General features: G+C 52.9%; 8 protein-coding genes and 2 pseudogenes across 13 annotated transcripts; 5 read left to right on the top strand and 5 right to left on the bottom strand.

The window, feature by feature from the left end:
- The first annotated feature begins 20333 nt into the window (after positions 1 to 20333).
- On the top strand, positions 20334 to 21083 carry LOC107525486 (ubiquitin-like protein 5 pseudogene; annotated as a pseudogene).
- A 3481-nt stretch (positions 21084 to 24564) lies between these two features.
- ZC3H18 (zinc finger CCCH-type containing 18) lies at positions 24565 to 81759 on the top strand. The gene is made up of 19 exons (XM_016197360.2): positions 24565 to 24570; positions 30274 to 30866; positions 39196 to 39280; positions 40052 to 40123; positions 48203 to 48351; positions 48574 to 48666; positions 49866 to 50023; positions 54765 to 54882; positions 56501 to 56769; positions 68556 to 68747; positions 69761 to 69886; positions 71897 to 71998; positions 73265 to 73408; positions 73746 to 73805; positions 74969 to 75129; positions 75367 to 75566; positions 76218 to 76311; positions 76965 to 77061; positions 77769 to 81759. Exons 2-19 carry the CDS (start codon positions 30288 to 30290, stop codon positions 77974 to 77976), a joined length of 2907 nt encoding a protein of 968 aa, XP_016052846.2. The 5' UTR covers positions 24565 to 24570; positions 30274 to 30287; the 3' UTR covers positions 77977 to 81759.
- A 1723-nt stretch (positions 81760 to 83482) lies between these two features.
- Positions 83483 to 86639, top strand: IL17C (interleukin 17C). Its single transcript, XM_087827396.1, is given in 4 exon segments — positions 83483 to 83488; positions 84852 to 84890; positions 84892 to 85265; positions 85825 to 86639. Coding segments are annotated over 4 exon segments (681 nt in total). The 3' UTR covers positions 86087 to 86639.
- Positions 86640 to 88523: 1884 nt separating this feature from the next.
- Positions 88524 to 96528, bottom strand: CYBA (cytochrome b-245 alpha chain). Of its 2 annotated transcripts, XM_087827050.1 has the most exons (6): positions 96440 to 96528; positions 91239 to 91308; positions 90729 to 90803; positions 90369 to 90452; positions 89567 to 89648; positions 88524 to 88940 (listed from the first exon to the last, which is right to left on the bottom strand). In XM_087827050.1, exons 1-6 carry the CDS (start codon positions 96495 to 96497, stop codon positions 88722 to 88724), a joined length of 588 nt encoding a protein of 195 aa, XP_087683176.1. In that variant the 5' UTR covers positions 96498 to 96528; the 3' UTR covers positions 88524 to 88721. The 2 variants fall into 2 exon arrangements, with proteins under 2 accessions (XP_087683176.1, XP_087683178.1); XM_087827052.1 differs by lacking the exon at positions 90729 to 90803.
- Positions 96529 to 97920: 1392 nt separating this feature from the next.
- On the bottom strand, positions 97921 to 105626 carry MVD (mevalonate diphosphate decarboxylase). The gene is made up of 10 exons (XM_016197989.2): positions 105520 to 105626; positions 104283 to 104353; positions 103735 to 103849; positions 103263 to 103409; positions 102124 to 102323; positions 101716 to 101790; positions 101280 to 101498; positions 100587 to 100702; positions 99292 to 99400; positions 97921 to 98688 (listed from the first exon to the last, which is right to left on the bottom strand). The coding sequence occupies exons 1-10, from the start codon at positions 105587 to 105589 to the stop codon at positions 98608 to 98610; spliced, it is 1203 nt and encodes a 400-aa protein (XP_016053475.2). The 5' UTR covers positions 105590 to 105626; the 3' UTR covers positions 97921 to 98607.
- A 1489-nt stretch (positions 105627 to 107115) lies between these two features.
- Positions 107116 to 150546, top strand: CTU2 (cytosolic thiouridylase subunit 2). 4 transcript variants are annotated; one of them, XM_016197386.2, is made up of 16 exons: positions 107116 to 107181; positions 137433 to 137636; positions 143116 to 143190; positions 145507 to 145585; positions 145844 to 145903; positions 147075 to 147135; positions 147608 to 147717; positions 147935 to 148215; positions 148286 to 148421; positions 148616 to 148747; positions 149290 to 149381; positions 149514 to 149617; positions 149726 to 149873; positions 150028 to 150094; positions 150201 to 150259; positions 150352 to 150546. In XM_016197386.2, the coding sequence occupies exons 2-16, from the start codon at positions 137542 to 137544 to the stop codon at positions 150425 to 150427; spliced, it is 1575 nt and encodes a 524-aa protein (XP_016052872.2). In that variant the 5' UTR covers positions 107116 to 107181; positions 137433 to 137541; the 3' UTR covers positions 150428 to 150546. The 4 variants fall into 4 exon arrangements, with proteins under 4 accessions (XP_016052872.2, XP_016052855.2, XP_087683214.1 ...); XM_016197369.2 differs by having other exon boundaries at positions 147893 to 148215; XM_087827088.1 differs by lacking the exon at positions 137433 to 137636 and having other exon boundaries at positions 107156 to 107181; positions 147893 to 148215.
- On the bottom strand, positions 122886 to 127770 carry SNAI3 (snail family transcriptional repressor 3). The gene is made up of 3 exons (XM_016197998.2): positions 127695 to 127770; positions 125192 to 125800; positions 122886 to 123137 (listed from the first exon to the last, which is right to left on the bottom strand). The coding sequence occupies exons 1-3, from the start codon at positions 127768 to 127770 to the stop codon at positions 122956 to 122958; spliced, it is 867 nt and encodes a 288-aa protein (XP_016053484.1). The 3' UTR covers positions 122886 to 122955.
- Positions 131841 to 142262, bottom strand: RNF166 (ring finger protein 166). Of its 2 annotated transcripts, XM_087827089.1 has the most exons (6): positions 142098 to 142262; positions 136488 to 136644; positions 134847 to 134959; positions 134189 to 134303; positions 133954 to 134061; positions 131841 to 132952 (listed from the first exon to the last, which is right to left on the bottom strand). In XM_087827089.1, the coding sequence occupies exons 1-6, from the start codon at positions 142250 to 142252 to the stop codon at positions 132887 to 132889; spliced, it is 714 nt and encodes a 237-aa protein (XP_087683215.1). In that variant the 5' UTR covers positions 142253 to 142262; the 3' UTR covers positions 131841 to 132886. The 2 variants fall into 2 exon arrangements, with proteins under 2 accessions (XP_087683215.1, XP_016052884.1); XM_016197398.2 differs by lacking the exon at positions 142098 to 142262 and having other exon boundaries at positions 136488 to 139702.
- PIEZO1 (piezo type mechanosensitive ion channel component 1 (Er blood group)) lies at positions 150514 to 211156 on the bottom strand. Its single transcript, XM_087827090.1, has 51 exons — positions 211080 to 211156; positions 180070 to 180165; positions 175199 to 175321; positions 174185 to 174227; positions 173929 to 174067; positions 170484 to 170652; positions 170122 to 170335; positions 169847 to 170018; positions 169623 to 169736; positions 169448 to 169541; positions 168690 to 168790; positions 167884 to 168144; positions 167227 to 167338; positions 166970 to 167148; positions 166742 to 166890; positions 166452 to 166634; positions 165900 to 166012; positions 165570 to 165730; positions 165231 to 165407; positions 164511 to 164636; positions 164208 to 164408; positions 163490 to 163694; positions 162639 to 162743; positions 161791 to 161944; positions 161290 to 161533; positions 161091 to 161187; positions 160674 to 160845; positions 160048 to 160137; positions 159870 to 159964; positions 159476 to 159547; positions 158810 to 158910; positions 158190 to 158277; positions 158068 to 158124; positions 157811 to 157983; positions 157548 to 157654; positions 157177 to 157368; positions 156839 to 157097; positions 156570 to 156758; positions 156092 to 156395; positions 155709 to 155832; positions 155470 to 155617; positions 155172 to 155386; positions 154871 to 155029; positions 154645 to 154792; positions 152345 to 152533; positions 152049 to 152141; positions 151781 to 151953; positions 151584 to 151706; positions 151429 to 151508; positions 151149 to 151338; positions 150514 to 151071 (listed from the first exon to the last, which is right to left on the bottom strand). The coding sequence occupies exons 1-51, from the start codon at positions 211141 to 211143 to the stop codon at positions 150822 to 150824; spliced, it is 7587 nt and encodes a 2528-aa protein (XP_087683216.1). The 5' UTR covers positions 211144 to 211156; the 3' UTR covers positions 150514 to 150821.
- Positions 211157 to 218409: 7253 nt separating this feature from the next.
- LOC148091007 (developmental pluripotency-associated protein 3-like) lies at positions 218410 to 220464 on the top strand (annotated as a pseudogene).
- The last annotated feature ends 4856 nt before the right edge of the window (positions 220465 to 225320 follow it).

Raw genomic sequence — 225320 nt, 5'->3', positions numbered from 1 at the left:
CTAGTTCTGAGTACCTGGGCTTGACCAGACAGGATCACTTGGCCAAGGCCACTGGACAGTCAGAGTTCCCACACCTTCAGGGGGCCTGAGCTCCAGGGAAGGGTTGGGGAGTGTCCCATGGGAGCCAAGCTGCCTTTCTTGTAGAGACCTGTCCTCCTAAAGACCAGTCTGGCCTCAGCCCTCCTGGGGTGGGGTGGGAGAGGCACACAGACCCTCAGACCAGCTCCTCTGCATTTATTGTTCTGCATTAATTTACATGGAAAGTTCAGGAAGCTCTGCCTCTGAGCCAGACCACCAAATGAAGGCAGACACTGATTTCCTCACACATTGTTGTCAAAAAATGAAACCTAACAGTAAATTTTACTGTGTATAAATTTTAAAATAAACTTTTTAAAAAGATGCTGGGGAACTTCAGGGATATGGTTTCTTATGAACAACAGATGCTCAAGGACGAGGTGGGGACGCAACACAGACTCACCAGATGGGGTAGACCATAGTGCAGCATCTTCACCCCGCCTCAAGAGCCACACCCCCAACCCTACACAAAGTGACGAGTGAACAGGAGGGCAGATGTGAATGGAAGACTGCCATACAGAAAATAGCCTGTTTCCACACCTGTGAATGTGCGTGAGTTGTGCTCAATGGTCCTGCAGCCCCTTCTGAGAGCTCAGCTCAGCAGGCAGGGCTGACCCTGACCCCTGACCCAGACCTGAACTGCTTGCCTGTCACCAGGGAAGTCCTGGGCCCTGTAGTCCACTGCCCTCACCCAGGCCTAGAGAGGACCCCACAGTGGCTCAGCTTGGAGGCTCTAGGGCAGCACCACGCAACTCATTAAGGGCCCTGCAACTGGGTCCTGCCTCCCCCTCACTGTGCTCCCCCCAGGGTAGGGCTAAGCACCCTACTGCCCCCTCCCTCCTCAGACCCCGGGTTTCCCACACCCTTCAGACTCCATCAGGGGACGCTGCCTCCTTCTCAAGCTCCCCACCCAGCAACTCCACCCCCTACACCAGAACTTAAACACACACACACCCTCCCGCTGCAGCCACTGTCCCAGCTACAGCCCAGGGACAGCACCCACCTTCAGGAAACCTGATGCTCCTGGCTCCCAACCACCCCACCCCACCCCTTAGCCTGCTGCTTCTCTAGATCAGGAGAGTTCACGGTTCTCAGAACCCACCCAGCCCTCCCCTTGACGCTCTTACTGCACACTCTCCCTGTGGGCACATGGATTCCCATCCCTAACTCTCTCTCTAGCCCAGCCACACCTCTTGTGAGTGCCAGACCTATCAACCCACTGCCCTGGATATCGCCCTGATGTCCCTCAGGCCCCGAATGTCCAAGACTGCACTCCTCCCAACCCATGTCTTCTCCCCACCCCTGTGCAGAGGTTGCCCTCCACCCTAACAGAGCACCACCCTCACCTACCTCACTGTCAAAGCAACTCTTGATTTCGCCAACCCACCTCTCCTGCCACCATCTAGCTTCCAGGTCAGCGACTTCACCTGGGTTCTCTCTCAATCAGCACTTTCAAACCTATCAGCTAGTCTGCTTGGCTCTGCCTCTTGCATGCGCCCCAGCCACACCCTATCCAATGGACTGCCCAGCACGACGCACGCCTGGCCACCACTGCCTTTCTCCCAGCCACAATCAGGCCCTGCTCAAGCCTTCAGGGGTTCCTGCCATACAGAGATGGCCTCCAGGCCCTGGTTACCCCACCATGCCCTGTGGTCCTGTTCACCCTGCTCATGTCAGTGCTTCATCACAATCTACTCCCCCAGAAGGGCTGCCATTCTTGTTACGCAGCTGTTAGCTTAGGGATCACCCCTGACCCTCCTTACTGTCACCCTGTTCATTTCCCCATGATAGTGGTCACTCTCTAAATCTCCTGGTTTTATTTTGCCACCCCCTTGCCCCTCCCCAAGGGCTTCACCTGCTTTGACCACTGCCTGCTGGCCACCTGGCTCACGGCCTCACACCAGGGAAGGACATTCAATCATTGAAGTCACAAAGGCGTGAAAGGGCCAGCAGACTAATGGGTGAGTCCCCACACCCATCCCCAAAGCCAGCTCCACCTGTCCACCCCTCGGCTCTTTCCTCAGTCCCACCCTTCCACTGTACCAATCTCACTTCCCTGGAGCCAGCTCTGACCAGGGCTACCTTGTAACAGCTTCTCGTACACATGGTCCACGTTCAAGGCCACCTTTCAGCCCCACCTACTCCTAACTGGGCCGTTCACTCAGAGTCCGGTGAGGGTACTAAATGACCATCCACAGCCCTGCTCACCCACCCACACACCCCTGGGGACAGCCTAGCTCTAGGAATCGCTGCAGGTGAACATTTCTGGCACCAGGGGTCAGCAGCAACTCATTTATATGGGCCAGCAGGCCAGGTACAGGGGAGCCTGCTGCCCTATCACACTCCAGGCTGGCCAAGCCTTAGGACCCTTTGCCTCCTGAGGAAACAGAGAGATAGAGGTGAGAGGGGGCCTATCACAGCCAGGAATGGGCCTTGGGAGGACACAACCTCACAGAGTCTCCACAGAAAGGGAAGGAGCAGCAAAGATGACCAGCTAGCCAGGAGGGGCCCATACTGGGGTTAGCCTTGGATGAAGGAAACACGAAGAAGGCAGGGGGGTCCCCAGGTAGAGCCCCAGCAGGTGCCAAGTGGTCATCAAACTGCTTCTACAATGCCTGTTCTTATGAAAGGGGCAGCAGGCTCACAAGGGGTACAGCTTGCTGCAGCACCACCACCCCGTGAGGACTGCTGGGAGCACTGAAGCAAAGTGCACACATAGCCCCAGACTGCCCTGGCACAAGGCTGCCTGCACATCAGCGGCCACCTGCCTGCAACCAGGATCCCCTCTGCACCAGGGCCCCAGCCTGGCTCACAGACCTGCCCTCACCAGGGCTCTGGATGGTAGCAGCTTAGAATAAGCTGCCTGCACGTCCTTCCTGCCTGGTCAAATCAGTCCTCTCTCCCTTTGTCTGACAGCCACCTCACCACTGGGGACAACTTAGGAGAAAGGGTCTCTGAAAGGCAGTTGGCCCCAGTTCCCAAGAGCCCTCATCTCCCAGACATCTGCATAAGCGTCACATGAGCTAGTGAAGAATCCACATTCCAGGGCCTCCCAGAGGGGCCGATACAGGCTGGGGCCTGAGAATTTGCATTTTATCAGCTCCCAGCAGGTTCTTCTCTAAGAAGTTTGAGAAATACCCACACAACAGGAGCACAGACTCTGTTAGCTTCTTTCTTATTAGCCTAGCAGGTGCAGATGGAGGGATGGGATGTACCCCTGCTGAGGGACCCTTGACAGCTGGGATGGGACGAGCGGGAAGGGGACTGGAACTTGCAACCTGGTGGGAATGACTAGATCACTGCTTCCCTTCACGGAGTATGTGGTTGACCACCCCAATGTCCTGGACACTTGTCCTTATATCTTTTTGCCCTTCACCCATCCAGATGAGCCTTTGAGTGCTGGCCCTGCTCCAAAATCACAGGAGGAACAGATGAGACTCATTAAGCCCAGGCTCCGTGAGAACATTAGCTGGATTGTGTTCACGTTCAAGACTATAATTTCCCAATGACACAGAGAGCTGTTGCCCAGAAACAAAACCAAGTAGATCCTGGAATCTGTATTTCAAAAGGATTTGATCAGCATGGACTTCAGGGGACAGCTCAGTGCTTCTGGTGGCCTGTGGCTCCAGGCTCCCAATCCCCCAGTCAAGGAGAGCAAGCATCTCTGGAACTCAATGGTACCCTGCCAGTTCCTCACGGATGTAATGCTCCTGAACTAATACCTTTTTTTTTTTTTTTTTTTTACTTTTTAAATTTATCTTTATTGTTGAGAGTATTACAGGTATATCATTTCCCCCCCCCCAATTGATTCCCTCCACTTCCCTCCCACCCCCTTCCCAGGCCTTCACCCCATTATTAACTGTGTCCATGGGTTATACATATAACTTCTTTGGTTAATCTCTTCCCACCCTCCACCCCCCTTCCCTCTTTCCTCTGAAATAGGATTGTCTGTTACACGTGTCAATGTCTCTGGATCTATTTAGTTCGTCAGATTCTTTTGTTCATTAGCTTCTTGTTAAAGAAGACCCTTCAACATTTCCTGTAGTGCTGGTTTGGTGGTGATGATCTCCTTTAGCTTTTCCTTGTCTGAGAAGCTCTTTATCTGACCTTCAATTCTCAATGATAGCTTTGCTGGGTAGAGCAATCTTGGTTGTAGTTCCATGTTTTTCATCACTTTGAATATTTGTTGCCACTCCCCTTCTGGCCTGCAAAGTTTCTGTTGAGAAATCAGCTGACAGTTGTATGGGGGCTCCCTTGTAGGTAATTAACTGCTTTTCTCTTGGTGCTTTTAAGATTCTCTCTTCGTCTTTAACCTTTGGCATTTTAATTATGATGTGTCTTGCTGTGGGCCTCTTTGGGTTCCTCTTGTTTGGGACCCTCTGTGCTTCCTGGACTTGTAAGTCGATTTCTTTCCCCAGGTAGGGGAAGTTTTCTGTAATTATTTTTTCAAATAGGTTTTCAATTCCTTGGTCTCTTTTTGCCTCTTCTGGCACCCCAATAATACGAATGTGGGGCCTCTTGAAGTTGTCCCAGCGGCTCCTTATACTATTTTCATATTTCTGGATTCTTTTTTCTTTTTGCTCTTCTGGTTGGGTGTTTTTTGTTTCCTCATGTTCCAAATTGCTGATTTGATTCTCAGCGTCCTCTACTCTGCTGTTGATTCCCTGTAAATTATTCTTCATTTCAGTTCCTGTAGCCTTCATTTCAAATTGGTACTTTATTATGTTATCGATTTTCTCAGTTATTTCCCTAACAGTCTGCTTAAACATCCTTATAACCAAAATTCTGAACTCCCTATCTGTTAACTCGCTTGGATCTATTTCATTTAGTTCCTCTTCTAGAGATTTCTTCTGTTCTTTCCTTTGTGACATGTTTCTTTGCCTCCACATTTTGGCTGCTTTCAGGTGTTTGTTTCTATGTATTAGGTAGAGCTGCTATGTCTCCTGGAATTTGTAGAGTGGCTTTGTGTAGTAGGTGTCCTGTAGGGTCCAGTGGCTCAGCCTCCCCAGTCACCTGAGCTGGGCCTCCTAGGTGCTCCCCTGTGTGGGCTGTGTGCACTGTCCTGTTGTAGTCGAGCCTTGGTTGCTGTTGGCGTCCCTGGGAGGAACTGACCCCCAGGCCAATCAGCTGTGAGGACCAGCTGCAACTACAGCCAAAGAGCTGCTGTGCTGGAGACACCCCTATGGAGCAGGATTTACTTCAGTGGAGCTTTGGTGTTCACCAAGTGCACCCCTTGAGTGTCACTTGTGGATGCGGTAGGGTTGTAATCCAGCGTGGTCGAGTCTGACCACCAGGTGCACTGTCTCTGGGGCCTCCGGGGAGGTGCAAAGTCAGCCTGTGCCAGTGCCTTGCCCAGGGCCACCCAGCATGAGCTACACAGCAAACCATAGTTGGCTGCTACTTGTGCTGGCCTTGGAGGTGCCCAGGAGAGGCCCAGCTATGAGCCAATGCAGCTGCCGCTAGTGCCAGGCCTGGGGCCGCTTATCAAGCCACATGGGGCAGCTGCTGCTTGTTTGAGAGATTTTAGGAAAGTCCTAAGCATGAGGCTCGAGAGGCCACTTGCACAGAAAAGCCCCTGGAAATGGCCTGGATGAGCTGCAGGTGGGGAGGGGCGGGGCCAAAGGTGTGAGTCAGGTGCTGGCGACTCAAACACGGCGCCTGCCTGCGGGCTGTGTGCGGGGAGGACTCGCCACAGGAGCCATGGCCTCCGCCAGCCCTTCTGCCTGGGAGGAAGCCGCCCTCCAGCTCTCGCCCCACTTCAGGCAGGTTAGTTCCTCCCCGAGTGTCCTGGGTCCTTTCAGGCCGCTCCCCGGCGCTGGGCTCAGAGGGAGCCTCCGAGTGAGTCCGTGCCAGGCCCTTAAGAGGAGCTGCTGGGGCTCCCGCAGCCTCCGTGACCCTCAGGGACAGTCCCCGCTGGTTTCACAGCCTTGAGTTGTGGGGACGTCTCTTCCCGGCCTGGAGCCCTGGGCTGGGGGCCTGCAGTGGGGCTGGGACCCCTCGCTCCTCCGGGAAACCTCAGCCACAGAGATTCCTCCCGGGTTTCAACTGCGGCACCGGGTGTGGGCCCGCAGCTGCATCTCCGATTCAGCCCCCATCCGCCCGCATCTCCGCCCCTCCTCCCGGTCTCGGTGCTTCTTCAGCTCCCCGGTTGTAGGGCTTCTGTGCAGGCAGGTTTCAGGAGGCTCAGAGTGATGGTGGTTCTGTGTTTTAGTTGTAATTTTGATGTGGTTGCGGGAGGCAGTGGGTGCAGCTATTACCTACCCGCCATCTTGTTGTTCCCAATACCTTTTTTTGCTAATCATCACCTGAGGAGTTTTTTCCTTTTTTTTTTTTTAAGAGAAAGTGGAAATGAAGAGGAGAGGGGGGAGGAGAGAGACACCCACATCAATATGAGAGATGACACATCAATCAGTTGCCTCCCGCAATCACCCCGACCAGGGCTGGGAATCGAGCCTTCAACGGTGGTACGTGTCCTTGACCAGAATTGAACCTTCGACCCTCCAGTCCATGGGTCGATGCTCTAACCACTGAGCAAACAGCTAGTGCATGAAATAACACCTTTTATCAGCTTGCTTCTCCGTGCTTCCCTTCTCTGCTCCAATGCAAGCTGGCAGGTTCCCTCCAATCCCCTTCAGGACACCCTGGTGGGCCGGGCAAGAGAAAATACACATCAAATAGGGGCACATTTAATTCCCCAGGTGCAGAAAGGGTATAGAACCACCCCCTCTCCTTTCTTAGAGCATTTACTTTAAAAAAAACTCATAAATTCTTACTCTGCCTCTTTTGAAATGTAAGTAATGTTTTAAAAAAACAAACACCTATATAAGCCTCTTGTAATTTTATAACCCAGGACTGTCTCTCTGGAGGACCTGGGAGCCGCCTCGTTGAATATGATCATTAAGAAAGGGGCTCCCTATCTCCCAGTTTCCGTGGAGGGCAGGAGCCTATCTTAGCAGGCACCCAGCTCCCAGCTGCAAGCCTGGCCCCTGTCAGAGATAGAGGTGTTATTTTCCCTTCAGATAAAGGCAATTAGTGAACACAGATGGCCCTCCCGTTACCAGGTGGATTCAGCGTGAACTATGTCTATTTTGAGAACGCATATGTCATGGGCTGCATCTCTGCTAAACAAAAGGGTGGGCTCTCCTGTCTTCAATCACCTAGCAGATGTGACACGCATGACATTCTGGGGTCATGCTTATTCGGTAGTAAAACCATCCTCTCTCTTCCACCCTTGTGGCTTTCTGGGTGGGCAGATTTTATTTTAATCAAATTTCCCCAACAACTGATGCAGCTGAGGGTGTAGCCCCAGGCTGGACTGGGCCAGACACTTCTGACTGTGGACAGTCCCCTGCACCTCCTCAGCTCTCAGAAGACTGCACCGGCAGCTGCCTCAGTGGCCTGGGAGGAAACTCACATGGGATGATGATGATTTGAAACAGTTGACCCTTGAACAGCACGGGTTTGAACTACACGGGTTTCCACTTATACACAATTTTTTTTTCAATTGACCTGCGCAGTCCAATCCCACGTTGTTCAAGGTTCAGCTCTGCAGTTGGAATCCTAGTGTGTGGAGGCCCCCAATCTTCTCATGTTCCCCATCCATCCCTCAGGCCCCTCTGGAAACACAGCCCCACCACTGCCTGCACCACTGGCTGGGTTGGTCCCAGCTTTCATGATGCCTTTCCACCTCGCTGACCCTCCTTCCATCCTACACAGGAGTCCTCCCACCAGGGTTGCACTCAGGCCATCTTTAAAAAATGCACTCCTCCTCCCAAGCAAGTTTCCCCACAAAATCTGCTTTGAATGACCATTGCAGGAGCCCAAGGGGAAAACAATCTCGAGAAGTGCAGGGATGGGGTCAGAGGTCCGTGCCTTTGCCATCTCTAGCTCTGGGGCCAGGAGCTCCTCAGCCGCAGGGGAGCAGGTGGCTACGCCTGAAGGTCAAAGTGGGCCCCACAAGGCTGAGCTTGCACGTTTTGGAGTGAAGGAGCTCAGAAATGGCTTCCCATGGCTGGCTGGGTCAAGTGCTCTACTCGATTTATAACCCAGAGACAGTCCCACGGGGGGATTCTGGCCCAGGGACAAAACTCAAAAGGAGGGAAGCAGGAGTCCTATGTACTGGGTCATTCTTAGAGCATTTGAGTGGCAAAGTGGAAACAGCCTCTGTGCGAATGATGGGGCAGCAGGAAGTATCTCTGGGTGGGAGCCAGTGGAGGCCGGGTACCCTTTCGATGTGGCACCAGGGGACACTGTCCACAGCTAGGCTGATGGATGGATATTACCAAAGACTGGAAGCACATCCTTTAACACCCACCAGGACTTTTCCCCTGATAAAATGCTTAAAGTAATAAGTCACGACCGACAGTCGTAATTTGACACCGATGGGGGCTGAGATCCACACAGCTGCCGCTTCTTTCTCACCTTCCCCCTCACAGAGGAAGTGAGAGAGCCACCCAAATGGAGTCCAGCCTTGAACTCCAACCACCCTACCCAGGACACTCTGACATCTTCATTCATGAAGAAAGTCACTGGGGACCTGAAGCCAAGAGCCATTGGCACAAGGGTGTCTGCCCTCTCCTGGCCCTGCCAGCCACAGTGGAAGGACACACACCTGCAGGACCCAGAAGTGAGCAGACAGGAGGAGTGGAGGCAGAAGGGGCGGAGAGGGGCTGGAAAGCAGCAGGGCAGCCCTCAGACTGAGCTGAAATGAGGCTCCTGCAGCTGGGGCGGGGCTGGGGCTGGGGCCAGGGTGAGGGCACTGCTGACTGAGGGCCTGTGACCTCACTCCTTCTGGTCTGTGTCTTCTGAGGCATCTCTCGGACCACACTGCAGCTGGTGAGATGGGCTACGCACCTCTGTGGCCCCTCTGCCCCTCCTGCACAGCCCCCGAAAGGCCACCTGGAACTTCTGGTACATGAGGCTGTAGATGACAGGGTTGACAGCACTGTTGGTGTAGATGCAGATGCAGCAGAAGAGAAGGACCCGGGGGTCCAGGAGAGGCTGGGCCGCGCAGCAATTGAGCAGCACTGGAGTGCGGTAGGGCATCCACAGGACAGCAAAGAGCAGCACAACCACCCCCAGCATCTTGGTGACCTGGGGGAGGGCAGGGGAGAGGGGGAGGGGAAGCCCCTGGAGCCCCACACACCTCATGGCTGGTGGCAAAGCAAATGCCATAGGGAGGCCCAGCCGTGGCTCCTGCCTCAGGAAGTGTTTCCTGAATTAATGATGAGAATGTTACTAAAATAGTAAATTATTACTGCGTATTCTCTGGGCACTGCACTGAACACTTCCTATGCAGTAACCAGGGGCTGACACTCAAAGCTGTGCTGGTCGATGAGGTCATAAAATATTGCCACACAGGGTGGTGAACAGTCACTGCCCTCCATCCCCCAAGTGCACTCTGTCAGTCCCACCAAGCAAAGATCAGATGCCTGGAGCGGGGCCTCGGGACCTTGATGCCACAGAGAGGCCCAGGATGGATACAGTGTGGCTGACACCAGTTATCTCCCCTGCATTGGGCCCTTCCCACCATACCTCCAGAAGGCACTGTTCATCATCTCTGTTCTGCCAATGAGGAAGCAGAGGCTTTGGGGGCTGAGGAATCACTTAACACACGCCATCCATGACCCAGCTTCTCCTACAGCCCGTCTGACGAGCCCCTCCAGCTACGGCCATGTCCCTTTGGGTGGGATCCCATTCCATTCTTTCAGCCCAGGAGTGAGTCACCAGACCCAGAAAGACAATATTGTCCGGAAATGGGGTGGGGCAGGGGTTTTATATGTGGGTGATGGCTCCTTTGTGTCAATGTCTGAGGGAGGTGGGTCATCGGGGAGGGGAAGGGACATGTGTCCTGGCCACCTCAGAGGGACAGCCACCAGCCTGAACCATGCAGGGAGCTTCCTTGGAGCCCCAGAGCTGAGGGGAGGGCTCCAGGACTCCCTTCATCTGCTCTAGTCCTGGTGCCTTCCTGCTGCCTCCTGCAGGGTCCAGAGGCAGCAAGTGAGAGTGTGGGTGCTGGAGCAGGGAGACCTAAACTAGATCCCTGCTCCCTAGCTGTGTGGCCCTGGGCAGCCCACCTAACCTCTCTAAGCCTCTTTTCCACTTGTAGCATCAGAATAACAATGTTCTCCTCATGAATTCTGGTGAGGAAGAGGGGCACCTGTGAAGTCATCCCTCTCTTTGCCCCAGGAACTTTGACTTTCTGTGTGTCCATAGCTTTGTGTCTGGGGCCATGTTACACCAAGTGTGAGCACAGGCCTTTGCTGCTCCAAATACACCCGACTCTGTTCTCTCTCTCTGGCCCTCTCTCTCCTTGTCTCTCTCCCCCCTCTCTCTTTCTCTGTCTCTCCCTGTCTCTCCTTTCTGCCTTTCTCTCTCTCTGTCTCTCTGTCTCAATCACTCTCTTTCTCCCTGTCTGTCTCTGGTCTGTCTCTGTCTCTCATTTCCCGCCCTCTCTCCCTCCCTCCCACTCGCATCTCCTGCTCATTCACAGGCGCCCTTTATGCTGTTTTCTCCCTGCCTCCCTCTCTCTGAGTGTCTATTGTGCTGACAAGTGGGGATCCTGCTGAAACCTGAGGCAGAGTCTGTCCCTTTAAGACGCCCTAGACATTCACTCTTGCTCCCTCTAGTCAAACCCAAGAGCTTCCAGCCCAGAGGACCCTTCCCCCACTGCTCTTGCTGATCCTCAGAGCCAGGCACCCCCCGCCTTTAGACCCTGTGCTGCCTTCTCCCCCCCGCAATGGTCCTGTGAGGAAGAGTAAGATAGACACATACAGGCTCGGGGGGGCCCAGGCTGGGTTTCCTGGGGGCACAGCTGGAAGCTGATGGCCGGCTCTCGCCCAGGAGCCCCCCAGCCTTGGCCACAGTGGACTCTTGCTCTGCCTCACTCTGGAAAGGCCCCGGAGTCAGCCAGACTGCCTTCCACCTGTCATTGTTCAGAGGTGCCCCCTCCCTTCTCATGCTTCTGGGATGACAGAAAGCGGGGTTTTATTATGAGCTGATGAGCCAGGATCTTCTGCTCAGTCAGTGAGGTCAAAGCTGGCACTCGGGCAAATGGATGAGGGAATGGAACACACACACACAAACACTCATACCACACATACAGGAAACACACAACACACAACACACAATACACATAAACACCACACACAATATGCACACGCATGCCACATGTGATACACATCATGTACACATATGACGTGTGTGTTGTGGAATGCATCCCACACGCAACATGCATGCATGTGCCACACACATCTACATGCACATGCAACACATGTACACACAGTACACATCACAAAATACATATGCCACATACAACACACTTGCACATATATGGTACACGACACACAACAGTCACACAACACACTTACATACACACCACACATACCTCTCTCTATTCTTTAATCCTGTTAGTGTCATCAGCCTGAAGGGCCACACATCAGCTCCCCTCAAAGCCCCAATTTAGCATGAGAAGTTGGGTGTGTGCAGAGCTGGCCCATGGCAGCCCCACCCACCTCCCCATTAACCAGACTGACCCCCCACAATGACCTAGAATGAGCAGCAGATGCCCCTCTGTGCAAGTGAAGCTGAGGCTGACCACCCAGAGCCAGTCGCCAGGCTAGGTGCTCCATCCACTCTTGCCCCAGACCCCCCACTGCAGCCCCACGGGGCAGGTACCAGGGCACAGAATTGGGGCAGGGCTGGGGACGAGGTGATGGTCCCTAAGATGCTGCCCAGGCACCTGCATCACACACATGCAACATAAACACATAACACACCTATATGCACCCAACACATATACATGAAATATGCCTGTGAGACACCTGCACACACGTGACACAATCTACACACAACACATTCAACACACGCCTGCACATACACCCAAGTATGCACACATGCACATACATGCAACACACAGCCACATCAGTGTTCACAAACACATGCCACACACACAGCCCATAAGTCTCCCCCATGTGCACCAATATGCAGAAATGCACACACATACACACAAAAATTATTCATGAACCAAAACTCTCCTCCACAATACCCAACAGACACACTGCCCACACAAACAAAAAAGACCTCCACACACACATGTGCAGCACATACACTCACCCACACACACCCTATACCCAAAAGCCAGGGACCCAAATGCACACATGCATATGTAAGTACACAACATAAGCTCTCTTATACCCCACAACACAGGTGTATGTGCTATGAACACAGACACACACCATCTACTCTCACACACCCACATGTATAAGTGCACAGAACACACCCCACACCCTTGAACTCACAAGCACCTGCATAACCCCACACGTGGATCCACACGGCCCCCAGGCCCATCACTCCTGAAAATGAGCCTCCCCTTCTGTTTAGGTGAGATGATCACCCTAGGGCCCCAGCATGCAGCTGCGACCCCCCAAAGGCCTCATGCCCTTCCAGCTGAGGAGGCTGGCAGCCTCGAGGACTGAATCCAGGGTTCTCACAGCAGCTCCTCCAGATGTGCAAGCCACTCCCGCCACCTCAGCATCTCAGTGAATGCCCCTTCCTGCCTCCCCCTCCTGCCTGCACACTTACCTTTCTCCACAGAACATTCCAGAAGATGGGCAGCTGGGCTCACTGTCTCCCAGCCCAGCCCCCGAGAGAAACTTGCAAGCGCTGAGAACTTACCCCGCGCAGAGCCTCCGTGCCTTCCTCCTCTTCCAGGGGAGACAGAGAGAGAGGACCCAAGCCTGCGCCTCAGTCAGTCCATGGGCCGAGGCTTCCCATCTGCAGGCTGCAATGCCGCCCGCGTGGCCCGGACTCAGGGGCCGGCTGACTTCTCCCCGCTCCCTCAAGCCTGCCCTCCCCCGCATGGCTGAACTGCCAACCCACGTCAGCCCACCCAGCAGGAAGACCCACGAGTAAAAAGCTCAGCGCCCTCTCCTCCCAGGCCTGGGGTGTGGGGTCCCCAGGAGTTCATCAGGCTGGGAAGGACCCCCACTAGCCAGGCAAGTATTTGACAGGTGGCCTGACAGGAGGAGGCAGAGACCCAGGGAGGAGGTGGGAGACAGGGACAAGTCCCCTTCTCCATGAGAGACCAAGATGGGATTAATTGGCAGTGTTCTGCTGTCTGGAATCTGAAGGTGACTCTGGTGTGGGGCCACCTCCCAGAGGGCCCTTCACAGTGATCTGGGAAGGAAAGAAGGACACACCTGCTGAGTACCTCCTGTAGCACGTGCCAGAGGGGAAACTGAGGCTTGGGAGGGGGGGTGGTGCTTGGGTCTGGAGGTTAGGGGGGGACATCTTCCTGCTGGCACCGGAGCTTCTGTGCACCCCATGAGGGTCACTGTTGGCACCCCTTCTCTGGGGAAAGGATCCTGAAGGGGCCTCTCAGCTGGCTTAGAAAGCAAGAATCCCAGACTTTCCCCTCAATAGCCAGGGTTCTGGCTCTTCCCAGGCATTTAAAATGCAGATTCCGGGCCAGGGCTCCTCCTCAGGACCCAGGAGGACCCTGTTAGAATGCAGAGTCTGGGCCTCAAAATCAAGTATCCGGAGCAGTGCCCTTGAATATGTTTCAACAGTCCTCTCCCCCAGAAAGTCCAATGGCCACTCGTGTCTTACTCTTTCTTTCCATTTTAATTGTGAAATGTAATATTATAGAGAAGGTACACAAAAAGTAAATTAATAGTTGAATGGATAAAATGAGCACATGAGTAAACATTGCCCCTGCCCTCCAGGCTCCTGCCCTCCCTCCAAGGAGGCTGCCACTTCTCAGGCTCACATCTGCAAGGGCATCCTTTATCCGGCCTCCTAACCAGGACCACATGTCGGTGTTTGTGTCCCGCTAACTCCACTTGCATCATCATGCTGATTCTTCCCCGCTTGTGTGGCTGTAGCTCAGCCACTTCCACAGCTGTGCAATATTTCACCATAGGATTGGGCAGCAAATGCTTCTGCCTGATGGGCTGTCAATGGACTTCTGTACAGGAGTTCAAAAAATGTGATTTCCAGGACCTGGCTGAACAGAGATGAGTGGAGAGGAGAAAGGGCTGATGGTAAGAGAAAAGGGTGAGAGGCTGCAGTCCCTAGGGCTCCCAAAACGCAGCACCCAGCTCCCCACTGGAGCTGCCTGGAATAGCAAGGAGAGCTGTGACTCCACAGCTATAGTCACACAAAAGGCTCTGTTGTGCCCAGGGGATGGTGGTTTTCTCCATCTCTCAGCCATCTGCTGCTGCCACCCTGGCCCGCCATCCACACCTCTCTGGCCCTCTCCTCCAGGAGGTACTCCGGGGAATTCAGCCCCATGGACAGCTCCAGGGCTGCTGTCCTTCCTTGTTGGTACTGAAACCAGCCTTCTGCCTTTCATGCAGCCTTCCAGAAGAAGCCATAGGCTTGGGTGGCCTTGTGAGAGAACAGAATCCAATGGCATGGAATGGGGCTACAAAACCACGGCCTTTGTCACATGGAAGTGAAAAGGGAGGTCCAGAGAAGAAAAACCGTTTGCACAGTCACACAGCTAACAGCAATAACGAATGAAACCCACAATGACAACTGAGATTCGGTGAGTACTCTTTCATCCCAGGTGCCGGGCTGTCTGTGTGGGGACTGGCTTAGTCAGTCTGCACCCTGGGCAGATTGAAAATTAGGATGCTATTACCCAACCCCCTTGATGAAGGAGGAAGCTCATCTAGAAGGAGCAGAGCTGGGGCTGAAACCTGCTTCCTCAGTCTCATTCTGGGCCCTTCCTCCTCAGCACTCCCCATGTCCTTGATCTTGGGGACATCTTCCCTGCAGGACAGAAGACAGCCAGCAGCAGTAGCTTCACTGCCCAGCGCCTGTGTAGGCATTGCTTTCAATCTGCCTTGAATTCTCACGCCACTAGCTCACCTGTGGGCAGACCACATTTCACAGATTTTCTGGTGCCTCCACCTTCTGCATGCCCCAGGAGTCCTGCAGCCAGCAACACTCCCCACCCCACCCCACCCACCAGCAATAGCAAAAAACCCTTAGTGGCATCTCCCAGGTGCAATGCAGTTCCATAGCACTTGTTCATAATAAAACGTGCTCACAAATTGTTCATTCAGAGCGTTAAGAACTTGATGCTGTGTCCCCACAGCAGGGTATCTGTGATAATAGATGTCTTAGAGAAGTACAGCATTTCCCCTTATCCACAGTTTCACTTTCTGCAGTTTTGGTTAGCCAAAGTCTACAGTGGTTTCAAAATATTAAATGGAAAATTACAGAAATAAACAATTACGCACTGTTCTGAGTAGCGTGGTGAAATCTCCTGCCATGCTGCCCAGAAAGTAAATCATCCCTTTGTCCAGCTCCCCATCCCGAAGTCACTTAGTAGCTGGTCAGTTACAGGATTGATTGCCACGGCATCACTGTGCTTATGTTCAAGTAACATTTATTTTACTTAATAATGACCCCAAAGTGCAAGAGTAGTGATGCTGACAATTCGGATATGCTGAAGAGAAGCCATAAAGTGTCACCATGGGAAGGAATCCCAGGCCCTTGGTGAAGTCCCTGTGGCAGGAATTGAACTTCCATCCATCCATCCATCCATCCATCCATCCATCCATCCATCCATCCACCCAATCCAGCCTGCAAGGGTCCAAACGGCGGGGAGGGAGCTAGTGCTGACCAAACAGCAGAAACCTCCAGCCTCAGGCACAGAGGTCACAGGAATACTTTGCTTCACCTCCCCTGGGGCCTGTCTGAGAGACAGGCAGGCAGCCACCATTGGGCTCAGTGTGAGGGTCACTCCTGCATGTCTCAGAGGGAAGGGGGCCATGTGGGGTCAGCACTGAGAAGGAGCCTGGAGGAGACAGGGTCCACAGGGATCAGGCCCCTCTCCTTCTCGCCCTCTCACTGCGTCTGGGTAAAAGCTATGATGTGATGGAGTCCCACACAGAAGGGGGGGGGGCTTTCTTGCCTCTACTATGTGGCTCTGAGCAAGAGAAGGAGGGTGGAAGAATCTGAACGTCCAGGAACCTAACTCAGGCCACACCTTCCAGATGTCTTCCGTGTTGTCACCTGAGAATGAGAAGGGCTGACAGGCTTGGAAGTTAAGATAGCATGATCCACCGGGAAGCAATGTCTGCTCTGGCCCACTCCTGGATAGCGAAGGTCCAGACGCCCCAGCCCCAGGCCCACCCAGGGCCCTGCCTGCCCAGCACATCTGGTTTGGCGGGCCCTCTGGCGGCAGCTTGAGAAAACAGCAGAGGCGACCCGGGCATTGGGAAAACTTGGAGAAGGGAGAGCCCTTTGGTGCTCTCCTCCCAGTTGTTTAGTCCATAAGATTCACCTTTCTAAAATGCTGCTTTCAGGCCCCGGCTGGGCAGCTCAATTGCTTAGAGCATTGTCCAGATACGCCAAGGTTGCAAGTTTGATCCCTGGTCAGGGCACATACAAAAATGAACCAATCAATGTTTCTCTCTCTCTCTCCCCATCTCTAAAAATCAATAAATTTTAAAAATGTGGACAAACATAAACATAGACATGCATATGCTGAGACATTTGGAGGACAGCCAGTACTGGTAGGACATGGGGCTCTGACCCTTGAGGGAAGGGAAACAATACCCCTTCGAGCTGCAGGCTCGCCCCCCACTGGCATAAAAGCAGCAAGTAACAGGCTTGCTGAGCTGAGCAGACAGGGATCCAAACCATCTGAGACTTGAGGGGAAACCCTGCAGAAAAGGAGATCAAAATACTAGTACAAGTCCTCGGAGACTGTGGCCAACCCTAAGCTGCCCAAGCCAGGAAAACTGCAAGAACCAGCAGAAAAGAGCACCTGGACGATAAGGAGCTGAGCACGCGTTCAGCAACCCCATGTGGCACTGCGAGAAACAGGCTGTAGATCACACCTGCAGAGGTGGAGGCCGAGCAGACAGCACAGGCTTTCCTCTGAGAGTGCAGTGCGTGCACTTCCCGGGAAGACCAGCCACACTCTCGGAAACAGACCAGCTCTCATGAGGCCTAGAAGCAAGCCTTAACCAGGGCCCAGTAATCTGCTGAAAATATCTGCCTGTAAGAATTAAGACCCACCCTCTTTGGAGTACATAACTCCATCCAGTGCCCCCACAATAATTTATCCACAGGGTTCAATGTCAAAAAAAGTAAAAGGTATGCTATAAAAAGGGACCAGAGTACTGAAAACCAAGTGGAAAAGCAACAGGTACACAGATGATTCAGATGCAGGAGCTATAAGATACGGGCTTTAAAATCACCACATGCCACTTTCTTCATGTCACTCTCCTGCTCAAGAGTCTACTGTGGCTCCCCATTGCTCTTCAGTGGGGTGGTCAAGGTCAATAACCTCCCTTGGAAGCAGCTTCTCACAGTGGAAAAAAAAGAGCTTCACCAATCTGTAGATATTATACATATACACTTGAGATTCATGTATTACAATTTTAACAATTATATTGCACACTGCAATCACCTATAAACATTTGGGTCATTTGTGTGTATGTGATTTTTCCTTTCAGTTGATACTAAAAGATCTTCTACGAATATTCTTTTTCATGTCTTCTGGTGCCCATGCACAAGGAAGTCATCAGTCCGTGGAGCAGCAGAATCCCTGGGACCTTCTAATGTGGAGACTGCTCGCCCCATTATAGAGCTACTGATGCAGTATTTGTGGGACTGGGCCTGAGAATGTGCATTTTTAATAAATCCCTAGGTGCTGTTGCTGCTGCGGTCCAGGGACCTCACCTTGAGAAAACCTGTCTAGGTGCATGCCTGGGGTGGAATTGCTGTACACTGCTCTCAATAATGCCACACTGTTTTTGAACACATCGTGGCCCAATGTAACTTACCACTCTTGTTAAATTCAGATTCAGTGTTCCATGGTCTGTCATAGCTCAGTGGCAGCAGCACTTACAAGGTAATTAATGTGAATTCAGGCCATTGTCCTCAACTGACCTTGTAGCCCTTGTGGGATGGGACCATGCCTGTCTGCACTCAGAATGGGGGGGATATGCCCATGAGCATCAGAGTGACTGCTAGTGACAGTGATCCCAAATGATAAAACAGATGTTTCTCTTACGTAATAGTTACAGCCAGAGTAACATAATCTGAAGACAGCACCGTTCATTATGTCATACAAGGCTTGGTTTTTGTGGTCCAACTGCCTGGGGTGAAATCACAGCTCTATGACTTTACACCTTCTATTTCCCCAACTATAAAGTGGAGATAATGGTGGGGGGCTTTGCTCAGGAGCTCAGCACAAGGCCTGCATGAGTGAAGAGCTCCATAAACCAACCAAGTTTGTCTATCACCAGGTCATCTCTTCATTCCCTCGAGAAAGGGAGGCAGCAAGTGTAAATAGCCCCACTTTACAGAGCAGGAAAACTGAGGCTGAAAGGGAAGCTGCCTGCACCCTCACACCCAGGGCCTCTGGCTCAAAGAGCAGGTTCATGCCCATGGTGTTTAGATTCAGAGAGACCTGGATTCTAATCCCACCTCATTTTCTCAGTCTTTCTAAATGCTCCCTCCTAACACACACACACACACACACACACACACCCCAGATGCTGCAAACATTGTGATTGGCAACTCGGTGCCTGATCCACGACCTGGCCCAGGGTTATAGGGTAACCACTGTAGTCCTGCCCTCCAGGAGCTTGTGCCTAGCTGCAGAGACGAACAAGGCTCTGGGAGAAGGCCCATTGAAGGTGAGACCTGAAAAACAATTAAAAGCTAGCCAGATGAAGGGGAAAAGTGGGAACAGTGTTCCAGGCAGCAGGAGTGGCACGTGCAAAGACATGGGAGCAAAGAAAAGTGTGGAGCAAGTCGAGGGCAAGGGAGGGAGCACGAGGGCTGGTGGGGCAGGATTCTAAGAGCAGATACATCAGGCTCCAGTGTTGGGGTTTCATCTGGGGGCAGAGGGAGCACTGGATGGGCCTCTGGATGGAGTGGTGAGACTGGAACCTACCTGGGATCACAGAAAGGTGGCTCTGGGTGCCTGAGGGGGGATGAGGGGATCAGGGGGCAGTGACAGAGCAGGGAGTGCAGGTATGAGCTGGAGCTGTGGCATTAACCCTGGCAGGTGGTGATGGTGGCTAGAACCAGAGTCAAGGGGAATGGAGAAAACAGAAGATTCAGTTAGGAGGTGAGCCACAGACAGAAGTCCTGCCTCCTTTTCCTCTCCCCCAAACCCCTTTTCCCTCCTCACCCAGCCCCTCCACCTTCACCCCCACCTCCCCTCAGCTCTCACCCTTTTCTCCCCTTTCTCTCCTGTCACCCATTTTTCTTCTTGAAAAAAACAGCTTTATTAAGGTATAATTGAGATGCCATAAAATTCACCCTTTTAAAGTGCACAATTCAGTGGGTTTTAGTATATTCACAAAGTTGTACAACCACAACCACTACCTAATTCCAGAATACAGTGGTACCTCGGTTTTCGAACGTCTCCGTTGACAAACATTTCGGTTTACAAACGCCGTAAACCTGAAAGTAAACGCTTCGGTTTTCAAACACGCCTCGGAAATGGAACACGCCCCGCGGCTGCCACTGAGGGCAAGATCCTGAGGCCCAGCTGCCGGCTGTGGATCCCTCGGTTTTCGAACGTTTCAGAACTCAAACGGTCCTCCAGAATGGGTTACATCCAAAAACGGAGGGACCACTGTAATTTCATCACTCCTAAAAGAAATTTTGTACCCATTTAGCGGTCACTCCCTATCCCCCTTCCTTCAACCCCTGGTAACCACTCATCTACTTTGTGACTGTGGATTTACCTCTTCTGGATATTTCATGTAAATGTAACGTGTTACTCAGCTCAGGCTACCATAACAAAATATCGGCCTTAAACAGAAATTTATTTTCTCAGAGTTCTGGAAACTGGAAGTCCAAGATCAGGATGCTGACATGATTGGGCTCTGGTGAGAGCCCCCTTCTTGGCTGGCAGACTCCGCCTTCTTGTGCCCTCAAGGGAGAGACAGCGGGAGAGGGGTCTCTCTCTGATACCTCTTCTTACAGAGACTTCATTTCTTTATATGGCTGAATAATATCTCATTCATAGGGGAATATTATTAGTGAATGCATAGACCACACTTCAATTACCCATCATCAGTTCACAGACATCTAGGTGGTTTCTACTTTTGAGCTATTGTGAACGCTGCTGCTACAAACAACTGTATACTAGTTTTTGCATGCATGTGTTTTATTTCTCTTGGGTTAACTACCTAGAAGTGGTATTGATGGATTATATGATAACTCTGTGTTAACGCCTTCATTTCTTCCCTCATTCATTCATTCATTCATATAACATGGGGAAAACATCTGTGAGTTCATTCAACTGTACTGTGGGCCAGACACTCTTATTTGTGGGTGGCATGGTGGTGGGCTGCACTAAGGAGTTGTTTTCCTGGAGGTCCAAGATGTGGTGAGGAAAGGCCTGCTCTGGTCTCCATTCCCCAGAACCCTTAGTTACCCCCAGAACCAGCTACATAATTTGCAGGGTACAGTGCAAAATGAAAACCTGGGCCCATTGCTCAAAAATGATTAAGAATTTTAAGACAAGGAGGCTCTAGGTGATTCAATGTGAGTGGTCTGGGGCGGGGAAAGGCTGACAAACCCAGTCATCTATGGTCCACTGGCCGTGGAGAAGCCACCTGAAGTGGGGAGATCCAGCTGCCTGGGGTTTGAAGTCCTGAGAAAAGAGCTTAGGGCCCTGGAGAACTTGGGTCTGGAGGGTTGGGAACTGAAGTCTCAACTGGAGGTATTGGGGTCTGGGAGACTCTTGATATCCTCACTCTGCTGACTCCCAACCCCTACACCTGTGTAGCTCCAGGCAGGAAAATTGAGATTTTGCAACAACTGTCTGCAAAAGAAGGTCCGTGAGAAATGTAACACCAACGACACCATTGGGGACCTTAAAGAAGCTGATCATAGCCCAAACTGGTACCTGTTGGAACAAGATCATACTAAAGAAGTGGAATGTGATTTTTAAGAACCACGTTTCTCTGGGGGACTATAAAATCCACTCTGGGATGAACCTGAAGCTTTATCATCAATAGAACAGACTTCCTTCCCTCCCCTCTTCCCCCACTCTCACCTCCCACACTGGTATGGAGGTTTGTTTTTTAAAAGTCATGTTAATAAAAACTTATAAGCGAAAAAAAAAAAAAAAAGAATTTTAAGGTAGGGATAGCAGGGAATCAATCAAGCCAAGTACCCTTCTAAATGCAGGTTGTCTCTAATTGAAGAGCATACTGTTTTACCCTCAGCACGCTGCCTCTGAAGCTCCCACTGAGGGTCTGTGAAGGCAGTTGGCAAGCTGTAAAAACACTCCAAATACCACATGATGTCCTTCTGAGCATGAAAAGGTTACACAGAGTTAAGCTGATCACATTTAAAAGACACAGAGCTATTTAGTCTGATGGATCATTTTTTTAAAAATATATCTTTATTGATTTCAGAGAGAAGAAGGGAGAGAGAGAGAGACAGAAACATCAATGATGAGAGAGTCATTGATCGGCTGCCTTCTGCACTCCCCCCACTGGGGATCGAGCCTGCAACCTGGGCATGTGCCCTGACCGGGAATCGAACCCCGATTGCCTGGATCCTAGGTCGATGCTCAATCGCTGAGCCACCCCTGGCTGGGCAAAATTTGTAAGCTTTGGTATTTAAACTCCTTATCTCCAAAATGATTAATTTTGTGTTGAAATGATGGTATTTAATAGAGCGAAAGCTATGTAGTACCGTGGAAGTAGTTTTGTTTTGTTTTTTAAATATATCTTTATTGATCTCAGAGAGAGGAAAGGAGAGGGAGAGAGATAGAAACATCAATGATGAGAGAGTCATTGATCGAGCCTGCAACCCGGGCATGTGCCCTGACCAGGAATGAACCCCGATCGCCTGGATCCCAGGGCGACGCTCAACCGCTGAGCCACGCCCGGCCGGGCCCGTGGAAGTAGTTTTAAACGTTTAGTCTTTGGTATTTAAACTCAGTATCCCCAAAATGACTAATTTTTGTTGTGAGCTATTATCATCTTATTGAGGTAACATTGGTTTATAACATTACAGAAGTTTCGGATGTGCCACATTATAATCTGAGGTCTGTAAATACTACATCCTGCTCGCCACCAAAAGTCTGGTTTCCATCTGCTCCCATACAATTGACCCCCTTACCTATTTTGCCCTCCCTTCACCCCCATCCCCTCTGATAACCACCAATCTGTTGTCCGCCTCTGTGAGTTTGCTTTTCTTTTTGTTTTATATTGTACGAGTGAAATCATACAGTATCTGTCTTTGTCTGACTTATTTCACTTAGCATAATACCCTCAAGGTCCACTCATGTTGTGGAAAATGGCAGGGTTTCACATTTTTTATGGCTGAATAATACTTCATTGACTACACAGTCCACTTGTTCTTTATCCATTCATCTCTCCACAGACACTTCGGTTGCTTCTATATATTGGCTATTGTAAATAATGCTGTGACGAACATGGGCATGCAGATTACCTTTTCAAACTAGTGTTTCCTAATTCCTCAGATAAATACCCAGAACTGGAATTGCCGGACATGGTAGTTCTCATCTTCCTGGTGTCCACAGCGGCTGAGCCAATTCACATTCCCACCAACAGTGTAGGAGGGTTCCCGGCTGATTATTTTTTAAAGCAGGAGAAAACTTTTTTAAGTGTTTACATTTAAATAAACTCAGTGTCTCAAAAATAATTAATTTTGTGTTGAACTGATTAGTAGCGCAGGAGCTATTTAGTCCCACGAAAAAAATTTAAAATGTTGTAGCTTTGATATTTAAACGCAGTACCTCAAAAATGACTGATCGTTCGTCGGGTGCTTACTCGACTAGAACGTGAAGGCTGCAGACGGACGGAAGCAGTTAGACTCGTCAACTCCGACGGCGACACCAGCCACCTCCGCCGAGGGCGGACCTCCCACCCGCAACGCAAATCCGCGACGCGGGAATTAGATACGTCACGCGACCACGTGACTACGTAAGCCCGCCCCGCATACGTCATCGTGCGGCCGCGGCGCTTAGACTCGGACGCGCCCCCGGGGGTGGGGCCTCTTGAGGCGCTTGCGCGGTGAAGGGCTCGGGAGCGGGCCGAGCGGGGGCGGGGAGGCGCGCAGCAGCCGCGCGGAGGCCGGAAGGAAGCGGGCGGAGGGCGGGGCAAGCGAGGGAAGAGAGGGAAACCCGCCGGCCCACAGGACAACCGTCGCGGCCTGATGACGTCGCACAATGGCCGGCCCCCGCGGGTAGTGGAGCCCGTTTGTTCCGCTCGCGTCGCGCCTCCAGCCGGAGCCTGTAAGGAGCGGAAGGGCCGAGGGACGTCTTCCCCGCGCCGCCCCCACTCCAGCGGAACCGTGGCCCCCTCCCCGCCCTCGCGCTGAGGTAGGTGGCGGGGCGACTGGGCCGGCAGGGAGGAGGCCGAGGCGGCCAGGCGGGGATCGTGGTGGCGGCGCGGAGCCCAGGCCCGGGAGCCCGCCGCCTCCGCCTCCGGGCAGCGCTCCGGACTGCCCATCCCCCGGCCGAAGCGTGGCTCTTAAACCCCGTGTAGAGGACGCTGAGATTGGCACGATCTCGCGTTCGGTCCCCGGCGAGCTGGCCCAGGGGGTCCTGGAACCCCACAGAGCCCGAGCTCCCCGCGGCTGCCTCCGCGCCCCGCGGTCGAGTTCATTCTCCTAAAGCTGTCATTTCTCTTCCGGGACGTTCGCGTGCCACATGTTTGTTGCCCACGAAGGTGGGGAGGAGGCACGCTGGTTCGCCTTCCAGAGGCGCCGTTCTCGGACTGAGGATGGGCTCTTCAGGAACTTTGAGCTCTCTGGAGCCTCCTGCAACGTGCTCTCTCAGCTTCCCAGTGTGCACAGGTTGGGCGTATTGACTGTGCCCCGCGACGCACGCCACTCTTAAAAATATGTAACTTCCTTGCCCCTTTGGTTAGGAGCCCAAAGAATGCCCGTCCTTGGTATAAACTAACTACAGCTATGATGCAGGAAGAACCTACTTCCAGTCTTGCTCCTGCTAAAACTAAAGTTTTCCTAAATACTTTATGACAGCTGAGTTTGCTGGGTGGAGTGTTCGATCATTTTAAATACCAGCAAACTCAATTGCAAGAGTAGGTCGATCTTCAGATTCATTTGGGGAAAATGGAAGAGGGTTTACGGGCATAGCAAGGGCTCTCATCATTTCTCCCTTGAGACTCATCCCTATCAGATATCCTGTGGAGTGGTCCTCGCCCAGAGCAGAGTTTGGGATTATCAGGGTGAACCTGGATGCAGGCTGATTCCCACTTCCAAGCCCTGAGAAAGGAGTCTTTGCCTGATAATTTTACAGTCTGATACTTGTGGAGCCTGCCCAGCTCTGGTAACCAATCAAATGTGTCTCTAAGGCTGGAACTCCTCTCTGGTTTGGGGTGGGAAATGCTCAAACTCTAAGAAAGCTTTGTGGAATCATTCCAGAGAGCAAATGGGTAAACTGTGGCCTTGCTCATGTTTAAAACAGTTTTTTTTACTTTTTCAACAGCTACAGGTCATTTCATGGTGAGTGCTGCCTCCCTGAGTTTTTTGGTGGTCAAGCTTTGTTTGGGGGTGTTGTCTTTCACCAACCTTGCCATTTTTCCTTTAGATGTTGTAAGTACATGAAGTTATGAATCAGAATTTTAACCAGATGTACCAGAACTTAGGGATTCGAATAGGGCCTGTTCTATTCCTGAGAGATTATGCTTGTATGTCATTGGTGCTCCTTTGCCAAAACCTCTTGAGAACTCCTGTTTTGGTACTAAATGCGTAAGCCATATGAGAAAAATCTCTTATTCAATAGTCACACCCCATGTTTGACCCCAATTTGTCTTACCTGGCTTGGTAACTCAACTCACTTACCAGACCAGGCTCTGAATATCTTCCTGCAATTTCTCAAAGTAACCCACCTTGAGAGGAGGAAGATTTGCTACCACTGGGCACCAAGAGAGTGTTCTGCAGGTTCAGGTTCCCAAAATGTCCTGTATTTTAGCATGCCTTTGGAATCGGTGTGTAGCCTTCCAGGGTGATTGCTGGGAAATGAGACAGCAGCCACTATGCTTGAGTTCTGGTATAGTCTTCTAAAAACTAGGCACTCATTTCAAGTTTATTTCTGGTATGCAACAGGTAGGTTACCAAGTAATGAGATTTTGTCATTCCTTCATTCAGCAAATATCATTCACCATCTGCCAAATGCAGTAGGCAGTGGAAGCACAGTGATGAATACTTGTTATTCTCTTCTATAGGCAAGTTCACCATTGTATGGATAAAAGAACTAAAGAATTAGTTCTAAGCTTTGCCAAGAATCCTCAATTACAGGGTGATCGTGGGAGAATACACTGAGTAAAAGCTGTGCACCTGGCAGTTAGTGAAGACATGACCAGAGGACCTTCCATTTCAGTGTCTGCACTTAACAGGCCACATGGTTTTCCACGCGCTCAGATATTTGCCAAATTGATTTAATCTCAAATTAATTTAGGACACAGACACCTAGAAAGACAGTTGACCTTCCCAGAGCAAACCCTGGAACACAAGCCATTTTCTGACCCCCAGTGACACTCCTCTTCATTGCAGCAAGGTGTGACTCGGGCTGCTTCTAATAACAGAGATTCTTTGGCCTATTTCCCTCTGCAAGGTGTTTACCTGTGAGCAGCCTCAGATTGTAAATTCCCAGGTGATCTCACAAGGCCTCCTAGGGTGACTGGATGTCCCCATGTCCCTTGGATAGCCCCTGTTCATGCTTGTTGCATTTGTTAACAGTACCCCCTTCCAATCTCCAATGTCCCGATTTAGACAGTAAATTACATGGAAGCTCTGCTACTAAGTGCCAGTCGTTTGCTGAGCCCAGGGAGCACAGAAGTGAATCTGAGCCCTTCCGCTCAGGCACTTCATAGGGACAGGAGGGCCTTCTATCAGTCTTTGCAAACAAATAGTCTCAGTACAGTATGGTAAGTATGGATACATAATAGGATAGTGTACAGTATACTTAGGGCAAGAGTTCTTAATCTGGGAGCCATGGGTGGACCTCAGGAGGTTTTGAACTCCCTAAAGTAGAAGGTAAGTTGTGTGTATCCAGATTTTCCTTGGGAGGGAAGCCAACCCTTCATCTTATTCTGAAAGCAATCCTTGCTCCCAAAGGCTAAGCACCACTGACAGTGAGAGCACTGAGCCGCCCCTTATAGTAGTAGGTGCGCTCAGGACCTTTGGCTTTGCCACCTCCGGTCAGTGCTGAGAACTAACTTTGAGAGTTGGGAAGTTACTGTTGCATCCTTAGAATGTTGAAGTAATGTCCATAGTTCAAACTATGGAGGACATTCCTATTTAGTTTAAGTATTAAGATTCAATCTTCAGACAAGTTTAAAATCATAAAATAAATAGTGTCACAAATTGGATCTCCATATGGTCATCACTGTGTTTTAACTAGTATATAAATATGTTAACTTTTTGACTTATATGAAAAGGTGTGATTCTGGTTCTAGAAGGGCTAAGAGGTGTATAGCTGGATCAGCACAAAACTTGAGAAGGGAAAAAAGAAAAGCAGGCAAAATCTACTGGTGCAATGGAAGTCCTCAATGTATGCATGGGCTGTGTTCCTAAAAGGAATTTATAAAATCAGTTTGGAACTCAGGTCCCATTTTCCTATAGGAACAATGGCAAAAAGTGGGGGTTAGTTCCCAGGCAGGGAACAGAAGCTCCTTTCTTGCATAGTTTAGGGCTCTGGGACTGAGTACTTGCTTGAGGTGCAGCTTTACATTGTAGTCCTGGGATAGCTACTCAGTGGCCATGTGGCCTTGGTTTCTTTATGAAAGGGACCATCACTTATTTGGAAGGTTGATGTGAGGAAATTGGTCAAGTGCCTGACTCAGAGTCGTGATCTTTCTAGACAGTGGTGGCTGTTGAATTTTTGCAGAAGTTGTTTTAATAATATAATCTTGCATTAAGTAGATTCTCAGGTATTTGCTGAATGAAACAGTGAATGAATTATTCCTGAGTGCAAGTTGAACTGAACCTGATGGTGAAATGAGAATGGTTATTGGAAGTTGAGGATTACATTTATTCACCTTCACATTAATTCGGTTTAAAATGTGCCAGGCATCCCTTGCTGGGTGGTTCAGTTGGTTGGAGTGTTGTCCTGTTCACCAAAAGGTTGAGGGTTCAGTTCCCAGTCAGGACTCATCCAGGAGGCAACCGATCAATGTTTCTCACATCGATGTTTCTCTGTCCCTTCCTCTCTCTCTAAAATAATCAATAAAAACATATCCTCAGGTGAGGATTTAAAAAAAAAAAATGTTCCAGGCATATTATCAGGCTCATCTCATCTAATTGTTGCAGTAGCCTCGTACAGTAGATACTATTAGCCCCATGTTTGAGATGAAGAAACTGAGGTCTGTCAAGTTTACATAATTTCCTCAAGATCCTAACACTAAAAAACAGTAAGAGCTGGGGGTTCAAGTTCTACCTCAGAAACCCACACTGTACTAGCCAGTGTACCCAATGAAGATACAACATACCAAGAGGTAAACGTCCCATGTTACTCTCCCACTTCTTGCATTATTTGAAGTTTGACAATCTTTTTTTACATTTCTTATTCTAAGATTTAATTTCACCTTTGCAGAAATATAAAAAGCAATTTGGTTGGATCTGATCAAACAATGAAACCAAAGCAGAAACCCATTTGCACCTGGGCCCAGGAAAGGGGCTGTTATTAGGTTATGGGACTTTGTGGCTGTAAACAGGATAGTATGTTGCAGGGCCATTCACAGGCTTCGGGCGGGGGAGGTTCTGCAGAGTATTAGTTGTGTGATTTTTAAACTAGTTTGAGAGGACATTCAATTTCAGTTGATTAAGAGGTAGTGTAGTGTCAAGGTCATCCTTAGACTATAAAGTGTGAAGATCAAAATTTGTTTGGTTTCAAGTAGTGATGTATAGGCTCAGTAATCAGTTCCATGTGACTGACTGCCTGCTTATAAGGTACCAGGTGCTAGCTTAAGCAGCTGGGAAGATGAAAGTCCCTACCCTTCTGTGGAGGTTTTTTATATACAATGTAATAAAAAGTATACAGAGATAGTCATAGGTTATCATACAGAAAGGAAAATCATATGTATTTTATTAGTATCATTAACAAAGGGGACCCGGGGTTTGAGGGAAGGCTGCCGGCTGCCAATAATGGCCCTTGGCTGATTGCTGCAACCACCTGCATCCTCTATCTAGAATGGTTAAGAATGTAGGGGCCTCAACAGCCAGCCCAGTCCTTGGTAGCTTTCTCATCTTTGCTGATGCCCTGGGCTATAGAATATAGAAGTGTGCTGTGTGCAATGACAGGCTCTGCCCTGCGCATGGAGGCCAGGAAATCACAGGAGTAGCCTGGAATTTTCATTTTCAACAGAGTATACCATATTAGGACTAACTTTTTAATTCTTGCGAAAGTCCTACCTCTGGGTAGTGTAGTTAGAAGACCAAAAGTTGAATCATTTTCAAAACTATGTATTTAAATGACTTCGAATGAGTTGATTGGTTCATAAATTTCTGTTACTGCTCACCGTTTATTTATGAAGTGATGAATTTTAAGTGATTTGTCCTGATGTGTGCTCAATTATAATAATTTCCATTAACGGCCCATAAAGGGAGGATATCCGTAATACTCTAAACAATAAAGATTTTTTGAAAAGCAATAGGAAATGATTCTCCTTATAAATGCCCAAACCAAGAAAAAAGAAAGAAAGAAACAGTCCAAAAAAATCTGTAGGTTCAGATACCAACTCTTAGTGTGTGCATCTTTAAACACAGGTCCTCCTTTTGAAAATATAAAATTTAAAAATATATATTTTTAATCTTTAGTTATGTAAGTATATAAAATAGTTATATATATTTAAGGTTTGTAAATATATGTGTATATGTTTCCAGATCTTGCTGAGATGCCGAACAGCATGACTGTGACATACATTATTTAAATAAAACATTTTGAAGAATCAAGTGGCCATTGCACCCTTCACTTACTACTGTTATTTCTGACTAACTCAGTGGTGGTGACTTGCTACACCTTTCTTTGGTGAATGGTGTTTGCTTGTAGACTGTTCAGTGTTGGTTTCGTGCACTCACACTCTTATCCCACCTTGTGCAATCTGTGTTTAAAACAAATGGAACAATGTACTGTCTTTGCACATTGAGGTGGGAAAATTAGAAAATATTCACTTTATAATTAAATCTAGATTACTAAAAATAGAGGTGAAATCTAAAAATGACATATTGGCCTTTTTGCATAAGAAACTACAGTTGACCCTTAAACAACTCTGGCATTAGGGGAGCTGACCTCCTGAGCATTCAAAAAGCCAAGGATAACTACAGTCAGCCCTTTAAATGCTCAGATACCCAACCGCAGGGTTAACCCTTGAACGTTGTGGGTTTGAACTCCATGGTCCAATTGAAAAAAGCCATATATAAGTAGACCCGCACAGTTCAAAACCGTGTTATTCAAGAGTTAGTTGCACTTAAATATATAAAATGTTCTGCCAGAGTTCTTTTCCACAACAGACCTGTATTAGAACAGTGGATCTTGACTTTCCTGTGAGAATCACTATACATGAACGCCTTCTTCCTGGCCTCTGTTGGCGGCTCTTACATACAGATCTGGTGAGGCCCACGATCATGCCAAGTGCATCTGATGAGGCAATCAAGGCCATACTTGGAGAAGAAGTGCATTTAGGGACAGGAGACAGCCTACAACCTGGAGACTCCTAAAGATAGGCTGGGTTTCTGTTCCAGACCCTTCAGGATGACTCCAAAAAAAGTGGTTAGACGCATGCCTTCAACTTTGCTGCCTTATTCCATAATGCACGTTGTCTGGAATTTCATCAGCTGTTTAAGAATCCAAAGGCTATCCCTTGCAGTGCATATCTTATCACTCCCTGTTAACCATTTGGTTTGTGCTGATGAGAAGAAGGGGTACACCAGGTGTGCCCCTGCCCGGTTGCTGCAGATGTGAGGGACTTAATGCTCAGCTTAGCAAGCACAGTCCATCCTCTTGAAGGTGCTTTGTGTGGTAGAAGAGCCATCAGTAGTGGTCTGTGGAGTGGGGAACTGCAGTTTGGAGGAGCTGTGCTGGACCAAGCAAAATGCAGATCCTGGTCTCCCCTACAGGTCAGGAGTGAGTGTAGGGACAAGAAAGCCCAGGCAAGATTCACTTTCCATTTTGATAAGTGCTGTGAATCCGTGTTCTTTCTTTTGCAGAACTGTGGGTACCCATGGATGTGGCCGAGAGCCCTGAACAGGACCCTCGCTCTCCAGAGGACGAAGAAGAGGAGCAGCAGGGGCTCTCGGACGATGACATTCTGAGAGAAAGTGGGTCTGAACAGGATTTGGACAGAGCTGTGGGGCGGGCTTCTGATTTGGAGGATGAGGAGAATGCTGCCCTGGGACTGAGTCAGGAGGAAGAGGAGAGCCGCTCCGATGAGGAGGACCAGGACCAGGACTCGGAGCCGCAGGAGCCGAACAGGGGCCCTCCGAGCCCCCCACGTGCGGGGGATGGGGGGGAGGAAGACCGCACAAGTGATTTGAGGGACGAGGCCTCCTCAGTCACCAGGGAACTGGACGAGCATGAGTTAGACTACGATGAGGAGGTCCCCGAAGAGCCAGCCCCCGCTGGGCAGGAGGACGAGGCCGAGAAGGCGGGAGCCGAGGAGGACGATGAGAAGGGAGAAGGTGCCCCCGGGGAGGAGGGGAAGGCCAGCGCCCACAGCGTGGAGGAAAAAGAGCCCCCGGAGGCTGCCAAGGAGAGGAAAAAAGAGGACGACGATGGAGAGATTGATGACGGGGAGATCGACGTAAGTACGCGGGTGCCTGTGTGTAGAGCCTGGAAGGGCGTCCGCCAGCACCTCGGCCTGGTACCCGGTACCCAGAGGAGGGCTCTCACTAGGATTAACTCAGCCTCCACTCAGAATGTGGAGGTGGGATGGAGCAGGCGGAGAAGTGGGAGGACGGTCCCAGTGGTCGCCGTGGTAATTAGGAAGTGCTAAAAATCAAAGAGAAGTAGTCTAGATGCAGAAAACTGTCTACCAATTGGAAGCCGGCAGAATTTCCATGGGCCCTTACTCACCTGTCTGGTGCTGATTGTATTAGAATGCCTGGTTCACTTTTTTTTTAAACAAGTGAAAAGGACATTTCTTTTACCTTTGCTGTCTTTAAATCCTATTTGAGTTGGCATTCAACCAGAATCATCGTGGATCTTCAGTTCTTATCAGGTTCTTGAGACTGATGAAAAGACTCAAAAGGCTTCCTTCCAGTTTTGTCTATTTAGGCATTTTTATCTTTGTCCCACAGCCTGTCCTCTGGTGAGGGTCCCTGTTGGGCCAAATAAGCCTCGGGACTGGATAAAATGGGGTTCTATGATAGAACACCTCAGCTTGTGATCATACTATCACACTTATAATGTACTTAAATCTGGCCTGCAGGTTGAGGAAAAGGTGAGACTGGTAATAGATCATCTTAGATATAGGTAGTTTGGGGTTTTATTACAGATAATCCTTATGATCTTTAAGAAGTTGAGCATTGGGGGTAAAGAGCCTGAAGTCCTACTGAGTAATGAATTTACTCAGGAGTTGAGAGAGGGACAGAGTATATTGAAATAATCTAGGGTTTTTTAGTTACCCTAGGGAAGGAGATTCTACTTATCTCACTGTGAGAGAGTCATCACAGTGAAAAGTGTATAGAATACCTCAGAAATATTTTGGTTTGGGAGGGAAAAGGTTACTAGTTAAATACTTATCACACTTCTCTAATGGTGTCTTGGTGCATATGTGCTCAGTCCATTCAAAAATATGGTGGCGGCCATGGTGTGCCCAATGAGGGTTTTAGGCATTGCTTATCTAACTTTGGTTCATAAGAACAGAACTTTATGGGGCGTGTGTGTGGTTATAAGCTTAGAATTTTAGATTTTTTTTTTATCTTCTCATAACTTAGTGTAAGGAGATGATCTCCTGAGTTAAATAACCTCTGTTTAATTTTTTTTTTTTTTTTTTTTTTTTAATCTTCACTCAAGGACATGTTCACTGACTTTTAGAGAGAGGGGGCAGGGGGAGAAACAGATTTGGCTGCCTCCCTCACCTGCAACCCAAATGTGTACCCTTTACTGGGAATCAAACCCACAACCCTTTGGTGTACGGGACTACATTCTAACTGAGCCACCTGGCCAGGGTTATTATCTTGTTTAAATGGGTGTTGGAACTTTATCATGCAAGTTCCCTTAGGTTTTGCCAGCTGTGCTTCCTTTCCACTTTGGGAAAGTTCAGCTCTGCCACAGGGTTGGCAAAGGGGAACATGGTGCTGTGACACTCAAGTTAATCAATTTGGATGAAATTTTGTCCAGAAAAATGGTCATTGGTTGAGATTGCCTGTGAATTTCGTTTTTCAGCCACCAGAGAATGTCAGGGGGCTCCAGATTGTGGCCTAAGGGTTCTGGACAGTTCATTTCCTATTAAGAGAGGACCAGTTGAAAACTCTCCTTGCTTCAACTGTTGAATAAGAATTAAGATAAATTCATCTACTCCTCTGCCTTTCCATGGTCATAGGGCGTCAAGTGTCTCCCTGCTGGTCCCAGAGGACCTTGGTGTCATGCACTTAGATGTGGCAGTGGGGGTCATTGAGTTGAATTGAACTGTCCCTGAAAAACACCCATCCTCTGGAGATTTGCTTGTTTCCCCTAGAAACAGCATGTGAAGTAAAAATTCAGTTTGATTTCTTACCCACTCAGATCCCATAGTTGGTGGGTTGGTTTGGCTTGTTTTGCCCTGCATGGCACCCTCACATAAGGGGCCCCACAGTTGGAAACAATCTGCTGCTGAGGAGACCTTGAGAGCACAGTTTCTTTCAGTTGCAGGAGGCGGCTTCCTTCCCACACCACAGACCGTGCCTCCTCCTCAAGTCACCCTGCAAGTCTCTTTTCTTGGACACAGTACCAGTGGTCCCTACAGTCTTCCAGGCTCATCACAATGCACTGGGGATGTGATAGGGTAGAGCAGAGCCTGCCCCCACCTCAGGAACAGGCAGACCTCACCATGGGGGGGGCACTGTAAATGATAACTTGGGCCCTCCATGAGCACACCTGTCCTGCAGGAGCTCCTCTGGTTGCCTGACTTCTTTCTGGGCTCCTCTCTATTGTTTAAGTGCTGGCGTAAATGTCACTTCCTTTACGTATGCTCTAACTCCTGCCCCTGCCTTTCTGTTGCACCTGGCGCCTTTGTTGTACTTATGCAGTTAAGTTAACTGGGTCATCAGTGTGTTTGTTCCTGTTGCTTCCCACCTCCAGGAACACTAGTTCCCTACTTCTGGGATCTGCTGGGCTGGCTCCCTCAGTTATCCCCAGAACCTGGCACGTTGTCGGCAACCAGTAACTGCCTTCTGAGTAAATAGAGAAACCTGTTGCTTTGGGGCACGTTTGAGTGCCATTGAGATGTGGAGTGGCAGTAGGCGGAAGGTCTGCACTGGAGAGCCATTCCCATAGAGAGGGCAGTTTAAGCACTGATTGTGGGTAACCAGCACCAGCCCTAACCACCACTGGAAGAACCTAGTGTTAGTCACCTGTCAGCTTGTACATGAATGACTACTGCAGGTTCGTTTTTCCTGCTATCTGTGTCAATTCTAACCCTTCCTTTCCTGTAACATCTCTGCTAGAGTTAGTGCCCTGTGTCCCCACCAAGCACACTCCTGTTTCTTTCCCAAGATGCCCTGTCCCCAGCTACATTTCTCTGATGGAGCAGGAACCAAAGGTGTGTACGTAGGTCCATGAAGAGCCTACTTCCAGCAGGCCTTTGGTCTGGTCCCCTTTAGTTTAAACCCTGCAAAGTAGCCTCTCATCCTAGTGGAAACTACATCACAGAGGTCTTTTCTCCCCGTGGCTTTCAAGCACAGCTCTGGTATCAGGGTGAACCACCTGGATGTTTTTATGGGGAGGAAATGTGCATTCAGCGAGGCCCCTGAGTGGTTCCATGCACAGCAGGTGCCCTTCCAGCCTGGCTAAATCCAGAGTCTCAAGGTTCAGAGGGCCCCTCCTATTCATGTGGCTGCTCCTCCCTCAGTGTCTGGCCCTGCATTTCTGGGACCAGCTGGGTTTGAAGAGTCTAGAACACTGTGGGACATGTCCTGTAACTGAGGAGCTCTTCCCTTCTGTCAGGTGCAGCATCCTGCTTTTCTCCCTTTATATTTTGGGTCACTGGGACAGGTGAAGTGATTTGAGGGAAGTCACCCCACACTCCCCAACTTTTCCACTCTTGGAAGTTTCCTTGATAGAGATATGAATTTTTACAATAAATCTTTTGTCTAAACCACACAAAGGTCTTAAATTACCTTTATATGTATTTGGTGTGGGGGTCAAAGGTCCCCAATGACTGAACCTGATCTAAGCCTTATTTAATCATTAGTCTCTTACCTATTCAGAAAACCACACTTAAAAAATGAGATGAATCTGTGGTTTAGTTTCTACCTGTACATATCTCAGAAAAGTGAGCTGCTGTAATCAACTCCCACTATGCATATGTCTGTCTTTCCTTCTGCACCTCTGGTTAGTCTCACCAGAACCGTTTTTCCTTTTGGGTTTGACGAGCAGATCGAATGACCTTTATGGGTCTTTGATTCACCTTTACAGACTTGCATGCTCCCACCTGTAGTCTGTCCATCCTCTCCCTGGCTCATTTACTTGGTTCTGTTTTTAGATCTTATTTGTCATTCAGTTAACAGAACTTTGACCACCTGGAGTATACCATCCCCTTGGGGTATATGTTTTGTTCCATTTTTATCCACGATTCTCACATTGGTAGGATGACCTCTCCGAGGCAACAGGACACATCCTGAGTGGACAGTCCATGTGACTCCTTGGTCAGAAGTGGTAGCGCTCAGCGCACCTGCATACAAAAATACTTTGAAGCATTTTCTTTGCAAGTGGTATTTTATATTTTCTCCTATTCAATTATAGCTGTTCCTTTTATATACCGTCTTTACAAAAGGTCCTCAGCTTGCCCTCATGGCTGAGGGTTTATTGTCTGCAAGGCCCACTCCTTTCAGGTGGTGCATTCCCTGTGTTCACTCTCCTCCAAGTCACTTAGGTGAAGAGTAGCATTAGTCCCCTGGCCAAAGCCTAGGAAGCCTGAGCCACATTTGAGAACAGCCCATGCGGTAGTTGCCCCCTGCAGGACTCTTCAGTACAGCCACATGAGTAAGCACAGGCCATAGTCCTTAGTCTTGGCCAGGAAAGCCCAGAAGCTTTGAAAATGGAAAGGTTTACTCACTGCTGATGCCTGGCTGTTTGTGGCCCTGTATTTATTCCCTTGTGATAATCTCCCCACAGAAAGATTACTGTGGTTGTTACAGGGTGCTGCTAGAGACCCTGCTATATCACCTTTCTAAAACCAAAACATTTTTGAATTCCCAGACATCTGGCTGTGAGGTTTTGGGGTAAGGGATTTTACAGCTGCAGGATCCAGGGTATAAGGAGATTGTGGTTGACTCAGGTGGCAGTGTCAAGGTGGCACCTAGGCCTCTATTCTGGTACATGTGTTCATATGCTGCTTCTGCTTACCCGCACAGTTGCACCATGTGGTGACCATCTCCTATCTGCCATGGCTATGGGAGCTGCCGTGTTGGAAACAACTTCTTATATGAGTAATACATAGGCATTTTTTAAAAGGAAAATAAAAACCTGCTCAAAGAAAGTAAAAATCACTTATGCTATCATTGCTCAGAAATAATTGTATTTTGGCACATTGCCCCTGAGGTATTTTTCCGTTAAAATAGAGATCACTCATTAAGTGCACACTGTGTTTTACACAAGGCACGTGAACGTGAGAGCTGTAAATGCAGCCGTGTTCTGCTAGAGGAAATGTTTCCACAGTCACACCATCAGGATTTGAACTCAGGCCTTTCGTCCAGTCATATGTATTTTATAAAGACATTAAAGTTGAATATGCCCTGTACACATTCACCCCGAGGAAGTGCTTATAGAGATATGCCAATGAGCCATGGCAATTCTTTAGATTTGTAAACTATAGGGGCCTTGCACGCTCCCCCAAGTTAGATATCTGTACCCTTTTCGCCATTTGCAGTGATGTTTGCTGAGAACTTCACAGGCGCTGTCCTTCTCACAGACCCACAAGTTTGCTTCTGGCCGGTCCGCTAGGGCCTTTCCTTGTCCTCTTCTACCTGCTGCTTCTGCTCTAGGTCATGTGATCAGGAGGCCTGAAGAATTCCTATACATTACTTGATGTAACAGCCTTCAAACAACTAAGCATTGTGAGTTTCGCTGTAGAGATCCCTTTCTTTAGTTATATTTGTGTGAGAGACTATAAGATTTAAGAACTCATTTTAATCATCCATCACTTGAAAAGTCATGTGTTGAATGGTTGGTTGAAAACTGAGGATATTATATTGCTGAGTGATTTATTGATTGTTGTTTGTTTTTTAATTAAAGTAGAGACCATAAACCCAGCACACCAGTGTGTACAGTCCTCTGTCTATCCTGGTAGGTGTGAGGATTAGATGATAGTGTGTTCCATTTGTTGGTTTGACATTATGTTATATACTTTACTGTGCATTTCTGTGTCTGTTTACTGACCATTTTTAGAAGCTGCATATACTCCTTCGTATGGTTCATGTGACTGGTTACCAATCTTAAGATGGGTAGGTGGTTCTTTTTGCTCTTATGAATACAAATATTGAAAGTAACGCCTTTGCAGAAATACATACCTCTTTTAATCTGATCAGTGCACCACTGTGAATCTTGACTTCTGAAAAACCATTATTCTGTGCTCATTATTTCACTCCTGTGCATTAATTTCTAACTGAAGCCAGAAGATTTGAATGGGTTCTAACCTATCAAAAGAGTTTTGTTTATTTAATGAAAACAAAGAATCTGCTTTAAACTTAGATTTGAGCTCAAGTAAAATAACACATTAAGTTGTTAGTGTAGTAATTATTACTGTTAGAAAAGTAGTGAGAAGCAAATACAAGCTAAAAAAACAGGGAAGAGAGGTGTTCTGTCACTTAGTATCAAATAAGCACATTTTCTCTAAGAGTTAAAGAAATCATTCTGGGGTTGGGGAAGATGGGGAGATATTGTTCAAAAGCTACATACAGATTTTCAGTTATAAGGTGAATTCTAAGGACCTTAAGTGAACTTGAATAAATTATTTAATCTTTCAAAAAACCATTCTGTTGGCACTCTTATGGGATATAACTCAGGCATCTTGTTCTTTTTATTACAAGATGCTTTTTGATAAGTCAAAATTTCAAGGCAGAAATGATACAACTATTATTTAAGCTTTAAAAATAAGTCATTATAAATCCAGAGTTTGACTTCAGCATTTCTGCATTCAGCAAATACTTTCCATTTACTGCGAGCCCGGCACTGCACTTGAACCGGCACATGGTGAGCAGACACAGTCCTGCCTGGTAGAGCCTCCAGCTCCGTTGGGCAGGCTGTGATGGTGGTGACCAGTGCTACAGGAAGGGGCTGTGGGGACCCATCATGAAGAGAGATGGAGAGCCCTGAGGAAGGGGATTCAAGCTGCAATCTGAAAATGAGATGTGTTAAGAGAGGAGGGAAGCCCTGGTTGGTATGGCTCAGTGGTAAGAGCCTCAGCCCGTTCACGAAAGAGTCACGGGTTCGATTCCCAGTCAAGGGCATATATCTGGGATGCAGGTTCGATCCCTGGCCTCAGTCAGGGTGCATGCAGGAGGTAACCAATTGATGTGTCTCTCTCACATTGGTGTGTGCCCCCCCCCCCGCCTCCCTTTCCCTCCCTCCCTTCCACTCTCTCTGAAAATCAATGGAAAAGCCCGGCCAGTGTAGCTCAGTTGGTTGAGTGTGGTCCTGTGCACCAGAAGTTTGCAGTTTGTTTCTCAGTCAGGGCACATGCCCGGGTTGCCCGCCTGATTCCCAGTATGGGGCGTGCCAGAAGGCAGCTGATCAATGTTTCTCATCGATGTTTCTATCCCTCTCCCTTCCTCTCTCTGAAATCAACAAGAAAACGTATTTTTAAAAATCAGTGAGAAAAAAAAGCCTTCATGTGAGAATTAACAAATGGGAAAAAAAGAGGAGGGAAGAGTATTGTCTGGCTGGGGTTTGAACAGATCACTGTGCATTGGGGGAATGTATGGGAGAGTTCGGGCGAGATTGCAGGGACACCCGTTAGGGAGTACTTCCCCTGACCAGATGGGACTGGGCTATAGTCTAGAAGTTGGTAGTACTACAGAAGATGGGGTGAGGGGTCCAGTGACTTTCAGGCCTGCCCTATAGGACCCCTAGGGCACTCTTGGACAGACTGGGATACCAGGCAATGAGGAGTTTCATCCTGAACAGACCAACAAGGATATCAGCAGGGCAACTGGATACCTGCTTGGGCTGGGGGTGACCCTGGGGGTGGGGGAATGAGGCACAGTTGAGAGGGAGTCTGCAGATCAGGAGTGACCAAGGGGGGAGCAGGTGAGAGCCCGTGCAGGTCAGTGGTGACCGGGGCACTAGGGGCTGAGGAGGGCACAGGGCAGCGGTCCAGATCATGACTGTTCTTTAGAATCCCTGGGCTTTGGTCTTTTGAAAACTCCCATGTTATTCTAAAGTTTGAAAACCAAGATTAAGAACTCTGGGCTAAGAAAGATAAGAGAATGGCCTAGATCTGAGGTAAAAGGTGGGTCCACAAAACTGGCCAGCTGGCATTGCCTACCTGAGTCACCTAATTTTCCTCCTCTCCACCCCCAGACTTTTAAATTAGAGGAAGTTAGTGTTGAATTTTAAGGACATAAAATATTTTCTTCTAAATGTATAAAATATTAAAAACCTGAAATGCAACCATATCTTGCCCAGAAATGGTAATTAAGAAAAATGTAAAACCCAGGTTTCTCCCATGCATTACGTGCTTCACAGTGTTTTCCTCGGTGTTCTTTCATGGAATTCCTCAGTCTTATAGGTAAGCTTTGAGATTTCCCATTGTGTAGATGAGGAATCTGAGGTTTGGAAAGTGAATGTAAATTGGCGAGTGGCACAGACACGGGTCTTGACCATATCCTTTCTGGCTTGGTGAAAACCATGCCCTCTGGTAGATGCCCCCCCTGCCTCTTCCCTCTTGTTAAGAAGATTCCATCTGCAAGTCACATTGTCCTCTGTTTCAGGATGATGATCTGGAAGAGGGCGAAGTAAAGGACCCCAGTGACAGGAAGGTGAGGCCTCGTCCCACCTGCCGATTCTTCATGAAAGGTAATTGTCTGAGTGAGGGGCCTTTGCATGGCCCATTTGTGTGGCCTCAGCTTTTCCTGGGACTGTGGTGGTGGCTCAGCCTTGTCAGGTGCCCTGGAGCCTGTGTTAGGCTATTCTTGGGGCGAGTGTATGACGGTGGTGGTGGTATTGATGTGAAACAATAGATTCTCTTATTGGTACTTTCATCACTTGAATGACAACTCGAAGAGGAGCCAACCTGGTTATTTTCATACTTGTGGTTCCAGGCCCAGTTGTTTATTACAGACCCATGACTTTAATGTAGACAGTATAAATCATTTTTCTAAGTGGTTCTTTTTATAAGACCGCATGCCCCAGGCACCAGTTTTATTTTCCCACCCCTGTAAGGAAAATTACCACTCTTCCGCAAGATGTGTTAGAAGTATATCCTTCATTTGAAATGGATTTCTAAATAGCAAGGGGATGGCCTCTGAAAGCAGCAAGGCTCCCTCTCCCCTGAAAAGTAAATGGTGTGAGTCAAGAAGAGGTAACAGGTGGCAATATGATAAAATCTTGTTGAAAAGTCTGGACTAAAGTCTTGGGAGGTTTGGAAATGAGAATTTCCAGTCTTAAGGTTTCTTTGATGTGCAGCAGTAGTTTGGGTACATGTCTTGTAAAATTCAGCATTTTCCTTGGATAGGTAGGAAGATGCTTTTCTCTTAATTTTACTCTGACCCTTGATGACTTTGCTCACTTACCCAGCCTGCATGTACCATCTAAAGTTCACAAGAGCTTCCTGTACTTCTTTTCCAGATGTTGTGACACCATTATCCACTCTTCTTCCACCAATATCAAATTCCATACCATTCAGAGACCAGGTTAAAGGTACAAAATATACAATATTCACTCTCTTTAGTCCCTCAAAGTCCCCCTGCTCCAGAAGCCAGACTCCTTTCTCCTGGACCCAGAGTACTACTGTGAAGCCAGAAGGAAGGGGAGGCTTGGAGGGGCAGAGAGCTGTTGTGAGCCTTAATACTTAGAGGCACTTGATGAGGCTCGAGGGAGCTGTGCACTGACCGCACGGGGAGGACGGGCTTGCAGGGGCACAGTGGAATCCCATCTCATGGAGAGGCATCTCTGCACTTTGAGTGGCCCTTGAATGACCCTATCCTATCCCTAATACCGAGGGATGACCTGATGATGAGGGTGCATGGGAGCTGAGGGACCAGCGCACTCGGGACCCAGGTCAGCTTGCTCCTCAGGGTGTGTGCACTTGGCCTGTGCTATTTACCTGCTTATTGTTTCTGCCAAGCCAAAAACAGTTTGACTCGCCTGAATGTGATGGGCTCCACCGTGCCCAACTGAGGGCAGCCAGCACAGTCATGTGCTATAGAGCAGATGTTACAATATGAGCAGCAAAGCCACCTAAGATAAGCGTGCAATACGTTTTAGAAAGTATTTGAAGTGTCAATATTTCAGAAAACTTAAACTTAAGCGGAAGACCTCCTTTCCATGATTTGAGAGCGCATGTCAATATATCTCTGAAATTTCTAGATTAAAGTGATGGAATAAATATGTATACATAACATAAATACACTTGCAGTCATTTTCAGTTAGCACTGTTCACAAATGGATCAGAAGCTTGGCCAGCTGGTTAGAACCAGCTGGAAGCTCCCACGGCAGGGGGCGGTAGTGTCCGCCATTCATGCCACGGAGGCTCTGGTCCAGGTGCTGGGGTCACACCACTGAAGTAGTTTCCAGAATTTAGCCAGAGAAGCTTGCATACAAATGAAGTGAAGTTGTTGCTGGAACTGCAGATCAGCATCATCAGGAGATTCCCGATGGACAAGGACAGGACACCATCTCCATGGACGTCACGGGGGTCACCTCACAATAGGAGCGAGGTGCCTCCAGGGTCAAACTAAGTGCTCAGTTTGGATATCAGGGAGTGAGACCAGTGGGTAAGGCTTTCTGCAATAGAAAAATCTGAAGCTAGTGGCAAGCGGCCTTTTTGCAGTTTAATTGGGCAAGATCACTAACTTGTTTAAAAATGTATTTACCTTTCCTCCTCTACTGTTTGTTCATTCTACAGAGAATTGTGATACAGTACAAAAGGAAATGGTTGTTTTTTTTCGTGTTCTAGAACATAGCTCCTGCTTTTTTTTAGTTGTAAGAAACTTCTGGGATATAAATGTTTTTGCTTACCTGCAGTTTATAAGCTTGACGTTAAATTGAGATGGATAAGTTTAAGTTCCCTCTAACAATAGGAGAAGTCATTCTAAAAATTAAGTTTGTTGTGTGTGGTAAGGATGCATAGAATGAAACCCTCATGCCTGCTGGTGGGAACATAAAATGGTCTGTCAGCTCCTCAAAGTGAGGGATAGAGCTACCATATGACCCAGCAGTTCCATTCTGGGTATCCATCTAGGAGAAATGAAAACATATCCACACAAAAACTTGTACATGAACATAACAGCATCGTTCGCAATAGCCAAAAAGTGGGAACTACCCAAGTGTCCATCAACTGATGATGGATAAATAAAATTTCGTTTACCCATACAATAGGATGTTATTCAGCCATAAAAAGGAAAGAAGTTTTGGTAGTTCAACGTGGATGAACATTGAGGACACTGTGCCAAGTGAAAGAAAGAAACCAGACACAAAAAGCTGCATGTTGTCCATTTTCACTTACGTGAACTGTCCAGAATAAGCAAATCCCCAGAGACAGAAAGTAGATTGATTAGTCATTGCATAGGGCAAGGGGTGGGAACATTGAGAGGGTGGGGTGATGTTTAATGAGTACAGTTTCCTTTTGGGGTGATGAAATGTTCTGGAATTGGTGGTGACTGCACAACTTTGAATATACTAAAACTCACTGAATTATATACTTTAAATGGTGATCTTTTGTGGTATATGAATTATATGTTAATTTGGAAAAAATTTTAAGTTTGTTAACTTTGTTTCTATTACAAGTTATGATCTTCAGATTAATCATTTAATTTCCCAAATGGACACATTAATATTTGTGACCATTGACAACAAAATGTACTTAGGAATACAAATTGAAACACTTTAAAGTGCCAATACTTTGTTTATGGTATATTTTTACCTCATATATTTATGTTGAATCATCAATACACAAAGTTCTGTTCACCAGGGCATAAATAGCATTTTCTTTCAACTGTGCCCTCCTTTGGGTTTCTGGTTTCCCCAGCTGTCATAGGCCTAGCCTGTTCTGTAAGCCAGGCCTCCTTGTGATAATGCGTCCTGTTCTCTCTTTTTTCATTGTGGTAAAATACTCATACTGTAAAATTTACCGTCTCAACCATTTTTAAGTGTACAATTCAGTGGCATTGAGAACATTATACTGTGGCCGTCAGCACCATCCATCTCCAGAACTCTCTTCATCTTTTAAAACTAAAACTCTGTCCCGATTAAACACGAACTCCTCTTTTGCTCCCCTCAGCCCCTGGCAGCCACCATTCTATTTTCTGTTTCTGAGTTTGACTATTCTAGGCACCTAATGTAAGTGGAATCATATGATATTTGGTTTTTTGTGACTGATTCATTTCACTTAGCATAATGTCCTCAAGGTTATCCATGTTATAGCCTGTGTCAGAATGTCATTTTTAATACTCCATTGTGTGGATAACCACATTTTGTTTATCCATTCATCACACAATGGACACTTGAGTTGCTTCCATCTTTTAGCTGTTGTGAGTAAAGCTTCTGTGAGCATAGGTGTACAAATACCTCTTTTTTAAGACGCTGCTCCCACATCTTTTGAGTATACGCAGAGATTCCTGCATCATTTGGTAGCTCTGTTTTTAATTTGAGGACCTCCCATACTGTTTTCCATGGCAGCTGTACCATTTTACATTCCCAACAGTACAGGAGGGTTCCAGTTTCTCACATCCTCACCAGCATTTATTTTCTGATTTTTTTAATACTAACCATGCTAATGGATGTGAGGGTGGTATCTCCTCACCTCATTGTGGTTTTGATTTGAATTTCCCTAAGGACTAGTGATGTTGAGCATCTTTTTATGTACTTCTTGGCCATTCGAATGTCTTTGGAGAAATGTTTATTGCCCACTTTTGAATTCCTGTGTTCTCTTTTGTGTTTAAAGCAGCAGTTCTCAAAGTGTGGTCTGTGGAGTCCTAGGAGTCCTTGAGACTTTTTCAGGGGACCCCTGAGGTCAGAATTATTTTCATAATAATATTAAGTCTGTACTAATAGACTGACTAATAGTCTCAGGTTTAATTTTTGTGCACACCATGCACTCAAAGTTAAATAATGCCAATTATACTTAATGATATCTGTGATAGAGCAGTAAAAATTATAATTGTTTTATACTTGAATATAGGTCTTTTTAAAAAAACTTTATCAAGGTATAATTTACATGCCATAAAACTTGCCTGTTTTAAGTGTACAATTCAGGGATTTTTAAATTAAATTTACCAAGTTGTGTAGCCATCACCACAATCCAGTTTTAGAACATTTCATCACCCCAATAAGAGCCCTCAGTGTATGTCTTTTTTATATTCAGTATGACAAGATTGGAAGTGCGCATGGAGCCCCTCTGCTGCGCATTGAAGTGCAAAGGTCATCTCCAGGGAGGGCACGTTCGAGGTTTGCACTGTGAGCTGAGCCAGCCGCTCTTCCCACGGAGCGCGTGCTCACTTGCAGGAAGGACTGTGACACGCCAAGGTGGTATAGAACCAAGTCTCCTGAGACTCACCAAGTGCGCCTGCTGCTTCAAGAACAACTGACGATATCTGTTGCTAATGATGAAATTCGAGCTCTCAAGTGAAAATTAGAATTTTGGAGAGCCAGTATCTCCAACGTGAGCTTGATAGCTTTTTAGTGTTTAATGACCTTTTCCAAATGACCACTGGGTGATGTTACAAAGTCATACGTGGGTAGAAGATCCATTCACAATTCAAGATAGACTAGTGGACTTCCGTGGGACAAAGTTGGAAAAGTCAGTGATGGGGTTACAGATCCCGCGTTGTGGCTAACTGAAGAAGCCTTCGCTTGTCGAATTTGGTGTAGCATCATAGGACATCCAAGAGTACCTTAAAATGCCCTTTCCTTGTCCAGCTACATTTCTGCCGCAGCTGGATTTTCAATCAAAACAACCAGGCACAGCAAATTGAATGCAGAAGCAGACAGGAGAACCCAGCTATCTTTTGTTCTGTGTCAGCATTAAAGAGATTTGCAAAAAGGAAAATAATACTATTCATATCACTAAGTGTTTTCTAAATATAGCTACTCATAAAGCATTTGTGTTGACATTATTAACAAATTATATCTATTATATATTAGGTCTTTACATTTTCTCAGGTTTAATTTCTATAGTAAGTATCAGTTTAACCTGTACAGTAAATATCTGTTTAATCCATTCAAAGGCTCTTTGGGGTCCTGAGACTAAAAAGTTAGAGGACTGCTGGTTTCAAGTCTACGTTATTTATAAAGAAGCAGTCCAGAAGTTACTTTAATTTTTTTCAGCTGCCGTAATGAATGTATTCCTTAGAGAAGTTAAAATATCTCAGAATACTTCTGAGTGTGACTGTGGCTGTCCATTTCTGTCATAGTTCTCTGACATGGGAAAGGAAAGGACACATGAGTTCTTAGTGTTATATCATTACAAATTTGTATGCGATGGTTCGTTGGATTTATGCCTGTTAGAATACGCATTTGTAGAGCTTAGGTGTGTTCTTAGTATTTAATTATTAGCCTTAAATACTTTAAACTGCTTTATTTTATTTTTACAATCTGATCATTTATTATCTATTCTGAGTTATTAGACTAACAGGAAATGGGAGTAAGGTATATTTAAATAAGAGCACTATGTCTTATTTAGCAATAGGAAGTCTCTAAAGTTCTGGTGTGAAGCAAGTACTTTGTATGGGAAATAGATAGTGTAAAATTATTTCAAGTGTTCTGGTAGGGTGCATTGCAAATACAGCGACAGTACAGCCCAAAACGATAGTCAGCCCTGCACTGTGCTGTTCACCAGTGGAACCAGCAATCAGCAGTAGTAAAACCTGGCAGTGTTTCTGCACCTCCCACACGCACACACTCACATGTATGCCCATAGACACAGTGTGCTTGCTTCTCTAGACATTTCACACCATGGGAGAGGTGGATTCCTTGGGCTCGTGTAGTTGTGACCAGTGGGTTGCTGGAGTGGGAGATGTGGATTTCATTTCCTGTCCTCTTTGTGTCTTAAGTCTCCTTGATTTCTACTGGGGCCCATTAAGTTTCCTGCATATATTGTCTATTTCACTGATAAGAGTTTGGGTTTGTTGCTGTTGAGCCTGCAGGTTCCTTTTTTGTAGTTATATAAGTGGGGGGAAAGCAAGGTTGAACACTGTATAGTATAACCAGGCAATAATAGGGTTGGGTAAACTGATTGATTGGTTCCTCAATAAATTGATAATTGCCTCTGTGGAGGGCCCTGGAGGCATGGAGACTTCACTGAATACCTTTTAGAGAAATCCTGACATTTTTGTTTACATGTACTTCTTTTATTTAGTTTCATTGTGAAATATTTCATATATAAAATACACTATAATGTTTACACAGGCATAAAGAGTAATAAATGAATAAAACAATTACTGACGTTCCCACCATCCAGTTAAGAAATAGAGCACTATCAGTGCCTTTGAAGCTCCATGTGTGCAAAGATGAAGAAACTTGTCCCACTGAACTGCCTGTCACAGCTGTTTCCAGTTTTTCTGTTTTCTTCTGGCGCACATCCATGTCCTTATATAACTGTGAGCCTGTTCATCCAGTCAGGATCACAGTCCACATAATGTTTGTGTTTGTGAAGTTTCATTCAGAAGCAGACCACCGTAGATTTTAAAACCGTAAGATCAATTCTTACTTCCATTTCCTAAAGAATACTTTTTCCAAATAATTTGCTTTTTTAAATTATGAAAGTATTATGTGCTAATGAGAGTCAAGACGATAAAATATAAAAGTCTCCTTCCACAGTTCCTACAGTTCAGGGTCTATCTTTCCAGACTTTTCTACACAGATAAAAATTCACTTTAAGGAGGCTAATGGGATTGTGCTATTCCAACTGCTTTCTTTTTGGCTGTATTTGCAGGACACCTGTCCTCCTTTTTGGTGGCCAGGGTTCCAGACATACACTCAGCAAGGATCTTAGCATACCCAGAAGCAGGAGGTTCCAAGGGGTCGGGCTTCTGTCACTCACCAGTGTCTCAGAGGGTCACAGGCCCCTGCTCTTGCCCCTTACTTTCCTCATGTGTTCCCTCTCATCCACCTATTCCTCTTTTCTCCCTCTTCCAATATGAGTGATAAAAGATCTTTTTTATCAGGGTGCTAGCTTGTGGGTGATGTTTTGTTTGGAAGTTATTTTAAATAAAAGAACAGAATAACAAATACCCATTTATCTACCATCCAGATATATAATTTAAAAATTACCGGAAAGTTGTGGTTTATACTGTTAATAGTTTTCTGTACTTGCAGATTTTCTATGGTGAGCTTTTACTTTTTTACTACAAAAGCAGCGTGGAATGCAATATGAGTTTTCTAAGAGTCAAATGGTGAACTTGATAGTGTTTTGAAATTTTTTATTTAGGTGCGTGACTGCATAGTCCTTTTTTCTTTAAACCTCCTGAGACTCTGAGGTTTTGAACCCCCTGTAGTACAGTATTTCCCCTCTGACTTATATGTGATTTCTCAAATACTTTTAGGAATTTTAAAAATTAATCTATCATTTTTGCATTCCCAGAGAAGCAAATCTCAAGCATTCTTTATCTCATATTCAATATATTAAGTTGGTTTTAATACACACTTAAGAATTCATGTTTAAAAAGTAAAATTTAGCTTTTTCCTAAATATCAAATGATTATTTCTCTTTAATTTACGTTGCACAAGGAAAATTGTTTTGTTGACAGAAATGTTCAAATGGAATATTGTGTTTAAAAGTGAATATATATGTTTAAGTAGTTTAAAATTTAACTACATGTTAACCCGCTGAAAATGTTTTTTTAAAACTAAGATACTGTGTGCCATATTTATTTTTGAGCCTGTGTTCATATTACCTACTTAAAAATTAAATTTTTAAAAGTGACTTACGAGATTTAAAACTTTGGCTTCTTCCCTTCTGTGCTGACAGGTAAGTGGTTTCCTTGAATAACCCTGACGTTCTCGTCACTGAATAATACTAAAAGATTACTTTTTTTTTTTTTTTTGGGTGAAGTATGAACACCTAATTTATTATCATTGTTTATGTGTTTTAAGTACCAGAAATATACTGAAATGGTTTGTGAGGCTTTTGATAGGAGAAATGGAAATTTACAGAGCTGGTAAAGATCACCATGGGACGAGCTTGCAGAATTCTGTTCGTCTTATGCTTCTCAGTTTCTATTTCAGTATGAGTGTGCTTTGAGCCTAATCATGGTCCTCTGTGTGCACCTGTGACTCTCACTGGGGCCGTGGTGTGTCTGAGCAGTAAACCCACAGAGCAGGGGCCACCTCTATCTGGGAAGCTCTTGACTTTTCTGTTTTGAGGGGAAAATTATTCATATGGTGACCTTGGAACAGGGGCTCTTTCCTCTAACACATGTTCAGCCCTCTTCAGGAGCCCTTTAGGAAGTACTGCTTTACTCCTTAGCTCAGGGTCTGGCCTGCAGCTGTTTAGGCTGCCTGCCAAGGACCCGAGTGTGTATGCAAGTAGAGGTGGGGGGCGCAGGTGTGAGGAGTGAGCCCACACACTCTTTCATTATAGCTGATTGGCTTTGGCCTGTCCGTATTCAGGCTCACGTACCTTACAGGGTGGAGGGGAACACCAGTAACCTATGAGTGTCCTCAGCATACTGTCTGGCATGTCACATGCCCTCAGGAAAGCCCAAGCAAAGTAGACAGGAAGCTGGCCTCATGCACCTGGGCTCTTGTAGACACATTCTGACCTAACTTTTGTTTCCTTAGGGAACTGTACCTGGGGAATGAATTGTAGGTTTATACACCCTGGAGTCAACGACAAGGGCAACTACTCCCTAATCACCAAAGCCGAACCTTTCCCGCCTAACGGTGCCCCGCCTCTTGGACCTCACCCACTGATGCCTGCCAACCCTTGGGTGCGTGAACACCTTTTTTTAATTGCTAGCAAATCAGACATCTAAGCTGTTTGTGACTCTCCAGCTTAAAGTACATCAGTATAACTTGTGTAAAAGACATTTCTGTAATGTCATAGTCACAGAGCTACTTTCCAGATGCTTCCAGGTGTTTTTGCTCTCATTTCTTCATAGATTTTAAATTTTGCTTGCTTTCTCAACTTTTTCCTTCTCATTTTTTAATAGGGTGGGCCAGTAGTTGATGAAATTTTGCCTCCACCCCCTCCAGAACCCCCCACAGAGAGTGCCTGGGAACGAGGACTTCGGCATGCGAAGGAGGTAACAGATTTCAGCAAAAAACCTGAGAAGAAAAATACTAATGGCGGTTCTTACACAAAACTAATATTTCCTTGATCAAGAGACAGTGATCAAAAACTCAGTAAAGCCTCTAGCCCTGGTTGGTGTGGCTCAGTGATTGGTGTGTCGGCTCTCGAACCAAAGGTTCGAGGGTTCACTTCCCAGTTAGGGGCATGTACCTGGGTTGCGGGTTCACTCCCCACCATTTCTCTCTCTCCTCTCCCTGCCTCCCTTCCACTCTCCCTAAAGAGCAATGGAGAAAATATTCTCTGGTGAGGATTAACAGCAACAGAGATCCTCAGTAAAGCCTCTAAAGTGAGGGGTATATTTTTGTGGTTTCTTTGAAGAGCTAGAGAATGGAAGTGATTTCTCACTCTCTGTCTGAGGCATGCTAGTTCATGACCAAGCCCAGAAGGCCAGGGAGTCCTAGCCTAGAACATGGGCTCCTGTCTTCATGCAGTTTGGCAGCATTGGACTACACCCACCCGGTGCTACAGCCCCCAGTCACTCAGAGCTACTCCCCAGAGTCAGCACACACTGCTACCCCCAAGTGGCCAGCCTTCTGGAGAAGCCATTCTCTCCCTAGAGAGCTGTCATGCGAACATAGGCCTCCCCTCTTCCCACTCCTCTACTCCAAGCCACACTTCGGTACTAGATGTCCAGGCTGCTTTCTGAGCCCCCGTGTTGGTTTTTGTTCAGTGAAATGACAGACTAAAACAAAACCATTCTCCCTCCCTTAGCACATCCTTCACACACCTCCTTTCCTCTAAGACTTGAATGGCTCCTTGTGCCTTTTCTGCCATGAGCAGACTTACTGTCCACTCCACATTTGGTCCTCACTTAGTGAGTATCTGGGGCTCCCTGGTTCAGTGCCAGGACTATTTTTAGGAAGCGGCCACCTTCATCACCCTTCCCAAAATATGAGTAAGCTCCATGGTACTGCTTAGTGGGGCCTCCCCTGCCAGATGCAGCTGTGTGTAGGGACAGGGCACTCAAGTTCCACAAAAAGCTACATGGATCCTGTGTCCGCCCAGTCATAGAGCTCAGGCACACCTTGCCCACTGAGCACGCAGCTGTGTAGCTCAAGCCGCGCTGGCCAAGCCTCCGCGGGTCAAATCAAGACAGGCTTCCCTTTGTTTTCCCTAACAGTAACTGGTGTTGGCTTCTTCTCACAACGGTAGGTTTTAAAAAAAGCAACCATTCGAAAAGAACAGGAGCCTGATTTTGAAGAGAAAAGGTTTACTGTGACTATTGGTGAAGACGAACGGGAGTTTGACAAAGAAAATGAAGTTTTCCGAGATTGGAATTATCGAATTACAAGAGATGTCAGAGATACAGCGTAAGGAATGGTTTGCCTCTTCATTCCCTTTTGAAAGAATTAAGTGTGGGGCTCGGGTCCTGGAGAACAGCAGCAGTAGGTTCCCCAAGGCGTGTGGGGGTGGGTGCCTGTCTACTCTCCCTGGACTGAGAATGACAACCCTGAGATAATTTCAGATGTTTTGCAATTGACTTTCCTCAGTATTTTGTTTCCATGAAGGAATTGTTTTAGTTTTGTGTCGGTGCTATGTGACTGGGGAGGGCTCATGCCCATTTGGGCTCCTACAAGCTCTGAGAGTTTTTAACAGCCGTTGTTGAAGCCCCAGAAGTCTCCTCACCTCTCCCTAAGTTACCTAGGAACCAGGAAAACCTGTGAAATTTGCCACTAAAATCCAGGAGCATGGGAGGTGTGACTTTTTTCTTTGTAAATGCTGTCTTTATTGTTTCTCCTACCAGATATTTTATTACTGGTCTTTTAAATAATTACAGAGGAAGTACATGTGGTTGGAAAACATAAATCTTTAGAAATTGTGTAATATGATAAGTACATCAGTTATCTCCCAGTGCTCCTGCTCCCAGGGGAAAGCCCAGGTTTGTTGCACTCACCTTTAGGGAACAGAAACAGGCCAGGTTTCTCCTGAGCAGCTAGGGCAGTGTGGGCAATGTGACCTGAACCCACACCACAGTCAGTGATCTGAACTGCCTTTAAGCAACATCTTAGTCTTGTAGCAACACTTTATTCACTTACATTTGTTCCTGGAAACTTGCAGTCCCTAACTTCTGGCTGAAATGACAGAAAAAGGTGCAGAAAAAAGGAACACACACAGTGCTGGTGTTGCAGGATTCAGTCATGTTGACCAGGACCCATTAGGCTGTCTCAAGGCCCTCTGTTTCTGGGTTATGCTCCCCTGGGCTTTTTGCTTGCACAGATGGGGGGGGGATGCTCTAGTGTCCACACCAGTTGTGGTAGCTAACTGCTCAGAGGTCGAAGGGGTAGAGATTTAAAGAGTAGTTAAATCTTCTGTTTCCTAATTCTGTGTGTGGGGAAAGTGTTAGGTCACAGACAGGAGTGTCTGAGTGAGAGCCGCGCCTGCTGCCTAGGGAGTATCACCACAGGTCTTGAGGCCTCTCCTTTGTCTAGTGTAAGTGAAGGTGATGACACTGTCCTTGTCTGGGGGTGTTTGTGAGAGAGGAGCTAATTTATACAGAACCTGCTCTGAGTGTGGTTCTTGTGAGTGGTGAGAGGAGAGGCCTTAGAACCTCAAGGCCCACCCTTGACATTTTGTTTCCCATCCTGGCTGGAGCATGGACCCAGAAAATGTGCCCAGTGGGGAGCAGTCGATCAGGTCTGGTTCTCTGGTAGCCTTGGCTGAGCAAGCAGCTGTGCTCTAGCCTTGCCCCATGTTTGGTGCCAAGTTGACAATGGCTGCTGCCTTCTCTGACCAGGGAAGTCAATGCTGCAGGACTCAGACGCTGAAGCTTCTGTGAACAGACCTTAGAGCCAGGTTTTTACTTGTGTTTTGTTTTTGTTTCAACATCTACTGTGACATGCACGTTCCAGGCCCTACCTAGACCCGGTCTGGACCTCTGGGATCAGCTGCCCCAGCTGTTTCCCATGGCAGTCAGTGCAAGGGCTGTGTCAGGCAGGGTCCACCCAGCAGAAACCACCTGGCTATTTTAATGTAGAGCATTTAACATAAAGACATGCTTTCTAGGTGGCTGCAGAAGCAGAAAGAGGTAGCAACTGCAGGAAATAGCTGCCATGGTGGGGGATGGGGTGGCTGTTAAAACTGAAAAGCTGGGAGAACGGCTAGAACTCAGACCTCTGAGGAGGGGATGTGGGCGATGAGGCTGGGCCTGGGGAAGTGGGAGGAAGCTGCCACTGTTGGCTGCAAAAGGGTACCAGGGCAGAGCAGGCCCCTTCTCCACCCAAACCAGGCCAGCTCCCTTCAGCGCCCGAGTCAGACAGCCCTCACATATAACAGCTGGCAAAGCAGGGTGCGGTTTGCTGAGCATTTGGAAGGGTGACTGAGAAACTAAGTTGGAATTTTACAACGGGCTCAAAAAGACCAAGCCTTAACAGTTCTCATTTACTGGGACCCTGCTGTGTGACTACTTTGTGCCCAGGTGCTCCTTACCCAGTGACATAGCAGGCCTGTGATCAAGGTTACAGCCCAAGTGGGGAAAAGTGATAAAAGCACTGAAAGCTGTGGCTCTCCTGGATGGTCTCTGGACCAGCAGCAGCATCACCTGGGAGCTTGTTGGAAATGCATTCTCTCAGAGCTGCCCTATCGTAAGTCCTAGAGAGGGTGGAGCCCAGCTGGCTGTTTTTAACAACCCCCCCCCCCCAGGTGATTCTGATGCCCACCAAAGTGTGAGAAGCACTGATTTCAATTCCAGAGACATAGGCTGTCAGACCTGATGCTGAGTTTTAGGGATAGAAAAACTGAACTGAAAAGTTCATGTAGAACTTCCTTAATGTGGTTTGGTTCTGGTCGTGTGAAGCTAGGTACTTGGTTGTAGAACCCATGGGAAAGCTGCCCATTCAAGAATTCCTGAGGAAGTATTCTGAGATAGTCTAGAGGGTAGGAAAATTGTTTTTTCTCTTTATACTTGTATTTGGAATTAAACAGAATTTACCCAGCAGGATCACTTAGTAAAAGTAATGCTTTTCTAGACAGACTCATCCCAATTCATAGCTTTTATTTTTATTATTTTTATTTTTCGTAGAAAAGCAGCAAGAATTTATTGGCTGCAGCAAAAACACACTTAGGACAGTGAAACAAGGAAGGGCATAGAAGAAGCAGGAGAGCCTGGGCTGGGCTGCTTTGGCTCACTAGGAAGCCAGAGAGAAGGGGGCCTTGGAGACAGATTCAGGGGGTTAGCCCAGGACGAGCTGCCACTGCCTACTGCTCCCCTGGTTGCAAATCTCATTGGGTACCTTAGAGTTTAGGAGATGCATGCTTGGGGGGGAAGGAGAGGGGGAAAAGAATGGTATAAGCAGGCTCCCTAGAAGGACAGCTCCTCAATTCATAGCTTTTAAAGTTCTATTTCCACCACCTCGGACACTTTATTCAGATACCATCTGACTTGTAAGACCTCATGCATATGAGTCATTAAGAAATGTCATTTCTGCATGGGGCTGTGGGGCACTGTACTGAGAGTACTCCACTATGTCCCGAAGGAGCCTGTGATTCAGAGGACACAAGGGACCCCAAAATGCACAGGGTGTCAACTTCAAGGAATAAGGCCATCAGCAGTAGCTCTTAGAACTTATTAGCAAACCAGGGCAACACTGTCAGGCTACCTGCCCAGGGCCTAGGAATGCATCCTTGCCAGCTTTCATTCTTGGAGATTGTGTCTGAAGAGGCAGTCATTGCCAGGTTGAGTTCATGACAGCATTTTATGGACTGCTGCAGACCCAGGGCCTGTGAGCTGGTGGGCAGCCCAGGCTTGGTTCTTAGGGAACAGGCCAAGGGAATGCCGCATGCCCTTTCCCAGTCCGTGGTATCCTGAGGCTGAGAAATCCTGCAGGAGAGGCCACTTTCATTTTGCTTAATTAGTTTTCCCAAAACAAATTTGTCTGCACTCCCTCCTTTGAGAGAGCACATATCTTCGCACCCTTTTGGAAGTGTTTTCTGGGGTCTTCATTGGCTGTGTATTGTGTTGGTTTTGTATTTTTAAGGTCACAGGAAAAGTCTATGCCTCAGGGACTCTATTCTCTCTGTAGGAGATACAGAGCTGCAAGCTTCTGTGCATAGTTACTGATTGATGTCATTAAATATTATCTGATTGGTGTGAGGGTTAGATTGTTAGAAAGATGTCTGGCTGTTTGGGATGAAAAAGAGCTGTGTCATTTGGCAGAGCCAGCCTTGGGTTATCTCTGCTGGAAACACCAGAGGAGAAATTTCCTAGAAGCAGCCAGCGGAAGGCCATGAAGATGACTAGAGATGGCAATGACTTTTGTGTTTTTCAAGAGTGTTTTAAAAGTTTTCCTCTAATAGGTTCTGCATATTTCTGGTTAAATGTATTTTGTTTCTAAGTATTTTTTCTTCCTTCTTACTGAGATGAAGTTTTCTCTACCCTCTGTCTCCTTATTTGTGTATATGAAGGCATTGGTTTCTATATGTTAATTTTTCTCCATCTGCCTTTCTGGGTTTTTCTGGCTGTTTGAATTGGCTTTATTGTGGAGTCTCGATTTTTCAGACATAACATCATTCAATTTGCAAATTGAGATCATTTTCCTCCTTTTCCCATTATGCTTCTCTTGGACAGCTCTAGTCTGGTAGCATTGGCAGTGCCTCCAGCACAGTGGTAGGTCATTGGGGAGGCAGCAGGCCTCCTTGCCCTGCCATGTCCCAGTCACACAGAAATACCTCCCCTGTCCCCCTGAAATAAGATACTGGCTTTATTCTAGAGTGTATACACATATATTTTACCACCTTAAGAAAGCATTATTTTCTATTCCCTTGAGTATTTTCATCAGGAAGAGGTATTGAGTTTTTGTCACAGACATTTTCTTCAGCTGTAGTTGGAATCCTACGACTTTCCTCTTTAGGTCTCTTATCATGTGAGGCATGCTCATAAATTTCCTAATATTGACTCAATTTTGCATTCCTGGAATAAATCCTATTTAGCCATGCTATATTATTTTCTTAATGTGGTCTTACATTCTGTTTGCTAACAATTTTACGTAGTATGTTTGCAATACTCTTTTTAAGTGAAAAAATTTACTTTTCATTTGTTTTTGTTTTTGTTTTCAGACTTGAGCCTTATGCAGATCCTTATTATGACTATGAAATAGACCGGTTCTGGCGTGGCGGGCAGTATGAGAATTTCAGGGTGCAATATACAGAAACAGAACCTTACCACAATTACCGGGTAAGTGGGACTGAGATTTGCAGATCTGAACTTCACTGATGCATTTGTTAAAATCAACCACTTTTTTTATTTTTAGGACTTTATGTGAGCTTAATTATGCCGGCACAGTGTACTAACTCTAGCCCATTGCCTGAAGAACTAATTCAGGTCCACAGATTAAATTTGTGGTGACTTGAACAGAGACTTCCTTGGGTTTATCTATGTTCTTGCTTTTCTTGTTTTTTCTTTTTTTAGATTTGCTGATTGGGTTATTGATACAAGCTTTCAACAGGGCTTAAGCGTATTACTTTTTCAGGGTCCTTAGTAATATTTATCATTGTCATGCTTAACCAATTAAGTACATTCCTTTGGGCCTCTACCAGCCATGCCTTTGTCTAATGGAGAAGCGGTCTATATTGGTACTTCTCTTGAAAGTTCAGAATATTTGTGAATATATGTGCTTCAGCCTTTGAGTCCCTAATCTTATGCTTTTAGGGTGATATAAGAAAGCTGCCACTAGGAAAAGATCAGTTAGAGGTAGTTGAGTAGTTTTTGTGCTGTGATTTATGTGACAGTCATGCGTTTTTAAGACCAAAGGAAGATGACTGCCCTAGAAACCCATCAAATGGTGAGCTTGTGGAGAGACAAGGACCCTGGTTGACCATCTGTGCCCCTCTACCCAGTAGGGCAGATTCCTCACTGAGGTTGGGCTACAGTATAGGTATATGGTGCCTCGAGCCAGACAGAGCAGCCTTGGAAGAGTAGCAGAGACCTGCTGGAGTCCCTTTCCATCACATTTCCCGCCTGTGTCTGAGGGGCAGACTGCATGAAGGTCAGGAGTGTATGTACTTCATTTCTTCCCAGGCCACCTAAAGCTTGAAACCTGCCAGTGTGCTGTGATCTGGGCACTATTCACTTTTTTTTTTTAATATATCTTTATTGACTTCAGAGAGAGGAAGGGAGAGGGAGAGAGATAGAAACATCAGTGATGAGAGTCATTGATCGGCTGCGTCCCGCACGCCCCCAACTGGGGATGGAGCCCGCAACCCGGGCATGTGCCCTGACCAGGAATCGAACCGCAATCTCCTGGATCTTAGGTCGACACTCAACCGCTGAGCCATGCCCGGCTGAGGCACTGTTCACTTTTAACTTTGAATATTAGAGCAAATGAATGAAAACAGAGTAATAGTTTAAAAAGGTGTTCAAGGATTATGCTTAGAAAAACAAGAGCTACCGTTATGGGGTGCTCACTGTTTCAGACACCACTAAGCAGAGCGCTTTAGGCACCTGGGCCTGAGCCTATGCGAAGTCTCTGTTGTCTTCACCCTACACTTGAAGAGCTGAGGCCTGGGAGGCCCGACGACTCATACGCTGGCATCTAGAATTCACACTAACCCTTGAATGCTGATTAGTCCAGAATTAGTGGTTAGAAGAGTTCACTCTTAGTTTGTGTTCCACTCTAATTTGGCATGTAATCCATTCTTTAACATTGTGTTTTAAGGAGAAACTGAAACAAAATTACCATCAGAGTGTTCCCTATTCTTCATTCGCTTGCTTTCTGCATTTTCTCTGTACTTTCCATAAGTGTTTAAATCGCAGCTGATGTGTGTGTGTGTGTGTGTTTGGCTTTTCAACAAAGGAACGGGAAAGGGAAAGAGAGCGAGAGAACAGACAGCGAGAGCGCGAGCGGGAACGGGAGCGAGACCGAGAGCGGGAGCGCCGGCAGCGGGAGCGCGAGCGGGAGCGAGAGCGGGAGCGCGACAAGGAGCGGCAGCGGAGGAAAGAGGAGTGGGAGCGAGAGCGAGCCAAGCGGGACGAGAAGGACAGACAGCACAGAGATCGAGACAGAGAGAAAGAGCGGGAGAAGGAAAAGGAGAAGCCAAAGCCCCGCTCCCCGCAGCCACCAAGGTAGGCCACCCTTCACTGGGCTTCCTGCTGGGTTGTGGGGCCCCAGGAGCTCCACTGTCTTGGCCCTGCCTCCTTCTCACAGCCCCATGCCCACAGTCCCAAAGTCAGTTGCTGAAGAAATAATAATGTGTTTTGATTAGCAGTTGCTGCCCCATTATGTACATGTGTGCTGTGAAGCATGCACTGTGTACACCACCCTCTTCCTGTCCTAAATCAGGAAAGTCCTGGATTCCAGTTCGCCTGAGGCTTGGGAAGAGGAATTAAGAATTACAGGATGTGCATGTTTGTTGCTGGCCACAGTGTGGTGCTCTAGCAGCTAGAATGCAGGATATTGAGTCTCCAGGTGGGCTGCTGGCCTCTCCACTTAGCTTGTTGTCTGTGTGGCAGGTTCCATGATGCTCCGTGAGAGCTGCCAGTTGGACTGCTGTCATGGGCAGTGAGGACATGCCCCACAGCAGGGGCCCAAAGGGTGAGGCAGGCTCAGGCTTCGCACAGCTCTTTATTCTTTAAACATATTTAAATACTGGAGCAGGACGGGGGTGCTCTTTAGAAAATCATAGAACTTGATGAAATTTTATGTGTGCTTTTTACAACTTTATTGAGATGTGATTCACAGACGATGCAATACACCCATTTAAAATGTTCATTGGCTATAGAGCATTCATAGACTTGTGGTGCCATCACCAGAATTTTAAAACACCTTTGTCCCCCAAAAAGAAACCTTATACCCATTAGTAGTCACTCTCCATTTTCCTCAAATACCCATCTAGCTCCTGGCAACCACTAATCTACTTTCTGTCTCTAGATTGCTTATCATGGACATGCCATATAAATGGAATCATAATATAAGGTCTTTTGCTTAATTGTTCGTTGATGGACATTTGGGTTATTTCTCCCTTTTGGCTATCATGAATATCAACATTCATGTACAAGATTATGTACATGAACATAGTTTTCATTTCTCTTGGGTAGAAACCTAGGAGTGGAATTGCTGGGTCATGTGGTAACTATGTTTAACCCTTTGAGGAACTCTAGACTTTTCCAAAGTAGCTGCAGTATTTTACATTCCCACCAGAAATTTCTGAGGGTTCCAATTTCTTCCTCATCCTTGCTAATGCTTGTTATTTATCTTTTTTATTATAGACGTCCTAGTGGGTATAAAATGCTATCTCGTAGTTTAATTTGCTTTTTCTCTGATATCTAAGGATGTTGAGCATCTTTTCATGTGCTTATTGGCCATATGCATACCTCCTTTGGGAAAATATCTATTCAGATATTTTGCCCATTTTTAAATTTGGTAGTCTTCATTATTGAGTTGTCAAAGTCCCTCATCAGATAGCTAGTTTGCAAATGCATACTCCCCATTCGGTGGGTTTTCCTTTAACTTTCATGATGATGTTCATGGTCTTTTTTTTTTTTCTTTTTTTTTTTAAGGGGAGGCTTCTTATTTTTTCCAGCTTTATTTAGATACAGTTGACATATGTAATTTTTTTTTTTAATATATCTTTATTGATTTCAGAGAGAGGAAAGGAGAGGGAGAGAGAAATAGAAACATCAATGATGAGAGAGTCATTGATCGGCTGCCTCCTGCACACCCCCGACTGGGGATTAAGCCCGCAACCCCGGGCATGTGCCCTGACCAGGAATCGAACCCCTGTCGCCTGGATCCTAGGTCGATGCTCAACCGCTGAGCCACACCCAGCTAGGCGACATATGTAATTTTAAGGTGTATAATGTGATAATTTGATACATTTGTGTTGTGAATGATTACCACATTAGGATTAGTTAACACCAGCTTCACCTCACATAATTACCTTTTTTGTGTGTGGTGATAAGATTTAAGGTCTACTCTCTTTGCAACTTATATACACAATACAGTATTGTTAACTCTAGCCACCATGCTATATGCTAGATCCCAGAACTAACTTTATAACTGAAAATTTGTACCACTTGACTAACATCTCATTTCCTCCACCCCCTAGCACATGGCAGCCACCATTCTACTCTGTTTCTATGAGTTTTTAGATTCCAACATGAGAATATATAGTGAGAACATTGAGTCTTTTCCTGGCTTATTTCACTTAGCATAATGCCCTCAGGGTCCATTCATGTTGTCGAAAATGGCAGGATGTCCTTTTTCATGGCCAGTAATATTCCACTGAATATATAGATACCACTTTTTTTTTTATCCATTCGTCTGTTGATGGACACTCCAGTGGTTTCCATGCCTTGCTATTGTGACTAATGCTATAGTGGACATGGGAGTGCATATACCTTTCGAGTGATTTCATTTCCTTTGGGTGTATACCCAGAAATGGAACTGGATGGCTGGGTCACATGGTAGTTTTATTTTTAATTTTTTAATTTCTTGAGGACTCTACATACTGTTTTACATAGCGGCTGCACCAGTTTACATTCTCACCAGCAGTGCAGGGTTCTCCATTCTCTACAGCCTCACCAACCCTTGTTTCTTGGGTTTGTTTGGGCATTTTGTTTGTTAGGGTTGGTTTGTTTGTTTAGGGTAATAGCCATTCTGACAGGTGTGAGGAGATACCTCATTGTGGTTTTGATTTGCATTTCTATGATGATTAGTGATGTAGAGTGTTTTTTTCAAATATCTGTTGATTGTGTATCTTCATAGGGAAAATGTCAACTATAGTTGAAAAAACTTTTTTAAAAACCTGATTCCAAGCTTCAGATTTTTTAAATTCAAAATGGATTGAAATCCATTAATACTTTGTACCTATATTCACCCAAAATCCACATTGTACCATTAGAAAGGGGAGGAGATGAAAACATGGTGATAGGGTGTCACAATTCCCAAAACTAGGCTAGAATGCGGTGTCACAGTATTTAGTGATTGCATCGGTCTTCACCCAGTATGTATATGTCTTTTAAGAACTTCCGCCCACTCTGATAGTGGTGCTACTTTTAGATAGAGCAGAACCTTTTAACAATAACCTTTATGCAGTTCTATAGAATGTATTTATGTAGATAGGGGGAAATTTTTTTGTGAAACCTCAGTCTTCTCTTTATAGCCAAGCCAGTAGCTGTGCTTTCCATGTGGAGCTGAGGCAGGAAACCAGGATGTTCTTTGGCATAGGCAAATTAATTTCATTCTAGATATAAATAGTAACTGGGACCTTCCCAGAGGAATTTCTCAGACTGCCTGTCATCCTTAAAGCTAGTTACTAAACATTCAGATGTGCATTTGAGGTTTGATGCCCCTTGGGGTTGAAATGGCAGGCTCCTCATTTCCTAGGAGATTTGCTTAATCCTCATAAGAGAGCACCTCTTCCTGCCCCTTTTTCACACTCACTGAAGCCTGGTTGTTTCCCAGATGGGTTTCTGGTCGTCTCTGGCTGCCAGCGTCCTATGCACGGCCTGTCAGTGCAGGTGTTTGGTGGGCTGTCAGTTCACCCTCGCAGTTGCCCTGGTGTTAGCGTGCTAACCTGCAGGTCTCCAGTTTGAGGCACACTAGGGGTCTTAGGGTGGGTTGGGGAACATGTATATCCTCCTTCAAAGGAATTTGTAACTCCCCCACAAAGGCTCAGAACCACTATTCTAGGGTCGCCCTCCGGGCCAGGGAATAGCTGAGGTTAGGGAGGGTGATAGCAGTTAAACATGAATCCCTGCCCTGTGTGTTTCTGCTGCTGCCCTAGAGAGAAGGGTGATGGTTACTCAGGTCTGCTTTGACTGGTCTGTGAGACTGTGCTGTTTTTTTTGAGAGAGAAAAAAAGTGTGTGTGTGTGTATATGTTGGGTTTCCCTCAGCTTATGGTGACTTTTCCCTCCCTGTTTTCTTGGGCCCAGCAGCTTCTCCCCTGGCCATGCCCAGCATGGTGCTGGTCCTCTAGGTTTCCTCTCTACTTTGTCTCCAGCAGTGAGTGGTTTATCATCACCTTTCAGTGCCATTCCATTGATATGCACATCTAATATGGTGAAATTCATTGATTTACTGAATTTGAACATTATGAGTTGGGATTGAGTGTACCTAGGCCTGCCTGGTGGTATCAGATGCATTTGCTGATCCTGAATGTGTCAGACGACCACACCTGGACTGCCGTCAGCAGCTACACAGGATGTGCGTAACCCTTGGAAGCAGGATGGCACTGTTCTGAGGCCCTGCGATGGGCAGGTCACCCGACCTCCCACTCCACTCCCGGCTGTCATTATATTTAATGTTCTCTGATGAGCCAGGTGGTCAAACTGCTCAAGATCCTCAGCACTGCCCTGGCCGGCGTGGCTAAGTTGGTTGAGCAGCATCATGTGCACCAGGAGGTTGCCTGTTCGATTCCCCTTCATGCTTGGGTTGTGGACTCAATCCCCAGTGGGAGCGTGCAGGAGGCAGCCTATCAATGTTGGGCTCTCACATCAGTGTTTTTCTCTCTCCCTCACCCTTCCTGTATCTCCAAAATTCAACAAACTATTCTTTAAAAATAAAAATAAAATAAAAATTTGGAACAACAAATGGATGTTTCTTGAAAAGGAAGATCCTCAGCACTTAGGCTCAACTTTAAAACAGTCACTGATCTTTCTGTTAGCACAAAAGACACTCCCCTGAGAATTTAATAAGCCTGTTTTACCTTTCTCATCCTGATCTGTCCTGGGCAGGGCTTAATTGCTTGGCTTGGAAAAAATTCTTGTGCCCAGGACTTTTGAGAAAAAATATACCTTCTTTAAGTGAAGAAATGACATGAAGAACCTAAGCCAGTGTTCATGGTCTTGGAAATTCAGAAAATGTATTCTAATGATAAGTACTCGCCATGGAAACAGGAAATCCTAGTGATACCTGCCCACCACTTGAAATAGTACAGATTTTTTTTTCTGTTCACCCAGAACTTAAAATGTAAGTTGTTAGTAGTTACAGTTCTCTCAGGTTTACCTGCTTGTGATTAAGTTTAAATATGTTTTCAAAATCTGAGGATTGACGTGATGGATCTTTCCCCCCTCACTGGGGAAACCCTATCTGTCCTGCCCCCACCTTCACAAGCCTCACTTAGAAGGACTGTCACCTTGGAAAGCCCTACTCTATCAGGGCCACCCAATCAGGGTTCTGGGATTTGCTCTGGGTCTTGTTGATTCAGCATGTATTGGCATGTGCTGCAGGCCTTCTGCTCAGTCCTGTGAGGGACGCAGAGTTAAGAAATGGGAATAGTATATACAAGTTAGATCACATTCTTACTTGTGTGTAAGTTCCTAAGAGGGCCACACAGCATGGTGGAAGTTGGAGGAGGGGTTACAGCCAGCTGGGTGGATCATAAAAAGTAATGATAGGCCTGGGTGGGGAATGCACAGGACTTCACGCAAGGTGGGCATTCCAGAGGGAGGAAGAGATTGGGGCTCGGAGTTTCTTCTCCTGGCAGGCGTCCACCCCAGTGAACTGGGAATGGGAGCCTCCTGCCTGGTATGGCATGGGACAGGAAGGTATTCAGAGGCGGTGTGCACTTGGAGGCCAGGCAGGAGGGGCCACCAGGGTAGTCCAGGAAAGGGGAGTGGCAGCCCCAAACACTGACTTCTTTGGGCAGTTCTGCTCATTGTTAAGGGAGGTGATGTAATGCTCCACAAAGGTTCCCAGGTGAAATAGCAGAGGAGTTGCTATGAAAAGTGTTCTGAACTTCTCTAAACATGAGTGTGAATTCAGCTGAGAGAAAATCCATGTGCTTCATATTCCCTTTTTTTGTATCTTTATTAGATGTTTATCCCTTTTGATGTTAAAAAAGAACCTTCATACTTTTTATCTTTTTTTTCTTTTTACCTTTGACCCCAAACCTGGCAGCTGCCCAGGTTGGAGTTTCCAGACACGCTCACTATGGCGACCTTGCATCATTGCCACTAACACCTCTGTTGCTGATGTAAGATGTGAGCTCCTCCTGAGTTGACTCAAGGCCCCTTTGTTGTATCTTATTGTGACATTTTGTTTGAGTCCTAGATCACCTGACCTCTGCTCCTTGAAGTCTCTCTCCATGGCCTTGAACAAAGGATCAGGTGCCTGGGAGATAAGATTGTGTCGTATCTGTGCCTGGGTAAGGCCACTTCCTCCATCAGAGATTACTGAAGGATTTTTTACCCTCTCTCTGTTTAGAAGTATTCAGGCAAATTCCAAATCTATTATGCCAGCTCTTGATGTCAGTATTCCTGACTGAGGTCCTACCTCGCGAGCTGTTTTCGTTCAGCTGGGGTTTCTTCCCGTCCACATCTTCGGCTTTGATAGGTGGCATGGCAAACCTGTTTTCCCTTTGGGAGTAGTTTGTCTCTGGTTTTCCAGGCTCTCCTCTGGGGTATTGTCATTCAGTGAGAGAAGGGCTTCGGCTTCCGGTGTCTTGAGCTCTCTCTGAAAGCAGAAGCAGCCCCAATTCTCTGCCATTGGCTTGAGGTACCAGAATGACCCCTCAGCCTGAGCAAACCTGTCTGGCCACCTGGGACCTGGGTCAGGGGCTCCATGGTCAGGGGTGCCAGCCTCACCAGGATTTCCAGGGCATATCAGCCTAAGCCCTGCTCTCTAGTTATTGTTCCCTTACTGGATTGTGTTTAATTTGCAGGCCCTGATGCTGTTTCGTTTAGGGACCATTGACGACTGACATCCATGGCATTGTGCTCTTTATGAGCTACTTCACATTCCAGTGCTTTCGGTCAGCGGAGGTGCACTTTCCTTCCCCTTTGAGGGTCCTGTAATAGATGAGAACATGTCACTAAAACCAATTACTCATGAAGTCCTGAGAGTTTGTACTGGTCAAGAGTATTAAAAGATTTTCTTTGCGGAAATGGAAGAAAAATTAAATAGCATTTGAGGTGTTTTCTGTAATGTAAACCATGATGATTTGAGAAACTTTCTGGAGAATAAAAAGAAAAGGAGAAAAGATGTCCTGGAGGTAGATGGCTACTGCTGTCACATCTTGGGCACATTCCCAGTGTGTGAGAGTTCAGGAGCATACCTGATTTTGCCTCTGCCCTCTGCCCTTCCTCAATATAATGTGAACATTTTTCCCAAATGGAATTTTTAATGGACTTTTTATTGATCAATCCAGTCATTCTTTTCAAAACACCATTAAAATAGGTGATACAAGTTTTGCATCCAAGTGTCAAAGCATTGCTTCCTGCTTTGGGTCCCCATGTCTGGGGAGAGACTCAGCTCATTAATATTTGACTGTGATGGTCTACAGAATGACTTCCTAACACAGTGATCCCTGAACTTCACATTGTGTTCCAACTGCATAATTTCCTATATCCAAGTACCACCTATATTATTAACATATTTTCAGTGGGAAAGTGGTGCCAGCTCTATGCTTCATCTGTGTAGGGCTCGCTCTGGGTGTGATGTGAGTGTTCAGGCCCATCCATGGCACCCGCCCAGAAAATGAGACTTTAGGGACACCTCCAGGCCTTGTTCTGGCACTGTTAAATGAGCCAGCTCCATTTGAAACCCATAGTCTTATCTCTAGAGTGAATGAAAGATTCTTCCTGGTAAGGGAACATTGCCTCTGAATGATTATGGAGGCCTGTGTTTGCCACCTCTCTGTGACCTCAAGTGGTTTTCTTTTCCATGCTGTGATGGGGCAGGGTTTAGCATTCTTTCGCCTTCCTCATCCCTAACAAAGAACTTTCAGTACTGTCATGGCTGTGTCATGAATCATTCCCTTAATTTCCAACTGTTCCTCTCTCCCTGTCGTAGAAGGACTGCAAGTTGACAGAGCTAGGCCACGTTGATGACTAATGAAAACCTAGTGACCAAGGTGTTCCATTCCCTGTTGCATTTTTAGAATGAGAATAACACAGGAAGTATAAAGGTGAAAGCAGCTCCCAGATGGCCTGTCACAGGCTGGAATCGTCAGACAAGTTTCGCTTCCTTCCTGGATTACTTTTCCAGGTAGACACGCTTATGAGCTTATGTGGTAATAGCTCTCAGGGTTTGGGCCAAGCTACCAGGGATTTTATGCCTCAATTTAGTGTGTCCTTAGGGCAGTTTTTAAATGTTGGGTGTTGCTCCTGATGTGAAACTCTTGGCAAATAGTAGGCATGGAACTTGCTAGTTGGTGGATTGATTGATTAAACAGTTTTGAAAATATCCACAAGTAATGGTTTTTATATGTTTTGATATAATATAACTAGATGCTGGTTAGAGCAAGGCCAAATATAAGCCAAGATGCTGAGATTCTGGTGGTGGAGAATTCATAATAATAACTAAAAATCTACCCCCAAAAGGCAGGACCTTTTATGAAGAAAATTGTTATCCTTGCTGACACCTGTTAAAGAAGGCATGAATAAATAGCAAGATGCTATTAATAAGTTTAATAACATTCTAGCCCAAAGCCCAGTGGGAATGGGGGAGCAGGGTCTGACTGTGTTGCTAAAGATCTTCTGTAGATAAACATAGGCAGGACATATCAAGAAGTCTTTGAAAAGTAAAAGTATGCTTCTAAACTTAAAATGGGGTTACATCCCAATAAACCCATCATACATTGAAAATATCATAAGTCAAAATTGCATTTAATATGCCTAACCTGCCTTGGTCGGTTCTGCTCAGTGGTTAGAGCATCGTCCTGCAGACTAAAGGGTCCCAGGTTTGATTTTGGGCACAATGTACCTTGGTCACAGGCTCATCCCTGGGCCCCGGGAGGGGCGCATGTGGGAAGCAACCAATTGATGTGTTTCTCTCACATCAGTGTTTCCCTCCCTCCCACTCTCTCTCCCTTCCACTCTTTCTGAAAAGCAGTGGGAAAAAAATATCCTTGGGTGAGGATTAGAAAATAAAATTTTAAAATATGCCTAACCTACCAAATATTATAGCATAGCCCAGCCTGCCTTAAACATGCTCAGAACATTCACATTAGCCTACAATTGGGCAGAATTATGTAACAAAATGAATACGCTATATATTACTGGTTGTTGACCCTCACCATTGTGTGGCTGACTAGGACCTGCTGCTGCCCAGCATTGCAAGAAAGGAACATACCAAATATCACTAGCCTGGGAAAAGATCAAAATTAGAAGTATAGTTTCTACTGAATATGTATTTAACGCCTCCATGAAGTTGAAAAATCAGAGTCAAACCATTATAAGTTGGGGACCATCTGTATATTGTGGATCTGTCTACAGGTACGATTCTAGAATGAGAGTAGATAGATTAATGGGAGAGCTCAGCTCATGAGCACTCCCCCCTCGGAATAAGAATTTATATACATCAGCCCGGCCAGGCGTGGCTCAGTGGTTAAGCGTCGACCTAGGATCCAGGCGATCAGGGTTCGATTCCTGGTCAGGGCACATGCCCTGGTTGCGGGCTGCAGCTGATCAATGACTCTCTCATCATTCATGTTTCTTATCTCTCTCTCTCTCCCTCTCCTTTCCTCTCTCTGAAATCAATAAAGATATATTTAAAAAAAAAAAAAGTATTTATATACATCAAAGATGGCATCACATTACAGATCATTTGGAAAAGAAGCTGGTTAGCCAGTGCTTCAGGAATGAATAGTTGAAAGAAACTCTAGGTCAACTAGAAGAAAAATACAAGTGAATATGACTTGGAACACAGGTCTCTGTAAGCCTAAAAGAAGCTACCTAAGAGAAGGAAAAGGAATTGCTTTGACAGTTAAAATGTTAGGCCCTTTATGTCAGTCACCACCACCCATCATCTTAAAAAGCAAATAGCCTGGAAAAGGGTTCCAATTCTTCATAAATGAGGAGCTTACTGGAAAATTGGCCAAGAACAAGGCAGATGACCAGAACTCACAGGTGCCAGGAAGCACAGAAGACAGAGCCCTCCAGCCATTGGAGATGCGGCCGGGAACAAATAGGAGCCCATTTCTGTGTGTGCGGTTGTTGGGTTCCAGTTAACATTTAGCAAGAATAGCATTTAGTATGAACCACCTAGACCTGGAGACCCCCACAGTTGCCAGGATTTGGGGTTTATTTTTATCTGGTGGTGCTTATGGTGTTTCACTGGTAACACAGGAACCCAGCATTGCATTGTTGAGAGTCAGGTAAAATGGGTGGTACTTCACAGCAGTGGGGTTATTATAAGTTGGTTTTTCGCTTTAGGAGACAGTGTTTGACAGTTTACCACAAACCTGTAAAATGCTCATTTTCTTGACCCACTGGTTTCACTTCTTAGGAATTTGACCTTAAAAGATAAGATGTTAATAAGATTTGTATATAAAGGGTCATTTTAATGTTATTTGTGTTTTTTAAAAGTTAAAAAACATCTAACAGTGTAGAAATGTTCAGATTATATAGCACCTGATAGTGAATTATCACACAGTCAAGAAAGACCATATCTCCATAGATAGATGACATGGGAAGAGATGCTCCTGCTTCCGTCCGAGCAGTCACAGGCAGGTCCCAGCTGTGTTTAGAGTGAGTGTAGGCACATGTGTGAGTGAGCATCATGAGAAAAAGAGAAAGGTGGAGAGGAAATACAGAGATGCTAAATGTTGGCTGTCCCTGGAGAGTGAGATAGCAGAATTTTATTTCCTAGTCTTTACTTTGTGTATTTTCTAAAAATTTTAAATGAACTTATAATTTTTTGTTTGTTTTGTGTTTTGTTTTGTTAATCCTCACCTGGGGATATTTTTTCCATTGCTTTTTCATAGAGAGTGGAAGGGAAGGAGAGGGAAAAGAGAGAGAGAGAAACATCTCTGTGAGAGAACCACAGCAACTGGTTGCCTCCCGCACATGCTCCGACCTGGGGCAGGGAGCAAATGCAACTGTACGGGCCAGTGCTCTAACCATTGTACCACACCGGCCAGGGTGAACTTAATGATTTTTTAATTAGTTTTTTTAAAAAAAAATCATAGCGCCAGCAGATACCTTTGTATTAAACTGCTGTTAATAGTCCTGGGACTGTGTTGGCTCGTGTTTAAGTAGGGATGTGTAGGTGTTTCTGGTTTGGTGCCCAGCTTCTTCCCAAGGGCTGCTGGGCCTCCCGCTCCCGCTTTCTCTCCTCCCTGAGCTCCTGGACAGTGGTGGGTGGTCTCCCCGTCAGGACTAGTGAACACCGCCTCCCTCCACTCCCAGTTTCTCTAGTGTAGGCTGTGGCTTTCACGTTTATGCTTTGATTCATTTCCAGTTGGTCTCATCTGCCCACCTGAAATCAGTATTTACATAGTTTGGCCAGGAATTGGGAGAAATTGCCATTGAGCCCAGCAGATTCTCCTCTCACTGACCCACCAGCCCTCAGTCTGGACACTTGTAGTTAATGGCTATTGTTTAGGAGCACCTGTGACTTTCTCTGGGCCACTTCCTCATCTCTTCTCTCTCTGGGGTTTTAATGAGGATATTCTCTGGGTAGATTAAATCAGTGTTTTAAGACTTGGGTTTGGTAACTCACAAAATTTCAAATGCATTTGAAAACAAAAAATACTTTATTACCCTTTAATTTCATAAGTATTGTGTAACCACTGTGTACCAGCCCTAGAGAATATGTGTTAGATAAGGCTGTCTCCATCCCTGTCCTTCCCAGAGCTTACAGTGTAGTGGGGAAGCTAGGAATTCAATAATTATACTCCAAAAAGGAAACACCAGTATGGTTAGATATGAAGGAGAAAGATGGATGTTTCCCTGAAAAAGACACATGTGAGCAGAAACCATTTATGGAGAGAGCTGTGCTTGTTCAAGATAAGTATGGTTGGAAGTGGAATGTCTGCTACCTCTTATGGATGACCCTTTATTTTTATTTTCAGGCATTTCTCAAACCAATTAAGTCATAATCTCACCTCTCAGTTTCTTTCACAAAATAGCCATACTATCAAATGGAAGGTGGCCCGAGAATTGCTAACCTCTCTGTGTTTTTAGCCGTCAAGCTGAGCCACCAAAGAAGGAGGCAGCCTCCACCGGGCCACAGGTGAAGCGAGCAGATGAGTGGAAAGACCCTTGGCGCCGGTCCAAGTCTCCCAAGAAGAAACTTGGGGTATCAGTCTCCCCCAGCCGTGCACGAAGGCGTCGAAAAACATCAGCCTCATCAGCCTCTGCCTCCAATTCCTCCAGGTAAGGAGGCAGGCTGGTGTGAATGGCTGATTCATAAACACCACAGGAGCGATATGCTGTCATGGCCTGGGGAAAAGTCAGCAGGACTATGCAGGCGTTTGTTGGTCTCAACTTACTGAGTAACTGGCTACTAGAGCGTCAGCAGCAAACTAGACTGGCGCTTAGAAGGTTGTTTGTTACAGCATCACATGTTGAGATCAGCCAGGATGCAGGTGACTCAGAGTGCAACACAAACCTGGCCAGTGAACCGGGGAGGGGGGTGTTGTGCGAGGAGAACACGTGTCCGGGTCACTCGGAGAGAGACAGAGTGGAAAACCCAGTGTAACAGCATGAGTCCTATCTAGTCAGTCCGTCTGTTTCTCCTGGGAGTCAGGGTTAGCAGCTCTGAAACCTGTGTGTACACTAGCTCTAGGGAAACAGGTGAGGAAGTTGTGGGTGGTGAGAGCTGGATCTCTCCCTGCCAGAAACAGGCATTACAGATCGGAAAGGGGGAGTCCAGGGGAGACTATATGCACAGATGGACAAATAAAGAAATACACATGTGTGCACAGACACCTGCACACACAGGCACACGTGTCCTTCCTCTGTACGCTGAAGGCCTGGGAGCTGTGTCACAGGAACAGTGAGATGCCCAGCATCCAGGTCTCTAAACACCATTCCCACCAAAAGGGCAATGGGACTGCAGCATAGCCACAAAGGTGTCCGGAGGGCAGGTGTGTGTGTGTGAGCGTGGAGGGGTATATATCTGTGGTGTGTCTGTCTGTGTCTGTGTGAGTGTGGGGGCTATCTCTTTATGTGTGTCTGTGTGAAGGAGGTATGTATTTGGGTGGGTATGTCTGTGAGTATAAGGGGGTACATCTGTGTGTGTATCTCTGTGTGTGGGGGGTTGTATTTGGGAATGGGTGTAGCCATGTCATCTGGGCCTGCATCTGAGGACAGCAGGCCTGGCACCAGTGGGCAGGGCAGGGGAGGAGGAAGACCTGGCCTCTCTTCTCTCCCCCTGGATGCTCTAGGTCGTCTTCACGGTCCTCGTCCTACTCTGGCTCTGGTTCTTCCCGGTCTCGGTCCCGGTCCTCATCCTACAGCTCCTACTCTAGCCGGTCTTCCAGACACAGCTCCTTCTCAGGCAGCCGGTCCAGGTATGTCCCCAGAACTCATCAGGTACAGTGAACTTGGGCACCTCTGGGTGTGGCCCAAGTCATCCCAAGTTGCCTACGTATTCTTCCAGGTACTGATGTTTCCAGAATAGTCTCACCAAGTATGTGGAGAATCAGCTGTGGGCCCTGGGGCCTCACAATTTTCCTGCCGGAAGTTGAAGCAGTAGTCAGGGGTTATAGAACAACTGCTGGTCACGGGGCAGCCATGGGATGCTGTGTGTAGGAGATGAGTGGAAAGACAGAAAAGATACCGATCAGAGCATCCACAATGGGAGAAACCTTGGGTGACTTCATTTAAGAAACAAGGCTGGTGAACTGTGGGAGGAAGCCTGAGACCCAGCTGGGAAACTGAGAAATTTTAGAAGTCACAACATGTGATTACCTCGTTTTTCCTCTGTGTATGCAGAGGACACTGGGAGAGATTGAGGAGGCCCCATGGCATTGAGTCTCTAAGGTCAGGGACAGGACTGGAACAGCTATGACAAGGCCCAAACTACACACAGCAGGAGAAAGAACCATCATCAGCCTGGTGTGCCTGCCAGGCTCCTCCACTGAATTAGGCACAGAAGGGCGGGGGCTCAGCAGCAAGCAGGAGAAAGTCGGTGGGAACCCAGCTGCCCTTGCAGGAGGTGGGCCCCAAGGAGGATGCTCAGCCTCCTCATCCAGTTCTAAAGAGACTCCACTCAGGACGCGCCCTGTGTCCTGAACCAGTTTCAGGATATTTTCAGTTTGGACATAATTAGCCATTTCCACAAAATTAAGTGCACTTTCTTTACCACTTAGCCTTCCCCTTGGCTTCTGTTTATACTGTACTGATGTCTGGCTGGGACTCTATTCCAATGTCTGTCCCTCAGCAGACCTCTTCCCTGGCTCCATGCCACCACTGGCTCCTGGGCAGGCCCATGTGGTCCCTCAGAACGTGAGTGCCACCTGTAGCACCCCGGGTGGGCACTGGCTCTGCAGCAGCCTTCTGAGGAATGGCAACCAGGGAGGAGGTTGCTCTGAGGGGGTGACCCCCAGGTGGTGATTTGGGGCTGCAGAATGTTAAGCTCCTTGGAAGTGAGCCTGGCATTCCTTTCTGTCTCCCAGCCAAGGGCAGCAAGTGTGAGGACAGAGGAGGAATGGGCATTTTTCCTCTGTGGCTCTGTCTTTATACACTGCAGCATGTATGACTGTAGCAGCCTGATCTTCACTTAGCTGTTGGTGTTGCTTCGCTGAAAGTGTCGAAAATCTTACACAACAGTTTCTAAGGGGAAAAATACAGCAAACCCATAAACCTTTCAGAGGGCTGCCTCCTTTGTGATGTCATGTGAATCCTGGGATGGTACAGGCAGCAGCCTGGCCAAGCCATGCCTCCTGTAACTCCACCCAGCCCAGCAACCCTTTCCCATCCTCTGACCCCTGCAACTTTTGTCCAAATGAGCTCATCACAATTTCCTTTAGCTGGAACACTCCCTGGGCCAGACCAATCTCTGCTTCAGAGCACTGCCACGTTTGTTTGTGGGCCTGTGCTGCTGGCCACTCTTGGATCCACCCTCACCACCCCCACCTTCCAGCCACCTGGGTCTCGGCTGCCCTTCTTGGCCTTCTGTTTCTCCCGTACTGCCATGGCCCGGTCAGACTGCGTGTTTCCTCGTTGGGGTTTCATACACACACAGCAGAGCCTGTGCCCTTCCCATCCTGTCCATACAGCTCACATGCCCCATGGCTCAGGGCCTCAGAAGGACTCCCCAGTGTTGTCACCAGCCATCCCCTCAGCACTCTCCTTTCCCCTCTCGTGATGTATGTTATGAAATGACCAAGAACTGTCTGAAACACATTTTTATTTTTTATTTTTCTTTATTTTTTCTTTTGAAACCCATTTTTAAATCTGAGGCAAATAAGTAGAAATTCATGATGTCCTTCTCTGAATTTGTGACGGCGTCCCCAGCGTGCTCAGACTTGGGCAAGGGTGCTGTGGTGCTCCCTTCTCACTCCTCTCTTTACTCCTAGGTCCCGGTCCTTTTCTTCATCCCCCTCCCCGTCACCGACGCCTTCCCCACACAGACCTGTCAGAACCAAGGGGGAGCCAATTCTGCCTCCTGGGAAAGCAGGGTAAGTGCCCAGTGGTCAGGCTAGGCTGGCAGGATGCAGCTTTCTCCCTCCGTCTTGTCACATATGTGGACAAGCCCATGGGAACTATAGATAGGACCCCTAGAGGTGGGCGTGTGGACCTAGGGGCCACATACAGTGCTTATGCTCCAGCACCCCTGCTCGGAGTATGGTAATGGCTGTGCTCCTTGGGGTTCCAAGTGAGTGCAGCACAGTGAAGTCACCAATTCCACTCTTACCAGGCAGGCAAGTGGGAGGGTGTTCCCCCCGTGCACTCAGCAGTGCATAGTCAAGAGCAGGCTGCCAAACTCCATCTCGTCTTCACCTTCTTTGCTGCTCCTGGAATGTGTGACTAATGGGAGAAGTTAGAAACATACAGACACCTAATTTCTACAACACCTAACATGCAGTATTTCCACCAGGCACTTCAGGGAGGTTGGTTAAATGAATCCTGCCATGTAAGGGGCAAGGCAGCCTCTGTGTGAGCAGACTGGGCCTGTGTGCCTGCCATGGGGCCTGTCCTTGCCATCACAGGCCCTGCTTCCTGACTTGTTCTTGTAGTTACTTGTTTAGTGGGGAAATAGCCTCACACCTACTGTGTGGCCCGTGTTAAAGCTACACACTGCAAGATTTTTATCCTAAATGGAGTGAGCTAAAAGGCCTCAAAAACATTTAGGAAATCCTGAGCAGCTCACTTTTTTCTGCATTTTATCAGCATGGATTTTGATTTGGCACAGATTTGATTCACCCCTGACATTGCTGATCAGCTTGCTTTTAACTAAGACTTTGTTTCCTGCTGAGATCACTTTGTTGACAAGGTCTCTGGAGCATGCTCTGTGCTCCATCTGAATCAGGAGTACTCAGCACCACTAAAACAATTGGCAGAATGTTTTCCCATGCTGATAGTAGAAAAAAGCTTTGGGGGCTGTTTTCTTGACTGCAGTGTGGTTTCCACATGTAAGCGTGCCCCAAGCACCCTCGAGGGGCCACCCCCACATGCAGGGCAGGTCTGGGAGAGCATGGTGCCAGCTCTTGGCTATTCTTAAGAGCCCTCAGATGAGCCATCTTCTTGCTGCCAATGCACCTCCAGCTCCTGCCTGTGAGGGGAAGTAGGGCTGGTACTCTGTAGCTTCCGAAACATTCCAAGAGCCTGGTGAGATACGGCATCAACAGCCCACCTGGCCTTCCGGTGATGCCCTGAGGTTACACCCTGAGGTCCTTGGCTGGGCCCCTCTAGCAGGTCTGACCTCTTTCCATCTCATGACACAGAGAGAAGGTGATGAAGAAGCCAGCCCCACCTCCAGCCCCACCACAGGCCCCCAAGACCACTGCCCCCACCCTTGAGCCTGCCAAGCCAGGAGACCCTCGTGAAGCCAGGAGGAGGGAGCGCCAAGCCAGGACCCCCCCCAGGAGGTGAGCACACCACTCTTAGGGAGCCTCATGGGGATTTCTGTTTCTTTGGTGCTGAAGTGGTGGGGGCACTTCTGGGCAAAACAATCCAGGCGCTTGCTTAACACCCAGAATCTTCCCTGGAAGGGGAGGCAGCGCTGAAGAGAGGTTTTTTGGTTTTGGGGGGTTTTTTTGAGAAAAAACACTTAAAATAGAACCCTACCCATTTCCAAGTCTGTGGTAATTTACTGGTTAAACATCTGTCTCGGGCCAGTGATTAGCCCTGGTTTTGAGGAGAGACTGTCTGCCCTTTGTCAATTCTGCAGAGATGTGAGTGGCAGTACTTTTGGTTGTGTTGCAGGCGGACCATCAGTGGCAGTGGCAGCGGCAGCAGCTACAGCGGTTCTAGTTCCAGATCCAGGTCATTTTCAGCATCTCTCTGGCCCCAGTCCCCATCAGCTTCTGCCCTTGCTCCTGCCTCCCAGTCAGGACCCAGGAGCCTTGGAAGAGGTTACCTCAGTGTGGGCATTCCTTCTCCCTCCAACAGCCTATGGCTAACAGCTGTAGCCATCACTCAGTGCTGTTCAGGGTTAGCGTGGCTGGCTGGCTCCACCTGGACGAAGAGAAGAAAACAGACTTACGCTTACGTAGTAGGGAACCTGGTCCATTGGCTCCAAGCATGCGGAGGGGCTGAGATGCCCTCTGTCCCCATAAGTACCTGACAGGCTTAAAGAAGCCAAGGTGCTTCCAGTTCAGTGGGCTTGAGAGAGGCTGGCTTGGAGGCCTCATGCTCGTTTTTGTACAGAGGGGTGGTTCCTACCCTGGCCTGTTGTGCCTGAGGCAGCTGGGGAGAGGCAGTTTTTAAAAATCTGAGAAAATAGCAGAAAAGAATTCTATGTAGGTATTTAAAAGAAGACAGTATTGAATCAGTTCTTAGATTCCTTAAGTCAAACTTCCTCTTTTATTTCTAGGCAGCAGGTGGTTTATAAAAGATTTTCCCAAATCTTTCTAAACAGGTTTAAAGACCTAACCTTTAAAAAAAATCTTGGGCTCTCTTTCCCCCTCCCCTGTTCCAGCATCTGACAACCTTAGGAAACAGTGATTGGTGTTTTCTCAGAGCTAAAGAGATAGTACTCAGCAGGCACTGATGTGGCAGCTTTGTGCATTTCAAGTCCTTGCACAGCGTGAGCTGTGGCAGAACCAAGGACCCGTGAGATTGGCTGTCATTGTCATGCTTTCCTGAGACATGCTATGGGTTAAACCGGTCTCCCATCTAGCATCTGGTGTCACTGCAGGTTGAAGCTCTCCCTTTGTTGTACATCATTAACTGGGACTCTCAGTTCTTTCATCACTAACTCTTTGGTCACACTTAGTCATATGTCCTTGTCCAGCAATCAGCATGAGTGTCTCTATATAAGTGGCACTTTAAAACTACTGAGAGTCACCTCTGAAATTTCAGGTTTGGTAGGTACACTGTGTTCCTTAAAACTGGGAATTAGGAAAAGTAGGCATACAACTCTCCCCCCAGGCCAGTCAACCCACCTTTAGGGCCACGCAGGCGCAAATGGGTTTGTATACATCTAGGTCCCTGAGCGTGAGCAGCGTCTCCTCAGTGTCCAGTGCCACGTCGAGCAGCAGCTCGGTGCACAGTGTAGACTCGGACGACATGTACGCAGACCTGGCCAGTCCTGTGTCCTCAGCCAGCTCACGGTCCCCCACCCCAGCCCAGACCAAGAAGGAGAAAGGTATGGGGGCTCCTTGTGTCCTGGGTGTTGTGACTCCAGAGGAGAGGCAGGCCCTTCGTGGAAGGTGCACGTAGCCTCGCTCAGCACTGCATGCAGCTGGTCAGACAAGAACATGGTGACCTCCCAGTTTGTCCCTGAGCACACCTGCCTGCTTGATAATGCACCCTTCCACCAAGTGGCACTCGGGAAACCACTATGTGGTGTCAGTGACCATGACCGAGCATTTCTTGTTGGCAGGAAAATCTAAAAAAGAAGATGGCGTTAAAGAGGATAAGCGGAAAAGGGATTCATCCACACTGCCACCCAAATCCTCAAAATCTTCCGCAGGCAGTAAATCCTCCCAGCAACCCACAACCCCCCAGCAGGCACCCCCCGGGCAGCCCCAGCAGGGTACATTTGTGGCACACAAGGAGATCAAGTTGACATTGCTGAACAAGGTGAGGCTGTGGGCACACTGGTGAGAGCTTCAGGGAACCATGTGCCTCAGGGTCATCCTGGGATTGAGACCGAGCGGGGATAGCAAATGGCCGTTTAAACTTACTGGCCAGATATCACCCCTGCTCATCCACCTGCCTTGATGGACAGCTCTATGGGAAATGGGAGGGGCTCATGGGCACATGGTGCTATAGCACTTCCTGGGACGCTAGAGCATCCCTGTGGTGGGTGCTCTCCCTGTCCCTGAGAACACGTACCCTTGGCCTTCCTTCCTGTGCCTGGGTTGGCCAGTTCCTGCAAGGCAGCACTGGGACAGAAAACAAAGCAAACTTGACTTCTGTGAGTTGATGTCCACAAGGCCCCGTGGGACTGAAGGGGCGAGAGACTGAATTTGCTGGAGTCCTTTCCCCAGCTCATGGCCCCCACAGGGAGCACAGCATCTCTGCTGGCATATTCACTACAGAGAATAAAGGCCCCAAAACCATGGGCCCTGCTTCACTCAGGGCTGCATAGGTGAAGAGGGAGCCCAGAAGAGGGGAGCAGAGAGCAGGTCTGGGTGTGAGGACAGCACCATTCTGTTCCTTTCACTGTTCCGCCTCGTGGCCAGTAGCTCAGACCCTGCATCCTCACTGTGATCCCTCCCATCATTTCAGGCTGCTGATAAAGGAAGCAGGAAGCGATATGAGCCCTCAGACAAGGACAGGCAAAGCCCTCCAGCCAAGCGGGCCAACTTATCCCCAGACCGAGGTGAGCTCTATCCCTGCAGGGGCCTGACGGGTGGGCAGAGGGACCAGGACATCATCATCCGTTACTTAAAAATATTGAGGACCTCAAGGAACTTCTCTGACCTTGTGAATTATCAACATTTACAATACTAGGAGTTAAAACTAAGAAATATTAATATTTATTTTTAATTAACAGTGATAAGCCTCTATATTAGAGGGTTTTGGGTTTTTGTGGGTTTTTAATACAAATTTCTAATACCTGGCTGACAGACAACAGCTGGATTCTCATCTCTTGTGATAGCACAAAACACATGGGCTCTGGAAAACTCTACCCTAGGCTGTGAGAATGCAAAGGGTGGGCAGGGTCACGGTGTTACGTGAAAACAGTCTGACTGCTCAGTGGTCTGTTCAGATACTGACTCAGGAAACCTGGAACCCAAATTGGACTCCACTTTTGGGGTCTCCTGGGCCCTCATTCTGTGATGATCAGTGCCTCCCCTTCCTCCTTTCTCACCAGCTCTGCCCTTCTTCCTCTTCCTGTAAAAATGAGGAAGCTGTGCTGAGCTGTAACAGCTTTTTGGAACGGGGTCACTAGCATCCAGTAAAGCTGCACCAGCCCTCTTTGCTGCCAGCTCCATGTATAACTGGGACCCTGGCCTTATGTTGTTGTCTCAGGTTCTCGGGACCGGAAGTCAGGGGGGAGACTCGGCTCCCCCAAGCCAGAGCGGCAGAGGGGCCAGAATTCCAAGGCTCCCTTGGCCCTGCCAGACAGGTGAGTGCCCGCCTGTGCCATGGCCACACCATATGGGCTCCTTTGCCTCGGGAAGGACCAACAGACCCAGAAGCAGCTGAGGAATGTCTTAGATCTGGAGGCAAGAAGGCAGCCCCACACGTCTCACTCTACCCCACCACTGGCCCTGGAGTGAGGAATGGCCTCAGCTCATAGTCTGAGGTGGGGGGGAAGTTGGGAGGCAATGATTGCAGCTCTTTTGTACCTTCCATTTCAGGCACAGAAAGTAGGAGAGTAGTTTTCTTTTCTCAAGAAGTTGGCCCTTAGTCCCTCTGCATCTGCACCATGCAATTCGGGGGCAAGGGTTGGGTGAGGGACGCAATATGGGGAGGGCAAAGGCAGGCACAGGACTCAGAGAGCTGTACAACCCCACACACACACCTGAGCCCCACGGTCTCAGGGGTCTTCCTAAGTCAGAGGTGTGGGCTTTCACCTCACCACAGAGGGAGGTCACATACAAGGACCAGAAGCAGAAGGGACAAGTTAGCAGGGTGCTGGGCTGGACCCTGGATGCTGCTCTACCATGGGAGGGACCTCCATTCACTAGGGAAAGGATGCCTTCTGCCTGGCAGGTACAGCTTACAGGGTACAGACCCCAGCCTGGGCCTCGTGTGCCCCAGCTGGCAGGAAGCTCTTGGCGGAGAGGGACAGCACTCGGACACCTCTAACAACCTCCCTCACCCCCACAGGAAGCGTCAACTGTCGCCACAGTCCAAGAGCTCCAGCAAGGTCACAAGTGTGCCTGGTAAAGTCTCAGACGCCGGTACGGCCGCCTCCACAGGCACCAAATCAGGGAAGGCCAGCACGCTGTCAAGGCGGGAGGAGCTCCTAAAACAGCTCAAAGCCGTGGAGGACGCCATTGCTCGCAAGCGGGCCAAGATTCCCGGGAAAGTGTAATGGGCCCTGCGGGCTCGGCTCCCCTACCAGAGGCAAAGACTCATGTGTTTTTATAAATAGGGTAAGCGCAGCCATTTTGGATTTTGCAGTTAATGTCTTATTTTGGCTGTGATTCTTTTTAAAAATTAAAAAAGAAAAAAAAAGTTTCTCAGCTGGAAAAGAAGCCACACACAAGTAATGAAGATGACGCTGAACCTCAGCCTTCTCCCAACCACACTGACCAGTCCCTTCCCAGAGCAGAGACAGACAGGCAGGCAGATAGCACCAAGCGAGGACATGGCACAGTTTTATGTAAATTTTAAGTCCCAGGTGCCGGGATCAGCCAGCCCATACATTTTTCCTCCCCGTCTTCTTTTCCTCCCTCTGCTAGTCAGGCGAGTTCGCGCCCTGCTGTGTGCCGTGTCCTCACCATGCGGCCCTCCTACTGTGGACAGGAACACCGAGTGCTACTGAGCAACCTCTCCCCCGTCCCTGCCCTTCCCCAGGATCAAAAAAATATATATATTCTTGACTAAAGTCTGACTGGGAAATATTTCCTGTCTTTTATTTTAAGCATCAAATTGTTTTAGTTGATTTGAAAATGAAAAAAAATACAGAAAAGACCAAAAAAAAAGGCCAAGGGTATTGTTGGGCGTCTGTCTAATGTGGAGGGTCTTTTTTTGAGGGGTCTCCTAAAATAAAATATTTTGATAAGCAGCTGTCTTGCCCTGGTGGTGCTGTTCGCATGTGCCTGGGCTCCACCCTCCACATGGCACCGGGCCTGGCCACCTCGTCACATCCGCTGGGCCCACCTGCTATTTAGGTGTCCCTGGCTGATGGAGGCTGAAGACATGGAGCTCCCCCAGAGGCCCCTGTGCGATTTCCTGGGAGCCTACATCCCGGAACAGGAGTTGCTCCCTTGCCTGTTACCCCAGGCACTCTGCCCTCTTGCCCTGGCCCCCAGGGAGCGCTATGCCTCAGTTTGTTTGTAGTGGAACTGGCCCTGGTGGGGCTTCATGAGCACCTATCCCAGCAAAGTGCCCTGAGCTGGAGAGGTCAGGAAGAATGCTTCTCAGGCCAGGCCAACATCTATCCCCAAAGCCAGTTACCCACTCAGAGCCTTTGATGTGCCATCTAGTCCCCACTGTGCACAAATCAAAGCTTGAGAAGCCCTGGGCCCAGGACCACTATATCAACTGGTTTTTTTGTTTTGTTTTTCTGAAATGTCAACCGTTCTGAGAGCAGCATCCCGCCGAGCCCCGGTGGGGCCACGACTGGAGGGGGGGGCCAAGTGTTTGCTCAGGGTCCTTCTTGGATTAAACTCAGAGTGGTACCATGGGCCTTGGGGTGCCCTACTGTCCTCGGGTTACCATAAACCAAGTACCATAAGAACTTGCAGACAAAAAGCTCCCTAGAGCCCATGCTGCTGCCCCCAGTTCCAGTTTTGCAGGAGGGCACTATGGGGCCAGTTTCAGGGGGCAGCAGCCTGTGGTTATCTGGTTGCGTTATCTGCAACCAGCTTACAGGGTGCATTCCACAGCAGTCTGCCCAGCAGCTATGTGGCAAACTGGATAGGAAAGCTTGGAGAGGACTAATGCCATGGGCTGGCCACGCAGCCAGGCCTCCTGAGTATACTGTTTTGCATTTCGTGTCCATCCCCTTCCCACAGCACAAGACACCAGATATCTCTTCCATCACGGCAGCCTCAGTCAAGTGTCTTCCACAATTTTTAAAGGCTTATCTGGTTTGCCATTAGGTTAAAGCCAGGTGCAAAAGGAACTATTTTCTGAATGAGTAGCTTTCAAGGACATGGAGTCAGAATCCTGGACACTTGAGTGCCAGCCTGTCCCTGTGAGTTCTGTGCCCTACGCCACTGGGCTCTGCAATCCAGCTGGGCAGTGACTTGCCCCTCAGAAGCCAGGAGGCCGCAGGTGAGCCCACTACGCAGGTCTCTGCACTCAGCTCTTCTTGCTCACCTGACCAGCCCCTTCTGTTCCCAACAGGCTGACCTGACCCTGACCTCTAACACCTATGCTGGAGCCACAGCAATAGGTCCCCTCAACCCAGGCTAGGTTTAAACTAGCAGCTTTCCATTTGGTGTGTGGAGTCATGGCTCACCTGGGCTAGGCTGGAGCAGGTGCCTGTCCTGGGAGGGGTGAGAGCCACACCCTGAGCCAACTTTTCCCCCTACCAAGGTCTAGTGGAAAAAACATTGCATGCCTGGCATCTGAGAAAGGGGGGAGGCCTCTATTGTTGGATCTTTGCCTTCCAAGGAGCTTGGTAGTTAACATGCAAATAGTGGGAATAATTACTAGTATCTCAAGTTTCATCTCTGCCCACCAGACTGCTGCTCTTCAAGTGTCCAGACCACTGCAGCATCCCCTGCCCTCCAGTCCTCATTCTACCACTAGAGCGACTGCAGATGCTAACCTGCCCCACTGCTTGCCATTTCTCCCACCCTAGGGCATTTGCACATGCTGTCCAGATACTGGAACTCTGACCTGACTGACTCATCCGGTTCCTCTCAGCTCAGGCAAGCTGGCCCCACCCCTCAGTCCCTCTTTTGTCTGCTGCCACAGTGCTGTCCTCAAGCTGTCACCTTTCCTGAAGTATAACCCCGAGGAAGCGTTTGGCTCAAAGCTCCTAACACTGGCCCTTCTCAAGGGAAGGGGCCAGGTCTTGATTTCCATCTCCCAGTCTCGGGGTCAGGCCCCTGCTGTTTCCCTCAGAGCGTGGGCCTCCACCTGCCCCTTCTGCCCCCAGATTTGGCCTCCCTTCCCCAATCTGCCAACTCCCCAGCTCCATGGCAGCTCAAGAGCAGTAGTCATCCTCGCTCAGCAGGAGAGGCTTGGGAGCTCTGGCTGAAGGCCAGGCCCTGGCTGTTGCCCTGAGTGAACAAGCAGGGAGCCCCCACGCTGGACAGCACCCCCTATGGGGCCATGGACAGGATGAGGTACAGAGTTCCTGACAGTGCAGTGTGGGAACAAGAAAACGGGGCTGTGTGACAGACTGACCACAGGTAGCGCTGCCTGGGGCTGTGATTATACAGGCTGTACTTGCAGGGAAGGGGGAGCCCATGTTGTCACCCCCACTTCACAGATAACAGCCCTGCTCCCGGGCCTCCCTTCAGGATGTGTGAAAACTTTAAGCCTGGAGCCCAGAGAACCTGGAGCAAACCCCTCCTGCAGGCCCACTTGGCTGCTTCTGTCCAGGCAGGGCTATAAGGGCTCCGAGCCACAGACTGGGCCACACTCTAGGCACCTGGTGTGTTTGTCCCTGTGTCTCCTGTTTTTGCCTTCCTGCCTTGGCCTCTGCCCTTTTCTCTCTCCCCTGCCTGCCTTCGGCCAGTCGCTGTTCCTGTATTTGTCTGTGACTCTGCACTTGTCTTCTTCGTCCATTCCTCCTGCATCTAAGTCCCCTCACCCATCCTTTCTGCATCTCCATCCTCTTGGTTATGTCTCTGGGACTTGGGGGAGTGGTCATTGGGGGCGTGGTTCAAGTCCGGGACACCGCCTCCAGGATGCTGTCCAGACTTCCTCTGGTGGTGCCTTTCCACTCTTGCCCAACCTGGGACTTCTGCACTTGCCTCAGCAGCCCAAGAATGAGGCACCACCCCAGTCCGCCCTGTGCCCTCCTACCTCCGCCCTGAGGGACCCCGTACTCCCAGTCCCTGGGCTCTCAGTCCCTGAGCTGGCTTCCTTAGTGGGGGAAAGGGCACTGGCCTTTATGACCCCACGGAACTGCGCTGGGAGGGCCCGAAGCCCACCGTGAGGAAGGATGGGTGTGAAGTCTGGGACCTAGTTTCCTCCACCCAGTGCAGCACCCACCCGCCCGCCTGGTCAGCTGTTTAGAACAGAAACCAGAACACAGAAGATACAGACACCCCACGGGGGTTGGCCAGGGCAGGGGAATGCCCCCCCTTCTCTCCCTGGACCCAGCATCCTGTGGGGTGGGGACAGCCAGGAGCCCATACAAGCAACAGTAACCACCTTTTCATTTCCTAATTGAGCACCTGGGTGAATGCAGCTGGACTTATCAGCCCAAAGGAAGTGATGCTGCTTCCCAGTGGTCTCCCTTGGCTCCTCGGCTCCAGGCCTTCCTGCCACCCCAGCCTGGACCTCCTAGTGGCCCTGCATGGGGGAACATTGTTAACCTGTTTTTCCCATGAGGGAGTCTAGGTTTATCTCCCCTTTGTTCTGCCATATTAATGGAGCACCTAGGTGCCAGGGCAGGATGTGTTGGGGACATGGTTCCTGCCCTCAAGGGGTTCACACTACCTTTTGGGGGCTACAGAAGGGGCTGGAATTTTTCAGAAACTACCGAGGGCCCCAGCAAGGAGGCAGGTCTCAGTTCACCCTAAGGAGGGTCTTTCTCTCGACCTGACAACCCACAAAAAACATCCTGGTAGAGGGTGTACTGGGCTAATTGTGTCCCCCCGAAAAATATGTTGAAGTCCTAGCCCAGGTACCTGTGAGGAATGTGTTCTTATCTGAAAAAAGGGTTTTTGTAGATATAATTAAGGCATGAATCTTGAAATAAGATCATCCTGGATGAGGGTGTCCTGAGAAGAAGACAGACACATGGGTGGGGGTAGGCATGTGAACATGAAGGCCAAGGTTGAGTGATGAGCCTACAAACCAAGGACTCCAAGGATCACCAGAAGCCACGTGCAGCTGGAAGAGGCAGGAAGAATCCTCACTGAGACTGCAGAAGAAACCAACCTGCCAACACTTTGTTTTTGGACTTCTGGCCTCCAGAACTGTGAGAGAATAATTTTCTGTTGCTTTAATTCCCTGAATTTGTGGTTCTTTGTGATGGCAGCCCTAGCAAACTAATACCAAGGATGAGCTCCCCATTGCAGGAAGCATGCAAGCAGAGGGTGGATGGGTAGAGGCATTGTAGGGAGGAACCATCCTGGGGACTCAATGCATCTATTCATCCATCCAGCCATCATTCAGAATAAGCAGAGAAAGCAGTCATAACACAACACCTGTTGCCAGGGCATTTCCATCCAGCCATTGGCCATCGCAGGGTAGGACCTCCTTGAATCCTCACCTGCTCCCCAGGAGGGCAGCTTAGCCCTGTTTACAGGTGCAGATACTGAGGCCCAAAGAGAGCAATTCCTTGCCCAGAGTCACACACTGCTGAGTGGAGGAGCTGGGAGAGCCCACAGGACCCTCAGCTTTCTCCAGGCCCTCCTCTCTCAGAGGGTCTTCATGCCCAATCAGGTTTGCAGTTTCAAACTTAAACACAAGGTGCTGCAATGGTATACACAGTGTGGCACCTGCCAGCAGGCGAAGAAAGACACTTGCCCTCCACCTCCAGACCCTCCTCAGCTGGACATTTTAGACTGATTTGAGAAGACCAGATAGGGAAAGTGCCCAGGGGACCCCCAGGCAGGCCCTCCCTAGGATGGTGTTCAAACCCCATTCAAAACTTTGCAAGATCTGGCTCCAAACTCTCCTTTTCAGGATAACAAAGGCACCCCTGGCACCCCCTTTCCAGCCAGCAGCACTGAGTGGGTGGGATGCAGGTGAGCTCCTGGGGCCTCCTTACATAAAGCTTCCTAGGATAAACTCCAATTTAAACTTTCCAGGGCACACCTTGACCTGTGTGGCTTAGTTGGTCAGAATGTCCTCCCCTACACCAAGAGGTGGTGGGTTCGATTCCCAGTCAGGGCACATGCCCATGTTTCAGGTTCAACCCCCAGTCCAGGCGTTTGTGGGAGGTGGCAGATCAATGTTTCTCTCTCCCCCTCCCTAAAAACCAGTCAATCCAATCAATCAATCAATCTAGTTTTCCAGGCATTTTCACCCCCTCCATTTCAGACATTTTTGCTTGAACTTTTGATTAATTAAAAACCCACAGATGCCCAAATACAGGGTGGCAAAAGTAGGTTTACAGTTGTTTGTGTGGAAAATAATGCGATAATTAATAAACTCTGTGTTTCACATATTCACAACTATAAACCTGCCTTTGCCCCACCCTAAAGAAACCTGAAGATGCTCACTGGCCCAGCCCCCCAAGTCTCTCCTAGAACTCCTCCCACCTGCAGGTAGAGGCAGACACTGGTGTTCACCTGTTGATCATAGTTAAAATATGGGACCAGCCTCATGTCCACTGACAGGACAGGAGAAAGCAACTTGGAGGAGTTGCTTTCCAGGTCCCCAGGTCCAGACAGCAAAAACATACAAGTGGAATTAGAGAAGCAAGCTGCAGAACACTCAGCAAAAACCCTTTACAGAGTGTTTGAGAATGTTACATAAGCAGGACCTATTTTCAGCTCCATCCACAGGTGCTTAGCCCCAGGTAGGGTCCCTCTGAGTGGGGGAGGGAGGGTAACGATGTGAGAGGGGGTCTAGAGTAAGGGGTGGGCTTCTCGGGCCCTGGGCTGAGGAAGAGGGGACAGTCAGTGGGGACCCAAAGGGAGGGAGGAGGAAGCAGAGGCTGGGCACTTCCCAAGGAGGAAGTGATGGTGCCAGAGGATTTTCCCCAGGTGTGGCCAGAGGTATAAAGGGCGCTGCCAGCTGGCCACGGCCAGGCCTGCCACCTGGTGCACCCCAGGACCGCAGCCAGGTGTGCTTGGGACTGTCGCCAGGCACACACCAGCTGCTCAGCGCCCAGCCGCCACCACCACCGCCACCCAAAAGATGGTGAGCCGCCTTGCCTCTCCCCACACCCCCACCTGGAAGGTGCCATCTGGCCCAGGACTGGCAGTTCCCTACGCTCCGAGCTAATGATGTTGGGATGGGGTCCAGGAAGCCTCCCAAATCTGGGGCAGGAGGGAGCCAGGGCCCAGGAGGAGCTCTGGTTCACTGGGGAGTTTGAGGGACTAGCCCCTCTGGGCCTCAGTTTCCTCAACTATAGAGAGTGGGCTATACCCCATCTTTCCACAGGGAACAGGGCAAGCTGGGGTGGAAGGGAGGTGCCTTCTTCACTGGGCACCCCCTAACCACACACCACGTGTTTCAGCAGCTCCTCCCCGGCCTTCTGCTTCTGATTTGGCTATCTGCCAGCCTGGCTCACCAAGGCTCCCCATTCTGGGGAGGCCCCCACATCCACACCCATGGGACCCCACGCTGCTACTCAGCCGAAGAGCTCTCCTTGGGCCGGGCCCCCGCACACCTGCTGGTTCGAGCTGCCAAGTGGGAGCAGACTTTGCCTGTAGCCCTGGTGTCTAGCCTGGAGGCAGTGGGCCACAGGAGGTGGCAGAAGGGGCCCTCAGGTGGGACCCAGTGTCCGGTGCTGCAGCCTGAGGAAGTGCTGGAAGCCGACATCCACCAGCGCTCCATCTCCCCCTGGAGATACCGGTGAGGGCTGTGGGGCTCCCTGGGCACTAGGATCCCCTCTGTGTGATGTTGGGCTGCTCCCTCCCCTTTCTGGGCACTGGCTTCCTGATGAGCTCTCTGAGTCTCAGTGTTTCACCAGTTAAATGGGATAAGCATCCTGATCTCCCTCCAGCCAGTCCCCTGCCCCAGAGGGTGAGGCTCCATCAAATCAGCTCCTCCTTGCTACTGTTGTCTCTGAGACCTTAGCCCAGACCTTGGGTACCAGGGTCCCCTGGGAAAGTACTGGGGCCCCCATTTGAGCCCCTGCAGGGGTTGGACTGGGCTCAGAGGGCAGGAGGGCTCCTGGAAGCCCCCTACCCCAGCTTCTGTGCTCTAAGAGGGTACTGGAGACATGGGCAATCACCACTTATTGAGCACCGACTGCATGCCAGCCCTGTCGACTCCCTGCAGCCTGATGCCTCAGCTCTCACTCAGGCCAGGAGCATCCCTGAGCGTGTAGGGCAGCCATGGGGTATGACAAGGAAGGAGAAACAGGCCTGCTGAGACCCTCAGCAGGGCCTCACCAAGTCTCTCCTTGCAGTGTGGACATGGATGAGAACCGCTACCCACAGAAGCTGGCCGTGGCTGAGTGCCTGTGCAGGGGCTGCATCAGCACCAGGACCGGCCGCGAGACAACAGCTCTCAACTCTGTCCTGCTGCACCAGAGCCTGCTGGTGCTGCGCCGCCAGCCCTGCTCCCGGGACGCAACAGGGGTGCCCACGCCTGGGGCCTTTGCCTTCTACACAGAATCCATCCGAGTGCCCATTGGCTGCACCTGTGTCCTGCCCAGGGTGGTACGGTGACCGCTGGCCTCAGCTGTCCCCCTGTGCTGTGGGCAAGGATTGCCTCCCAGACTGGACAGTGGGGATCTCTCTGGAGAGAGGGCCCCTCCTATTTATGTGTATTTATTGGTTATTTATATGCCCTGGGTGGCCCTGCTTCTGCTCCCAGGGTCCCTGGGCAGGTACCAGGGCTCCAGCCTCTAGTTTGAGGGAACAGTGGAGATTGGGCACTAGAAGGGCCAAGTGATCCTGTGCTAGTCTGCCCCCTCTCAACACTGTTACCCTTTCACACAAACAGTGGACAAGAAGGAACCTTAGTCTTCTTCTAGAACTTCTTAAAACAACAGAAAAGGTGTTCTGATGGCCCCCACCTTCATGGGCCCCCCAAACCCTTCTTCCCACCACCCCTGTATTTCTAAAACAATTATTTATTGTAAATGTAAATATGTCATTAAATTGATAACCCCCAGAGCACAGCATCGGATGGCAGAGACTAGAGTGGAGGCACCCTCCTCACCCTCATTCCTGCTTGGCCCTCACACCCAGGTGGCCCTGCAGGGGCAGCCACAGACCCCAGACTCTGGTGTGCCCAGAAAGGTCTATGCAAGAACCCAAGCACAGCAAGGGCAGGGAACGAGTTTGAATAGAGTGGAGCACAGTGTGCCCTGCTGGACTCCGTGGTTTCCACACCCTGGTGATGATTCTGGGGCCTGGGAGGCCTCACTCCCACAGCCCAGCCATGATGTAGGCAGGCCCTCCTCTCCCAACAGGCCCAGCGTGTGGCCAAACCTATGCAATGACAGTGAACACCCTCTCCACCCCTGGGACATCCTCTCTGCCCCAGTGACAGGTACCTCTGAGGGCAACACCCAAGGGGCATCAGCTCAGGGGGCGCCTTTGTAGCCTGGGTGAGTGCCACCACCTTCAGGTATGAATCATGCTCCCCCAGCCCCAGCAGAAGCCCAGGCAGTTCCAAAGGCCACCTCATGGCCCCAGCACCCCCTTGGGCTTTTGTGCCCCACTGGCCACCTGGCCACCCGGCCTGTGCTCACTGCACAATGCACGTTACTGCTGGAGGCATGTAGTGAAAAGGCCTAGGAGTGCATCCTCAGCAGCTGTGGAAGGGGCCCTGGGCAGTCTGTGATGCACAGGCCCAGTCAGCTCTAAGGGTTGACGTGGGGCTGTGGGGTTTGCAGGACAGTTGTCAGCACCTCCCTGACCACGGATTAACACCTATTGTGTGCAAGTGCCCAGGAAGAGGGGTGACCTTTGTCTTAAACCTGTAAGGACTATGGAATCAGCACATATATTTACTGAGTTTTTATGTGCCGGCACTGAGAATGGAGCAGTGAACAAAATGGACAGATCTCTGCCTGACCACACATGGGTGACTGACAACCACAGAACAAGCAGTATAGTGCTCCATCGTTGGTGACGAAGGAATTAAGGACAGTGATGCAGGGAAGGGGCAGGGCTGCAATTCCAAACAGAGGGTCAGGGAGGCCATGGAGGCCTCCTGAGCAAAGGCCTGGATGGCCAGCCAGGGACCCGTGTTCCAGGCAGAGGGAATAGTCTATGCAAAGGCCCTGAGGGCTGCATGCCTGTGTCTGAGGGTTGAGGGTGGTCAGTGTGGCTGGAGCTGAAGAAGCAGGGAGTAACTATGGGACCAGGGTGTGGAGAGTGTCTGTCCTGGACTGTGGGAGTCTGAGTTCTGAGTAGGTACTCAGAGGGTCAACCACAGTGCTGGAAATGGCCTGCAGGGGACAGGGCAGAGAGGTGACAAGTAGATTTATGAAGACGGAGCCTGATGGGGTGTGGGGGTGCATAAAGGGGTGTCAAGGGAGCCTGAGGTTTTATTGTCCTTCTGGAAGGCTGGAGTGGCTGTTTCCTGGAGCAGGGCTGGTATAGTCCTGGAACACTATAGGACCCCAGTTCTGAAAATAAGATTTGCTGAGAGCAGGGAAAACAGGAGGCAAGGGGTTTAGGGGCCTGTCCAGACTTTGGGGGAGTGGATGCCTGGGGAGAGCCCACTGAAGGAGTTTCCAGGCTGGGAAGTGAGCTGAAGCCAGACAAAGCTTGGGGGCCACAGGGGCTCCCAGCTGGGGAACAGGCAGTGCCCAGGAGGACCACAGCTGGCCCTGTCCTGGGGGTGGGCAGGGGTACAAGTGTCTGGCATGTGTGTTTGTAGCCTCAGGACTGGAGAGGCAAGGGCAGATCTGAAGCCCCCCACAGCTGGCCTGGCCATCCCGGGTGACAGCAAGGTGAAGGGGCACCAAGGTGAAAGTCTACTGGGTCCCCGGGCCCTCCCTTGCTCACCTGCTTCCCCTGTTCACTCAGCTGCTCAGATGGGACTGGGGGCTCCAGAAGGAGAGTCGGCAGGTCCAAGAGGGCTGGTGGGGGACACACTCCCTCCTCCCAGGACTGGGAACTTCATTTCCAGAGTATAAACCCAAGCACGTGGAATTCCAAATACTGTATTTCATGGAATAGAAGATGCTCTGTGATTTCATGTGCCATTGAGAAGATGACAGGCTTCTGGGGATGACACCAAAAGAGGGCCTGTGGTTCCGCTGTGCAGGCAAGGGGGTGCCCTTGGGGTCTGGATGGGTCCCCCCACCAAAAAGCTACACAAGACAGCAGCAACTCAGGGCACCAGTCACACGACCTCATCGGTCACTGGGACAGGGTTTTCGTGGGGGCCGCTGGAGACCCCTGACGCTGCTGCCTGGTCTTCCTCTTCGCTGGGCTTCTTGCGGGCCTCGGCCGGGGGCCGGGGTGGGGGGTTGCTGGGTGGCTGCTTGATGGTATTCCCCCCCTGTGGCCGCTCCTTGGGCTTTGACTCGATGGGAGTCCACTGCTCACCACGGGTGGCCGCCTGCAGAACACAGAGGGGCTGGGCCCTGGGGTCCTCTGGGGTCCAACCTCAACCTGACCTCACCCACCCTTGCACTCTCCCACCCCTACCAGGGTGTAGGGCAGGACCAAGTCTGAATCCAGTAAGACCTGAAGGGACTATGGCTCAGAGAGGTTAAGCAACTGGCCTGAGGCCACACAGCCAGGACCTGGCTCTGCCTGACCCCAAACTGGAGCTATTTCACCAGGTCAGTAGGGGCCCTGCAAGGGGGAGGGGACAAGGAATCCTTGGGTTTCTGAAAGAACCCTGGAGGTCACTTCCAGGTGCACATTCCCAGACTCCCCCCAGGAACAGGACAGGGAGGTCAGGCCAGCATGTCCATTGTGCTGAGTCAAGAGGCCGCCGGGCAGCACAGAGGGTGGGAGAGGCCCAAGAGGGTAACTGGGAGGGCAGGGGCCCACTTAGCCTGGACCCACCCTGGCCTGCAGCCTCCCTGAGGGCACCCAGGCCTGTTGGAGGAGGGGGTCACCACTGTCCCCATCACATGAACAAGGACACAGGCTCCAGGCCTTGGCTCAGCCTGCAGGCAGTTGCAGGGACGAAGGTATCAAGCATCAGCAGGGCTCACCACAGGTGACATCACTCACCAGCAGATAGATGACACTTGCTATGGCCAAGCAGGCTGTGCCCAGGATGGTAGCAAGCAGGAAGCCAGCTGGTACCGACAGTCTGGGGAGGGGGTGGGAGGAAGGGAGACTCAGAAGAGCAGTCAGAGGGTGTGTGCAGGGGATCCAGGTCTTGGGCAAAGGCTGTAAGATCTCAGCACAGCCTGGCCTGTGCTTGAGCATCGACCATGAACCAAGAGGTCACTGGTTCGATTCCCAGTCAGGGCACATGTCTGGGTTGTGGGCTTGATCCCCAGCAGAGGACATGTAGGAGGCAGCGGATCCATGATTCTCTTTCATTGATGTTTCTCTCTCTCTCCCTCTCTCTCTGAAATCAATAAAAACATATTTAAAAAATAAAATCTCAGTACAAAATAGACCATAAGTGTGCTGTCCCCATGACCCTGGACTCAGGGGACACCTGGCCCTGCCAAGGCTGTGCTTTTAAGTTTGGGTCTCTGGAGCTGTCCTCTGCCTTGACTGTACACTTAACAATCTTGGGACCCTTGCTCTTGGCCCCAGCCACCATGCTGGGGGAGGCCCAAGCAGCTGCAGAGGCACGAGGGTGTTCTGGCATCTGCAGTCACCACCAGACACATGCATGAGGCAGAACTGCCCAGCTGAGCCCCATCACCCCAGGACCCTGACTGTTCCTAATTTAAGTTGCTAAGGTTTCAGATGAATTGTTTTGCAGCAAGAGATGACAGGTTTAAAAAAACAGCTGGGCTGAGAGGGACCCGACTTGCTCCAAGGCTCTCCTGAGCCCGAGCAGGTAGGGACTCACCCAAGGTGCAGGAAGGACCGGACGTAGTAATTCCTGGAGAGGGGCCCGAACAACTTCACCACTTTTGTCATGTACTTCTGTCCGCTAGACCAGTTAAGGGAGGGAAGACAGATTGGGTTCTACTCAGCATCCCCCATGGCTCACCCTGCCCCAGAGGCTTCTCTCCTTTCAGGGACCATGAGGCCGTAGCAGCTGCACAGGCAGGCACCAGCCTTGGGTTTGCCTAGAAGGATAAATGGGCTGGTACTGAAGCTTCACAGGGACAGAATCAGGCTCCTGCAGCGCCCCTGGCCAAGTGTCACACCCTTGTAGGTTACACCCAGCCCCTGGGATGAACCCCAGAGCAGGTGGGGGACTCACCATCTCTCCATGGTGGAGCCCTTTTTCCTCTTGCCCCGGGGGTACTCCAGCAGGCAGACGAACACTCCTGCTGCACTGAAGCCACGGTTAAGGAACAGCCCAGCTCAGCCCCTTTGCTGATGAGAAACATCCTCCTGAAGCTACGCAGTGGGGAACAGCCAGGCGGGGCTCAACATGTCTGGCCATTTGGCTGCCTGTCTTGGGTTCCAGAGGGCCTGGAACAGCCAGCCCACAGGGCAGCTGATAAAAGAGGGTAGAGAGGATCCCTGGGGGTGCTGGCACCTCCCACTCCCTGCCAGGTGCCAGACAAGTCACTTCCCTGCTGAGCGTTGGCTTCTAAAACTATAGCTGAGCTTATCCTGCTGAGAGTCTAAGGGGCCCAGGGATGTGAGCAGCACTGCAAACTGTGAAGTGCTGTACCCCCAGAGGCAGTGGAATCTCTATTCCCAGCCCACTAGTGTTGCCACGGGCAGTGCCGCCCGCCCCGTGGGGTCTACAGTGGGAGGATACATGGAGTAGGCGCCGAAGTACCACTGGGTGAACTGGCCAGCAGTGGCCACGATGCCGCCCGTGATGAGGACTGTGGGCAGAGGAGAAGCAGGTTAGTAGAAGCCCCTAAACCATGGGAGAGACATGCCCCCATCCCATCCTTGCAGGGCTGGGGCCCACAGGGGGCCCTAGCCACTTCCCCTTGCGTTCCCCACTCAGGGCCACTACCTTACCACAGAGCTGCCCTGAGTCCGTCAACCCTTTTGGCTAGAAAGGGGACCTAGGCGACTGCAGATACCCACAGATAACGGAGGATGCCTTCCCCTAGGAAGCGGCACGTGAGCTGGGGAGGGGCTGAAGCTGATGGAGCTGAGCCTGTGTCCCTGGAGCTGTTGGAGGGACAGCAGCCTCACAGCCCAGGGCAGGACGAGGGGCCTGGACACTCCTCAGCTCTGTGACCCCATCACTGAGTTTCTGCATTTAAAGACTACAGTGTTGACAGCTGACTTGGGGTCTGCTCTATGGGTGGCCTCTCGTTATTGCATGGTGTTCCTGTTTGTCCCCCTTCCTGTGTTTCAATCTCAGTTTGTCTGATATTGATATTCCTACGCCCTTCTTTGGTTAGGATTTGTCGGCAGTTCCATCCCTTTATTTTCAGCTCTATGTGGTTCTGCTGGACCTTTATCCCCCCAGTAACTTTTTTTTTTTTTGATCCTCACTGGAGGATATTTTTTCTATTGCTTTTCAGAGAGAGTAGAAGTGGGGGAGAGAGAGAGAAAAAGAAACATCGATTTGAGAGAGACACATTGATTGGTTGCCTTCTGCAAGTGCCCCAACCAGGGCAGGGTATTGAGCCTGCAACTGAGGTACATGCCTTTGGCAGGAATTGAACATAGGACCCTTCAGTCCATGGGCTGACGCTCCAACCACTGAGCCAAACCAGCTAGGGCCCCAGTAACTTTTTACTGTGGTAAAATACACATAAAATTTTGTATTTTAGCCATTTTAAAGTAAACAATTCAGTGGCGCTAAGCACCTTCACATTGTTGTGTGTCCATCCCTAGAATTTCTAGCAATATATTGAAGTCTAATTACTACATACAGTATAATATAGAGTCATAAGATTCCCATCATCCCAGAAAGTTCTCTTGTGCCTTGTCAAGTCAGTACTGGAGCTGTAGATCTGGCTTCTTTTGCTCAACAGAAGGTTGTCAAGATCATTCATGTGGTTTGGATGGATTGCTAGCTCATTCTTTTTGTGCAGTTTTCTACTGTATGTACCAAACACAATTTATGTGCTCTTCCGTCTTTGGGAAATTTTGGTTGCTTCCAGTTTTTGGCTATTACAAATAAGCTGATATAGCTGAATTTTTTATATTTTAACCAATTTGATAGTGAATTTAACAGACTTCACCGATTGTGATTGCAGGTAAATGGAACTTTATCTTGTTTTTTCTTTAACAAGTGTTTTTGTTGTTCCTCTGCTGACCTGATTAAACTTTAATTTTAAAATTCCTCTTCCTGAATCACATGTGGGCTTTAGAATGTTTAACTTCAATCTCACCCCCAAATTAGCCATTATTATTAATTATTTACAGTCAATTAATTAATTAATTACAGACTTAGTCACCAATGTCTTCATTCTTGCATGTCCTTTCTTTGGGATTGATTTAATTTCCCTCTTGCTGAAGTACATTCTTTAGTAGATCTTTCTGTGAGGGTCTATTAGCAGCAACTTTCTGGATACCTGAAAATGCCCTCATTCTGGAATAACAGTTTATCTGGATACTGAATTCATGTTTTTGTCTCAACACCAAAGATATTATTCCGTTGTCTTCTGGCATCTATTATTGATGAAGAGAAGTCTTTTGAAATCAGTCCGATACTAATCCATTTTATTCTCTGGTAAATTTTAAGACATTCTTTAATGGTCTGTATTTTCATTACAATGTATCCAAGAAGGAATTTAAACAAATCCCTTTATTCTGTAAGGAACTTTGTTTTCTCATCAAGTTCTGGAATTTCTTACCCATTATCCCTTTTGCGTTGCCTCCTTCCATTCTATTCTCTCCTCTGGAACTACTATTATATAGATGTTGGGTCTTCTTGTACTACTGTATATGACTCAACTTCTCTCAGCTACATTCTGTGGTTTCCTCAGATCCATCTTCCATGTCACTAATTCTCTCTTCATCTCTGTATAGTGTTTAATTCAACCATTAACCTTTAATGACTTTATATTTTAATTTTGGACATCCTATATTAGTCATTTTTTGCATTGTCCTGTATAATCTATTCTTTTATCTCCTTAAACAGTTTTAAACATATTCACAGGTTTAAAGATGTACCCATATCCTCAAGTCTCTTTCTAATGGCACTAGAAGTTCTGGTTCTAAGGAGGTCCTTCTCCGATTTATGGTGTCTGCTTCCTCAAATGGTGGGCATGTTTGTGAGCTGCGCCCAGCAGGGCTTGTCTTCCTGTGGCAGTCTGTGTGCTCTGGTTGAGGAAATACCCTTACAGAAGTTTCACATTTGCCTCTGTCAGGGCCTATGGGCTTCTCCAGTCCTGGATCAAGTTTATCTGAATTTCTTGGCCAGTGGTCCTTGTTGCACAGGGTAGGGTTTAGCCTTCACCCCATGCACAGCACAGGCCTGAGTTTCTGGGGTTTTTGTCTTGTTCATGACTTTCTTCACCAAGTGACAAGCTTCCTTGGATAAGATAGTTTTCTAGTCTGTTTCTTGTACAGGCAGCCTTCCCTGGCTCTCGCCTGAAGTATGCAGCTCTATTTCAGCCCTTTTGTTACAGAGGCCCCAAAATCCCACTTGATAAAAGCCTAAGCTCCTGTTGGTCCCAATTCCCCAGGTGCCCCTTCCTTCCGCCCCAGCCCACCACCTTGAAACCTCACTGTGCTTTTGCTGCCAGCAGATTTCCTATCCTTGGAGTTGGGATCAGCTATGTAATAACTCTTTTGGTTTGCTCATCAGCACTTCTGTGAGTTGGAAGAGGGAAGGGTGGTCTCCCCACCTGTTCTGTCAGCAGGTGGTCTACTTGTCTTTGGGGGTATCATTTTCTCATTCTGAGCCTCAGTTTTGTTGCCTGCCATCAGCAAAACGGGTACAAAGACACCACTGGTTGGCCAGGGAGGCATGAGGGCTGACAGCACTGCTGTGTACTGGGACTCTTACAGGTGCAGGGAACTAGACAAATAAGGCCTGAGCTCTCATGGGCTTATGGTCTCAGAAGGGGACAGAAATAAACATCAGAGTGGTGAACTAGAACAGAGGACTGTGACAGGGATGTCTAGGTGCTCTGGAAAGACTTCTCTGAGTAGGTGATATTTGAGCTGAGAAATAAATGGAGGAGCCAGTCACAGATGCTTCAGAAAGAAGGAAGTGCTTCTGTAAAGGCCCTGGGGTACACCCAGGATATCCAGGAACAGGAAGGAGGCCTCTACAGCTGAAGTGACAGTGAAGGGAGAGGGCAGGGCAGAACAATCAGAAACTGGCTTTTATTCTTCACAATCCACTGCAGTATTTCCAGCAGGAGGTGACATGGTCTGATTAGATGGGATTTTCTGCAATAAAAAAGCCTGTTGGATGCACCTGCTAGTAGGGCCTAGCCAGGCCTGAGCAGTCCCAGATGGCAACAGTTTACTCTGAGACAGGAAAAAAAGTAAGAGGAGGAACTCAGAGGGGAAGGGCCCTGGGAGGCCTTCCAACAAACTGCCTCATTTGGGGGTGGAGGAAATGGAGCCATAGCTTGTAAGTTCTCTAGGACTCGACTTCACTGTCTATGAAGTGGACGTAAGAACAGCACCGGCCTCACAACACTGTGAAGGTTAGCTAAGGTAAAGGGACAGCCTGCACACAGTGGGCAGGCCATGAATGGGAACACTGGGAGGGTCACTATGCACTCACTGGGACTAGAACCCAGGCTTCTCAGAGAACTCCCAGTTTGGTGCCCTCTGTCACTTTCTATTTCCTGGGGGTGGGGAACTGTGGGAGAAAGGGAGGCTGGTCTGCAGCAGTCTAAGGCCTCACAGCCTGTGGCAGGCAAGGGGCCAGCCTGGGGACAGCTCTGAGGAGAAGAGTGATCTGACTCACTGAGTTCTCAGTTAGTCTAAGTATAAAAAGGGGAATTGACCTGCCTGGACACAGAACAGACCACTGGACCTCATGCCCCAAAGCTGCCCACACCAAAACGTGATCTTCCAGTTCAGAGCCACAGGGACTTCATTTATATCTACTCCCTTCCCTCCCAGACCTCTGCTAGGCTCGAGCACCCAGCTGGGGGGGGGGGGGGGGGGTGTCGCTGGATGGGTTTCAGGGGAATGGTGGTGGGCTGGGACCCTCCTCATCACCACATTCCCCACAGTTTTCCTACCCACCCACTCCCACTGGGTGCAGGTCCTTCCTGAGAATGGCAGGTCCCCAGAGGCGGGCAGAGTCTCTGGGCAGCTTCCTCTTGCCTCAGACCCTGCCTGGGCCTCAGCCTCCCCTTCTAAGAGGTTCCCCTTCCCAGTACAGCACAGGCTCAGGGTGACTGGGGGAAGCAGTCTCTGGAGGTGGAACTGGGAGGGGTCCCTCTGGACAGTTTTAGATGTCCTGTGAGAACTCGGAGCTGGGGAGGGTGTCCCTGGCGACCCCTGGGCATAAGCCCTAGCGCAGGAGGGGTAGCGGGAGCAGGGAGTCCCGCCCAGTTTTCCCAATTTTGGAGGGCGTGACTCCGGAAACCCCCAGGGCTGCAACTTCCTCTATCTGTCTGAGGTCCGGGCGGGGTGGAGAGGTGAAGAGGGGACAGCAGAGGGGGGAGGGGACGGGGGCACGCGGGTCTGCAGGGGCAGGGGGGGTCTCCGGACAACCTCCGCAGCCCAAGGTCTCTCAGCGCCCGGCCGCCTCCAACCCCAGCCCGCCCCAGGTCCACCTCCCCCGAGGTGCAGGTCTCCGGAGGAGTCTCGGGGCCCCCACCTCCAGGCTGCAACTCCCACTCCCGGCCCGCAGCCTGGAGTCTCAGACCCCTCAAGACCCTGACTCCCCCGCCCCGTTTCCAGCCCACCCCATCCCCTGACCCGCAGCCTGGGGTCTGGCTCCCCAACGGCCCCAGCCTGCAGCCTTGAGTCGCTGATGCCCCATGTCCCCGTCTCCAGCCCAGCCCGTTCCTTCCTCGCGGCCGGAGGTCTCGGTGCTCCCCTCCCCGCCCCGGCTCGCCCCGGCGCACTCACTCAGGCCGGACGCCAGCGCCTGCTCGTTGGCCCACATGGCCCACTCGATCTGCCCCATCTCGGCGGCCGACGCGGCTGGGCTCCGCTGCGACACTGAACGCCGCGCTCCCGCCGCCTCCCAGCCCCGGGTTCCGGCACCACCCCGCCCCCTAGGGCGCGGGGCAGCCCCGCCCCGCCGGGCGGAACAGCTTTGCCTCGGGAGTTCCGGCCCCGGCCCCGCCCCCGCCCCGGGAGACCCGCGCGGAGGGCCGAGGGCCTGAGGTTGGTGGGCTCTCAGAAAGCCTGCCCGGCCCCCCAGGCCTACTGGTTTGCAGGTCTGGGGCCCTCGCCTCACCTCCTCCAGCACCGTTGGGCACACCGCGGGCCCCACCCACTTGGATGCTTGCTTGGTGCCTGCCAGCTGCGCCCCCAGTCAACCTGGAGTACTCTTAAGCATTTCTTGGGGGAAATGGGCACCGCGGAAGGGGGAACCCACTGAGGTGGACACCCGCTTCACTAAGCAGCGTCCCCCACAAAATGCTGAATTCCCGCAAGTGCCAACAGGAGCTTCTTAGGAAGGTGTGAGCAGGCCAGGTTCCTAGAGGGGTTTAAAGGTCCAGAGCCTTACCATGCCCACTCAGGAGCTCCCCTCCAGGGAGAAGGGCCTCAGATAAGGAGCCTCCAGGCTGGGGTGGGGGGTACGCAAGGGGACAGGGAGGGAGGCAGCCCCTCCATGGAAGTCAATGTTTGCTACTGACAATGGCAGGCCCAACTCCCACTTCATGACCCTGGGCTAGCCAGATGTGGTAAGCTACCCTCTGTTCATAAGACTAACTTAGGGGAAGGGAACAAAGTGTGCAAAGCTGGGGAAATGCAGAATGTAGGAGTGCTGGGTCCTGTCCCTTTGTCATCTCCCTCCTCTGCCCTCCCCCTAAAGGGTCAGCAGCAGCATCTCACCCCCCTGGAGGACAGACAGGGCACCAGGAGGCAGGTCAAAGAGTGCAGGTATCCACTCTTTCCTACAAGCTGTGCTGAAGCTGGAAAAGTGGGAAGAGTGCAATGACCTGCACACTGTAATTACTCGTCACTCATGTAAGTACTAACCACTCATGTAAGTATTTGCCATTCCTGGGTTCCAGAAACCATAAGCTTCTGGGCTGAGGGGAACCGTCCCGAATCAGTGCTCCTGCCTTCAAACCTGCTTCCCACTCTGTGGGCTAGAAGCTTAAAGCCAGACCCAAACCACCTCCTCACACCTGTCACAGCCTTAGTGACTGTCAGCCACCTAGTGTGGCCTGTGGCCAAGGGAGTGGCTGTGTGCTGAATACCCCACCACAGGGCTGGGCAACTGAAGGGGAGCTTTGGGTCAGAGGCAGTTTCCTTAGGAGCAAGTCAGCACGTGGGCAAGTTCCAAGTTGTCTCCTCGGCAGGAGAGAAAGCACGTGGCCCATGCCCTCCACACCCCTCCCAAGTGCTGCCTGCTGACCACATAGGAACATGGTTACACAGCACACTGGGCCCCATCAGCAACTCTGGCTTTATTCCTAGTGGCCAGCTGACAGGACTCCTTGTGACAATGGGGCTCCCGTGTGACGATGCATCTTGGGCTGCTCTCCCACCTCCCACTGGAGACACACGCCTGGTCTTTGTACAAAGAAACGTTCTATCCACACCCAGTGGCCTGAGCTCTGGCAGAGCTAGGATGACTGTCATGCTCAAAGCACTTTGTAGAGGGATCCTGAGCTTGCAGAGGTTGCTTTCTGAACAGTGACCAGTCCTCCAGCTCCAAAAAGGGATGTCAACTCCTCATCATCTCAGGTGAAACAGCTCCTGTTTTGGCCAGTGGGAGTGGCCCCAGAGCTCAGGGTCAGAGATCCTTCATGGGGGACACACCAGCAGCTCACTTCTATTGGCTGGATCCACTAGGTCCCACATCCCATCCCAGCCCCCATCTCAGCAAAGCACAGATGGGGAAGGTGAGGCACTTGGGGGGGGGCTGCTCCTGACCACCTGGGAGCCTACAGGTGGTCACTCCACTGCCTCCACTTGCCACTTTGCCCAGCCCGGGGCCAGGTGGCCAATCACCAGTCCCAACAAGCATGGCACAGCTGCCACCACACCCAGCTCCCTAGTCCCAACAAAGCAGCTGCTTCTCTAAGTAGCGGCCAGGGCTCCAGTCATGGAGGTGGTCAAGCTGTTGGCTTCGGCATGCCATTGGGGCCCAGGAGGTGAGCATGAGGGTGGTCCAGGATTTGAGGCCCAGGCCCCACCTGGTAGGTAGAGAAATCAAGTTAGGTTGGGTGACAGGGAAGAACAGGTGTACCCCCACCCTCCCAGGTAAGTACAGGTCAGAAGCTGACCACGATGTGGTGATGCCCTGGCCTGTGCCCAACTCCCTCGATTACCCGGACTTGACTGAAAGGTAGAGACAGGGACCTAAGTGCAGGACATCATGAGGACTTGGAACCAGACCATTTGAGTGAAATCCTGGCTCAGCCACTTTAAGCAAGGATCCTGATCTGCTTCCAATGGGTGAGCCCTGAGGGGCCCCAGGATCCCAGAGTCTCCATTTCCAGCCCCACCCTTTCCCCGCAGCACTGGAAACACGGCCCCATGAGTCAGTGTGTCCCAAAATGTCCACTTTGAGAGCAAGTGAGTGAAACAAACCAGTGGACCAGATACCTTGGAACTGCTGCTATTCTTCACAACTTGGCTTCCCACTCCAGATGAAGTGGGGGTGAAGGGAATCCCTTCACCTTGTGGACACACTGCACCTAAGCCTGTGAAGCTGTGTGCTGGATGGGGACTTCCCCAGGTGTGCTGGGCTGTGGGGGCCCCCGGATGCTGGGGCTGAGGGCCAGTGCCAGGCTCACCTGAGTGGCAATGATGTATTTAATTCTGCCGGGGGTGGGATCCATGCCCAGTGCAGCTTTGAGCTCATCTGAGAGTGGGGCAGGCCTCACAGGCAGCCCCTTCAGAAACCTGGGGAAAGGAAGGCAGGAGTGTGCTGTGCATCCATCGACAGGAGGTCTCAGTGCAGGACATGCAGACCAAAGACAGGAAGGGGTGTGACTGCCAATGGGCACAGGGTTTCTTTTGGGGTGATAAAAAATTCTGGAACCAGCCCTAGCCAGTTTAACTCAGAGGTTAGAGCGTCGGCCCTCAGATTGAAGGCCCCAGGTTCGATTCTGGCCAAGGGCACGTACCTCGGTTGCAGGCTCAATCCCTGGCCCCAGTTGGCACACAAGCAGGAGACAACCAATCAATGCGTCTCTCTCACATCAATATTTCTATCTCTCTCTCCCCCTTCCCCTCTCTCTGAAAAGCAATGGAAAAATATCCTCAGGTGAGGAGTAAAGAAAATAATAATGATAATTCTGGAACCAGATAGAAATGCTGGTTGCACAACAACAAATGTACTTAATGTGCCTGAACTGTACACTTCAAAGTGTTTTTTACCACACACATAAAAACTGAGCAAAAATGACCAAAGGCCACTGTGAAGGGAGGGTTTTAGGAAACGTCCTCAAGATTCTGGGTTCACCCATGGCCCATGGCTATTGCTCCACCCAGTGGGGTAACAACTTCAGAAAATGCCTCAGTTCAAGCACGGGTCGATCACCGTGTTCCTCTGCATACCACCCGCTGCAGTGACAAGGGCAATGAGTACAGAGCTCCCAAAGAGGGCACCATAGCTGTCCCACTTGGTAAGGAAGTTAGTATTCCAGCCTCCCACCCACTAACCATCAGTAGTGTCCCAATTACAGTACTACCCAAATTATGGAAACAGGTAAAACCACCCCCACACTTCCAGCACCCCTACCGGAAAGGTGTCCCCACATTGAGAATAGACCATTAAAACAACTGGTAGGAAGAAATCCAAATGCTCTATCCCCACAGTGGCCTGTAGTCACTATCCACACAAGAGGCATGATGTTGTATGTGCGCATTGTCTCTATGACTACGGGGCTAAGACATGTGATGGGGAAGAGTTCCCAGTCACAGCAAGGCGTACCTGGTGACACACTGCCTATGGTCCCCAAGGGGATCAACACTTCCTGAGGGACTCCCATTCAGCACCACAGCCTTAGGTGCAGCTGTCCCTGATCCCAGTAGGGGACCCTGCTCCTCCCTCCTGGCTTCCCAAACAGGAGGACCCACAACTCACTTGTCTCCGTTTGACTCAGGAGGAAAGCTGTGCCTCACGGCAGCCACAAACTCAGCCACAGTGTCGTCCAGGGTAAAGATCACAGCGTTGGGGCCTGCGTCGAATGTGTATGCCACCTGGAACCCACACAGTTAATGTCAATGTCTGCACAGTGCCTCTGCCTGACTCAGACCCTCTAGTCTGCCAGAGACCTAGGGCCTCCCACAGCGCCCATGGGTCAACCCGGAGTGGAGCAGGGGTACCTCTGCCCAACAACTCAGGAAGGGGGTGGGAGGGGTGTGCTTTAAAGTGCAGGCTGGGATCCCTTAGTGCAGGGGTGGGGAATGTCTGGCCCACGGGCCACAGATCAATTGGTCTGGTCCTGACAAGGCAACCGCAGGTAGGACTCAAAATTCAATAAATCTAGGAGTTTTATTCATAGCTAATTTTTAAGTTGATAATTTTGTATGGCCCGAGAATGATGTTATAAATATTCAGATGGCTCTTCACAGAAAAAAGCTTCCCCATCCCTGCCTTAATGGGTCTTGCAGCCAAAATAAAAGAGAGTGAGACGGAAACTGCCGATGCTCTGCATGCAAGAGCATAAAGCAGGCTCTGCGAAGTCATCACAGCCAAGGATGTGCTGTTTTTACTGAAGATTAAGGCCTGGGGCCCACTCTGTGGGTTTCCGGCACTGCCCTAGCCACAGCTTGCCTTGGTCTGCCCATGGTGGGCATTGAAGCGGTGCACCAGATGGATGATATGCCTAGAAGTGTCGTTGAGATAAGAGATGGGAGGGAAGGTGTCCAGGCAGGTGGCATGAAACTGGTTGCTGTCCTTCATAGTTAGCTGGCCAAAGCCCTGGAAGTTTCTCTCTTTGACACAGCGGATCATCTCTGCCATGCGCGCCGGAACCACTGCCTCAGCCCGGAACTGCAAGACACAGGTGCTTCCCAGTGAGGCGTTGGCTGCTTCACAGCCCAGCTGCCAGAGTGCAGGCTCTGGGGTAGAGCCTCCCCCAGGCCTCAGCGGCCACACGCCCAGCAGAGTAGATGAGCTCAGCTTCGAGGATGTGGGTGGAGCCTGGTGTGTGTTCTGACATGCAGGCTGTGTCCTGGGGAGCTGGAACCTGCCCCAATCCCAGCCTTACCCTGAGCAGGGGGCTGGTCTCCACACTGGTCTGCATGCCCACTGTGCTGCCAGTCAGCTTCTTCTCAGCACTCACCTGCACCGAGGGAGAGATGGATGGCCTAGACCTCACACCCAGGCCCCAGCCCTGAACACCCATCCCGTCCTATCCCTCCCCTCAGCAGGTACATGCAGTAGGGTGGAGGCCAGCACCTTCTGACCACAGAGACCTCTTGACTGTGACAGAGATGACACAGTTCTGAGAACAGCAGCGCATAGATCAGCAGCCCTCTTACTGCATGGGAGTCATTCCTGAACACTCCATAGAGAGCCATTGTGTTGCCCCTAGTAAGCTCGAGAGGCAGGTGAAGGCTTCCCTCCTGCTCTCAGCTAGCCAGGAGGACCCCTCGCTTCACAGCTGTCCACTCACCACAAGGATAAGGACTCGGAGTTCGGGCCAGTGTGATTCAGGGGCCACCTGCCGGGCGACGCTGTCCTTCCCATCAGCCTGCTCCCCCATCTGCCACTCCACGAAGCCGCCGTACAGGCTCCGGCAGGCGCTGCCCGAGCCCCGGCGAGCCACTTCTGAAAGGTCACTCTCGACTCCGTAGACTTGGGCCAGGGTGTAGGCTGTAGGCCAGTAGGGAGGGGAGACAGGGAAGGGGGACTAAGACACGTAGGAAACGGGGAGTCCCAGCCCAGCTATGTTCAGCACCCTACGAAAATGTGCCCCACAGGAAATTAAAAATTCCAAGATGACAGTTTCAACTACCAACTCTCACCACGAGCATTTACCTGCTCACCCATGTGCCCACCCACATGCTCACACATAGCATTCTCAAAGGCACGCACTGGCCATGCAAAGACCACTGGAGCCTATGGAGCTGTAGCGGAGGGAAACCACTCTTGGGGACCTGAAGGACCAAGTGTCAGGGACTAGAGTTTCTCCAAGGAGTGGCACAACATTGGGCTTTTAGGGGTGCTGCTTGGGGCAGGAACCAAGGCACACAGGCCTGAAGAATGTACATGCCTGGGGCAGCCTGCATGCTGGGTGTGAAGGAGCAGGGCTGGGCCTGGTCAAGGGTCTGATGCCAGGATGCACAGCTGGGATCCACAAGGCAAGAGCTCTGCCCCAGACACTGGCACCCCTCCTGGCTTGGCTCACCTACACCTCCAATTCCTGAGGATAGTTCAGGCCTGGGTACATAAGCTAAGCTGAGCCAGTAAGCACAGTCCCTGGGGTTTTCACTGAGCCACTGGTCTCAGTGGCTATGAGGACAGTGTGAGCCCACTGCCCGCCACTGTGGTAATCAGCTTTGCCCCTAAGTGGGGAGGTTCTACCGGAGAATGAGTCAACAGAGGAGAGCAAGACAGGATTTCAAAGGAGAGAAATGGATGCCAATGAGGCAGTGGGAGTCTGGAACCAGCTACACCTGAAGCCAGCTGCACCCCTATGCAACCCTCAGGAGATTTTAACATTCAGATGTGTGAGATGACCAAGGCCTCAGCCTCGTGTGATGAGGGCTCTCTGAAGGCTGCAAGAACATGAGTCTCGCTGTGGGCACCCACCTAGGCAGGCATAGCCTGCAGCTGAGGAGGCCAGGCCTGCGGCTGTGGGGAAGTTATTCACCGATGCGATGTGAACCTTGTAGCTGAGGCTGAGAGGCGGCAGGTCTCCCTCATCACCACTCCTCCGCTTTCGGGCCAGGCGACGGACTACGGGGAGGGAGAAATTGCCACTTGGCAGAGCTGCCCTGACCTGCTCCTGTCATCTTGCCTGCCAGAGCTCAGAGGCACAGCGGGCCTCTGCCCCAAATTTCTAACAGACCTCCTTGTTGAGGAAAGCCCCCAGCCCCGAGACCCAAACCCAGCTGTGCTAACAGGTGTCCCCACACACCCTGGGGGCTCGCACAGCCAGGTGGGGAGGGAAGAGGGAGCAGCACCTGCTGTGCTCTCAGACTCTGCCTAGAGCAAGGAAGAGATGGAGGGGAAGGAACAGGCTGGGACTGGCCCCGATATCCCATGTAAGACCCCTACTCACTCTCCCTCAGGCAGGCCTGGATGCGAGGCTGGCCTATGTCCTCCTCCCGGCCATTCAGCCAAATCCGGTCCTCGGTGAAGTCCTTGCTAATGACAGCTGTCGTAGTGGTTTTTAACTGGAAAAGAAAATACAGGGCCACCTCAGGGGCAAAGCACCCCTTTTGGATGAGGAAGCCTTTCCTGCCATGGCCCATCACTGTCACCCACTCAGGGGCAGGGACAGCCTTGCTGGAGAACAGAAGGTTGAGGTCAAGGCAGGAGGGGGTAAGGCGGTGTGGGAGACAGGCTCAGGCAGGATCGGCCCCAAGCCTGGTCTCCCTATACAGGCTGAGACCAACACTTCATCTCCCACAACAGAGCCACTGGGCGGGGTACGAGAGTGATAGGACAGAACCTGAGAGGAGACCTGGGGGTGCATGTGAGATGAGCATTCCTAACAGTGGGGCATGGAACAGACACTCTTCATGGATTGGGGATTTATTGCTATCAATTGATAAACAAAACTTTAGTAAACTTTTATTTTGGTTTTTATTGCCAATCCATACTAACCTGGTCTTGGTGCAAAGTGACACTCAGAGAAGAGTTGATGGGCAGGATCAATTCCTCATCTCGCTTTCCCCCTGGAACAGACAAGGCAAGGCCAGTTAGTTTCCCAGTCCCGCAAACCAGCGCATTGTTGCCCCCACCCACCCACCAAAGCCTCACTCTTCCCCACTGGTGCTCCCCAGTCACCCCCACTCCCATACTACAGTTCCCCCATCTGCCTGGACCATGCTCTCTCACTGCACAAAGTCCTCTTCCTGCTGTACCCACACCTTCAAGAAGCCCTCCTAGACTGCTCCCCACTTCACATGGCAAATAAGCCCATGAAAAGGGGTTCAGTACCATTGGCCGGCAGAAAAACGCACACTAAAACCACAACGAGGTATCACCTAAAACAAAAACCAGTGACACCACCAAATGCCAAAAAACAGTATACATTGTTGGAATGTAAAATGGTATAGCCACTCAGAAAAGCAATTTAAGAGACTCTTTAAAAAAAAAAAAAAAAAAGTAAACAGCAACTACCCTATGACTCAGCAGTTGCACACCTGGGCATTTATCCTAGAAGAATGAAAACTTATGTTCACACAAAAACCCATATAAAAAGTTTATAGCAGCTTTATTCCTAAAAGACCAAAGCCGGAAACAAGAGTGTATGACCTGTGGCCCGTGGACACCATGGAACAGGAGGACTCAGCACTAAAGGAGTGAAGTACTGATATCACTACCACTTGGATGAACCTCTATAAATTATAGTGAGTGAAATGAGCTAATTTCAAAATGCTACATGCTGAACGGTTCCATTTATGAAGCATTCTTGAAAAGAGAACATGCTAGAAATGAAGAGCAGGTCCCAGGTGGCTGGGGTGGGCGTGACCTTGGGAGCTGCCCGCCCCCCCTTAGGGATGGAGATCCTGTGTGGCCCATGTACCCCGACCCGGGCCCCCGCGAGAATGGACGTCTTGTGTGAACCATGTTCACCAAGCATCCAGTACCCGCGAGGATCTACGTCCTAGGGGGGCTGTGTCCCCACTTCCGCGGGGATGGACACCTGTGTGTTCGGTGTCCCGGCTGCAGCATGGGTCCGGGGCATCGCCTGCCACACCGCCGGGCTGAAGTGGACACGGCTGGAGTGAGTTCTTACAACTACATATGGACCTCTAACCGCGTCATCACCTCATCCACGGCCCACCCGCGCCGGGCCGGCGGCCCCCACGTGCGCGTCCCGGGCCAGTGCACTCACAGTACTTGATGACCGCGATGTTGACCGGCGCCGTGCAGGTCACAGCCACAAGCGGCTCCTCCGAAGCCATGGTTGAAAAATTCCAGGACCTCAGCCCACTGCCGCCAGACGTAGGAACCCGCGCCCCCGCAAGCTCTGCCATTGGCCCATGTTGTCCCAGCTTGTTCGCATATCGTCCAATCAGTGGCGGGTTCTGCTACGCTCCATCTCTCTCAGCCAATGAGCGGGATCGAACGATGAGCTGCCGAGGCTGAGCCCGCCCCTCTGCCCGGGGCTGACTTGCTCGCTCTCGGCGCCCGCACGTAGTATGCGGAGGCTCGGGACCAGCCGTAGCGCGCAGGCCCGTACGCGCGGGGTGTGCGCAGGCGCGATTCGGCAGTCTTCTGGGAGCGCTGCCGACGCGCTGAGGTACCTTCCCGGCGGGCCGGCGGGGCGGGCGGCGGCAGGCAGTGGACGGTTTGGATCCAAGGGGTTCTCCTGGCTGAGAGGAGGCTGAGTGGGGCGCGGGAGGCCAGGTTCCCCGGCAGCTCGGGTTGGAAGACGGGTGACCGTGCCGGGGTGCGCCCGGGGCCGAAGGTTAAGAGGCCCTCAGCGCGGCATCTCGCGACGCCCGGGCGTCTCGGGCCCTCCGCGTGGGGTCCCGCGGCCCGCGTTTCCTCACGGGCCCTGTCCCCTGGGGGGTTCCCACCAGTCCCGCAGTCCCCTGGATGACCAGTGCCGCTGGGGGGCAGCTGCTAAGGAACGAACCACTTTAGAGATAGGCGCTTTCAAAGCCCACTCTCTTTTTATTATTTTTTTAATCCTTTCCCAAGGATATGTTTTTATTGATTTTTAGAGAGAGGAGGAGGGTGAGGGAGAGAGAAACATCGATTGGTTGCCGCCCATACAGGCCCGGACCGGGCATTGAAATGGCAACCTCGGTATGTGCCCTGGAATCCATCGGGGACCCTTCTGTGCTCTGGACCAGCTCCAACCCAGTCACAGTGGCCAGGGCCCCACTCTCCTTTTTTAAGCTCCGTATAAGCAAGGATTATTTTTTTCAGAGATTGAAATGGATTGGCACATTTATGGATACATAGGCTTTTTTCTTGTGATAAAATACACTTAACGAAGTTTATCATTTTATTTTTTAAAGATACCTTTATTGATTTCAGAGAGAAAGAGGGAGAGGGAGAGAGAGAGAAACATAAATGATGAGAGAGTCATTGATAGGCTGCAGCCTACAACCCGGGCATGTGCCCTGACCGGAATCGAACCCCAATCTCCTGGATCCTAGGTCCGCACCCAACTGCTGAGCCATGCCGGCCGGGCGAAGTTTATCATTTTAACCACTTTACACAGTCCTGTGGCATTAAGTACATTCCCACTGATATGCAACCGTCACCACTATCCATTTCCAGAACTTTTTCATTACTCTAGACTGAAATTCCTTACCCGTTGAACAGTAACTCCCCATTTTCCCCTTACCTTTATAAAAATTTATTTTTAGCTTTAAAATAGTTAAGATTGCAGTCAAGATATTAAGAGAATTAAGAGCAATATGCAGTCTCCCACCCTGGGCCCTGTTACAGATTCTTTGTGTTTCTTTCCACCAACAGTTTATTCAAAATACAAGCACACCTTGGAGATATTGTAGGTTCAATTCCAGACCACTGCCATAAGGTGAGTCACATGAATTTTTTGGTTTCCCAGTACATATGAAAGTTATGTTTACACTACTGTGGTCTTTTAAGTGTGCAATAGTGTTACATCCAAAGAAACTACAAATTCTTTTTAATTTAAAAAAATTTTCAATTACAGTTGACATACAGTATTATATTAGTTTCAGGCATACAACACAGTGATTAGACATTTATGCAACTTACACAGTAATCACCCCCATAAGTTTGATACCTAACTGACACAACACACAGTTGTTAGAATATTATGGACTATATTCCCTGCTGTACTTTACATACCCGTGACTGTTTTTATAACTGGCAATTTCTACATCTTAATCCTTTCCCCATTTTCACCCTTCCCCTTTTTCACCCATCACCCAACCTGGCAACTATCAAAATGTTCTCAATATCTATGAATTTAAAACCATACATATCTCAGACCTGGCTGGTGTGGCTCAGTTGTTTGGGTGTCATCTGGTGCATGGAAAGGTTGCTGGTTCATTTCCTGGTCAGGGTACATACCTGGGTTGTGGGCTTGATCCCCAGTAGGGGATGTGCAGGAGGCAGCCAATCGATGTCTGTCTCTCACGTGGATGTATTTGTCTCTCTCTCTCTCCCTCTCCCTCCCTCTCTACAAGTCAATTTAAAATGTCTTTTAAAAGCCCTAGCCAGTTTGGATCAGTGATTAGAGCATTGGCTCAAGGACTGAAGGGTCCTGGGTTCAATTCCAGCCAAGGGCATGTACTTATGTTGCAGGCTCGATCCCTGATCCCCAGCCCCGGTCAGGGCATGTGTGGGAGGCAACCAGTCGATGTGTCTCTCTCACATCATGTTTCTTTCTCTCCCAGTCTCTCTGAAAAGCAATGGGAAAAATATGCTTGAGTGAGGATTTTTTTAAAAAGTCAGTTACCAGACCTAAACCTCACCTGCTCTCCTCCAGATTCCGCTCATCAAAAGCAGCCACTTTCAAATCTTTTATTTTCCTCCATGTTTCTAACCTATCCTTCCCCCCTCCCTCCCTCTCTTCCTTCCTTCCTTCCGTTTTAGGTAGCACCTGTTGATTACCCACTAAGTATAGAGATAAGGAATTCTCCATCCAACCACATTCTTTCCTCCCCCATCCTCCTCCCAGAAACAGTAAAATGGGTATTCCTTGTTTTTGTTACGATGATGATGTGTACTCACATCATACATTTGAGCCGTGTAGGCATAAATGCCTGACAGTGTGCATGTAGGCTAGGGCTCCCTTACTTAGTGGAGAACCTTGAATGAACAGCCCCCCTAAGCGAGGGCTAGACATAGATCCCCATGCTGACACCTTCAGCCCAGGTCCCACTGAACTGCCAACCTATGCACATGTATAAAACTCATCATAGTAAGTAACTGTGAAATAAATACTTTTTTCCTATTTTCACATTTCTGTCAAATAGGTTGTGGGGTTAATGTCTTTTGAGTCACATTGGGGGTGATCAGCCAGAGGACAGGAACTTGAAAATACATCCACATATTGTTCTAATTTGTTCCTATTAAGTGTTTCAAAGGGGATGATGGTAGGTACAGGAAAACAGACTAAAGGTTGAAATTTTAAGGTTAAGGAGCAAGAAAGAATAGTAGTGTACACTCCTGCAGGCCTGTAGCATCTCCCACAATCTTCCTCAGATTTCCGTTTTTGTTTTAAAGCATTTTTTAAGTTGTAAAATATGTGTAACATAAAATTTACCATCTTAAACATTTTTGAGTGTACAGATGAGCGCTGTTAAGTACGTTCACATTGTTGTGCAACCATCACCCAGTCCACCTGGAGAGCTTTTTCATCTTCGCAACGGAAACTCTGTCCCTGTGAAACAACTCCCCATTCCCCTACTTTAGCCCCTGATACCCACCATTATGTTTTTTGTCTCTATGAATTTGACACCTCTAGAGACCTCATATAAGTGAAATCATATAATATTTGTCCTTTTGTGTCTGTTTTATCTCATTCAGCATAATGTCCTCAAGGCACATCCATCTTGTAGCATGTGTCAGAATTTCCTCCCTTTTTAAGGCTGAATAATATTCCACTGTATGTAGAGACCTCATTGTGCTTGTCCCCTTATCCATTGATAGTCATTGGGCTGCTGCCACCTTTTGGCTACTGTGAGTAATGCTGCTGTGGACATGGATGTACAAATACTTTTTTTTATGTCCTTGCTTTCATTTCCTTTGGGATGTACCCAAAGGTGGAATTGCTGGGTCATATGGTAATTCTATTTTTAATTTTTTGAGGAACTTCCATAGTGTTTTCCACAGCAGTTGTACCATTTTACATTCGCACTAACAGTGCAGGGGGTTTCTGATTTCTCCACATCCTTGCTAACACTTGTTTTTTGCTTTTTTTTTTTTTTTTTTTAATAAATAGCCATCCTAATGGGTGTGAAATGCTATCTCATTGTAGTTTTGATTTACATTCTCAGATTTTCTTTTGTTTAAGGTGATCTCCCAGAGTTGATGAGAGAAAGAGTAGGATGGTATTTCTTAAATGTTAACGGTCATACAGATCATCTAGGGAGATTTTTTAAATGCGGGTTCTTACTCGAGAGGTCTAGGGTGAGGCCTGAGAGTCTATATTTCTAGCAAGCACCCAGGAGATGCCAGTGGCAGAAGCTGGCAGTCCAAGGGTCACACCATGAATAGAAAGATTGATGACAGAGAGCACATGGGCTCTGGAGTCTGGCAGACCTGGGGTGTAAATAGGTCTTTTAACTATAGTGCACCTCAGTCTCCTCACTTGTGAAATGGCAGTAATGCTCCCTACAGAGTTATAAATTGCCAATGCAAGGTTTCCGACCCAAGCACAGAATAAATGAGCGTCATCAAAGCTGCTATCTGGCCCATTCCTGTTGGGATGAGAGATGAGACGGAGCTGCCAAGGCAGAGATAAAGAAGTAGAGGCCCTCATGTGCCATTATCAAGCACTGTGTATGTGATGAGGGTCACTCCTGACTTGTTCCTTGAGCCTTTTGTGCCTTGGAGCTACAGAGAATGTGAGGGAGTCTTTCTGCTCATTCAGTAAACTGGTCATGTGTCTGCCATGCTTCATGGTGCTTTGCTAAGTGCAGATACACAGTGTGATGAGCAAGGATGGATGATGAAGCAGAAACTCAATCAGAACCTTTCCTAGGCCCCAGTAAGTTTGGCCTGGGCCTGAGTACTGTCACATAGCTGTCCCCCTTCTTCCCACTAGGAGCTGCCAGGACAGCCAGCAGAGGGGACCAGAGAGCAGTACTCCAAGGTGTCCTGGGTGATGATCCTTGGTGGCTTTGGCTGCCTGACCGTCTCTCTGGCCACTTTGCCACAGTCTAGGCATCTGGATTAAAAGGATAGAAGATGACTTGAAAGGAAGGCATGCATCTGTACATAGACTTTTTAAAAATTTCCTTTCATTTAAACTTAATTCACTCCAGAGTTTTTCTGGAACCCAGCAGATGCAAAAGATCACTGAGCTAAGCAGTGCCAGAGGAAAGGAAAGAAATATTTCCTCTCTAGGGACTTACGGTTGGGGTGGGGGCAGGATTTGATACTTATGTAAAAGGTTATATTGTAGATGTGATGGCACACAGATAAACTGCAATCCAAGATAATACAAATGGTGGGTAGCAGAAAAGCTGGTCTAGGGCAAATATGTAAAGTGTGAAAGGAATTGGGGTGAGGGCCAACGTGACCATGATGTAACACCAGAGTGTGATGTGTGGGTGGCAGAGGTTAGGGAAGGAGCATTCTGGTGGTGGAGGAAGGTGGTAGCAGAGTAAGCAGGAAGAGATCATTCCTAGCACTCCCTTCAGGAGGCATTTCCTCTCCCTTGCTGTTCCAGGCCAGCCTAGGAGGGAGGAGGGAGCCAAGACCCTTTTGTGTGCTGGTGGGAAGACATTCTGTTCAGAGTGAGAAGGCCCATTTCCTAGAAGGAGATACCCCCAAGCTTTATCTCTATACCTTATATCTCATTTTCCTCTTAATCATTCTTCTAAACTCCTTTGGGAGTTATTATCTTGGCCTTGGAAATAAAGGGTTTGAACTAAAACTCTAAAGGCCAAACACTCTGATTCTGTGTCTGCTTAGCGAGCACCAACTCTCCCTTAGGTTCCTTAAGCTGGCTCTAGACCAGGCATGGCAGACTTTTCTGTAAAGGGCCAGATAGTATGGGTTGTTGGCTTTGTGGGCCACACAGACTCAGCCTCAGCCACTCACCTTTGCAGTGGCAGATCCGGATCAGCCATACAAAATGAGTGAATAAATACAGCTTTATTCATGGACACTAAAATGTGAATTTCATATACAGTGGTATCTCGGTTTTTTAATGTAATACGTTCTGGAAGACCATACAAGTTCTGAAACGTTTAAAAACCAAGGGATCAGCATCTGACAGCTGGGCCTCAGGATCTTGCACCCAGCGGGAGCCATGTGGCATGTTCGACTTCCAAGGTGTGTTCAAAAACCGAAGCATTTCCTCCCGGGTTTTTCTGCATTTGTAAACCGAAATGTTTGCCAACGGAGACATTAGAAAACCAAGGTACCACTGTAATTCTCAGGTCATGAAATCTTCCTCTTTTGACTTTTTGGTATTTGTCATGGTAGTAAAATATAGATAACACAGAATTTCCATTTTAACCATTTTTAAGTGTTCAGTTCAGTGGCGTCAGGTACATTCTCAGTGTTGTTCAACCATCACCACCAAACATCCCCAGAATTTTCTCTTCTCAAATGGAAACTCTGTCCTCGTTAAACACTGACTTCCCATTCCCCAGCGCCTAGCCCCTGGCACCCACCATCCTACTTTCTGTCTCTATAAATTCAGCTACTATAGGAACCTCATATAAATGGAACCATAGAGTATTTGTCCTTTTGTGACTGGCTTATCTCACTCAGCATAATGTCCTCAAGGTTCATCCATGTTGTAGCCTGTGTCAGAATTTCCTTCCTTTTTATGGCTAAATAATATTCCGTTGAATGGATAGACCGCATTTTGGTTATCCATTCATCCATCAATGGACACTTGTGTTGTTTCCACCTTTCGTCTATTGTGAATAATACTGCTATGTCTTTTGATTTTCTTTGACACAAATATTTTTAGTTCCTGGGCTACACAAAAATGGGTGGAGCCCTGGCTGGTGTGGCTCAGCTGGTTGGAGCGTCGTCCAGTGCACCGAAAGGTTGAGGGTTTGATTCCTGGTCAGGGCACGTACCCAGGATGCGGGTTCAGTTCCTGGTTGGGGCACGTACAGGAGGCAACCGAGCAATGTTTCTCTCTCACATCAATGTTTCTCTCTCTCTTTCCCTCCCCCTCTCTCTAAAAATCAATGAGTATGTCCTCAAGTGAGTATAAAAAAACAAAAACAAAAAAACAGGTGGAGGCTGGCTTTGGCCCTGGGCCACAGTTTGCTGGCCCCTGTCTCAAACACAATGATCCCAAATCCTCTTCACTGGCCAGCTTTCTCTCCTTGCTTGGTGTTCTTTAATTACCCGGGACCTGCCCAGGCTCACCAGTCATTCCTGTGCAGAGAAGATAGATCTGGGTAGAGCGGCCAGAGCAGAGGGCTGGCTGGGGACTGCCAAGGAGGACAGGTCTGGGACAAGCGCTTACTGAATTCTCAGCCATCTTCAGGAGTGCCTGCTTGGCCAGACAGGAGAGGGAGCTGCTCTTCCCCGTCTGCTTCCCAGTAACTGCCTAAGGGGTCCCTCCCACATCTTGAAAGGTGTAATGAATGCGCTGGTGATAAAATATTTCCTGACAACAACAAGAACAAGGCAGCACAAGATGAGTTCCACAAGTAGGGACGTGACGAGGACTTCGGAGGAGGGAGGAATGTGTCGCAGATGAATGTCGAGCAGCAAGGCTTCCCTGGGCTGCTGCCATTTGCTCATTTGTCATTCATGTCTTTATCAATCCACTCTCTAGAGCAGAGACATCATTTGCAGGGCCCGGTGCAAGTTGAAAACATGGGCCCCTTGTTTAAGCATGAAGGATTTCAAGATGACAAAGCAGAGCGTTCAGGCAAGCGCAGCAGGTCCTCTGCATGGCCCATCACAGTAAGGAAGAGACTAAGGAACAGTTTCTGTCAGTACCTCGGCTGAGGCCTAGCCCTGTCTGTTTGTATAGTCCCTGCTCCTCTCGGTCTAAATTACTCACATTTTTCAGTACTCCAGGTGCTCCTTCGTTCCACTTCTAGATTCCTTTCATAGCTACCTGTCTGCTTCGTTGGAGGAAGGGAGGCTGGAGCTTGAAGCCCTGCTCTGCCATTGGCTAATGACCCTTTCGCAGGTCCCCGCCTCTGAGCTCTCCCACTTCCCACTGAATCCTTCCTCTTGGGAGCCTGTTAGGAGATGACAGGCCTGTCAGGAACAAGGACTCTGCAAATGTCAGTTGTCTCCCTTTTCTCCCCATTAGCAGAGAAAGAACAGTAGAAGAGAGGGCTTTATTTCTAGATTTTTAAATTCCTTGTTTGTTTATGTTTAGGAATTAGTCTTGGGTACACATGTCGGGTGTGGAATTGATGCTCTAGTCAGAGCCTCCAGGGAGCCTCTGGGACAGGGTGGGGCAGCCAGGAGGCTGAGGTGGTGGCCCTCCTGCCTGGACAGCCAAACCCCTGGAGGAGCTGCTGGAGAAAGAGGAGGGAGGGCTAGACTATAGGCTTGTAAATCTGCTCCAGGGAAGGCAAGCAACTGTCTTTGGTAAAGGAGGGAAAAATTGAGGAGCCTGCCTGATCAGAGTCCGCCCATCCTCTGAAAGAGCTGCCATTCTTATCAGGAAAGGGTCATGAGAGGATCCCCAAATCTGGGGAAGGCTGCTGGGTTCCAGTCCCAATCCCACCACTATAGCAGGGAGTCCCTGGGCGAGTAAGTTCATGTACTGTACCAGTGTGTCCACCCCTGAAACAGGGCTAGAACAGCACCAGAGGGCTATTGTTTTAAAAATAAGATTAAATGGTTCTGAAAGGAAGCCCTTATTGGCTGAATTGTATGCCCTGAAAATCCACATGTTGAAGTCCTAACCCCCAGAACCTCAGAATGTGGCTGTGTTTGGAGACAGCGTCTTTAAAGGGGTAATTTAGTTAAAAGTGAGGTCAGTAGGGTGGGTTTAATGCAACATGAGGGGGGAAATAAAACAAGACACAGCCCTGGCCGGTATGTTCAGTGGTTAGAGCATGAGCCTGCACACTGAAGGGTCACGGGTTCAATTCCCATTCAAGGGCACACACCTGGGTTGCAGGTTTGATCCCCAGCTCTGGTCAGGGCACATGTGGGAGGCAACCAATCAATGTGTCTCTCTCACATCGATGTTTCTCCCCCCCACCCCACTCTCTCTAAGAATCAATGGAAAAAATATCCTCAGGTGAAGATTAAAAAAAAAACTAAAACGAGACACAGACAAGCACGGGGGTATGACTGCATGAGGACACAGGAAGAGGACAGCTGTCTACAAGGCAAGGAGAGAGGCCTCGGGAAAAGCCAGCCCAGCACAGGTGTGTTGGCGCACACTTAACTATAGACAGTGACAAGGATCCTCTGGGGTATTTCTACCTGCCTCCAGGTGGCCCCTCAGTGCCGCTGCTCTTACAAGTATTTTGGCAAATCATCAGAGATGCCTTCCAGCTGCCTTTCAGCATCTAGCTGCTGATCTTTCCTTGAAAGATTTGTGGTTCCAGTAGAAACGGCTCAAGACCTCTCTCACTGTGAATCAGAAAGACCAGAACTGTGGGACAGAGTGCAGAGGGCTGAACATTTCTTGAGTACCTATTGTGTTCCAGGTGTTTCACTGGGCAAGTTGCCTGTTATTGACGCTCCAGGCCCAGCTGGTAGTGCACGAGCATGACACCTGGCTCAGGAGAAATCCTTTCCAAACCCACCTCTGGCACCTTCGCTCCGCCCCTGCCCCTTGGTCTTTTCTCTGTTCTTCTTTGCTGTTTTCTGTCTTGCTTCTCAAACCCTGGTCAGCTCTGTAGCATTTTGAGCATTTCCTGTTTCTTATACTTCCTTCCAGTCCTATTTCCCTTCTGTTTATCGCACCTTCTCTTCCCCTAGCCAGGGGGTGAAAGAGAAGCAGCTTTCCCCCTTTGAATTCCAGAGCTCCAACATAGTCTCTTCCAGGTCCAGGCAGCCGTCCTTCCTGCACTTCCTCCTGGCCACCCTCTGACCATCCCACCTCTTGCCTGGCCCGTTTGTAAAACAGTGTCTGCCATCTGGTCTGGCACCGTCGTTCTGCTTTCCGAGTGAAAGGAAAGTTCAGGATTTCTTACTGGGCAGTGAAGGTGACAGCCTCTGGATCCAGAGTGCTTGGGTTCAAATCCCAGCGCGGCCACTGACCTGCTGTGTGACTTTGGGCAAGCTGCTTAACCTCTCTGTACCTCAGTTTCTTCACCCGTAGGAGAGGGATAAGCTGGTTCTTCCCTCATAGAGCATAAAGCCTTAGAAGGGTCATGCCAGTGTAACGCCTATGTCAATCCACAGTAAGGGTTGGTTATTACTGGTCCCCAAAGAAGCTCTGGGATGAGTGCCTTTCAGAAGAAACAAAATGTTCATTTGGTTAAATCAATGAGTAACTCACATGCTTCTATAGCTTCCAGTTTTCTAAAAGGAGGGCTCCAAACATGCCACCACTGACTGTACACACGTGGCAAGGGAAGCTCGCCAGCTAGGCCGGCCGGCTGGCACTAGCACTCTGCACTTGCCTTGGCCACTCACCATGGAAAGTATTTTCTTCATCAAGGGGACATGCACCCAGCTCACCTGCCCTCAAACGCATGCACCCATTGTACTGCACCACAGCCCGCCAGGGTAAACCGATCCAGGGCTTGGTTCATGTGGCTGGTAAACAGGAGGCTGCTTGCCCTGCCTCCTGGGGTTGAGAGTGGTCATTAAGCTTGTGCCGAAGAGAGATTGCTTTCCGAGGATGGGAAAAAGGCACGACTGTACGATTAGCTCCAGAGATGGATTAAAGAAAAAAGTCTGGTTTAGACTGAGCCTTGCTGAGTTCTCTGTTTAGTATCCTTTATTCCCTTAATGTTTGTTGAGTGTCTACCTGGATGAGATACAGGTTGGGCACACGGGATACAGAGGTTGCTATGATATGGTGGGGGCTTGTGGAAGAAAGTGGCCTTGCGCTCAATGCCAAGGATTATGGGCTTAAAGTTGAGGCTGCAGGGACAGACAACCCTATCCAAGGCAGGAGCAGTGGGGAGCAGGTTGTGGAGCTGCACTACGGGTGCAGGGTGGAAGACAAATCAAAGATGGAAATTATGAGAGTGTGAACCAAGGTGACAGCCCTGAGGTCTGAGACGAAGAGGCTTGCCTGGAAGACTCAGAGGTAAAGCGCCTAACACAGGTGTCAGGAATGTGGGGGCTCCTTAGCAGTATGGGGCCGTTCTCCCGCTGATGCAGTGGGTCTGTGACGAAGTCACATGGCCTCGGGGATTCATTTCCAGAATTTGTGGACAATGCAGAACACACACACAGAGTTACCCCTAATAACCCATGAGAGAGAGCGGAACCATCTCTCCGAGGCCGGTGCAAGCTTCTCTTCCAGCACCAGGCTGGGCACCAATGGGTTCACATCCACATATTAGAATCACACGTTGGAACAGTGATTCTCAAGCTCTGTCTCAGTCCTTTCACACTTCAAAATTACAGAGGGTCCCAAAGCTATTATTTATGTGGTGTGCATCTGTCTAATATTTACTAACCCATACTAGAAATTAAAATTATACATTATTTAAAGATTTATTAAATTTATTTAAAATCATCATCAATGAACCCATCACATTAGCAGTTATGTGAAAAAGAGCTTTCTGAAATAAAAATTTAGTGAGTTCAGTGAGCTTTTTTGCATTTTTGTGAATCTCGGTGTGCCTTTATAGCGATCAGCTCTCCTGTGTGCTCCTGGCTTGTGCTGCTTTGGTGGGTGCAGTGTAGCTCCACTGCTTTTGCACTTTCCATGTGTGTGCCAAACAGTGAGCAGTCTCCTTAAGTATATCCCCCTGGAGAGGTGTCTGAAGACCACCTGTGAGATCTACTGGCATAGAGGTGCTGGTTCTGTGAGAGAAGGAGGTGATAGAGCCACAGGACAGCAGGCCACGCCTCACCCACCAGCGCCTGGGTGGGTCCTGGGGACAGCAAGCCATCCCTCACTCCATGCTCAGTGGAGTAGTGGCAGCAGGGTCAGGCCCCTGGCTGTCCTCAATTGCACCCTCTCTTTTTGGCCAGTTCAAAACAGTTGCAATTCAAAAGGTAAATAGGCAGATTTTACAGAAGAGTCCTTGTGATTCCATTACCGCCTTCACACTTCTCATCTGAGTTACCCATAAAGGTGTCACTTGTGCCCTGGCCAGTTTGGTTCAGTGGTTATAGTGTTGGCCTTCGTACAGAAGGGTCACAGGTTTGGTTCCCAGTCCAGGGCACGATCCCCAGCCCCGGTTGGGGCGTGTGCGGGAGCAACCAATCAGTGTGTCTCTCTCACATCGATGTTTCTCTCTCTCTCTCTGCCCCCTCCTTCCCTCCTTTCTACTCTCTCTAAAAAAAAAAAAAAAAAAAATCAATGGAAAAAATAAAAAGGTGTCACTTGTGTCCTGGGACCCAGGCCTGTTCCTGGGGGAAGGAAATGGGGGCTGATGTCAAAACTGAAGTGATTAAGGACCAGTTACAGTTGATCATAGGGGTAGAACCAAGGAGAGAAAAGAGGTTCCCTGAGGGACAGAGGTGTGGGGGAGAGGGAGGGAATGAGTGCTCCAGGATCAACCTTCAGGAGAGCTGGCGATAAAATTAAGGGGGAGGCAGGCAGCGTTGATTCTTGTATTGGGAAGGTGGCCTCCAACTTCTCCACTTGATACCCAAAGCTGGTATACCCACACCCAACAGGAGGGATCCGGGTTTGAATCCCTGCCCCTTGCCCCTCTTGCCCTTCGCACCATGCATATACTTCAGCTCTATCCAGAGCTCCACTGGCACGTCATGGGCTGGGCCTGGGCAGCTGGCCCAGAACTTCAGCCAGAACTTGGTGATCAAGAAATGGACAGATTCTAAGAGGAGTTAAGATTAAGGGTTTATCTAACGTTAGCAATTATATTTTATTTCCAGTACCATAAGTGTCTGCTTTTACTTTTATGTTTAGTTGGCACATTGCTGAATTGTGAAATAGAGGTCAGCAAGATTCCTTTCTTACAGACATAGGACTCGAGGCTTCATAATGGAATTGGCTCATCCCCGACAGACCCACAGCACCGGCATCAGACTGCCTCCCTTCTGGACCCAGCAAGGACACCCTTGTTTACCAAGAGCCCCACAGACTCCTCAGCTGAGTGGGAAAGGGAGGGTGCCACACACGCCCCACAGCAGGTCTAGCCTCTCTCTGAGCTCCTCCGGGGCTTGGCAGCCGAGGTGCTTTCCCTGGAATGTTCCGCCATCCACAAGGTGATGGCCTGGAAACTTCTGTTCCATTGAAGTCTGCCAGGGAGCTATACTTAGCTACCCAGTGGAGGCTGAGAGTGGTTCTCTGAATATAGATAGTAACAAGTGGGCTATTTTCAAACTTTCAGAGAGCCCCCAAATGGGCCAAATGATATTTATAGAGCCCTTTGGGGTCTGGAAGGGAAGGCATAACCTTAGTGCATCTGTAGTTTCAAGGGAAAGGTTTCTTTCAGCAGGGAGTGGGGTGAGGGATCCAGCTACTGAGAGACTGGGTGTCCCTCTCAGAACTGTGTCCAGGGCTTGAGCGCATGGAAGCCAGGAACTCTTGCCTGAGTCGGAACAGAGTGGAGGCCTGCCACTCCCAGTCATTTTCTTCCTTGTGCACTGTGGTGCCACCCTGCTCACCTGTCACTTGCCATATTGGAAGCACTTTTCATTGAGAGCCCATTCCATGGTTTTTCTCTTGTCTAGAAGCCTCTTGATTTCTTAGGCTCCTGCTTTTCCTCAGACTTAACCAGACCAATCAAAATACCTGCTTCTAACTCCATCAGTCTTGGGCTCCCACCTCGAGGAGAGGTTCCAACAACTGCCTGGAGTAGTGTGACCAAAAGGCTTTCTTTAGGCCCAGCTTCTGTGGCTCAGTGGTTGAGTATCGACCTATGATCCAGGAGATCGCGGTTCGATTCCCAGTCAGGGCACATGCCTGGGTTGTTGCTCCCAATAGGAAGCATGCAGGAAGCAGCCGATCAATGACTCTCTCATCACTGATGTTTCTCTCTCTCTCTTTCTCCCTTTCACTTCCTCTCTCTAAAATCAATAAATTTTTGTTGTTGTTTTTAAAAAGGCTTTGTTTAGGGAGAAGAGTGGGAATGTGATGAGTAAAGATTTGAGTAGCAGGGGGGCCAAATGGCGGTCTCCCTAGAAGAGAGTTGGCCATGCCAACATCACTCGGGAACAAATGTGGATGAGCCTTAGTTCCCTTTTTGACTCTCATTCTGTAGATGTAGAGAGGGGCTCCAGAAACCCAAATGTTAAATGGACATCCAGATTAATTCTAATGCTCAGGCTAAATAACGAGGGAAGGCGGGGCAGAGTGGGAAGCTATGAGCCCCAAGGGTGCAGCAGGCAGCACGGCCCGTGGGAGACGTGGTGGCCTTACCATCTGACTGTAGTCGACTAGCTTTGAGTGGGACATCCCCCCCATTCATTCCATGTCAGTTTCCTGGCAGGTGCCGGGGCCTTTCCTCACCGCTCTGCCAACCGATGCTCCACTACCCCTGCCCTACACCAGACCAGATATAAATATAAGAGCATTTTCCATGGGCCGGCACAGAAGGGCAAACATTTGACTTTATTTTAGGCCTGTGAAATTCCCTTCCTTCATACCCAACAGGTGCATCGCTTCATTTAGATATTGGGGCCCAGAAATAGAACACAATTTACAATATAGCTTCCTTCAGGCATCTGGATGCTATTTAAAAAAAAAAAAAAAAAGGCCTCCTGTGAGCTGGCTGGGCTCAGCACAAACACTGGCTGGAGCTTTCACCTTTGCCAGGCTTGGGAGAGGCACCCACCCCCATCAGCTTGACCCTGCTCAGCAGAGGGGCCAGGTGCCTCAAGAGACAGTTTGGGGGCAGGATCACCCTGTTAGGGTATAGGCCTCTTCTCATCCCTGCAGGGTCCCCAGATAGGACGCTGGAGAGAAGGGGGACATTCACTGAGCAGGGGGACTCAGACCTTCGGAGGAGGTGTTTCTAGTAACTCTGCCAGTAAGAATCCACTGTCCCACTTGGTTCTTTGTGGACTGGGGCAGATAGGATTCGACTCTCCTCACCTTAAGCCCAAGCACAGGACCCACCTGACATCTCTTGGCAAACCATGTGTTCTCATCAGTTGTTGGGGGGTGAATGGTGTCCCCTCAATTTACATGTTGAGGTCTTACCCTCCAGTACTTCTGAATATGGCCTTATTTGGAAAGAGGGTCATTGCAGATGTAGTCAAGATGAGATCATTACAGGGTGGGTCCTAACCCAGTATATCTGGTTTCCTTATAAGAAGGAGAAATCTGGACACAGATGCATGCCAGGAGAACACCATGTAAAGATGGAGGGAACGATGGGGTGATGCTTTATAAACAAAGGAACATAAAAGATTGCCAGCAGATCAGCAGGACTGGGAGAGAGGCCTGGACAGATTCTCCACAGCACCAGAAGGAGTCAGCTCTGCTGACACCTTGATCTCAGGCTTTTGGCCTCCAGGACTATGGAAGAATAAATTTCTGCTGTTTAGGCTGCCCAGTGTGAGGGACTTTGTTACAGCAGCCATGGCAAACTAATACATTAGCTAAATGGCACATTCCCACTCTCAGAAGCATCTTCATTCCACTGGCTGAGATGGTCTAGTATAGGCCTGGGTGGTCTGCATCATCAAGGTAACCTTGGCCCAAAGAAGCCAAAGACCAAGGTCAAGTTTCCTCTGGGATGACCGAAGGCCCCTCCGATGGCCGTCATCAAACCAGCCATCAGGATCTTTTACCCCTGAGGAGCATCAGGTGGAATCTACAGTGGGGGCCACCAGGGTGCTGGGACTGCAGCAGAGGTGGCTGCAGAGTAAGATACTTGGCACCCAGTGTGGTCCTGGTAAACGCTCCTGAATGTTCTCATAGGCAGAGGAGCCTCAGCAGGGCTGGTGGCTCAGGGCTGAGAGAGGGGGACCTCTGCAGCTTGCTGTGTGGCTCCCTTCCCAGACTAGGACCAAGGGGCCTCAATCTCCCTTGGCTGGGACCAGAAGTGGAGCTGCTGACAGCAAGCCATCCTTCTTACAGAGAGGAGCAGGTATCCCTTCCCAACATCAAGGACTCAGTCAGTCTCCGTTAGACTCAGGCCTCCTCCTTTCGTCTTGGATGCCGCCCTCCCTCCAGGGTCCTGCTGGAGACTGTTAAGACAAGCTGGCAAGAGGCAGGACCAGCCTAGGAGTGAGAAGAGGCCAGCTATGAGAAGAAAATGACACCACTATGCTGGGGCAGTGGGCCCAGGACACCGGGGTGGGGGGAGGGGGTTCTTATGTGTTGGCATCTGAGTCAGTTTGGGAAAGTATGTGTGTCCAGGGCAGGGTCAAAGGTCTGGGCCACTCGCTCAGTTCATAGATGCCTGTGGCCTCAAGAGAGGACATGGGGGAAAAAGGCAACAGTACTGTGGGCAGATGTGGAGACACGGCCCCTTGGTGAGATGGTACAATGAAGACATCTTTATGGAGACATCCTCTAGTTCTCTCTCCTTAGACCTTGGGGAAAATGAACCCCCAGCCATGCAGTGCTCACGGCCCACCCTGGCCCTTTCTTCCAGCCCTGGTTTCCTCACACCTCTTGCAGGCCCTCACTCATCCCCAGCCCCAGTCCATGCCCTTCAGTTATTCTTACACGCTGGTTGATACTGTTCCCATCACTCGTCTCTTTCTTCCAGAAGAAGTCACCCCTGGACCCTGCCTCCTGCAGCCTCACTCCCAGTCCCATAACAATGTCACAGCTCAATGCCCTGACCCCTAGTCTCCTCCTCCTCCGTGGCCAGGGATCCTGCTGCCTCTGGAGAATTTCTCAGAGCTCGGCTTCCTCCGTAGACTCGGGACTGGGAAGATGCAGACCCTCAGAGGACAGAACAGGCCTGAGTGCATGGACTCTTTATTGCCCCACAATAGTGGATGGGGGCCTAGCTGCTGGTCCTCCCGGTGCTACTCCATCTCAGGGACAGCCCAGCAAGATGGGGAGGGTGTGTGTGTGCCTGTGTGATAGGAGGCAGCGTGGCCCAGATTCCAAACCAAAGTCGGGGAGGTGAGTCTTGAGGTAGCTCTGCCCGTGCAGGCTACACTGTGCGATGCGCTTGGCACAAGTCAGGCTATTCGTGTGGAGTTGCGAAGAGATCCAAAGGCAGCCCCATTCGTCGCCTTAATGGCAGGAATTGTCCATGATCGTGACAGTCCCCCAACAGTCTTTACCTCTTAGAGAAACAGACGCTGAAACCAGAGCAAGTGGAAAAAGAAACAGTGGTTCCTGTTTTGCTGAAAGTCGTTCTGGGAGAGAAGTCCCCTCTAAGAGGGCAAAGTGGGGTGGGAGATCTGCACGGGCCCTCGCTCACCCTGCTGGCCGCTGGGCTGCTCTGGTTCGGAATAGATGCAGGCTGTGGCGGGCAGGGGCCTGCACCTGAGAGTGGGAGGCTGAGCTCCTGCCCTCCCGGGATGCCTGCCTCCTCTGAGTGCACCAGGCAGCATGAGGCTCCCAAGAGGGGCACCCACGATGGTCTCTCAGGGTGAGGTCCTGTCCCTCCTACCTGCACCAAACCAACGCCTCTCAGGGACCAGGGCAGCAGCCAGACTCCTCATGCCGCGCCAAGAGCGACATGCGAGAGAAGGTCTTGGCGCAGCTCTTGCACTGGTATTTCTTGGTGTCGGAGTGTGTCTGCAGGTGGGCCCGGAGATTTGAACGGTCGGCAAAGGCCCTGCTGCAGTGAGAGCAGGCATAAGGCTTCTCACCTGGAGGAGGAAGAGGGGAGGACCAGGTGAGTGACTATCTTGGTGTCCTGGGAGGGTGGGCTTAGGGTTCAAATGCCTCTGTTTATAAATGAATAACTCAGCCCTCCCCCTCCAAATGCTCACTCAATTCCAATTAATTTATCTTCACTACCCCCTCCCTAGGACATAAGTGAAAGGAGCCTTAGCCCCTGACCCAGAAGGAAACACTAAGGCCAAGAGGCCACACAAGCGCCCAAGGTTGGGGCTGCTTGGAGACTGGGTGGAATGATGTACTTAACCCTTCCTAAGGGCAAAGGTCCAGCACGGCTCTTTACTTTGTCTACTGCAGCTGCTAGATCTTTCCGTTTCTGCCAGAGCTCTTCTAGGGCCCTTTGCCACCCAGATCTGGACGTGAGAAGCACGGGCACCTTCTGGCAGCTGTACCCACCCACTGAAAGCCAGTGGTGGAGACTGGCCAGGCCCCCACAGGAGGCAGGCTGGAAGGATGGCTAAAACCCTCATATCCTCCAGGCCACCAGGGATTTGGACAAAGTCCTTCTGTTGGGACTTTGGCTCCTAGGATGATTCTGACAAGTGTAAAAAGAAGGGTCAGTGAAAGTCGTCTGTTCTCTGCCCGTGTAGAGCAGCTTCCAGTCCTGCAGCCCTACAGAGTCCCAAGAGGCTCCAGCCTGCAGTCCCCACTGCCCCACACTCAGGCATGCTCCCAGCTAGTCCAGCCTTCTGTGGGGACTCCCACCCTCCTGGCTCCCAGAACAAGAGCCCTGAGCCTCTGATGATGTGGGACATCCTCAGAGAAGGGTCAAGGAAAATCGCTCTTTTCCAGTAAAACCTTTCCAGCCTCCACCCAGGTGTGACTCAGAGGGTTCTAGTCACAGAGCTGCGATTTAGGATTAGGGAGGCTCCCGTTACAGAAAGTGTGTGTTGCAACAAGAAAGTGTAGGTCTGTGATCAGGACCAAAGACTTATTCTGGGAGCTCCGTGTCTCTGTTCCTGTCTCCCACTCTGCACCATGTGCTTGACAAAGTCCCGGGCTCCAGGCGAAGTCCCGGCTGAGGTCCACTTGGGCTACTGGCTGCCCCTGTGCAGAGCAGGCCCCTTCCACTCTCTCTGGGCAGGATACTGTAATCCACAGCATGAAAAGGCCAAGGTTCTTAGGCTTCCTTCATCTCCCTCACCACATCCCTCTTCTTCCTCTGTGTCTGTCTTTGCCTCTTCCCCACAACTGCTCTTCTCTCCTTCATTTCCTCTGGGCTCCTGGCCACCCTCTCACCCGTGGGCAGGTTTGCTTCAGGTCCCCAAACTCTGAGTGAAGTCCCAGCTGTCATCTCTGCCCTTCAGATAGGCTGTGACGCCTGTGGTTCTTACTCCCAGGTCATGCCTTTCTCGCTCCCCTCTCCTCCTGTTCCAGAATTCTGGAAGGCCATGGAACGTGAGATGTCAGACCCTGCTGAAGCCCTGTGCACTCTACGCTTTGCTGGGTGTTATGAGTCGAATTATGTCTTCCAAAAAAGAGTCGTCCACGCCCTAAACCCCAGTACCTGTAGATCTGATCTTATTTGGAAAAAGGGGCTTTGCAGATGTCATCAGGTTAAGATGAGGTCATACTGCAGCTTGTGGGCCCCGATTCAATATGACTGGTGTCCTTATAATGAGATGGAAATTTGGACACAGACACACAGGGAGGAGAGGACATGTGAAGTTGGAAGCAGAAGTTGGAGTGATGTGGCCACAAGCCAAGGAATGCCTGGAGCCCCCAGGAGCTAGAAGCAGCAGGAAGGGTTCTCCTCTAGAGCCTTTGGAGGGAGGCAACCCTGGGACACCTGGACTTTGGGCTTCTGGCCTCCAGACAGTGAGAGAGGACATTTCTGATGTTTTGAGCACCCTCTCCCCAGATTGTGGGTTTTTGTGCTACACCCCCAAGACAAATACATTGGAAAGCCAAAGCTATGCAAATGTCTATCTTTTTCATAAAGTCACCCCTCCCCTCTTTCTAACCTCCAGGTCCCACTCCCGCCCCCACCCAGATCCCTCTTGTGGACCCGACGCTGTCCTACCTGTGTGGGTCCGAATGTGGCCCTGGAGCAGCCAGGGCCTGGAGAAGGCCTTGCCACAGATGGCACAAATGCAGGGCAGCGTGTGCGTGCGGATGTGCATTTTGAGGGCACCCAGGCTGGAGTACTCCTTGTCACAATACTTGCAGGTGAAGCAGCGCTGAGACTGCAGGTGGCAGTGCAACTGACGGTGCCTGGCCAACCCGGCCAGTGTATGGTAGGGCTTGTGGCAGTGGATGCACTGGAAGGCACTTGGGGTGCAGGGGGCCTGCTCACCTCCCAGCAGTCTGTCTGGAGCCTGGTCCCCATCTGGGCCCAGAATTGGGGGCCACCGCGTGGGCAGAACCAGCAATGGGGGCAGGCTGAAGTGGTTCAGGCTGTCTTTGAGGGGTATGCTCGGAGCCCGGCCAGCATGAGGGTCCAGCAAGCTGACTTCCAAGGGGTCTGGCTCAGAGGCCCCCGGAGCTTCTGGGAGGGGCAGGGAGATGCAGGTGATGACAGAGGTGTGGTCCCAGGGTTGGGCAAGGTCACCAGGAATGGGAGGGGTCGCCCTGTCCGGGAGGAGGAGGGGCACCACCAGCCCCCCACAGGCAGAACAGGAGCCATTGATTTCTAGAAGAGCAGAAGGAGAGAGAATGGAAAGGTGAAGACTCAGTCCCAATGTGTTCTCAAAATTCTATCATGGGTTCAATTTCAAGCCCATCTTCTAGGCCATCAGCAGCTTGGCATGAAGGGAACGGCCTAAAAGATGGAGGTGTCAGCTGGGGAGTGATGATGGCCTGGAAACCATGGGGTCTAGAGGCAGAATCTCAGTTCCCCTTTAAGGACAAAAATAAATACCTTACAGAATCCCATCACAGCCTTCACGGGGCCAAGGAATGCTCCCTCACTGCCGGGCAGTGGACCCTCTCTCTAGTCCATGTCCCACCTCAGGACCCATACAGTGCATCCCCAGGCTCCCATGCAGCATTAATTCAGAGCACTTGGCAGCAGGCCACCACATGTAAAGTCAGCCTCCAGCACCTCCCAATTCCACCTCATTACCCTGACATGGTGCACGCAGCCTCCTGGTCCAAAGGAGCTGTCCTCTGCCCTCAGCCTGTTGCTCCTGTATTTGTGGGCCAGCACACCCCATTCTTCACCCGGAATGGTAGACCCCCAAAGTAAACAGGTTAGTAGGTGAGAGTTGAATTCTGCATCTCCCCAAAGCCAAAATCTCCAAACAGCCTGCAACCCATTTCTTATTCCTTATGTGTTGAAATAAGTCTCTGGCCCCAGATTGGGAGAGGGGGGGGGAGGGGGAGAGAAGCAGAGAGAGCTAATGGGCTGCGAGGCTGTTCTCTGACAGTCCATCACTGGGCCTGGCAGAGTTGCCCAGATTTACACGTTCAAATAATGAAGTGGGTGCACTGTATGACTGGGCTCTACACAGTGGTTTTTGAACTTTTAAAACTCTGACCCAGGTAAATTCAATTTTCCATCATATATATGTGAAACAAAAGTTTCCTTTATCTGGAGCACCATACTCTGATGGTTTCTGTTCTATTTTATTTTATAAAATCGCTGGTGGTGACTCTACCTTGGTTTCAGGACCCAGAAGTGAGGCTCCTGGTCCTGGAAGGCGCCCCCTGGTGGCAGCCCTGCCTCAGTACTGGTCAGAGACTACCTTCCCAGGCTGGGTCCTCAGAGCTCTAAATGCTCTGAGGTGCCCAGGCCTCCACAGTGTCCCTGCTTTGGCTCTCCCGCTCTGAGTCACCGAGCAGTCTCCCAGGGGGTCTTCGCCCCAAGAAGCTGCTGAGCAAGGGGGGACGGCTATGACCACTCTAGAGGCCTTTGCCCTGGGACCTCCCCGTGTCTCCATGCCCAGTAGAGAATGGGAATGAGGGGACAGTGCTGGACTCTGGAATCCCATCTCCCCACTGAGCCCAGCGGGGAGAGGGTTGCAGCCCCTTAGCCCAGCCTGCTCTGGGCAACCTGCACTGGGGTGAGGAGAGGCCGGAGGGAGACCTCAGGAAGGGTGAGGAAGTCCTGGAGGAGCCCGTGAAACGCTGGACGAGCTGGGCCTTGGCACCATAGAGTCCATGGTCACTCTTCCGGGCCCCCGTGGTCACCACCCAAGCCAGGATGTCTCTCCGGAGCCCTTGGGTGGCAGCCCCAGGTGGCCCTTTTGTCCCTTCCCACAATCCCTGGGACCCCTCCCAAAGCTCCTGCCCCAGGAAGATGGCTCCGGGTTCTCTTAACTGGGATGGGCGCCCCAGGCCATAGCGGGAGAGCCCAGAGTGATTGGGAGCCTAAAAACTTCTCTAAGCGGAGAGAGAATCCATACGCGCTCCGCCGGACTCGGACCCCTTACCTACAGCCAACCCCGGGGCTCGGCCCCAGCCTTGGTGGTGAGCTACCGCCTCTCCTACCTGGGACAGATGTCACCCGCTCCCAGGGGCCTCTCCCTCCTGCCCCGAGGGAGCCCGAGCCCTGGGCAGGGGCTGGGGAGCCCGGCAGCCCCTACCTCTCTGCGTCTCCAGCTCCCCGTAGTTGGGGACCCTGTGGCTGGAGTGCGTTTTCACCAGGAAGGAGCGCGGCATGGTTCCTCGCGGGCGCGGGTCTCACTTGCGAGTCCACAGAAGGCGGGCCCGCGGCGCCGCCGCAGGTGCGGGCAGGGTCAGGCTCATTAGCATAGCGCTCCGGCTCGGCCAACCAGCACGCGGCGCGGCCGGGGCGGGGCGGGGCGGGACCGCGGGACAGGGCTTCGGGGCCACGCCCAGGACAGGTGCGCCGAGTGGGGGCAGGAGCGCGTGGCCGGCGTGGCCTGCCCACGGGACCTCCCTGGCGCGCGCCGCGAGTCACGTCGACCCCTGGGGCCTGATGCACCCACTCGCCGCAGACTAAAGGGCGGAGGTCAGGGCTGGGTGGAAGCCCAGCGGCCCCAGTGCACACGGCGGCGTGGGAGCGAGCAAGGAGCCCAGCCTGGGAGAACCCTCGCCCCAGCCGGTTACACCCGCCCCACCTCCTGCTTAAACCCGCAACGGTAGGATTGATGAGCACAAGCTCTGAACTCTAAAGCTGACCCAGCTGATCAGCCATAATGGTGACCAGTGGGGTCGGCCAGCCTGGGCGGGCCGGGAACCCTTTCCCAGTGGGTCTGTCCCTCTGGAGACATTTCTTTAGGAGTTGGCCCCAGGTATCCAGAAAGCTCATTTGGTGGGAGAAAGGACCCAGCCTGGAATTCTGGAATTCTGGAATTCCGGAATTCCAAGGGGTTCAAACATGTGGTTACAGGAAGTTTAATCAAAGAGGGCAAAGCTGTGCACTTTGCAACAGCCTGTCTGTGACTCTAGGCAGCCATGTTCCTCCTTCAGTGTCCTTTGGAATCCTCAGTGCCACAAAGAGCTGGGTGAGTCAGTGCTGGGTGTCTGGTCCCTTTTGATGTGGAGGTTTCATGAGTTCAGGGGTCAGATGGAGCAGTCTCTGGGCAGGTGGACACAGCGCCTGGCTGGCCCCCTGAGAGCCGCAGGGTGTTTCTACTGCTGTGCAGCAGGCCTGCCTTACCAGCAGGGCCTTTTGAGGCCCACGTGCCCCACTGGTGCTCTTTGCCAGCTGCGGGCTTCGGGGGCACGGTAGTTATGGTGGTGGGTCTGTAGAAGAACCCATGCAGAGACAGTGGGAGGGAGGGTTGTGCCACACAGTGTCTCACATTCCCACAGTTTTGCAGATGAGAAAACAGGCTCTGAAAAGCTGGGAAGTGGTAGATTTGGGACCCAGGCCCACACTTTCAGCCTTACCAGAGGCGTGTGTACCCCGTGAGGGCTCATGGAAGGGCAGGTCCTGCACATACAGGAGAAGGCACAAGTCTCTCCTGCGGGCCACGGCCTGGCACCATGCTGCTACGCATGTGGCTTTCAGAGGACACGTGACTGCCTTCTGCTTATTCACCTGTTCCTGGGCCTCGAAAGGTTTCTATTTATACCCTCTCTTCCTTCTCTCTCCCCCTCCCAGACGTAGATAACACTTGCAGATACCTGGGCCAACCCTTTGCCCACACTGTCCTTCCTCACTCAGCCACCCATTGCATGGCCACCGGCCAAGATGACCTCCTTAATCCCCAGAGAGACGCTCTGTTATTTAGGGAAGCTGGAGCACTCCTGTGAAGAATCTGCTGATCTCATCCTGGAAACGCACCAGGGGTCCGAGGGTCCTTAGAGCACCTTTGGGTAGGGGCAATTGATTCTTCTCCTGGGGCTACCACAACAAATCACCCAAAGGGGAGTTTTCAGTCCCTACTAACATCTCAGAACTGCCCTCCCTTAGTGGCACAGACTGACTTTTGGTTGTGGGGACCCAAGTGGTACCAACATCTGCCTGTCCCTACCAATGCAGCCCAGGGAGGGGGTGCAGTTGTTCCTATCTGCTCTGCTCTGTGTCTTTCTGTCCTTAAAGGGTCGCAGTGCCTGGCAGTGAAGCCTAACGCCTCGCCCTGCAGTGGGAAATACATTTCTCACATCCCCCCAACCCCCTCACCCAGAGCAGGACTTGCAGGGAACCGTGGTCCACCTTTCCTTCAGAAACCACAGCAGTCTTCTCTGGGCGCCTGGGGGATGTCAGCTTTCAAAAGCCAGGCTGCTGTCCCTCCCATCTGCTTCTGTCAGAGTGGGAACCCCCATCCCCCTGGGTGAGGTGGGAGCCAGCCCTCGTTCCTGCACAGAGCCCGCATGTGCTCAGGTCCAAAGGGGGGTTCAGGAATGCTTGTTGGACTAGATGGAAAAGAACTGAATCCCCAAATAGCACGGCCACGGTCATGCATGTCCCTGGGGGTTGGAGGGGTGAGCCCTTGTTTGTGCTCTCTAGTGCAGACACATGCGTGAAGGTACTAGGCCCCAGGGGTGAGCCTGGCACCAGGACTCTTAGAATAGTGCTCAGAACTAGGCCTTGAAGCTGGGGCTCGGCTGTCCCAGGCCCTGAGCAGATGGCCCTTGCACTGGGGGCACCAACCACTGTGACATTGGCCCCCTGTATCAGTGTATGGAACATTCATGGAGGGAGGGTGGGCATGGTTGGGAAATCCTAACTTGAAGCAACCCCACAGCTGTCCAAGGTGATGGACTTGTGGAAACTTGGATCCAATGTTTCAGCTCCCAACAACCGGTCAGATAGGTGGCCAGTGTGTGCTTGGTCACCCCCAGTGAAGGGAAACTCACTCTGCTTACAGATGCTCGTTCCATTGGGGTATGGTTGTTAGAAGTGATATTGGTTCTTAGTGATATTGGTATCACATATAACCTGTGTGATATGGGATTACTGAGAGGGGACATTGTCCCTCCACACACAGCTTATAAGGCAGGCAATAGAGGCCTTGATACCTTAGAGCTTGCCATAGAGTGTGATGTTGAATGATGAGGAGGGTCCTGGGGGCCAGGAAGATGAGAACTGAGTGGTGACTGGGCAGGGATGACCTGTGTGCATGTGTTATTATATGTGCATGCATGCAGACCTGTGTCCTGTACGTGCACACATACATTTGCATACGTGTGTACACGTGTGAGATCGCAGGAGCTGCTCCCATGTGATGCAGGGGTCGGGCATCAGCAGGTGAGCCCTGGCCTTGAATGGAGTGGTCTGTTGGTCCACAGCTCTGTTCCCATCTCCTTACTCCACTGAATCCTCTCTGCACTCTTCTCTGTCCACACGGGGGAGCTGTCCCCTCATCCCCAGCAGGTTATCTGAGAGACTCAAAAGGCCCTGTGTTGGGTGGTTCTCTCTCATAGTGATGGACTGGATGTCCCCATTTGCCGATCCACCCTCAGTGCAGCGTCCGAACCTCAGCACATGCTGTCTCTAGTTAACTCGGTCAGTGAGCTGTGCTTCTCTTGCTCACCCAGTCACCAGGGCACGAGAGAGCAGCAAGGCTGGTCCTGTCCTTGAGGTTTGCTGGAGACGCGCCTCAGCTGGCTCTAACCTCCGCAGCAGCTTCCAGCCAAGGAGCTGAGCCCTGACAACCAGAACATGCCCAGGACTCCAGAATGTGCCTCCTGGGTCCTGGGGATCCTGTTGACATTTGGCCAGGCCTAGGGCAGCCTCTCTAGAAGCTGCAGACTACAGGATCTGGAGTCTCTTCAAGGCATACCCTGAAGGAGCCAACTGCGGATCTGACAGGTCCACTGGCCTGGCATGCTCCCCACCACGTAGAGCAGAACACCTGTGTAGGAGCCTGGTGGCTCTGTCCCCGGCCTAGGTCAGGGCACCAAGCTGGAGCTCACACCCGGTTCTTCCCTACTTTCCCTACTCACTGTGTGCTGACAATGAACTGACGACAGCGTTAGGGGCTGAAGCATTTGTCCTGAAAATATATTGGAGTCGTAACCCCATCATCTGTGGTTGTGGTCTTATTTGGATAGACAGTCTTTGCAGGTATAGTTAAGATGAGGTCATTAGAGCAGCCCCAGCCTAATGATAAAGGGGGAAATTCGGACATAGACACACACACAGAGGGCAGATAACATGAAAGCACAGGGAGAATGCCATGTGAAGCTGATGGGTCAGTGATGCATCTGTGAGCCAAGGATGCTGGAAGCTGCGAGCCTTGCAAAGGAAGGTCATCATGACTCCACACCAGCCCTCAGCTTGTAACATTCGCAGAATGAAACCTATCAGGCTGCTATAGATGCTTTGAAACGTTTTATTTTTTTTTTTAAAGACAGCAATAATTTATGCCATGAACCAAACAAGAGTACTGACAAGCATTTTCTGGCCCAGTCCACCACTGCACAGCCCTGCCCCACCACCACCACGCTCTACCCCCACTGGGGGTGGCCCTGCCTGAGGCAGGATGGGGTCAGCTTTGGAAAGATAACAGTGGGGCTGAGGCCAGGACCCGGGCAGGAGGAGGCCCCAGAACAGCCCAGCAGCCACTGCAAGTGGCCAAGGCCAAGCTGAGATTTCTTCCAGGTCGTTATCAAAGGGAAATGACAAACCAACCACAGGAACCCTGGAAAACCCTGGGAGATCTGGGATGTGGCCACCTCCATCCTGTGTGCACAAGTGAAACTCCACGTTCATTCTGGCTCCGGCATTTGCCCCATTTCTCCTTCCCTCCCCAGCTCGATCCCACAACTGTTTGTTTTTGACTTTTTTTTAAAAAATATAATTTTGTAAATGTTCCATAAAAATACTATTGTTCCTAGTCAAACACAGATATTGCAATATGAAGAGTAACTGCTTTGTCTTTGCTCTATAAAATGTGAAAAGGTTATCACACTGGATAATATAGAAAAATGCCAGAATTTCTAGGTATCACAAAGCCAGTACCAGGTGCACAGGGGGAAGCGCTGCCAGACACCAGTGGCTGGCTGATGTCACTGGGGCTCCCCCTCTGCATGGGGAGGACATCATGGCTTTGAGAGAGACAGACAGCTGACTGCTCTCAGTCCCAACGGGCCGGCCCTGAGAGGGCCGCCTGCTTGGCCCGAAGCACCAAAGAAACCAGCCATGCTAGGCCAGGAGCACAGCCGGCCCTTCTCTGATGGAGAGGGGACAGCAGTCTCTCCTGGTCCCTGGCAATCTTGAGGACCACCTCTTCTTCTGAAATGACAGAGGCCCCACCTGGCCCACAAGGCGCATTCAAGTGCAGGCGCCAGGCTACAGAGAGCAAGCATGGCTCTATCCCTTGAGGCGGGAAGGTTCGGTCCTGGTGGCTGGGCTATACCTTCAGTTCTCGGAGAGAGACAGGGCCAGGGCGGCCTGGAAGGCGGCTTCTTCATCGATGCTATAGTCCTGGAAGACAGGAAGTGGCAATGAGCTGTGGGACTCAAGGGCCCAGCTGTGCTAGTGATCCCTCAGGACTACTTCCTCTGTCCGGTCACCCCAAACAGACCAGCAACACTACTTCCAGTCTCACCACTACCCTTCAGCATGACTCAGGCCAAGAATGAGGCCCTGCAAAGTCACAGGGTCACTGCTGCCATGTAGAGAAAGCTCTGTTGGAGGTTCAAGTGCTGCCCACACGTGGGACCGCTATCTGGCATCTCCCAAGTTCTCCACATTGAGGGCTGCATGGGGTCCCTGCAGCTGCCCAGCAGACACCTTATCCAGCAGACACCTTGCCCAGTGGGCCTGTGGGAGAGGCGGACACTCAAGAGAAAGAGTTGTCCTTTTGTCTCAGATGTGAGAACTAGGGTACTGATATGAGCAGAGAAGCCAGAGAGCTCCATGCCTCCAACCACCAGGACCTTGGGGGGCAGACAGGAGCACGAGTAATTATCCCACACAGGCCAGGTACCTGGAGGCTGCAGGCTGGCAGGGACAGGACAACAGGGCTGGGAGGGGAAAGGGCTGAGCACGAGGAAGAGCCTGCAGAGGGTGTGCAGGCCTGGGGCAGGCACGGTTCCGACCCAAGCAGGTAGGAGAGGGAGAGCGAGTTGGAGGTTTTCAAGGTGGTAAAGTCCCCCTGGCTTTTCTCCAACCAGCACCTGAGGTGAGCCCATCACCCTCCACAGGCTCTCTGTTCTGGCAGGGCTGGGGCAATGTCCCCTTGCAACAGCCACTGTACCTGTGGCTGCCTCTCCCAGAGAAGCCCCCTAGCTCCCCCAGTATGAAGAAAACTCATGGTGAGGGACCCTAAAGAACCAAGGGACCCTCTAGCAGCCATGTAGACCTGACCTCCATCAGCACCAAACCTGTAGATGCTCCCACAGCAATATGGGGACGTCTTTGTGTGTTCAGCTCCCTTTGAATTATGAGCTGGTTAAGGATGGGGGAGGGGAGAGGACACGCACCACAAAGGTGTCGTAGGAAAACTTGTGCCGGTGGAGCAGGTGCTGCAAGAAGTTGGCGCTCTTGTAGCTGGGGTCACCCCAGGGCATCGCCGAGCAGATGGGGCACACCTGGAACAGGGGGCACGGGTGAAGCTGAGCCAGAGTGAGGAGCGAGCCCCCACCCTGGGGTCCCAGGAGGGCACTGTGGGTGGACATAGGGCTTGGGCACCCAGGCAGGCTGGCAGCGGGCGCTCACCACGCGGTTGGGATCGCTGCGGTGGTTGTCCACGCAGTGCTTCACCAGCTCCTGCTGGTCCAGGTTGCGGGCGCCACAGTAAGGGCATGTGAAGGTGGACCTGTTGGGGACGGCGCTGGGGCGGGGAGGGGAGGGGAGGGGTGAGCAGTGGCCTGGTTGGGCACTGCCAACCTTCTGGAAGCCCAGCCCCACTTGTACCAGCACAGGTATGCCCTACCCTCCTCTGGGCAGTGGGCAGAAAGGAGGCTCAGCCAGGGCCCTGAGGACCTTGGCCACGGTGGGACCCTCTGCCCTGTTCCCCTGCACACCCCACAGTAACTGCTCTATAGCCGCTTGCTGCCTTATAAACTCCTGGTCGTCTCCTTCCCAACAGGCTGGGCAAGCAGGGTGAGGACAGGCTGCCTGTCCTGAGAGGAGGTGTCTGTTCAGACCAGGCTTCTCAGGGGACAGCACTCCCCTGCTGGGAGGTGATGAATGAGCCTGGCATGGAACCTCCTGGGTTCCCCTCCCTGCAGGATGGAGAGACCCACCTCAGAGGGGATGCAGAGCCCCTCCCACTTCCTCTGGGCAGAGCATCACTTCCCCCACCTAGTGATGCAGACTAGGAGCTGCCCCCACAAAAGTCAGGGACTTAAGTGCCCCTAGTATGGTAGCCTACCTGGGAATAGGCTGGGATGTGGGCACCACGGGGACAAACTTGGGACAGTTGGCCATCTGCTCCTGGACCTTCATGCAGGAGGAAACGTGCACTCTCATCTTGGCCAGTGTCACCTAGGAAGAGGCAGAGCAGGGGTCAGGCGGGGGCAGCAAAGCCTCAGGCTCCATTGGACCAAAGGACAACCAGCAAGCAGGGCAGGCAGGTCCTGCTGCTGTTCATAGCCCAGCAGTGCAGTAAGCAGATTCTGGGGCCTATCACAGGGACACAGGGGCCCTGCTGGAGAAATGCTGCCAAGGGAAGGAGACAGACTTGAGACATGCTGCTCAAGGGACATGCTGCTGAGTTACACCCAGCAGTAGGTGCTTATTGCTTCAGCTGCCGCCTGGCAGGGGGCTGGCATCGGCCGTCAGCCCCTGGATGGGAGCACACCCCAGCTGGGGTTCCTGGGGAGCTGCAGAAGGGTAGGCAGTCTCTGGAGGCATGGGAAGTACATTCATTCAGGAAAAATGCCCCTTGTAACACGTACCAAACCAAACCAAACCCGGCATGGCCTTCTCCTTGGCTGCCTGAGTCACAAACTCTGGTGGGGGGGGGGGGGGGTCCCAGCTCAGAGTAGGGCGAGGGGAAGGGGAATGGTGATGGATAACCTTGGTCAACCCCCCTGGGGAGTGACCACCACCTTCCTGCCATGTGGCCAATGCCAAAAGGCTGGAGAATAAATGTTTCACAAACAGGAGACTAGTTCACAGAAATGACGAAGCAGTGAGAGGGCGTGTGAGGCACAGCTGCATCCATGAGCACAGGGCACTGTCTCTAGGGCCAAGAACCGACCCAGGTTTCTAGGGTAATAGGAATAGCCTTCCAATACCAGCTCTGCCCAGGGTTGGGGACATGGAGTGAAGGGCAGGGCCGCTTCACATGTGAAACTCCAGGATCAAGGGGAGAAGCGGGGAAAGGGCTATGGAAGCTTGAAGGAAGCCTCAGTAGCCCCTCCCAGAGGTCCTCAGGGCAGCCCTGGAAGTTCAGACCTTTCACCTTTAGGGCAGAACAACCAGAGGCTGCTTTCCATTGTGCTAAGTTGGTAAAACTTGTTAACTACAGAGATGGCAACGTCAGAATGTGTAAATTCAAAATCAGTTCCAGCCCCGTCCACCAGGAGGCAGGGCCTCCCAGTCCTGGGGAGTGGTGGGTGTAAGGACAGTGGTATGGTGGGTTCTGGGGCAGGATGCCTAAGGCAGGCCCGGGTGGGTGACAGAGGCCACAGAGCAATGTGCTCCATTCAGCCTGTAGCCCCCAGCTGCCCTCCTCTCCCCTTATCAAAGCCTTCAGTGAGCAGCAGATCACTGGAGTGTCCAGGCTGTGTCTGGGGTGGGTTTCAGCCCACCCCATGTCCCTACATTGGCCACAATGCAAAGTGACCCAGAGCCCAGGCCAGGCAGTGGAGTTGGGGGGACGCAACATGGGACAAGAGGAAGGGCCATCTGGAAGTGCTGGGTGCTGTGGAGGAGGGGCTGAGCAGAGCTGCAAGGTCCTCAACAGGAAAGGGAAGAGCCCAGTTCCTCTGCTGGAGGGCGGAACCAGGGCTCCAAGCACTCAAAAAAGCCCCCTCCTGGTCCAAGGGAACACCTTGGGGCGGGGTACCTTCTTGTTGCAGCCCCGGCAGGGTGCCTTATAGGATGAGAGCTGCTTCTCCACCTGGGCGGCCTTGTCCACCTTCTTGGGGTCGAAGGGCAGGCGGCACAGTGGGCACAGGGGGGATGGTACCTGCAGACACGGCTGGAGGCACTCCCCACAGAACCTGCAGGGGGCAGAGGACATGGGCCTGAGGTCACAGGCCGGCCTGCTGCAGCACACGCAGGGCAACTCACCTCTGTTGTCAATTGTGCATTTCTGGAGAGATTCACTTATGAGCCTGAATCCCACTGGCTGGATGGGCACCATTTGGCTAAAAGATGACCCTAGAACCCCTCCCAACCATGGGCCCTTGGGACCCTCTGCTGTATCCTGGAACTGGGTAGAGCTGCAGCTGTGGCTCTCTAGGACCTGTGCTGGCTCCATGACCCTGGTCCCAGCCTGCCAGTCTCTCTGCCAGATAACACCTCAGGGGGCTCAGGAAACATGTGGACGGACAGTACAGGGGACGCTGGAGACCCTCCACCCACTAAGCTCTGGGGAATAGAATCACTGACAATAGTGGGGCCTCAGGACTCATTGGATGGGGCAGGGCCAAAGCTGACAGGTGAGCATCACCAGCCTTGGACAGTGCCATCTCCCCAGGAAGGACGGGCTCTCCTGATAGGCCTGAATGAAGGCACAGTGACAGGAGGGACTGTTCAGCAATGATACTCCTGGCTCTGGCATACACGTAGGCATCTGAGGCTCCTTGCAGCCAAGCTCTCGGCGCTGCCTGGAGATGCTCCATCTTGGGTAGGCTGCATGTGCAGTGAGCCCTCCTGCCCATTCTACCCCTCAGTGGGAATTTACAACCACCTCCCACACTACAGAAGAGCCTGTTGCTAATCAGGGAGTAAAGCAGGTCAGAGGGGTGAGAGGGAGGTGCTTGACCACAGAACCATCTCGGTTCAGTTTTGTAGGAAGTGTCATGGGGACTGCTTAGCTGCGACACAGGACCTGGAACTGGAGACACTGAAATGGAGCCTCCATAGCCCTAGAAGAGCATGGGCTCAGTCCCATCATGGCTGGGCACAGACGCATGAGAAAGGTGGTAACTCTGCAGACTGCAAGGAATCTGCAAGGAACCAGGGCGCACACCCCTCTACTCTCACCTGTGTAAGTCGAGTGGGCTGGGCTGTGGTGGGAACAGGAGCTGGACAGGACACAGGGATATGAGAATGTTCCTGAGTGTACAGGGGACTCGGCTAAGCTAAGGGGTCAGAGTTCCCTTGACCATCATATTCACTTTCTTCTAGAAAAAGGCAGCCAAGGGGGATCCAGAGTCCCTCCTGTGCCCAACTGGAGGCCCTCCTCCTACATGCTGGCCTCTGGTGATGCCACCACGTGGCTGGTCACCTCATTAACGTCTGCACACAGGAGTAGGCTCAGCTAGGCCAGACGCCTGCAGTGCAGTGTTTCTGACAACACTTGTCCTGCAAAGTAAGGAGGTGGGCCCATTTGTCACGTCCTGCACCCAGTGAGAGGGCTCACCAGGCATCACGTTGGGCATGCAAAGGAGATACCATGCACCCACCCCTCGTGCTCCAGTGAGGATTCCAGGTCTGTCCCTCTCACCAGTTTCAGGATATGCTTTGCCTATTAGCCGGGGTAAGCCTCTTACTTCACCTAGCCTCTGGAGGAAAGTGCTATCTGGATGGTCATAATGGGGAAGATGAAGAAAAACCCACACGAGTGCTCACCCAGCACCAGTCACAATAGCCAAGTGGAAACAACCTGTGGCCATCAACAGGTGTTGAGCATGCAGATTGCAGTCTATTTCTGCGATGGACCACGACTTAGTCATAACAGGGAGCATGTGCTGACAGATGTGACCACTGGAGGAACCTTGAAAATATCATGCTCAGTGAAAGAAGCCAATCACAAAGGACTACATAGTATGGCTTCATTTATGTGAACTGTCTAGAACAGGCAAATCCACAGACACAGAAAGCAGGCTGGAGGTTGTGTGGTTGCGGGGTATAGAGTTTGACTCCCAGTGGGGATGAGGTTTCTTTTTGGGGTGATGAGAATGTACTAATGTTGACTGCAGTATTGGTTACTCAGTGCTGTGCATATACTATGGACCACAGAATTGTATACTTTAATAACAGAGCTGTCTCTCAATAAAGCTGTAAAAACACATGCAGAAGGAAAGGACACAGGACCACATGGGGATGAGCCATCACCATGTCATCAGCAGAATGCAGGGCCCAGTACAGGCCTCCAGAGGAGCACGCCTCTAACGAGAGACAAAGGTTGGTGTGAAGGGTGCCCCATTGTTCTCTAGCAGGAAGCAGGGGAACTTTGGGAGTATTGAGAAGGCACACACAGATCCCTGCCTGACCCCCCAACTCGCCCACCAGCCCTGCAGCACTGCTTGTCTCCATGTCACAGTCCCTGAGGAGCGAGAGGCAGAGCCAGGTGTCCACATGGTAGCTCGGCTCACAGCCTAGTTTCCAGCATCATCACCATGGTGTGCTGAGAGCCACAGCAGACGAACAGTGCTCACTTCTCCCACAGGAGGTTTCTGCCAGTGTCTGTCCCGGGGCTGGTGCTGGGCAGCTTCTCAGCAAAAGAGGCAGCTGAGAGGTCTGCTCTCCCATGTCAGGACTGCAGGCACAGCTGCAACAGCCTGATGACCACTGCATGGACTCCAGGCTGCAGTAGTGCCACTCAGGTGTCTCACTCCCATCTGGCCTCCTGCACACACAGGTATGCCAGGACAGGCCAATGTTTCAGAGGAACCCAGGAAGACAAGCAGGGTGGGCCCCACATACCTGGAGCTGTCCTGAGTGGGGAGGCTGACTTCCAAAGCCTTTTTTGGGAAGTCACTCAATGGCTCATGTCCTGGCCCACCCACACACAGATCCTGAGCCACCTTTAGGCCCAGGACTCCATGGGGCCTGTCTGACCCAAGGACTTGCCCGCCAGCCCAGCAGCATTGCTTGTCTTCATGTCACAGAGGCTTGTGCTCTCAGGCAGCCAAGCAGGGAGTGACAGAAACTCCTGGAGCCTCTGGGACTCCACCCAGAGAAGCCAGTTCATGGGCCTAGGTGCAGATGGGCAGAGGGCTGTAAAGGCTCAGCAGTCTGCAGAGCCTGCAGTCACAGCTACAAAAGCAAAAGGTGCTGAAGGTGGTGGGGGGAGTGGCTAAGAGGCAGGGTGGGGCCTGGCTGCCTGAGCTCAAACCCTGGCTTTGCTGTGAGACTCGGGAACTTTACTCAGCTTCTATCTCGGGAACTTTACTCAGCTTCTATCTCGCTGTCCCTGTGCAGAAGGAACAATGGCAGTGCCTGCCTCATAGGGCTATGGAATGTAGCAAGTACTTAGAAAACACCTATTATCATCATTCCCCATAATTCCCTTTAAACAGGAGCTTTAAAATTCCTGCATGACTTCTGCTCAGTAACAAACTGTGAGGATACTTAGATGCATGGACAGATGTGACAGCACTGGCTAGAGGGTGTGAAAGAAGAGGTACAGAGACCAGAGGCAGCCTGAGCTAAATGCTGCCCAAACACAGGCCCTCAGGAGAGGGTCCATCAGACGGTTAGAAACAGTCATGCAGCTTCTGTTTCCGGATGTGGCTCGCTGCCCAGGATGTCCCTTGAGTGTGACAGAAAACCAGCTTCCTGTGGGGCCCCAGGGGAGGTTCCTGGGAGCTCTTCCACAAGCTCCATAGAGGGGCTCATGCTCAAAAGCCCTGTAACAACTCCTTCTGTCTGGGTGCTGGAGCAGGGGTACATGTCCCATACAGGGTCTCTCTCACCACCAGGAAACCTATTTTGGGGAAGGAAACTGTTTAGTCAGGTAGCTGTGGAGGGAAATAACCAAACCACCAGCAAGGTTTTTAAGGAATCTTTAAATCTTCTTTGCTCAACTGCATATATGCCTTCCCAACACCAGGCAAGAAACTTAGGGAAAGTAAGTAGACAGAATAGCTAGGAGAACAAGCCAGCAGGGAGAGCCAGAGGGAGTAAGTCTTTGTAAGGCAAAAGCTATAGAAGAGGCTCTTGTAGGCCCAGCCCTAGAAATGGGAGAGGGGTGAGATTATGCCAAGAAAAGCATGGGGGGAGGGGCTTTTATGAAAAGTTTCACAACAATCCCGTGTAGTTCTGTATTCTGGAAACCACATTTTAAGAAAAGACGTACTTGGGGGGGAGGGGGGGAACTACACGTTTGTGCAGACCAAGAGACTGGCAACACTGTGACCCAGGGCTGAGTGAGTGTTGGTGCCAAAGGGACACCACCCAAAGCCTAGGGAAGGTTTCCTAAAATTAGAAGCCTTACGGTTCTCTCAGTGATGGACTGAAAGATGCAGAACACACCTTAAGACACCCACTAGTATGTGCTTACAAGAAACAAGTCCTGTGCAAAGGCTGCCCCTGTCAAAATGTCACAAGAAACGAACAAGTGAGGTGCAGTGCCCTTCAAAACAAGTCTGCAGTGCTCTCCTGTGCTGCCTAACATGGGGGCATGGAAAAGGAAGTGAAGGCTTTCTAGATCTTGATACTATCCCTGCCACCACTCTGGGTGACAAGCAGTCACACACTCACTCAGCAGTTCCAGCTACCACTTTGTATCAAGAGCCTCCCAAGTCAGCTATTTTTGCAAAATGTTCTAAGGCCTCGTACCAGCCTGGGTTCACCGCAGCCCAACCACTTGGAGTGAAAGCCCCACCTCCTAAGCAGCTCTACCGGCAGCCAAGCCCTCTAGCCCCCTCTCCCCACCTTGCTGATTTCACTCAAGGGCTGTATTATTTAGTCACTTGGGAGAGTCAGAATGGACACTCTGATCTCCGCTCCCTTCCAACCAGGCTGGCAGCTCCAAGAAGACCTGAGTGCAGCTCTCAGCTGGGAGGAGAGCCACATCCTCAGGTTTCTGTTCCTGAAACACCCCGCAGGAGCCCGCTGTGGGCGCCGGTGCAGCTGGAAACCCTAGCAAGGTGCTTAGCGACTGGTCCCCTGAGAGCCAGCCTGCCTGGCCACTCCGTGATCGATGTGACCCAAGTTCTCCATAAAAACAAAAGAAAACAGCACCAGACTCCAAACAAGCCCCTCTCTTAACTTTAGGGAACTTCTTTCCTCAGCAGTCTAGACAATAGACAGCAGGTCCGAAAAGCAGTTGACAGCAAAAGCCACACGCATTTATTTACAACTGCCCACTCCAGTCTCCACGGGACTCAATCCAAGGCGACTGGCGCAGAGGTCGCACCCGCTGCCCTCTGAGTACCTGGGGAGGCCCACCGAGGCTGTCAGCAGCCCCGGGGGCCCCGGGAGCCCCAGGAGCCCCGGGACTCCGAGACCGGGCAGGATTGCTGGTCGTCCCCGTGTGTCGACGGGGTGGTCGGATCGAGTGCCCAGGGCTGGCGGAGCCTGAGCGAAGGCGGATGAACGCGTCGGGAGGGCAGGGCCCGAGCTGCGTAGAGAGCCCCGCTCCTCCGCCCCTGAGTCCTCCGAGCGCCGGGCTCCGCGGCTGTGCCGGGCGGCCGTGAGCCTCAGGCCCCTCCCGGCCGGGCGCAGACCCCTCCCCGGCGGAGCCCCGGCCCCGCGGCCGCCCGGAGGCCGGCGCACTCACGTGTGGCCACAGCTGCCGATGGCCACGGGCCGGTGGTAGACCTCTAAGCAGATGGGGCAGCTGTACTGCGCCTCCAGGCCGCTGTCGCCGCCCGCGGGCCCGCCCGGTGGCTGCCGCTGCTGAGCCGAGGCCACCAGGCTGCGGAACATCGCCATCCCACGGCCAGGCCCGCCGCCGCCGCTGCCGCCGCCGCTGTCCCGGCCGGCCTGGCCCCGGCCGGACCGCGCGTCACGGCCGCGACGGCGTCGCGCTGACGTCTCAGGGCGCGCCCCGCCCCCGCGGCCTGTGCGTCACGGCCGCGACGGCTTTCTGTGACGTCATCAGAGCGCGGCCGCTCCTGGCGCGGCCGCCGCTGTCCGCAGCTCAGCCCGGTTCGACCATGTGCCAGGTGGGCGAGGATTACCGGGAGCCCGCGCCCGACGTGCCGCTGCCCCCGCGGCCTGGGTAAGAGCTGGGCGCCACACCCGTCCCTCTTGTACGGGGCGCTCCCCGCCGGCCGCGAGTCCTGCCCTGAGGCCCCGGCCGCGTTTTGCAGTCTGTCGCGGCCGCCGCGCTCTGGAAAGCCCAGAGTCCGCGGAGGCCGAACCCAGGAGCCCAGGGGTCCCGGCTGGAGGCTGGACCTCGCTCCGCAGCACCCGGGGAGTGCCCGTCAAGCCGGTGGTGAACAGCCCAGGGAGGGGCTCCCTCTGCTCGCTCGCACCCTATATCTTCCTTCCGCCCAGAGCCACAGAGAGCAAGTTGTCTCTCCTGCCGTGCCAGCCCTGGAGAGATTGAGAGCTGGCCTTTATGTGCCCTCTCAACTGGCTTTAACGGACCAGAATCCTCCATTGCCCTTGTCTTTTTTCAAATTGGTAGTTTGGATAAGACACAAGCCATAGTTTGTGTGTGTATAGCTTCCCATATGACCTCTCTCCTACACCAAGTTGGGGTGAGAAACAGGACTCCCTCTTTCTAAAGCCCGCTGGGAGGGATGTGTGCAATCTGTGCTCTTGTTCTCTCTTCCCCCATGTCTCCAAAGCCGTGAGCTGAAGTGTGTGAAGTGCAAGGAAGGCCTGCCCATGGTGGTGATCCGAGCAGGAGATGCCTTCTGCAGGTAAGGCCTGGAGGAGGATAGGAGACCGTGGCAAACAGTCTCATTCAGAAGCTAGGATTGATTCCACTTCTGTGGCTTTATTCCTTGCACTTAAAAGCATTTAATCGCTTCAGTTCTGCTTCTAATGCCACTCCTCGTGATTCTGGAGTTGGTGGGGGAAGTATTGGTTTCCTGTGTGGATGCCATTCTCTCACCATTCAACTGTGTGGGTCAGGTGGCAGGAAGGTGTATGATGGAGCTTATGAGGAGAGTTGGCAGTAAGAGTGATTGGGGTGTAGGTGGGATGAGCATTTCTGCGCAGCTGGAACACATCTAAGGGCAATTTGGAATATCCTGGGATCTTGGGCAGGTGCTCCTCATGATGCCTGTTTTACTTATGAGGGATAGAGGAGTGGAGGGCGGGCTCAGCCTTCTTCCATCTCTGGGGGTCCTTTGGACAGGAACACAGACTTACTCTCAGAGGGGCCTGGACACCAGCATGTTCTGTTTTATCTGAAGCTCCTCTGTGCCCCTGTCACATCCTCTTTTCTATGTATGATAACTTTCACTAGATTCATAGTTCCACGAGGGCAGGGCTGGTCTCCCATTTTACCCCTATTAATTCCTGGTGATGTTGCATGGTTTGTATAGCAAATGAACATTTGTTGAATGAGTGACCGCTCACATCTTTAAATTGGTCTCCAGAGTCTTGGACTCCGCTTTCTAAAATATTCCAAAAAATAAACTAAAGGAACTGAGTAAATTGTTTTCCAAAAACTTGCTCGTCCCTGAACATCTTTTGGGAGCCTAGGAGACTTGGCGTGTGCTTAGTAGAATGAGGTATGTGCCACCAGGAAGTACATTTTAGGCAAGGAAGCCACTGCTTTAATCACTTCAGAGTATCTAAAAATGATAATCCCACCAGTCTGCTTGGAGAACTCACTGATACAAAGAGAGGCTACAGCAGCTCCGGGCTAGGCCTGCAGGACTCCCCCTCTTGTGCTTGCTCAGTTTTGGGAAAAGGTGGGAAGCTGACTTTCTGGTTGTAGGTTTTGGCAATCTAGGTTTTGAACATGTTTCCTCAATGATTGTGAGGATCAGCACGTGTGGGAAACCCTGGCCTGACCCAGAGGGAGAGTGTGGTTTCAGGAGACTAGTGGTGCAGGGAGGACATGGAGCGGGGCAACCAGGTGGTGATTTTCTCCCACCCCCCTCACACCCGGTGAGCAGGTGAAGTTGAGCATCTGTCTGCTGGGGAGCCTCACCGCACCCCAACCTTCATGGGAGTCATTTCCCATGGCTGGTCACTTGGGGTCTCTAGAGCTCCAGCATTTTTCTATTAAACACCAAGTTGAGTTTCTGTCCTCAAAGGACTTGTGGATTGTTTGATCGGCCCATTATAAGGAGTTTCTCTTCAGTGTTGGGGGGGATTGCTATGGACACAAGGACATCTGAGCAGGAGTAAGAAAGCAGACGTGGTACAGCTCCAGGCATGGGGCAGTGTTGCCCCCTCTGCTTGGGGTGCTGTTCTCCACCCTGTCTGCTGGGGTTGTCAGGAGAGCTTTAAAATGCAGATGCCTGGGTTTCATCCCAATGTACGGTGACGTAGTGATTCTAATGTGCATTCAAGGCTGACAGTCTCTGACCTCATGAGCCCGAGAATCAGCTGGAAGTTTCATCAAGAACACAAAATTCCCGGGACCTGCCCCAGAAGTTCTCATCTGTGGGTTTGGGGCAGAGCCCAGGACTCTGTTTGTAGGAACTTCCCGGGCATTTCTGGTCCTGGTGGGATCCTAGCACTAGAGAAGAGCCTATGTGGAACTTCAGGACACTGGGCCCCTGCAACCTTCTCAGTACTTCTCCCTTCACCCCAAGACATGTGTTCCTCTCCATGGGGGTCTTGGAAGGGGTCATCACCTCCGCTTAGGGAAGTGTTGGGGTGGCCTTGTGCTGCACCTGCCTGTGTCCATCTGTTCCATCAGCTGGGACTTTCTGAGTGCCTGTGGGTGCAGGTGGCACGCGGCTCCTGGCCCCTCAGACATCAGTTCACACTGGTAAGGATTGTGGGGGTGATGCAGGTGGGCCTTCCCATGTGGTGTGAGGCTCATCCTGGGGCAATCATACCTGCTGAGAACCCCTCCATGCTGACCTCTGGTCAGAGCGTCAATATCAAGATGCTTCTTTTAAAGATGGAAGTTGGTATAAGAAGGAAAAGGTAACTGAGCAAGCATTAGGCTGCTACCCTGCAGAGGCCAGTATTAGCAGCTTCCCTTTCTTGGCGTGGAGGGTAGGCAGCCTGGGCCACATGGCTATAGCCAGTGGTGGTTTGTGTTGCAGGGACTGTTTCAAGGTGTTCTACGTCCACAAGTTCAGAGCTGTGCTTGGGAAGAACCGGCTGATCTTTCCCGGAGAGAAGGTAGAGTGTGAGGTGACTCCTCTCTCGAGTCCCTGACTGAACAGCTCAGCCACTGGGCCCTGGCTTTTTACCCCTGCCACCCTTCCTGCAGGCAGCCTGTCCCAGCTGCATCCTACCAGCTGCATCCTACCAGCCCCTCCTGCTGTCCTGTGTCTGGGCTCTGAGGATGGACCCATGTCGGGGGGGGGGGGGGTGTGCATGTGTAAGGGCATGCTCATGTTGGAGATGTGGTGCCCTTCAGTGTTCCTTTTCTTCCAGGTGCTCCTGGCATGGTCTGGGGGCCCTTCTTCCAGCTCCATGGTCTGGCAGGTCCTTGAGGTGAGTCTCCACGCCGTTCTTCTGGGCCCAGGCTACCACCCAGCCAAGCTTGAGAGTGGAGGTCTGTCACCAAGGGGCTCTTGCTTAGAACTAGGGAGAGCAGCCCTGGAGGGTTCCCAGATGTGTATTCAAGAGATACACAAGCCAAGAGCTACGTCTGGAGTACCCAATGTGTCCCTGTTTAGCACTCTGTTCATTTGCTGTACTGTAGAAAAGTAATCTCTGGGAAAAGGTGGTCTCAAGGGGCACAGTGGGGCATTAGTCAAGGTGACCCTGAAGACATGGGCCTTCTCTCATCCTAGGGGTGTGTCTGGGACAGAACATTGAAATAGAAGCAGGTATCTTGGGAGACAAAGTGGCGTCGCCCTGGCAGCTTCCTTGAGAAGTTTAAGAGAATGAGGGGGCAGGGCAAGGGATGTTGCCAGGTGAAGCAGCATTAGTGGAGAAGACAAATTCTGTCAAGGTGGGGAGGGGAGAAGAAAGAGGAGTGCAGATGAGAGATGGCATGGGGCCTGTGCACTGGTTGTGTCAGCCTGCCCATATCACAGCGCTGGGGCAGTTACAGCTTCTCCCAATGGTGCGCCTTGGAAGCCCTCGCCAGGGGGTGGGACACACATGGATCTTCTGCACTCCCTGCGAGGGGTGTAGACTGGAGTGACGGGACAAGACTGCAGCCGTGGGGTGGTTTATACAGGGTCCTGGGAGGTGCCCAGGGCTCTAGCGTGGTGCATCTGCTGTCACTTTATGTCCGCTAAACCTGGCCAGATGTGAGATAAGCGCCTACTCCCCCAAATGTTTGTCCAGCACCTGGCGCTGCTCTTCCTTCTGAGGAGCAATTCCTTGTTTTTATACTTTTGTCCTGTTCCACGCTGAGCAGCCAGAGGAGCTTGGGTAGGGGGCACAGATGGTTGTGTGGATCCAGCTGCTGCTTGGGGCATTGCCAGGAGCAGGGGCAGACTTGGGGAGGGCAAGTTTTACAAGGGAGAGTGCAGGCGCCCAGGCAGGGATAGTTTAAAGTGAATCAGGTTGTACAGCTTCCCCATGTAGCCTGTGTACTACAGGCTGCCTTTTCCTGTAGGGTTCCAAGTCCAGACAGAGAATGATCTCTGTAGGGAAAGTGTCCTGTGGCTTCTGGCTGTAGTGCTGAGGACTAGTCCCTTTTCCTCTCCAGGGCCTGAGTCGAGATTCTGCCAAAAGATTGCGTTTTGTGCCAGGGGTTGTCTACATTGATGGTATGTATGGCCATTTCTCCTCCCGGGCCCCGGCCACTTGGGACAGGCCCCCTGAAACATCTGGCACTGTGCCCATGCCCAGGCCCTGGTGGGGATGTTTCTCTGGAGACAGTGCACATGTCAACAACCAAAGGCACTGCTGTTTTCATAAGTAAGACAGCCAGAGAGTCAGGCAGGAGCGTCTGCCTGGCCCCCTCTGTGGGGTCTAGGGCAGAGTGAGAGGTTTGAGTTCATTGCCCAAGGGGCCAGATACTAACCTGCCCCACCTCTCCCCTCCCACCTCGTTTCTCAGCCATGGCAGAGAACCCACTGTCCACTCTGAAAATGCTCCTCCAAGGAGAAGGTTTCTACAGAAACCGCTGCCCTGCAGAGCACAGCCTTGAGATTTCTTGAATCTCTCATGTGTTGATCCTGTCCTGCCTGCCTGGGGCTCTTCTGTAAGCCCTGACTCCTTTCTGCCTTCTTGTTTCAGAGGGAGCAGCCTGTGGACAGAGCCCAGAGGACAGAGCCAAAACCCTAGCCGAGATGAAGCTGATCCTGCAGACAGTTGGTTTCCCCTGGCACATTGTTGCCTTAGAAGAGGTGAGTAGCCCACCCCTGAAAGGGCCCATTGAAGTGCCCACTGAGATGTTCACAAGGGGTGCATTCCCACATGTTGGGGCCAGGCTGCGGGCCTCTTGCCTGGGCCTCTTCCTCAGTATGTACAGAGCTGGGCCTAGGCTTCACACAACTTCCTCCACCTTTTTTGCCCTGCAAGGTATTCAGCCTGCCACCATCTGTGCTTCGCTGCTTTGCCCAGGAGCCCTCAGGGACCAAGGGAGCCTACAAGGCAGCTGTGGACAGTTTCCTCCAGCAGCAGCATGCACCAGCCCAGGGGCAGGAGCAGCAGAGCCAACCTGGCACTGAGGAACTCCAGAGTCCAGCTGTGTTACCCACAACTGTCCAGACCAAGGCTCAGCCACACATAGCTTCCCAGACAGAGGCTCATCTACCCACAACTGCCCAGACTGAGGCTCTATCTAGACTGTTTGACTCAGTGAAGACACTGACAGCCAAGGAGGAACTTCTGCAGACCCTGCGGTGAGCTCCCCTTACCCTCAGGTCCTGGCCTGCCCTACCTGTGTCTGAGATCCCCTGTCCTGCTCTGCAGGACCCACTTGATCCTGCATGTGGCCCGGACCCATGGCTACTCCAAGGTGATGATGGGGGACAGCTGCACCCGCCTGGCCATCAAGCTCATGACTAGCCTGGCCCTGGGGAGAGGGGCATTCCTGGCCTGGGACACGGTACTCATGGGGCAGGCAACCCTGGGACCCCTCTCTCCCTCACCCCTTGGGCCCCTTCACTTGAAAGTAGTGTCTTGTGAATCAGTCTTGGGGTCTCCCTCGTGGAGGGAGGAGCCTATAAACCCCCAGCTGGCAGGGAAGGAGGGGGACTGAGCCTATCAGCTGGGTGCAGTGAAGAGCATCCCCCCCTCCAGGGCTTCTCTGACGAGCGGCATGGCGACGTGGTGGTGGTGCGGCCTATGCGTGATCACACACTGAAGGAGATTGCCTTCTACAACCGCCTGTTTGCTATCCCCTCTGTCTTCACACCGGCCATCGACACCAAGGTAACCTGCAGGGACAGGGCAGAGGTCGCCGGCACATTTTGGCTGGTGGCCTAAGCTATGTCCACACCAGCCCTCTGGCCTCAGTGCTTGCTACCTGGTGCCATAGCGGAGTCCCTGTGTCCCCCAGCATCCTCAGAGCAAATACAGGGCATCCCTTTGAGTTGGAGAACAATCTGCTGCTCTCTGGGAAAGGGCTCATTAGGAGAGGAAGTTGTCACCCACTGGTGCCCCTGTCCCTGGGAATGCAAGGTGCCCAACTAGGGGGTCATGGACAGGGAGGGGATGATGGAGGGGCAGGATAAGCTTTGTCAGAGACACTTACATTTTTTTATATACGGAATTTTAAATAATGGCTGTTTTTAGCTACAAGGACACTGTAGAAGTGTGTGCCTGGTTCGCTCCAGTCCTAACATGGCAGACTCGGGAGCTGACAGTGTGGAGAACTCTATGGGCCCCACTCTAGGTGGCCCCTTGGCCAGGCCTGAGGGCTGCTCCTCTGCACCAGGGCCACTCCTGCAGCCCCCCCATCTGATTGTCCCTAGGCCCCCGAAAAGGCCAGCATCCACCGGCTTATGGAAGCCTTCATGCTCAGGCTGCAGGCCCAGTTCCCTTCCACGATCAGCACAGTGTACAGGTGTGTGTATTTGTGCCCGTGGAGTCGGGGTGGGGGGTGGGCACTGAGCTCACCACCCTGGGGCTCAGACCAGGGCAGGAGCAAGCCCTGGTTAACTGGTGGTGCGTCTGTGTCCTGTCCTCACGCTGCCAGAACGAGTGAGAAGCTGGTCAAGGCCCCCAGGGAAGGCAGTGCTGGTGACTCCCCAGGCCCCCGTTGCCTGCTCTGCATGTGTACACTGGACATCGACACTGCTGGTCTGTACTTCATCTCCTCGGGTGCTTGGGTGGAGAGGGAGGGGTACCAGTGAGTGGGTGCTGGGGTTCAGCAGTCACAAGGTCCCTTCAACTCATTTCTGTTTGCAGATAGTGCCACAGCTTTTGGGGCCCAGACCTCACATCTCTCCCAGACGCAGCCCCCCACCCCACCAGCTGGGACGCCCACAACACCCTGCTGCTCTGCAGAGGTGGGCAGGGCCCAGGGCTGCTGCCAGGGGGCTGGGCCCTGTGGGAGGTGAGTCCTTTCCCTGACCCATCCCACCCCATGCCACCCTATGGCTGGTCCCTTATAGCTACACAGAGGGTGGCAGTACACCTGGGATTAAGCCCTCGGGCCCTGCATTGAGGGGGCCGAGACCAGGCACACAGGTCCAGCTCTGCTCTCACAGGGAGGACTCTCGAGCCCTTGTCATCGAGCAGCTGTGCTATGGGTGCCGTGTGAACATGAAGGACTTGGTGAGTGGATGCCTGCCTTATGATGGGTGAGGGTTAAGTGGGCAGGTTGGCACTGGCTTAGCTTTGTGCCACGCAGCCTGTTGCCCATGCCAGTTCTCTTTTGCAGCCGTCCCTGGACCCCCTGCCACCCTACATCCTGACCGAGGCCCAGCTCCGTAGCCAGAGGTACTGGTACTCACTGTGCTGGGAGCCCTGGGATGGGGTCCTTCTAGGCCTGAGCACCTTTGGGCTGATTCCCACTGTGTGGCTTCCTCCAGAGCCTGGGTCTTACGGGAGATGCAAGAGTATCTGGTTGAGGACAGTGACGATGAGGCACAGACCGATGAGAGCTGAGCCTAAGAATGGACACCTAGGACCACCCTGCCAGGACCTCTGCCATGCTGGAGCAGGACAGCAAGGACGGAAAGGCGACATATCCGTTTGTATAAATAAAAATGTTTTTAATTAAAAAACTCTACAGTACGCGTGGGGAAAGGAGGGCCGGGGCCCCTGACCCAGTGTCTCTGGCACTGGGCCCAGCAGGGACGACGGAAAGGGACAGCAGTCCTGTGCTGGGCCGTGGAGGGGCCACAGCTTCCTTCTGACAGCAGCATCAAGGCTCAGTGGGCCAGGAGGACCTGTCACAGCTGGTGGCCTCAGACTGGGTTATCTGCTTCTGTGGCCTGAGGAGCACTGTCCTTCCTGCTAGGCCGGCTCCTTCATTCACGGTGCTCAAGGAGCCTGGCCCCTACTCCTTCTCGCGGGTCCACTTGATCATGGTCTCCGGTGAGCGGTATAGGAAGATAAGCTTGGCATATAGCTCCTCTTCCAGCTCCAGCTCCCGGGTCTCCCGCACCAGGAAGATGTCCTGGCAGAGCTTGAGAATTCGGTCCACACACGGCAGCTCCTCGAACATGATGGAGTGAGAGATCTCACTGAAGAAGCCACGTACAAACTTCCCGATGACCAGCACGATGGACACATAGAGCCCCATGATCCTGCAGGCAGGGGCAGGTGAGTTCTGGGGGCTGCTGCCCATAGCCACACCCCAGCCCCCCCGTCACCGCACACTCACCCGTAGCCAGCCAGGAAGCCTAGGCTCGGTGGGCTGACCTTGTCATTGAAGATGACCATGGGCAGCAGGTTGCATTCAGCCTGGCAGTTCTCTAGCTCAATGACCCACCACTCAAGGAAGCCAGAAGCCCCGGAACCCACACGCTCCCTCCGCAGCTGGATGCGCACACCGAGGTAGTCAGCCTCCTCATCTGGGTCAGAGCCATGAGACAGTAAGGGCCACCACCCTCTTCCAGGGCAGAGGCCATGGCCCAGCACCCCCCTCCCCCAAACACACTCACTGGGCTGCAGCTGCTTCACGGGGTTGGCTTCAGGCCCGTTGGGGGCACGGATGTACTTGGGGAAGAGGTTAGGGATAACCCTGTGGGGAGGAGTCCAGTAGATCAGCTCTGGCCCAGCCTTCCTGGTGCCCCCAGGCCCCCTGGTCCCCACTCACACTGACTGGTCCGAGGTGCCCTCCAATAGGCTGGCCAGTTGCCGCCGCTCAGTACTATTGGGGGCCAAGTCCAGGGTATGCTTCTCATTGGTGTACTCTACAGTGCCTCCCTTGGCCAGGTCCCTGCAGGCAAGGGTACAGTGTGACCCACCAAGGAGTGCATCCCACCCAGGCCCCACCCAAGCCCAGAACATTACCTTTGGAAGTTCCAGGTGAAGCGCACGGTAATGTCGGCAGTGCCATTGTACAGCTCCCGCTTCATCTGGGCCCGGCTTGGTGGGCTGATGCGCCACAGGGCCCCAGAGCTGCCTTCAATCTGTGCTGTGACGATGTCCTCAGGGCTGTACTGGCTGATGAACTGCATGGCCAGCTGGGCACAGGACGGCATTTCAGTGGGGTGAGGCCAGGCTACCCCTCCCCCCAAGCTGTCCCTTCCCCGGCAGATGTAGCGTGAGGGCTGCTTACCGGGTGGGGGTCAAACTGCCTGGACAGCTCCTCATAGGCCTGGTGTGTAAAGGGCACGATGGATGGCTGCTGGGCACTCATGGTGAACAGAGGCTGGGGGTGGAAACGGTGACGTGGTGCTGGGGGAGCCTCCCTTGAACCCCCAGGTTGCCAGCACCCAGGCCAAGCTCTGCATAGTCCATGAGGACAGGAAAGTGGAGGAGTGGGAATTGGGGCTGCCTGGCCAGAGTCCTCTGTGCGGGCAGAGCATGCACCTGCACTGCTTCCCCTGGCTGGAGTAGAAGGTGGCTGCTCACCTCGTAGCCACCCAGCTTGAGAGTGACGGTGACATCTATGGGCTGATTGACAACTCCGACAACGGAGCGCACCAGAGACATGAAGAGCAGCGGGAACCAGATGATGCCCACAAGGAAGATGATTATAAGGCCGCCCATGCCATACTTAACAATCTTCTTCTTCTTCTGTCCCTTGGGCTGTGGGTATTTCTGGTGGAGGGGGCAGGGTACAGGTCAACTGCTCAGCTCTGCCCTCCCACTGCCCTGCCTTGTGCAGGCCTCCATCCCTGCTCTCTGGCCACAAGTGCGGTCTCAGACCCCTCCCTGCTGCTCTGAGCTGTCCTCCACACCCCAACACTTCCATCCTCAAGGCCATGGTCTTGGACTCATCCAGTGGGCCCAAAAAGTCAAACTTTGATTGAACATCCAAACTGACTGCAGAGCTATAGCAGCTAAGATTGGTGCTACACAGGACAGACAGATCAATGGAAAGACAGTCCAAAAACAAACCCACAGGTAGAGACAGGTGCCAACCACTCAGTGGGGAAAAGGCAGTCTTTTCGACAAATGGTGCTGGGACAGCTAGACATCCACATGCAAAAGAATAAAGGCAGACCCTTACACTGCATAAAAAAATTAAGACCTAAGTCAATTAAACTCTTAAGGGCAAATCTTTGTACCTTATATTTGCCTAAAAATCCTCAGATCTAACACCAAAAGCACAAACAAAAAAATTAAACTAGGCATTATGCAAAATAGACTTGTGCTTCAGAGGACACCATCAAAAAAGTAAAATGACAACCCACAGATTTGGGGAAAATACTTGCAAGCTGTATATCTGATAGAGTCTGGTGTCTAGAATATTTATGGAACCCTCAACTCAATAAAAGGTATAGATGTACCACCTTTTGTTTATCCAACAGCTGCTTAACCCAAGGAAAAAATAGACAAAGTCTCCGAACAGACATTTCTCTGAAAGACAGACATGGCCAATAAGCTCTAGAAAAGATGCTTATCGTTAGCCAATAGGGAAATGCAAATCTAAACCATAAGGATGGGTAAAAAAAGTCAATGACAAGTGTTGACAAGGATGTGGAAGAGATTGGCGGGACTGAAATGGTACAGTCACCATGGAAAACAGCTCCTTGAGAGTGAAACCTAGAGTTACCTCATGACCCAGCAATGCCACTCCTGTGTGTCTACCCGGAAGAAATGGAAACTGGTGTGTCCACAATCTTATATGTGAGCATATATAACAGCACTTTCAATAATAACAAACCCAAATGTCCATCGCCATTTGGAACTGTTGGATAAACAAAAGGTAACATGAGCCCTAACCCTAACCACAGACCAAGCCCTAGCCCTAGCCCTAAATGTAACCCTAGACCAGGGGTGGGGAACGTCCTGGCCTTAACAAAGCAACCGCAGGCGGGACTCGAAATTCACTAAGTCCAGGAGCTTGCTTCATAGCTAATTTTTAAGTTGATAATTTTGTATGACCTGCGAACGATGTTATAAATATCCAGTGGCCCTTGGCAGAGAAAACATTCCCCACCCCTGCCCTAGGCTTAGCTCCAACTCCCTAGCCATAGCCCAAGCCCTAACCCTAATATTTTACCTAGCCATAACCCTACTCCAAACCCTAAAAATAACCCTGTCCCTATCCATAACCCTAACAACAAAAAGAACACTTCAGCCATAAAAAGAAAAATTCTGACACATATTACAACATGGATAAACCTTGATCATCTGAGTGAAAGCCAGTCACAAAAGACCACGCATCATGTGATTTCATTTATATAGAATGCCTAGGACAGGCAAATCTATATAAAAGTAGGTGGTGGCTGCCAGGAGCTGGGCAATGAGGGGAATGGAAAGTGACTGCTAATGGGAATAGGGTTTCTTTTAGTGATGAGCATTTTCTAAAATTGTGATGGTTACACAACTCTAAATATACTAGAATCCACCAAATTGTACACTTTTATGTATGAATTCTCTCTCAATAAAACTGCTAAAAAAGAACAAAAATTCAGCTAACATTATGGCCAGGCCTCTTCCACAGAGCAATTTGCTCGGGCCGCTCTGCCAACTGCCTGCCCCTAACAGGGTCTAGTTCACTACCCCTCTCTAAGAAGCTCCTCCTGGCTGCCAGGAAGAGTTGTAGAAATGCTCTCTTGTCCACAGTGGCTTTCTGGCCTCATGTTGCCATGGCTGTGAGCCCAGGGAGGGGCCACCAGTGTTGTCTGGTTCTCGCAGTGCCCATCTGCCCCAATGGGGAGTGACCAGTGTCCCCTCTCCACTCCCGCCTTGCACCCAGGCACCTTTTCTGTCTCTCGGCTGCACTTGATGATGAAGATGTTGGCATAGATGTCCTCCACGCACATCCAATTGGACAAGGACAGCGTGGTGTCTGTCCATACCCAGTCCATCACAGCCCGCAGCTCCACCAGGAATGGCACCAGCCGGAACCTGCTCGAGACCAGGGGACCCATCAGGAGGAGCTGAGGGGGCAGCCTTGACCCCACCCATGGACCAACCCACACTCACCCCTGGAAGAGGAAGAGGTTGAGGTGGTTGTATTTCTTGGTGAGGAAGTTGCCAAGGATGCGGGTGGGGTAGCCACAGCGGATCTGGTAGGCAGACAGGGCGAAGTAGATGCACTTCACGAAGTACCACAGCTGGGCCACTGCATTCTGGCTGAACATCCTAGATGGGACAGGAAGCCCGGATCAGGGCACCCCACCCGAGTCCAGTAGCTGGAGCTCCAAGGGCCCTGGATCCAACTGCAGCTCTGCCAGGCACCACAAAGTATGTCTCTGCAGGTTGGGCCTGACCCCCTAGCACCCACCTCTCAGTGACAGCGGGCAGGATGAAGAACATCCAGAAGTGGATGGCCAGCACCAGAACGACCTGGAAGGCCAGCTTGCCCAGCACGGTCTTGCGCAGGTAGAGGGCACGGTCGATGACCATAGTGCTAAACTGGATCAGCAGCATGACCAGGAAGGCCTCAGGTACCTGGTCATCCGACAGGGAGGACGTGATGTCCGTAGCCGCTGAATGCTTCTGTGGCCAGGAAAGGAAAAGTCAGGGAGAGCTGGGGTAGCCCTTGGGCTCTGTGTCCATTGGGGGCCCTGAGCCCAGCTCACCCCAAAGGCCCAGAAGCCAAAGATGATAATGATGAAGTCGACCACATCAGCTAGGAACATGAGGGCGTAGACGTCAGTGGCTGCGCGGTACTTGGTGTGCAGGATGTCGTGGAAGAAACGCCGCAGGGGCCGGTACATACTCTGGGCCCTGCGGGCAGGCGGAAGGGAGCTCAGCTTAGTACCACCTTGGTTGCTCCCTCCCATGCCTCCCCTAGGCCACTCCCAGGATGGTCACTCACAGGGACAGGCAGAAGGTCTGCAGCCAGATGCCCACCGCCCTCACTTTTTCCCGGGGACGACTCCGCTTCTTTTCTCTCCGAGAGGTGGCTGTTGCCTCCTCCCCGTCGTCCTCAGTCTCGGCTTCTGTGGGGGAGCAGTTGCCGCTGATGGACTGGGGCCTAGCTCAGCACCTGACCGTCCTGAGAGCCCCCCAAGGGGCTGCCATCACCCCATTTCACAGACCAGCAAACTAAGCACAGAGCCCTTCCAGCATCACCAGCAGTGGGCCAGCTAGAGCGGCATCCTCTGGACACAGAGGGTGTGGCTGGAACGTGGCGGGGGTGGTGACTCCACCATGAGAGCTGGGTGGGCTGGGTGGTTGTGGATAGACAGGGACATGTACCAGTGGCTGCCGGTCCTCTGGGTTCTGCAGCCTCCTTCATTCTCCTCCTGAAACGCAGACTGATGCGCCTCGCGTCGCTGGGCTGGAGCTCCACTTGCGGCTCTGGGGGCGCATCCCTCACTTCCACTTGGATGTCATCGTTGGTGGTGGCCCCAGCCGTCCCCAGCTCCTCCTGGAGTCCTGTGCCCTCCTCGGTCTGGAGTCCCGGCGGGGCTAGCTCCTCCTCAGGCTCCTCCTCCTTCCCACGCCCACCATCAGGCTCCCTGGAAAGCGGGTCCTCCTCGTGGTCCCAGAGGCCATAGCACTGCGGGGAAGGACGGAGGGCGGTGGGGAGGCAGGCGTGGCCACAGGGGGGTAGCGCTTGGACCAGGCGAAAGGGCCAGGCCCACCCGGGGCCCACAGCATCCAGCTCCGCCTCCTGGAACACGACGGCTGAGTGCCCACCTGCTGCCCGCCTCCCCTGGCACCCGGCACTCACCAGCAGCTGGGAACGGTGGAAGAAGAGGGCCATGAGCTGTACCAGGTCGTACTTGATGTAGCCGTCGGTCTTCTCCAGGCCCAGGATACGCGGCGGGAAGTAGGGCTTGTTCTCGTAGCGCCGCAGCACTGTGTGGCTGTTCCAGGGGAAGAAGCCAAACTGGAACAGGTACTTGGTGACCACCGTGACCTGTGGGGCGGGGGGACTCAGCACGGCAGGGCCAGACCCCAGCCCCGGCCCCCACCCCCGCTCCCCGGGCCGCCGCCCACCTCAGTGAAGACGATGGCCGTCATCCAGAAGCGCTTGCTGGGCCGCGGGATGGACAGCATGGCCCACAAGAAGACCAGCACGGGCAGCACGAGGGAGGCGGCCGAGGCGGTGACCATGTGGTTGAGGACGATGATGAAGTAGCAGAGCAGCTCCGAGTGGGCGGCCACGCACTGGTACACGGCCTGCAGCAGCCGCAGCGCCCGGCCCTGCCCGGCCTCGAACTGCTCGGCCTCCTCCAGCTCTGGGATGCGCAGGCACCTGCACGGACCGTGCTCAGGGAGGCCCGGCCCCGCCAGGCCCACCTCCCGCGGCCCCACCAGCTGCCCCCAGCTCGCACCTGTCAAGCAGCAGCTCGCTGGCCGTGCGCATCCGTGTCCGAGTGCTACCGGGAAGCTCTCGGGAGCCGTGCAGGGAAGCCCCGGGCTCGGTGACCATCTCTTCACTGCCACTGCGGGTGTTGTAGCCGGTGCTCAGGGGGCTGCTGGCATCTTCGGGCGTACTGCTTATCGGGTCCTCAGCCCCCAGCCCGCTGTGGGAGGGGAGGCTGGTCACAGAGACGGTGGGAGGGCCTCAAGGTCCCGGGTAGACGGGGGCTGGGAGGCTATGTGCCCGAGCATAGCCGCTGGGGTGGCCCTGGCTCTGGGCCAGAGAACAGGCCAGGTGGGGTGCGTCCTGGACCTCACCCGAGTCCCTGGAGCCCCTACGCACCTCGAGGCTGTGCTAGGCATGTCACGTGCCTCTGAGGGGCCTGTTGGCGCGGCCTCGGCTTCATTTGAGTACAGCTGGTCCAGCACGCCCCTGTGCACCTGTCCACCCTGCAGGGTACGTGAGGGGGATTAGGGCAGGAGAGGTGGTCCTAGCGCTGCTCCAGCCCCCAGGGTGGGAGAGACGGGGGTGGGGCGGGCACAGGAGCACGAGCATGGCAGGGCACGGTGGGGCGGGGGTGGTGAGGTCGGTCCGGCAGCACTCACCCGGAGCAGCTCCTGGGTGAGCAGGTAGCGCTCAGCGCACAGCACGTCACTCATGGCGCGGTGGTGCCGCGTGAAGGTGCGCAGCCAGCGCGTCAGCCCGTCCACCAGCGCCTGCCCCAGCACCCACAGGAACTGCAAGGTGCTCAGCACCCGCTGCATCACATGGCTGCGGCCTGCGGGGAGGGGGACTGGCTGGAGGGCCCTGGAGGGGCAGCCAGCGAGAGGAGCCCAACCCCCAACCCCCGGGGCCCACGCACCTGCCACCTCGTTCTCTGGGCCCTCTGCCAAGTCCGCCTCTGGGCCCTGGCCGCCTCCTGGGCATAGGGGTGGTGGTCAGCGCCTCGCCGCCCTGCTTCCCTGCCCTCCACCCACACTCAGCCCGACTCACCCACACGCAGCTGAGCCTGCTCTTGCCGCCGCCGCCGCAGCACCGTCTGGGCGTTGGTCACCCATGCCTGGTATGCCATCTGCAGGACAGGGCCTTGGGATTAGCACCCTGTCTCCCAGGCCAACCTCTGAGCTCCTGAGGAGGAGCCAAGGGTCAGCCCAGCGGGGGACCTTCAGCCTGAGCCTGGGCAGGAAGCGGGCACCATGGGACCGTTGAGGGAGGACAGGGCAGTTCACCCAGCCCACCCAGCGCATCACGGTTCCCACTCAGCACCCAGGCCCCATGCTAGAAACAGGGACCCAAAGGTGGACAAGACGCTCCTGGCTCAGAAGACAGAAGTGTGACCAGCAAACATAATGAGCCCTTCTTGGAGGCCAGGCCATCGGTGGCCACCACAGGCCTGGGTGGGCAGAGTTGGGACCTCAGGAGCAGGTGCGCTGCCCATGACCTCTGGCGCCCACAGACTGCTGTCCCATCTGACTTGTAGACCTGGGGGGTCTGGATTGGGCGGGGCAGGCTCCCCAGGCCCTGGGGGCATCTGTCTTTCCTGTGCTGGCCTGGCCCAGGGGCTCCATCAGCAGGGAAGGCGGGCGGGGGACCTCCGCCCTCACCTGGAAGGCACTCTGCGCCGACGGCCTGGGGTCCTCAGGCTGGGCCTCTTCCTCCTCCTCACTGTCCGACTCGAACAGGAAGTAGTCTCCGGAGTGGATGACTGCGGGCAGGGTGGGGCTGAGAGCTGGCCTCCCCCACATGGGGTCGGGCTCTGCGAGACCCTCAAGTTCATGGGTTCTGGGGGCCCAGTGATAGGCCTGGCTGTGCTGCCCCACTTGGGTTCCCTTAGCAGCCCCTGACCCCATGGGCCAAGGCCCGCATGCCATCCTCCCCCCAAGGGACAGCCACGGTGGCTGGAGGCAGGGAGCAGCGGGCTGGAGAACAGAGGCGCATGCACAGGACACAGGCCAGACCCATGGGACGAGACCAGACTGGACGAGAGGAACAAAGGAGCAGGGCCAGGAAAGCAGAGAGGCTGTGAGTGGCAGTGATGATTCAGACTTCCGAACCCCGAGTTAGAAAAACGCGGAGCCTTTAGTGGGGGGCCCAGCTGAATTGAGACCCAGCCCCTTATTACTGCACGGCTGGAATGAAGCCTGTACACAGGCTGGAGGTCCGCACCGGCAAGCTCTGTCCACCCCAAAGGCAGACAGCAACTGAGGGGGGGAGGGTACCCAGCACACAGCAGCTTGAGAGTGGTCATGGCAGCCAGGTTGGGGTGGTACCTGTGGCGTGGTCCAGCCAGGGCCGCCACCACTGTCTCCGTGGCGGGGAGGAGCCCCCTGGACTGCCGGGCCCTGTGAAGGGGAGGGGGTGGCAAGCATGAGCCAGCGGGGAGACATGGAGAATGAGGGTGGCCCCTCAGCAAAGAGAGACACAGAGCCCCTTCAGTGATGAGCACCCTCTCATGGTGCTAAGGGCGTGGGGGACAGCCCACAAGTGCAGATGGACAGTCACTGGCAGGCTGTGTGGCCTACAGGGAGGGACAGAGAGTGACCACATGGCACAGGACAGATGGGCTGGAAGCCCTGTGTGACGTCACGTGGCACAGACATGGCCAGGCTCCAGCAGCACAGATAACACCAGTGCTCAGGGGCCCTTGAGGCTCCATCCACTCACCTGGCTCCTGGTCCGGGTCCAGGGGTTCCTGGGGGTGGCTGAGGGCCACCCGGCCCTGCCTGTACTTTTCCTGCTTGGCACGGATACGTTCCATCCTGTGGGAGGCAGACAACTCTGAGCATCTAGCCAGACAGGAAAACACCCCCACACCCATCCTGGTCCCCCAGACGGCACCTACTGTCTTTTCAGCTGGGCCAGGGACTTCTCCTCGACCTTGCGGTGGTAGTCAATGCTTTTGAGGTTGGCAGCGTTGTACAGGTCGAAGCCCCTGCGGGGAGGTTAGTAAGGGCCAGGGGTGCCGAGCTCTAGCTGCACAAGCTCCCCCTACTCTGAGCTTAGGCCACTCACCCAGCCCCTGGCCTAGCCTAGCTGCCCAGGTCTTCCCTGCCCACAGGGCTAGCTCTCCAACATGACACCCTGATCGGTGCTGCAGTGAGAGGGAGGGGACCCCTCCTGCAACCTCCAGTCTCATGGGGCAAAAAACATGCAAATAAAGAGGCGGCCGTGGGAGCCGTAGAGGCCGGGGACAGGGAGATTGGCTGGCTCACTGGCCAGGCGCAGGGGGAGGGGGGAGGCCCTCTGGTGGGGTGCACCTCAGGCCAGCATGGGGGCAATAATAGGACTGAAACGCCAGCCCACGCAGAGCCAGGGCTGAGACCACATGACGTGGTGGACATTGTACACTTAGGCTCCTGAAGAGGTGCTAATGACCCGTGGTCCTCAGTTCTCACTCTAGGAGACATGTCACATCAGGGAATAGTGCCCTGTCCTAGATGGGCCCAAGAGATCCAAGGCGGGGCCAACCTGGAGGCCTGGAAAGCAGTGGCCTGGAGCTCGGCCCTGACGTGCTGGAAGTAGTAGCTGAGGAAGACACGGCGCTGCAGCAGCAAGAACAGGAAACAGACGCTGTCCCAGAGGACACCGGCCTCCTCCACGGGCAGCAGGCAGTCCTGGTCCCTGCCCAGCATCTCCTTGGCTGTGGGACAGGTGCCGGCACAGGTTAGGGGTATGATCAGGGTCAGGAACACAGGTGGGGTCAGGGGTGCAGGTCAGGGGTTGGGGACCTGAGTCAGAGGCAGGGGTCAAGCACATTTGTTCGGGGTTAGTAACAGGATGCAAGTCAAGGACATGGGGCAAGAGCACGGGGAATGGAAAGGGGTCTGAGTCCCTGAAACAGTGTGTGTCCCTGACACCCTCAGCCACCTGCCCTCTGCCACTCACGGTCATAGTAGCCTTTGACGGTGCACACGAGGCTGAACAGCTGGATGACCCAGCAGAAGCTGCTCTGCATTTGCTCCACGAAGACACAGGACAGGAGCTAGGGGTGGAAGGAGGGTCAGCGAGGCTATGAGGCTGGGGCTGGGGCTGGGGCTGGGGCTGGGGCTGGGGCTGGGGCTAGGCGGGCTGGTGGCCGGCTCACCGAGAGCATGTTCTTGGAGATGATGACAGTGACGTTGTAGAGGATGAGGCAATCCCACAGCACGAGGCGGGCATGCGTATCCTTTTGCAGCAGGGAGGTGCCAAAGAGCAGCAGGTAGAAACAGGCCAGCAGGTAGCCCAGCCCGAAGACACTGATGCGTGTGGCCCCTGTGACGAACACCACCACCAGCACCAGCCAGAAGAGGTAGCGGAAGACAGCGACTTTCAGCATGTCGAGGTAGGACCTGCCAGGTGGGGTGTCACTGTGGGCTGGTGACCCCACCTCCCCCCACAGCCTCGGGCCAGAGGAACTCCAGAAGGCCCCTCTGCTGCAAGGTCACTGTCCACCCCTCCTCTTGTCACAGGATAGCACCCGCAGCGCCTGCCCCCGGCTCAGTTCCAGCCAGGTGTCTGTCAGCCCTGCAGACCTGCTGCGTATGCAGCCCCAGTGAGTCCCCGGCCCAGACTGGGCTCTGCAGGTTGGTGACACCCCAGGACCCACCTACAGTGGATGAAGTTGGGCACGGGGTTGGGCTCCCCCCGCAGAGGCTCCAAGTGGTCGGTGTTGACGCCGGCCATGTGCTGCCACTCCTCCGTGCGCTCAGCTGAGAATACCTGCCACTGCTGGGAGGCGCAGAGCAGCAGCAGGAAGTCACCTGCGGATACATGGGAGGCCGCTGCTGCACCGGCCCCAGGTGGCCATGTGCAAGCCGGGTACACGACAGGCGCAGGGGGCCGATCTTGTACCCAGACCAGAGACAGGTATGTGGAAACTGAGCAGACACATGTATGTGAGTGTGAACCCTGGAAAGTGATGTCCACACGCAGACATGGATGTTGGGGATCACACCTACCTGTGTACATGTTCTGTATATATGTGATGTACATGTGGCTCTATGTACCACATTCACGTCAGGAAACGGGGTTACATGCCTGACTGCACACCCTGTGGGCATCAGTCTGTGCACACCTGCGTCTGTCCCTCTGCCTACCCCATGCACACCTGCGTCCATACCTACAACTATCTCTGTGTGCAGACCTGTGTGCACACCTGCGTACACACCAGCAAGCAAATGTGTGTCTGACGGCAGGGTGTGCACATATGAGGTGAGCCTCAGTCTCATGGGAATATCCTGTAGGACTAGGCACACTTGTGAAAAAAAAGCCCCCCACCCTCCTGGGGAACCACAGGACTGGGCCAGCGGGCAAGGCCTGGACAACGTGCCCCTCGATGGCTGAGAGGAGGTTCTGCACTTGCCCGCTGCCCCTCCCCACACAGAACCTCCTTGGCCTTCAGTGAGGCTGGCAGGTGGCGTGTGTGGCCAAGGGGCGCAGCCGGTGGGCACTCACTGATGAGGTTGGTGGAGTTGGGGGCCCTGAAGAAGTCAGGCAGGTACAGCCACTTGATGAGCACCGAGTTCATGGGGATGGCCTGGCTCCAGCGCCATGGATAGTCTGTGGGTAGAGGGTGTGCCTCAGGGCTCCAGACATCCTGTCCCTTTCCCATTTGGTGACCCACAGCCTCCAGGGGTCCAGTGTCCACAGGGTCATTCCTTACTCACACACACACACACACTCACACAGTCAGACTCAAAAACACACCCTACTCTCATTTGGAGTCCAAGAGCACACAGGTCCAGAGCTTCCAGCACACGCTATATACACATTTCCCAGGCATACACGGTGCCCCAGGCCTCCGTGGGGGAAACTGAGTGATAGCTAGAGGGCAGGCAGGCGGGCAGGGTAGCCTCCCCGAGTGGTGGGCCATGGCATGGATGGACCAGGTGAGACGGCATCACACACGTATCAGAATGGCTGATACAAAAACAGTGACGCCACCAAACACTGGTGAGGGGGTGGAGGAGCTGGATCACACACACGTTGCTGGTGGGGATGGCAAATGGGACAGCCTCTCTGGGCGTTTATCCCGGAGAAAGGAAAACTACGCCCACACAAAAACCTGTACACCAACATTCACTGCCCCAAACTGGAAACCAGCAGATGTCTCCACGGGTAAAAGGTGAAACCAACTAGGGTACATCCAAAACACAATACTACCCAACAAGTAACAAGAACAAAGTGCTGACACACGCAACACTGGGCAGGAGGGTCACTCCACCCGCGCAGCACTCCCCGGCCACAGTCACGCGCACCGGGTCGCTCAGTGCTCAGGGCGCACCCCTCGCCCGCACCCCGCTCACCGATGCACAGAGCCGGGGGGATGCCGAGGCACAGCAGGTACTGGTACAGCAGGAAGAGCGTCAGGAAGAGGCAGTAGTTGGGCCAGAGACGGGCGATGGCCCGGCGGCGCCGGCGGGTGAGGATGGCCACCAGCCAGCAGCCGTGCAGGATGACCATGAAGTTCATGCGCTGCCCAATCACGTTCACAGCCATCAGGAAGCAGATCTGGGGGCGGCAGAAGGGGGAAGGGGAGGTGAGACGGGGAGACGGAGGGAACTGGTGGAAGGACCCAGCGGGGGGCTCAGAGGGCCGCAGGCAGCACAGGGTGGCCGGGCAGGCTGGCAGCAGAGCTCCTTTGCCTCAAGGCAGTAGGGTGTTGTACAGAGTGAAGGCCTGTAGCCCAGGTTCAGGGCATCCCATGCCACCTTCCTGGAGGAATGGGGAGGCTGGACCTGTCTTCACCGTGCAGGGGGGAAACTGAGGCTAGGGGGCTCTGTGGCAAAGTCGAGACTCTGACCCAGTCTCCACCCTCAGTCCTGGCCCTCCTGTCCTCACTCTAAAGGCCGACCTTGCCTGAGAGAGCCCGGCACCCTTGGTGGTCCACCTCCTGTGCCCCCAGGGGGTCCCTGTGGTCCTGCACCTTGCAGATGTTCAACCAAGACCCCACTGAGGGTGACACAGACCTGCAGTGGCTGAGTCCCACCTGGGGAAGGGCCGAGGGTTGATGCCCAGCCTCACCTCCAGCCCAAATTTGTAGAAAAAGAAGTTGATGAAGTACTTGACACAGCTAAGCAGATCCCGGTCCAGCTGCTGGCGCGTGCCTTCGATGCAGACGGCCTGGGCGGGCAGCGGGGCCAGCTGGTGCTGCCGGCGGTGGTGCTCCTGGCGCCGGTATACAATGGCCTCGAACACCAGCAGCAGCAGGATCTGCAGGTGGTTCTGGGGAGGGGGACAGTCAGGCCCCTCCAGCCCTGCCTCCAGCACCAAATGCCCCGGTCCCCGTGGTCCCACGCCCACCTCTCTCTTTGGCCCTGCTCTCACCTGGATGTAGCCCAGATTTGGGAAGCCTTTCCGCACCCCAAACCAGTTGGCCGGGTCAATGGGTCCCCGGTACAGCAAGGACTGGTTGATCTCTGTCTTCTGCAGGTTGGTGCTATTGGGGAGGGGCTGGGGGACAAAGGCAGTGTCAGCACCTGCTCCCCAACTGGTAACTGGATGCTGACCTCAGGAGCCACCGGCCCTGCCTTGGGTCCCTCTCCCAACAACAGCTCCAGAACAGGTCTGGGCCAGATCACAGCTGCCCCCAGCCAGGGATATGGGGGTGCTTTCAGCCTCCAACCCACCTTAACGGGGAAGGGGACAGGGTGACTAGGGATGGAGAGGCTTCAGACAGGGGCTGAGGGAGAGGTAAAGAGAAAGCTCTGGGTAGGGGCTACCCCAAGTGGCCTCTCCCCTCTGCAGCCTGGCTGGGGCTCCCTCTTTCCTTGAGGAGACATCTGGCCTCGGCACCACCTCATTCTATGACCTGTATTTCGTCAGGGAGTTAGCTGAGTCAGGATACTTCTCCAGCCCAGACACCTTGGCATGTGCAGTGGGTCCTCCACAGATCAGTTTGGAAGACACCTCCTCTAGGAAGACCCTGACCCTGAGGACGGCCCTCTGCATCTGTCCCTCACCCCCTGAGCTAAAGAAGCAGTCCCTGCAGCCCCCGACCCGTGGGAGGCTCGCAAGGCTCAGGGACACAGCGCCTAGCAGCCCTACCTCAGTGCAGTTGCTGGAGTACTTGTGGGGGTTGACGACCTTGAGCTGGTAGAGCATCTTGCACACAATGATGATGCAGGTCCACACGGTGGACAGACAGGAGGCCATGGGCCGGAAGCGGGGATAGGGCAGGGCGAAGGCCCAGAGCACGACCAGCAGGAGGTTCATCACCGACACCTGTGAGACAGGCGGGGAGGGTGGGGCTGAGCCACGCCGGGGGGGGGGGGGGGGGGGGGGGGGGGGGCAGCTGCCTCTTCTGTGGGCCCGAGATCCAGGGAGGGCAACACAGTGCCCCGGGTGACCTGCTGCAGACAAGGAAGGTATGTGTCCGACTCTCACCTCCTTCAGGGCCACCCAGACGGTGTACAGGGCCACCAGCTTGAAGACGTGGAGCTCCAGCAGGCGCCGCACAAACACCTGCACGCGCGTGAGGATGTCGGAGAAGCTGGCGGACAAGTCTAGCAGTCGCTCGGCCACCAGGCCCCATTTGTTGGCTGTGACTGTGGGGGGGTGGGGAGGCAGGTGGTGAGAAGGGAACAGGTACCCTGGGCCTGGGGCTGTTCTGTCTTGTGTAGACGAGGCTCTGGGGCTCACAGGGGACCCGGAGGCCAGGCTCCTTGGCACCTTATACTCACCTCTCAGGGGCTGTACCCCACCCTTCTGACTTACCTTCTGGGACCTGCGTGGCCTGGTGGGGGCCAGCAGTGCCCAACCCCTGGTCTCTGGGGGCTTCCTCTTCCTCCTGCTGCTGCAACAATGGGGTTCTGCTCACTGCGTCCTGCCTAGGACAGGGCCCGAAAGTGTCACTTCCTACCAGTGCTCCTGCCCTCCCGGGGCTAACAGAAGACCCTACCTGCACCCCCTCCTCCCCTGCTGGGTGACCTGTGTTATTTGTGCTGCGGCTGCTAGGTCAGAGCATGCAGCCCAGCTGACAGTCCATCACGGAGACCCCCCTGGGTCAGAGAAAACACCCCCTACCTGAGACCCCTCAGCATGTGAAGGTGATGGCTGAGGCCATTCCCCTGCCCTGGGCCCTCCCATGCGAATCCCACCAGCCTCCTTTCCTCTCCCAGACAAGGCCCTTCTCTGTGCTGGTTCAAGGTGGAGACACTCTGCAAACCCCCTGCCCCTGCCCCTGCCCCCACCCACACCCCTCCACCGGCCAAGGCCAGCGCCTGCGTCCTCGGAGGCAGGGGCGGGGCAGGGGCAGGCGCAGCGCACCTGTGAGCCCAGCGCGGGCGGCAGGAGCCAGGCAGGGGGATGTGCTCCAGGTCGGTGAGCTGCATGAAGGGCCTGTGGAAGTAGTGCAGCTGCAGGATGCAGGCGAGCAGGAAGAAGCCGGGAATGAGGATGCTGGAGAAGAGCTCGGACACGCTGAACTGCTCCAGGCCCAGGTCCCCCAGCCTGCGGAGGGGGCGCCGTCAGCACCGCCCGGCCCCTCGGGTCCCCGGTGCGGGGCTGAGGGGTCCACGCCCGGACCTCGCCCGCCTGCCCACCCGCCCGTGACTCACTGCTCGTCAGTGAAGCCTGTGAGGTTGCGCCAGTACATGGGGAAGTCCTGGAACTGGAAGGTGTAGACAGCGATGAGCACCAGCATGGTGTAGGCCACCACCAGCCACCAGAACACCTTGAGCAGCTTCCTCCACAGGCTGTAGTAGACCTGCAGGACGAGGTCAGGGCGTGTGAGCCCCCGCAGGGAGACGGGCTGCTGGAGGGCCCCACCCCACCACCCCAGGTACCTGGAAGAGGGTGAGGCAGAGCAGGAAGAGGAACATGTAGACGATCTTGTAGACGACAAGCCGGCCTGCAAAGCTGACCACGATGAACATGCCGGCGCACACGTAGATCCAGTACTTGGCATAGAGGCCAGTGAACAGCTCCCCCAGACTCCGGAGCAGCGTCCGAGTCCGCATGGGGTCTGGGGGCCAAGGCGGGGGACGGGTGTGAGTCCAGGACCAGGCGGGAGGGGGCTGGCCCAACTGCCCCACCCACTCACCTGTGTCCGCCACAGTGACCTCCATCAGCGTGGAGGCTGTTTTCTCCCTCCTCAGCAGCTTCTCCTTGACAAACTGGCGCAGCAGGAGCCAGAAGGTCAGGGTATACAGCAACTGGGGTGGGGTGGGGCAGTGTCACTGAGGGGTGGCAGCCTGGTACCCCAGCACCCCTCCCAAAGCCAGGGCCCATAGGAGAGACCCTTAGCAGGGAGGCAGCCAGCCAGGCCTCTGCAGGAACAAACTAATCCTGTCACATACACGCCTGCATACAAGTCACACACAAGTGCACACATGTGCACACTAGGCTCACATGTCTGCACATGTTCATACATATGTATACAGGGGTTCATGTTTGTACACAATTCTGCATACACATGCTTGCACACGAGCTCACACATCTCACACAATGTGTGACACTAACAGGACCTATGTTAGGAAGACGGGGACAGTGCCCCCTAAAACACAAGGTCATCACTCATGCACTCAAGCAACTACTCTGGGCTGGCCAATAGAGACCCTTTGGTGACCACTAGACAAGGGCCTGGCCTCCTGGAGCTCCCACTCCCCTGGGAGCTGGCCCATAAACAGAATGGTACCTCATGCAGAAACCCAAGGCACCAGTACATGCTCACAGGTGCCCTGGAGTAAGGGACACTTACCATGGCACCAAGGTCCAGGCAAGGGTAGCGAGTGTGCTCCAGCCCCAGCTGGCGCAGGCTGACAGGACCCAGGGTGGTGGGCAGCTCAGAATGCAGGTCCATGGCCCACACATAGCGCAGGATGCACAGCGCCAGCCCGTAGAGCAGGATGAAGGGCGAGCAGAGCATGGCCAGCTGGTGGCGGCTGCGCACAGTCCAGATGAGGCAGGCCCAGAGCAGCAGCACGAAGGTCAGCCAGCTGTGGTAGGTGATACTCCACACCTGGTGGCAGGGGCTGGTGGGCACGGCTGCACAGAGCACCTGGCCCAGTCCCAGCCTGCTCCCCAGGGTGCCGAGGGGCAGGACCCCCAGGGAGCTGCTCAGGCAGAAAGGCAAACGTGCCCCACTGGCCTGGAGCACAGCGCCACAGGAAACATGCTATCCCCACATCACACACATGCACACATGATCACATACACATTCACAGAAATGCACACATACAAATATAATCATACATACGTTCACAAATTCATACACATGCCCACACATGTTCACACATACATAAATGCTCCTATATGTACTCACACACCTTCACACCTACATGTGCTCACACACTCACGTTCATACACACTCATACACACACATGCTCACACACATGCTCACAGACGCAGCTATGGGCTGGCCAGGGTGGCTCGTGGCTCTTGGCCCAGCAGGACACAGCCCCATTCATTTCTGGTGAGGAAGCATCAGGCTATGAAACATGGGCCACCATCCCTCTCAGAACCCACGGGAGGGCCTACCCGGGGAAGGGGGGGGGCGCTCCTTACCATCATGGCGATGAGGGCGCACACGTAGCTCTGGGCCATGATGAGGTGTCCCAGGCCATGCAGCGGAGAGGTCTCTCTTGGCTCAGCCAGCCTGGTGTACACTACAAGGTGGTGGCAAGGGTTACCTGGGAAGCTCCGACACCAACAGGCCAGAGCCCCTCGTCCACACTTGACTTTGCCCTATAATGTGGCTGGGGGTGCGCAGCAGCCCAGTGGGAGGAGGGAGCTGCTGGTCAGGTGGCACTTTGTATGCCCAGGGGCAGAAAAGGCAGGCTCCTATCTGACACTGCCCCCAACTGTCATGTGACTCTGGGCAGCCCCTCTCCAGGATACCACTTCCAAAGCCCTGACCCCCTTCCAGCTCTGTGCATATGCAAGTCCCCAGGGTGCCAGCTCCTGAGGCCAGCGATTCAGCACCTGCTTTGTGCAGGGCTAAGTCACAAAATGGAAATCAAGGCTTAGGTCAGAGAAAAAGAGCACCCAGAAAACTGCCCAGTCCTACCCAGCTGGTATCTGTCCAGATGACAGAGAGCCACCCTGGGCCTCTGGGCCAACCGAAGACAGAGCAGTCAAGTCCTCCAGAAACTAGGGGGGAGAGGATGAGAGACCTGGGGTCCCTTCCACCCCGGAGGGTCAGCAGCATGGCCGGGGACCAGCACAGCTAGTGAGGCCAACATGCGAGACAATCCAATGGCCACCAGGGGGCAGCACCAGCGCACCCATGGAAGGAGGTGTCCCCTCTGGTAGAGCGTACTCACAGGAGCGCTGCTGCACGGGGCTGTGGCTACTCAGGTCGTGCACGATGCAGTTGTCAGTCTCAGGGTCAGGCCCCAGGGACGTGGGTGTCATATGCTGAAGAGGCAAGCCAAGGCCCAGTGAGCCAAGCCCATGGGCAGGTGGGCTTAGCCCCATCACTCAGCCCAGTCTCCTCACCTGAGCAGCGCCCTCCTCCTTGGTGGCTGCAGTCTTGGCCTGGCCCTGGGGCCACTGGTCCACCTCGGTCAGTTCCACCTCCCGCTCCTTGACACCCCCAGCTGCCACCTTTGTCTGCAGAGACCACAGCAAAGCTCAGTTCCCCACCCTGCCCAAAGAGCCACGGCCTGCAGGACAAGGGAGTGTCCAAAGGTGTGAAGACAGAGGGGGAGCCCCGGCCCCACCTGTTCTGGGGGGTGGTGTGTGCGCAGCTTCAGGAGTGAGATCACAGTGTAGTACAGGAGCAGCAGGATGCCGGGACTCACGTACACGGGCCAGTCGTGGCTGGTGTTGAGCACCAGCGCATTGGAACTGGAGCAGTTTGTGCGGGTCACAAAGTCCTTTAGACCGAAAACCCTGATGAGAAAAGGTATGGCACTGACCTCTGGCTGGAGGAGGGGCCAGCTGGGCAGGGCCAGGGTGAGGGGACAGAGCAGGGCCTGTTCAGATGAGCCCTCACCTGGCCCAGATGCCAGCAGGTGGGAGTATGTCCTGGGCGAAGGGCATCTGGTAGCAGTAGAGGCAGATGAGATGGCCGGCGCCAAAGCAGCCCACCATGACGCAGAGTGTGCTGAAGCCCAGGGGGCTGATGGGAAAGTGGCAGGCCCACCAGGTGCAGATGCCCAAGAAGAACAGGAAGTAGATGCTGGAGAAGGCTGAGGGGTGGGCGATGCCTGCAGAACCAGACAAAGGCATGCAGGGTCATGCCTGGCCAGGGCTGTGACCTCTGTCTCATTGGTCAGCAGGGAGCTCAGCAGGTGTGAAAACCCCTCCTGGTGTGACATTCAGTGCTGGGACCCCCACTCCCTGCCCAGTGGGTACCTGCCAGCGCGAGCAGCACTATGGCCAGGGTCCGCCCAGCAGCCACTAGCAACCAGTGAGCTGTGATCCAGAACCGAGCAGCCAGCTTCGACCTCCGCTTGTGGGCCAGCGCAGGGGCTCCCTGCAGCCCCACCAGGGAGCTGGTATCCACTTCCCTGTCATCATCATCCTGCCAAGGTCACAGAGAGGTATGGAGATCAGGGGCATGGCACTCAAGCCACCTGCGAGGAAGGGGGGCTGCCAGCCCAAGCATGGACCTGTGCTGCCCTTCTCGCCCAAGGTCTACTCATTGCCTTCCTGCTGCCTCACAAGTGCACAGCCCTGCAGGCCTTCCTGGAGGCAGCCTGCCCAGCTTCCAAACACACTCCTGCCAACCCCTGGCACACACGATGACCGACCCATGCGGACTGACCATGGACTATTCTAGAACCCTCCAGGGCCTTTTCTTTATCTCCCCATCTAAGTCCCCACAGATTCCTGTATGAATCATCAAAGCCCCTGGCCCTGCTCACTTTGGCTCCTCAGAGGGCCCAAGTGGGGCTTTTAAGAAAATAGGAAAGCGGCCCGGCCGGGCGTGGCTCAGCGGTTGAGCGTTGACCTAGGATCCAGGAGGTCGAGGTTCGATTCCCGGTCGGGGCACATGCCCGGGTTGCGGGCTCCATCCCCAATGACTCTCTCATCATTGGTGTTTCTATCTCTCTCCCTCTGCTGCCCTCTCTCTGAAATCAATAAAGATATAAAAAAAAAAGAAAAGAAAAAGGAAAGCAATGCACACACATGTGTACACTTCACTTTACAATTACAGACACCTTTATATGGTTCCACTTGGCTCCACAGGCTGAGCCAGCATTTTCCTTGTAAGTAAAGAAGCGGAGGCTCAGAGGGGACCCCAAAATTACACGGCTGTTTGCACCCTGCTCCCTCTCCACTGCTCATGAGGCCTTTGGAGAGTGAGGGGTGGGTCCCCAGGGGAGTGGCAGGTGTTGGGGTCTCCTGGTGCCCCCGACAGCTCCTCTGGGGTCAACCCTCTGGACAGATGGAGGTAGCCAACTGCCCAGGATGACACAAGATGACCTTTTCAGGCCTCCCCTGCCCATGGTGGGGACAGAGATCCAACAGGGCCTGCTTCCCTGGCCCTGGCTCAAGGTTTCCTGGAACGGAGCTGTTTCCTGGACATCAGGGAAAGGCAGGGTGAGGCAGAAAGAACACAGGCTCAGTGTCAGATGCCCACGCCCTGCCCCAGGTTCCCACCTGCTAAATGGGCTCTGCCTGTGCCTTTCCCGGCCACTGAGGCAGCACTAGGCATCTGGGCTAAGAGTACAGGTTCTGGAGCCAGGCGACCTGGTCACAACCTAGTCACATCCCAGCTCTGGTCTCCCATATGTGCTGCCTTGGGCAAGTCACTTAACCTCTCTGTTTCCCATCTATCAAATGCGAGTGGGGACCAGACAGGAGAGATGAACCAGATAGGTCCTATCCTGGGGGTATTGGGAAGGTCCAGGGAGGTGTGGTGGGTTGTGCCAGGAGGACAGGCTATAGGCTATCCTAGGACCCTGGGTATCAGAGCAAGACCTGGGCCCCGAGGTCAGAACTCATAAGCAGGGTTCCTCTAGACCCCAGGATGCATAGGGTGGGAGGCCCCAGATAGCCTGGAAAGGGAAGATGGCTGCTGGAAGGTGGGGCAGCCAGGCCTGAGCTCACCCCCGCCCACAGCCTGGCCCAGGCCCTGGGAAAGCTTCTGAAAAGGTCTGTGAAAAATGAGCATATCTGGGAGTGGAAAAACAGAGGCAGCTGCTGGGAGAAAGACAGGTGCTTGGGGGCCGCCTGTGGTGTCCAACCTGGCCAGGTCTGGCTCCAGCCCCGACTTGGCTTCCACGGCCATCCCGGGGAGCCGGGCAGAAATGTCCACTGTCTCCTCACCTCCCACCACAGCACATCTCACCCATCAGAGCATGCACATATGTGGGTGTGACAATCAGGATACATCCGTGTACATGACTGTGTGCACCATGTACATGCATGGGCTGCCCTTAGCTCTGGGCTTTAAAACTGGGTGCCTGTGAAGGGTGCCCCCACAGCCTTGCTTTGAGGTCTGTCTACACTCACAGCCCCTGGTTTGGCAGGATGGCACAAGCTCTATCCGCTGAGGACACTTGGGTGAAGGTGACCTGTCCCGGTTGCCCAGCAGACCAGAGTCCAGCCCCGATAGGGCAGCATGGAATGAGGGGCTGACCCCTCCTGCCCACCCACAGATTTCTGGAATAATCCAGCCCCTTCCTGGCAAAGCTATTCCAAGAAGCCCTGGCTCCACTAATGAGGAAACCAGAGGCAGCCCTGGCCCATGTGCCCAGGCGCTGGTGCCCATGTGCCCCTGTGGGGAGGGAAGGGGCTAACCCAGTTGGGAGGGGGCCCCAAGCACAGGCAGAAAGGCAGTCCCTGCCCTGGCTGACTTAATTCCCCACAAAGGCCTGAAAGAGCCACTCAACCTCCAGGTCCCTATTTCCCCCTCTAAAACATTGGTGTCAGCCTCATCCTGTGGGATGGGGCAGCAATGGGTGGGATAATAGGCCGGGTCAGCTGCAGGCTGGCTCCCCCGACCTGCTGTGGGAAGTCCCCTCCCCTCGCTGGGTGCTTCTGTAGGTAAAGGCCCTCATGCCCCGTAAGCCTTAGCTATTGGACAAAGGGATGCTGGGGCTGGGGGATGGGAGAAGCCTGTGGCCCCCAGGAGGTTCTTGGGCTGGGACCCCTGCATAGTCACAGATCCCGCCCAGCCCCAGAGACCACGCCTTCTGGATAGAAGGCCCAGGGGGGCTGGCAACCGCAGCCCTCGTGTGGGACAGAAGAGCACTGAGCCTTCAACTGAGGTGAGGAGGACATCAAGGACCCCAAGCTCACACCCTGTGCAAGGGAAGACCCCCCTAACCCAGGGCAGAGCCCTCCAAGGACAGAGTATCTGATTTAGGGCCTTGCTGGCCTGAGCTTACACAGCCTCCACCTTGCTCACAAGACCGCTGATGCCACTGTGGGCATAGCTTCTCAAACATCCATCCCTGTGTTCATCAGTCCATCTGTCTTGTCAGTCCCTAGGTCTCCCTGACAGTTGGAACAGACCATCCGCCAGCACTGCTGACTCCCTACTGCCCTGTGGCCACAAAGACTCCTCCAGGATGGTCTCTAAGGGCATAGACACTGTCTGGGTTCCCCACAGGTGTCCCCCAAGAGTAAGCCCTGCCAGGACCATGCCACATTGCTAGTGCTCCCCCTCTCATGAAATAAGCATCTTCTCTCCCCTCTGGTAGCCTAACATTTCATAATTAGGGTATATTGACTCTTACAAATAAAAGTCCACATTTGTTAGGGGAAAAAAAAGAGGTCCTCAACTGTCTGGGTCCCAGCTCTAGAATGCCCCTTCCCCCAGAGATGCACCCAGCCCACCACAGCTCACCAGTTCCTGGGGGCGCTGGCTCCGCCGGGCTTCCCGTGTGAGGCGCCCACAGAGGCCAAGGCACACAGCAGAGACCACCAGGATGCCCAAGTCGGGGGCCACCAGCCGCACGGCATTGGGGATGTCCTTCACGTCCAGTCTGTGAAGGGCAGGAGAGCCCACTGGTCAACCCAGGAGGGCGGATGTCAGCAGGGAGGGCGTGGACCCTCCCCTTGGGCTTGAGAAATCCTGGAGGGAGGCCGGGGGTGGGTCTTACCTCGTGACCCCCACAAGTTGGGAGAGGTTCTCCCAGTGGCTGCCTGCAGAGAAAGGCACAGGGGAACCCGGTCAGGCGGGCAGGCTCTGAACAACCCCCTCCCAGGAGGCCCTTGGAGCCCCAGCCACAGAATGCCTGGTCTCCAGGACACCAGTGGCTAGTATCAGGGATGCTCAAAAACATTGTCTTTACTGATAGGGAATCTGAAGCCCAGCCAGGAAATCCAGGTGGATCGAAGGGCCTAAGTGGCTAGGAGGCTGGGCCAGGTTCTCAGACCCGTCAGCAGAAGCTGGCTGCTCCTTGGGGGCTGGATGGGAAGGCTGGTCTCAGAGCCGCCAGGACCAGTCTACTCACAAGGCACCTGACTTCCCTCCAGTTCCTAAACTGCAGGAGGGGCACAATCATCACAGAATGAAATGGGAAGTCAGGTGCAGCACCCTGCCCACCACGTGGCTGAGTGTGGTGACAGGCAGGAGCCCGGAGGACCTGGAGGAGGGAGGCCCTAGCCAGGCGGAAGGATTGGGAGCCTAGGGCTCCCTCACCCGAAGACTGGGGTGTAGATGTCAATGGAGTTGGAGGGCTGGGTGCCAGCTGGCAATACTGGCCATGGGTGAAAGGGCACAGGGCAGTAGGGCTGAGTCTCTAAGCCCCAGCAGGCAAGGGAAGAAGATGCTGACAGAGGGAGAGGGGCCTGAGAAGACCAAGGCTGCCCCAAGAGCCAGATTCCAGTCCTGGGATTAGCACCGCACTGCTGCTCAGCTCAGCCCCACCGTCAGCCATTACTGGGGCACTTTACTCCGGCCGTCTCAGCTGGACATAAATCACAGGCAGGCACTTGGATGGCTCTTATTAAGCAAAGCCTAGGTAAGACAGGAGAGCCAACCTCCCCAAAGAGGCCTGAGGTTCCTGCAGGGCCGGAGTGGCGCTCTCTCCCCTCCACCCTCCAGTTGGCCACTAGCTCTCCCCCAGGCCTGCTGCCCCTAGGAACCCCTTCCCCACCCCTCAGTAACTCACAGTTTGACCCCAGAAGCTGGTCCAGACCAGGCACAGTATGTAGGCATATCTGGAAAGCAAGGTGGGCTGCCAGGAAGAGGAGGCTGAAGACCAACAGGGCTCGGAGGAGGCGGCCAGCGTGACCTGTGGGCAGAGCGGGAGGGGTGAGGCCAGCAGGAAGCCCTGGCTGTCAGCCCCGAGCCAGGCCCCACCCACCAGCCCTGAACAGACAAGCACGTACATGGGTCTCGGGGCGGTCAGCAGCTGATCGTATGCAGTGCCCTGTACCATTCCACTGACGGCTCACAGTGGCCCCACGGTCGGGCACTATCACGAGTCCCAATTTATAGACACAAGAGAGGTGAGGTGACTTGCCCATAGCCACACAGCAGGGACTAGATGGAGCACAGTATACCAGCCTGCCTGCTGCCTGGGGGCGTCGGATAGGTGGGGGCAGGAGCCAGCACAGAAAGGAAAGGCCCCCACACCTCGGGAGACACCTTCAGTTGTTCATATGTCCTGCAAACACCTGAGTCTCTCTGCTCTGCCCGGGCTGCAGAGAGCTGTTTCACCCCCTAGTGTGGACTGAAAACGTACAGCAGGGTTGATGGGGGAGGGGAACAAGGCTGGGATCCTGGCTTTTCAAGAAAAGTGAGGAGAGCCTCGCCTTCCTGGGGGTGTCATGGAGCTAAACGCTTCTAATGAGTGCATGGAACAAGTCATTGCAGAAAGGAGTGATGGCTGGTGGTGTGCCAGGTAGGGCCGAGGGCCTCACAGGCCTTATTGCATCATCTGGGGGCCCCACCTTGTGGGGGGAGAAGCCAAGGCAGAGCCTGGCCCAAGAGCCCGTGAGCGCAGGTAGGAGCATCCCTCAACAGCGCCCTCTGCCCCTCACACCTGGGCTGAACCCTGCTCCCTGGGAAGCAGGGTTCAGCCACCAGGCGGGGAGGCCTTGGCTGCAGTGGCCTGTGTGGGGACTTAGGAAGCCCTGGAGTCGCCTCTGCCCTGTGAGTGGGTGGGCAGGTCCCACTTTGCAGAGGCCAGGACCAGAGACCTCCAGTCGGCTCTTACTGTTGCACTCTGAGCTCTGAATCCGGGGCTCAGGACACCAGCTGTGGGCAGCTTTCTCCTCTAGCCCCTGGCCTTTTGGCAGGAGCCCCCAGGTCCTCACCCCTGCTGGCAAGCTGATTTGTTAATGACAACTTGCAGAGCAGCTGCCCCTCCTTTGACTTCCTGAAGCATGGGGACAGTCAGGGTCACCATCAAATCAGCTCTTTTTCTCCTGCCCAGAGGCTGGCAAGCTTAGGGCCCATGTCCGTTTTGTTCACTATCTTTCAGCACAATCGCTATTTGTTGAATAGACTCAGAATTGGCCCATATCCTCTCCCCCAGGGCCGGCCCAGCAGGTGGCACTTCTGGAGTGCCTTGTGAGGGCAGGGTGACGGCAGAATCCTTCAGCATTCACCCGCTGTCTTGCCTGATTTTAGCACAGGAAGCTGGGCTCAGAGAGGGCATGGGACTACTTTGGGCAACCCAGAGAGGCCCCAGACAGGATCTAGACAGCTTCTTCGCCTCACTCATTTCTAGGTCCCTCCCAGCCCTGACATTCTGACCTGTGTAGCAGGCAGGGGTGAGCAAGAAGAGAGCAGGGTGGAGCTGGTGGAAGAAATAGCCCACTGGCAGGAAGGAGAAATGGAAAATGAATAGGAGAGCCTGGCCCTGGGCCCTGGCTGGGCCCCTCTGCTCAGAGCCCCAGGCCAAGAGGAGGGAGAGGCCACAGGCCTCCCCACAGGAGGACGGAGCTGGGCTGCCAAAGGATGTTGTACAGGGTCCCTCCCTACCAGGAACCCACAGGAGCCATAGGGTGAGAAGGTAGAGCTCCCCCTGCCCCCACTACTGCTCAGTCTCCCGTCTGCCTGGCTCACCTGCATGGCTCCTCTCCTGCAGATCTAGAAGTCCCAGTGGGTGACATGGTGGGAGGGCGCCTCCCAGAGCCACCCCTGTCCCACTCCATGGACTCACCCTGCTCCTAAGCCATGAAGACCTGAGGCTGACCTTGGTGGTGCAATCAAAACTGAGGGGCTCCTTGTACACCCCAAGGCCTGAAGGGCAGGGAGGGAAGCACCAGGCCCCTCAGCAGCAGAGTGACACAACCACCTACCTGGCTCACTCCTGAGAGCCTTCCTATCCAGCACCCCTGGACATCCGTCTGGCAGGCATATCAGATGCCAGCACTTCCCACTGTCTTGCCCTCCCCTTCCCAGTCCATTTCTCAGTTGGCCGCACTGTCCTGGACCCTCGGCCCGCACCCAGCCAATAGGCGGGAGCCCTGGTTCTGCAGCTTCAGCTCCTTCTCCAGCTGGAAGAGGCTGGGAGGGTGAGAGGCATCTCTTGGCCTGGAAATGTGTGCCTGGAGTGAGGCCCTGCTGATCTGTGGGGATAGGCAGAGGCTGAGACAGGTGCTCCAGCCTGGCCCTCTTCTTGGGGGTTGGCGTAGACCCCCATCTGCTCACCAGCACCCCCAAACGCCATCTCTAACAGCTCCCTGCCTTAGCCCTAAACTCCTGATGCCCCCTTAGGAGTCTGGTGGCATCTCGAATTCCTCCACCTCTGGGCCCTGCTAAGGCCCTGTTCCCGTCACTTGGTCAGCTCCTCCACCACTAAATGCTGGTCTCTCCTCCAGGAAGGGGGGTGCTGGCTTGGCCCATCCAGTGAGGCCCTGCCTGGCACTCAACACCCTGCTTATCAAAGCTGGGATGCTCTCCTGCCTGCCCAAGCCCAACTGAGCTGGGAATGGCCAGTCCCCTAGGCCTGGGAATTCACATGTGGATGGTGGGCAGCGGGGATGAGCCAGCCCAGAGGGCAGCTCTGGCTCTGGGTAAGCAGGGATCAGGCAGGTGAGGATTCCTGCATTTGCTCAAGAGGGAAAAGGGGGTGCAGCCGGGGCCCATTAGAGATGTTGAAACAGGTCCCTGGGGACTCCGAGGTTCAGCCCTGAGTACTGGAGGAACGGCTGCCATTAGCGGGCAGAGGAGAAGGGAGCTGGGGGGAGTGGGGAGGAGGGCACTGGCTCATCCATTACAGCTGCTGGGAGGTGCCGCCTGCCCTCTCCCCTGGGGACCTTAGTGTCTCTCACTTGCCATGCAAGGGGCCCTGGGCAGCATCAGACCTTCATCCAGGTGCGAGCACCAAGGCCCAGTGCTGTACAACTCATGAACCCATGGCCAGGCGCTCAGGCACAGAGAGGCCTCCCACTTTCATCTTTCCGGCCCAGAAAAACTCAGTTTCCCTGTCCCTGAAGGGCCTCTAAAGCCAGTAGATGGACAGACAGAGGCCAGGAGGGAAGTCTTCCCAGTGCTTCTCCCTCTGCGTCCTAACCCTCCCCAGTCTGGATTGCTCTTGCCTTGGCCCTGGTGGGAGCCTGTGCCCCCTCCGCTGCAGAGTAGAGGAAAGTGTTTCCAATCACATAAGGGCATGAAATATTTACTGAAATATTTACGGGACAAGCAGCTTTTAGCCGAGGGCCTGGGAACAAACAACTGGCTCCACAGAGAGAAGAGCATGGTATGGGTGGCAGACTCTGCCCAGCAGACCCTCCCTTTGGGAGGGGGAAGAAGGGGGGCAGCTGGCCTGAGCCGGGAGTCTCGGGCAGGCAGCTGAGTCAGCCTGGGAGGGGTCTGGCTTCATCCCCAGCAGCTACCAGCACTGTGCCTGTGCTGGTGCCCCTCCCCTTTCTGCACCTGAACTAACCCTGTACTCCAAGACCAGTGTCCTCTGCAAACTCCCAAGCAAGGAGGCAGCCTGATGGGGTGGAGGGAGCCAGTGTGACAGGCCAGGGAGGGGGTGACCTGTCCCCCTCTGGGAGGCAGAATGCTTCCTCATGGGACATCCTCATTGGTACCAGTGCCTGGACCCCATGAATAAGTTTCCTTACATGGTGATGGGGAATCAGACTGCCAATCAACTGACCTTAAAACAGGCTGATCCTTGGTCCCTGGGCAGTCCCAGGGTAATCACAGGGTCCTAACACTGGGAGAGGGGCAGGAGGTCAGTGTCAGAGTGATGGGGTGACACCTGAGTGGCCATTGCTGGCATGGATGATGGAGGAGGCGAGGGACAAGCAGGAGGTGCTCGCACTCACCCATCCCCCTCTGACAGGGGATCCTGAGATGGGGCAACAGCCTGTCTGCTCCCAGCCCCTCTCAGATGGGTCCATGCCGTGGGCGCCACTGTCCAACCCCTCCAGCGAGCATAGCTCCCTGATGGGTCTTCCCACATCTGTCTGTGCGGTGGACACAGAAGACTGAGACAGGGCCCACCCTCCAGGAGCTCAGGACCTAGAGCCACCCATCAGGAGTGCCAGGCTCCCCAAACTACAAGGAGATCCAGAGGTAAGCCGAGGCCCTACAGAATGCTGGGTGAACACGGAGGGAGTTTGACGCTATGATTGGGGGCAGGAAGAGTCAATGTGGTGGCTGGACTTAAGGGTTGGTTGGAGCCTTGCTGGGCAGACGGGATCCATGGACAGTGCTGGGACAGAGTAGGGGATGGGAGGAGCCAGTGGGAAGACTGGCCAACCCACAGCCCTGGGCCTGAGCCTCAGGGTCGGGAGAATCCAACCAGTGACACCCCCCCCATTACCTTCAGCATGCCCCTATAATACACGGTCAGGACAGAGATTCTAAAGTTAGCAGGGATCTATGATGAAAATGAGACCTGGGACCATTCAGCCTTTACCCACAACTGTTAAACCACAGAGAAAGTTCTTTGCTACCCAGGGTTTCTGAGGTGTACCCAACACATCCCTCCCCCATGGAGCCTGTGCACATGAACAAAGATTTCTGAGCCCGGAGCCCCCCTCCTCCAGGCGGGAGCCTCTGCCTGGCCCTTACCTCGGATGCTGTGCCGGGAGGGGCCTGGGAACCAGGGCAGTAGCAGCAGGAACAGCAGGTAGACCAGCGAGAGAGCATTGGAGCGGAGCAGGCAGGCTGCAGGGGGAGACGCATGGTTAGCATGGCTGCACGCAGGGGACGGCCAGCCCTGGGCCCCCCCAGTCCCCAGGACAAAGTCTCCTAAGCATCATCCCCTGCACACAGCCCCCCAGAACACTGCCCCCCAGAACACGGCCCAGGAACACTGTGCCCACCATGCCATGCTTGTCATTCCTGTGAGGCTGCTCACTGCCCTGCATACGCCAGCCGCCCGGTTCAACACCTGGTATGTCACCTGTCACTCGGTACTCACATGCTATCACACTGCGTCCAGACTACGTGCATCATGCCACCTGTGACTCAGTGCACGTCCACTGTCACACTGTGTCCCCAGACAACGCGTGACACTTTCCATCCCTCAGTGCTTACCCTGTCACTCAGTCCTTCTAATAACCTGCTCACCAACATCACATTTACGGGGTTGTTTCCTACAGAAACGTGGGGCTCTTGTCAGGTCTGTGTGTCTCAGGCACACACCACAAAGCCATTTCCATCTTCCTGTGGGCAGACACTGAGGTGGTGACTGATCTCCCTTTTTTTTTCTCCTTTTTAAAATTTTATATGTTTAATTAACATACAGCACAATTGATTTTTGGGGTCCAGCTCTCCGAGCCTTCACTTGTGCATGGCCATGGGGACTCGCCCCAGCAGCTGGATCAGCCTCTGTGACTTTGCCTTCACGTCACATGCGTCAATTGCCCAGCACGGAGCGTCTGGCCTGGCTCCTGCCTCTGTCTCTGTGTCATTAGCTTGTTCCTGCCTTTCCTCTTATTATTCCAACAACATGTCTTTCCACCCTTTGGGCAATTTCCTGAGTCTCACCCTGTTTGACGCTATCTTGAAAAAGTGCAGCAGGGTGGCCGGGGACCTCCCTCATGCCCCAGGAATTGAGGGTGACCAGGAGATAACGGGGAGATGCTACATGTTCGAAGCAAGTCTCACCCACAGGAATCCTGGACCCACTCAGCCTCTCCTGGGGTGCCCAAGAGGCACTGCACACTGCCCAAGGGGGCCAGCAGAATATGGGCACCACGGGTGAGGCCTCCAGGGCTGGAGCCACTTCTGCCTGCTCTGCTCCTCAACTGGCGCCGAGAGTGAGCAGGCCCAGACTGACCCCAGCCCTGCCCACCCAGGCCCAGGAGGACAGCACAGAACTTAGCAGGCACCAGTACCCACCACAAATCTGTGCCCTCCTGACAGCCCAGCCCCATGGCCCAGATGTCTGTGACTGAGCAGAGGGACCCGACTCCTCTCCTCACTGGGGGAGGTGACAGGTCCAGGTGTGGTGTGCTAGAAATAAGCCAGGGCCAGGTCATCGCCTCCAGAACAGAATGAACCAGAATAACAGGCCTCTGGGGAGAGGCTTTTGTACCCCACCCACACCTTCCAAGCATGGGGGTTGCCCTGGCGGTGTGACCCTGGCCCTGCCTGCTCCATAGCTTCTGGCTACCCTGATCACAGTGACCTTCCCAGGGTCTTCCAGAGACAAGGGCATCTGAACCATGCTGAGGGCAGTGCTGCTGCAGAGGTGGCACCCTTTGCTGCCAGTCACTAGCTGGTGATGATGGTTTCCCTTCCTGTGCTAGACAGTTTTGGTTCTTGGGGTCCCTGCAGCTGGGACAGGCTGGAGCTGGACTCCCTCAGCGGTCTCACCCCAGAGGCGGGGACCAAGGAGGAACTCCTTGAAGAACTCAGGCCACTGAAACCCCAGCAGTCCCCCTGCTAACACTCAACCCCACACCCAGGCCTAAGGTCACCAGAGATGCCAAGGGGGTTGTCTACACCTCTGTCCTCCACCCTGGCCAGGATTCAGGACCCCAGGATGTCTTCTAGAGGGAGCACAGCCTGGCTCCTACCCCTCCCTCCTCAATCTCCACCTGCACCAGAGGCCCCTGGACCAAGTCTCTCGCCCAAACTGGGAGCTCAGGCATCTCACAGGAAGTGTTGAGGTGGCAAGAAGAGCCAGTGCTCCCTCAACAGACTGCTGAGTCAGGAGACAGAGCTGCAGCCACATGGCAAGGCCACCCAATCTCACAGCCCCCGTGGTCAGCTCCCTCTTCAGGCCAGTTTCTGCACCTGTACAATGGTGTTAAAACTACCTGCCCAAAGTGTCATCAGGACGGTTAAACTGAATCACAGATCCGTTCACCCAATCCCAGTGCAGGGCTGAGATGCAGGGCTTTAGTTCCTTCCCACCAACCCCCTAAGCCCCTTGTATCACCCCAGCAATGCAGGAACCCAGAAGAACCACGTGGTTAGCACTATGGTCGCAAGCTCCGGGTCACCCGCCTTCCGTTCTGGACACCGCAGCATACTCCCACTCCCTGGGGAGCTGTCCCCAAAGTTAAGATGCCTCTTCCTTCCATTACACACACTAGCTATAGCGATCAGCTCAAATATAAATCTAAAGTTTTTCAATAATTATACATTTTCATTTAAAAAAAAATCAATCTGATCTGGCCCAAGAGGCGGAGGGAAATGCACTTATGGAAAAGGCTTCTAAAGTTCCTTTGTGTTGTCCGGAGCTGCACTTTTCAGGCTCTTGGGCTCTGCCTCTTTCCCCACCACAGTGCCAGCCCAGCCCTGTCCCCAGAGAGGTGGTTACCCCACCCCCATATCAGCCTGGTGAGAGCTTCTCCAGCCGGGTGATATCCATCTAGCCATCGGTTTATCCAACGATCCATCTACCCACCCACCCATCCTCCATCCCTCCATGCACCCATCCATCCACCCAATCTTTCATCTACCTACGCACCTGTCCATCAGAGGAACTTCCTCCTGAGGACCTATTCTGCAGGTCCCTGTCCAGGCACTCATGTTCACATCTGCCAGGGACACCAGCCACTGAGCAAGTATACATGCACCAAGGGTGGCATTCAAAAACCCATGACAGGGCATCTAATATGAAGTAGGCACCAGGGAAGCTCCTGGAGGCAGGAGCACAGCTTCTGAGGAGGAGGGACGGGTCCTCACCTCCACAAATCTCCTCCAGTCGCCTGGCTCTGTAAGAGACCCCGAGGCTGGGACGGGGGGAATGCGGAGTTAGTGTTTAATGGACAGAGGTCCAGTTTAGGATGACAGCAAAGTCCTGTGGGTGGATGGTGGCGATGGTGGTGCAATACTGAGAACGGACTTAATGCCCCTGAACCATACACTTGAAGAGGGTTAAGACGGTAAATTTTATGTTATGTGTATTTTACCAAAAGAAACAAATAGCCTCTGAAATCAGTGAAAGATTTCAGAAACCAGAGCCTGGGGGGCAGGGGCCGGCACCAGCCTGGTCTGCTGCTGCCAGTGGAGCCATGACCAGGCCTCTCCATCCCCTCCCCACTCCCAGGCTGAGCAAGAAGAAAAGAATCTCCGAGAAGCTCTGTCTGCCAAAAGCAGGAAATAGGAGAAGAGTCAGAGGGAGCAGGGTCACAGGGAGGAGGGTCAGGGGGAGCAGGGTCAGGCGGAGCAGGGTCACGGGGAGCAGGGTCACGGGGAGCAGGGTCAGGCGGAGCAGGGTCAGGGGGGGCAGGGTCAGGCGGAGCAGGGCCAGGGGGAGCAGGGTCAGGTGGAGCAGGGTCAGGCGGAGCAGGGTCAGGGGGAGCAGGGTCAGGCGGAGCAGGGTCAGAGGGGAGCAGGGTCAGGGGGAGCAGGGTCAGAGGGGAGCAGGGTCAGGGGGAGCAGGGTCAGGGGGAGCAGGGTCACGGGGAGGAGGGTCAGGGGGAGCAGGGTCACGGGGAGCAGGGTCAGGGGGAGCAGGGTCACGGGGAGCAGGGTCACGGGGAGCAGGGTCACGGGGAGCAGGGTCAGGTGGAGCAGGGGGAGCAGGGTCAGGCGGAGCAGGGTCATGGGGAGCAGGGTCAGGCGGAGCAGGGTCAGGCGGAGCAGGGTCAGGGGGAGCAGGGTCAGGGGGAGCAGGGTCAGGGGGAGCAGGGTCACGGGGAGCAGGGTCAGGGGGAGCAGGGTCAGGGGGAGCAGGGTCACGGGGAGCAGGGTCAGGCGGAGCAGGGTCAGGCGGAGCAGGGTCAGGGGGAGCAGGGTCAGGGGGAGCAGGGTCAGAGGGGAGCACGTGGGAAGCACTTTGGAATAGACTGCACTGCAGCCCCATCAGCCCGAGGCAGGGTGCATGGGCTGCTGCCCCCACCCTGGGAGGGATCCATGTGGGCCTAGCATTGGGCCTGCCCTGGAGCAGATACCAATGCCCCCCCCAAGAGTCATTCATTCATTCATTCATTCATTCATTCATTCATTCATTCATTCATTCATTCACCACACAGCTGACCCGCACCTCAGAAGACACTGTCAAAGCTCCAGGGGCACGTCGAACAGTCAGGCAGAGGAAGTCAGTTCATGTGCCGAGAGGTGAGTATCCCCACCCACACAGATGAGGAAATTGGGGCTCCAGCCCTCCTAGAGGCCCCGGGATGTCTTGGAACGCAGCCCGCCCAAGCCCTGCTGCCCCCCTAGAGCATGCCAGCTCGCCCAGAGACAGGCTGCGGGATGGGCCGGCCCTGGCTGGTCTCCCTGACTCCATCTTCTGCCATTAGCCCAGCCAGGAAGCTGGCACTGGGCAGAAGGGTGACGCCCGGAGAGCCCCAGATGCTGGCCTACGGGACGTGAGCTGAGAAAGCTGGGCCTCTGGCTCCCAGCTCCAGCAGAGCAGACCAGGGCAGGGGCGGGGGGCCTAAGAGCAGGGGCTGGCTTATGTTCCCCATCCTGTCGCCCTCCTCGTCATCAGGAACTGGGGACAGGGCAAGAGGCCAGCCAGCATGAGTGACCTCAGGCCAGCATGGGAGCAGAGGCAAACTGTCCTTAACAGCAGAACTTTGGCCAACTCTCAAACTCCCCTATTGTTTAGATGAGGAAACAGAGGTTCTCAGAGGGAGGGCGTCTCTGGTGGGTGGTGCAGCCAGGCCTTAGGTCCAGAATCCTAGCTCCACACCAGGGCTTTCAGAACACTCCGTGTATGTCCATTGAGGGTGCTGATCTAAGGGCCTCGAACATGGCTTCAGTGTGACTGTGCATGCTGAGTAGGCCCAGGACATCAATGTAGGCTGCCTGGAGGAGGTGGCATTGCTTTCGGCCTTGAAGTCAGGCTAAGACTCAGGGAAGGCTGGAGAAGGTTTCTGTCAGCCCCAGGTTCCAATAGAGCTGGGGAGGAGGTGGGGACCAGAGACATCTGAGAAGGGGGGACAGGGCCTGCCCTACCCAAACAGCTCCCACCTCCCCTTCAGGAGCTGCCAGTGGCCAGAATGGTGACCTCATGGGGGAAACATGCCTTTTCCTGAGCCAGGAACAATAGGATAGAGGTGGGAGGAGAGAGAAAGCCATGCAGGGCAGGAAAGGGCTCCCTTACCCCCACCAGCACAAGCTTAACCCCTCCCAGACCCTCACCCAGCACAGCAGATCCTTGTCCCGTAGAAGAGGAAACTGAGGCCTGGAAAGGGGACAGATGGCCCCTGGTCTCAGCTGGTGCCAGGTTGGGATGGGAAGGCAGGGTGGGCTAATGAAAATCACAAATATCCAAGACCACTCAGCCAGGATATTCCATGCAGAGGACTGGACACCAAGGCCATGGCCTGAAGGGAGAAGGGGGGCTGCTGAGGGTATGTCCAACATCCGAGACCTCCAGTTCATGCACAGCTCCTGGGACAGTCTCCCAAAGTCGGGCCTATGCCTCAGGGAGAAGAGACTGCCAGAAATCCGCTTGGATCTTCCTGCCCAGTCCTACAGGAGCTCAAGAGAGGGTTGCCTGCTCTGAACCTCGGTTTTCCCATTTAGAAAGTGGGGGGAACCACGTGACATAAAGGGCTATGGTGGTGATCAGCAGACACCTCACGGTGTCTTCATGGCGATGCTCTAAGGCAAGCCTTTTTAGTACCATTTGCAGGGAGGCTCCAGGAAATAGACCCGGCAGCCTGACCATGACGCCACACTGCCCTGCAACCCACAGGGTGGGACAGTGGCCCTGGGAGAGATGGCTGGAGCTGTAAATGTCCCAGGGAGAGAAGGTGAGGCCTGGATGGGGGGCAAACACACCATGGCCATTACTGTCACTGTCCCCTCATGCACCTGTGAGAAGCACTATTGTTACTCTACTTTGCAGGTGAGGAAACTGAGGGAGTCCCAGGGACTGGGGTGACACCCCTGGAAATGGCATGGGTCTAGGTGGCCCAAGTGCAGAAGGCACTGGGATAAGGATCATCCCCGGGCCAGGGTGCAGAGGCTGCTGAACCAGTCCACAGACAGGTAAGGAGGGTTGGTCCAGGACTCGCAGATCTAAGGGGGCAGCTGGTGAGCAGGAGAGCCAGCCAGCAGGCCCAATGCAGGAAGCCAGGACCAGGGCACAGCTGCCCACCCTCCCACTCAGCTAAAGGGATGACCAGCCCCCCCCCCCCCCCCCGAGGCAGCCAGGGCCTTAGCACATGGAAGAAAGGGAGTCAAGGGGGACACAGTGAGGGGTCCAAGGGCTGCCCATCACGAGGCCACTTCCTCCGTTCCCACTGTGCTCCTGCCGGGGTGAGGCCCCAAGGGTCTGGGCTGGCCTTCTGGGTCGAAGAGAAAAGGGCTCATGGCCAAGGGCTAAGTAGTCAGGAGGAGGTTCTATAAGGAGGTGGCTCAGTGGCACACAGCCCATGCCAGGAAAGAAAACATCACAGCCTTCCTCTGGGCCTTGGTTTCCCCATCTGTGAATCAGGGCTACAATCTGTGATCTGGTGGTTCCACCCAACTCTGTAGGAGATGGGAGGGATCATAACTATCGCCCCTCAGGGACTGCAGCTGAGAGTACCTGGCACGTAGTAGGAGAGAACTAATGTGGACCAATCTCTAAGGCACTGCTGGACAACACAAGCCACAGTTACCCATCCATGCACACTACGATTCTTCCTGGGTAAGACTAAAACTAAAACACAAACAGTGTTTGTGTATGTAGACATATAAAAAGGGCCAGAAAGATCAACACCTAACTGATGTCAGTGTTCGCCTGTGCAGAAAGATTCCCTGGCCCTATTTGTGAGGTTTCCATTTTTACAAGAACATCCTCATGTGTTACTGTAGTCATTACCAAGTGGATGGATGGGGGTGGGAGAGAGAAGAAAACTGGAGGAAATATGCTATAAAAGGGGGTTGTGTCCCACAGCCCAGGCTCTCCTTTCACAGAAGGAGCCAGAGGTTGCGAAGGACAGGAGTCATCTGCGTCGCCAGAGGGCAATGGCGGCAGCAGGGCTGGGCCCAGGGTCTCCTGACCAGGCAGGCACCTTGCAGGCCAGCCTTCTGCCACCAGCCAGGGGAGGCTCCTTGGAGGCGAAGCAGGCCCAGGGATGGGAGGCCTAGGTCCCCAGGTGACAGCTGTCAGGCCAGGGCAGCTGCTGGGGGAAGGGGTCCTGGTCCCAACCCCTCCCCCAGCCTGCTACATCTTCTGAGAGCTCCCTCTGCCTTATTTGGCTTGCAGGAGAAACTCATAAACACTCCCCTGCTAGCTTTTGCCAGCAGGCAGGCGGGGCAAGAAGAGGAGGAAGAGGGAAGACCGAGGGGCAGAAGGGGCTCTGGGCAGTGACCGGCTGTCCCCTGCCCTCCATTGGAGGTGCCCAGGCAGCTGAGCCTTATATTCCCACAGTGGCTCTCACAGCACTCAGGTGATCACACCTGCCATGCCCCCAGGCAGGGTGCAAAACCTGACGCCATCCCCAGACCAAGAGGTGACCCAGGACTTAGATCAACCTTACCTTTCTGGGAGAGGAAAGCTGGCAAGGTTGGCCTGGGGCCCAGGGCAGTCAAGAGTCCCTTACCCTTAGGGACAGGAACTGTGGTCAGGGTCAGCATGGGCAGTGAGGCCTGGCATCTCAGAGCTCCAAGCACACAGGGACCCTTGAAGAGCACAGACTGTAGAGGGTGGGAAGGGGAGCCAAGGGGGCCTGGCCAGCCCAGACCCTCCCTGTCGCACTATGCCCACAGCCCGAGCAAAGCCTGCCAGTCTCCCTGAAATACCTGGCACTCTAGCTGTCGCCCTTCAAATCACCCTCTGTGACCCACTTTGCAACACATGCCCGCCCAAGTTCATATTTGTGAGGGGCAGGCCCTCTCTGTCCCCTTGGGAACTCCAGCACTGGCCACACACTAGTATTCTCGGGGGCTTCACTCCCACAGCAGTGGACAGTCACAGGGGTGGGACCCTGTGGGCATTCCCGCCTCCCTGCCAAGCCCAGCTCCGCAGGACAAGGGGAGCTGAGAGAAACAAGGGAAGTATCCGACGCACAACTCTTTAGAGCGTAGCACTAAGAGAAATGGTTTCTGCAGCACTTCACAGTTTACAAAGCTCTAAAACCTCAGAGACCTTCACAGGAGAGAAAACTGAGGCCCTGGTAGAAAAGGGGTCTGTCTCTCTGAAGCCAACAGAGGTCAAGGACAAAGGAGCCGACATTGGGGGTGGGAGGGGCAGAGGGAGGGGCCCTCGGCAGCCAAGGGACATTGTGTTACCTACTTGGAGCCTGGCCAGGAAGCCTGGCCGCTGTGGCTCGGGTTTAACTAGCACGGTGTCCAGGTTAATTAGTATGGTGTCTGGGACACTTGGTTTTATGGCTCACCTGACCCATGCAGGACATGGGTCCCCCTCCCTACACCAGCTCTATGAATCCATGGCGGGTGCTCAGGACTTGGGGGGGCTACAGAGAAACCCCTAAAGATGAATGAGGCAGCCACAGGTGCCCACCAGTCCTCGGCTCAATCCCTGCAGGTTTGGAAGGCACCCGCAGCGTGCTACCTCCCAGCCACACACGGCCCCCGGCTGTTGGTGAGCCGTCTGTTCAAGGTGTTGGGGGAGCAGGGCAGCTGCCGACAGGTGACAGTGCAAGGGACAACACAGGCGATAGGAGGGGATGGCCACCTACCCAGGGGCCAAGCAGACATCACAAGACTAATACTTTGCAGGACAGGTGCCAAGAGGCCCAGCGTTTAGGTGCTGTGCCTGCGATAGCCCAAAAAGCGGGGAGGGAGACTGAACCAAGTCTTGGGGGTCCTGACAGCCCACCAGCAACAACTCCTATGAGATGCCCACACAAGCCCGGACTGATACTGTTGTGGCCATTTCACAGATGAGCAGGCTGAGGTTGAGGAGAAGGCTCCCAGAGGTGCAGCAGGTGGAGCAGTGGGGACTTGAACACCTGAGCTCCAGTTCTTGCCCAGCGCTGCCTGACCCAAAGGAGCCCAGGCTGGGGTGACGTGTGCTGATGAAAGCTGCTTCTTGGGGGCACAGGCAGCCTGGCCTCGCTAACTGTTTACAGGCCTCCCAATCCCACAGTATCCACAAGTGGAGTCGTCTCCCACTCCCCCATGGCAGGCTGGCAGGCACTCCCTGCACAGGTGAACAAGGAGGGGCACTTTGTCCTCCTCAAGGCTCCTCAGATCCCCTCCCCAGCACTGCCCGGAGTCCCCCTTCCCTGCCTGTGAAACATTCCCCACATCAGACCCACCCTCCTCTCCTAGGACCCTCCCCACTGCCAGCCATCTCCCCCAAACACAGTGAAAACCCCGACTGCAGCCCATTGTTGGGAGAGCAGAAATTTATGTGCTCGGTTCCCCTGACGGGTCAGCACTGGCTGCCCTGCTACAGCCAGATTCCAGGGCAGGGGTGGGGCCCAAATTCCACAGGGAGGGATCTCCACGCAGGGACCCCCGCCTCCCAGGGCAGGAGGAGGCCAGGCTCTTATCTGCCCGGGGAATCTCTGCAGCTGGCCCAGGTAAACAGGCGGAGGGCAGGGTGCCCAGGAAGGAAGCAGTTTCTGGACATGGGGCTCTCATGTGTGGTGGGCCCCACCTCTGCTTGGGCTGTGATTTGGAACCGGCCACAGCTGGGGCCTATACAAAGGGTCAGATTGAGCAGCTGACAGTCAGCCTGACATGGGGTCCCCAAGGTCAGCAGTCACAGGGAGGACCGCTGGCACAGGGAGCCCTTCTGCCACATGAGGGAGGTGGGAAACTGGTGCCCTCCACCTCTCCAAGTGGGTCAGCCCTGCTCAGGGCCTCAGCCTGGTCCTCAGGTCACTGCCTTCCCAAATTCCTTCCACTAAGATGCCTCAGGGCCAGGCAGGACCCCCTCCAGACTCAAGAAAAGGGGCTCCCAGCTGAACTGTACCCCCAGGCCCTGAAGGGTAGCCCCATGCACGGTGACTCTCACCAAGTCATACAGGGTCCTCCCTGCACCCCTATGAGCACTGCCAGGCCTGATCCTGGGCTCTGTGCAGGCAAGGGGCCCCTCTTGTGCCATGTGCCAGTGTCCACAGGTGGCCTTGTCACAGAGGGTGCCCATCTGGGAGGGGTGCAGCCAGAAACAGGCGTGGTGACAGGACAGCTGTGCAGGGGTGGGGCCAGGGGAGGCCTGCAGGTTATATCTAGGTCTGCCTGGTGTCCAGTTGGTGCTCTCCTCCAACGAGGTCACAGCCCCTTGGCTAGGTGGAGCCCTGCTGGCACTCCGGGGTAGGTGGGTGTACAAATAGCTCCTCTGTGCCAGAGGCTAAGCCTGGGAAATGCCTGAGGTTGGCATGAGCAGAGCTGGCCTGGGGCAGAGGTGGCCACACGCCCCCAGCTAGTGGCTGCTTCTCCTGTGACCCCCCTTCTCTCATCTAGAAAGCGGGGACAGTATTTCTGGCCCTGTCCTCCTCAGGTGATTGTGAGAATCTAATGAGATAGACATGTATGTGGAGGGCTTGTGGGGGGCTCTCTTGAGAGCCAGCAAGTATGAGGGGAGGGACATGCTGGCTTCAGGAATGAGTTCACTGTAAAACTGAAGAGGCTGCAGCTACCAAGCTGCTTTCTGGGGTGTACAGAGGAGGCGATGCGGACAGTCCCTTCATACCATCTGCCTGACCCCAGGAGTCCAGAGCCTCTGGGATCATGCTGATTAGCGCAGAAAGGGACTGGTGTTAGGCTCTGGGGTCACAAAGACGCTCCATGACCTGGAGCCACTCCCACACCCACTCTTACCCCCAAATTCCAGGCTAATTGGTATGACTGGGTTCCTACAAAAGTGGCCCCATTCCACAGCACGGGGCTTCCTACAGAGGTGGTGTCGTGGACGGTACCTGAAACGATGGGCATGAGGAGGTCAGGTCACCCAGGTCCTCCCGCACAGACGGAGCCCGCTCAGCACTGGCCACTAGAGGGGCCCCTTCGGCCCTCAACAAGAACCCTACCCAGAGCCACTCAGGGCCCTGGGGCAAGGGCGGCACCAAGCTCCTTTACGCGGAGGACAGAGGATGAGAATGTGACAAAGAGCTCGTGTGGCGGGAGTGCACAAGCTTCAAGTAAGGGTGAGGGTCCACGCCTGCCACAGGTCCCCAAATAACAAACACACAAGGATCAGCCCATCATGTGCCAGGGGTGGTCATAAACCTGGTAATGCAAAGAGATGGGGCCTGAGCCAGGAAATCCACAGAGGAACATCCAGTGCAAGGGCCCTGGGGTGGAAATGCGCTGGGAGCTGTGAGGGGGCTTAGAGAAGGGCAGGCAATGAGGGACACGCTGTGACACATGGCACAGGCCATACATAACGTCTGGGTCTCCATCACAGAAGACCGGACCCTGGCAAAGTCCCCTTCAGTCAACGGGCCACAACGTTTTCTCAAGTCATTTACTGTGCCAAAATTTAGCATGACCCATTTCCTAGGGCTGTGGTCCTCAAAGTGGGGTTCCCACTATTAGCATCATCTGGGGATTTGGTGGCAATGCAGATTCTCAGGATCCCCAGAACTGTGGGGGGTGGGCCCTGCAATCTGTGTTGTAACATAACCCCAAGGGGACACGGAGGTGGCCTCTGAGAACAGGCCCTCTGGAAGATGACCTCAGGAACTAGAAGAACACAGGTGCGCAGCTCTTCCAGAAGGGACAGGCAACAAGATTATTCATCACCATCTCTATGCCACAGCCTGCTCCTCTGGCTCTCTGTATGCTGCCTTCTTACAAGTCCCGCCTCTCCCCAGAGTGGGGACATGTCCTCTTTAAGGACAGCCCGCAGCAGCCGGGCCCGGAGGCAGTAGGGGCTTCCACAGAGCTTCTGGGCTGCTTACCCTTTCCAGTGGCCACCTGCCCAAGTGGGGGGTCCACCCCAAGCAGAGCTGGTGCCCGTCTCCTCCTCAGCTCAGGATATGGTTGCGGTGCTGACTCAGAGCCCCACCCCGCTCTGTGACTCAGCAGTCCCCCGGCACCCCAAGTCCCTCGGCCTGTCCGGTATGGCAGGCCCTGTTCTCCAAGGCCCTTACTATAACACCTAGGGAGGAATGCCGCTTGGCCACTTCCTGCTGGCAGGTGGGGATGGGGTCACTGGCTCCTGAGAGCAGCCTGGCCAGGTAGGGGAGGAGGGACCACAGGCCCCTTCAGAATCCTGACCTCCCCACGGATGAGGGAGCCGGTGGAGAGGGTGTTTCTGTCTGGCTGTTAGGAAGGGGTTATCATCATCTATGCATTTTTCAGCAGCAGGCTCAGCCTGCCCACCTTTGCCATGGTTTCCCCTTGGGTAAAATGTAACACTGATAAGACACCAGCCCTATGACCAGCATGCTCCCCAGCACAGCACCTGTTCTCAGAAGGCACCCCACAAATGTGTGCCTGAGCAAGCACCTGGAAGAACGTGTAAGGACCAGATGACAGGTGACACTATTCTGGATGAGGGCATGAGGTCAGGGGACTTGCCAGAAAGCTTGGAGGTGTGGCCAGAGACCTAACATGCAAATCGGCTCAGTCTGTGTTTCCTTAGAGTAGCAAGTCGGGTGGTTTTGTAACGGAGCAGCTTGGGTGTGGTGGTTCCCTGTACACGTCAACTTGGGCGCCCAGTTTAGTCAAACACCAGTCTGTGTTTACTGCGAAGGTATGTTTTAGTTGGGATTAACATTTAAATCTGTCAACTCGGAGGAAAGCAGATGACCCTCCATAAGGTGGGTAGATCACAGACAATTGGATGAAAGCCTTAAAAACAGAAACTGAGGCCCCCTGGGGAAAAGGGACTCTCCAGGAGGCTGCCTTTGCAGAATTTGGACTCAAGATTGCAATGTCAACTCTTGCCTGAATTTCCAGCCTGCTGGGCTGCCCTGCAAATTTCAGACTTGCCAGCCCCGCGGCCTTATGAGCCAATTCCTTAAAATAAATCTCTGTCACGTGTGTGTGTGTATATATATATATATATATATATATATATGTATACACATAAATAAACGTGTGTGTGTAGAGACACCTTATTTAACGTGTTCTATCTATTTTTGTTCTCTTGGTTCTGCTTCTCTGGAAAACCCTGATTGATTCAGCTGATTTTGAGGTTCTGCATTGTGAACACCAGGCTGGCCAGCCTGCCTCTGAAGTCCAGGCCCAGGTGGCTGCTCTGGACAGCTGTGTGGCTTTGGGACTGGGGTAGACAGGGTGCCTGGGGCCCCACATGTTCTCTGGAAATTCAACAAGCTCATGAAGTGACCAAGGGAAAAATCAACATAGCCCGCTCATAACAACCAGCCTGGCCCCACCCCCAGGAAACCGGCCCCTGGAACAGGGACCCAGCCCAAGCTGCAATGAGCATCCAAGGACACTACCAGTGAAGGCCAGGCGGCCTCCCCAGGCTTGAATTCTGGACTCATCAGGCCAGAAGCGGGCCTCAGTTTCCCTTTTGCAAGAAATTCACTTTCCTTTTCACTTTCAAAAGATTTTTTAGATGCAGAGAATCACAAAGTAATAAACATTCAATTCAGTCTCACTCCTCCTGGTACTATCCGTCTGTCTCACACAATTCTCCGCCCACTGTATATTTTACCAAATGAAACATTACTGATTATGCTCAAGTTCCCTTTGCTCATCTCCCCACAGTTCCTCTCCCTCCTCTAGAAAAAACACTCATGCATTTCAGGATATCCTCCCAGGACAGAGCCACTTCTGAGCTCTGGAATTCCATCCGGGGTCATTTCCATGGGACATTCCTGGCCTGCAGCTTTGGTCTCTCGGGGGCCTCAAAGCGCACTGGCCTTCCTGAGCCAGGCGCTGTGCTACCAAGGAGGTGCCAACCTAGCCTATCTTGGCCATTCCCAATTCCTAGGAGGCCAGGAGCAGAGACCCAGGGCCTAACAAAGTCCTGCCGGGGCGGGGCGGGGGGGGGGGGGGGAGGGAGGCAGAGGTCTGGACAGCTCAGGATGAGAGTGGAAGGGGGAGAGGCAGGCCCTGACCTTCTACACAAGCAGGCCACAGGGCCTTCTCCCCTCTTAAATCAACTCTGAAACTTCCGGAGGCATGAAGCCCGGGCCTGCGTTGAAGTGGCTGAGGAGGAGGCTGGCTTTGCTGGAAACCATGCTCCCCTCCCTACATCTCTCTCAGATCCCCGAAAGTGCAATGCCATCAGGTCTCAACCTAGGCAAGGCGCCGGCCCTGAACTCACAGGAGGAGTCTGCAGTGGAGGAAAGCCCCACTGCTGTCTGTTCATGAGGAAGGACTGTGCTTGGGGAGGGAAGGTCCCCACAGGTCACAAGCAAAGGCCACATAGCCAGTGACAGAGCCAGGCTGGACCAGCTCCCTCTGAGCTGGGTCTTTAACTGTGGGGCAGTCCCCTTTACAGGGTTCAGAGCAAGGAAGGAAACCAGGGATTCTACAGCTCCCATCACCGGCAGGACAGAACCCACCTTCCCTAACACATCCCCCCACCTCCCACCAGCCTTCCCAAACATGCCCAAGACTTCCCGACAACTAGAGTCTTTCCTAAAGTGGTCATGCAGCTCACACATGCGGGGACCCTCCCCGAGTGCATGGGCCAGGCAAGCTCAATACCCCGCCTAGCTCTCCACCGCCTTCTTAATTCAATGGACCCTCCAGACTGAGACTTGCAAAGCAGGACCCACGAACCCCTGAAGTTCTATGTTGTCTAAGGGCTGTCCTCCTGACGGGAGGGGCCAAGGTGCCTGCCCGCTCCACAGGCCATCACCCAAGGTTCAATCCAGTATCACAGACTTCCAGACAGGCCAGCATGATGTCCCCTCCTCTGGCACGGCTAGTGGCACAGTGGCCCTTTCAGTGCAGCCGATGGGCCCTGCGGCCCCTCCTCCACACCCTGCCTGGCCCTCAGACAAAACCACCGTCGGGCGTGCTGGCTCCTGGTGATGGACTAAGCTCCCCAGATGAGAGGAGAGGCTGATTAAACAGCCACTTAAGAGCAGAGAGCGACATTCCCTGAACCCTGGGAGAGGCAGAGGGCGGGGACAGGGCAGTCCTGGCTAAAGCTATACATTCAGTTCCTGGAAAAAGTGGAGAAAAAAGACTGACACAGCCATCTCACCCACCACATCCTGTTTTTATGGAAAACTAATCTAATTCCTAACAGTAGAGCAAGCAGCAGACATCCTCGGGGGTCCCAGGAGGCCAGGATGAACGGGACCAAGAGGTGGGAAGGCTCCCTTGGTCCAGTGTGGCAGAACCAGCTGCCCTCTCCTGCCAGCCCCACCCGAGGCTCAGAGCCCCCACCCCAGGGAGGCCAGCGATCAATGGTCCCTTCCCAGCAGCAAGGATCAGGCTGGCTCTCGTCCACACACCCCAATCTAAGCTGGACCCTGCTCCCAAACAGCCTCTTTCTCCTTGGGCTGCTGCCCACGATGGCAGGTCAGAAAGTACCAGAGATGCCGCAAGTCTCGAGGACCTGCTTCTGAGCCTGGTGGCCTAGTGGCTATAGGACTCGGGCTTTGGAGTCAGAACAGTCTTGGCTAAAGGTCTGACCCCACTTCTGTGAGCTGTGTGACCTCTCTGAGCCTCAGTTTCCTCTGTAATATAGGAATGCTAAACGAACCCCATCCACCTCCAAAGTGACAAGTGTGATGCTCTATAGAAGGCTGGGGGCACGTTGGTGGTACCAGAGTTGATTCTTACTGCTAAAGTATCAGTGTTGTTTTCTTTACTAACATGAAGAGTGCTTTCTGTCCCTCCGCCCTGGGCTGGGCCCGTGCTCAATCCTGATGGCTAACGGCTGCGCTCAGAAAGAGCCACCTGCCCAGAGCCACAGAGCCCTGAGAGTGGAGTCAGGCCTCGCACCCACCTTCTCACCACTGCAGTCTGACCATAAACACCCTTCCAGGCCTCTCCTGCTCCTGGGGGTCAAGGACAAGCCTTTGGGAACTTGCAGACTCTAGTTAACATGAGGAGAGAGGGCAAAGTGGCAGCTGGCTGGCCCCCGCCCCAGGCCTGGCTGCACTATGTTCCCCAGAGTCCCTGCTAACACAAGGACAGGACCCGTGGTTCTTGGGTGCCTCCTCCAGCTAACGCAGCCTGTGGAGGGAATCCAGTGAGGGCCAGAGAAAAAAAGGGCCAGTTGAGCTTAAGACGGGAGCCAGGGAAGCCTGGCATCTCCTGTACTTGCTGGATGCCCAGCGGGCCTGCAGAAACCCACTCCCAACACCTCCCAGGTTGTTCCTCTCACTTGGAGAGGTTCTCGAGGCCAGGATATCCCCCACCTGAACGCAGACATGCTCACTGACACCAGCCCCACTGGCTGGGGTCCCTCCCCACCTACTCTGCTGTACAAACTTGACAATTCCATCCTCACAGTCTCGATCTGAGCGGGTCCAGTGGAGCCTGAGTGGGAACCTGCAGGCAGAAAGCTCACAGGGACAGCCTGACACCCATTCCCAGTAAAGAGTCCCCTGGTCCTTTGTCCCTTGATACCAACCACACTCCCACCCTCCTCTGACCGGTCCCACGGGCCCCACAGCTAACTTCTGGCTCCTGTCCTTTCCAACTGTGGGACTTGGAACTTGCTTAACCTCTTCAAGCTGTGACCGTCATCCCTGCAACACAGCTGACTCAGCAGCTTTCCCAAGAGGCCACAAGAGGACTTCATGGCTGTCAGGGCGGGGAGCAGAGGGGGGCCTTGCCCTCAGGCACTCAGCCAGGGGCTCACTGATGGCAGGGGGGCCCAAGGGAGCTGTACAGGGCACCTGTCTTGTTTTTTCCATCAGCCAATGCCCAACCCTGTCCTGGGAGCAGGGAGCTGCTTAGTGAAGCTTGGTCCTTTGCCCTGTAGCTTCCCAGCCGAAGCTGGTGACGGTCCCCATGGTGTGCAGCCATGTGTCTTTCCTCAAGGAGGGCATGAGAAACGCTCCCCAGCTGCCAACACTGTAAGGAATCAGGAGAGGTGGCCATCAGCACGGGCGCCCACCAGCCCAAGCCAGGGTTCCAAGCCGTGAACCACTCCCTTCCTGCCTGGGCTGGGGAGGACCCTCTGCCAGCAGCCTCCAAAGTCTGCCACTCAGTGCCTTTCCGCTGTCCCGTGGGAGCACCCAGCGGCCCATGACTCAGCCAGACCCAGCGGACTCCACTGGTCCTGCCTGAGCAGGCCTAAAGCTGAGTGCTGTCACTCTGCTGGCCCCTGCCTTCGCGGCAGGACGTCACCAAGCTGCTAGACAACTCTGTGCCTCAGATTCCTCACTGGTGAGGCCACTGACCTGCCCGGGGGCTCCCATGAAGAGCTCCTTGGTAACAGCGCATGGCGTGCAACTGCATCTTGGCCAGGCTTCGTGATGACATGGGAGGCAGCCCTGCTGGCCTGAGAGGTGGGTGACTAAGAGGCTAGTCACTGAATTTTCAGCAGAGGCAGCACCAGCCCCGTTTCTCAGGTGGACTTTGCAAGGTACTTGCACCTGGCAGGTTGTACCCAGGGCCACCAGGCCAAGGAGAGCAGGCACTAATCTTACAAGTGGACGTTAAAACAAGTGGATACTGGCTTCAGAAAGACCCCATAGCTGGAAGGGTGGCTGCTGGTGCTGGGTGACTGGCGGAGCAGGCTCTGGGCCCCTGGCTCTGCTCCAGAAGGCCTACCTGCAGTACAGCAGGTAGTTATGTCCCACTTTTACAGGTGAACTTTGGACCCAGAGAGGCTGAGTGACTTGCTCCAGGGCACCCAGCAGCAGAGAGAACTTGGAGTCGAGTCAGGTGGGAGGGGGAAAGAAAAAAGAAGCTTGGCCTGGGAGCTTTCCATCTCACCGCCTCTGCTCTGCGGGCACCCGCCACCCCAGCAGGTAGAGGGAGGCATGTGGCCTCTGAGACTCTCACTGCCTGGCAGCTGCTGGGCAGAGAGATCATACATACTGAAGCCTGCTTCCCAACACAGCCGTACCCTGGAGTGCCCCAGTGACCGCTGTAAGGGTTTACAATGAGTCACCCCAAGATGTATCTCTGTGGTACGTGGATTATTTTGAGCTAAAGGCAAGTGAGACCCTGAAGGCTCAACGGAAACTTCTGCCCTATCTTAACTACTTAGTAGAATTTAAATTAGGGAGCCTTGCCTATAATAAATTATCAAACATAAGCTTTTTAAAAAATAAAATTTTCTTAACCCTTACCCAAGGATGTTTTTGATTTGAGAGAGCAAGTGGGCAAGCGAAACATCAATGTGAGAGAGAAACATCAGTTTCCTCCCACATCCCCCCCAACTGGGGATCGAGCCCATAACTTTTTATAAGGAATGATGCTCCAACCCAACTGAGCCACCTGGCCAGGCTCAGAGGTGGCCTTTTTGACCTGTCTATAGGGCAGGGCAAACTTCTAATTGCTGACCCTCTGGCTCTTATGGTTCAGCAATGACCTTCCTCCCCCGTGAAGCCCCAGTGCCTTACCTCATCCTTAGCTCAGAACGTCATATACACTTCACTTTCCCTTCCTGCCTCTGAACCTATCATGTATGTACGTTTTCTGACTCTCTCATGTATGTGGGGTTCCCATGCATATGTATGTAACTAAATTTGGTTCTCTTGTTAATCTGTCTCATGTTAACTTAATTATGAGACCAGCCTAAAGAACCTAGGAGTGTAGAGGAGATTCTCCCCCCTCATCCAGGATGAGGCAGAAGTCTGGGTCAGCTGAGGTCCCAAGGCTGCCCCAGTGGGTCCCCACTCTCCATCTGTGCACAGAGTGGGCCGGGGAGAGCAAGGATCCACAGAAGTGACACAGGCAGTGACTACAATCAAACACTCAATGCCCTGGGCGATCCTGGCTGGAGACCTGACTCCCCGCACAGCCGCCAGAATGACCATCCTGCTACAGTTAAGATCCGAGGTCCAGCATCTGTGTCTCCAAGGGCTGACATCTCTCGCCTGTTAGGTAAAAGCAGCAGAAATCCAGGCCCTCCGCACAGTGGCAAGTGAGGAAGCCACTGATGTACCTACCGCCGGGCGCCTAGGACAGCCACGTGGGTTTCTACGGGTCGGCCACCAGCAGGAGCTGCCATAAGGACACAGTGCAATGAGGAAACCAGCCTCAAGTACAAGTAACCAACCTATCAACAGATGCTAGGACGTGAGCCCCCGGAGGCTGGCTCACACCAGGCCCCTTGCCCCTAGGCAGGCCCCTGCCCCCTCTGGGGGTCAGAGGTAAAAAGAAGTGCAGCTCCAGGTTTTCCCCAAGAAATGGCTCCAGCACCCTGTCACCTCCTCCTCTGACGGCTGACCTTCAGGAGCTCCCGTCCATGTCCTTAAAGTCACCCTGTGCAAAGGCCAAGCTCCTGAGGCTGCCCTGGCCAGATGTGTCCGCAGCACTGTCCTCCAACAGGGGCCACTTCATCTCAAAAGCCCTCAGCCTACCCACACAGGGCCTCGCCCCACAGGCACGCGGGCAACGCCCCCTGAAGACACAAGCCCACGGAAGACACAGTGGCAGGCACAGGCTCCCAGCCCCCAGGGATGCCGGGAAGTGTCTCTCAGGCTCTGGAATGTGATGCAGCCGTCCAGCCCAGAAGCTGCAGCAATTAATCACTCCTCCATCTGCCTCCTACTCCCGGCACTGGAGGGTCAGGGGGTCTCCTCCCAGTTGGCCCGCCCCCCTCTGGTCCTTGCAAATAACTCTTGGGTTCCAGCCTTCATCCCTTGCTCTCCAGGACAGGAACCTGAGGAGAAGCAAGGGACAGGAGTGGAGAGCTAAGACGAGACGCCCAAACAGGGACCCATGGGACTCACGGTTTACCCACCGGTTTAGGCGCAAGGGAGGGAGAAGAGGGGGCTTGCTCTGAGGAAAGGGGTGAGTGGGCGGAAGTCAGGCAGGAGGCCAGAGGTCTGGGGAGCGGAGCGGACTCCACGTGTGGTCTCCCGAAAGCCTAGGTTTTGTTTACTCAGTACAAGCTGGACCTCACTCTGGAAGGACTGGGACAGAGCCCCACTTCCCCCCACTCTGCCAACTGGAATGTCTCCATCTGCAACCCCAGGGACACAAAGTGACCAGGAGGTCCCCCAGGCTCTAAAGGCAAGAGTCTGACAGGGCCGAAGGGAGCAGCGGTGGGCGTCATCTCCAAGTGAAGGAAGAAAGCTCGGTGTCCCTTGGCAGAAGACATACAAACAGAGGGATCCTAAGCTTGTATGGGGTCCTCCAGGCCCAGGACCTCATGGAGAGTGACCTCCAGGCCAGGCAATGCTCTATTACTTTGCCTCTGTGCTAATCTCATTCTCATGAGGTCACATATGTGCCCATTTGTCAGGGTAAGAAGAATGAGGCAGAAGAGATTGTTGTCAAGCCCACAGAGCAAATAAGCTCAGGTGCCAGATCATACAGCCAGCTCCTGAAAAAATGGGGCTGCTGCCCTGAGGGTCCCCTCAGACTCCACCCCTGGGCCCACAGGGGGCCTCAAGCCACTGTCACTGGCTCACCTACACCCTCTGCAAGTCCCTCACATCCCTCCAACACTGACAAGTCCCTGCTCCTGATGTTGGGAGATTAGGGCTCAGCCTGGCTGCCTCTCCCGGCTGGGAAGGGCTGCACTCACTGATAAGGTCTGGGACACAGCTCCAGCAGTGAGATAGGAAGTGACCCCAGGCAGGACTCGGCAGCTGGTTAGGGCTGGTTTGAACATCAGAGAGCATTGCCTCTAGCAATGAGCCCATCACAGTCTCTGCCTATGTCCCCTTTCCCCGGCAGGACCGGGCACCGGGCACTGACAATGCCGTAACATCAGCAAGGACATGAGTGTGCCCAAGGGGAGCAGCAGGACCTCGAGGGGTGGAGAAAACCCACCCAGACACTGGTCCTGGGAAGCAGGTGGATGCCTCTCTGCACAAAGTGGAGGAGAAACATGCGTGCATGATTGCTGTGCCACTGGGCCCTGGGAGGGCAGAGGAGGAAGCAGAAGACACAGTGCTGACCCCAGGGAGGTGTGGCCGGCCTGGAGGAGAGGCCCCAAGAACTCAAATGGCAGCTCATCTACTGCGGAGATGCAGGACAGTGTTAGCGCTGCACAGGGCTCCCTGCAGGATCAAACAAGACTGGACACCCAGGGCCAGGTGGAGGTGCACTCGCCAAGCACCTGGGCATAGCTTCTGCAGGCCCTGATACTGCTTTCCTTGGACTTGGGAGTTTTTCCTGAGGAGAAGCCGTCAGAAGGAAAAGCACATGAAGATGGCCACTGCATCCCTGGGAACCGCAGGGGATGGTGGGCCAGGAGGCCCAGACCATCACTTTGCTCAGGCTAAAAGGAACCCACTGCATCCAACAGGTGGCCCAGGGAAGGCCATGCTGAAGACAACAGAGCAAGAGTCCCAGCCACGCCCATGACACCCTGGACAAGGGTGGGTGAGCGAGGGGTGGTCCCCACAGAGAGCAGGCCAAAGGCCCTGGGAGGGGATCTGAGAGCTGACGGTGGGGGAAGAACAGAGGACACAGGCGGAGGCAGGACGCAGGAAGCTTGGGAGGGAACCAGCCCAGCCGAAGCAGCAGCCCACCAGTCAGAAAACACTGAGAGAGGCCCCCGTGCCAGGCGCCCAGCCAAAGCTGCCCTCACAGCGTCCTGGCCTAGGAAGCCGGCCATCGAAACAGAGCACACAAGCTAACGGGCCTTCCAGTTAAAACACCTGCTATTAAAAAGATACCATTCAGCAAATGATTAGAGTTGGTAAGCCACAGGTGGGAAAAATATAGGTTGGGGCAAAAGTAGGTTTACAGTTGTTTCTATAGAAAATAATACAATAACTAATAAATAATACAATAAACTGTTTTACACATTGACAAGTGTAAGCCTGCTTTCGCCCCGCCCTGTACTTACAGGGCATATAGGTGATAAAGACCTAAGTCCTAGAATCCTAGAAGAAACAAAAAGACAGACAACAAATTTTTTTAAGTGGGTGAAATGCTTTGAGACTCGTCACAAGAGATAACAAAGGTGACGAACATCGGGGAGGTACAGGTTAAAGATACTACCTCACGCCCATGAACCAGCTGAAATCAGAGGTCACAGCACCACGTGCCGGCAAGGGTGTGAGCCCTGAACCCTCCCCATGTGTGGGAGCGGAAACACGTAACCTGGAGACCTGGCAACCCCACACCCAGGTGTGTAGGAGTGAATGAAATTCAGTATGTGTCCACAGAGAGGCATACACAACTGGCAACCTCGCTCATGTCACCAACCCAGAACAGGGGAACAGATAAACAAGCACCAAGGAGCACGAAAAAAGAAGGTTCCCCCGTCAGCCCGGACCAACTGCAGCAACTGCGCTGAGCGAAGGCCCCAGGCAGAGGGCCCTGGTGGTCCCTCAGACATGAACCCCAAATCCGGACAAAACTGCCTAGGCTCACAAAAGTCAGAGGGTCATGGGGATGACCAGAAGAGGGCATGGGGGCTCTTGGGGCAGAAGCGTCTTCTCTCTTATTTGGGGAGGTGGTTATACGAATGTGCTCAACTGCCAAAACTTACCAAACAGGACACTTAGGATCTGGGCGCTTTACTATTAGTCTGTTCACGGTACCTCGGCTAAAAATACAATGCACACACTGAGAACTGTCCTGCAGTGGGGACTTAAAGCAGGACGTGGCTTAAAGCAGGCTCTCCAAACACATTTGGCAAGTGAATAAAGGTGGGAGAAGGCAGCAGAGTGCCCCAGTGTCTGGAAGGGAGGAGGGTCAGCCACAGGAAGCTGGTGGCAAAGGGAACGGCCGGCAGGACCCCAGGGCAAAAACGAACTCGGGGTATTGGGGGGCAAGAAGGAATCTGGGTGTCTGTGGGGGATGAGGCACAGCTGGAGGAAGGAACTGGGAGTCACCCAACACACTGACAGGTTGAAGGCACAGGGACCAGGGCTCCTGAGAAGCAGGAGGGTCACGGCAAGAACCCTGGCTCTGGGGGCAGGCAGACCTGGTGCCAACTACCATCCACCTCCGTGACATCACCCCCATGTCCGCATCCACGCGATGGGGCCACCACCTCCTGCCCGTCAGAAGGGAGCACGCTCACTAACTGTAGGGTGCTGACACCAGCCGCAGGCAGGAAAGCTGGGGACTCAGTCTGAGTGGAGACTAGAAGATGGAGGGCCACGCGCCAGGCCGAGGAGCGGGGCTCTCACAGCGGGCAGTTCTGAGGGCTTAACGTGGAGGAACTGCTGCTCAGATGTCTCAAGAAGGCCATTTGGGACGAATCTGGCTACAGAGCCAGAAGGCTGGGGCAGGGAGGGCAAGGAGGCCGCCCTGTGTGTCCCAGCCTAGGGTCTGATGGCAGTGGACGTGAATGGAGGTTGCAGAGGGAATAGGGAGATGAGTGACCCTGTGTCAGAGAAATGATGAGATGCAGAGGTCCGTGCCAAGTGGCCAGTCAGCTGGAGACGGGCCAGACAACTTCAGGGGTTAGGAGACAGATCAAGGTCAGGCAAAGGCTCCTCACACTGCAGATGGGCAGGGGAAGACCGAGAGCAGGGAGTTCAGGAAGGGCTGGGGAGCTGCTGTACTACAACCTTACAGACAGGCAACTAGCACGCCGGGTCCAAACTGTACCTGGACTGCAAGTTGCCAGGGCACACTCCCGCCTGCAGGCACACCTCAGACAGTTTGGGAGCCCTGCTCCTTCGTGAAACAGCACAAGAGCACCCCCCACCCCAGGAGGGGAGAGAGACACATGCAGCAAGAGGCCTGGCGCAGAGTCCTGATCAGGGCTGGGCTGCCGTGGTCCTTATTACCCCTGGGAATAAGGAAAGGCGAAGGGAAGGCAAACAGCTTACTTCGGAGTAGTGAATGGATGATTTTATTTCCCTTTTTAAAAACGCGTTTCAGGTTGTTATAATGATGTGTTGTTTTAATGGTGTTTTAACCATAAACAGAAATCAAGTGAATGGGGAGGGAGGGAGGGGGGGAGGAGATGGCAGCAATGCCCGCACAGAGGCAGAACTGGACCCGTCCGGGCGGAGGAGCTGGGGTGTGATGGGAGGCCCAGGTGCTGGTGGTTGCAAGAGTGACACTGAGACCCAGGCCTGAGGCCAGTGGGGCTCCTCTTTAGAGGGCGCCCTGCCCAGGGAGCCCACACCTGGCCCTCTCTTGCTCTGCCCTCTGGTCCTGGCCAATCACAAGCCTTTGGATGCTCCAGCAGGCAGGAGGAATTTGTTTACGTGATAATTTTATTCTTTTGTTTCCCCCAGAGGACCCACAAGAAGGCCTTCAAAAGGCAGGGGAGGTAAGGAGAGCTGGGGGAGGGACAGGTCTCGCTGGCACACCTGGGTGCTGCTAGGTCTGAGCTGAGCTGGGAGCAGCCTGAAAGGAGCCTGAGGAAGCATGTCCTGCCCCAGCCTCGGCCCCCTGCTCCCTGTGTAGGCCAGCTCTGCCCCACCTGGTGGCTCAAGGACCTGGGATGGAGGCCTAGTCCCCGAGCCCCCGCCTGCTCTGCAGGAGCCAGCTGGCTCTTAGGTCCATCTTAGCCACCCAGTCGCTGGCAAGGGAAACCACAGGAGGTGGCCACGGTCCCGCTTTAGCCTTAACCCAAGGAAGGAGAAGTGGCCTCGGCTATATATACTTATGGAGAAAACAGTGCAGATAGAAGGCTGGTAAACAGCTGGCCCGTTAGAGGGAACCTAAAAATACTCCCTATAATTATGTTATTAAAACACACCAGAAAAATGGGCCCACCCCACTGAGCAAAGGCCCCCAGACGGCTGCAGGGAAGCGGGAGGCCACGCACGTCAGCCTGAGGGTGCCCTGGCGTCACCCAGGCGTTGGTCTGGGCCTGGACACTGTCCCATTTTGTTCCCAGCCGGCTCTCACCTCCCCCTGATGGGCAGCCTGCCCCAGGACTGACCAAGCTGCCCAGTCTCAGCCTGCGGCTGCTCATCTACAAAGTGGGAAGCTCCTGGCCCCATTTCCACCCCCGAGAAACACACAGGAGCAAAAGGGGTCACACCTCTGTGATTCCAAAGTCCTGGGAGCAACCTCAGCTCCATGGCTGGGGGGAGCACAGTGACTGTGGGTGCCTGCCTGGAAAGGACTGAAGGGAAGCCGAGTCACAGGCTGCGGGCAGGCCTGGGCGATGGGGTCCTACAGCGCCCACAGTACACAGGCCAGGTCTCCCTCTAAAAGCCGGTGAGGGGGGGAACAGGCCTAAAGGTTAAAACAGCAACTTCATTTTATCTGATTTAAAATTTCACTATTTTATGAAAAGTATCCATGTTACTATAGAACTAAAACTTAATTTTAAAAAAATCAAAACTGGGGGGAGGGGATCAAGTCTAGGGACTCTGGCCCTGACTGTCTACTAGGCTTATCCAGCCGCCCCTGTCCTGCCCCACCTCCACCTGGCCACAACCAGGGGATGAGCCTAGAAGAACACCCCCACACACACAACACCCCCATCCACCAGGCCACCCACTTGGCTCCTTCCAGCGACAGAGGGCCTGACCTTGGGGAGGGGGGGGTGCACTGGTCTGGGGCCCTGCAGTTGCCATCCTGCCTGGCTGCCAGCTTCTCCCCCTCCTGAAGGCTGCCTTGCCTGGTGCTCACCTTCCCCCTGCCCTGCCCCATGCCCAGTCTGGACCTTATGTATGGCAGTATTTGGGAGCCCTGTCTTAGGTGGCATTAGTTGGGGACCCCATCATGTGTGGCTTATTTGCTGCACTGTGTTTCTTGCCCATCTGTGCTCAGCACGCCACTGCACAAATAAACACAGCAAAGGGACTTAAAAACCAAAGCGCCAGAACCTGGGGGACCCCAGACCTCCTTTTACAGACAAGGAAACCCCAGTCTGGTTAGAAAGGGGAAGGATGTGCCCTAGCCCCTCCCACAGCGCCACCATGGGCTCTGAACCAGAACTTAGGCCCCTGGCTGCTGCCCAGAGCTCAGTCCCTTGAGATCTGGATGAGAACACTTGAATGAATCTGGGAAAAACTCAGGGAAAGGTCCTGTGCCAGCTCACAGGAATCTGTGTGGTTGGCGTAGTGCGTGCTGGCCAAGGGCCAGGCTACCGATACCCAAGGTCCCTTGGCCAGCCCTGGACACTTTACCTCCCCCTTCCTGGGACCTGCTCGCTACTGGCTGGGCAGCCCCGTGTGCATGAACCCCCTGTGGTGAGCGGCTCCTTTCATTCTGTTTCCCGGAGGCCCAACCTAGCCACTGACCACCAGCACATGGGTCCAGCGTGCTGGCACATGTGGGAAAGCACTCTGGGGCTCCTAGTCCACCAGGATTGGGCATGGGGGCTGCCCTGATTTTGCTCACATCCAGAGCCCTGGAGATCAAGAGATCAGAGACCTGGGAGTGGCCTTTGAACTTTTACTGTCTTGTTTATAGGCGAGGAAACTGAGGCCCAGAGAGAGGGGTAAGGGCATGGCAAGTTCAGAGCAGGACAGAGGCTACTTGGCCCAGAAACCCCTCCGACAAAGTCAGCTGAGCCTCTCCCATCTGTCCTGTCCCCTCAGCTCCCCATTCTGTTCCCTCCCCAGGACCTTCCACCCCAGGGTCTCCCAGAGGTGACATCCTGCCAGCAGGCATGGGACTCACCTACTCCAAGGAGGAAAAGATTTCATCCCCAGCTTCCTCACTTCCTACCTGTGTGACCTTGGGTGAGTGAAATAACGTCCCCAACACCAGGTTCCTCATCCAGAACACAGGCTACACTCAGAGGAGTTCAAAGTCAAGACTGTAGAGCAGGTGGTCCTGCCCCACCCCATCCACCTCTCCAGGAGACTCAGGCTGAGGGGACAGGGAGCTAGAGACAGAGCTGCGGGCCACACTGCACTCCTTGAGGAAAAGCCTGAGGCAGGCACTCCATGTGGGCTCACTGCCCAGAAGACATGTGCTGCTTTACCAACTGCTTCCAGATGCTTGGTCCTTACCATGAGGAACGACCAAATTGCTTTGGCAACCAGAAGAGGGAAATCTACACTTAAAAAGTCCATATATTTCTAAAATAGATAACAAAGAAGACAGCAACATTTTGTTGAATTCTAAAGAAAAGGGGATTTCTGAGGACCAGAGTGGTCAAGAGTGGCTTCCTGTAAGAGGAGGCTACACTGCACCCTGAAGGTGTGGGGTCAGGACTGGAGACATCCCTGACCCCTCTGGTGGGCTGGCCCCACCTCCCACACGCCACAGAAAGCAGTCCCCTCCAGCTGCACTCAGAGCAGAGGGAGTCAAGGAGGCCTATCCTCCAGCTTTGAGCACTGAAAGCAAATTCAGTGCCCTGTCAGAACAGGGGAGACACCGCCCAGGAAACAGCGTGTGGGGCCAGGATCTGAGACTGGGCACTCCTCCTACCCCCAGAGACAAGACTTCCTCTGTAGGACCCTTCCCGGCTGGGCCCTGGGCTCTCCATGCCCTGGCTGCCAGCAGGATGACGGCCTGCAGATGACCACAAGTAACCCATCCCCAGCTCCTGGGCAGACCCTGGCCCCTCCCCTACACCCCCGTCCTCAGTCCTGTCAACCAGGCACCTTAGTTCTGCTAACGTTCAGTCCTCCTGGGGGCCAGCACAAGGCTGTGTCTTTCCCCTGGGGTCACAGAGGAAAGCAGGACCTGTGCCCAGCTCCACGGCCACTCAGTCTGGGTGCTTTCCTTCCTAGTGGCACCGCAGAGCATGGCCTCTGGATGAACTGCTCTGAAAGCCAATCACAGTGTCACCCCCAAGGGGTTCCTGGGCAAATGATCAGACCTAGAGTGCTAACAAGGCTCCAAGGCCCACACCTCATTTTCTCATTGCCAAGAGAAAAGACCACCTCCTGCCTTCCTCACAGGGGTGTGGAGACAGGGATGGTGACAAGCCTATGAAAAGGAGGAAGTGTCCCATTCTAAATGGTTACACGTCTCAGTGATAATCAGTCTGATGCAAGTGACGCCCCTGTGTGTGGTGGGCGTGCCTTCGAGGCCGGAGGCCCCATTTTACAGGCAGAAGCCAAATACTGCATTTCCAGTTTCTGGTAGTCGGTGATACAGTTGCTGCGTTCCAGTCACCTCCCTTTCTGCTACCATGTTTGTTTCTGGCTGCCCCTGTAAGGCCCAGAGTCAGGAGGTGTGGCCCGTTCTATGGGAATCACAAAGTGTCCTGCCCTGACACCTGTCTAGAAGCTTCCAGCTTTGGGTCCTGACCCTCCTGGGCTCCAGGGACGAGAGGTGAGCTGCTTGAGACCTCCACCCTTCACAGGGGGAGTCGGGGAGTCTGTCACGATGAAGAGGCCAGGCTGGGCTTTTGGGGCAGTAACCCTGCACTGCATGGGGAGTGCTATGGGGATGAGGGACACCCCAAGATGACTCAAACCCTCCCCGCGACTGCTGCCTGAGCCAGCACAAGGCACAAGTCTGACTAATATCCTCTGAAGCCTTACCTAGCACCCACCTCTTACTTTCACTTCCAAAACTGAAGAAATAGCCATTTCCAGCCAGAGCTTGTCAGGGACGAGTTGCTCAGGAGACAACGGAGGGAACATTCCACCTCCGGCCAGGCAGCATGGCCTTGATATCAGCAGGACAGCCAGTGGGCCCCTAGGGACCAGAGCTGCCCACGCCCTAGATGAAGAGTCTCAGGTATCACCAGCCAGGCCGGCTCAACATCACCCTCCGTCAAAGCTTAAGAAAAAATACTGCAGCCCAAGTCCCACAACCAGGCACAGAATCAGTGTGGGGTGTGGCCTGGGCATCAGGCCTTTTTTAAAATTAATAGACTTTATTTTGGGGGCAGTTAGGTTTATAGAAAAACTGAGCAACAAGTACAAAGAATTAGTCATCCAACTCCCCAGGTGACTCCAATATGACCCAGATGGAAATCCTGTGCTAACACCACCTCCACATCCCGGGACAAGAGAACTCTCCACGTCGCCACATGAGCAGCAGCCAAGACCCAGAAAAGAACCCAGGACCCCTGCCTAATTCTCAGTCAACAAACTCCAGGCCTTGGGCTGAATCTGGCTCCACCACTTGTTTTGGCACAGCCCACAGCTAGGAGTGGTTTTTACATTTTTTAATGGTTGGAAAAATATCTGAAGATTTCATGATGGGAAAATATTTACTATCTGGCCCGCTACAGAAAAAGTTTGCTGACCCCGTGCAAGGAGACTCCACCATCTAGGGGACAAGTGCCCTTGAAGAAGGACCCCCCACCTCTGCAGGCCTAAGTGATCTGATTCTCTCCCTCTCTCGAAGGGCCAGGCCAAGCAGGATACAGGTGCCCTGTGGGCAGGACAAGTGAACCTCTGCCTCTGAGAGGCTTACCTGTCCCCCCACCCCCACCCCTCATGTCACCAGCTTCTAAGAGGACCTCTAGCTGAGTCTGTCCTGCTTGTTTGACCCTGTGGCTCTCCAGAGGCACCGGGCACAGCTGGCTGACCCGCACTCTCCCATGCACATGCCAGGTTGTCCTGTACACACAAGGGTGGACTCCAAGCCTCCTCTCGGACCTCAATGTTTTCATTGATTCCTGTCTTGAAAAACTTCCCAAGTTTCACCACCTTTCTCTGCTACAAATCAAAACACAGTCTGTCTAGGAGCCAAAGCGCAGGCTGCTGTGGATCTCCCACTTTCCCGGCCCACTGGGAGCCTGCACCTACCTATAACAGAAGTTGGCAGAGGCCTACCTGGAGTGAGTTAGGAGGCTCTGGAAAGACTTTCAGAATACAAACCCTCCCCCCCATCCACCATGGCCAGACATATTTCCACCCAACAGACAGACGTTTGCACCCAATGCAAACCTTTCCGTGGTTCCATAAATTAATTTAATCAGAGTACTTTCCAGCTCACACCCAAGAGACAGCCCCAGTGGAGAGAGCCGAGAGTAGCGTCAAGGATGGAATGAGCTTCTGGGCACTCTGCCCTGGGCACAGTGGAGGCCAGGGGGGTGCAGGAGAGGTCTTACAGCAGGACAACCACAGGATGAGCTTTCTGGAAGGGGCGACACTGACGATGCCACGGTTCGGGTCCCTCTGCTCTGATACCAAGGCTAGAGAGCCGCCTGGGGGGTTCCCTCCCCCAGCCGGGGCCCAGCTGCCTGGTGCCTGCCGCCCCACCAGAGCCAGTGAGCAGAGAAAGTCAGGGCACGGAGAGGGGAAGCGCAGGGAGGATCCCGAACTACTTTTTCCAAAGCATAGGCCTGCCCTAGTCTGGCGGGGTGTGGGGACCAACATGGAAGAGTGGGGGGGGGGGGGGCCGCGCCCAGGGCACAGACGTTAGTTCTGCTCCGGAGGCTCCAGATTAAACTGCTCCAGGCAGGAAGCCCGCCTTCTCCCACATTGGTCAGGAAGTCATGATGCAAGTTTGCACTTTTTTTTTAAACATGAAATAGAAAAAGAGATTTGTGCCCCCTTCACCAGCTCTCCTGCCCGTCCCACGGTGGCAAACGATCCCCTCGCGGGGGCCCTGCTCCCAGGTGTCCGGGGGCAGGGACGAACCGCGCGCTCGCGGGGCCGCCCCGTGGGCGCCGGGTGGCCACCTCTCCACCGCCCGCCGCCGCCCTCTCAGCCCGGCGCTCGGACGGGGCCCCGCCGGTCCGCCCGCGCAGCCCCGGCCTCCCCGGCGGCCCCGCGGCGCTCTCATGCCTCTGGAATGCGGGCGCCCAGGGCCGCGCGTCCCGGGCGATCTGCGCGCCCGCCCGCCCGCCCGCCCGCGCGCGGCCCCCGCCCCGGCCGGCCTCGCTAGCAGCCGGGCCGGGAAGTGGGGAGCGGGACGTACCGCGTCCCCGCTCAGCTCGCCGCGCCTGCCCCACTCACCGGCCAGGAGCGCAAAGGGCAGCAGCAGCCAGTAGAGCACCGCGCCGAGCACGTGCGGCTCCATGCCCGGGGGACCCGCGGGATGAGCCCGGGGTCGCTGGGCCGCCGCGGCGCTAAGGGGCAGCGCGGGGCATCCGGGTTTGGCGCGCCATGGTGTACAAGGCGGGTGGCCTCACGTGCCGTGCGCCGCGGCCAGGACACTCGGCTGGTCGGCGGGGACCCGAACGCCCCCGCACTCTCCTCCTGGGTCCGGGGCCCGCGTCCACTCGGGCGCTAGCCCTGCCCGGCGGCGAGCGCAGCGCGTGGCTATCCGCGGCGCAAGGAGGCTCAGCTGGGCAGGACGGCGGCTCGGCGGCTGCCTCCCTCCCCCTCGCCGCCCGCGGGGTTTATAAGCTCGGCCCCCGCCCGTCCTCCCGCCCTGTGCCCGCCTCCGCGCTGCCTCGACGACCCAGCGCACCGGGCACACCTCCTGCCCCACGCGCCCGCGCAACCCGCCAGCCCTCCGGGTCGGAGCTGGCAAGTCGGGACCCTCAACCCTCAACCCCCAATAACCTTGGCGCCCCTTCTCGGTGTGCACGTGGGGGCGGGCAGGGGGACGTTTCTCTCCCCGCGGACTCGGCTGCAGGGCTAATAAAAGGTTCCCTAGCGCCTGGCTTCCTGGGCAGCACCCCACGCGCAACGGCGCCCCGCGTGGCTGGAGCGACTTTCGCTTTGCTGCCACAGACGCAAGGACGCAGCGCCCCCTGGGGACCACGGGCCGGCTCGGAGCCGCAACCCAGAGGCCAGTAGCCAGCTGGGCCGGGGTCGGGTGGGAGGACCAGCTGTGGACTGTTCGGGGCCACGTGCGGCCCTCCCAGCTGTGCCCGCCACCTCAGCAGCTTTCCACCACCAGCTTCGCACTGATCACCTGCAATAAGGCGGTGGTGATATCAGCTAGAGCACGTGGAGAGGCCAGGGTCTGAGTGGAGGGTGTGCTGGACATTTCAGCCTTTTGGCCTCCTTTTGGCCTTTGCCACCCTTGAGGTGACTGGGAAGGGAGAAACAGAAAGGGCCCCACAGTGTCAGAGGCAGAGCCCTGGGGATACCGCTGTACTCTGCTCAGGCTCCCAACTTGGCAGCGTGAGGGGGATTAAGTAGGCTAGGGGGTGCGGTGGGGACAGGGAAAGCCTGCAGCCAGCCCTGGCCCAGGCCAGCTGACTGAGGCCAGGCAGAACACAGGCCCAGACCCTCCAACTCTTAAAAAGCCAAATAGGCGGAACTTCATGAAGTCTGGCGTTTAAATGCTGACTGGATTTCTCCACACCTTTCTGCTTCTTCCTTTCTCAATTCCTAGTTAGAATCATGTCTGACCCTGGACTTTTTCTAACCCTCTGAGGCTTGTAGTCTCAGGGTTTCTCTTCAAAGTCAGAGAACGAAGGAGGCTGGGGACACTGGGCCAAGCTGATTGAAAATCCCAGGACCCACCTGCAAATATGCCTGTTCCAGCCTCTGGGAATGGCTGGAACCACCCTCAAGGAAAGGCCCAGATCTGGCTGCCTTGGGCAGGATTGGGGCCAGGGTCTCTGAGTAGCATCACTATCAACAGAGATGACCAGAAGGACAGCCCACATCAGCTCCTCTGACTGCTGGCTTTATGGTCCCAGGAGGCCATCCCCCCTCTCTGTGCCTCGGGAGCATCTATGAAATAGGGAAGGGGCCCCAAGCCTTGGAGTTGTGAAGATTTAAGAGGAGACCATGTCAAAGTAGACGTGAAGCAGCATGCACCCAGTGAGAGGTCACCATCTGACCCCTAGGTTATCCCCCATTATCATTATTAGGCTAGGGGTCGGGGAGAGGAGGGCAGGAATAAAGAGAAAGGCTTGCCAGAATGCCAAGAGTGGAAATAGAGCGGACACTGCATCAGGACTGGGGCTCCCCTCACCCCTCCTCTGTCTGGCCTGCCCTTGGGTGATCACTGGGCAGCTGTGGGGGAGGGGGCGTCCCTTTCAGGACATTGATGCCCAATAGCACAGGGCCTTGAAGGGATGTAAGACAATCTTGTTTACATAAAAGGCTTAAATGCAAGTTTAAAAACCACTCCTTTAAGCTAAGTCCTTCTACAGCCTAGAATATAACATTTTACACCCTTTCCCAAGAGCATGGTTTGCAGGGGGAGCAGGAAGAAACACAGGGATGGGGAGGAGGGAAGAGGGCCCAGAGGGGCATGTCCAGAGTCCCCAGACCTACCATAGCAGCACTTGGGACCTGGCTCACAGAGCTTCCCACCCTCCAGGCTCCAGCGTAGTTGCTCCAAAGAAAGAGGGAATCTCAGAACTTGCCCCGCAGGTGTGCTCACAAAGGAACAGAACATAGGTGTCCAAAGATTGTGAAGAGCAAAAGACTGGGAAGGTAAATAAATGATAGTGTATCCTGCAGTGGGGTAGTGCCCATGGGTTGCAGAGAATCAAGCAACTCTCCGTGTATCCATATGGAACAATCTCTAAGATACAGCATTACAACTGGGAGTGTTGATCTCTAAGATATAATATTACAACTGGAAAAAAGCAGCAGGGTAACACCCATGCCTGATGGACACTGTATCTCTGGGAGGGCATGCAGGGGATGGTAGGGCTGGGACTGTGCTACCAGGATGGGAGGGACACATAATGGTTGGTGAAATACTCTTTGGTGCTATTTTGATTTTTTGCTATATACATGTATCACCTATTCACAAAATAAATTTAAAATGAACACAGCAGAGATAGATTCTCAGAAAAGAGCTTCCCAACCCGCCACTTGCCAGACAGGGGACAGCAGGGAGCCCTGCCTTCCCTGTAGTCCTGGTGGGTCAGTAATTTGTGTTTAATCCTTTGCAGATGAGAACACAAAAAAGGGGGGCAGGAGGCAGAGGGGGGAAGTCATTTGTCAAAGGATAAGCCAGGCCTCGAGGCCAGCTTTCCTGACTCCTAGTACAAAGCCATTTTTTCTTCCACCACCCCAAAGTTTGGGGTCCTCCCACACTGTTGCTGTTGATTATAATAGGTATTTAGTTTTGGAGAGCAAAAGTGGTCAGCTACCATAAAGAGCAAGAAAGGGCCATGGTAAAAGTGTCATCACAGGGGACATTATCACTCAGGTTTAACTTTGTCCCCAATGATGATATAGTCATTACTTGTCTATACTTAAAAATTAATTTTAAGGGGAAACAACCCAATTGTCCATTAACAGATGGACAAACAGAATGGATAAGCAAAATGTAATCCATACAATGGAATATTATTCAGCCATAAAAAGAAATAAATCTGACACATGCTACGAATGAAACTTACAAATATGATACTCAGCCCTGGCCAGTGTGGCTCAGTTGGTTGGAGTGTCATCCCATACAGCAGAAGGTGTCAGGTTCGATTCCTGGTCAGGGCACATACCCGGCCTGCGGGTTTGATCCTGGTTGGGGGTGCATGCAGAAGGCAGCCAATCAATGTTTCTCTCTCTCAAATCAATAAAAAAAAATTTTTTTTTTAAACCATGATGCTCAGCAACAGAAGCTATTCACAAACATCTAGATGAGGAAAATTTATAGAAACAGCTGGCCAGTGTTGCTCAGTGGTTGATCCAGGGCACATGCCCGGGTTGTGGGTTTGATCCCCAGTAGGGGGTGTGCAGGAGGCAGTCGATCAATGACTCTCTCATCATTGATGTTTCTACCTCCCTCTCTCTCCCTCTCCCTTCCTCTCTCTGAAATCAATAAAAACATATTTTTTCAAAAAAATTTTATAGAAACAGAAATGAGAAATTCCCAGGGGCTGAGGGGAGGAGGGAATAGAGAGTTATTACTTAATGGGGACAGAGTTTCTGTTTGGGATGAGAAAGTTCAGGAAATCGTGGTGGTAGTTACACAACGTGAACGTACTTAATGCCTCTTTTGTCTCCCCAAGTACATTCCTTTTCAGTTACCCCGGCCCACTTTCCTGGAAACAAAGAACAGGTGTGGATCCAGTGGAGAATTCGCACATATCCTGTTCCCACATGTCAGAGGAAACCAAGATTTTCCTAAGGGACACATCCCACCTGGGCACAGAGCTGGCCTTGAGTGACTGACTGTCCCCTGGCATCCACCTGCCCACCTGGAAACAGCCTGTTGACCCTGTTTCCTTGCTGCCTGAAGGCCCAGCATTCAGCTCTGGCTGCTCAGCACCATGGCTCCAAGGTGGGTCTGGAACCCACCTGCTGGCCTTAAGGGCCGTTTGAGCTGGAAAGTTAGAAGGTGAAACCAACTACAGAAAAACGTGCCGACAGGTGCCTTTTACAAACGGAGACCGGGAATTAAGCCCATTCCAGGGTCCACACTGCCACATGAGTGTTGGGGGTTGGTGGGAAGAAGTGTTTCTCAACAGCGAGAGGCTGGCCCAACTTCTAATGCTCTTTTTCACTCTGGTCCTGGTAGGAGACTCTGAAATCTCACTGCCCCTAGCTGCACCCTTATGGAATACGCCATGGAAAACCCAGATGGGCAGTTCCTCCCCACCCCAGGCAGAGCAGCAGATGGGCTAGTCGAGGGCAGGGAGGCCTCAGCTACCATGCTTTCCAAGCCAGGAAAAGGCAGGCATCATAGGGTTGAGGCTGGGTGAGGGGTTGGAGGTTGAAAGGCCCGTCCATCGAAGGCCTGCCTGTTCTCCAGCCCTCGGTGGGTGCTCGCTGGCCCCCTCTGGCCTTGCTGACTGACTCATCCAACCTCAAATTGGGGCCAACTATCCAGGGGCCTGGTCAGAGCTGAAAAAGGAATGCCCCCTGGCCCTGGCCCTCTCCCTGCCCACATGCCTGGGTTTGGACTGGCTGGATCAGCTTGAGGGAAGCACAGGGAGTGGGGGGCACATCTTGCACCTTCCTCAGGTGCTGGAACTCTCCCGTGGAGGTTTTAACTGGAGGACGCTGCGACTTCCAGCCCAAGGACTTTTCAGGTTCCCACTGGTCACCTGCCCCTTCAGTCCTACTGCTGCTCTTAACCCCACTGGTGAAGTGTTGACCACTGGTCCCTGGTGGTGGTCCTGCTGATGAAGTCACCTGCTTGCTCACTCAGGCTCAGGGAAGAGAAAGCGCCCCCTTCCCAGCCACAAATGGACAGTGGGCAGGGGCCCGGCTCTCGGGAGCAGAGCGCTGGCTAGGAAAGAGCAGGTGGAACAGTGACTTCTGGGCCCAGGGGCTCTCACTAGGGGCAGGGGAGGGAGTCATGAGCCCTGAACATCAGGGCACCAGAAGCCTGACCATCTCACTCCTCTCCTCAGGGTCTTCAACAGCGTGGGTCACCCACAGGGTCTTGGCGCCCTGCTCCAGTACAGTGGCCATCAGCTATGTTGCTCCATTGCCCCTGCACCTGTGGCAACCACACAGGGCTGCCCCACTCTGTCACACGCCACTGGGAATGCCATCCCCCACCCAGTAAACTCCTCTTTCTAACAGAATACCTCAGAAGTCTCTCCTCTACTAGCTCTCCTGACCACCCATGTGGTTACCTCTCTGCAATAGTGGTTACATATAGTCACGAGACTGGAGCTTCCTGGGCTTTGCCTCAGGTGAGCTGCATCCCCAGGGCCAGCAAACCGCCTGCAAATAGAAGGGCCACCCAGCTGTTCAGAATCGGTGAGGTAAGTGCCTTTATCAGATGCCATTGGAGATGGCTGACCACTGACAGGGGCCACCAAGCAACCAGCTCACTCTATGTGGCAATAGACAACAAAGTCACACAGGTCCCCAACCCTGATGGTTCCCCTCCCGTGAACCCTCCTGCCCCACCTTCTGCCCAGAGTCTGTGACCCTCGACCCTGTGCCTACACGTGCACAATACAGAAGGGGAGCAAAACTGACCTTTGATTCATGGAAGCCAGTGGAGAAATTCTTCTGCTTTCTTCCCTGGACAGTCCTTGAATGTGATTTACTGAACTTTTCGGGGGAGGGTCATGTGCAACTGAGCCACCAACTTCATGTTCAGACCAGTCTTCCACTGGCTCTCTCAGCCTGTCTTGCTCCCCTAGCTCCTGATGAGCTCCCTGCAGTGCTGCCCTATACCCGGCCTTGCCTGGGGCTCTGTTCTGTGGCAGAGAGTCCCCCACCAAGAACACACACATGTGTGATTTCCAGGGCAGTCCCAACAGCAGCTGGTCTGAGGAGGAGGCAGGCCCTATAGCTGGGGGCCCTGGCCCCACCCCCATTTGAGGGCTGAGCTTCCTACAGACACACTGACCCCTCACTCACTAGGAGCTCCTCTGTGGTTCCTCTGAGCCTCCTGACCTAATTTACTTGCCTCAGCGCCCAGCTAGTCTTCAGTTGCGGCAGAGTCGTGGGGAAACTTGGGGTAATCTATGCAACTGAGTAACAAATGCCTGCAAGCCGACTGGCCCCCTTACAACTTCAGCATTGTGGCCAGTGGACCTAACTGTACAGCTGAGGCTTACAGGGAAAGTGTCCTGGTCCTCTCACAGAAAGAAAGCCACCCAGGCCTCTCCAAGGACAGGATCAATCACTATTTGAATTGTCCTTTACAACCAGAAGCCTCAAGCAGGGACATAGCTGAATGGTGTTGACTGCACTGCTCATGTGTTCATCCTTTCCTCCAGGGGCACCCAGCACCTAGGTGCCCTGTGGGCTCAAGGAGCTCAGGGGAGTTTCGCAGCCCCTCTCACAAATCTCCCAGCACAGCATTTAACAAACAGCATGCAAACAGTTTCTTCCAGAGATCTGCCCACTTTCCCTCCCCACCAGTCTTTTTTTTTTTTTTTTTTTTTTAATCTTTATTGATTTCAGAGAGGGAAAGGGAGAGGGAGAGAGAGAAACATCAATAATGAGAGAGTCACCGATGGGCTGCCTCCTGCACGCCCCCCACTCGGGATGGAGCCCGCAACCCGGGCACGTGCCCTGACTGGGAACATGAACCGTGATTTCCTGGATCCTAGCTTGATGCTCAACCGCTGAGCCACGCCGGCAGGCGCCACCAGTCTTAAGAGGAAGTTCAAACTCCTCTGTGGTCTGGTGACGGGTCTTCTCCAGCCACACAGTTACACTGTCCCTTCAACTTCCAAAGCTCCAGGGTCTGGCCTTTCTCCTCCTGTGCTCAGACACACGCGGCTCTGCCACAGATCAGGAGCTCAGTGAACGCTGCTGGGTGGACGATGGTCTCCCTCCAGAGTCTGGGCTCCTGATCACTGAAGTAACCTCCGCTCCGCCAGGCCATGAGCTCCTTGGACGCAGGACACATGGAACAACCTATGTTCCATGTGCCGGGAGTGGCTGGTTGCAGGGACCTTCAAAGTCCTTCAATGAGGGACACAGGTCCCTCAAGCGTAGTCCATCGGCCATGGCAACAGTGGGGCTGCCTCAGAAGGACAGATGCCCACCTTCGGTACAGGTGGAATTAAGGACTAGTGCTTGGCTTGGCCAGGCTGGGGTGGCTCAAGGCCTTCCTCTGGGACGTGGCCCTGGGTTCAGGCTCGGCCTGTGCATTGTTTCTCAGGTGGTTCCTGCAGTTCCAGGCCTTCCTCGGTGGGTTCTTACAGGCAGGGAGGACGTCTTCCTAAGGAGGGGCCACCCCTGCGCGCAAAGGGCCACAGGTGTCAGGAGGCGCCTGCAGACCCGCGGGGCCTGACCCAGAGTTACTGCGAGACGCCCCATCCCCCCACCCCGAGACCGCAGGGCCTACGGTCCGTCTGTCTGTGGAGTCGGAACTCGGGAGCCCGGGGTGGGGGTGGGGGGAGACGTTGGGGGGGGCCCTCCCCGGCTTCATCAGCCCCCAAAAGTGCCTTTTCGCGAGTCTCGCCCCGCCCCCAGCCCCGCCCCCAGCTGACACGCCCTTCCGGGCGCTAAGCCCCGCCCACCGCGCGGGGAGAAGCCGCGTGGACATTAGGGTCCCACCCCTCCCGGACCACGCCCCGTACCCTGGGTTCCAAGCCCCGCCCCGCCCCGCCCACTGTCGCCCCCGCGTGATTGGCAGCGCCAGGCGCGCGCCTCAGGCCTGCTCCCCGGTTCGTGCGCGGACTGGGTGGGGCCGGCGGGTCCCCGAGCCAAGGGTTGCCAAGGGTGCCCCCTGCTGCTCCAGGACCCTGGCACCGTCTTTCCCGTGCGGCCGCCGCTGGTCGTGGGAGCCCGCGGGTGGAAGGGACTTGGGGTGTCCGTTGCGCTTGCAGCCTTTAGGGTGCAGAGACCTGCTCTGTCCCTGCAGAACTGAGCGGGGGGGCCCGCCTGGAACTGGGCTTGCAACTGCATTTACTTTTAATTAATATTAAACACTCCATGCAGGTTTTTTTTTTTTTTTTTTAATTTTAAATCTGTTTAGAACAACTTGGACGCGCGAGTCCACTTTCCCAACTGTGAATTTCATGAAATCTAAACGAAGTATTTCAATGAACATGCTCCAAATTGAGATTTGCTGTGTCAAGTACACACTCCATTTGTATGGTGAGCGCTAGCGATAGTACTTAGTAATAATTATGATGGGTGTGATGGTGGGGAGCAAAAGAATGTGAAATAGCTCATTAATAAAGTTTATACTGATTACTTGCTGAAATAACATTTTGGGTGTAATGGGTAAAATAAAATTTTTCAAATGTCCCCTGATTTTTTTTTTTTTTTAAATATATCTTTATTGATTTCAGAGAGAGGAAGGGAGAGGGAGAGAGACAGAAACATCAATAATGAGAGAACCATTGATCGGCTGCAGCCCGCAACCCGGCCATGTGCCCTGGCCGGGAATTGAACCCTGATCGCCTGGATCCTAGGTTGACGCTCAACTGCTGAGCCACGCCCAGCTGGGCTTTTTTTTTTTTTTTTTAAATGTTGCTACTAAATAAAAATAACACTTGTGGACACCAGCAATTTGAGAGCTCTGAGCATCGCCACCTGCCCAAAGCCTAGGAGGGGCTTCAGGCTGTGACCAGACGTCCAACAGACTCACCGAAGAAGCTGAGCCCACCCTCGACCCCGGAGTCTTCTCAGATGCCCGGTGAAGGTCCAGCTGGCACTGGAGCTGTCTCAGGAATACTGGCAAGAAACTTAGCAGCTTGACTCTCAACCTTACTACTAAATTCCCTTCCCTTCCACTAAAACATTTGCCCCAAAAGCAGGATGGAGAAAAAAACTCACAGGGGCTTGGACTGGGGCTGGGTCAAGGCCTGCTCTACAGGAGCAGACGGGTGAGGAGGACATTGGCATCTGTCTGGAAAGAAAGGCTGCGAAGGGCCTTACAAGCTGTTAGATAACTCACCCTATCTCTGCTTAAAAAAGACCCAGAGGAAAGGATACTTGAGATTGAATCAAGATCAGAAGATTTGGATGTAGCTGTCATTATTGCCTGTATCATGGAGATCCTCCTGATAATATTAGCGTAGAGAACAGTTATGACATGGAGTTGATTTAGCTATAAACCCTATTGTACCATTTTTTCTTGCTACTAGTAATGTTAAGGTCATTACGCAGCAGCATAGGTAACTTATAAGGAAAACTTGAGCTGTAACAAATTTTTTGATGTGCCATTTCAATTTTTAGTAGCAAATGTGTGTATAGGCATCTTAATAAAATTTGAGGCCTATTTGAGACCTTTTTTAAAAAGACAAATTACACGTGTGGCTCCCACTCCATGTCTATCGGACAGCGTTGCTCTCCGTATGGATCGAGACACAGCGTACCTTCTTCCACCCTAGTAATCATCTCTGAAACCAAGCGGGTGGTGATGGGTTTTGCCATGATCGTGCGGGAGGTAAAGGCGTGGCTCACTTTGCCAGGACTCCCACGGCAGCCCTGCTGAGAGCAGGTTCCACTGAGGTCCTCTGACACGAGCTGGGCTTGGGGAGGAGAGACTTCCAGGGTCACTCAGTTCGTGGGCAGCAGCAGCTTGTCCACCCTCTTTGTTGTGTTCCATCGGTAACGGATTCCAAAGTTGTCTGGTGGACAGCGAGCCAAGTGCACATCGATTCTGGACGAGACCCAAACGCCTTCCTTGAAGGTGAAAGCTGCCTGCAGACTTGGCCACGGACTTTGCATTATACGCCAAGACCATAAAAAGTACCCTTGTGGCCAAAGGTGACAGGATCAGGGGATCCCCGAAAGCCTGAATTCCATCATTAGTCCTTGGCTACTGTCCGGTCCCTCGGGGAAGGAAGGGCGGCTGACTGAGAGGCAGAGGGTTCAGAACCAGCTCCCTGGGGCACCAGCTCTGTGCCCTGTGAGTCTTGGCTTCTTCGCCCACCTATAAATCAGAAGACTATAGGCTGTAGGCTGGCTCAGTTGGAGGGTGAGGCCAATAAGGCGTTCCAACCACAGGAGCAGGGTCTGCACACAGCGCGCCTCAAAAGAGGTCAGCTATTTCTGCTTTTGTGAAATTGCTTTGAAAACTGTACGGCGTTGCTGCACATCCTTGGGTGTGGTTGCTGCCGTGTGCAGACGGCTCCAGGATAGAGCAGATGAGGAGAAGCCATCCACACGCGCCATGTGTGTATTGAGGAGGCAGACTGGCAGGAGCAGGACCCAGGAGGTGGGATCAGTTTCTAAGAAAGTCAGGGAAAGTCAGACACGGCTGTGGTCCAAACTCAGAACCTACTGCAACTCTAATCATTTTCCGGTTAAAATGATGATGGTGGTTGTGGTCCCAGCACTGTGCTAAGCCCTTTACCCATATTTAATCCTTAGAAGCTCCGTATGCGCCAAGTATCATCATTATCTTCCCTTGTTATAAATCAGAAGACTAGGGGCTCAGAGAGGTGTAGCCACCCACACAGAGTAGCACAGTCAGATTCCACTTGGACAGTTTGACTTCTGGTCCCGGGCTTTACCGGTACTCCCCTCCTCATTACAAGTCAGAGGTCCAGACCCCAGCTCTGCTCCATGGGTCATACGCTCCTAAAAATTAATGAGGGCCCCTCAGGGCTTTTGTTGTGTGAGTTATATCTATCAATGTTATATTAGAAATTAAAACTAAAGCTTTAAAAACATTAATGTATTAAATCATTAAAATAACAATAATAAACCCATAACATTTTTTTTTATGAAAACAAATTGTATTTTCCAGGACAAAAAAAATTTTTTTTAAAATCCTCAACAGAGGATATGTTTTATTGATTTAGAGAGAGGAAGGGGGGGAGAGAAACATTGATGCGAGAGAGAAACATCGATTGGTTGCCTCCTGTACACGCCCCAACCAGGATTGAACCTGCAACCTGGGTATGTGCCCTGACAAGGAACTGAACCTGCACGACCCTTCGGTGCACGGGACAGTGCTCCAACCAACTGAAGCCACACCGGCCAGGGGTCCAAAACAAAAATTTTAGTGAAGAGAGTGGCCTTCTTTTATCTTTTGCCAATCTCCTTGACGTGTGGCCTTGTGGGAGACAGCTGGGTTCTCACAGCTGCTCCGCATCACAGCTCATGACTATGATGAGCTGTTCTGGTCGAAGCATATAAGGAAAACCTGGCCTCACGCAGGGAAGTGGCTGGGAAGGGGAGGAGTATTTCAGTAGCCTCCCCAGATAGTCAGGACATTGTTCTTTGATAAGTTTATGAAAACAGTTTTGACCTCATGGGCCCACTTTGTGAACCGCTCAACTCTACATACGTGCTTCTGCGTTTACAGACACAATCTGTGAGTGTAGCAGACACTCACGGTAGCTCACCCCAATTCCCTCAGTAAGTAATCCAAGGGCCACTCGTAGGCAGTTTCCCGCCACGCACATGGCTTCCTAAGTCTCTCTGCCTAAGGCCCCTGGGAGCAGCCCTCACCCAGTGAGGACAGGGTCTGTGTGCAAACACCCAGCTTCCTTGGTTCCAGGTGGGATGCTGCTGAGTGTACTACAGCATCTCCAGAGACCCCGAAGAAATGGAAGCCCAGCCTGGCTGGTCCGATGGTAGTGGGTTATTAGAACCTAGCAACATTAGTGTCACTAAAGTTGGTACACAACCCGCCCAATGCTAAGTTTTACTGTTTTTTTTTAAAAAAGTGTGTGTGTGGTGGGGGAGCTCAATTGGTTAGAGCGTTGTCCTGATATTCCAAGGTTAATTTCCAGCCAGGGCACATACAAGAATCAACCAATGAATGCATAAATAAGTGGAACAAATTTTTTTTTTCTCTCTCTCTAAAATCAATTAAAAAAAAAAAAGGGTCCAGCCAGACCCTGTGCCAGGGCATGGATACTGACCGCAGCACTGGAGAGGGTCCCAAGGCTCCTGCTGTGTGGCATGCCCCCTCCCCACTGGCTGATTGTGAGGGGTCAATGCAGACCACACTGTTAAGTCCCCAGAGTACCAGCATTTCTTGCCCTTCATCTCATGTGGGACAGACTCATTTTACATTCATGTTCTGGACTCTACAAGACCCCTCTGGATAGTCCTAGGATTCAGCTCATCCCCAAAGTCATTCGGGGGTTGCTGGGGCCTACCTTTGCCTCCAGGCTCCTGCCCTGAGTTTGGCCAAAACGGTAGCAATGCTGTGATGTCTCTTTCCCCTTGAGGTGGACATGCCTGGCAGTGCATACCTAAGTCACACAGCTGTGTGGTGGCCAGGGAGTCCCCCTCCCGAGGTGGACTGTATTTCTCATAACCCTGGGGCCTACTTCCTGCCCCTTCACACAGCACTGGGAGGGCATAAGCCCAGGACAGCCCTCTGTGCTTCTACCACTCTGTGGGTGGCCAAGCTGCAAGACAAACGAAATGTGGGTGGAGCCTGCTCAGGATTTTGGAGGCCCTGGGAGGCCTAGTGGCTGCATCCTGACCATCAATTTATCTACAGAGGGCAGGGTCTGGGCCAAACTGCCAGCAGCCAGATGTTGACAAGCCACTTGTGGTTAGGTCCAGCTGCCTCTACCTTTCTGAGACCAGGTGCTTCTTTATTTTCTAAATGTGAAACAGAGACTGGGGAACCACCATGTGGCTAGGAGAGAAGATAACTCCCTCTCCTGATGAGCAGCTGGGAGCCAAAAGTTTATTCTCCTATTACAGTTCTGGAATCCTGCAAGCTTTCCCTCTTTAATGCAGAGCAGGCTTAAATTTGGAGTGCTCCACTTTGATCAATTCCTGCCTCCAGCCCCCAACCACTATTTTAAGAAATACATTTTAAGTGGTGGCCTACAGCACACATACCAAAACAAAACTGTAACAAAAATGTAGCTTTAAAAATGCTGGCTGCAACCTTCCACATTGATTCTTGTCCTGCTAATAATCTGCTACTGTTGTTTACAAATAAAGGTCTAGTTGCTGGCTCCTTTTATATGCTGCTTCACCCACCTGTTGCGTCAGTCCCCAATTTTTTCACTCTTGTTATTTTGCAAGCACCAATGGCATCGCCTGACATTTCTGTTTCTTTAACTTTTCTTTTTATAGGCACAATTCATGCTCTTTACAGAAAACTTGTGAAAGTAAAGCCCCTCTCTCAGCCCTTATCCCCTCCCAAAGACAACCCCTGTGATTGCTCTTTCTCCCAGGTCTGTAGACCCGCTTCAAGACCGGAGGAACAGCATTTTTCTGTGATGGGAATCACACCGCACTGAGCTTGTTTATCTGGCATCAGGTTCTCAAGTTTTCCAGATAACCTAAGCATCAAGTTTTAAGAACTAACACTTTTTTTTAACTATTATGAAAGCAACTCTTCAAAGAAAAGCTTGAGATATAATTCACATCATATAGTTCACCCTTTTAAAAAGTGTGTCATTCAGTCCCAGCCAGTTTTGCTCAGTGGTTAGAGCCTCGGCCAGAGGACTGAAGGGTCCGGGGTTCGATTCCAGCCAAGGGCAGGTACCTGGGTTGCAGGCTCAATCCCTGCCCTGGGAGGCAAACAATCAATGTGTCTCTCTCACATCGATCTCTCTTATTTCTCTCTCTCTCCCTTCTACTCTCTCTGAAAAGAGAAGGGAAAAATATATCCTCTGGTGGAGATTTAAAAAAAAGTGTATAATTCAGTAGTTTTTGTATATTTCTCTAACTCCAGAACATTTTTCTTTCTGTGTACGCTCCCCCTCAGTTCACTCTCCAGCTGCGGGCGGGGGGCGGGGTGTGTGTCTTGGACAAGTCGCCGGCGACCTGCGCCTCAGTCTCCTGGTTTGGAGCGCGAGGCACCCAGACCCCTGGTGGTGCTATGGGAGCACTGAGGCCCGGATACTTGCGCCCGGGCCCCCGTCACGTGCGAAGCTAGGTCACGTGCACAGCAGGCGACAAGTGCGTCCCCGCCCCCTGGGCCAGCGCCCCCTGCCCGGAGCAATTGCTGTTCTATTGCACTGTAATTAAATTTAA

The sequence above is a fragment of the Miniopterus natalensis genome, chromosome 18, assembly GCF_054644295.1.
Source record: "Miniopterus natalensis isolate mMinNat1 chromosome 18, mMinNat1.hap1, whole genome shotgun sequence".
Lineage (NCBI taxonomy): Eukaryota > Metazoa > Chordata > Mammalia > Chiroptera > Miniopteridae > Miniopterus > Miniopterus natalensis.
Note: the sequence above shows the minus strand (reverse complement) of the source record. Positions and strands in the feature narration are given on the sequence as shown.

Coding starts and splice junctions, on each gene's coding strand:
- ZC3H18 (XM_016197360.2), top strand. CDS start 30,288: ATGGATGTGGCCGAGAGCCCTGAACAGGACCCTCGCTCTCCAGAGGAC. Junction 73,806..74,968: donor GGTTCTAGTTCCAGATCCAG/GTCATTTTCAGC, acceptor GTATACATCTAG/GTCCCTGAGCGTGAGCAGCG. Junction 75,130..75,366: donor CCAGACCAAGAAGGAGAAAG/GTATGGGGGCTC, acceptor TCTTGTTGGCAG/GAAAATCTAAAAAAGAAGAT.
- CYBA (XM_087827050.1), bottom strand. CDS start 96,497: ATGGGGCAGATCGAGTGGGCCATGTGGGCCAACGAGCAGGCGCTGGCG. Junction 91,309..96,439: donor GGCGCTGGCGTCCGGCCTGA/GTGAGTGCGCCG, acceptor CTCTGCCCACAG/TCCTCATCACGGGCGGCATC. Junction 90,453..90,728: donor GGCTCCACCATGGAGAGATG/GTGAGTCCCCCA, acceptor TAACTGGTCTAG/CGGACAGAAGTACATGACAA.
- MVD (XM_016197989.2), bottom strand. CDS start 105,589: ATGGCTTCGGAGGAGCCGCTTGTGGCTGTGACCTGCACGGCGCCGGTC. Junction 103,850..104,282: donor TCACTTTGCACCAAGACCAG/GTTAGTATGGAT, acceptor TTTCTTTTCCAG/TTAAAAACCACTACGACAGC. Junction 103,410..103,734: donor CCAGGCCTGCCTGAGGGAGA/GTGAGTAGGGGT, acceptor CCCTCCCCGTAG/TCCGTCGCCTGGCCCGAAAG.
- SNAI3 (XM_016197998.2), bottom strand. CDS start 127,770: ATGCCGCGCTCCTTCCTGGTGAAAACGCACTCCAGCCACAGGGTCCCC. Junction 125,801..127,694: donor GGAGCTGGAGACGCAGAGAG/GTAGGGGCTGCC, acceptor CTGCTCTTCTAG/AAATCAATGGCTCCTGTTCT. Junction 123,138..125,191: donor CCACATTCGGACCCACACAG/GTAGGACAGCGT, acceptor TTCCTCCTCCAG/GTGAGAAGCCTTATGCCTGC.
- RNF166 (XM_016197398.2), bottom strand. CDS start 136,904: ATGGAGCCAGCACAGGTCCTAGAGAGCCACAGCTGCAGCTCTACCCAG. Junction 134,062..134,188: donor GCAGCGATCCCAACCGCGTG/GTGAGCGCCCGC, acceptor CCCCTGTTCCAG/GTGTGCCCCATCTGCTCGGC. Junction 132,953..133,953: donor TTTCCTACGACACCTTTGTG/GTGCGTGTCCTC, acceptor CCTGTCTTCCAG/GACTATAGCATCGATGAAGA.
- CTU2 (XM_016197369.2), top strand. CDS start 137,542: ATGGCTGGGCACAGACGCATGAGAAAGGTGGTAACTCTGCAGACTGCA. Junction 137,637..143,115: donor ACCCCTCTACTCTCACCTGT/GTAAGTCGAGTG, acceptor ATGTCTCCAAAG/CCGTGAGCTGAAGTGTGTGA. Junction 150,095..150,200: donor GTGTGAACATGAAGGACTTG/GTGAGTGGATGC, acceptor TCTCTTTTGCAG/CCGTCCCTGGACCCCCTGCC.
- PIEZO1 (XM_087827090.1), bottom strand. CDS start 211,143: ATGGAGCCGCACGTGCTCGGCGCGGTGCTCTACTGGCTGCTGCTGCCC. Junction 160,846..161,090: donor CGTCAAAGGCTACTATGACC/GTGAGTGGCAGA, acceptor CCTGTCCCACAG/CCAAGGAGATGCTGGGCAGG. Junction 158,911..159,475: donor CTGGCTGGACCACGCCACAG/GTACCACCCCAA, acceptor CCCTGCCCGCAG/TCATCCACTCCGGAGACTAC.